This window comes from Amaranthus tricolor, chromosome 1 (assembly GCF_026212465.1).
Source record: "Amaranthus tricolor cultivar Red isolate AtriRed21 chromosome 1, ASM2621246v1, whole genome shotgun sequence".
In the NCBI taxonomy this organism is placed as follows: Eukaryota; Viridiplantae; Streptophyta; class Magnoliopsida; order Caryophyllales; family Amaranthaceae; genus Amaranthus; species Amaranthus tricolor.
This window is the reverse complement of record NC_080047.1, coordinates 37,618,085-37,824,459: the sequence shown is the minus strand read 5'-3', so window position 1 is coordinate 37,824,459 and position 206,375 is coordinate 37,618,085. Positions and strand designations below refer to the sequence as shown.

The 206,375-nt window shown below is 32.7% G+C and overlaps 15 protein-coding genes and 1 long non-coding RNA gene across 39 annotated transcripts; 10 read left to right on the top strand and 6 right to left on the bottom strand.

The window, feature by feature from the left end:
- Positions 1–25,019: 25,019 nt before the first annotated feature.
- Positions 25,020–45,435, top strand: LOC130816743 (serine carboxypeptidase-like 10). 3 transcript variants are annotated; one of them, XM_057682868.1, is made up of 16 exons: positions 25,020–25,289; positions 25,427–25,572; positions 29,003–29,085; positions 29,194–29,316; positions 32,630–32,732; positions 33,129–33,166; positions 33,483–33,584; positions 33,657–33,743; positions 34,189–34,257; positions 35,436–35,507; positions 35,700–35,818; positions 42,991–43,104; positions 43,174–43,228; positions 43,311–44,254; positions 44,569–44,622; positions 44,855–45,435. In XM_057682868.1, the coding sequence occupies exons 1-14, from the start codon at positions 25,153–25,155 to the stop codon at positions 43,392–43,394; spliced, it is 1,332 nt and encodes a 443-aa protein (XP_057538851.1). In that variant the 5' UTR covers positions 25,020–25,152; the 3' UTR covers positions 43,395–44,254; positions 44,569–44,622; positions 44,855–45,435. The 3 variants fall into 3 exon arrangements, with proteins under 3 accessions (XP_057538851.1, XP_057538853.1, XP_057538852.1); XM_057682870.1 differs by lacking the exon at positions 34,189–34,257; XM_057682869.1 differs by lacking the exons at positions 42,991–43,104; positions 43,174–43,228; positions 43,311–44,254; positions 44,569–44,622; positions 44,855–45,435 and adding an exon at positions 34,739–35,096.
- A 3,234-nt stretch (positions 45,436–48,669) lies between these two features.
- Positions 48,670–55,892, bottom strand: LOC130816712 (uncharacterized). Of its 3 annotated transcripts, XR_009043256.1 has the most exons (5): positions 55,504–55,892; positions 54,623–54,692; positions 50,784–54,203; positions 50,100–50,244; positions 48,670–49,094 (listed from the first exon to the last, which is right to left on the bottom strand). XR_009043256.1 is itself a non-coding variant. In XM_057682866.1 (4 exons), exon 3 carries the CDS (start codon positions 52,507–52,509, stop codon positions 50,815–50,817), a length of 1,695 nt encoding a protein of 564 aa, XP_057538849.1. In that variant the 5' UTR covers positions 52,510–54,203; positions 54,623–54,692; positions 55,504–55,892; the 3' UTR covers positions 48,714–49,094; positions 50,784–50,814. The 3 variants fall into 3 exon arrangements, 2 of the variants coding, with proteins under 2 accessions (XP_057538849.1, XP_057538850.1); XM_057682866.1 differs by lacking the exon at positions 50,100–50,244 and having other exon boundaries at positions 48,714–49,094; XM_057682867.1 differs by lacking the exon at positions 48,670–49,094 and having other exon boundaries at positions 49,101–50,244.
- A 2,978-nt stretch (positions 55,893–58,870) lies between these two features.
- On the bottom strand, positions 58,871–68,463 carry LOC130816666 (signal peptidase complex subunit 3B-like). 6 transcript variants are annotated; one of them, XM_057682864.1, is made up of 6 exons: positions 68,139–68,463; positions 67,996–68,043; positions 64,678–64,740; positions 63,799–63,852; positions 59,642–59,728; positions 58,871–59,481 (listed from the first exon to the last, which is right to left on the bottom strand). In XM_057682864.1, exons 1-6 carry the CDS (start codon positions 68,262–68,264, stop codon positions 59,389–59,391), a joined length of 471 nt encoding a protein of 156 aa, XP_057538847.1. In that variant the 5' UTR covers positions 68,265–68,463; the 3' UTR covers positions 58,871–59,388. The 6 variants fall into 6 exon arrangements, 2 of the variants coding, with proteins under 2 accessions (XP_057538847.1, XP_057538848.1); XM_057682865.1 differs by lacking the exon at positions 58,871–59,481 and adding an exon at positions 60,273–60,400 and having other exon boundaries at positions 59,641–59,728; XR_009043245.1 differs by lacking the exons at positions 58,871–59,481; positions 59,642–59,728 and adding an exon at positions 60,468–62,824 and having other exon boundaries at positions 63,976–68,043; positions 68,177–68,314.
- A 2,387-nt stretch (positions 68,464–70,850) lies between these two features.
- On the top strand, positions 70,851–73,087 carry LOC130816650 (uncharacterized). The gene has a single exon (XM_057682863.1). It carries the CDS (start codon positions 71,012–71,014, stop codon positions 72,704–72,706), a length of 1,695 nt encoding a protein of 564 aa, XP_057538846.1. The 5' UTR covers positions 70,851–71,011; the 3' UTR covers positions 72,707–73,087.
- A 7,833-nt stretch (positions 73,088–80,920) lies between these two features.
- Positions 80,921–85,084, top strand: LOC130816624 (probable F-box protein At2g36090). 2 transcript variants are annotated; one of them, XM_057682862.1, is made up of 3 exons: positions 80,921–81,149; positions 82,747–82,889; positions 83,781–85,084. In XM_057682862.1, the coding sequence occupies exon 3, from the start codon at positions 83,812–83,814 to the stop codon at positions 84,919–84,921; it is 1,110 nt and encodes a 369-aa protein (XP_057538845.1). In that variant the 5' UTR covers positions 80,921–81,149; positions 82,747–82,889; positions 83,781–83,811; the 3' UTR covers positions 84,922–85,084. The 2 variants fall into 2 exon arrangements, with proteins under 2 accessions (XP_057538845.1, XP_057538843.1); XM_057682860.1 differs by lacking the exon at positions 82,747–82,889 and having other exon boundaries at positions 83,781–85,083.
- Positions 85,085–89,586: 4,502 nt separating this feature from the next.
- On the bottom strand, positions 89,587–93,152 carry LOC130816558 (uncharacterized). Of its 12 annotated transcripts, none has more exons than XR_009043138.1 (8): positions 91,987–93,147; positions 91,777–91,883; positions 91,440–91,679; positions 91,176–91,343; positions 90,968–91,060; positions 90,729–90,845; positions 90,379–90,643; positions 89,587–89,929 (listed from the first exon to the last, which is right to left on the bottom strand). It is a non-coding gene; the product is annotated as an uncharacterized LOC130816558 (long non-coding RNA). The 12 variants fall into 12 exon arrangements; XR_009043132.1 differs by having other exon boundaries at positions 91,783–91,883; XR_009043156.1 differs by having other exon boundaries at positions 91,783–91,883; positions 92,119–93,147.
- A 2,543-nt stretch (positions 93,153–95,695) lies between these two features.
- On the top strand, positions 95,696–102,657 carry LOC130816542 (protein trichome birefringence-like 10). Its single transcript, XM_057682859.1, has 4 exons — positions 95,696–96,485; positions 99,049–99,438; positions 100,506–100,664; positions 101,987–102,657. The coding sequence occupies exons 1-4, from the start codon at positions 96,031–96,033 to the stop codon at positions 102,360–102,362; spliced, it is 1,380 nt and encodes a 459-aa protein (XP_057538842.1). The 5' UTR covers positions 95,696–96,030; the 3' UTR covers positions 102,363–102,657.
- A 1,139-nt stretch (positions 102,658–103,796) lies between these two features.
- On the top strand, positions 103,797–117,211 carry LOC130816521 (NEDD8-activating enzyme E1 catalytic subunit). 2 transcript variants are annotated; one of them, XR_009043064.1, is made up of 10 exons: positions 103,797–104,201; positions 104,305–104,468; positions 108,827–109,029; positions 112,634–112,866; positions 112,944–113,006; positions 113,082–113,138; positions 113,677–113,798; positions 114,628–114,745; positions 115,474–116,196; positions 116,642–116,775. XR_009043064.1 is itself a non-coding variant. In XM_057682858.1 (9 exons), the coding sequence occupies exons 1-9, from the start codon at positions 104,040–104,042 to the stop codon at positions 116,924–116,926; spliced, it is 1,407 nt and encodes a 468-aa protein (XP_057538841.1). In that variant the 5' UTR covers positions 103,798–104,039; the 3' UTR covers positions 116,927–117,211. The 2 variants fall into 2 exon arrangements, 1 of the variants encoding a protein (XP_057538841.1); XM_057682858.1 differs by lacking the exon at positions 115,474–116,196 and having other exon boundaries at positions 103,798–104,201; positions 116,642–117,211.
- Positions 117,212–120,137: 2,926 nt separating this feature from the next.
- Positions 120,138–124,038, top strand: LOC130816505 (meiotic recombination protein DMC1 homolog). Its single transcript, XM_057682857.1, has 13 exons — positions 120,138–120,530; positions 120,912–121,003; positions 121,153–121,224; positions 121,337–121,375; positions 121,484–121,541; positions 121,638–121,683; positions 121,960–122,005; positions 122,475–122,536; positions 122,652–122,718; positions 122,794–122,886; positions 122,979–123,047; positions 123,140–123,218; positions 123,374–124,038. Exons 2-13 carry the CDS (start codon positions 120,986–120,988, stop codon positions 123,619–123,621), a joined length of 897 nt encoding a protein of 298 aa, XP_057538840.1. The 5' UTR covers positions 120,138–120,530; positions 120,912–120,985; the 3' UTR covers positions 123,622–124,038.
- A 12,174-nt stretch (positions 124,039–136,212) lies between these two features.
- On the top strand, positions 136,213–137,115 carry LOC130810423 (uncharacterized). The gene has a single exon (XM_057676482.1). The coding sequence runs from the start codon at positions 136,213–136,215 to the stop codon at positions 137,113–137,115; it is 903 nt and encodes a 300-aa protein (XP_057532465.1).
- A 6,330-nt stretch (positions 137,116–143,445) lies between these two features.
- LOC130816489 (uncharacterized) lies at positions 143,446–149,449 on the top strand. Its single transcript, XM_057682856.1, has 2 exons — positions 143,446–143,955; positions 148,493–149,449. Exons 1-2 carry the CDS (start codon positions 143,628–143,630, stop codon positions 149,188–149,190), a joined length of 1,026 nt encoding a protein of 341 aa, XP_057538839.1. The 5' UTR covers positions 143,446–143,627; the 3' UTR covers positions 149,191–149,449.
- Positions 149,450–155,082: 5,633 nt separating this feature from the next.
- LOC130816473 (E3 ubiquitin-protein ligase RHF1A-like) lies at positions 155,083–159,190 on the bottom strand. Its single transcript, XM_057682855.1, has 8 exons — positions 158,816–159,190; positions 158,252–158,298; positions 158,077–158,139; positions 157,889–157,997; positions 157,493–157,812; positions 157,220–157,312; positions 156,758–157,115; positions 155,083–155,404 (listed from the first exon to the last, which is right to left on the bottom strand). The coding sequence occupies exons 1-8, from the start codon at positions 158,927–158,929 to the stop codon at positions 155,393–155,395; spliced, it is 1,116 nt and encodes a 371-aa protein (XP_057538838.1). The 5' UTR covers positions 158,930–159,190; the 3' UTR covers positions 155,083–155,392.
- A 2,990-nt stretch (positions 159,191–162,180) lies between these two features.
- On the bottom strand, positions 162,181–162,693 carry LOC130810402 (uncharacterized). The gene has a single exon (XM_057676448.1). It carries the CDS (start codon positions 162,691–162,693, stop codon positions 162,181–162,183), a length of 513 nt encoding a protein of 170 aa, XP_057532431.1.
- Positions 162,694–165,443: 2,750 nt separating this feature from the next.
- Positions 165,444–166,609, top strand: LOC130816457 (uncharacterized). Its single transcript, XM_057682854.1, has 2 exons — positions 165,444–165,829; positions 165,908–166,609. Exons 1-2 carry the CDS (start codon positions 165,731–165,733, stop codon positions 166,427–166,429), a joined length of 621 nt encoding a protein of 206 aa, XP_057538837.1. The 5' UTR covers positions 165,444–165,730; the 3' UTR covers positions 166,430–166,609.
- Positions 166,610–168,437: 1,828 nt separating this feature from the next.
- LOC130816431 (protein phosphatase 2C 70-like) lies at positions 168,438–190,792 on the top strand. 2 transcript variants are annotated; one of them, XM_057682853.1, is made up of 13 exons: positions 168,438–168,803; positions 176,109–176,283; positions 177,886–178,059; positions 178,197–178,372; positions 178,476–178,634; positions 181,573–181,710; positions 181,789–181,850; positions 185,032–185,167; positions 187,384–187,478; positions 188,223–188,338; positions 188,563–188,692; positions 190,332–190,386; positions 190,477–190,792. In XM_057682853.1, exons 1-13 carry the CDS (start codon positions 168,669–168,671, stop codon positions 190,630–190,632), a joined length of 1,707 nt encoding a protein of 568 aa, XP_057538836.1. In that variant the 5' UTR covers positions 168,438–168,668; the 3' UTR covers positions 190,633–190,792. The 2 variants fall into 2 exon arrangements, with proteins under 2 accessions (XP_057538836.1, XP_057538835.1); XM_057682852.1 differs by having other exon boundaries at positions 177,868–178,059.
- Positions 190,793–197,978: 7,186 nt separating this feature from the next.
- On the bottom strand, positions 197,979–199,960 carry LOC130816415 (serine/threonine-protein phosphatase 7 long form homolog). Its single transcript, XM_057682850.1, has 4 exons — positions 199,283–199,960; positions 199,116–199,203; positions 198,621–199,040; positions 197,979–198,512 (listed from the first exon to the last, which is right to left on the bottom strand). The coding sequence occupies exons 1-4, from the start codon at positions 199,738–199,740 to the stop codon at positions 198,021–198,023; spliced, it is 1,458 nt and encodes a 485-aa protein (XP_057538833.1). The 5' UTR covers positions 199,741–199,960; the 3' UTR covers positions 197,979–198,020.
- Positions 199,961–206,375: the final 6,415 nt, after the last annotated feature.

The window sequence follows — 206,375 nt, the reverse complement described above, 5'->3', positions numbered from 1 at the left end:
ACATAAGAAAATATAGTATTTTAATTAGAGTTGTTCATGGACAGGCTATCCGCAAGGCTCGACCCGCCCAACTCGAAAAACGCGCGGGCTTGGACAACGCTTTTTTTTAAAAAAATAGCAGTTGGACGGGTAATACCCGCCCGCCACGTTAAATGGACGGGTAGCAACACCAAAAAACTATCCACAGGTATACCCGTCCGGCCGCTTAGTTTAATGTAACACCCCTTAAATTATCAATAAAAAAAAAAGAATAACTCGAGCTATTACATTTAATATATTAATTATTAAATAATAATTCTTTTATTTTTATGTTAACCCTACATTACCCAAATTACTTTTAATACTCCCCAATAATACCCATTTTTCAATTCTCTTATACTCTCTACAACTTCCAATTCCCATCACCCAATTCTCATCTCCATCCCCAAATTTTATATTTATATAATTTGAGATTTTTTTTTATGTATTTGGATTTTGGACAATGCATTTTATTATTTTAATTGTTATTAAGACTTAACTTTATAATTTGTAACATCAAATAAAAACTTTACAATTGTATTTGTAATTTTTATATAAGAAATACCCACTTATCCGCGGTTCCGCCCGCTAAGAAAATGAGTACATATTGACAAAAAAATATGCCTGCACATGTGGGCGGGCTTTTGAGTATTTGAGCCCGCGAGTAGATTTTTAAGGCATCAATCGGTTTGCTATCCATCCAAGCTCACCCATAAACAGCTTTAATTTCAATATATCATCACATATAGTTATAGTCAAGCAACAAATATTACATGTTTTAATGAGTTAATTGTTTTCTTAAATATCAAGTCAAATATTAAAAGTTTCCCTATCAATGATAGAAAAGGCGGGAAAATTTTTAATGACAGCGTGACACGTGTCTCAAGTCGTTTCTTCATTAATGTATTTTATTGATTTTATTGATTATTGGTGTATTTTATTGATTCATTGGTGCATTTATTTTAGTTTAATAAAATAAAATCAACTTTAACTTATTTAGTTTAATAAACATAGCAATTAATTAATTTGATTATTCCAGGTGACAAATCATTGTGAGGATGCCACATGAAATTTTTCAGTCCTTTTAGTTAATAGTTAATAGTATGATAGATGGATTTATTTTAGTTTAATACAATAAGAAAAATTACCTTATTTAGTATTAAATATAGCAATTAATTAATTTGATTATTCCATGTGGTAAATGGTAAATCATTGTGAGGATGACACATAAAATTTTCCAGTTCTTTTAGTTAATAGTATGATTAATAAAATAAAATATAATCAAGTTTACCTTATTTAGTAATAAATATAGCAATTAATTAATTTGATTATTCCATAAGGCAAATTATTGTGAGGATGGCACATGGAATTTTCCAGTTCTTTTCGTTAATAGTATGATACAATTGTCCATTAACTAAAAAGATATATACACAGTCAAATATATACAAGCTATAATCTAAGAATCAATAGTGAGTGTAGCGCCCACATAAATTGTATCTAGACTTCGATAAACTATAAGGGTCACTCGCTATTTGATTGATCTTGAACACTAAAGTTATAGGGATGAACAGGGGATACATATGAAGACTCGCCCTGAGTGGGTTCAGGATTAGTTGAATGTAGACTAAGTGTATATGGCGATAGATGCTCAATCGACGTGCCCGAAGCATCTTCTTGCTTGTGTGAAGGAACCTGGAACATCATTTTGTGGTAATGGTCGAAGCATATGCTCATAACCAAGGCCCACCATCACATTGTTGCACATTTTTTAGCACTATTTGACTGTTTATACTAGTGGAAAAAACCTCATTTGCTACGTTTTTTTGGCTATAATATGTTGCGGTTTTGGCCCCAAGCATTAGTGATAGCAGCAGATGGCCTATTTTAAATGTTGCGGTTCAAAACCACAGCACATAAAAAGACTATATCCTGCGGGCCTTTCCAAAACCGCAGCATATAGTGTAAGACTGTATGCTGCGGGCCTCCACAAAACCGCAGCATATAGTCTTACACTATATGTTGCGGTTTTAAGAAGGCCTGCAGCATATATATTAATTTTTTTTTTGCTTTTTTCATTTAATACCAATAAATAATCCAATAATGTACAATGTAATAAACAATGATTAATCCAATAATCCAATGATAATCACCGATAATCACCAATAATCACCTATAGTCTCTTTGTAAACTCGATCGTATATATAATAATATGTACATATACAAATTAAAGTCCTAAATCTAAACTAATTACATTATTTACCAAGAACAAAAATTAGCAAGATACGCGGCAATCTTGTCTTTCAATTCGCGTATTTCCTCATCTCTCAAAGGGCGTGTTTCTCTTGGAATGTTGTATAAAACCTATAATATAATATAAAATTAAAAGACACTTAAACATTAGATTTTACCAATAATAGTAAATGTATAATATATATTATAATTTAAGAACGTAACAAATACTTACGGCATCTATGTTTTCGACTCCAACCTCCTTCACGGATTGTAAAATATCATCCATATATTTGAGAGTATAGTAGCCGCAATCAACGGTATAATAATCTTGTCGAAAGCACTAAGAGAAAATAGATGTTAGTGCCAAAAAAGCTTAAAAACCCATAAAATCGCAACTTAGCACGTAATTTCTAGCATATGACTATGATTTTCAATTCTAACCACTTTAACACAATAATATATACCAATAGTGTTGTGTGCAAAGTTTCGTGCAAAACAAACCAAGTTTGAGCTACTTTATGCGCGAAAGTGCCAAAAATGCTTAAAAACCCATAAAATCGCAACTTAACACGTAATTTTTAGCATATGACTGTGATTTTCAATTCTAACCACTTGAACACAATAATATATACCAAATAGTGTTGTGTGCCAAGTTTCGTGCAAAACAAACCAAGTTTGAGCTACTTTATGCGCGAAAGTGCCAAAAAAGCTTAAAAACCCATAAAATCGCAACACGTAATTTCTAGCATATGACTATGATTTTCAATTCTAACCACTTCAATATAATAATATATACCAAATAGTGTTGTGTGCCAAATTTCGTGCAAAACAAACCAAATTGTGTACCTTTACTGATGTCCATTTCGGAAAAATACCAAATACTTTATGCGCGAAAGTGCCAAAAAAACTTAAAAACCCATAAAATCGCAACTTAACACGTAATTTCTAGCATATGACTATGATTTTCAATTCTAACCACTTCAAAACAATAATATATACAAATAGTGTTGTGTGCCAAATTTCGTGCATAACAAACCAAATTGTGTACTTTTACTGTTGTTCATTTCGGAAAAATACCAAACACTTTATGCGCGAAAGTGCAAAAAAGGCTTAAAAACCCGTAAAATCGAATAGTGTTGTGTACTTTTACTGCTGTCCATTTCGAAAATGTGGCTCTGGATATAGATCCCATTTCTCCACGCACTTTTTTCATTGTGCTGAAACGCATGGGAAAAGTATAACTATTTATATATCAATGCATGTAATAATATTAATGTAATACTATATATATATATATATATATATATATATATATATATATATATATATATATATATATATATATTTATACATATATGTATATATATTTATACATATATGTATATATATTTATACATATATATATATATATATATATATATATATATATATATATATATATATAACACTTAATTAAATGAAATTGGTAAAATTTATAAAATTACGTTTGCATTCAACAAGGCTTTGAATTTTGTGTTGCGAGGCGGGCTTTGAGCTTTTTGTAATGAGTTGAAGACGTGCACAGTGTTCGTTAAAGGACATATGACCAAAAGTATCCAATGCAAACTACAAAGACAATTTAAAATCAACAAATTAGAGATTATGTGAACTTAAAAGTCAAAAGATAAGTTCAATTTCAAAAATAAAACTTACTCTTCCACATATGGAGCCAGAATGAACGTGTGTTTAGATGCAAGTGAATTATTCAAAGTAGTCTCAATGTATGCTTTGACGTCATCTGGATCATTTACGCTTTTAGTACCCGAAATCGACTCAAGACAAAACCATCCAACTTTTATTAGAGGTTCGCAAGAATTTAGCTCCTCGTAAGCCGCACTAAACTCACAAATAAGAAAATTTTGTCAGTAATTCGGTTATTAAAACAATTAAACAATAATGTCTAAATAGTAAGATAATGAACATCACCTCATGTAGACATGGATAAGAGTTACATTCAACATTTCTCCTCTCAAGAATTGCCCAATGTGACTAGGACGAATAATTACAAATGGGCTCTCAACAAAGCAGAATTATTCCTTTTGCAGGGTTAGAACGATTGGGTCCTCCTCACGCATGCGAGATGCACATGTGTGCAGCCATTTGCAATCTTGAGAGAGGTCTTTTAGCTCCACATCAGTCAAAATTGGAGTGATTGTCATCGACTTTGACCCAGTCGACACCTTTGATGAGGAACCGATGTCTCTCCTAGAGCCCTTTGGACTCTTTTGCTATTTTAATTTATACAATTAAATTAGTGTAAGCATGCAATTAAAAAAATAAAAATAAATAAGATACAAATGATTATTACCATGGTAGTGAATCGGACCCAAGCATATGGCCATGTGACGAAACTACCTAGGGAGTCTGATAGTTTCTCAAGGCTCCATTCTGGCATTGGAACCGAGAGTGAGAAATCTTCAAACCCCTTTAGAATAGTTTCCATGGTCACACTGATATGGCCACTTGTAACAGGCATGGAATGCACTATTTTGCCCTCTTTGGTTGGCTATGCCACACCATATGCAACCTCAGTTAAGTCGCCATCACTAGCAACACCTAACTGAGGCAGCAAAAGAGAACAAGGAGTTGTCTCCTGAAAATTGTGTCCTTTAGTATAATTAGCATCATAATAACATATTAAAACACATTGCACTTTAAATTATTAAGTGCTTATATATTTAAAAACTATGTACTTTTACCACTGGCTCGGGAGTTGGCTCCGAATTTTGAGCAACGGAGTTCATGGTCTCTGAAGTAGGATTTTGCTCATCGGGGGTAGTAATGGGCTGGGGTGCTACAGGGGTAATGGGCTCGGGTGTTGGCTCGGCCGAAGCCTTGGGATCCCCATGTTGACTTTGCTGATCCTCGATAATCAGATTTGCCAAGTCTACAGTGGGGGCTCCCATCTTCTGCAACACGAATGCCACTTTGGCAAGAACATCCTTCGTAATTTATGCTCTAAGGGTTGCTACTTCATCAGGTGGCGTCGTTCTGGATTGAGTAGCAAGACACTCTTTGTCGAATGCCTTCTTTAAGCCCACGCGAGCGCCTCCTTTTCCGACTACCCCCCCCCCCCCTATGGTCTTTCCCTAAGACCATATGCAATGCATCAACATTGCCTCATGGGGTAAACTCCCCCGAGCTTCTTTTTCCTTCCAGCCCATCTGTTCAAATAAAAAGTGACATATATAACAATTATTTTAAGTAAATCAAAGCCAAAAAATACAAAACAAATCAAGAATATACTTAATAATTTCAAAACTCACCACAGCATAAGCAACCTTCTTCGTTCCCGGATCAGTAATGGTTAATATACCACTTGCATCTCGGGAATGAAGTCTGCAATACCAATCCCGCACCCGATCTCCAGCAGGAGTATTCGCGGATGCGGAGGTAGTCGTAGATGAGGTCGTGGCCGGACTCTGATTGGGATATAAAAAAGGATGGACTTTAGGAATATGATGTAACACATACAAGTGTGCTTGTAGAAGACTGTCTCGAGGAGGTATGATCGATTTGGAGCCAATTGTTCCTTTTCCCTCAAACCTTCCTTCATATCGAGAGGTGGGAAGTCCAATAGGCTTTGCCATGGCCAAATACTCAGCTATAAAGTTATCAATCTCATCGCTCACAGTGCCTTGAATCATACTCTCCTCGGGTTGTGCTGGATTCCTCACCTTATTTTGTAAAACAGTCTTTCAAAAGGATAACACCACCTTAAAAAAACTGCACCCAAAAGCTTGATTTCACGAACGAGATGGACAATAAGATGAACCATTATGTCAAAGAAAGAAGGTGGAAAATACATATCAAACTTGCATAAAGTTACAATCACATCGACTCGAAGAGCATCAAGTTTAAAGGGATCAAGAACTTTACTACAAATTGTGTTGAAGAACGAACATGGCTCGGTAATAGCATATCTCACATGTTTTGGCACTATTCCACGGATTGCAATTGGTAAGAACACTTGCATCATTACATGGCAATCGTGAGATTTCATGCTTCCCAACTTCAACTCACCATTTAGGGTCACAAATTTCTTCATGTTGGATGAGTACCCAAACGGAACCTTAACGCCATACAAAGACTCACAAAATGTCTGCATCTCTGCTTTGGACAACGTGTAGCAAGCTGGAGGCAAATAAACTTTGTCATTACTCATCTTCTTCTTACCGCCCTTTCCCTTGTTACTGCCACCAACTTTATCAGCTGTATTTCTTTTCTTACTCACCTTAACATGTGCCCACAACTCCAGACGAGGACCCTTACATTCAAACCAATCTCGCACGGCCTTAACATTCTTTGTCTTACCCGAAATGTTCATGAGAGTCCCGAGTATGCAATCGCATACATTTTTCTCTATATACATAACGCCAAGACAATGCCTAACCTGTAGATCTCTCCAATATGAAAGCTTCCAAAAAATTGATTCTTTTTTCCATAATCTGTCTTCACCCCCTTGCACTTGCCCTGTTTTACCAAAATACAGTCTCAACTCACTTAACCTGTTCATAAACCTCATAACCTGTCAACGGTCGACGAGCTACACGGTCCTCAACCTCCCCGTTGAACATCTTCTTCTTCTTACGATATTGGTGATCTCGTGGGAGGAACTTTCGATGGTGCATGAATACGTGTTTGCACTTAGGAATCCACGTAGATTCCATGTCATCTATACATATTGGGCATACTTTCTTCCCTTTGTTCTTATACCCCGATAAGTTGCCATATGCCGGAAAATCATTAACGGTGCATAAAAGCATTGCACACAAGGTGAACTCTTCATTAGCATATGCATCAAACACGGAAACGCCTTCATCCCACATCTTTCTCAAATCCTCAACGAGAGGTGCAAGATATACATCTATGTCATTGCCAGGTTGTTTAGGACCCGAGATAAGAAGCGAAAGCATAATGTACTTATGCTTCATACACAACCAAGGTGGCAAATTATAGATCACTAACAATACCAGCCAAGTACTATGTTGAGAACTAAGATTTTCGAATGGGTTCATTCCATCCGTACACAGTCTGAGCCTTAAATTACGAACCTCATCCCCAAAAGTCTTATGCAACCTATCAATACTTTTCCGCTTCGGAGAATCAGATGGATGTGTGAGCAAGTGACCTTTCTTCACCCTATCTGCGTGTCATCTCAAATTTAACGCATCTTTCTTTATAGAAAACAAGCGCTTGAATCTAGGTATTATTGGAAGATATCACAATACCTTAGCCGGGGGCCCTTTAGCATCCCGAGCCCCTTTACGCTTGTAGCGCGATAATCCACACCTAGAACACTCTTCTAAGTTCTCGTTTTCATTCCGATACAATACACAATCATTCGGACATGCATGAATCTTCTAGTACTCTAAGCCGAAAGGACACATGAGCTTTTTGGCATAATATCTCGACTTTGGAAGTTCATTTCCCTCAGGAAGCATCTCACTTAACGCTTCTAATAACATTGTGAAACTAGCGTCACTCCAATTGAACATTGACTTAATGTTGAAAATTATCAACACTGTTGTTAGTTTGGTGAACTTTGTACATCCAGGGTACAAAGGCTTTTGAGAAGCCTCTATCAACAAGTCAAAAAACGAGGACGTTTTCCTAACTCATCATCGACTCCCTCCATCATCTCATCAACATGATCCACATCCTCATCGACATTCTCTTCATCTATCTCATACCCATCAACATGATCTACTACATCCTTATTGACATCAGCCACATTATTGAAGTCCTCAACAACACTTTTCTCTTTGTAAACTCCCTCCTTACCATGCCAAACCCAAACATGATATTGAGGCCTAAACCCACGTCGAAGTATGTGCTCCCTAAGGATATGAACACTATCTACCTTTGATACATTGCCACAAGTGACACATGAGCAATAAAAACCAACTCCCCCCGTCCTAACTTGATGTTCAACCACAATACTACAAAATTCTAATACGCCATCAATAAATTCTGACAATTCAGTGCTTCCATACATCGAAGAACGATCTTTTTTTATCCTAATTAGTGTGATTAATTAATTCAAAACAAAATTAATACCAACTTTTAACATATGTACTTATTTATACCAAATATATTTAACCCTAAAAATATATACTTATTTATACCAAATCTATTTAACCCTAAATATATATACTTCATATTCTAATTCTATACTTCATACTTCAATATTAAGCACTACATTGTAAATAAAATCATATTCTAATTCTAATAGTTAAAGACATTAGTATAACAACAAACCACATTTTTAACAAATTACACAAATATTTAACAAACTAATAACATAAACTTGAATAATGTAAAATTCATAAATAAAATGATATCTTTAGCACTAAATTACTAAATTACATGTTAAACAATAAAGATATGAACTTGCAAATTAGTAAAATAAATATAATTAGCTTGATTTCGTGGGTTATGTTATCTACAACGAAAAACAAAGAAACAAAATTAGTATAAAAAGAGTTGCCCTAATTTCCGAGTGTTTTCATGAATATCTTGCAAAACTTAAATGTTTAACAAATTAAAAAGAGAAAAAATACCTTAATTTCGTGGGTTTTGAAGATGAACAAGACCAAAGTCTTAAATTTCTAGTTTATGAACAGTTACAGCCGTGGGTTTATGAATAAGAAGTAGCAGTGAACAAGAAAATGTCGTGGGTTTTAATGAGTTTTAATGGGTTTTTCGAGTGAACAAGAAGTAGCAATTACAGCCCTGGGTTTATGAAACAAGAAGTAGTAGCGTGAAGAAGAAGATGAAACAGTGTGTTTTTCGAGTGTTTTATGAAAATTATTCGTGTGGGTTTAAGGGTATAACGTTAAAAGGCGGGTTTTTGTAATGCTTATTTGCTGTGGGCTAAGAACAACCGTAGCATATACTGTGAAAATTCAATTAATTGCTGCGGGCAACGGGAAAACCGCAGCATATACTTGTGAATGTTCAATTAATTGCTGCGTGCAACGGGAAAACCGCAGCATATATTTAATTTTTTTGTTTTTTCAAAAATAATTTTATGTTTCTTCTTTGTAAAACCGCAGCATATGCACAGCAAATCTGGTTTTTTCCACTAGTGTTAGAACATATATATCCCTGTGAATGAATCTAGTCACGAATGTGTAACATTTGTTACGTCTAACAAAAGAAATTTCAAGTACAAATTAGGTTAACATTAAATAGTAATTATATTAAAATAAAAAAATAAAGGAAACATTATGACATGTAATGGCACGCTAAACGTAGTGTAATTCAAAGGGAGTGGCTGCAATGTTTGATATGCTTGGTTGATAAGCAGTCTGGTGATACCACGATAATAAATGAGATAGTCATCATAGTAATCTATCGGTTCATAAATCTCCTCCCCCAGAACTACGTAATCTTCACGTTCCTCCCATCCCTTGATGTATACCAATAATACACATCCCAGCTCACCATAGCCTTCTTTCTACGATCCACCTCGTGTTTTTGATGGGGTGTATGTATGACAATAGTTTGTAGGTTATTAACGGTTGTGTGTTGGTTGTTTAAGTTGGCTTGTTTGACCAACTAGTAGTATTAAATTTTTTATTATTTATTAAGCTAGTTGTATATTTCAATTGTTAAAGAGACTTATAAAGAGATATTTATAAAAATTAGCTTTTGACTATTAGATGTTTATTAGAAAAAGTTACCAAAAAGCAAAAAACCAATGAACAAGAATTTAACCACAAATCATAAACTTATTTTTACTACTTTAACCACTAAACCTTTAATGATTTTGTAATATTTTATCATGCCTTACTTCATACTCGCTCGATCGCTCCTATTCGACTTAAGTGTCCAATTTAATTCTATATATTTGCCAATACATTAGTTCAATTTTGAATTTCTCTAATTGTGAATAATTAAAAAACTATAAAGTGGTATTAATAAATTTACAGTGAGAAAAGTTAATTATGACCTCATAGAAGAATTTTACAAACTAAGTTTAGAATTTTAAATTACTTCTATATTTCATTCTTAACTACTCTATACAAAGGAAGCCATGCAAATAACATAATTAGAGAAACAGAAAATCTTAATTAAAAAGGATAAGAAAACTAATCTAAAATAATAACTAATTTCTTAAGATTTATTCAACTTTCCTACACTCCCACTCAAGTTGAGTGGTAGGATCTTGAACACCCAACTTACTCGTAACTTCTACAAATGCTTCAAAGGCAACAATCTTTGTGAGAATATCAACTATTTAATCTTTCGATCTAACAAAAGGTAGGCTAATAATTTTCCCCTCAAGATTTTCTTTTATAGAATGTTGATCTACTTCAACATGTTTTATGCAGTCACGTTGAACTGAATTTCTGAAATGTTGATTGTTGTCTTCTTATCACAATAATGTTGACATATTTCCATTTGAGAAAAACTAACTTCATTCATGAACTTTTTAACCCATAGACCTACTGTAATTTCTTTAGCAATTCTTCTAAACTCTACTTCACACTTGATAAGGCAACAACTTTTTAATTCTTACTCTTTCACGTGACATATCTTCAAAAATAAAGTATGATTAGAGTTACTTTTTTGTACCCAAATATCATCATAGTTGAAGTATATCTTCCAAACCATGCCCTTGGATATTTTTTCAGACCATACAAAACTTTCTTAAGCTTACAACCTTTCGCCTTTTTGAAATTTTTAGAAAAACTTGATGGTGCCTCCATATACTCTTCTTCTTCAATTTTCCATGACAAAAGAGGCAAATCTTGATTCACAACAACTAAGAACAAAACTCGTATTGTACCAATCTTTGCCACTGGACAAAATATCTTTGAATAATCCACCCCATAGGTCTGAATATAATCCTTTGCTACCAAACGAACTTTGTATCTTTTAATTGTCCCATTAGCAAGATATTTAATTATGAATACCCACCTAAACCCTAATGTTCTTTTCCTTTTGGAAGAGTACATTTCTCCTATGTTTTATTTTGTGTAAAGCACTAATATCTTTCAATTGATAGCAATAATTGGATATAAATTTATAATTTTATGTGTGTAAAATTACCTGTTAATATATTGTCGATAATTTTAGTAAACTATATCCTCAATAGTTTTGGTAAACTATTGACACTTTGACAATATTGTAAAATATAATGCATGGCAAATTTAGAAATTTCTTTAAGAATCATATCTTATTATGTTACAAAATAAACTCTAATATTATATTATCTTTTTATTTTAGGAAATATTATGCTACAATATTATCCCTCTATTTTAGGGATTTAAGATATTGTGTTATTTTAATTTCTATGTTTAAGTTCTCGAGTTTTTGTATAAATAGGGGTGTTTTTCCTCTAATTATGAATAATACAAACCAAATATTCACCAGACTAAACCCTAACCAAATTCCGCTTTATGATTTTCTACAGGGTATCAGCGCCGTAAGGTTTTCCTGGACGGAAAAACTCTATCGGTATTTTATCGTTGATCTTAATCGACCAAAATCGATCCAAACAAAAACCAAATCAAAACAAAACCAATCAAACCAAACCAAATCAGAAACAAAACCAAACTAGGACCATGATTTCCATGGCACAAATGGAACAAATGTTTCAAATTTAAAAAAAAAAATGACCCAAAAACTTGAACAACCAATCCAAATTGAAAAACTAAACTACCAAAATTGCACTACGTGGTGCAAACAAATAAAAACAGAAATCGGTGATCGGGGGAGGCTCAATCACATCACCGCCATCTCTCCATCCACCACAAATCCACAATGGGTCCAAAATGATTGCATGGTGATCTCATGGATCATCAACAATATCGACCGCGTCCTTGCAGAATATTTTCTTGACTACACTACCTCCATTCGAGATTTATGGACAAGAATCCACTTCATTCTTGGACCCGTTCCGCAACCTCTCGTTGATGAGACCATTCAGCGTGAGGTCGCAAGGGGGAGAAGTATGGTAGAAAAGACATCATCGGGATTTAATCCCTCAGAAAATCAAAACCAAAATTTAAAAACAAACCCAGAAAATTCGAGACAAGCAAACATAGAAAACCCAGATTCAAAATCAAACTCAATAATAATGGCCTTCACCGGAATTTAGAAAATAATGGTAAAAGGGAAAGAAAAAATTTGATGTTAGAATACGGAGATGAGGAAAAGCAACTGAAAGTTATGGAGAGAGAAATAGGGTTGGGAATAATTGGGGCAAGTAAGAAATTTCAATTATGGAAATCCAAATTGACGTGGAGGTCTAAATCCAAAGTCCAAATGTTTGACCCAAATAATAAAATAAATCAACTCAATTTGTTTCTTGACTTTTTATCTAAATCCGAAAAATAGAAAATCAATTATGAAAAATTTGCCGAAAAGATTATCAAAATGTTCTTTGTAAAATCAAAAGATCAACTAGCAAACCTTTTTTTAAAGGCAATTGACTTAAAAGCGTTAAAAAATATTTTAGCAAGTTTGGTTTCGGTCATCCCGAGACCAAACTTGAGGGGGAGTATAGGAAAATAAGAAACAAAATAAACTTTGATATTATATTATCTTTTTATTTTAGGAAATATTATGATAGAATATTATCCCACTATTTTAGGAATTTAAGATATTGTGTTATTTTAGTTTCTATGTTTAAGTTCTTGAGTTTACAAATAGGGGTGTTTTTCCTCTAATTATGAATAATACAAATCAAGTATTCATCAGACTAGATCCTAACCAAAGTCCGTATTATGATTTTCTACAATACACACACACACACATATATATATGATCAAATAAGAAGGATTTAAGATGAGAAGGATTTTTTGTTAGTCACTATATATACAAAAAAGGATACTACGTTATAAATCAAGAACATTTTTCAAACTTATGTCATAGTTACTTTTCAGTGTAACATACTGGCTTTTACAATTAAGTGTTTTTGGTTCAATTGTGACCTCACATTTTTTTATCTTATTGAAATCAATGGTGTAGAATGCTTCTTATCCTTCTCATTTTCACACCCTTCTCACTGGATAACTCCCCTATATGTGTGTGTATGTATATATATATAGGCAGAATCAGTGAAAACAACTAAAGTGGTCAAAACTGAAAAACATATACATATTGTGGCAACAGGTGAACATACTATCGTATAAGGTGTACATATACATATTGTGGCAACAGGTGTACATACGGAAAAAAGTTCATATTATTTACAGAAAGTATCCGAATATGTACACTTTTTAAGCAACTATGTACATGTTTTAAAAAGTATCCAATTATTTACAAAATTTTCATCGGAATATTTACACCATTTAAGCTTTATGTACACCTGCTTTCAGTTTTCACCACTTTAGTTAGTTTTCACGTGATCAAATAAATAAATAAATAAATAAATAAATATATATATATATATATATATATATATATATATATATATATATATATATATATATATATATATAATCGGGAAAATCCAATGAGAAGGGTGTTGAAAATGAGAAGGGTAAGGAGGACTCTACACCCTTGATTTAACTAAAATAAAAAAATCTATGGTCACAATTGAGCCAAAAACACATAATTGTAAAAGTAACTATGTTATACTGAAAAGTAACTATGACGTAATTTTTTAGAATGTTCTTACTTTATAATATAGGATCATTTTTTTGTATATATAGTAACAAACAAAATCAAACAAAAACTTTCTCATCCTTTTTGTTTTAAAATCCTTCTTATTTAATCATATATATATATATATATATATATATATATATATATATATATATATATATATATAAATATATATATATATATATATATATATATGTATATATATATATATATATATATATATATACATATATATATATATATATATATATATATATATATATATATACATATATATATATATATATATATATATATATATATATATATATATATATATATATATATATATATATATATACATATATATATATACATATATATATATATATATATATATATATATATATATATATATATATATATATATATATACATATATATATATATATACATATATATATATATATATATATATATATATATATATACATATATATATATATATATATATACATATATATATATACATATATATATATATACATATATATATATATATACATATATATATATATACATATATATATATACATATATATATATATATACATATATATATATATATATACATATATATATATATATATATATATATATATATATATATATATATATATATACATATATATATATATATATATATATATATATATATATATATATACACATATATATATATACTAGAGGTGATCAAACACCGGGCCGGGCCGAGAGGCAAAAATCTGTCCATTGATGTGGGCCGGGCCGGGCCGGGCCAAAGTGCGGGCCAAAAAGTTCTTGCCCAAACCCGTACTATGCGGGCTTTTGCGGGCCTATGTTATATATTATTTATATATCTTATGTAAAATTTAAATAACTTTATAATTTTTAAATTTTTATGTAAAATTTATTTATCCAATCTAAAAGGTAATATTATGAAGTATTGAAAATCTAAAGAGATTGAAGCAGCCAATATAAATGACAAACTCATGGTCCCTGCCTCCCTCCTGCTGCTTGCAGTGTTGTACCAAACAATTTCTTCTATTTTTTTATTTTAAATTAATTTTAAGATAACCATGATTATTTCACTATAACTTAAAGCACTCATCAATAATGCTTTAAATTAAAAACTCTCATTTTTTTATTTAATAATTTCTAATCAATCACCGTGATTTGTAAATAACCAAAAAAATAAAAATATAAAACTAAAATAAATAAAACCAAAAAAGACAAAGAAATTCACAAAACTACAAATACAATTGTTGCATATTATACATAATTTAAAACACAAATTAAAAATAATTGAAATAATCAAATACAATTGTTACATATTATACATTATATAAAACAAATTTAAAATGCAAATCATGAACACACACTTTTTCGGGCCAGGCCGGGCCGGCCCGCGGGCCAAACACCAAATCTCAAACCCGTCCCAAAAAAAATCGGGCCACTTATTTTCTATCCAAACCTTGTAATTCTCAAATTCTTCATTTATGATTTCATAATTGAAATCCATAATTTGAAATGAAATACTTGCTCCCAAACACTACATAAATGATTTCACTGGATTACACATAGTAAGTATATATTTGCAAATGAAAACTCTTAACCTTCATCAATATAATTTATCTTTCTTTGTATAATCACATATATGCTAGAAAATAAAACTCTTTGTCTTTAACATTTAATTATATTGAAGATGAATAAACAAAATTTGAAGCTTTTTGTCAGTGCCACATGCATAGCTTGCCTTATTTATATAATTGGATTTCAAAGTTTTCATTTAGTGAATCCCACAAACTTAAGAAAGAGCAGATGATGTTTTAAGAGTTCAGTTTATTGATTATTTGAATTAGTATGAAAATTGAGATAAAAACTAGAGAAAGATATTAATGGTGGATTTTGGATTTTTTTTTTTCGTTGTTATATGAATATGAATTTTTTCTCGGAAATTTTAAGAGTGTAGATGTGGGATAAAATAAAGTTTATAAATTAAGAACAAATATTATTTTGAATGAGTTGAATGGGGATGAAATGGAAGCAAAGAAAAAGAATATATTGATGAAGATGATGTTTTATTTTCATGTTGACATGTTGTGTAGTTATGAATGTCATAATAATCAAATATATGTTGTTATGATGATGAAGAAGTTTAGTGTGCATATGAGTAGCTTCTATTTTAAGTATGACTTCTTTTCAAGGGTTAGTAAATATTTTTGATTAAAAATATTAGTATTAGTTGGTAAACTTAACACAAATTGAAGATGTTCTATATATAATTAGTTGATAATTTAATAATTTTATGTTTTTTGGTTATGTTAAAATTTTATAGATATAATTGTTCAAAATAACATTTGTATTAATTTAAATACAATGCCTATTTTTCATTAAATACTTCTATAATCATGTGCATAGCACGGGTAAATACCTGGTTTGGTAAACCTTGTTATATTTGAAGTAATATAATGTTACGATATATTTTGTCTTAAATTATTTTTCTTAAAGTGAAATTTTTTTTATCTTTTAATGTAATAAGGGTCCCATTTTAAAAGATATCGCAAAAATAAACAGGGTCTTCAAAATCAATGCTCCGCCCCTGCCACCTCCTTCTCCTTCTTTGTCACCACCTCTAGAAACATAAGGATCATTGAATAATAGATCTATTTTGTGCAAAATCAAGTGCTGTAAGTTCCAAAGGTCACTGGAGAAATTTCGTTGATCATAACGAGTAGCATTACCCTCCATCCAATGAGGTCGTCAAGTATGTTGATCATGATAATGGTTTGAATTCAGGATTCTTTGATAATCAAGAGAATCCAAGCCAACTCTATGATGAGGACATCAAGCTTCAGGTGCATGGAACTAGCTTCATTCAGGGAGAAGAAAGTAGTCCCAAAACCATAACTTCAGTGAGACTCTTACCATTTTGCCCCCATCAAATTTGAAAATTCCTTTATTAGACGACCTAGTTTTGTGATAAGAAGCTACTGAAGATGATAGATGAAGATGATTATATGGGAAAGTAAATATTTATATTATTTAGTTACCTTAGTTAATGTATAGAATATTTATTTTCCTATAATAGATACTAGTACTCATGTATATAATGAAGAATAGTTCACTCCTTAATAATAAGAAAATATAGTATTTTCATAAACCCTAATTGTCATTGTCTCAAAATCTTCATGGTATCAGAGCCTTAGGTTTTAGATCCGGGAAGGACTCATCATGTACCGTATCTTACCTGCAAATGGCTGATTTTCCAGAAGAACAAACACAGAAAACCCTAATGTCCATGGACCAGATGTTCCAGATGTTTTAGAAACTCAACAAAATAAACAATCAAACTGAAAACCTAACCTCTATCAAAATTTCAGAGAAAGTCACATACCACAATTATACAAAATGGTGCAAGTTAATGCACGTAGCCATTGGAGGTCGGGGGTGGCTCAGTCACATCACTGCCGCACCCCCACCACCGTCAGACCCCAATTACGTTCAATGGGAACAAAGAGATGCCATGGTCATAGCGTGGATAATTGAGAACATAGATGGAGAAATTGTCAATCAATTCCTGGACTATACAACTGCACATAGCTTATGGCAAGGAATCGAAAGTCTCTTGGGATGTGGTAGGGACGAACTACAGATCTTTGATCTAAGTTCAAAGGCAGCAACATTAAGACAGGATAACAACACCATAGAAGTTTACTACGGTAAACTCAACATACTATGGAAAGAAATTGACCGGAGAATGCCGAATCCAATGACATGCTCAAGGGACATAACAGAATTCAACAAATACATTCAAAGACAGAGACTTTACCAATTTCTCACTGGAATTAACGACAACTTAGACAACGAAAGAAGGGACATTCTAAATAATGAACCTTTACCAATGGTGGAGACAGCCTATGCTACAATCAGACGGGAAGTTGCACGCCGGAGAATTATGAACAACGTCTCATCACCGGGAACGAGCCCCTCAGAGATTGGATCGAGGTTTAGCCACGCAAAACAAATCCTTCTGGAGAAGCCGAGAAGAGGATGACCGGTGAAAACTCCGATGCACTCACTGTGGTGGTTCAAGGCATACAAAGGAGGGATGCTTCAAGCTTGTGGGGTACCCTGAGTGGTGGGACGATCTACAGAAAAGGAAAGCCGCTATCAAGGCACCGGCAAGCCGGACCGGCGGCAAGGCTTACCCTAGTACTGCCGATCAACCAAGGACTTAAAATGTACTGTACTTTTAACCTATGAAAATGTACTGTGCAGGATGCTCAAACGGGGATGATCATTGGGCGTGGTACTGAACGAGGTGGACTATACTATGTCGATGAGGTGATTCAAAGTAGTGGTGCAATGCTTGCTCATGGATCTCCTGCTCACCAATTGTGGACTTGGTATCGTTGTTTAGGTCATCCGTCCTTAGGTTACCTAAATCGACTTTTTCCTTCTCTTAATAATTGTACTACATCCCTAGATTGTGAAACTTGTGTACTGGCTAAGAGTCATAAACATTCTTATTTTCCCAGTAAGACTCGTGCTCCCAAACCCTTTGATGTAGTGCATTCTGATGTATGGGGTCCAGCTCCACATATTGACTCTCAAGGTTTTTCATATTTTGTGTTATTTGTTGATGATTGTTCTCGAATGTGCTGGGTTTATTTTTTGAAACACAAATCCAAAGTTTTTGATGTCTTTGTAAAATACTATAACATGACTCTCACTCAATTCCATGCAAAACCTAAAATCCTTCGCTCAGATAATGGTGGTGAATATATCTCTGTTGCAATGAAACAATTTTTTCGTGATCATGGTCTTGTTCATCAAACCTCCTGCCCAGACACTCCACAGCAAAATGGGGTTGCTGAACGAAAAAATTGTACCCTTCTTGAGGTAGCACGGGCTCTCATGTTTGAAACTCATATACCTGTCTGTTTTTGGCCCGAGGCTATTGCTACTGCCACCTATCTCACAAACCGACTCCCCACTAAAATCCTTAATTTCCAGACTTCTCTTGCCACCCTCAATACATTCACTCCTGTTCCCTCTTCCCATTCCCTTCCTCCTCGCATAATTGGGTGTGTTGTGTATGTCCATCTTTCCACTAGGGTACGAACCAAGTTTGAACCACGGGCGGTCAAATATGTGTTTCTTGGGTATGGCACTACTCAGAAGGGCTATCGATGTTATGATCCTGTCCGTAACAAACTCTATACCACCATGGATTGTAACTTCTTTGAACACTCTTCCTACTATACCCAGCCTCAATCTCAGGGGGAGAGTATGAGTGAGGATCTGAGCTGGTTAATTCATCCCTTGGCTGACAGTCGAGATCCCAAAGAACAAGTAGGCACTACCACTGATATTGCCATTGACACTGTCACTGAACCATCTCCTCAGACTACTCCAGTCCCTGAGCATTCGGCCGAACAAGAGGTAACACCAGGTTCTCCTGCTTCTTTCATTGATATAACTACTGATGATATTGTGCCAAGTAGTGTTGTTGTTCCTAGGAAATATGATTTGCCCCCTCGAAGTACAAGAGGAATGCCTCCTAAGAGGTATGATCCTGAGTATGAATCCTAGAGATCCCGATACCCTATTTATAGACAGGATGATGAACAACTATCACAAACAACTATTGCCTTCAATGCATCTCTCTATTTCAGTACTATTCCGAAAAACACTGAAGAAGCCCTCCAAGAACCAAAGTGGAAGCAAGCTATGGATGAGGAGATTATGGCTCTCCAGAAAAACGAGACATGGGAAAAGTGTAGACTACCAAGTGATAAGAAGACGGTTGGCTGTAAATGGGTCTTTTTGGTCAAGTATCATGCTGATGGAACCATTGAGAGGTATAAAGCAAGGCTTGTTGCAAAAGGGTACAAACAGACATATGGGGTAGACTACTCGGAAACATTCTCACCTGTGGCTAAAATTGATACCATTCGAGTTCTCTTCTTTATAGCAGCAAATAAAGAATGGCCTTTGTTTCAGTTTGATGTAAAAAAAGGCCTTCTTACATGGAGAGATTGAAGAAGATGTGTATATGAAGCCACCACCAGGGTACTCAGATAAGTATAACCAAGGAGAGGGGTATAGACTTAAAAAGGCGCTATATGGCTTGAAACAATCTCCTAGGGTATGGTTTGGGAGATTCACTACAGCGATGAAGAGATTTGGCTACAAACAGAGCAATTCAGACCATACCCTATTTCTCAGGAGGAGTGGAAACCAAATTACATGCCTTGTGATCTATGTAGATGATATGGTGATTACTGGAAACGATTCTAAGGAAATTGACCGACTCAGGAGCAAATTTTTCCAAGAGTTTGAGATGAAGGATTTGGGGCAACTGAAATACTTCCTTGGGATAGAGTTTTTAAGTTCAAAGAAGGGGATATTTATTAATCAGAGAAAGTACATCTTAGATCTCCTAGCGGAAGCAGGCATGTTAGACTGCAAACCGGCAGAGACTCCTATGGTAGCTAATCATGGTCTTCAAATTGTTGAAGGAGGAGAAATGGCAGATCAAGATCGTTATAGAAGAATGGTTGGAAAACTGATCTATTTATCTTACACGAGACCAGATATCGCCTATGCCGTAGGGATTGTGAGTAAGTTCATGCATCGACCTCAAGTGGAACACATGGCAGCAGTCTTGAGGATCATGAGATACTTAAAAGGAACCAGTAATAAAGGAGTTTTCTACTCAAAGAATGATAACCTTGATCTTATCGGTTACACAAATGCAGACCGGGCTGGTGATCGGGAGGACAGGAAATCTACCTCAGGATACTTCACCCTTGTAGGGGGTAATCTAGTCACTTGGAAGAGTAAGAAGCAGAAGGTAGTTGCTCTATCCAGTGCTGAAGCAGAATTCAGAGGAATAGCAAAAGGAGTTACAGAGATCCTGTGGATCAGGAAACTTTTAGGAGAACTAGGTTGTCACCAGACACAAGCAAGTCTTCTATACTGTGATAACAAAGCAGCAATAAGCATTTCCAAAAATCCGGTCCAACATGATCAAACGAAACATGTAGATATTAATCGACACTTTATCAAGGAGAAGCTGGAAAACAAGGTCATCCGACTTCTTTTTGTTAGATCGAAAGACCAACTAACCGACATTCTCACAAAAGCTGTTTCATTAGAGGTCTTCAATAGCACTTTATGCAAGTTAGGCATCAGTGATCCCACGACCTAACTTGAGGGGGAGTATGAAAAAGTAAATATTTATATTATTTAGTTACCTTAGTTAATGTATAGAATATTTATTTTCCTATAATAGATACTAGTACTCATGTATATAATGAAGAATAGTTCACTCCTTAATAATAAGAAAATACAGTATTTTCATAAACCCTAATTTTCATTGTCTTAAAATCTTCAGATTAATCTTACATGATGAAGATGATGATGAGAGATAAGGGAAGTAATGTTTTTTTAAAAAAAAAATTGAAAAATATAGGAAAAAAGAAAAAAGTTAACGTTTTTGGACAGAAAAAATTAAAAAAGGTTACAGTTACAAGACGCTCAATAACATGAGGGTATCATTGATAATCGAAAAAACTTTGGAATACCAATAATAAAGTGCAAAAACTTAAGGATACCATTGAGAATTTACCTTAATTTATTTATGACTTTTATTAAGCAACATTTTTTTTGTTATAATTTTTTTAGCTTATTGCAAATTACTACATGTCTCACATATGGTATAATAATTTTTTTATAATAATTTATTGTTCAAATGCAAAAGATGCAAAAGATGCAATATTTGCAAGGTCCAATTAAGAAACAACTTACTTAGATATTCGTTTTTTATTCCTAATATAATTCAATTTTTATTCTTAATCACAAAAAATGATATTTATTTTTAAACCTTATTTAAATAATCTATTTTTATTTTAAAATCATAAATCATTTGAAGTTCTATTATAACCAACTAGTGTAGAAAACTGTGCTATGCAGAGTTTTTTTAACATTGACATATATAAACATATGATATTAAAAAAATAAAGCTAGAGTTATTATACAGTAAAAATACTCAATTTTGATAATTATATGTATAAGATTACCCTATATTTTGAAAATTATCAGCAATATATTATACAGTATATTATATTTTCTAATTTACTCAATTTAACTATAAACAAATGCTAGTTAAAGTACTTTAATGGTAGAGATATTGCTCAAGATTAAATGTCATGCCATTTTTCTTTTGCCAATAATTGAGTTTCATTTGGCAAAACTCGAAACTTAGAATTTTTCAAGCTTTTTAATACTATAATGTATGATTAATGAACATGTAAAATTTAGAATACTCCATATATACACAATATAATAATAATCATAGATATTAATCATATAAAAATAGGAAAAAAAATAAAAGTAATAATAGAATATGTTATAAGAATAAAAATAATATTTTTATGAATAACTATACGCGTTATTATCAACCATAAATCATAGATATAATTAGTTATTTAAGAATAGAAAAGGAATAAGAATAATAAGAAAATGTTATAAGGATAAAAATAATATTTTCATGAATAATTATAAGCCTTATTATCAACCATAAATCAAAGATATTAATCAAATAAGAGTAGAAGAAATAATAATAATAATAATAATAATAATAATAATAATAATAATAATAATGATAATAATAATAATAATAATAATAATAATAATAATAATAATAATAATAATAATAATACGTTATAAGAGTAAAAATAATGTTTTTATGAATAACTATAAGCCTTATTATCAACCATAAGTACATGAGTAATTATTTTTATATGGAATCTTGTTAGATTCGTCTCAATATATACTTTCTAAATATCATGTTTTTTAGAATTTTCAAAAACTCAAAATAAAAATTATTTGATTTTAAAATTTGCATTAAAATTGCAAAAAAAGTGAATAGGAAGAACATTTGATAACAAAGGGTGTAATTACATTTTAATGAAAAAAAATAAATTAATAAATATAATTTATACTTTCATTATTATTTTTAAAAAAAAAATTTACCTAGAATAATCCAACATATTTACAATTTTTCTATAATAATTACAACTATTCATTAATCATGTATAATCATTTATTGTCTCATTTAACATGTGTTGTTGGAATTTTAGCAACGGTTGTAGCAGGTCACATTTTGACCATTGCAGCTCCTTCCTCCTTTAGTACTCTGCCCATCTCCATTGCAGGTACAGCTCCTTCCTTCTTTTGATACCATTTTTTTTTCCTTTTTTAATTTCTCTCATTCTTTCTCCTTTGGTGAAGGGATGACCTCTTCCCATTCTTCTTCAAGTAGAACCTCAATTGCTAGGAAAACCCCTAGATATGAACATGGTATCCTAGCTAAAGTCTAAACTGCTGGGAGACTTGTTGGTTCTGTTAAGAAGTATAAGCCCTTTTAAGCACAGAATTGAGAGTTGTTCTTAACTCTTTTGGTTCAATTTGTTGAAAATAGCAACAAAAAAAAGTGTATTTTGAGAGCATTAAGTTGTGTTCTCAAGCAAAAAGGTAGACTTCCTATTATAGAAGTAGCTAACTGATATACCAAAAAAATACCACTGGACCATAGACTATTACTATGCATTCCTCCTACCCTTTCATCAAGGCAAAGCAATCCAAAAGTTCAATTGAAAACACTTCTTTAACTAGGGTTTGTGTGTGCCTTCCACCCAGCTTCTTCATGCAATTGCAAGTTCCTCCTTTTGATTGAGAATTGAAGATGCAGATTATAAAGACCTAAAATGCAGAAACTGAGAATTGAAGATGCAAGTTCAATTCAAGAGGTTTATAGGAGAGAGACGAGTGATGTGGGTAATTTGTGAAGATTACTTTAATTATTGTAATCCAAAAAGAAAATGTAATTCAAAAATAAAGAAGGGTTTACTTGATGAAATAGGTCGTGGGTTACCAAACAAGAACACGGGTTAAATGAGATAATAAATGGAATTATTCATAGTTAATGTATAATAGAGACTATTATAAAAAAATTACGAATAAATTGAATTATTTTAGGTAAAGTATCATTTTAAAAATTATAATTTTTATATTATTTATTTTTAAAAATTTCTTTTATATACGAATTTTAATACTTTCAAGCCACAAAACATTAGAACATTCCAAAACACAAAATGTTACCAAGTTAATTTGTTTGTTTGTTTTAAGTACTTTTCACTATCCTTAGAACATGTTCTCTTCGTCTGATCTTATTGGATCTGATCTGAATTTACTAAGGTCTGATCTTAGGACACAAAATGTAATTCAGACCTTAGTAAATTCAGATCAGATCTGGTCTGAACTGGTCTGATTCAGTCTGATCTGATCTGAATCTTTCTGATCTGGTCTGGTCTGGTCTGGTCTGATCTGAATCTTTCTGATCTGGTCTGGTCTGGTCTGATCTGATCTGATCTGGTCTGGTCTGATCTGATCTGGTCTGATCTGATTTGATTTGGTTTCATTGAGTTTGTTATTAATAATAGTAGTTAAGGTATTATTATTATTATTATTATTATTATTATTATTATTATTATTATTATTATTATTATTATTATTATTATTATTATTATTATTTATTTTTTTAATTTTTTTAAAATTTTTTCTTATTATTATTATTATTATTATTATTATTATTATTATTATTATTATTATTATGATTATTATTATTATTATTATTATTATTATCATTATCATTATCATTATTATTACATACTACATAGTTTCTCCATCTAATAATAATATACATTACATTATAAAAATTAAACATCAAAAACTACGATGTTTTTGCTTCTCTTTGAATTGATGCTCAAATATCGTTGACTATATTTAGTTGAATTCTATAATAATAATAATAATAATAATAATAATAATAATAATAATGGTATGGTTTGATCTGATCTGGTCTGGTCTGGTCTGGTCTGATCTGATCTGGTCTGGTCTGGTCTGGTCTGATCTGTTCTGATCTGGTCTGGTCTGATCTGAAACTTTCTGATCTGATCTGAATAGTTCTGATCTGATCTGATCTGGTCTGGTCTAACCTGATCTGATTCCAATAAGAATAAGTAATAAGTCAAAAAAATAAGTTGATGAGAACACCATCTTAGTCGATGTCCCATAATAGATAGTATATCTACTAATTCCATAGAACCATAATAATCACAAAGAATTCCTAGCTAGTTACTACTTACTAGTATGATAAAGATAAACATGTTTGAATATTTCATCCTCAAAATATGCTTAATCCTTCATTTTCAAACTGCAATTTCATTAAATATTGTGAAAACCATTCCTGGGTATCCTGGAAATCTTCCCTTCTACCTTGAAACAGGGTATATTTCTTTTTATCATTATTATTTTTGTTCCAAACCCTAATCATAATTTCTATGAGTGACATACATTCAGGTATGATGATGATGATGAATAATTAATTCTTGTAAGGGGATATGAATTTTTGTATTGCCTGCAGATATGTTGGAGTAGGAGAGGAAGAAGAAGTTGAGTTGTTCTACTACTTCACTAAGTCAGAGAGAAATCCAGAAGAAGATCCACTTATGATTTGGCTCACTGGTGGCCCTGGTTGCTCTGCTTTTTCGGGTCTTGTTCTTGAAATTGGTTAGTCCTTATCTTCTTTATTTCTTATTCATTGTAGATAATAACTCTAGAAAAAGTTTTCAATCGATGATGAAAATCAACTTAATTATATAAGGTGTTGGCTAAGAAATAAGAATACACTAAAGTAATATTTTATTTATAAAATAAGTTATTTTGTATTAAAAAGTAAAAATAAAATAAGATTTATAAAAAATTAAATAAAAAATTAAAAGAAATTAAATAAATTTATTTTTTATTTTAACTTTTAGTTTTTAATATTTTTGAATTTTTATTTTATTGTATTTTTTAGCTATTAATCTGTTATAATTAGTCAATAATTTGGGCAATAATATTCCTACAAAAGTGATTTTTAAATTAGAATTATTTATGGTTAATAAAAAGTTGAAATTATTGAAGGAAAATCAATAAAATGCTGAATTATTTTTGATAATTTTTTCTTATATTAATATAGTAATATAATATTGCAATTTGATACAAATATTAAAAATTAATTTAATTGCTAACAACAAATTATTGTGCGAATAATGTCAAAAGATGAAAGAACTATATGATGATGATTTTTTTATGATATTAAAAGATGAAATATACTTCTTACCTTCATTAATACTCACTGCATTTTAATAGTAATACTATTTATTTTTAATTTTGTTTTGATAATTTCAACTCATACATAAAAAATAATATAGTTATATGAAATCTTATTTAATTTTTATTAAAATCTAAATTTTCATATATAATTTTTATAATTTTTTTCATAATTTTATAATTTTTATAAGAAATAATATAGATGATAGTTTAAAGAAGCGATAGTACAATTTCCATAAAAAGAATGCTAGTACAACTAAAAGTGGATAGGTTATAAAGATGGAAAAATATTAACACAGATTAAAAAGGAGATGTAATTTAGATGTACCACGGGCCAATTTCTGGGAATAGACTATAAGAGGGTGATGCTGCAGTTTGCGGTTGAAAATTTTCATTATCATGATATCTAGTGGATTTCGTTAATTATAATTAGGGTCTAAAAAAGAAGAAAGAAGTCAACTCATACCCATAAAAGAAAAAGCTGCCAAGAAATTTGTCGACTTGCAAAAGATCTACGAATGAAACTTTAGACAAAACCTCAGTAATCAAAAACATATAAATTAATTCAAATATAAAAAAATATTTACAAACAAATCACTTAGAAAGTGTTGCTCACAACCAGGCCTAAATAGCACCATTTGATATTTGAGGTATCTTAATTATAGGGCCCTAGGCGGTCGGCTATCCTGAATGCCCTAAAAACCGGCCCTGTTTAAATCAATGACTAAAAAACCATTAAATGCTATATTTATCATTAAAAGAGAGTAGTTTGGACGCATCAATGATAGTATAATGTGTAGAAGATGAGTGAAAAATAGATGAAGAACAAAAGACAGAACAAACAAGTGATTATGAGGTATCTATAGATACCTTTTCCTCAAAAAATGATTACTTTCATTAAAATATCCGACAATATACTAATGACTAACCACACACACTTGAGAACAAGCTCTCAAAATAGTGTTTCCATTCAACAATAGAGATCAACCATAAACTAATACAATGAATAATAAAACTCTTGTGGTATTCTAACCCTAGCTTTGTACAGTGTATTAGCCCTTTCTCATGCTTCTAAAGATTTTAAAGCCATATATATTGTCCCTTGTGCTTAAAATATAGCAGGGACATCCACACGAAACATATAATAATTTTGTCAATACTATCTATACAAACACAAAAAGATTATAGGCCACTCCGAATGGAGGCACAAAGCTTTTCTCATTGAGCTCTTTGTGGTTGAGTTGATTATGTTGTGTAATGGGTGGATGTACAAGCATTAACCCCATTAGACATTAGTATGTGAAGTAAAGGTCCTTGACTCAAACTCACCATCCAAGCATATAACCAATTTTACCCAACCCTGTAATTTGAAAATGACTGTTTTGACTCGTTTTTTCAATTTTTTTTTTAATTTTCTAATTCTACATTGTCATTTTATTCGGAACCCACATATTTCCTGTTTATTTTTGAATTTGAAGTTTAAATTTCTTTGTTGAACCTTTAAGATTGATATATTGGTCCATTTTAAATAGAAAATATGTCCTACAAAACCAGAACTTGACCCAACAAAAATCATGCTAGACTGTTTTGACGGTCTGACTGCACTCAGATAAATATTCAATTCAATTGTTATAGACTTCATTGGATTCAAAGATAGACCGGAGAATCGCTATGTCTACAAAGGGGGACAAAATTAAACCTTTCTATAGGCACTGAGAATAAAAATCTCAACCATTAGATTAACCTATGATTTTCGTTTATTACATGTTTTAATATATGTAAAATTTAATTTCTTTATTTGACAATACTTTTGATTTATTTTGTTTCAAAACCACTTTACCGAGCAACGTTGGTTGATTCTCACATTTCGCTCCTCCCGGACAACCCAATAAGAGTTACTCATATGAAAGACAGCCTCTTGGTAAGACGACCTTAAAACATGAGGTTTATATGCTAATTTGTATTATTGGGCGATTAGCTGACGTATAAGGCGCGTCTCACGGTGAGACCGTCTTATACAAGAATTTGTAACCCAATTAAGGCCGAACAAAGTTTGGTCTAAACCACAAACCAAATCGTAGTTTTAGTATTTGGTACGTTCTACGGTCAAAACGGTCTGGTTCTGTTTTTTTCAAAAAGAATTCCGATTTACGGTTTGATTCGATTTTTTATTTTTTTTAGATCAGACCAGACCAGACTACAAACCGTACTAAGATTGAAAATCATAGTTTTATTTAAAAAATAAAATAATATGTTGCTAACTATATATTTCGAAATATAGTTATTTTTTATAGTAATATATACTTTAATGATGTTGATACAATTAACTAATTTCAAAGAGGAAAAATTAACAATAATAATCCTACCTTTCACCAATCTGCTGTGAATAATCCCACATTTGGATTATGTTTTAATAGTCTAACCTTTGTCATACATTTGCCCACAACATACCAAAATACTAATAATAGGTACAAATGGAGTATGCTTTCCGCAAACTTAAACAAAGGTTAAAAAATAATCAAAAGATTGGATTATTCACGGCGGACGAGCAAAAGGTTGAATTATTAACGTCAGTTTTTTGTTTCAAATAATTATATTTGGTGATTGTAAGTTCGAAATGCTTGCATAAACATATATATTAATTTGAAAAAAATATATAAACAAAAAACCGTAGACCAGACCAGATTAGACCATTGTAGAATTGTTTGGTTCGGACCAAAATTTTTGATTTGATTTGATTTAAGTGTCAGATTAGACCAAATCGGACCATGTGCCCGACCCAATAATCACTTGAAAAAAAACTTTGTTAGTTTCAATAAATGTTGAATTTGAATTCTTTCTGCAGGTCCTTTGATTTTCAATACATCTGCCTGCAATTGGCACTCAAAATCGCCAACTTATCAGACAAATCCATTTTCTTGGACCAAGGTATTAGGTTAGGAATATCAATTTATGAATTGCATTTTCCTATATTTTCCTATTAGTATTATTAGATTATGAATGAATTAAGTTGAATATATTGTGTTTGATCTTCAGGTAGCTAGCATTATATTTCTTGATTCACCTGTTGGCACCGGATTCTCTTATGCAACAACTCCAGAAGGTTATTACAGTGATGACGTTACATCATCAAGGCATATTCACCAGTTTTTGAGAAAGGTGAGAACTAAAAATAACTTTCCAATAGTTTGTCGGTATGATTATGAGAGGGTGAGAATGATGATGAAAATTTAATGTAATTTTTGTATGAAAATCTTCATTTCAATTGATTGCCGTTTGGAGATGTAGGTTGTAATTGAAAATTATGAAAAGAACTTTTTGATGATCAAAGTTTCGTCACATGGATTGACATGATACATTTCATAAAAATTTACACTATAAATCATTCATTACCATTTAGTATCAACATTCAAACGGATCTTTAATTATTCATATGAAAAATATAATGGGCATGAATCTCAATTGTGAGGTTATTTCCAATGCCCTAATAGCATTTTATTTTACGAAACTTTGCTTTTCGTTGATTGGAGATGGAAAATTCACGTGGACGATCACTTGGACTATCTATTTTATGATTCACTAATGTACACATTAATTGTGAATTGGAAAAAAGGAATTATTGTCGGATTTGGGCTATTATCGAGCTACTTTGAGCATATTGCGAGTTTAAAAAACGAATTAGCCGGTGAATTATGTTACACTAAGTCAAAAAGTGATTTTTCCTGGGTGAAAAGATGCTAACTAGTTAAGACATTATATCAAATAGAGTATAGATGGAACATATGCTCTCACACACCTACAAAGACCACGATCATTAGAGAAGAACACAACATGGCCGTCTTTTAGTCAATCATTATAAGGTAAAAACCAAACAGGTGACACTTCTTTAAAATATAACAGTTACTTTACCTTAATGTATCTTCAAAATGTTGAGAAATTACTTTGCTTGAATTATGTGTTCTCTCAACAATTGTAATATAGCTAGTTCTATTCCATATTTTCATTCAAGTTCTCTTAGTTTCTACTTGCCTTGTTGGCCTTGTCTTTCTATTTGTCTTGTCTATAGTGTATACTGGGTCTTTTGTTCCATTTGCATGTCTTTCTCGAGTCGAGTGAACCGCAACCTCCTTATCTCTTTTGATAAGAGTATTAGATTCTCATCACCCAACCCTTCTTAGAGATCCAGATTATAGTTTCTATGAGCATAATATATTGGGTATGATGATTGATAATTTATTTTTTTTTGTTTTTCTTCTAGGGAAAGGGCAGTCATAGATAACCTAACAATTTTAAACTAAATGCTTGTTATTGTAATACAAAATAATCAAAAAGAGCTTGATTTAAGTCCCACTACTAGTTAATGTCTCCATGATAAGGTACAAAAACCTAATTGATGGGTAAATTTTCCTAGATTAACAAAGGATGCGGCTCAACATAGAATTCCTAGCACACTTAGTACAAGACATTGTAGGTTTATGTGTTCAAATATCTACATATAGTTCTAGTAAGGTTTAGTTTAGCACAAGTGGTGCAGGAGGCTCTATTGTGTCTCTTAAGATGGGCTTATTTAATGTGCATATCTATGGAGTAACATTTTAGCCAGATTTGAGGTGCTCGACCATCTATCTTTTTCTGTAATATCCATTTCTTACCATAAGGGATAGCACAAAAGGTAGACGAATTTCATACGGAAATTCCTATGTGGTTATGGTATCTCATGCCATCCCAATTCATAAGTGGTAACATGCCTAATTGGTTCAACCCTTTGCTTCTACATAACTACTAAGTAAACTTAAGCCTGCAACTAAGATTAATTGGCAACACTTATTTGAGAAACTAAAGAGTCTAATGTGTTGAACGTAGATCATGATTCTAGATGGGAAAAATTGTCACTTCTGGGTTCTCTAATAATCCACATTGTTTCAAACTAAGCTGGTGAGCTCAGCTTAGTTTGACCTTTGCAGGAGCTTTATATTCCCTAGATAGAGATCTCATACATTGAAATTAAATACTTTTTGAGACTAATTTACAATAAAATAGAATATCAGTATTACCATATCATATCAAGAACTTGTATAGTGTTTAAATCTTGGATTGGTAATTGCTATATATCTTTGAGGGTACAGAATACATATATGAGATCACCCTACATGAGCCGCCTGACTCTTGGTTTTGCACAATTGTGTCAACTAAAGGACAATAATGTTTTTAAAGTGGGCCTTTGGGAAAGAAAGATACCTTAAATTTTCAATTATACATAGATCTAGAAGGAAATTGATAAAATCCAAGTACTGCAAGTGCAAAAAAGTAATAGAGCCATCCTTCAAGCTTTAACACCAAACACATTCCCATAATGAATCGTTATAGTTAGTGTTGTAAAATGGATAAAAAAAAAATGCAAAGAAAAAGAGCAGATTCGAGGAGTAAGAACAAACCAACAAACACAACAAACAAACAATTCAATAACCACTCAGTAACTCAACTGTCTATGGTACCTTAAGTACCTTCTATCCTAATCAAAGATTTGTATTTCAAAATAATAATCTCAAAAAATTGGATTAAGATCACACACACACATACTAAATCTTTAGTTGTTATACACATGCACTCCAATGGAGTTTCTTCATGCTCTTTCACTCTTGTCAATGGTTTAACAACTAAAATGAGTGCTTGCACTTCCCGCACTCTTACTTCTCACCCATCAACATTACAACACCACAAATTCAGTATATCTTTGAAGTTTATGTTTGTATTTTCTTTATAAATTGATTCCTCTCTTTGTATCCATGTGACCTTGTTGGATTTTTATTATCTAATAGTTTCTTATAAAGTAGATTTTGGTAATCTTCTTTCAATTTGAATTATAACATTTAGCGAAAACTTCATTAAACTACATTATAACAATGCTTTTTCGAAAATTCCCTTTAAAGTTTACTACACTACCAATTAATAATTCTATATGTTTGTCTGTTAAGACAACGTTCGATCATCATGGGCTACGCATTCGAATACATAACTAACTCAAATGTGTTGTAATTGAGCTTCAAACACTCCATGAGTCACAAATTGTCGATCTATCCTTATTTTGTCCTCATACATAATGAAATCCATCGTAGTGTTTTGAAAGAAATTTTCTATAAAGGGTAGTTTTATTAAAAAACAAATTTTAAAGGTATGTTTATAAAAGAAAAGTTTATAAAATGTAGTTTTCTTGAAATTTTCCTAAGATTTACTCATCTTTGACTCTCTTGGATTATTCACATGAATGGTATTTCTATTGTTAATTTGCACTAAATCCATAATATATACTGCTGCTATTTATTCTCATTAGTTACTTGACATTCTTTTGAATGTACTTTATGATTTTATGAGCATTCTTGGAGTGTTAATGTTGGACTATAAATATGATGTATGATTTAAACTTAGAGTGGCCTTTATTCAATCTTATTTCGTCTTTGTTTTCTTTTTATAGTGGTTCATTGACCATGCTGGTTTTCTTAATAATCCTCTGTACATATCTGGGGATTCCTATTCTGGCAAGATTGTTCCTATTGTGGTGCAAACAATTTCTAATGGTAATTGACATCAACCTTGTCATCATTATTGTCTGTTTTGTCAAATAAAAACTGCTTTTATAGAATACATAAATCACAGAGTTGGATTTGTAGATAATAAAAATGAGCATCAATAATTGACTGTCAGTGACCGAAATCATCAGATATTGACCGTGAAATCCGCTTCTAATTCTAAAATTATGTCAAGAATATATATGTTTAATGTACTTTGATGTTCATTTTTACTTAATACCTAACTATGTGATTTTTTGCAAGAAAGAAACATGTTGTGTTTGTCACATGTGTTTGATAATCTTCTGTCATCCATTTTTCGCCGCTGTTCCGTGTCTTTGGAGAAATAATATTTATCTTGGAAACCTTCTTCTTTTAACTTGTTGGATAACCTATTTTGTGTAGGAAACAAAATTGGATTACAACCTATAATGAACCTCCAGGTATGTTAAAATGAGTAATATAATGTTATTATGTATTCGACCCCCTTGTAGACTAAACTCTTTTTATGTGTCTTATGTTACTTCTTATGTGTGATATCATACGTAAGTAAGATTCAAAAGATCTGGCAAGCTGTGATACAACTAAAAAACTACTTTTTCAGGCTACATTAGAGTGCCCCGCGTGCAACGCAACACGTGGGATGAATTAGGAGTGTCGATATAACACATTTTCATGTTTCCTAGTAGTTAAAGTCTGTCTTTGCACTATTTTATGTTGATCATAATCCTTGCATCAATATGTGTTATCTTGATGCAGGGATATGTCCTTGGAAATCCATTTACTGTGAGAGAGGATTTGAAGAAATCTGCATATAGATATGCTCGCCGTGTCTCTCTCTTATCTGATGAGCTCTATGAGGTAAAGACTTAACATGATTGAGTGTGTAGTTCTCTTGATATGGGAGCTTATTGTCTAGTTCTGTTTTCACAGTCAACCAAGATAAGCTGCAATGGTTCTTATGAGGATGTGGATGTGCTTAATGTACAATGCATACATAATCTTGAAGCTGTATCATCTGTAAGTTTTGAAAGTATTCAATATGAATAGTAGAAAACAGATGCAAGAAATAGATTGGAATAAATCATGTGGTCAAAGCATGTGCCCAAATCAGCGTGTCTCTCCCTCGCCTCTTGTACTGCGCTGCGCCTTGAGTCTCTGAGGCGTTTTTCTGGTTGCCTTGGTGCGCCTCACAGCTAGACTTAATGTGACATTTGAACTAATTGTCTGATGTTACAATGATTAAGATGATCTTAGACTTAATCTTGACACTAATTAGCTAGAGATCGTATATTTTATAATTGTAGAAGTCAGATATGAGATTAATAATTCCCAGAACCAAGGACTATTTGTTTTGCATCATTTATGTATGTGCTCATTGCTCATCACAATTCACAAGAAAACTCTAATTGTTGTACATATGAATATATGTTAATTACCTTAGATAAACGGCTATTATATGCAGAATCTGGATCTTTTGTTTAATGCTCATGTCTTAAAACCCAAATGCATCTCCGATCAAACGTGGTGCCAGGTATCTCCTATAAATTATTTTTCTTTTGTTTTTTTTTTCCACTTCCCATCCCAAAGAAACAAACACTTCATTGATGTATCAAAAATCTTGAAGCAATCAATTTTTTTATTCTAATTTTGGTGTTAATTAATGATTTTTGTGTATTTCTCATTTTACTTAGGAATTAGGGCATTCCAATTGAGGATGAGGCTATCTTAATTCAATATTACTTTGCATTCCTATAGATGAACTTCCAAGTTGTTTTTGGGTATATTTGGCTTTAAGTTTGCACTTTTGAGTATGTTATCTTCATGCTATTAAGTATTATTCATTTTAAGTTGTGCCAAATTTTCTTGTTTTAGAACATGTGGCCTTAAGAAAGAAGGAAACGAGGACCATAGGCTTTCCATATTGCCTCATTCCTCGCCTTCCAAAGCAAATACACAACACTGCAGATAGCAGCATATAATATCTTTCTTCTTCTGCACCTCTTTCTGTTCAGTCTTCTGGAGGGAAGATGTGGATCAGGGGACCAAACCAAATCATGATGCTAAAAACACAAACAAGAGTAGAAAAAATGCTTCATTGTTTCAATCTCTACAGAACAGATGTGGCATTAATCAATGTTTATCAGATTCAACTTGATGAGCCCATTTCTGACTTTAGCTTATCCAGACAAGCAAGCCACACCATGAATCTGGCCTTAGAAAGAAAGGTCCTATTCCAGACCAAGAAATCCCACTTAACAGGAGTGGTGCACACCAGCAACTCCTTATACAGCTTGCTGATAAATAGACAGGAACAAAAGTCTCAGTTTTCACATTCTCTAGCTTTACAAATCTTCTTGATCACCCGGCTAGGTAGTCTCCGTTATGATTACATGTTGTATTGTTTTTTCTTTATGCTCTCTGTTTAGATCTTTTATCCCTGTTGCTTTTAGATGGCAATCGATATCCCTGATAGTTTAAGGTTTCTGTTGAGCAATGCCCAGTGCAAAGTCTCGTTCAGATCTTAATATGAATTTCTATGTTTAGTAGCTGTATTGCCGAGATCTTAAGACTTACAATTTTTTCTTGTTTGAAAGAATAAGCTTGGCACCCTGTGCTATAACTTATTGACCTTTTAACCATACGCAAGTCATGAATCTGTTGTTGGGAACTAGGAACATTTTTTAACATTTCTTCCTTTTATAATTGTAGGAGAGCATCTATCAGCTCTTGTACTATTGGGCTAATGATGTACAAGTTCAAGATTCTCTTCACATTCGAAAGGTACGCAACACGAATTGCTGATTTCTCATAACCATGTATTATGTGTGGCTTGTGAATTGAACTCACAATAATAACCATTCTTAGAGAAACATGAAGGGAATTTTGGCTAAGGTTCAACACCGATTTCTAATGTTATAAATTTAAGCAGTTAAATGTGTGTTTTAGCATCTTGTTCTCATTTTTCGTGGCTAGGATACCAAACCGTATTGGATCAGATGTAATAAAACTTTAGCATATGAACAAAATGTTGAAAGCACCTTTGATTACCATCAAAATCTTACACAAGATTTCATCAATGCACTGATTTACAGGTAATTATCTCTCATTGTTTTTGCAACAATATTTTGCATTTAATTTTTGTATATTATCACATTTTGTAACTGCTAAGTGCTTCCGTTCATTTTTTGCTAGAATTGTCCAAAATTGATCATATTAAGTGAAACCGAGTATTATCTTATATAATTCAAATAAGTTTGTCAAGATATATACATATACTCGAGAACCGAAATTAACTCGCTCAAACACTTGAATGGACACCTCCATTTATTGCATATTAGTTGAAATATATTTGAGTGATACAACTCCAATGCGTTTTTTGACATTTCCACCTAGGATAAGAGACTTGCTCTTGAGCACACAATTGCAAGGGGAATCCTCTCATGTCATTGTTGGGTAGTGGTGTGACCATAAACAAGAAATAATGAACCAATGTTGGTTCGATACTTCAATGTGTGGATTCGTAACTCACTTAGGATGGCCTAAAATGTTCCTTATGTCCATTTGAATCTTTAGGCCTTCATGTATCAGCAATATATAGCTTTGATTGAACGAAAATTTTCTTCTTTGGGTTTGGGGTGTTTAGATCTTTGATTACTCCTTCTATCCCTTTGAATTTCAAATACTCTCCATTCCCATTCATCCTTTTTACTTTGCTATATTTCCTTTTTTGGCTATGGTCCCACATTCTCTCTTTTAACCTATTCACAAAGTCATTCACACTTGTTATCTCATCTATATATTTTTTTCATTCACCTATTGATTGTCTTATTCCGGCTAAATCTTAGAAAAATAACTTTGTCTCCTTATGTCAAATTCAAAGGATAGAGGGTTATTTAAGTAGTTATCCCTAGCTTGAACAAATCAAACATATGCTAAACAGACTGCAAGAAACCAGCCCAAAACAGATATTTGTTTCACTTATGCTAGAAGGCCCAAGAAGAACCTGCTAGAAGGCCCAAGAAGAAATAATTTCAGTTTTGGGGTAAAGGGTAATATAGTAAAATTAGAAGAAAAATTGTTATGAGTTTGTTAGCCTGGGTGCCTTGTTAAGAATATACTTAAGAAGTTTGTTATGGGATCTGATTATATAATAGAGAAGGGGGTAGAAGGGAAGGCAGGCAAAATTTTATTAAACACATAGTATCATTGGGAGAGCACCTTCCTCTCGAAAGAAGGGTCTTGTATTACTCAATCACTACGTGATAATAGCAATCCACATTCTCTGAGTCATTCTTCTTTTCTCTTTTCTGTCTGTAACACTTTGATTTCCAGCAAATTGGTATCAGAGCGGAATCGATCCAGAAAAACGAAGAAATAGATGGCCAGATTAAATCACGGGCAACAGTTGGACTTGCTGGAACAGGAGATGGCTGGCTTACCCGCGCGTGTAGCCCAGGAGATAACTACGGCATTGGCAACGTTCAAAGCTGACCTCAATAATCAGCTGGCTACTGGCCAAGAGAAAATCCGATCAGACCTACGTTCCTCGTTGAACGGTTTGCCGTCGACGTGGGATAACCCATTTTCATCTCAATCTCAGGTGGGAAATGGAGAAGGAGGCGACCCAGGAGGCTAATCGAATTGGAAGCTTCGAAAACTTGACCTACCTCTGTTTGACGGCACCAATCAGGACGGCTGGATTCTTAGAGCCCAGCGGTTCTTTCATTTTTACCGGTTGGGGGAAGAGGATCAACTGGAGGCCGCCATTGTTGCCCTGGAGGGAGATGCTTTACTGTGGTGTCAATGGGAACGCTGGCGCCACGCAGTACCCTCGTGGGATGCGCTGAAAAAGTTAATCCTCCGGCGTTTCAGATCCACCGCCACCGGCACATTGCATGAACAGTGGCTCGCTCATGAACAGATCGGAACGGTGGCAGAATACCAGCGTCGCTTCATTGAGCTTTTGGCCCCGATTGATGGTGTTCCAGAAGAAATAGCCAAAGGACAATATATAAAGGGATTAAAAGAGGAGATCCGGATTGAGGTTCGGATCTTAGACCCACGTGGCGTACCCCTCACCCAAACCCACGTGCTCTCCCAAATCTCACTACCCCAAATCTCACTACCCAAAATCAAAACCATCCTTCATCAAACACGACACAGATCCAAAATCCAATCACCCATCACCCCTTCACGAATCGAAACGCCACTAATAATTACAAAAATTCCGGTGAAGTGAGGCGGCTCTCCGAGAAAGAACTTCAGCAGAAGAGGGAGCAAGGGCTATGCTTTCGTTGTGATGAGAAGTGGTCGGCTAACCACCGCTGTCAGCGCCGTGGGCTGAGCGTCCTACTGACAGAAGAAGAAGAGGAGGAGGATGCAATGGAGTATGGCGAGTTCGCTGTGGCGGAGGTGAGTTCAGACAAAATCCACACCACTCTTCCAAACCTAAATTCGACCCCAGAAGTTTCCTTAAGCTCCGTAATGGGGATAACTAGTCCCAAAACGATGCGCCTGGCAGGAGTAATGAATGAGCAGGCCGTGGTAGTGATGATTGATCCAGGAGCAACCCATAATTTCATTTCCAAGATAGCGGCCCAGCAGCTTGGTCTTAATCCAACCGAAACATCGAGTTTTGGGGTAACGTTGGGTACTGGTGAGACTGTACAAGGGGAGGGAGTATGTAAGGGTGTTGTGTTAGACCTCCAAGGGGTCACAATCGTCGAAGATTTTCTGATTTTCCCTTGGGCATTTCGGATGTAATCTTGGGTATTCAATGGCTGGAGAAATTGGGCACCACTTCAACCAACTGGAAAACACAGACGTTAAAATTCCAGTTGAATGGCACAACAATCACTTTAAAGGGTGACCCTTATTTGGGTTGAACGGGTATTTCTCTCAAAGCCATGATCAAAACGCTGCAGAAGGAAGGGCAAGGATACCTCCTGGAATTGAGCCAGTTCGAGGGAGAGGTAGAAGCTGAACCGACCATCCCTAAAGAATTCATAGCATTGATACAAGAGTTTAAGCAGGTATTTCACCTTCCTGAAGGGTTACCTCCACAACGACGTATTGAACACGCCATAGGTTTGCGTAATGGAACTAATCCTATCAGCGTCAGACCCTATAGATATCCGCAAACTCAGAAGGATGAAATTGAGAAGCTGGTTGCGGATATGCTTAGAGCAGGGGTGATTCAACCTTCAACTAGTGCATATTCTAGTCCGGTTTTACTGGTGAAAAAGAAAGATGGGTCATGGCATTTTTGTGTAGATTACAGAGCCTTAAACAAAGAAACAATTCCTGACAAATTTCCCATACCCATCATTGATGAGTTACTTGATGAACTGGGGGGTTCGGCCATTTTCACCAAGCTGGATTTGAAATCTGGCTACCATCAGATTCGGGTGAAGCTCGACGACGTTCATAAGACAGCCTTCCGTACCCATGAGGGTCATTACGAGTTCTTGGTCATGCCTTTTGGGCTAACCAACGCTCCAGCTACATTTCAATCTCTTATGGATGACGTATTTAAGCCGTTCTTGCGCAAATTCGTACTTGTATTCTTCAATGATATACTGGTATATAGTCCTTGTATTGAGACACATAAGGGACATTTAGCCCAAGTTCTGCAGGTCCTCTCAGACCACCAACTCTTTGCCAACTTCAAGAAATGCGAAGTGGGGAAAGAGAGGGTGGCCTATCTTGGTCATGTGATTTCCGCGGCTGGGGTGGAAGTGGACTCCTCCAAGATACAGGTCATGTTAGATTGGCCTTTGCCCACGAACTTGAAGCAACTCCGGGGATTCCTTGGCTTAACAGGATATTATCGCAAGTTTATCAAGGGGTATGCTCAAATTGCTTTACCCTTGACTGATCAACTGCGCAAAGAGAATTTCGGGTGGACTGATGCCGCCACCTCAGCCTTCAACACCTTAAAAAAGGCCATGGTAAACGCCCCTATTTTATCAGCTCCTAATTTTTCTCTTCCCTTTGTGATTGAAACAGATGCTTCCGGGCACGGGCTAGGGGCTGTCTTACTACAAGCAGGGCATCCCATCGCATACTTCAGCAAGATTCTGGGCATTCGAAATAGGGGTAAACCCATATACGAAAAAGAACTCATGGCCATAGTCTTTGCGGTGGAAAAATGGAGGCACTATTTGCTGGGCCGACATTTCATTGTACGCACTGATCAGTGGAGCCTTAAGTTCCTCTTGGAACAAAGAGAGGTGGGACAAGTGTACCAAAGATGGGTTAGTAAGCTGCTGGGGTATACTTTCGCAATTCACTACAAGCCGGGCCCTACAAACAAAGTGGCCGATGCTCTCTCACGCCAATACAGCCCTGAGGTTACGTGTAGCGCTTTGGTAGCTTCTTGTGGATTACGATGGGATTATGTGCAGGCTTTCATAGCAAAGGACGCCACGTTGCAACGATTGGTAACTCAATTTCAAAAAGGAGAAGGAACTCCTAAGTGGTTTTCTCTGGAGAACGGAGTTTTAAAATATAAGGGGAGGATAGTAATACCGAAACATTGTGAGCTCACCTCTACATTACTCAAAGAATACCATGATTCCTTGGTAGGAGGGCACGCTGGGGACCTCAAGACCTATCAGCGATTGGCTGATGAATGGTTCTGGTTCGGCATGAGGAAGGACGTGGCCAAATATGTCCAGGACTGTCATGTCTGTCAACAAAACAAGCTATACACTTTGTCTCCTTTGGGACTCCTCCAACCATTACCTATCCCTGAGAGGGTTTGGAAGGACATCTCTATGGATTTCATTGAGAAATTACCCAAGTCCTTAGGGTGGGATACTATACTCGTGGTGGTTGATAGATTGACCAAGTATGGACATTTCATTCCACTTAAGCACCCTTTTACTGCTCAAAATGTGGCCCAAAAATTCATATCCGAGGTCGTGAGATTACATGGAGTGCCCAGTTCCATTGTCTCAGATCGGGACAAGGTTTTTCTGAGCATTTTTTGGTCGGAGCTGTTCAAACTATAAGGTACACAACTTCTGCGTAGTACGGCCTACCACCCCCAAACAGATGGCCAAACGGAGGTCGTCAATAAAGACGTCGAATCGTATTTGAGATGCTTTGTGAATGGTAAACCACACACATGGGCTCGCTGGTTACCTTGGGCTGAATACTGGTATAATACTTCTTTCCATACCGCCACTAATTACACTCCCTTCAAAGCCTTATATGGCAGAGATCCCCCTCATTTGATTCGATTCTCTGCTGGCCACACAGCTGTATCATCAGTGGAAACGCAATTGCAAGAACGTGATGCTATTTTGGATGATTTGAAGTTTCACCTGGTACAAGCCCAAGTTTATATGCAGCAATATGAGAATAGAAAGCGACGTGAGGGTCATTTTCAGGTAGGCGATATGGTTTACTTGAAGCTACAACCGTATCGCCAGCAGTCCTTAGTGAAGCGTGTTAATGAGAAACTTTCACCTCGATTCTACGGTCCGTATCCTGTGCTTGAAAGGATTGGACAGGTTGCCTACAAGTTGCAACTTCCCTCAGAGTCTAGAATTCACCCCGTTTTTCATATCTCTCAGCTCAAAAAGGCCTTAGGAGCAGGGCATCAACCGACCAATCTCCCTGCCCAACTATCTGCTGATTTGGTGTTAGAGGTGGAACCTTGGGCTGTGCTTGGGGTGCGCAATTCTCATGCCAATATGGAAGTCCTGATTCACTGGAAGGGCTTGCAAGATTTTGAAGCTACTTGGGAATCTTATGAGGAAGTCAATTTGATATCCTAACTTCCACCTTGAGGACAAGGTGAATCTTTGGGTGGGAGGTATTGCAAGAAATCATCCCAAAACAGATATTCGTTTCACTTATGCTAGAAGGCCCAAGAAGAAGCTACTAGAAGAAGGCTGAAGCTGCCAAATAATTTCAGTTAAAATTAGAAGAAAAGTTGTTATGAGTTTGTTAGCCTGGGTGCCTTGTTAAGAATATACTTAAGAAGTTTGTTATGGATTCTGATTATATAATAGATAAGGGGGTAGAAGGGAAGGCAAGGCAAAATTTTATTAAACACAGTATCATTGGGAGAGCACCTTCCTCTCGAAAGAAGGGTCTTGTATTACTCAATCACTACGTGATAATAGCAATCCACATTCTCTGAGTCATTCTTCTTTTCTCTTTTCTGTCTGTAACACTTTGATTTCCAGCAAAGACTTGTCAGGTGCATAGAGCACACAATCTAAGCCTGACATATCATAACATTAAAAGTCACTGGAAAAAATAGAGACATGAATGATATATACGTTGACATCTTGAAAATTTTCTTTTAAGATCATGGTATATGTGATGTAACGAAGTATAATATTTTTCCGACCATATGGGAGCGACTACATGAATCAAAACAAAACAACATGAAAGATCGTCAATAACAAAGATTATAATTTATTCGAACATATCTTTGGTTTGATATACCACTAAGGTTATCAATTACAATGATCATCCACATATATTTTTTCCTCATCCATTCATTTCTCTCTATTGTCATGGTCTCCTCTAAATCCGAATTTCTATTTCATTCTTCACTCATGTTATCCATATCATCTTCGGTCTACCTCTTCCTAAATTAAGATCCTCCAAATTCCAACCTTTCACTTTCTATTTTGTACATACTTTTGCCTTCATTGCATTACCAAACCAATGTAAACGATTTTCTCTCAATCATTTCTCAAAATATGCGACTATCTTAACATAAATCTTTGCTACCCTCATCAGTCATCATCCTGCAATGATCTAATCTGAAAGTACAATACTCCGACCTGTATAGTAGTGTTGACATAAGGGCGTCCTCAATCTCTTTGCTGCGCACACAAGCCAGGCATAGTCCATTGGCAATGATTTTGCTATTAACATGATTCTTATTTCTTAGGGTATATACATTGTTATTCAACAATTTTTTAATTCAACTAAGACATTAATGAACTTGTAAGAATACAAACCCAAACCTTTATAGTGATAGTATTGACAGAAGTGAAACACAAATCTGTGTTTCCTATTGTCTACCTATAATGGTCTGCACTCTGCGTGTATCAGCAAAGACTAGCATCTTTAATACTATACTGTGTGTAATGCTAAATCTGATTACATGTGTAGCATTGAGAGTTATCCTAGGGAAAGCTTTCACCATTCTATTGTTGGTTGAAGAAAACAAGTACAAACATTCCTTTGATAATGGCAATTTTCATGAATTATCTACATTGTCTCTCAATGGCAGTGGTGACCAAGACATGAAGATATCATATATTGGCACGTTAGAATGGATCGAGATGCTAAATATCTCAATTACTGAAAATTGGAGGCCATGGTTTGTGAATGGTGAAGTTGCTGGGTGAGTCGTTAATTTCTTATTCTTATTCCGGTCTATTCCTTCCACTCAATTTGGCAGTTGTATGTGCAGGTATACCACAAAATTCTCAAATGACCGTTATCATCTAACATTTGCCACTGTAAAGGTAAAGAAACTCATACTTTTCGCTATATGTGTATATTAATTTGAAAAAGTGACACAAGAAGTCCGGTATTGGTAACTTGCAGGGAGCAGGACACACTGCTCCAGAGTATAAGCGCATTGAAAGCTTGACGATGCTCAAGAAATGGTTTGCCAAGGAAGCTCTCTAGTATGGGACTATCGGAAAAAAAGGGACCTCACATCTTTATACTTCTTCTGGTTTTTAATAGTTTCTACATTTTTGTTTTTCACGTTATCCAATATGCAATTTCTAATCTTAATATATGTAATTGCATATGATAAAAATTCTAAAAAGTTAATATTATGAAAATATTCATTTAGATTAATCAAACAAGATCTCATTTGACCATATTTTACATTAAACACACAGAAATATATGCCAAATAGATCAATTAATGAGCAATAGTTGCTACAATGACTGTATCCACTATTAGAAACCGAAGATAGTATTTGTTAATCAGAAATGAGTCTTGTATTTGTATGTTAGCAGATTCCCACATAGAGGAAGTAAAATGAGAAAGATTGAAAAAAATAAGATAAATAAATAATTTAATTCCGAATATAAGATTCGGGAAAACTTATGTCCCAAAATAAGCTTCCGTACATCCAAGCTTAGCCTCAGGTAAGTCGCTGTTAGTAACAGCGAATGAGGAGAAAAAAAAAATAAATAAATAAAAGGCCCTAAGTCGCTGTTACTAACAGCGACTTAAAAAAAAAAAAAAAAAAAAATTATTTTTTAATTTTATTAGTATTGAACTTGAAGTCACTGTATTTTTTTGTTTTTGGAGCAGCTCGTTTTTTAACCTTCAAACAGTTATTTAATAGCAGATGAACTAACTATATAAACTTGTTATTGTTTGATTAATCTTCCGATGTGGGACTGTGTTCTGGAACACATCAAAATAAATGAAACCAAAAATTAGCTCACGAATAGAGCACCGATGTGGGACTGAGGTACTGAAGAGCACCAGCAGTTAGCATCTCAGCTCGGCCAACATCACCTAAGAAGGTATGTGTGAAAATTCTAAATTTGACATAGTTTTAATACTGGGTAGGCCAAGGGAAGTGGAGGGCTGTGGGATGGGGCAACGAGAATTGAACCCATGATATGCAGATACTCCAACTGAGATAAGACCCGATTATCTCCAAATGTAACATTTTATTTGTAATAAACGTACACTTGTATTTACACATTGTATTCAGTAGCATACCGGTGGTCTAAATTGTCTACTCAACTGTCTTGGTTTTTAACATGTGTTCTTTTATACATGAAAAACCTGAAAGTCAAGCTACTCCCTGATAATGCTTCTATGTGTTTTTCAGAAGCCTCACTCCAGAATCAACTATGATGCACTGTCTGAATTCCTTGAAGACCCTGTAAGTCTTGAGTTTGATAATTTCCTCTCTAATTTTAACTATTGCTTGTTGATGTTAGTTTTAAATTAGCTGTTTAAATTCTTTTTATCCAAGTTGTAACTTTCCGTTTAAAACGGATCGTAACATGAGAGACCTTAAAGTTCTTATGAAACTTGTATAATTCCCGGTTACATATGCATTTTCTTACTAATGTCCTTGATTGTAATTTCTGAACACATTACTTGCGTTGCAGTTGACTTCAAATAGTTCAAAGAGTAGGGGTGAGCCAGATTCAGAGCAGCATGTGGGAGAAAGTTCAGTTGGAACTCTAAAAGATAACAACACAGGCGATGCAACAGATGTTAACAAGGATGGAGAAAACGACTGGGAAACTTATTCCAACTATTCACATTATGACAATCAAGGAGAAGAGTACAATTACTACGTGGATGACGATGAGTTCTTTTGAGATGACTTGGTCTTTTTTCGTTGTTTAAAGAATAGATATATACCGAAACGATACAGATATGCAGCTTACTATTTGATAGGAATACAAAATGCAACCTTCTGGTATGTCCATTCTTTAAACAAGAGCGAGCGCGATTAGTTTATAGCAGTAGTTTTGCATCGCACTCATTGACGATGTTTGTTGCCATTGTACGATGGTAGTTATTGACGCTGAGCCTCTATTGTTTCGATTCTCATAATCGAAACAGATCTGTAAGAGGGCGTTTTTGCATTATACTAAGTTGCCTTCATCAACCTAACATGGATCACAAGATCAGTAATGTACACAATTAGCAAGGGATATGAATAATTTCAGTACCTCAGTCCCACATCGGTGCTCTATTCGTGAGCTAATTTTTGGTTTCATTTATTTTGATGTGTTCCAGAACACAGTCCCACATCGGAAGATTAATCAAACAATAACAAGTTTATATAGTTAGTTCATCTGCTATTAAATAACTGTTTGAAGGTTAAAAAACGAGCTGCTCCAAAAACAAAAAAATACAGTGACTTCAAATTCAGTACTAATAAAATTAAAAAAAAAAAAAAATTTTTTTTTTTTTTTAAGTCGGGGTTGACTGGTCAACTCCTTAAGTCGCTGTTACTAACAGCGACTTAGGGCCTTTTATTTATTTATTTATTTATTTTTTCTCCTCATTCGCTGTTACTAACAGCGACTTACCCGAGGCTAGGCTTGGATGTACGGAAGCTTATTTTGGGACATAACCGAATCTTATATTCGGAATTAAATTGTTTATTTATCTTATTTTTTTCAATCTTTCGTAAAATGATCGTCTACCCCTTGTCTATCATATTCCTCTTGTTTCTTCTCTGGCCTCTTCATCTATGATCTAATTACATGGGCACAAACAAATTGTAAATAGTTCGCTATTATCTGCCTCATTGCTTGATAATCAACGACTTGTTGCCGAAGTTCACCTAGGCAATTGGTCGTTAATGATTGATGAATATATGTGCTCGTTGTTGAGCCAATGACTCATTACTTCATGGCGATGATGAGCTATTATTTCCCACCTAAGATATGGTCTTGTGGATCGTCACGGGACAAGTCTGTGCTTATTACCAAAGATATGTTTCCAATGAGTGAGATTTTAACTGTCGATCAAGATTGGCAACGACTTGTTTCTATCAAAGAGGAGCTCGTTGCCTGCGAACGAGTGATCGTTGTTGAGTATTTAGAGCGCGTTGGACTTTATCCAAAGGCTTAAACTATAAACTAAGCAAAAATGTAACAACGAGAATCAAATAACAGAGCTAGGCCATGCTACTCGTTCGAGCAAGGCCATGCTTGTTCGAGCATAGTGGTGCTAGTTCAAGCACTTTGTGGCTCGTTCGAGCACTGCTGCTCTAGCCTGGCAGTTTGCTTGAAAACTTTATGTTTGCATTTTGCTCGTTCGAGTACTTAGGAATTTTCGCGTCAGAAAGTTTCTAGAAAGTTATTTGGGTCATGCTCGTTTGAGCACCTATAGTGCTCGTTTGAGCACCTCAGAACAGTGCTTCTTTTCGTGAATCAAAACTTTGGTTCATGGAGTAATGTGTTGTTATGAATGAATGTTTTACGTCATAATTAATTGATAATCATCAGCTATATTTGATGTATGGTTTTGGATGAATCTATATGTCACTTCAACTTTATAATTACAAAGTGAATACATGGAAATCATTTACATCTTTAAAATATCAATTTCTATCATCTTTTTCTCAATCTCTTGAAATGTAGAAGAGATTAAACTAATTCTTTTATTGTTTTCTGATTTTAATCTCTACATAAACACATAATCATTTAGTTCAATCGGTTTGTACTAATAGGTTGATGTGATTGGTTATATCTCATTATGAATTTCCATTCTCATAACCCAAGTACCTTTGTGGGTGAAATATTACAATAGGAAAACTTGTAGTCGCCTTCAATCTATATCAAGATTTCCGAGTGACGTTTATCGTTGCAAACATATCTTCTCTACGGTGTAGTTCAATTCGTGATTTATTCAAGTAAGGAGTCCATTGCCATACATAAAAGAGACACTATAAACATAATCTTATATTTATAGTTTAATTTCCGCATTATTATTTGTAATAATCGTTGCTTCTTCAGAAGGCTCCTTGACTTCATAGTTCCGATTTCATTACAAATAGAGTAAAAAACACTTTTAATGGCTAGTCTAAGAATAAAAATCTCGCAATACTTAGCAATTCACTTCCAAACTACAACGTGTTAGGATTTATAATTTTGAAATACAATTAATCAAGACAGGAAGGAAATTAGGATTTTCAATTTTGAATTACAATTGAGCAAATTTGTATGAATTAGCGAAAAAAAAATCATATATTCATGCTATCCAAACAACAATTGATCAATATTCTAACCTAAATCATGCCAAATTAAAAAAAATTTTAATGTAGTTTTATTTCAAAATAGGACGCATTGAACCAAAATTAAGAAATTTTAAACAATTTTTCTACTTATTTGTTCATTTTAATGAATTATTTTTAGCATCTAACATAACAAATTATTTTTGATTTATTATTTTAAGTATTCATATATACATAAAATCATAAAATTTAAATATTTTGTTGAAAAATTCAAATGGCATGCTCTTATTACTTTGTCAAATGTTGTTATTTCACATGTTAATGTCAATTAGGGGGCATTACGGTTAAAATGTAATTTTTGGAATTTTTTCGTTATTGTGGTATTAGAAAAATATATAACTTGATAAGATATTTTCTTTAGGAAATATTTAAATGCATTTAATCAAACTAAATTAAACTTTGCATATATTCTACAAATATTTAGGTGATTATTCCGCAAAGATAATCGAAAATAGTTGTTTACCATAATTACATTCAATCCATAATATACTTTACATAAATTATATGTTAATTATGGGTGATTAAATCTCTCTCTTTATATATATGGATTATAAATAATTTCAAAAAAGTTACGTTGTAGTTTATTCGAAAAAAATCATTTGTGGTATTTATATATTCTAAAAATATACATATATTTCACAAATATCACTATCATCAAAATGAATTTTAGATGATTAATTATCATTTAATTTAAATTAACGTAGATAAATTTTTGTGCTCAAACTAATATTAAGAAAGATGAAATGTTGAATCATTAACATTTAATTCTCTTATCACATATTATTACTCACTTTATTCTCTGATATTTTTCCCATTTAAAATATTTCACTTTAAAGAGACAAAAATTTAATTAAGGTTTTTTAGACATACATAAAAGAAAAAATATATCAATATGAGATCTCGTTGGATTTTATCTTAATATATGCTTTTTTATTACATATTTATTATAATTTTTTATGATGCTATTTAGAGATATTGAGAGTTGAGACTTAAATTTGCTTTAAAAGCTATGCAAAACGTAAATGAAAAGAACAAAATGGAACGAAGAGAGTATAATTTTCGTTTCAACTCCCTCAATCCTCATTTTATCTTTTCATCTAGAATGTTTACGCAGATAAAGAATAGTAGAATATTTTAGATGAGATTAATATTAAGGTAGATAGTAGAGATATTATTTTCCTAAATAATAAAATAAATAGAGAAAATGTAAGGATCATAAACATTTAAAAAATTATTAAAATAAATTTTGCGGAAAAAATACAAGGACCACAAGCATTAAATTTTGTTAAAATAAAGTTAGTAGAATACATAGTTATTTATACAATCAAATAATCAATGGAACTGAGATATTGATTCACATAGTCGATCACAATCTTTTGGAATTATAGGTCCGACATTGTAGGCATTGTTATAGTGTTTTCCATAAATGCAAACTCAGCTATCTTGTTCAACGATGTACAAGACTTACCAGTTACACAAGCTGAAAGCAGAGGAGTCCCAATCAGCATGACAATGAAAACCAGCAACGTGCTCGAAAAAGCAAAACCTGCAACCAGAGCTATGGTTCTCCGATGCTTCTGGTCTTCGATAACCTGTAAACGAGTTTTAGTGACTATCGGTACACTTCGATAACTTGCAATGCTGTCTGCTAATATCAACACAAAGGTCACAGATATAGCACTGTAAAGAACATGAAAAATGCAGTGCACAAATCATAAGAATCAACAGACAAACAAGAAGACAATGTCTATGTAGTACACGCATTCACGCAGTAGTCAAAACACAAACACATTTGCGTTTTCACTTTTCGACATCATCAACACACACCAATACTTGGATCATAAACATGTACACAGGCCATGCCAGCAAGTGAGCCGAACAGATCAGAACAGAGCAGAACAGGCACGGCCCACTCAAACTGAAACGGTACAAACCTCCGCTATCTAGTATTTACCCTTCAATTATTAATTAAGTGTCAGAGTCAAAGTCATCAACTCAGTATCCCGCACAAGTCAGGGTTCGGAGGGAAGGTGGGTAGCAAGCAAATCATACCCGTGCCCCCTCCAAGGCAATTATTGATTAAGCTAATAATTAAATCTAGTAGTAGATGCATGATAAGATTTAAAATAAACACTTTAAAGCAAAAAGTAAAGTGATAATGAACCAATATAAACATGTTCTTGCCTCTAACATCACCACATCCCTAAAAAACAGTACAAACAGGCCATTATGTTCAATATAAAATATCCTCCAGACCAAAACAATTCCCAGCCAGACAGATAATCCTATAAATCAGTCTTTTTAGTACTATTTTGTCCATTACTTTATGATACACCAAGGAATTAAGAAAAGAACCATGCTTTAAGGTCAGTAGTATATTATTTTCACAACCTACACTATTAGATGTAGATCATCAAATTATTACAAACATCTAATGTGACAATCCACAAGAAGACATGGTGAATGCATACGGAGCAGGTTTATTGCCGTCACTACTCACTAGAGGGGTAGGTTAACTATAGCAATGAAAAAAAGAAGACATCAAGATGCTAACTAACAACAAAAAGTCATTGTTGCCAAGAAAGGAAAAGTCATACCTATAGTTTCTAGTGGTTGTCGCTTTCTCGCTAAAGGAATCGCCTCAAAACGTGTCTTTTCGAGCTTGAGCCTCATACCGAATCCTTAGCTTGAGAGATTGAACTTCATTCATTGAGATGGATCTATGTGTCCTTTTACAATTTACTCAATTTCATCTTAAAAGTCAGTTTTGATCATCAAAATAAGATTCGGCAAGTAAAAATAAAAAATCTAGCTTAAATAGCACATCGATTACGCGGGTGAAAAAAACAAGGTGACGATTTATAGCATAAAATCTCCTGCTTGAATCTCATCGGGTAGTTATACGCAACACATCGACCCACAACATAGAGCGTTCCACCATTGATGAAACAACCGGTTTTCGATAATTGGAAAGAAACTAGTACTATGAGAAGGGAAAAACTAGCACAATTTACTTCTAGATATGTAGAACATTGGACATAAAAGCTGAAAGAAAAGTGTAGGATGAATGTGAGACTTTCTCATTATTATGTACAGAAGTAGACACAGAATTTTGAGATAATATACTTCCTCTAGGGAGAGGAATCAATGTACTAATACTAAAGAGCCAAAACCCTACATGCCTTACAATAAAATGCATTAATCATTCAAGTATACAAATATGAAGCTCCTAGAAAACAATCTGTATCTTTGTATTTGATTAAGCCGAGAAAAATCTCTACCTTCGTTCATGTCGCTAAGATTCGAGCCCTATTAGATGAGGCAAGAAGTCTGGCATTGCAGTTGCCACTCCCTCCAATCACCAAAGTCAAAACTACTAGCACAATCCAACAGAGCATTTTGCTGGTGTTCGTAACGACAGATATAATTTAGGCCAACCAAGAAATCACAAACGGCTGATTCTGTTTTTTCCCTGTCAGCAAAATAAAGGGTCTGCAGTAAAAGAACGTTTGTTCTTTTAACGATTTGTTGTTGCTCGAAATTTCGCTCACTTTGCCATCTGATCGTATTATGAGCTAAAGGAGCTAGCCACTTCAATATCTGGTCAAGTTTTTCCTTCCAATCATGAGCTAATGCACCATCAAATATTGCTAAGTTCTTGAAGTGTGACTTGAGATTCATCCTCAATGACTTTCTCAAACTAGAAGGCAACATTTCATACAAATCATCCCGGGCCTCATCACCCACCAAATGTGGGTAGCAGAGAAGCTTTTCTATAACTATTATGACATTAGCATAATGCAAAGCAAGAGCCGAGCCGCCAACAGTGGACGGAGTAGCATGGGTGCCAAGCCTACTTTTGGGGCCAAAACGTGAGGCGCTCATCGAGTAGCAAACCTTACCTTGATCCCCTCCATTGTAAAATCCAACTTTTGAATCAATAGAATGCTCCCTCTCCATGCCATTCATGATAGAATGCCCAGAGGCGTGTCTATCCTGGTCACTAAAACTATAGTCATCTTCATCATCATCAACTCTTGAAGCTGAGCTACTCAAACTAAGGCACTCCATGAAAATCCTTCCGGGGCTAGGAGCACAAGGATAAACAAAATCTCGGCGCAGATCAAATAAGTCGATCTCACCTTTGTTCAAACTTAGTTGAGTCGGAAGCTTCTTTTCGCACCTTTCACTAGACAAAGATATAACCCTAAGACTATGCTTACTCTCAACCTTCCCAATACTCTTTACACTTTCGGTCTTACCACAATTTCTATTGCCAAAGGCAACACATATTTTAGCATAAAGGGTACAAACAGTCCTTGCCAAAAGCTCAACAACCTTATCATAGGTCTGATTCCACAGTGAAATTTCCTTTAAATGCCTCACATCTTGCTTCTTCCAAGACAATTTCTGCTGAATTGCCCTATAACTCTCTCCATTTTGATTCAATTGACACTTATTATTCACCTTCTCCAATTCATCAAGCACCTCTAATTCACCATACAAATTAGCGGTAAAACCCACATACCTCTCCATCTTCCTAATCATACCCTCCATATCCTTGACCAAAAAACCATATTCCTTTATTTCAATTTTCCCAGAAATAATATCCCCATAAACATGCTCAAAACCCAGCAAGACCGGTTCAGTACACTTCTTCCCTAACCTAGAAACTACCTCAGCTACCCTATTTAAATCATCTAATTTCTCAGCATAAGCAAGCTCTAAGAGATAAGATTCATCACAAGACACTAATTTCTTTACACCCTCTGACTTAATTATCTCATTTTTAAGCTTAGATATCTCTTGATCAGAAACTGATTGATGGAGATGGATCAATTTAGACATTACATTTGCCACCTCAAATGATAAGATACCAATTGTTTGTTTAAGAATTTTATTGGGTTTTTCTTTCTTTTTATTACTTGTTTGATTCAAAATAAGGGAGTTCTTGAGATTGGTACTTACCTCATTCCCCATTCTGAGTAACCAAGGCTCAGCAACCATTGCTCCCCCAGTTTGCCCCTTTAGGTTTGAAGTTTTAAAAACAAAGATCTGAGATTTTAGACAAGCAAAAAGGAAAAGAAAAGAAAAAGGGAAATGAGCTTGTTGGAGGCTTGTGGTGGAGTGGTCAATGTAGGGACCTCAAAATGTCAACCACTATTGACAACACCAAATACCAATTCCAATATAACAAATGACAAAGTCTTTAAATAATCATATGCTTTACCTAATTTATCTAATTGGAAAAATGTGTTGTGTGCATGATGGAAGTAATGTGCAACAATTGATATTTTTGGACTTGTTTTTTATATTTTTGTTTTGGAAAAATTGTATCTAAAAGGCTAATCTTTAGCTCGTCTGCAAATAAAAGGTCAACTTTTATTTTATTCTACAAAGGGTTAACCTTTGATGCTTATTTGTAAAGAAATGGTTTCCAAGTTACCACCACCCACTATCATAGGTTGCAATTTTAAATTTAAAAGGGATCCTATTATTTATTTCAGCCATTAAATTTATAAATTACGTTGAATGTCTACTTGACTGTACTTTATCTATTCTTTTTCTTCTCTTCTCTCCATTAGACTTTCTTTCTCTCTCTTCATTTTCTCTTTTCCTCGTTAATTTCTCTATGAAAAAGGGTTCTAACTGAAATTCACATTAAGAAGAATTTGTCTTTTTTGTTTTGCTGTAAGAATGCCTCTTAGTAGAGAGGCTTTGATGTATTGACTATGTATTCACAATGACACTCATTAAAGTAATGAAAGTAAATGTCTTTTGGTGGAATTCATTACTTCATCTCAAGTCTAATATCATAAACTACCTAGATATTAACTGTTTAGATACTAACTGCCTTCGTTCTAACCGGTGAGTTGTAATAAGCTAAGTAATAACATTATTTGCAGTCAATGCTTGAGGTGGTTGAGATACAGTCTCAGCAAAAGTGTGTTTGATTGACCTTAGTTGGGATGGGATTGGAAATTTGTGGGGTTACAAGTTCAGTTTCAGGAATAGGTTGGGATGAAATTAGAAATCTGTGAAGCACATACACATTCACTACTCTATTTTTAACTACTACATGCAAATGGACAACATCATTCTCTCCAACTTTCTTCCTTAATCCATCCTTCAAACTAAAGGCTAGAAGCAGGTAAAAAAGCCCATCTATCTCTTTATCTCTATTGCACTTATTAGCTAAATACATTAAATAATCCATGGATAAATAATCGGATCCTGAAAATGTTTTACTAAAACCTCCAATATACATACTAGAACCTTTGGATTTAGTAAGTTTACTCCTATATAAAACTTTGATAGACACATTAAGATCCATTATGTTCAGTGACAAAACCCTAAATGTGTAACAACCTGACTTACCGTTGACTGAGTAAACAGGGTCATCACTGAGTTCGTTTTCCGAGAAACTGAAATCACACTTTCAAAACTTGAGCAAAGGGGTCACCATCTCTTTAACGTAACTAACTCGGCTAATTCTCAAACCAAACATCTAACTAAAACACGAGTAATCATACAATTCATTTCAAATCCCATATAACCAACACAACCAAGACTAATATACATTTATCCAAAAACCTAATAAAAACTACAAATTCCCACGTGCTCAGCTCAATATACATCCTTGGAACGCTATTCAACACCGCTAACCCATCGTTCCCGACCGGTTTCGATCTGTAATCAAACTAAAAGATGGAAACAACAGAGGGTCAGATTAAACTGAATGAGAAGTAACAATCCAAAACAACAAACACAATAGTTTCCAAATAAGGGTTTAAAAGCAACATCAGTTTCCTAGATCTATGTGCGCACATGGAGTCTAGTTGAGAGGAACATCCATAGCTCTAAGGCTATGTCACTCTCGGGTGAAGCTAGTCAATATCTCAATGACAATTCGCTTCAAACAGGGAGCAAGGAACAATGTTCCTCAACTCCGTCAATGACCAGCTCGCAAGCCCGATCCATTGACCATATCATAATATCAGCATAAGCATTCACAACAACATTTGTCTCAACAATTTCCAATCTCAAAAGAGCTTTAGTAAAAAGTTTATTTTCAAGAATGTAGTCTGATCAGACCCTTTAAGGGACTACTACTACTCACCAATGACGCTTCAAGAAGCTAAGTCTGGTTCTCTGCGATCACAAGAAGGGTTCTTCGATGATGTCACCTCCTGAAGCATAACAAATATAACATCACAACAAAGCATACAATACTACAAACTAGGCTCATATAACTCATTGCATCTCCTCCTATGATAGCATCTTAGTTCAAGCTTCTATTCTAATATTTCTAATTTCAAAGATTGCGCAAGTTCTAACTCCAACCTCTAACATGTCATCAAGATATTATAATCGTGATCGAATCTAGTTTATACTCTTTTAAAGATTACTCATGCCTATATTTCTCTTTGTATTACCAATAAAACACAATATGTAAATTTAAACCCAAAATCAAGAATATCCGAAAGAATCTACTAATTTCATCAAGAATATCCAACATTTAATCAATATAAACAACAAGCATTCTATCCCACAATCAATGATTTTTTAAAATACCTCATAATTCATACAAGACCTTTGAATCATTCATAATCTTACAAACAATCAACATTTCCCATCAATTCCTTAATCTTCATAAACTTTCTTACTAATCATCCAGATTCAATATAGTAACTCCAACATCATCTATTCATTTACTCATTTATTTTGAATCGACACAAAATAATTATTTATCCTACACTCACAAGCCCACGAGAATCATCGTTCATCATCAAAGATGATTTCCCTCAATTAATTTCATCACCTTTAAATCCACCAATTCAATACTAAACATCAAACATTCCAGCAATTCTTATTACAACAAGTCATATGTTTATTAAATAATGAATCTACAAATGTAGTATAAAAGAAATAGATTTGAGATAAGATAATATAATATAAAAGAACAAAATTAAAAGGTGTATAATAATCAAATCTTTGTACCAGTAATGTGCGGTATTAGAGACCAAGAACAAAGCAATTGCTGATTTTCGAATCAAGAGAAGGCAAGAAGACGCTCTTTAGTGTTTGTTGTTTCTGATGCTGTTCTTGTGTATTTCTTTCAGAAATCAGAGGGAAAAGATTGGTTTTGTTTTTTTTTTTTTGTTCTTCGAAAATCAGAATCAAGGAGTAGGAGCCATTGTTGTACTTCCTTCGAAAATCGAAGATAGAGGAGACGGCGGTCACTATTGTTCTTCTTGCGAAAATCAGAGGAAGAATGCAAAAGAAGTCAGAGGAAGGAGATGACTCTGATTTCTTCCTTTGGTTCCAACGAGTGAGAGAGAGGAAGAAAGGTTTTGGTTTTTTTTTTTTTTTTTTAATCAAACTAAAAGAAAGGAAAAGAAGAAGAAATTAAATTGAGAATGTTTCATGTCATGTGTATTTAAGGTTATTTTCGCACTGATAATTCTTAAACTTACTCGTCTTAAAATATTAATTTCCCAAATGTTACAAAATGCACATGTAAAAAACCCAGAATCAACTAGAAATTGAGGAAAACTTAATTTCTAAGCAAAACTCGAAGCTTTAAATCAACATTGCAATGGACAATTTAACAATTAGAAAGAAACACTTACTTGTACATTGAAGATGATCTGGCAAAAGAAAAGAGCAATTGTGGTAGATGAACTTTGCGAGAGGTCCTTAAGCTCAGAAAACAAAATTCACCATTGAAGAGTGCGAGAATTTGATTGCAAAAAATTGGATTGAAGAGTACAATTACATGAGAGAGATTGAAGTTAGATGAATTAACATTAATTGTTTCGAAATAAGGAGTAAATGACACCAATAACCGGTTAACTGAAAGAAATAAGTGTTTTTCTGGTTGCCAATCATTAAGCTTTTTCTTTGCAAATAGGTATCAAAGGTTAACCCTTTGTAGAATAAATTAAAGGTTGATACTTTATTTGTAGATGGGCTAAAGGTTTGCCTTTAGATGCAATTTTTCCTTTTGTTTTTTAAGTTGGTTTCACAACTAAAAATATTTGTTTGAAAAATAATTTTTAAGTAGATAATGTTGATTTTTAAGCGAAAATGAAAACACTGATATTTGAATAACTAACAATGTACATAGTGTAATTTAACATAAGTTTCCGTATTATTACAGATGTAATACGTAGAGAATTATGAATTAGTTTAGTGGTTGAGGGATTTTTCTTTCATCCTTGAAACTAAGATTTTGATTCTCACTATCTATAGAAACGATTAATTTTTTCTCCATATTGCATATAGGGATTGTTTAAGCCAACCACAGTACAAAATAAAATGTAATCTTGTAATATACATTTCTAAATCTTTTAGATTGTAATTGAATTAGCCAAAAGTATTATTAATTTATGGGCGGATGCATCATATATTCAGTGATATTAATTGATGTCGTTAGAATTTGGATGAGTTGGTATTGAATCGAGTATTTCACATTTCAGACCAAATTTCAATTTCTACTTTTAATAACACAACACATTTCTTTTTCTGTATTATATATGTATTTTATTGATGATGTGTTGTGGCAAATAGCGTGGAAAATAGGTTTTTTTTCATGTCAAGTAGATTTGAATTTCTCTTTTTCTTTATATTATTATTATTATTATTATTATTATTATTATTATTATTATTATTATTAAAAGAACAAAAGAATGAATTGCGTGAAAACACTACCCTTATTTTTGGGTTCAACCCGATACAAATTTAAAACTAATTGCATGAAAACATTTTTTTTATTATTCCTTCAATTTCTGAAAGTTTGTATATAAGAACAAAAAGCGTGAAACTTTAAAAGATGGAATATATAAGTTGTAGTAGGCATTTTTATTAATTAAGTACATGTTTAATAAATATTAATTTCCTTAGGAAAAAACAAAATCATCCATAAAGATAAAATGTTTGAGTTGATGTGGTGCGTATATTTAATAGTTAAGAAATCTATAATCAATAACAATTACTAAAACAAAGCATTATTGACATCATCACCTTTTAAAATTGTTTAAAAGTCACCATCTCAATAAATATTTTCCCTCCAACCATTCAATGATGATGTCATTATTATTATGACTAATATTTATATCTTTAACTTTATTACTTTCTAATTATAACTATAATATTATCTATATTGGTAAATTTTATATTTTTATGTCACATAATTTAATGTATTAGAAAACCATAGTATATTATTTTTGTTCAATTATTTATAAAATCATTTAAAATTTATTTATTAAATGAATATTATTTCGTTCATTGGATATTTTAAGATGGTTAAAATATAATATACTTTTATTAGGATTTTCATTGTTATTTATACAATTGGTTACTTAAATGCAATGCTTAATTATAATATGATTTAGGTTCTTACTATATTTATGTAAATCACTTATTTTTTTATGACAAATTTTTTTTTCGTTTAAACTTCTATAAAATAATTTTACATATCTTTATGTTAAATTTGATTTTGAAATGTGTTATTAATAGTTGTAATACTTTATATAAATTAATGTAATATTTATTTTTTGTTAGCATAATTATATTAAATATATAATTAAATTTTTTGTTTTTTGTTGTGATGCAAACCATACAATGTATGTAATATATACAACTATTTATTGTGAAATGAAATATAACTATAATGTCAAATTTATTTCTTAATTTTTTAATTTCCTAGTTTATACAAACATGTCTGAAAATTTACTAAAATCGTGCATTGCATGGGCACCATCTAGTATTTAAATACAATAATTTGCATTGGATAAGACAAATTCAACTATTCTCTTTGTTCCCCATAAAAAATATTCACGAAAATAAAAAAAAAATATTTTAAATTTGTAATATAAATAAACATAGATTAAATATTAGAAATAATTCAACCTTACACTCAATCTCGTTGTGTTATTCTTTCTCCCTTTTGAAACAAAAACCCATTAAGATTGTTAATAACCAAATTGTTCCCAACAATTAAAAAATTAGAAGGAAAAATATTTCTCTTCCACTCCTTTTCATTTCGTCAGAAGAACTTCCTTGTCATTTCTTCCCCGTCATGTTCATCCCACTTTCTTATTCCTTTCGTTTCCCTCCTAAATTGTAGCAAACAAAATTTTTAAGTAACGATCCATGGCAAACAATCATTTTCACACTCAATTAACACATATTCGATTTTTATAGGAACACTTGCATATACTGCAGCACATACAATATATACAACTTTTTAAACCTGGTTTCGGATATTTTATCCATCTTCCAAATGGGTATATAGTCATATAATTAATTCATTTCTTCTATTGATTACTTTAAAATTATAAGAGATCAGCTTAATGGACTAAATGTACATGGGTCAACTAAATAGAGATAGTCCCACTATGACTTCATTAGACAATCTCATTTCAATATTTGTGAATTAGTAATGTGATGGTAGATAAAATCAGTTTGTTGCTAAAAAACTCGTTATTATTCACTTGTGCTATGTTGAGAATGATGATTTCAATATGAATTCGACTCAAATTTAATATTTGACGAATAAAAAAAAATTCAAATTTGTATTTGAGTCAAATCCACCATTGTTCTAAAAGTAGTTAAAGATGAGGATTTGAGAATGACTTTCAAAACCTTGTCATCCTGAAATTCTTCCATTGATGATTTCATAATTGAAATCTACAATTTAAAATGAAATTCTTGTTCCCAAACGTAGCACTAATGAAATTGAAAGCTCTACTTTTCATTACTTTTGATTTTGTCCCAACATCTGATGTATTGTGAACATCCTTAATACAGCCTCTAAAGTCTAAACCTCATGAGTCTAGTTCAGGAATATCATTTGTATTGCTGTGGCAAGCGGTATCCCGGCTACACGATTTTATCAGCAAACATCTTTCCAGTCTTGGGCATAAGATGCCAGTGTAATGTCAAGTTGAACTCCTTGCCTCGCAGATTCATCCCCTAGATTATATATAAACAATTACAAAGGTTTTCAATCAATTAGTTGCTCAAAAGTCCAAATCTTTCGAAAGCAGCTTGGAAGTAAAAGGATCAAAATAGAGATATGGCTAATACTGCAAAAATTACTGCAGCTACAAAGCCGTAGAAAGGGGCAGCTTACCTGATCAGTAAATCGGTACTTGTATGAGATACTAACTGAAAACTTCGCCTTCTCTTTTGATTGAATTATAGAATCCCAGAGCGAAAGCTGCTCAGAAGAAATTATAGAGTTATGTCAAACGAAAAGGTAAAAACTTGTGAGTGCGATCATACAGGTCTTCTGGGAAAGGTCTGTGCAGATTGTATGGACAAGGGTCTTACTATATTAGTAATGTTCAAGTAATCTTATAAAAAATGAAACCCTTTTCAACATAGCATACCAACTGAAAAGGCTACTATGTAATGTTGTATGGTTGCCATTAGCACTTTTAATTTACAACATATGTGAAGTACCGCAATTATTTTGCACCCACATTGTTTCTAATTAGCTCAGAGGTGCATGGTGGATATCTTTTTATATACTTATAGAAAAGAACAGCAGCTAAAGATATGCATGTCGCATATAAGAAGCCACAGCTTGATAGTCGAGTCTATCATTTTGTTAACTTCCGATTAGATGTCTGCATGTCATTATAGTTCACAGAATTATTCAATTCCGATCAATGGAAAAATGCTAACAACTCGGAGCAACTCCGGTATGCACACTTAAGATTAAAAGTACGGCATATAAATTACATATGGCTAAAAGTTACCTTTTTTATCCAGGTTTCTCAACGACTACATCAATCATGTGACATATAACCCTCTTTAAAACGGGATATGTGGAGTACGTTGGTTTATGAATCCCCCACCCACAAGGAACTGCTTCAACACCATCTCCCTACACGACACTGATAGAAGTACAGTGCAAAAACAAGGCAGCATAATAGTATCACGACAGTATTGTAAAGGATTGTGAAATCATTAAGAAATTATTTTTCTCAATTTCTGAAAAAAAAATACAACTCAAAAAAAAAAATCATGTTGATGTTTATATCTTTCATCATCTACAAATAGATACTAATATCGCTATACTTTCTCCATTTTAACAAACTGCATATTTTACACTTATCTCTCATGATCTTCTAATTATTCCCTAATAATATATTTTTCAATAATAATTATGGATAGCAATAATCCTAATTATGAAAATTGGCAAAATCCAACTTACCCAACAAATTCAAGCTCCCAAGAAAACCCAAGTTTTAGAAATTATCACCAAATCCAACCTCCCAACAAAAATCTCAATAATAATCAAAATCCAAGTTCTACTAACTGCCCCCAAATGGATCATTTTTTTAGTACTCCTCAATTTCAAGCCATGGTCCAAACATATCTTGCCCAAAATCCAAATTACCAAAATTATCAACAAATTTTTCCACAAACTCAATACCCTCCCACATTGGTGCCAAGCTGTCCAAATTCACAACATATGGATCACTCTCCAACCACATCAGGGGATGGTAGTAGCAATAGATCACAAGTCAAGGAGGTTATTCCTACTCAAGAAATTATTGCTAATGATGATGAAGTTCAAGGAGATTCATCAAGATAGAAAAAGGAAAGGTAACGAAAGAAAGATGGACGAATGCTGAAGATTTAGCTCTATTATCAAGTGTCTTAAATTGGGGAGGTGATGTAATAAACAGCATCGATCAAAAAAGCCTATCTTGTATAAGAAGATCAAGCAAACATATGATGTAGAGGCCTACGAAATCTTTGAAACTTTGTTGGACTAACATCAATACGGACATCACTTTATAGATTTTGTTGTATGGTGAGGTAGAAAGTTTGTGAGAAAGTGGTACGTATATCACCGACATTGATGATAAGGCCAATTAGTTGTTCTTTGATGTATGTCGTAAGAATTTCAATTTTCATCATTATGTTGAGCACTTGAGCCCCTTGAGAGAAAATTCAACTCGGTGGAATATGAGAAAATATACTCCCAATTTGAGTGCTGGTAGTTCAAAGGGGTTAAGTGAGGCTCACGTCTTGATGGCGTGAAGAAAGTGAAGCACAAAGAAATCTCAAGGGAGCTGCATTGCAATTAGATAAGTTTAAGAGCACATTAACCAATATGAAAGAGGATTGAAAAATCCAGATGGTAATGACATCAATGTTCAAACTATTGTTTGATGACATTTATCAAGGCAAAGCTCCAAAGGTGACATTTAACTTAAGCATACAATAAGTGAAATGTTTGCTAAAATCGTTACGATGTTAAGAACGATACAAACAACAATAAACAAAACAATGTTTGATAATGTAAACTAAGAAAAAGGTGACACAAAGATTTAAGGAGGCTCACCCAATGATGACTACGTCCTCCGTGGTGTGTAGTTTCTGTTTATATTATATCAAAGAAGTATAAACAACACTTACAAATGAAGTATTACAATTGTGTAAGAGATAAAAACAAAAGGCTATGTGTTTGGCTTAGGGGTTGTGTTTGATGTATATTTGAGTGAGTATGAGAGCTCTATATATAGTACTAGGTACATGAATGTCAATAGCTCACTTGAATACAGAGTTAATATAGAGTAATGAATAATATGAAATAACTCCAAGAACTTGAAAGGTCGAAAAACAGCATTCCATGCGCATCAGAGAAACCGCTCGACTAGAACAGAGAGCTCGCTCGGTCGAGCGAGTAGCAGATACCTTCTGGATGCATTCTGTCTGACCGCTCGACCAACAAATAAGGCTCGCTCGGTCAAGTGGGTAGGTCGAGCAACCATTCTGTTTCCTCTGCCAGAATTCTGATCGAGCAATCATAAACCAAGTCCTTTGTACTTCTTCATTAATCTTCATTAACACCAATAATTCACATGAATACTCTTCCACATAATCACACCCTTTTGGATTCCACAACTCAAGAGTTACACACATGAATACACACTTCAATTGTGCACTCAAGTCACACATGATACCATTTATAACAATAAGGGTTACTTCCTCATAGATGGAATATATCCAAAGTGAGTTGTGTTTGACTCCCACTTAGCGAACCAGAATCATTCTTCAAAAGAAGTCAAGAATCGGTCACTAAAGATGTTGAACGAGCCTTTGTTTCTACAAGCATGTTTTGCAATTATACAAAGACTATCTCTTGTTTGGAAAGAGAAGCTAATGCGGAAGATAATGTAGGCATGTATTATTCTCCATAATATGATCTTCAAGGATGAACGCGATATTATGAGAATGATGTGTCATGTGAGAGCCTTCGAGGAGGATAACCTTTAATATGTTGATGCTAAAACATCTTCAAACATTATCACTTACAAAGTGAGAGTTGGTATATTTAATAATCTAGGTTTGCAGCAATACATGGAATAAAGACAATAAGTTTAGGGTTAAAATGTCCATAATGCACTATAGAGAGACCTAGTACAACATATTTGGCAAAAGTGTGGTGGTAGGTTGATGATTAATTTATAGTTAATTGAATAATATGTATTTAGGTTAATTATTTTGCGTGGTGTATAATTTCTTTTCAATTAAAGATAATGTACGGATATATTTATGACTAATGAAGAAATTGTAATGCATTATTAAATTAAATGTTTTGATAATAACTTTTGTAGCAATTAAGGCTAATATCGACTAATTACTTAAGTTCCAACAATTACGATTCATTAGGTTAATAAAATAAAAGTAATTGGTCCATGGATATAAAAAAAGGTTTGACAAAATAATTTGAGATAAGAGAGAGAGAAAATGTGATGGGTATGAAAATAGAAAATCCAACAATAACGGTTATTTGCAAATAAATAAAAAAAAGACAAAATACATAATAAAAATAAACAAAAAAAGAAAAATATAAAATAAAATCTCAAAAATCCTCATATAAATTGGGAACACATAAGGGTGATTTACTACTCTCTCAAATATCTGCTTTATAACTATACGTCCTCTATAGAAAAGTATGAGTAAGAAAGTTAAATAGTATACGAGAAGGTAAAAATTGGAAATTGTAAAATAAACATAGGGAGGTAGATTGGAAAAGTTAGTGACAAATGATGTGGCAATAGAAGGAAAGGAGAGATAAAATGAACCAAGTATATGGGAAGGTAAATTGATGTCCATGCTCTTAATGACATTGAAGTAATAATATGTTGTTACTGGTAGTTTAGTGGAATTTTTTATGAATACAAAAAAAAAAAAAAAGGAAACAACCTACTGATTATTAAAGAATCTAGAAGGATATTCTTATGCAGGATAGCAGTGTAAAATCACCTGATTCAGTGCATTTTTATCTGTTTCATACTCCGCAGCAACAAATGCAAACACCTACAAAAAAAAGTTATAATAGAGCTTAGTCAAACGTTTCACCACGGCAGTCCAGAAAAGCATACTTGTTGTAATACATTATTGAACTAATAAACATAAACAACTATGCAAAATCCTTGATACCAAAAATGGGAGATTGTTTGCATAACTCCCATACACGCAGCTAGGCACAAATCATATGGCATACAACAAAGAAGAGTTGTTTATTCACTTGAAACATTGGAATTAGTTGTCTTCTTTTGCCTTCTCTATTCTCTGTCTCTGATGATAAATATAGAAGTACATCATAAGGGCAAATGATTTCATATCAGATGAATAATAGGAGTGGAGCAAGGTATGTGCAAGATGCGCAACCGATCTCTTAAATTAAGGGGCCTCAAATATGACTTTACATTTCTTGATTAGTTTTAACTATTTATTTTTAGGTCTCAAAACTTCAAGAAAAATGCAAAATAAATAGGGTGTCAAAAAGTATTGAGTCTTTTCACTACACCCTTGTAAATAACAATGTTGTACTTGAACATCCATTCAAGTCCACTTCCCTATGGAACTAGTGCATACATAAACATTATTCCCTTCTTACTTGTTACAGATTTAACAAAAGCATATAAGGCTAAGCCTGGTCTACGTTATAGGCGATGGTACTTAGTTCACAAGCTAGCACATGACGTGTGGCAAACAAATATACATCCAATAACAATAAAACTAACCTCTATGCAATAAGTATCAGTTTTCTATAGGTAGGTATTCAAACTACTGAAATATACAACAGCTCATGGCTGGAAAATATCATAACAATTTCTTCTAAAGCATGATACAATGAACCTGTTTTGTATTCCATGTAAACAGTGACTGGAGACCTGCAGAAATATTCAACACCATCGCAAGCTGCACCACGGTAAGTATATTCAAAGGAGAGTTGTCACTAAAGTAAAGGTAAAACACCATAATTCTAGCAACAAAAAAAGCCTACAAATAAAACATTAAAGGAAAACAATGAGAGCATTACAGAGCAGAATTAATTACACACAAATAAGTGTATTCTCATCAAAAATCCATAGTTCACAGAAATAATTTTATTTGGACATTGATCTTATAAGATATTTAAAATGTCCATCCTTTCCTCAATTAAATGAAATTACACTAAGAAGAATGGGAAACTGAAGGTGGTAGACCATAAACATTGTGCATAGTCATAGACACAACAATAATCTTGTAATTATTTCCAGGAATAATAACAAGACAAAACCAACGCTACTACTAAAAAAAGTACGAACTTAAGGATAAACAACATTTGTTTCACAAGAGCCCTTAAGTTTCATAAATAAAAAAGTACCTAGTTTCATATGATTCAACTTTTCCATTCCATGACTCATTGTGAAAAGATATCAGTTGGACTACAAATGTGTTCAACATGTATCCTTAAATCATGTGCACTTAGTCAAACTATTAAAGTAACCAAACTAGACTTAAAATCCAGCTCAAAAGCATACATAGGTAGTTCATATCTATATAAAAGAACATGTTGTCAACTAAAAAAGAAAAATAAAAATTTGGAGGTACCATTCATCTAATTTTCCTTTTTAAAAATGATATGAACCCATGATTGCTCAAATTCAATCCAAAATCCTGCAATAGCTTTACAGTTTTTCCCTAAAATACTTGCATAACGTAATTGCACAGATAGTGCACAATACTATAGCAGTATCTACAGGACAACAGTTTGAAATATGAAAATGAAAACCCTAACATGCATTTCAAACATCCGGGTGAAGTAATTAAAGATATGAAGACAAAAAGAACAAGTAATTGTCATCCCACATCGAAGAATTAAAGAGTTAACTAATATATATACTTGATGAGCTACTCCTCCTAATACCAATTGGTTTTAGGATGGAACCTCATTGGGTTTATGTGCAGCCAACTCTCCTCTTATGCGGGTCTTGTTGTCTACAAGTCTGTTAACAAATTTATCATGGTATCAAAGCCAAAAACAAACACTTATTCAAACAAGGAATAGTGGGAACGAGACATTGCTGCAAACTATAGGGAAGATAGAAGTTCAAAATTTTCAGACACGTCTTCAGCTCCCATGTAGATGCGACCATGATAAGCTTGCTTCCGTTAAAAGGGTGAACGGAAATTTGTAAACATGAAAATGAATTTTCGGAAAATAAACGATGGATGTTCCGAAGATTGGGTCGAATAGATGAATTTGCATTGAATCAATAAACCCTAATCGTCTTTTTCTGTTGAAAGGTAAAAGCATTTGTTAATCCTAATTCGATCATTCAATAAACCCTAGCTAATCTTCAATGGAAGATTTATCCATTTCAAGTTTCCAATATCAAAATCGTCAAACACCATGATCAAGCTTAGGCCTAGAATAATAACAAAAAACAATGATCAGGGGATAAAAGAAATTGGGCAAATCTTCCATTAAAAGTCCTTCGATCAATTTCAGAACATCTGCAAACCATAATGACCGCAACACCTTATGCAGTTTACAATCCATTTGCAAGAATTGGCGGCAATCAAACTCCATCTTTGCAATCTATCCTCGACATATTACCTAATCAAATCGAGTAATGTATTCATCAAGCGTATATCTAATCCATCCTAAACAACATCATTCATCCTCAGCCACCGATGATCTTCCTTTCCTAGTCAATATCGTACATCTCTCCAACGGCAAAATTCATCGATGCAGGGTATTTGTGATCAAGTTTTATAATCTTTTTGTTAGGATATCTGAGATTCCTTGTTGAATTTTGAGTAATTGTATAGTCTTCTGTAGTAATGTTTTTCCTAATTATATTTGGAATGGTGGAAATGGTTGGTCTAATGTTTATCGAAAAGAAGTTTTGTTTACAAGCTTGGACAACATTACAATAACATTCAACTTATTTCAACATATCCGGATTTCATGTTAAGCTTTGGACAATATCATCATGGATTTATGAGGATTATCATGCAGCAACGAGAACCATTTCGTTAAAGAATTAAGCTTTGAACAATTCCATTGCTGCATGATAATACTTATAAATCCATGATGTTATTGTCCAAAGCTTAACAGATAATCCAGAGACAACGAAATAAGTTGGATGTCATTGTAATCTTGTCCAAGCTTGTAAACAAAAACTTATTTTTTGTGAATATTAGATCAATCATTTTCACCATTCATTATAATCAAGAAAAACATTACTAGAGAAGACTATACGACTACTCAAATTGCAACAAGGAATCTCAAAAGCCTTAACAAAGAAATTATAAAACTTGCTCACGAATAACCCGCATGTAAACTTGCATCGATGAATTTTGCCACTGGAAAGATGGACGATACTAACTAGAAAAGGAACATCATCAATGATTGGGGATGAATGATGTTGTTTAGGATGGATTAGATATACGCCTAATGAATACATTACTCGATCTGATTAGGTAATATGGCGAGGAAAGATTGCCGACATAGAGTCTAATATGGCGAGGAAAGATTGCAGATTTGGAGTCTGATTGCTGTCAATTCTTGCAGATGGATTGTAAACTATATAGGGTGTTGTAGTTATTATGGTTTTGTAGATGTCTGAGATTGATCGAAGGGCTTTTAATGGAAGATTTGCCCAGTCTCTTTTATCCCTGATCATCGTTTTTTGTTATTATTCTAGGCCTAGGATTAATCATGGTGTTTAAAGATTTTTGATTTTGGAAACTTGGAATGTATACATCATCCATGGAAGATTAACTAAAGTTTATTAAAAGATCAAATTGGGATTAACGGATACTTCTACCTTTCAACATTAGAAGAAGATTAGGGTTTATTGATTCAATGCAAATTTATCTATCCGCCAATCTCAAAACACCCATCCTTATTTTCCGAAAATTCATTTCAATGTTAACAGGTATCCCTCCACCCTTTTACGGATGCTTATCGCAACTCATAAACTTCTAGAACCTTCTTCGTCGCAATAGCGTAAAGTTTTCCATTAAAAGATGATCCTACTAAACGCTTCATCGAATTCTTAAACAAACTAACATTATCAGCCAACACTCGGAGTAATCCAAATGCTTAGATAGTAATTACATCTCAATTCCCATCAAATAATGACGAATCGAGAAAGAAAAGAACCCTAATCGAAAAATTACATCGTCATTGCCATTGGAAAATTTGTGGAGCCTTTGGATATTGATCACCTACAATTGAAAAGAAAAAAGAGTTAGATTAGAGAAAAAGAGTGAAAATAGAGAAGAAAAAAGGAAAAAATAAAAATAAAAAATAAAAAAAAAACCTGAATTTTGGCGGAAGGAGAAGGAGAATTGAAATTACCAGAGAAAGAAGCAGCAGCGCAGATAATAGCAAGAATGGTGACTGCTAGAGTAAGCAGAGCATTGGCTCTGTATCCGAAGGAATGCATCCTATTTTTGCGATGATTTCAGGGGGAGAAGCCGAGAGCGATTGTCCGGACAATATATTGTTGTCCTAGTGAATTTGGAAGATGGCCGGAAGCAACAATATTCATTTCGGTCATAACATAAGATTGATTTCAAACGAGTTATTTTGGATGGATTTAAAATTTCATGGGCTCAAATAATGTCTCCCTATCATGCGGTAGGTTGGTTGTGTAATCCACATATCTCAATGTCTCAAGGTTAGACTATCTCATATAAAAATTTGTGAAATTTCTAATATATCAAGGATTTTCTTTTTATTTGGCTTAAAGAGTTTCGGTGTAAAAAATCTATTTTTGCATTTTACTGGTGGATTGTTCTTAAATACTCAGTTTGAGATTTTTTTTTTTTAAAGATCTTCGTATAAGAATTCACTTTTGTCTATAGGATTATTCATTTCCTAAACAACATTGAACCCTAAAAGTTTAAAAAGAGAAAATCGACATAAGAAGGTTAGATTTAAATTTCAAGATTGATTTTATGAAAATATTATATAATGCAAATTTCACTCCAAGATAGATATTTTTTAGGAAATATTGTCAAAACAACCTACAAAAATGAACTTTTTGTCAAAACTATTTTTAACAAAGTTTTTTTGATCAAAAACTAAATAATGAATCTATTTTCTTTGACAAACACTACTTATATCGATTTTTTGATTAAAAATAAAAAAGAAAGGGTGAGTGAGTTAGGTAGGCTGAATCAAAAGATGCGATTATTTTTGTTTTATCTGATGTAAATCATAAGCTAGCGACTTATACATGTTCATACAAATGAAAAGTCATATATATCATACTCTCTCCAATTCAATTTAGTTGTCCTATTTGGTTTGGGCACAAAATTTAAGAAAATGAGGTGACCACCTAAAATAATAGACTCATGTGTAATATTGGGTGTTTTAAATATTAAAAATTGGAGAGGACCACCTAAAATAATAGACCCATGTGCAATATTGGGTATTTTTAATATTAAGAAAATGAGAAGACCACCTATAAATGTAGGTTTAAAATACAAATGAGACAATTAAGGTGAATTGTCTAAATAAGTAAACGAGACAACTAAAAAGAATTGAAGGAAATATTATTGTTAGGCAATATTTGACAAAGAAAATATATTTTTAGGTAGTTTATGACACAAAATTATTCTAGGTAGTTTCCAGCAAAAACTCAATTTTTATAGGTTATTTGTTTGAAAAAAAAAAACATTCTATAAACTTTTTTGCAAAAGTCGATTTTTATTGACAATTTTAAGCAAATTTTCCTATTTTTACGATCATTTGAGGATCGAGTCTAGTCAAACTAAATTTGTTATTAGTAACTCATCGTTTTAAGAAAAAGAACTTATAATTTTTCTATAAGACATAGATATACAAAGATGATTAACATAATCTAAATAATAATACTTTATGGCTAATTAAATAAGAATTTAAAATATTAGAAAGGGAACAAGCTAATTTACATATTCGGTGCACATATAGTTATGTGGCTAGCTAACTGTCTAAATAATTGTAGTTTAAGTAGTTATAACTTTTAGATCTTTAAATGTCTAATTAGCTGCGCAAATTAAATTATTTGATAAAATAGTGGCTATAGTAGCCGTTGAAATATGTTTTATTGAGAAAAATGTAATGAAATTCATAAACCACTACTTAAATTTAAAAACGTTTTAAGTTGTAAAATACTACTTAAACAACTACTTTACGAAATAATGACATTTTAACATTTAACCTTATTATAACACGAACAGTTACTTAAGATGCGATGCTAAACATAATAAGAAATCAAAAGTTAAAATAAGAAGTTATTTTATTTTTACTTAATTAAAAATTATTTTTCAATAATTATTAGCCCTTTAAACTTTAAAAAAAATCAACCCAGAAACCCTATTAATATCAATATTCACACGCCCTTAATTACTTCCATCATGCACAAAACACAATTTTCCAATTGAAATTTTAGAATTCAGATTAAATGAAGGGCTCTATCAATTATAGTCACATTTTTTTGTGTTGTCATCTTTTATAAACTTATTTTTCAAAATTGTCTAATTCAACATCAAACCAATATGACAGATGAATTTTATCTCCATAATGACTTGATAACCATAGATTTCAAACTCTTAGTCGAATTTTCAGTTTAATAATAATAATAATAATTTATATTTAGTTTTAATTTTATTATATTTGCGTCTGACTTTTTTATATTTTTCTCAAAAAAATTTACGAAAATAAATTTTTAAATTCAACTAAAAATTTATTTTTGTAATTCCATCTAAAAAAAAGATCGTAAAAAGATGAAGATACTAAAATAACAGTCGGTTTCATGAGAGACCGTCTCTTTGATAAACATCTTTCAGGTCCCGTCTATAAAACTTAATACATACTCTCTCTCTTCATTTTCTTTTATGGACCGATCCAGTTAGAAATAGTCTTTTAAAAAGACCGTCTATCATGAAAATTTGTGTAAAAAAATGGGTAAATGAATTAAGTGAAGTGAAGCATTTGAAAATCTGTCATTTGGTATATTGGAATAGGTATTTGCTGTCGTTATTAGTTGTTGACAATTTAAGAACCCTACTGTCCTACATTAAACATTCCACTCCCAAGTCTCCAACAAAGATTTACAATTTTGTTTCTTTTCCTTTCATTTGCTGGGGTTAAAGCTCAGATCTTTGTTAATAAACTTGAAAAGTAAAGGAGCAAACTGGGGGAGCAATGGTTGCAGAGCCTTGGGTACTCAAAATGGGAAATGAGGTAAGTAGCAATCTCAAGAACTCCCTTACTTTGCATGGATCAAATAGTAAAAAGAAAGAAAGACCCAATAAAATCGTGAAACAAACTATTGGTATCTTGTCATTTGAGGTAGCAAATGTAATGTCTAAATTGACCCATCTTCATAATTCAGTTTCTGATTTAGAGATATCTAAGCTAAAATATGAGATAATTAAATCAGAGGGTGTAAAGAAATTAGTGTCATGTGATGAATCTTATCTCTTAGAGCTTGCTTATGCTGAGAAATTAGATGATTTGAATAGGGTTTCTGAGGTAGTTTCTAGGTTAGGGAAGAAGTGTACTGAGCCGGCTTTGCTAGGGTTTGAGCATGTTTATGGGGATATTATATCTGGGAAAATTGAAGTAAAAGAATTGGGTTTTGTGGTTAAGGATATGGAGGGTATGATTAGGAAGATGGAGAGGCATGTGGGTTTTACTGCTAATTTGTATGGTGAATTGGAGGTGCTTGATGAATTGGAGAAGGTGAACAATAAGTGTCAATTGAATCAAAATGGAGAGAGTTATAGGGCAATTCAGCAGAAATTGTCTTGGAAGAGGCAAAATGTGAGGCATTTAAAGGAAATTTCACTGTGGAATCAGACCTATGATAAGGTTGTTGAGCTTTTGGCAAGGTCTGTTTGTACCCTTTATGCTAAAATATGTGTTGCCTTTGGCAATGGAAATTGTGGTAAGACAGAAAGTGTAAAGAGTATTGGGAAGGTTGAGAGTAAGCATACTCTTAGGGTTATGTCTTTATCTAGTGAAAGGTGCGAAAAGAAGCTTCCAACTCAACTAAGTTTGCAAAGAGGTGAAATTGACTTATTTGATCTGCGTCGAGATTTAGTTTATCCTTGTGCTCCTAGCCCTGGAAGGATCTTCATGGGGTGTCTTAGTTTAAGTAGCTCAGCTTCAAGAGTTGATGATAACGAAGATGATTATAGCTTTAGTGATCAGGATAGACCTGCCTCTAGGTGTTCTATCATGAATGGCATGAAGAAGGAGCATACGATTGATGCCAAAGTTGGATTTTACTATGGACAGGATCAAGGGAAGTTTTGCTATTCGATGAGCGCCTCACGTTTTGGCCCCAAAAGTACGGTGGGCACCCACGCTACTCCGTCCACTATTGGGGGCTCTGCTCTTGCTTTGCATTATGCTAATGTTATAATAGTTATCGAAAAGCTTCTTTGCTACCCACATTTGGTGGGTGATGAGGCCCGGGATGATTTGTATCATATGTTGCCTTCTAGTTTGAGAAAGTCATTGAGGATAAATCTCAAGTCATACTTCAAGAACTTGGCTATTTTCGATGGTGCATTGGCTCATGATTGGAAGGAATCCCTTGCCCGGATCTTGAAATGGTTAGCTCCGTTAGCTCATAATACGATCAGATGGCAAAGTGAGCGGAATTTCGAGCAACAACAAATTGTTAAAAGAACAAACGTTCTTTTACTGCAGACCCTTTATTTTGCTGACAGGGAAAAGACCGAATCAGCAGTTTGTGATCTCTTGATTGGCCTAAACTATATATGTCGTTATGAACACCAGCAAAATGCTCTGTTGGATTGTGCTAGTAGTTTTGACTTTGGTGATTGGAGGGATTGGCAACTGCAATGCCAGACTTCTTGCCTCATCTAATAGGGCTGGAATACGCACGATACAAACAAAGGTCGAATTTTTCTAATCGTAATTAAATACTACAAAGATGCAGATTGCTTTGTTTTTGATGTGAATACGGGCCCTTGTTTTCTCGGAGCTCCATATTTGTATACTTGAATGATTAATGCATTTTGTTGTAAGGCATGTAGGGTTTTGGCTCTCAAGTACTAGTACATTGATTTCTCTCACTAGAGGAAGTATTTTTTTTTTAACATTGTGTATGTATTTCTGTACATAGTAATGAGAATGTCTCACATTTATCCTACACTTATATTTCTTCTTTTATGTCCAATGATCTACATATCTAGAAGAAAGTTTTGCAGGATTTCCCTTCTTAGTGTTCAATTTTGCTATTTACAATTCATGAAAACTGATAGTTGTGGGTCAAATAGTTGCTTATAATTTTTGAGCTATCTCATGCAGATTTAAGCAGAAGATTTTGTTTAAGGTAACATCCTTGTAGTCTACGGCCCTATTTTATTCACCTGTTTAATGGAAGTGGCTTTCTTTTATTTAAGGTGGATCTTTACTTGCCATATCTTATTTTTGATGATAAAAAATGTAGTCTTTTCCCATATAAACTTATACAAATTATGAAATAAGACGGTCTTATGGTGGGATATCTCTATTGGACTGATCTATGTACCTTTAGTGTGTTGAAGAGGACAATTACAGAAATGAACTAATTATATAGGTTCGTATCATGGTGAGGCTGTAAATTTTATAATTTGAAGATAGTGATCCAAGTACATCTTGAGCTCTTATAGTTGAGATGTAACTTGTAAGAGGACACTTAGCGGCATCTCAAAATCTCGATGAATGAAGAGCAATCTCTTGTCGTGACGATTTAGTATGGAGCTCAAGCTCCTTAAGAGCGACTTTGAGGCGATTCTTTTTGTGAGGAAGCTATAACTACTTCAAACTAGAGGTATGGCCTTCGCTTATGGAACTTTTTGCAAAAAAGGAAATTTTTATGGTTAGTTAGCATGTTGATGTCTTCTTTTTTGCATTGTTGTGGTTAACCAACCACACTAATGAGTAGTGAAGATGGTAAAACCTGTTCCTAATGCATTCACCATGGCTTTTTGTATATTGTCTCATTAGATCTTTTTTTAATTTTGATTTTCTACATCTAATAGTGCAGGTTGTGTAAGAATATACTACTGACTTGAAAGCATGTTGCCATTCTAAATTCCTTGATGTAATGTAAAGCTATGGCCAAAATAGTATTAAAAATTTTGTTTTTGTCTGGAGACTATTTTAGATAAAGTATGATGGGCTGTTGTCCTGTTTCCTGGGAATGTGATGATGTTAGAGACAAGAAAATGCTTATATTGGTTCATTACTTTACTTTTTGATTGAAGTTCCCTTTTAAACCTTAGCTTAATCAATAAATAAGCGGAAAATAGTTGAGGTTCGCGCCTTTTCAGTTTGCGCTTTTAGTGTTATGTGATCCAAGTATCGGTATGTCTTTCTTGATGATGTTGAAAGGTGAAAACACAAATGTTTCTGTGTGTCACATGCCCCCCTCACACGAGAGGCCACTAGAAGTGTGGTTGCAGACATTCTCTGTACTTGACGTCAAATGTTCCACTTAAAATAAGGGGTAAATGAGATTTAAACCTATAATATTTTTGTCACGTTGGTTTTTGATACCATGTCAAAGAACCAACATAATCAAAAGTTTCAATTGATGGTTCAGGCCTTAGAATATGTTATATACTTTGTATTACATATACGTCTTCTTGTTCTTTCTTGTTGATTCTTATGATTTGTGCTCATCATTGTGCTTGCTCTTTATAGTGTTGTATCAGTATTGCAAGTAATCCGGAGTGTACCAACAATCGTTAAAACTCGACTAACTTGTTTACAGGTTATGGAAGACGAGAAGCATCGGAAAACGATAGCTCCTATGCTTTTTCGAGCACGATGTTGGTTTTGTTGTCGAGCAGGTTGGGATTCCTGTGCAGCCCGCCTGCGTAACTGGAAGTCTTATCTTAATTGTTATCCTTTTCTGCTTGTCCAACTAATTGTGGCTAGTTGAACAGATGGTTGAGTGTGCATTTATGGAAACACCATTTATGAAAATCTAAGTCCCACACATTGTCAATTATGCATGTTGTGTATTTTGTCATAAAGAAAGAAAAATACTTCTATTATTCAAGAATTTCATTTCTTTTTAAGATAAATGTTGGTTATTTTGCACCATTTCTCCTAACTTTTGAAGTATATGTGGACTAACAGCAGGCCATTTCTTCTTGATGTTGACTTTTCTTAACTCAATGTTAATAGCCGGATGTAAACAACAACGGACAATTCTTTATCCATATTTCTTTTTGTTTTAAGCTAAATTAATAAAATAATTTAGAAAAAATTATTCAGAATAATTTAATATTTTACTGATTTACTTATAATAATCTCAATTTTGGATTAGCCATGAATAGTCTCAACTATAAGGGTTGTTTTCTTAAGAATACACCAAGATAACCTCTTACCTGTATAACAAGTCAATTTGCATAAAAAAAAGTAAAATAGTAAATACAAAATTAAATTATAAAAAAATTTAAAAAAATTTAAAAATTCAAAAAAGAAATCAAGTTAGTTATTTTATTGATTTTAACTTTTAATATTTAATATTTAATATTTAATATTTTTGATTTCTTATTTTATTCTACTTTTTTTGCAGCAATAAAAACCAGCCACCATTTAGGCAACAATATTCTTGGATAAGTGACCCTAAAATTGGAATTATTGTAGAAAAATCAATAAAAGGTTGGATTTTTCTAGGAAAATCAATAAAATCACATTATACGGTAGTTTTTCGCAAAAAAAAAATTAATAAAATAGATAATTTTTTTGCAAAAAGTAGTATAAAATAGGTAGTTTTTTTTATAATTTTCCCTATTATTAATTTTTGTATTGAAACGAATGAAACAAGATCGCACTTGATTATGTTATAACTTAGATCATGAATATAATACAAGTTAATAGTATTTGATGAAAAGTGCCAAAATTAAATGAGACTAATGGCTTGAATAGGAGGGAGTAAAATTTTATAACTAATTGAAATTTTCAAAAGGAAAAATTACAAAAAAACTACTTAATCTATAATACATTTTGCAAAAAACAACCTAATCTAATTTTTTTTACAAAAAACTACCTTATATGATATTTTTGTTTTCAAAAGACTATCACTTGAGGGAAACCATCAGCTCACCGTCAAGTGGGACTTTGACTTTGCATGTGATGTGACTTCATTAAATGTACCCTTCCCTACATTGTTTTTTTTTTTTTTCACTTTCCTTCCAATTTTCTAATTTTTTCGCCTATTCCCTGCATATATACAATGTCAGGTAGTTTCTTGGTAACAATTGAAAATTGTACAGAGTACTCCAAATCCTTACACACCTCGTCCATACCAGTACAATATGCTACTCCACCCGAGAGGAAAATTTATATTTTTCAAGTTTAAATCTGGGTTGTTCTTAGATAAAAATGATTCTAGTATTGATGAACTATTTTGTGATATTGGAGATATTAGTAAACCTTTTATTTTGTAAACAAAATCCATGAAATTTTTTTGATTTCTTACTCTAAATTTCACTACAAATCAAAAAAATAAACCATTAAAAGATAAATTGCGAAAATCAAGGTTAACACAGATTTACCCTAATGTAATTAATTAATTACCCTAATATAAGAACAACAATAAAAGAAAAAATATCTCTAAAGCGTTTGACAAAAATAACCTAAAATTGCAAACAATGTTCATCATTTTAAGACTAATCAAGTTAATTCAAGAACTTAAAGAACAAAACAATTTGTACATAGAAATGACATTGAAGGTAAAAGATTTCAAGAATCTATTGTTTTTACATAACATTCAACTCAATTTGTTGGAAAAACATGAAAAACAACACAATTTATTGGAAAAATCTTCCATTTCAATGGTTTCTTCACATAATCTTAAATCTTTATCATCTCAACATTTAATTTCCTTTACCCACCTGCAAATACCCAATCTTTTTCACAATTTCAACAAATTTTCAAGCAAAAAATGAGTTTATTATGTTACTTTCCAGTTTTCATACACATTCCCCATCATCTGATGAAATCTTATCTCCATCATCCTCCTATGGAATAAGAGAGAAAATAACATTGCGTTGCAGCTTTCAGAATTGAATAAATTACTTGAAGTTTTAGAGTTCAAGAGTCATGAGGAAGAAGAACAATTAACAGAATTCCTTGGTCCACAAAATTCTGTTTGCAAAAGAAACTCCACACCCATATCTATCGAGCTTCGATTTTCATGTGGAAGGAGAATACATGATTCAATTTGGGGAAAGAATTAGGGTTCTTAAGAATTGAAGTGGAAAAGGAAAAGAATTAGAAGAAATCGCATTTTAAAAGAGAAACAAATGCTGACTTAATTAACTCACGTGACTCCGCGTGCGGGTCAAAATAAAATTTTAACGGTCAACATACATAAACCGTCAAGTGGTAGTCTTTTGCAAATGTTTAGGTCACTTAATGTTGTTTTTTGCAAAAAAAATTAAATTAGGTAGTTTTTTGCAAAAGGTATTATAAATTAGGTAATTTTTTATAATTTTTCCTTTTCAAAATAATATAAAATAGGTGGAATATCATTTTTACATTATTAGAAAAAAAAACTTTTATATCAAAATTTTAAAATAATGTAAAGTGAGTGCTTTAATCAGTATTCCATATAATTGCAACTACCTACCTCTTTGATTTTTGAATTTAAAAATTATAGCATGGGAGTAAGTAAAAACTAAGAATTAAGAAGTAAAAGTCCTACCAACTACTCTATCTTATACTCCCTCCGAACTATTATAATAGTCCTATTTGCTTGGGCACGGTTATTAAAAATGGTGTGGGGTCCATTAAAAAGGGTAAATAGTGATGGGTAAGTAGTGAAGGGTAAGTAGTGATGGGTGGTTGGGTAAGTAAGGTATATAGGGGTATATTCGTAATTACTTGTGTGAACTAAGGATATTTAGGTAAAAAAAGATTAACAAAAATAGAAATTGGACAATTATACAGACTTTGCCAAATAAGGAAATGGGACTATTATAATGGTTCGGAGGGAGTAATATTTAGAATTGTCAGATTCTATATACAACGATCGTAGTTTTGTTAATTTTGAATTATATTTGGTTAAAGTTATTATATATTTGCTAATTTTTATCTCTAATGTAGATGTTATATGACTCTTTATTATTGAATAAGTTTTTTTTTTAAAAAAAAAAAAACTAAGAAGTACAAATAATGCTAATTGATCAACAATTATTGATTTCTTTTGCTATTGCGTTAGCGTATATGCATGGAAATCCTTTTTCAATGTTCCTTTTATTGAAAATAATTTTCAAAATATAAATAATATTTTTCATTTAAATAATTATCTATATTTAATCATAGAAGTACTTGATGGTATCTTTTGTAATTAGACATCTTTTCATTAGCATACATGCTATGCCATATTTGATATTTGGTCATTATTAGAGATCTAATGAATGCTTCTACCTTTTAATGTAATTTTTGTTGAAATTATTATTTCATTATTGCCATGGCATTAAAATTCACTGTTAAATGAATGTTTATTTTTTTCTCATAAATTTTTATCACCAATTAAAATATAATATGAATTTTATAAATAAAAAGATATTCACACTTGCACAATATATAGTTTTATCATAAAACTTTTTTTTATAAACATAGGGGTTGAATGATGTTGGAATGAAGTATTAAATTATTAAGGGAAATTCCACATCGTAGCATTTAGTTTTCATGAAATGCCAGTGGTAACACTTTTGTAAGATTTTTCCATATGGTAGCATCCATTTTATACTCTATCTAATTGTTGTAGCATTTTCCGTTAAATTCTTGTTAGTTTCTATTTAATTCATCATTTTGTAAGATTTTTCCACATGGTAGCATCTAGTTTTTGATCTCAAATGTTTAATTTACCATCTTAACGTTTAATTCACCGATTAATTTATCAACGCTCTTAAATGCTGTAACAATTTTATTTTTATTCAAATTAATGGCATTATAAAGTTCAAAAAGTACAAACACTAATAAATAATTCAAAAAAGCATTTAATAGTTCAAAAGGTGCATTCTAAGCACTAATACATATTTACTTAATGGTTACAATAAACATTTGAGAGCAAAAACTGGATGCTACCGTGTGGAAAAATCTTATAAAATGATGAATTAAACAGAAATTAACAAGAATTTAATGGAAAATGCTACGGCAGTTAGATAGTGCATAAACTGGATGCTACCACGTAGAAAAATTTTACAAAAGTGCTACCATTGGCATTTCATGAAAACTAAATGCTACCATGTGAAATTTTCCGATTATTAATTTGTACATTCATATATAAAGTTGTTACTGCTTTGAAAAAAAGTTTTGTCTTTCTATCTATATTAAATTTCATTATCATCCTATTAGAGATTTTTTATACTGACCAGATGATTAATTTTTATAATCTGCTTATTCTTCTATTACTCTTACTTTCTACAAAGCAACACTATAAGAATATCTCTCAAGTCACAATATGAAATTGTTTGGACTCTAATTTATCAATTTATTGTATAGAAGTCAAAATAATAGGTCTGTTCTAGACAAAGTAGCATTGTGCGGATAATTATTAGCTGTCTAAGTAGCAATAATTGTAGGTAAGTTATACAACTGTAGTTGTTAAATATTTAGCAGTCTAAATAGTTGTGTAAAATTAATATTATTCTGAAAAATTAGTTGTTATGGTAGCTGTTGCAATATAATTTATTGAAAAAATAAATAGTAAATTTTAAATTACTACTTTAGATTTTAAAACGATACAAATTTATAACGTTATGGGAACAACTATCTCACCACTAAACGTTTTTAAAATTGTTATGTTATTTTACAATAATATTTTTAAAAGTAGTCTTTTGATGTTAATAAACCCTTGACAACTAATACAACTATTACGTTGAAAATGTTGTATGTATGAGAAGTTTTTCCACATATTTTGGGTTGAATAATTAAGAGTAGTCTCTCTGTCTCTAAGATATTGTCATATTTTTCTTTAAACTTTGTACCTTTTATGTTGCTATAATTTTTTTATACAGAAACTTTATATGATTTTTTTTATTCATATCCATACATTTTAACTCACTTTTAATATCATTCTCATAATTCATATAGTCTCAGAAATTATTTATGTTCATGTAATATGTAATTCTATAACTATTGCAATTTAGTGAGTAGGAGAGCATTGATGATGTTAACTACTTAGCCACCTAAATGTTGTCCCAATCCAATTTGCTTATACGTCAAAGACACAATTTATTAGTGTTTATTCCACTTCCACCAAAACACCATTATTAATTCAATAAGTCTCTTTGATTTAGTATTTTATATGTTCCTTCTTACTTTCATCATATTTAGAAATTCAATTATTAATATCTCTAATAATATTTATCAAAAAAATTTATAAAAATTAGAAGTTAATAAACTTTGAATCGAAACGATCCAAACAAAATTTCATATGACTATGTTTTTTAACTTATAGACTATCGACAATATAAAAGTCTATTTACTTGATGAATACCACTAAAGTTAACTATGTTGCAAGTAAAAAAGATCAAAAGAAGTATTATTTTCATTTTACATCATTTATATTCTTAAAATAATAATCTACTAATTTCTTTTAATATTTGGGTAATTTTTTTTTTTAATATCATCTTTACATTCTTATTCTATTTTTATTTCGTTCCGAACAATTCATTTTTTCTTTGTTTAATACTGAAATATCTACTTTTTAAATAAAATAAGGTAAAATACTTTGCCTTTCTTTTATCTTTTCACAAATTGTTACATAAGACGATATCATAAACATGTCTATACTTGATTAAATAGCCTATCTAGTATTTCCTCTGTGGTCTAATGCACTAATTTAATCTTTTATATCGCTAATTATGTATAATAAAAAATTATAAAAATTTGATATAAGTAATCTTTGCATCAAGACGAATCAAACAAGATCTCACTTAATTATATTTTAACTTATAGATTAAAAATTAATCACAAATAAAAAAATAACTAAATAGTGTAAATATTTGCAATATTGTAAGTAAATTGAAATTATTTATAGTCCCTTCTCTTGTAGGGAGTACTCTAAAATATCTCGTCTGTATATAAACAAGATTTATATAGAGCGGAAATACCTCAATTATCTCAGGAAAAAAAATTGCGTTTTCTGCAATTCGCAAAAACTATAAGAAATTTCGACAAATTAGCGAAGCAATTCTTCAACCATTTTCGTGAATATGAAGATTCTGTCGTGAATTTTGATTGGAGCAATTTTCTGATTCAAATTGTTGTAGTTTTCCCGCCATTTGTAACCGTGAAGGTAAGCTCCTTGATTTCTCTATTTTGAATTTATTAAATTAATTATATGGAATGATGAGATTGTTTTTTTGGATGCAAAATGCAATTGAACAATTTGCTGATATAAATTAATTTTTAGGCCGTAAATTAGTTGGAAATTTAGTTGCTTCACGAGTTGGATTTTTTTTCTTTTTCTTAATTGCTTCAAAATTATTTGTGCTTTTTTGAGTTGAAACTATTGCTGCTGCATCTGTAAATTTGAGTAAGGATACGGTAAAATGCATGTTCTGCCTTTTTAACTGATACTAAATTTGTGCCTTTGTGAGATGTTGAATTGTGAATCATTGAGAGATTGTTAGAAGGTGAACAAAGTTAGAAATCGATAGTTGTTGTTGGAGTAAATATGCACTATAATTTGGATGCTATACATGGTCGAACATTTTGCACATGGTAATTGAATTGATGTTGCGTATATGAATTTTAGAATTCAGTATCGGATGGAGGATCTAGTCTTTGATCTTTTGGAAGTATTATTAATTTATTATTGGAAGTATCCAACATGTATACAAATCAATGTTTTGCTTTTCTATGCTTACCTACCATTGATTGTTTAAGTGGTGTATTTCTAAAGAATGCACAAACTTTATTGGGATATCCATACTTTGATGCTCATGAGCCTTGACCTTTCTCCTAGTCTGTGTTGGAGCCTAGCAAGGAATATAGACCTTGGTTTTTATATCATTCTAAATTTATTTTTGAAATCGGTCGGCTATACAAGATTGGGTAAAAGTTGGATCGGGTAGTTTTGAATACTTTTGTTTGTAGCTATCGTAACTATTACTTTTACCGAACAAAATTAATTTACCCAACTAATTAGAAGCTGATTATCTAGCATCTACAATTTTATATATATAGCCACCTATTGTTCTTACTTCTTAGACAACTAATAGCTACCCGCACAACTATATTGTGCCAAACATACCCCTTCTTGATCAGCTAATTTGTTCATCCTCTCTTGCTTCCCTTGTAAATTAGCTGTCACTTTTGGCATCAATATGGGCTGAAAACAGCAATTTTGCTTGCAAATGTCTGCAGAACATTAGTCTGCTACAAAGTCATGACATCTTCTTTACATTTCTCTTTTGGGCTACCATTAAGTGTTTGGCGTAAGGTAGTTGTTGGGGTGGCTGTTAGTTGTGGGTAGAGAGTTGTAAATTATGAGAAAAACTATTTGCATCACTTAGTGCTAATTAAACTGCTACGTTGTACTTTGTTGGACAATGATATTTATTTAATTGTGGTTTCACTTTATTAAACCACCACCAACTACTTAAAATGCTACGCCAAACATACCCTAGTTGCCGTTTCTTTTGAATGTGCTTTTGCATTTTCATTGTTTCATCTTGGGCAGTTATCATAATTCATTGCTTAATGCTTTCCTTTACTTGAAAGAGGAAAATGATAAAATTAAACAAGTTCAACATTTCAGTGCCTTTTAGAATGCGCCATTTTTTGTTTCCTGCTGAAGTTGTTTTCATCCTTTTCCTAAGTTGTTTTTAACTACACCTTGGACTATGTCATCTTTTTTACTCAATGAGCAGCCCTTTTTAATTTTGTAGATGTTAAAACATGCCTTGCAATTGGATTCCTTTGTGTTTTGACTTGGCTTCAAAAAGGGGATGATTCGTTGGCTATCCTATGATGATTCATGGCACAGTTTGTCTTCCAAGCCCAAGTTTTGTCTATAACCAATGACTTAACGGTTAGGCGCCCTACTTGTCAGTAGTGCTCCATCATTCTGTTATGATCTGCCTAATTAGATTAAACAGTAAAGCTGTAAATGAAATATTAAAATGGATAAATTGACATTATATTATAATATTGATAAAATAAAGGAAGATCAAGCAATTCGAGAAACTTGAGATCTCCCAACTGATTATAAACCCAACCCATAGTGTTTACTAAATTTCTGGATTATTATAACTCTAATTTCCCTTATTTATAATAAAACTACCTCTTAATACTAAATTATTCCCCAAGTCTTCCCTAACATGCTAATTACATAAATTACCCTTGGTAAGCCACTTATCCAAAAATACCAGTTTATTGCACATTCCAAGACTTACCCCAAAGCAAGACTCACATCCAATTTTCACTTTGCTTCACAGTTTGGGTAAACCTTAAAGTTGCCTCTCTTTCTTCCACTACTTTAAATAGATTATGTGTTTATTGACAGCTATAATGATTAGTTGATAGAGTATATAACATATCTTGGGGGTTTAATCATCAGTTTATGCTTTTAGTTGAGTGTTGTTCCTTGACATGGTATTAGAGCCAACATTACGGAAGGTCATGGGTTCGAATCTTATCCAGCCTCATTATCTCAAGTGGGATATTTTGCGTCATTTATGAGGGTATGTACAACATCAACCCTTCTAGTCCAAAAAGCCCTCGTGTGAGGGGGAGTGATACAATATATAACTTATCATAAAGTTTCAACTATCGACTTAAGCTTTTTGTTGAGTTAGTTCCTTTACATTTGTATTCTGCAGATTTCAGTGGAAATCGCGTTTTGCTTCCCTCAATTTCAGATTTGTTTACGTCAAGTCTGGTAATAATTTTCTGATTATGTTTTTCTTGCTTTTCTGTCTAGATAATATTTTAGATGGAGAGAGGACAGTAAGATGTCAGTCCAAGTTGAAAGCATATGCCCACTTGGCAGTGACATATTCTACGACATATTGAGGCGTCTTGATGGGGCAACTTTGGCAAGCGCAGCATGTACCTGTGCAGCGTTCTCCTCTATCTCAAAAGAGGAGCAAATATGGGAAAATGTATGCTCTTCCCTGTGGCCTTCAACCAACAGGGATGATGTGAAGAACTTGATCAGATCAATAGGTGGGTTCAGAAAGTTTTATGCCGACTGCTACCCTCTAATTGTGAATAAAGATCTAGCTTTAGTTCCATTGGATTTCTTTCTGGAATACCCTGAAGAATGGCCAGAAGCTGACTATTTTGAAGATTTTGAAGAATACGAAAGCAGCGCACCATCTGATGTTGTTTCCCTTGTTGATATAACATACAACGAGAAGCCAATCTTCTCGAAAGTCCTTTGGGGTATTTCCGAGTCAGATACACTAAACCGATGGTTCTATAATTCTCCATTCCACGTTAACCTTAGTAATTCAGATGTCAGTGACAACATGGAGAAAGTCATCATATCAGATGCTGATGGTTTGCCTCCAATCGAGTCATTAGATAATGAGAGAAAGGAAAGAAAGCTCTGGACGGAGCTCCAAGACAGATTAAGACTTAGTTGGATTGTTGTAAATAGAAAGGTTAACCGAGCAGCCAATGTTTCGAGTTTAATACCACTAGGAGTTCAGAGGCATTGGCCAGACGACAAAGATTTTCTTGTTCGGTTTGGTTCAGTTCTCCCTGCAGAAGATATTCTACCCTGTCAAGTGGTAGAATGCATTCTTGTAGTGAAATTCAGAATGTTCAACAACACTGACAGCGGCCGTGTAAACCTTGAGCTAACCCAAGTAAACATGCAGTTGGAAGACATGGAAGGTTTTCATGTTAATGGAAGAAATAGTTTGATGGTGCTGAAAAAGGCGCTAAGCTGCAGGAAGAGCAGGAACTATAGTGAAGTGCTCGAGTCTTGCAATTTGTATTCGAGAGTACGAAGTGAAATAAAGGAGGAGAAGATGAGAAACGAAAGCCGTGTTGATAAGATGTGCATCTTAAGTGGTATTGTAGCTATTGTAACTTTCTGGTTCTGCATCCTGTGAAATCATTTGTACAGTAACACACCTTTCTGTAAGTAAGATTTTGTTTTAAATTGTATATTGTACAACTATGGTTTTGTTCTGTATTATACTGGAAAATGTCAATCTTTGACTTTTTTTTGAGAAATAAAATTTTAGTATCAATTTCTGAACAAATTGAGCCCCACTACCCAGGATCAAAGGCTAGTGGTTCAAGAATGGTATGGTAAGAACCAAAACAGAATCCACAAACAACTATCAAAAACAACAATGTAAAAGGATTATGTTCACGGTCTAACCTATATGGTTTTTTTGCCTTCAAGAAAACTTCAACGGAGCTACAATGGAAGTATGATCACCAATTGAGAAAATGAGAGAAATTTAGAGAGGAATAGAGAAACACCAAGTAATTTAGAGAGAGAAAGAGAGTTAGAAACTAAGATATTCTAAATTATGTGATTAGGCCTATTTATAGTAAATAGGACCTAATCACTTACATGCAAGAACCTAGAAATACAAAAAGTCGAGTGAAAGCTAATATATCATGATCTAAAACCTAAAACCGAGTCAGCTTTTCCTTGGCTAGAGGAAAAGTCGAGTCGACTTTTACTTCTTCCTCCAAAATCAGTTTTGCCTTTTAATGCCCTTTCTTTTTATTCCAATTTTACCCCTTTTAAAAATCTTCTTTACTATGGCATTTTCAACATGGATTAAGGATCTAAGTCACACCTTTAATCATAACAATCTCCACTATGACTTGAGTCCGCAAGCCAATCATCCCAAACACGCCATACTAGCATCAACACCAAAAAAAAATCCAAAAGACATTATCAAGAGCTATCAAAAGTGTGTAAATCAAATATACAATTCTTGGTGAGAAAATCACATTCTACTTCTTTATGCAAATCACATGTATCACTTATAGATTCCACCTAAACTCCAACACTAGCAAATCACATACCAAAATGAGCAAGCCAAATCAAGTCTACTTATAGACTAAACTTGGCATATGGTAATGGTTTAATTATCATATCTGTCGAGTTGTCTTCCATTGCAATCTTGACCTAAGTTATCCTCTTCGACTCAACCTCATCACAAATGAAGTTATACTTATCGTCAATATGTTTGGTCCTCCTATGAAACGTATTCTGATTTCTAGCTATACATATCGCACTTTGGCTATCACAATATACACATACAAAACTCAAACTCAGACACAACTCACTTATGAGACCTTTCAACCACTCCACCTCTTTGAATAATTTCGTTGCCGCAATATATATCGCCTCGGTCGTAGATAGAGTTGTCACATCTTGTAGAGAAGGCATCCAAGTAATCTTTGTATCACCAAAGTGAATACTAAACCCGAGGTCGACTTTCTACCATCCAAGTCCCTCGCATAATCGGAATCACAATAGCTAATGAGCTTGGTCTTTTCTATTCCAACCTTAAGGCATACATCCAAATGTACCCTTCTAGTATCTAAGAAGCCATTTCATCACATTTCAATGTTGTTTCCCCGAATTTCCCATGTACCTACTCATCATGCTCACGACTTGAGCTATGTTGGCCTGAGTACACACCATAGCGTACATAATACTTACGACGACATTTGTGTATGGAACACCCTGCATGTCATCTTCTTCTTGCTTGGTCCAAGGGCAATGTTCTTTAGAGAACAAGAAGTGAGAACCAAAAGGAGTGGAGACAACCTTGGCGCTGTTCATAGAGAACCTCTTCAACACCTTATCTATGACTAAGATACAAGAACCCGATGTCCCTATCCCTACCTATCTCCATTCCTAGAATCTTCTTAATTAGCATCTCTAAGATCCTTTATGTCAAACTCCTTTAACAAGTAGTCTTTTAAATCCTCCACCTCAAGCATGCTTTTACAAGCAACTAGCATCTCTACATACAATACGACATAAATCAAGGACCTCGCACTAGTGCTTCGCATATAGACACAATTATCATATGAGCTTCGTGCAAAACCATGTGATAAAGAAATCAAACCTTCTATATCATTGTCTTGGAGATCGTTTCAATTCGTACAACCATCTCTCCAAGCGACACACATAGTCCCCCTTACCGACCATCTCAAAACCTTCTGATTGTTTCATGTAGATCTCATCGTCTAATTCATCATGGAGAGATGTTGTTTTAAATCTAATTGATGTAACTTCATGTCCTCCATCACCACCGAAGTAAGTAGGGCTTTAATTGAAGAATGCTTCACCACCAGAGAAAACTTCATGAAAGTTAATACCTTCAACTTGAGAATAACTTTTTGCAACTACTCTCGCTTTGTAGATGGGGACGAACTCGCTTAATAATCCTTCTTTCTTTTTGAAAATCCACTTGCATCCCACTATTCTCTTATTCATGGGAGATTTAACGATAGACTAAGTTTCATTCCTCTCAAGAGACTCCATCTCTTGTCACATGGCTCTATGCCACTTACTTTCATCTACCGTACCCATAGCTTCCTTGTAAGAACCTAGATCATCTCCACCTTCTACATCACTTGCAACCGTGAAAGAATAGGCCACATAATCACACTCCTCAATGTACCTTTTAGTTGACTTTACATGCCCCTTTGACCATTGCACATTATGAGATGTTGATTCCATTCGTTGATACATATCATTGTGAACCCTTGTATAGCTTTCGAAGCCATTGGAGACTCCATCTCCTCACAAGAATCATGTGTTGAACCAACATTGTTAATGACAACAATATCCAAAGGGCAAGAAACCATGGATAATTCATCAAATTTAACATCTCTAGAAATTATTATCCTTCTAGATTTCTCACACCATACCCGATAACCCTTGACATCCAATCCGTAGCTAACAAATATGCATTTTCTAGCTCTAGGTCTAAGTTTCCCCTTATTAACATTTATATATGTCGGACATCCAAAAATTTTCATATTTGAATAATTAACAGGAGAATACCATACCTCCTGTTATTTTTCTCTATCTTTCATTTCTTTTATAAGTGAGCATACTTTTTGTTTCTCAAGCAACGTGGGACAAAATGTCTTGCTACTATTCTCTTTCTTTTGTTTTATAAGGGAGCTTTATCTCAAATATTAATGATTAATAATGACTAATAAAAATTACTTATATAACTTTATGAAAGTGATTAATTACAACCTATTTATCAATGTGGAATAAAATCTATTTCAAATCATAAAAAAAAATGAAGTAATTTTTGACTTTTTGTAGATTCTTATATTGAATTTTTTTATTAAATTGTTTAATCATAATTATAAAATATATAAATATAATTTAAGCCAAGTATAACTAATGGCATTAAACATTATGGATAATATTTGTAAAATATAATTATGTTTTTATAACTCTATTAATGAGGTTACCACTGAATATATCAATGTGGGACAAAGTTATAAAATCATAAAAATTGTAGTTCTAGATTTCTTGTAAAATACCACATGATTTTTTTATTGAATTTATTAATTATAAAAACATAATCTAATAGATCGAGTTTTGATTATTGAACTTTGAAGTATAATTGATTTATATTTTATTATATATTATTTTATTATTAGTCTAATAGAGTAAAATATATTTTCATAGGCTTACCTTCTTGCGATCGGTGATTATACAATCGATTCTTCAAGAGTAGTTGGTTGGTAACACTCTTGGTAATATAGAGTGATTCCAACTTCTCCCAAATCCCTTTTGATGTTACCTCCTTTACAACTTCCCTTAAGAATTTATTGGAGACTGGAGAGGCTAAGTTGTATGGCGGATAAAGCTTTTGCATCCATATCTTTTTATTTAGCCTCACTAATATCAATGGGCTCTCTCATCACCTTCAAGTGTCTTATGAACACCATTTTGAATCAATATTACCTTCATCTTCACTTGCCATAAACTGAAATTTGTGTTCCTATCAAACTTCTCAATGTCTAACTTTATTGTTGACATCTTGGTTTTCAAATGGCCACTAATAGCACCTCAAATAATCCCAAATAACCATTAGCTCTTATGCCAATTGAAAAGAGAAGTGTATGCCTAACTCTAGGATCACAAGATGAAGTTTAAGTGAGTGTTTATGATGTGTCTTAGTGTTGGAAACAAACGTGCAAGTTAATGATGAATAACAATAACAAAGAAATAAACAAGACAAGAATTTTTAAATACTACTACATAATTGGTTTTAGGTAACACCCAAAAAGTGTAACCTAAAGTGCTTAAAGTGTTACTATAGACCTAAGGTAACACTTTTTTGGGTGCTACATCTGGCGGTGTTACCTATTCTCTTAGGTAACACTTTTACATGCCTATGGTAACACTTTTAAAAGTGTTATTTTAAATAACTTTAGGTAATACTTTTTTTTGCATATGTATCATTTTCATAGTGTTACTTATTATTTCTTATGTAACACTTTTTTATAATTAGGTGTCACTTTTTCATCTCATCAATTAATCTATTGTAACACTTTTCAATAATGTATCACTTTGAACTACTTTATGTAACACTTTGTTGAGGATTAGGTAATATTTTTTTCATATTAGGTGATACTTTTTCATTTAATCAATTAAAGCTAATGTAACACTTTATGATTACGTATCACTTTTAATAATAATAATAATAATAATAATTTTTTATTATAATAATAATAATAATAATAATAATAATAATAATAATAATAATGCCAAAATAAATTGAAATCAATCACTAACGGTATAATCTTAATCTACATCATTCATACATACATCATATATATCTATATATAATATGTTCGTAAGAACTTGATTATACAACTAAAATATACAAAATATATCTATATATGTTCGTAAGAACTAGATTATACAACTAAAATATACAAAATAAATTTATATATGTTCGTAAGAACTTGATTATACAACTAAACTACAAAATATAGTTTGAAACTAAATCTTTTATTGTTTTTTCTCATTGTGATCTATGTGTGCTTCTTACTCGCATGCAGCTTCATCATCACTGATATGATTTTTTCCAATCTCCCCTCTTGAACCTGTATCATATGTATGAAATTAAAGACCAAATCAAAGAAGCAATTAACTATAAGTGGAACCCCTATGAGTGACAAAACGAACACCACTCGATGACATTTAAAAACCACAACAAAAACGAACCAAATAAGCCTACAAAACAAACTATCCACAGAACCCAAAAAAACCTATCTAAAGCACCAGCTAAGTTTAATTATAAATTTACAGAAATTTTAGCAGCACCTCCTTTGTATTTTGAGCTATACCCATATTTTAAAAATAAAAGTTTCATCACAGAATCACAACCAGCTATATGACATTTCATACCACGTTAATATTTGAATAAACGTCGACCAAACAATTTCAAGTTTTTTTCATTCTAATTCAATTTCCAACAAATATGAAATCGACAACTAAGAACATATTACTATTAAATATATAAAAAGCATAAATAAATTGTAAGTGTATTTACCTGATGTCCTAGCATATATATTATCACTTGGTTAAACGATTCAGGAGGAAGATGTTGCTTAAACAACATCAACAATTGTGCCACTTGCCCTTCACAATTTCATCTTTACATAGTTGCAAAAATTCTTTAGGAACTATTACACCACCTAATGTAGCTTTATTACTCTTTCTTGTCGTTTCTTATTTAAGTTTTCTGGGTTCATTACTTCATGAAATGCGCTATCTCCATCAACTTTTAAATCCCGTTGTACCTCCTCCATCTTATCCTATAGTATAATTAAGATAAACATGTACCAACTATAAGTTTCTATTAAAATGCATACAACTAAGATGGCCAAAAATAAAACTTACAATGTTACTTTGAATAAGCTCGTATGATGTTTTGTAGGTTTTTCCTTCTTTTCTTTTTCTAGTTTCTTTGTACATAAGAGCCTGAGACGGTGACTTATTTTCTTCATCCATTTGTTGCTATCAAAGAATATTAATACATTATGAAGGCCAACAATCTTTTGTAATACCCTAATTCATGATTACTATCATGAAAAATATTTAATGAGTAGAATAGATAAAATAATAAAAAATTCAATTACCGATTCATATTCCTTTCTTGCAAAGCTCTTTGGACCCATAGTGTGCCTATCAATCTGATTCATACCACTTTCCTTCTTTCTTCGACTTTGTTCCTATATGTTATTCACAAAATAAAATATAAATTGTTGCATTATATTATTAGCTCGATAAATTAAAATTGATAAAACGGTATTTAAAAATTTTATATTGAGAATTAAAAAGAGATACCTGGATTTCATCCAAATTCCAATAATCAATTAAATCCTTAAAATGTGCTTCTGGAATTGAATCAGATGCATTTGCCAACCTATCATCATCGTTAGTGTATGCATTGAGAATTAAAGCATTTATCTCTTCGCCAAAGCATTCCAACTAATTGCAACACGGAATCTTTACCTTCATCAGAGATAATGTATTTTTTCTACATTAAGCATTACATCATTTAAAATAAAACAATATCATATCACAATACATAAAAAGAATAATACTTACCTTTACATAACTCCAAATATTGTCCTTGTTTTCAACACGATGCCAATTAAGCTTGTTTAATGGTGCAAAAGCAGAATTACGCGCTAAAGTCTCTAAAAACCGTGTAAACTTATCACCGTATGATCATCAGGACCAATAGGCTTCCTTCATTAAGAATGATAGGCTTACGATCATCTATTGTCCATTCATGCACATCTGTGCACATTGTTGGTCCTCTAGTTCGCTTCTCTCTTAAAGGTGCTACACAACAACATACAAAGATTATAAAACAATATGACTAAAGAAACAACATATAAATATAAAAGCTTTAATACGATGACAAAGAATAGTCTTCTACCCTCACTTTGCTCATTTTCTATTTCTTGGTTTATTAATGATCCGTCTCGCATGTCCAATAGGTGACTATTATAATCAAATTCGACATCTTCTCCATCCATGTCATCTCTATCACATTCATTTAAATCCATAATGTAATCATAATCTGTTTCAAAATCATTGTCAAATTGCTTCTGTTGTAAGTGACTTTCAAGTGATTTTGTTGAACCACCTTGATGCGATTTTTGCACAATAGATTGCTGTTGTGATCCACCATTATGTTTTTCTCTAAGTTATTTCTTTCTCATTCTTGCTTTCATTTGCATATAAGCACTAATTGAGCCGGGAGAAACCATTGATTTACCTTGACCCGTCTTTGTTTCGATACTTTGTTTCTCTCTCACTTGAACCTCACATTGCGTTTGACCTTGTGGTGGAACTCTCCCTTGTAGGACTAGCTTTGAGAGTCGTTTTTTATTGCTTTGGTGACTCGCCATGAAACTTTCTCTTAAAGAAAAAACTTTAAAAACATCGACATTGATAAAAATTAATGAAATAAAAAAAATAACATTTCAAAACGAAATCATGTGATAATCAAAATCAAAATGAAATCAAAAATACAATTACAAAACAATAAAAATGTAAAAAATCAGTTCTACAAACAAAATTAAAAAAAGATATGAAAGAAAAATCACTTACATTCACAAAAGAAATGGCGGTGAAAAATGATCGAAAATGGAGAAGAAAAAAAGCAACGAAATGGCAGAGGTTTGAATAAAGAAGCTGAACAATGGCGGTAAACTCATAAAATAATAGGAAAACAACGATAACAATTGGGAAACTGCGTGAACAGTAGGCTTAGGGCTTTTTGTATGCTGTCATGGCCTATTTTTTAGTGTAATAAAAACCCTTATGCTGGAATCAGTAAAATCGGGTCAAACTCGCAATTCCACCGAGTTTAACCGATTCCAGCGATTTTATAGGCCATTTTATCAGATTTCGATTTTATTAGCGATTCAACTCGATAGGTTAATTTAGGATCGTATGATTTTAAAATCCGAATCGCGATTTTGATAACATTGGAGACTAAAGACAGAAATTTACTTACCACAGATTTTATGGGAATGACGAGGAAGAACCAGCGGCGGGAAGATCACCAACTGTCAATTGGCTGACGCAGACGGCCGGTCGACTGGGTTGATTACGGCCAGTGACGTTGAATTGAAAGGGAAGAATGAAGGAGACGTACGGGTACGGTGATGATTCCGCGATCAGTTTCTGGGTTCAAAGGCAATTATCAGTTTTTGAAGGTGATGATTGTGGCGTTGATCTCTTGCTGCAGCAACATACAGTTAGGGATAGGATATTCCTGCAGGCGCCGGGCCCTTAATTTTGATTTATCTAGTAATAAGTTTTTTTTCCCTCTTCTTTAATTATTAGGTTTAATTATTTTTTTAATTAAATTTTTTTCCCTCTTTATTAAGATTATTATTAGATTGAACTATTTTTTAAAATTTTTATTTTTTCCTTTTATTTAAATTTTTTAGGGTGAATTAAATTCTTTAAATTTATTTTTCGGCCTCTTCTTTAATTAGTAGTGATAATAAATTTTGAAAAATTAATTTACTAGCTTGCTAAAATATTAAAAAATAGTTTAGATTATTAATATTGAAAAAAAGGATTAAACTAAATAAAAATTCTCAATAATAATAATTTTTTCAATTTTAATTTTAAAACTAAAAAAATAAAAATAATAATTAAGTAAATTACAAACGGGTTACTAATATAAAAAGTGTTACTTAATAATATTACTAATATAAAATATGTTATATTTAGCGTTACCAATTTTTAAAGTGCATGTGTTACCTATTTGATGTGGAAGTGTAATAGGACCGTTTTAGAGTGTATGAGTTAGCTTAAGAACAAGCTCAACAAGGAACGAAACAAGAGAACACCCACGCAACTTAGAAACTTATTCTAGATTGGATGGTTTCTTTGAGCAGCGAAAATTCACTAAGTATTTTAAACTCTCAAAGCTTTTACTCTCAAACACTAAGTAATAAGAATAAAAGGGGCGTGCAACACAAAGTAAGCACAAAAAAATTCACAAAGAAAATCAGAATTTTGTTTTCAATCTCACTTGCCTAAAATGCATGGCAATGAGTTTCTTTTATACTAAAAATAATGCAAGTGTTACAAGCCTTCAAGTAAAGCATGGATCGTAGCTTGTGTTGTAGGAACCATAACTTGATGATCTTGGACTTAGTGGACTGAATTCTCATCACTATTAGAGTTACTAATTTATAAAGTATTACATATCAGTGTTACCAATTCTTAAAGTGTTACATCTTAGTGTTATTACTTATTAAAGTGTTACATACTAGTGTTAGCAATTTTAAAGTGTTATATATTAGTGCTACCAAATTTAAAAGTGTTACATATAAGTGATACCAATTTTAAAAGTGTGATTGTGTTACTTAAAGATAAAGTATTACAAGCGTATTACATAATATCTTCAAGAAGTTGAATATCAGAATGTGTTACCATTATGTGTTACCTAAAGTCATTTTTGTACTAGTGAAAGTGGTTTACCAATATAGGGCTACATGCACCATTAAAGCCTAAAATTATATGATGTGTTTAAAAGAGAAGATACAAAGTTGAGAGGTATTACAATGAATGTTTAATGTAAGAAAGAGGAGCTAATTTAGGGAGAAACTAAGCAAGGGATAAAGCCTTTATAAATGAGACTTTAGTGCTCTTAACTAAGTGTAGGTATTTATAGGAGAAATAAGGGCATCAAGTGGGATATCAAAACCCACGGGAGAAACTGTTCAAAACAAAAGCAGTTGAGGATTGTACCTTGTGCTCGTTCGAGCACAGGGGAGCAGTGAGCTTCTGGCTTCATTTCTTGCTTTACAACGTGTCCTTGGTCCCCATCTTCATCAATGCTCAATGCACTCCAAACATCCATTAACACTTATGGCCCGTTTGGTAAGTAGTAATAAACGGTAGTAATGGGAATGAAAAACTAGTGTAATTTTAGTTGAAAAATCTTTTTACTACCTTGATGAACATGCTTCTCCAACTCCAATCATCTCATATTCTTTATAAAATTCATTTCAATGCATTACCATTAGGAGATGTGGTATTAGGTGGTAATGGAAATTTGTAAATAAAAAAACTTATTTGTGATCAAAGTTTCATTACCATGGGAATGAAATAAAATTTTTAATGAAATTTTACACTATAATTCATTCCTATTACCACCATTTAGAACCACTAACCAAACGGGCTGTTAGTATAATGTACTAGTGTACTCATTTCATTCCCATACAACCAATTACAAGTTTTTCCTCACTAACACACATGATTAAGACTCTTGATCATAATTTTGATTACTTAGTGAACTAAGTCATGAATAATTTTAAAAATAGAAAGATCATTTATGTAATGAAAAATATAGAAAAAATATAATAGACAAAAAATAGAGAAAACTCTGTGAATAAAATTGGTATACAACTAAGACTCTTTTTAATTCACCATTATAAAAATAAGTAATGAGTAAAAATAAGTTTTAATTAGAAATAAAACTGTTACAATTAGTAAAAAACAGTTACAATTAATAAAAATTATTTTTAATCAGTAAAAATCAATAATTTACTAAAAATCAGTTACAACTAGCAAAATTTAATTTCAATTAGTAAAAATCGATAAAAATAAATTTAATTAGTTTCATAAAATTTAATTAGTTTCATAAAATTAATTTTAATCAATAAAAATTAATTATAATTTATAACTAAAAATCAATTATAATTGATAAAAATCAATTTTAATCAATAAAATCAGTTGAACCCAACATGATAATGTAGTTTAAATGTTTAATGTAGTTGTTAGAATAAAACCCACCGACTAAATTTGGGACAAAACTGCAACGATTTCCGATTAAAGTCGCAATAACCAATATAAAAATAGTATTTAACAATTTTTAATAAATTCTTCATTTCTTGGCCACACTCCTCCAAACAGTCCCACTCTCTCCTCTCACTCCTTCAAAATACACTAAAAAAGGTAACACTTCCATTAACCGCCATGAATACTACTACTTTGCTTTCTTCTTACCCATCTCTATTATTCTTCTCTTATCTTACGATTCAAACCTCCTTACTCTGTCTTTTCTTAATAAGGTTCCCATTTCTTTTTCCTATTTATTAACCCATTTACGTTCCTTTCTTGTATTACTCACTTCCCCAAACCCTTTTTTATCCTTTAAAAAATGTCCAAGCTTCAATCTCAAGAAGAAGTAGATACCCATCAGAGTATTCTTCTTGAAATGGAAGTTTTTAATAAGTTTAAACGGTTTAGATTCTTTGAACCTTCAGTTAACATTATAGGGTTTTTTGTCGTCATTGTTTGTGCTATTTGTTGTTTCTTGTATTTAGATTATAGAGGTATTGTTAGTGGGTTGCATTTTGGTTTTGATTCTCAGAGGTTTCAATGGCTGCAAAATGAACCCATTTTTGATTCAAGTAAAAGGGTTGAGTTTTTGAATGAAATGGGTAAAGATTGTGATGTTTTTGATGGGGATTGGGTTTGGGATGATGATTATCCTTTGTATCATTCTGAAAATTGTGAGTTTATGGATATTGGGTTTAGGTGCTCTGAAAGTGGTCGTCCTGATAAGTTTTATACTAAGTGGCGTTGGCAGCCTAAACATTGCAATTTGCCCAGGTACCTGTTTTATTATCTAAGTTTTATTTTCTAAATTTTTACTTGGATATCAAAATTTCTTTTTATTCAATTGGTAATGTTGTGTTTGTATTATTATTGGTTAATGGGTATTAAATGGTGGTAATGAAAATAAGTTTAAATATTAATTTTTTTGAAAATTCGATATGTCATTTCCACAGTAACGAATCTCTAATCCTCAAACATGTTTTGATGAAAATGGGTTATGAAATGAGTTTAAATATTAATTTGATGAAAATTCGATATTTCATTTCCACGATAACGAAGTTCTTGTCCTCAAATGTGTTTTGATGAAAATGTGTAACTAAAAATGAGTTTAAATGTTAATTTTGATGAAAATTCGATATTTCAGTTAGACATGTTTTAATGAAAATGTTGTTAGATGGTGTATTAAATGGTGCTAATAAAAATGAGTTTTTAGTATTAATTTTGATGAAAAATTGCTATATTACATGGTAAGTATAAAACCTTTCAAGTGGCAATGAGAAAAAAGTTTTTAAAGAACAAAAAAAAATTGTGAAGAAAAAAATGTTTATAGTAGGACAAACAACTTTGTGATAATTTTTCTGTTATTACTAACAATCAAATAAATCACGAATAAAAACTATTTTATTTAAATTTATTTTTAAGTTTGATTTAGTTAGTCTGTTTTATGTCAATTAACTTTGTTGGTAAAGAGTGGTGTATATAACATACTGTGAGTTCCGATAATCAGTTAAATTTTAATATTACCACTAAATATAAAGAGGATTAGTTTCATATTTGTAGCTCAAAGGCTATTGTTTAAGGAGTGTGATCAACATATTTAAGAATTTTATCTAAATACTTAAAGGAGTGCTAATCACAAATCGTAATAAGTGAATTATGGTTGGTTTTGGGCTTTTCTTGGGTAAAATTTAAGTGAATTGAAAATTCAAAAAGCAAATTAACTAGCGAATTATGTTACATTGCTATTGGTAAATGTGGGTATAATTGATATTTACTTTGTCCTTCTCATTTAACGTTATTTTTCATTTTGATTGTCTCTTTTATTTTAGATTATTTTTATTTTCAGATCTCTAATTCTTATATTTTAACTTTCTTTTAATAAACCACAAATTATAATTGTGGAATTAGAACCACAAAAAAATTTGGGCAGTTTGGTGTACTTAGCTCGTGTATCCTGTTCTTTTCATTTGTTTATATTTGGGTAATTCACCAACTGTCATAATGTCCCTTATTAAATGAATTGTGTCAGAATACATACTTGTGGTTGTGGGCTTTTCATTTTGTATTTGTTTGGTATGTAATATGTTTAGGGATTTCTTTAGCCACTAGCTTGCTTGTAGTAAAGGAAGTGAAATTAATAAAACAATGCTTGCTTTGATTTGTGTATCTAAGCTCTTGTTATCAACTGTTAGCCAATCATATTATGGTTGAAATCTTGTTACTAAAGGCTGACTCTCTTTTTCAATTTACTTTATTATGCTTGTTTTGGTTTTTAAGTGCATCATTTCTTATGTGTGGTGGGGTTAGTTGAGCTCATACACCCACATGTGAAAGCACTAAGTTAAAAAAAACTTGCAAAAATCTGATATATTGTATAAATTTATATGTTTATATATATGAAAAATTTACCGAGAATAATCTAATTTTTTTTTTATTTTCTATATAATAATTCCACCTATTGATTAATCATGAATAATGTATGTGCTTAGAGTAAACTCGGTTTACCAGATGACCTGCTATATTAGATAATTACCAAAAAAGTAAACTGAAAATCAATATGAAATTAGAGAAAATTTTTTAAAATTTACAACATAAAATATTTAGAATAATAAAAAAATAAAAATTTTAACATTTTTTGGACATTTTATTTTAATTTATCAATTTTTTTTTTAAAAATAAAACTTGCTATAGCAAGTCATTTTATTTCCGAGTTTACTCTAGGAAGATATCTCATAAAGTTTGGATAATTCATGGTTAATCAATTGGTGGGATTATTATAGGAAAATTATGAAAATATTTGATTATTCTAGGTAATTTTTCATATATATATATATATCGGATATTTTCCATATTTACTACTCCCTTTGTTCCTCTCATGTTTCACAAGTTATAAAAAAGATAAAATTTAGTGGAAAGTAAAATTGAATTAGAAAATAAGACAAAAATAATTGGATGATAAAAATAAACGTTAAGATGGGAGAGAGTATAAGTTTGTAGATGAGATTAAATAAAAAAGAATGAGATCATTGCCAAAAAACAAGTATAAAACCACTGGGACGAACTAAAATAGAATGTGGTGCAAAATGAGAGGAACCAATCGAGGGGCTAGTAATTTGTGCTCTCACTAGTTGGTGGGTATATAGTGTAGTGTTAACATGAAAATATCGTTTTTAATCCTCTTAAACTATTCAAAGAAATGGTGCATTTTAGTCAGAAACATTATAAAGTTGTTCTTTTCCTTTTTTGGCTTTTGGGAAAGATCTTATCTTGTTCATACTGTTATTGATATAAAATGCAATCTGATTTGTAATTTCTGTTGGCTGATTAACATGACCAGATTTGATGCAAGACTGATGTTGGAAAAGATAAGGAACAAACGCATAGTTTTTGCAGGAGACTCGATAGGGAGGAACCAGTGGGAATCACTTCTTTGTATGCTTGCATCTGCTGTTCCTGATCAGAAAACAATCTATGAAGTAAACGGACATCCTATTACAAAACACAAAGGATTCTTAATCTTTAAGTTTGAAAACTATAATTGCACAGTTGAATATTATCGCTCTCCTTTTCTTATCTTGCAAGGACGACCCCCTGCTGGAGCCTCAGTAACCGTCAGGTCTACATTAAGATTAGATGAGATGGATTGGAATTCTGTTAAGTGGAAGGATGCCGATGTTCTTATTCTCAACACCGGACATTGGTGGAACTACGAGAAGACTCTTAGAGGGTAATTGAATCCGAATCTTATTTGCATGTTTTTGGCCTTGCTGATCCCTATGTCACTTAGACTCGAGTATTGATGTCGGATAGGGGTATGTGTTCACGTGTCGGATATGTCTAAATATTCAATTTTACGCCTAAAAAGAAGTATTTTTGTGTCATATCAATATCCGAACATCAAGGATTAGACACGGATACGTGAAGCAAAATGAAGAGTCCAGTAGGTTGATCTTAGGTCTTGTCTGACTCTTTAGCTTCACATTCAGCTCTTGCCTCGTTTCTTGCTTTGGGTTTCTTTAATTTAAATCGACTTTTCGCTACAAATATATATTTTAGTACTTCCCTGCCAAAATAACAAACCAAAAATATAGTATCATGAGCTCAATCCAAAAGAAAATCATGTATATAGATTTTTAAAGTTTATTTAGAGAGTAATTTTAACAGCCCATTTGGTAACCGGTACTAAATGTTGGGATGGTAATGATTTATAGTTTAAATTTTCATGATATTTATCATGTCATTTCCATGGTAATGAAAGTCTGATTAAAGATTTTTCTTCCTCAAAAGTTTCTACAACCTAATACCACATGTTTAAATAGTAATGCACTAATGCTGAAGAAAATGAGAATACCGAAAGAGTATAACCATGAACATTAAACTTGCCAAGGGATATTCCTACCAACATTATACTAATTTTTAATTACCATTTTTTCACCATTTTATACCGTTTTCCAAACGAGTCGTAAGTAACTGCCTCTATGAGCTTGATATTGTAGCCTACAGAAGAATATATTTGTATAAAAAATACTCTATTTTTGATGGCCATAAAATAGTACGTGTTGAACAGGCCACGTGGACGCGTCTGGAATATATAGTATGTATTGTGCCAGACTTCTGTCATTTAGCTGTTGCACTGTATGTTCAAGTGCCTAGGTTTGTAATGTGTTTGTCAATTCTTCAAGTTTGATGCGGCCTCATCTAATGAATTTTCGAAAATTTCTGAATCAAAGCCACATATACTCCGAGATACTTGCACAAGAGCTGACACGTTGGAACTATAAACTTGTCTCGCAGAGGTTGTTACTTTCAACTTGGGGCAGAAGTGAAAACAAATGTTAGCGTAGATGGTGCCTACCGCAGATCCCTGGAGACCGTCCTTGACTGGATTGAAAACGAAGTAAATACAAGCAAGACTCATATTTTCTTTCGCACCTATGCGCCTGTACATTTCAGGTTTGTTATTTTCTATTAAATATGTTCCTAAAATCATAGTGTTGTCGATCGCGGTGTAACGGAACGCTGATGTTATAATCATAGAGTAAAACATGGTAGTATTGTATCGCATCGGCCACGTCGTAAAGATTTTTAAAATAAACGAACTGATATTTCCCCATTGTAAAGGTGTAAAAAATACCGCGTTTTGGGCGACCGATATTTAGGTGATATGATAACAGCATCACTCCCTTTACCACATCAGCATTCCGTTACCGTGATCGCGACCATTACCGCATTTTTACACTATGGTGGTGACAGGAATGATGCGGTTATCATAATGTCTAAATATCGGTCAAAACCATAAGATATCCCTTAATGCGGCCCAAAACGCGATTTTTTTACACCTTTACAACGCGGGAACGGAAAATGTCGGTTCGTTTGTTTTGAAAACCTTTACAGCACATCCGATGCGATGCGATATGGCCGTATGCCTAAAATTTCATTTATTTGTCGTATTTTAGATTAAGTATTATAAAAATTTTTACTCAATTCAGCTTTAAGTACCCTAAAATGGCAGGATTTGATTAAATTGTGTTTTTTTGCACCTAATGCAATGCCATTGATTTGATTAAACTGTATCTTCATGCTAAAGAAAGCACTACTTTATCCATTCTTTTGCTGAGGATGTGGTATCGTCTGTCTTCTAAACTTTTCTACCAAATTAAATCTAATCTTTGTAATTGTTACTTAAAGAGTACTCATCTGATAAGTCATTGCTCATGAGATGATAGTATTAATAATAACGAAATAATTCATCTTGTATGACTTAGCACATTTTTATAAGGAAAATAACAGTTTATAATACAACTTTTTGTCAATTTTCCGATAATAATACCAACTTTTGATTAATCATGAATAACACCACTTTAGGATTTTTTTTTCCTACACTAGTACCAACTTTAGTTTATTAACTAATTTACCAATTTTTTTGTCATATAATCTTCCTACAGTTTGATTTTTGACATGTTAGGGAGGTTCTAGGGAATTATACCTTAAGTTGATATTATTTATGATTAATCAAAAATTGGTATTATTCATGATTAATCAAAAGTTTGGTATTATTATAGAAAAATAAACAAAAACTTGTATTATTCTTGATAATCTTTCCTTTTTTTAAATGAACACTTCTAAATTGTAAGTGATCTCTTTGTATATGACCCAATAGAGATGGTGTCATAGTCTCTATTAAGAATTTGTGTAACGAAAATTACTTTGTCCTTGCTCTTTTGACACTGCACACAATTAAACACTGCAATTAACGAAAATTGCGTTTCTGGCAGAGGTGGTGATTGGAAAACTGGAGGATCCTGTCACATGGAAAACCTCCCAGAGCTCCAAGATTCTCTGAGCTCGTCCAAAACATGGCCGAAACTTAATATAGCCACTCAACTATTAGCATCCCGGAGTAATCAGCCCAAACTTAGGGACATAAGTGTGCTGAACATTACGGCAATGTCTTCTAGAAGGAAGGACGGTCATTTGTCGTTGTATTACCTGGGTCCTACCGCAGGACCAGCATCCATTCACCGACAGGATTGTAGTCACTGGTGCCTGCCTGGGGTTCCTGATTCTTGGAACGAGTTGCTATTTGCGTTGCTACTCAAACATGATGTGTCGCACACGTGGAATTCGACATCTCGAACGCAGGATGTATGATATACAAATGCATATTGCATTGGAGATTTTGCAGGGGAATACAGTGAGTGAATGCTAGAGGCAACATCTGACTCGTAAATAGTTATAATTTTTGGTTATTTATATAGATTGTAAGAAGTGAGAGGGCCTAATGAACTATGGAATGTGCACTATTACAATGTTTGTATTATGAGGTGGATGTAATATTTTGTAACGTGATTACGATTACTAAATAAAATTCGAGTTTTTTTTCCGAAATACTGTTCTACTTGTACCAAATAGCGAGAGTTGTTGATGATGAATGAGTGAATCAAACACAACATTACGAATACGCAAAGATCTTCGAGTCATGAAATTGGTGAGTTTAACATCCTCGTATTATCTTCACCCTGGTTGCAACACCAACCTAATAACCTAATTGTGTCTTCGGTAGTTCTCCGAGGTGAAAACTATGGTCAATGGGCTTGATTGGTCCGTAATGCTTTTAAGGCCAACAACAAACTTGGATTTTTTGATGGAATTATATCCCAACCATCATCTAAGGCTTGTTTTGTTGGTGATTCATATCCAACTATGACATGTGTATTTTTTTATTTATAAGGGGACATAAAAAAAGCAAACATACATGATGACCATGTGTTGAAACATGTTGTATATTGGCTTGAGGATCAATGTAATGTGACTGATTTAATTTGGGTTAAGCATAAGAAGATTTGTTCTAACTAATTTCCACAATAATACATTCACTAAAATTCTCTTAGGACAGTCATCAATGTTTAAAAATATTAGGAAATTAAATATAAAATCCGAGTAAAAGTAAAATAACAATTTATTTGATTGAAAAATGAATAGTAAAACTTTTGTTCTTGCTTTTCATAGTTAATAAATAATAGATATTTAAAAAAAAAATTATGATACAAAAATACCAAAACTAACCGTTTCATCCGCTAACATTTTCTTAATTAGATCCCTTTAAGTGTTATTTAGGTAAAAAAATTCTCAAAAAGAAATAAGAAAAAGAAAGTTTTTTTCATTTCAAAATAAAAAGGATTTGGTGGTTCTCGCATTAGAGTTAATTTTCAAGTTGAACTTGTTCATCTTTTCTTTTTTATATATAATATTTCCTTCATTTCAATGACTTTATCCCATTTCATTTGAGCACGTATGCCAAGATATATACTGAAATTTTAATATCTCTAACGGTGTGTAACCCAAAATTATAAAAAATTGATATTAATAATCTTTGCATTAAGACGAATCAAAATTAGATTTCACTTGATTATGTTTTAAATTATAGATTGATAATAAAATAAAAATTAAGAGTAAAGTGTCAATAATGTCAAAAAAATCAAATGAGACAATTAGTACAAATTATTGAAAAAAAAAGATTTTATTAATTTTTTTTTTGAAAGGAAGGAGTTTTTTACTTCAAAACCACTACTAGAGTTGATTCAATTTTGAACCCAAAAGAAAAAAATGAATTGAAAATGGGTAATTACCAGATTGTGTAAGAAATACAAATCGAGAGAGGCCGGTGCCGGAAAAACGCAGATCACCCATTGTCAATAGTGCAAGAGGGGTGAAAAAGGTGAATTCTGATCCCTTCCCAAGAATCTAACCCTAACCAAACAATTAAAAAAAAATCCCCCCAAAAAAGCGTAAAGAGTAAGCAAACAGTTCTGCTATCAGTCCAAATTTATGCATACTGATACAGATATTCTAGAACTTCAGAACGCTGAGCAAACTTGCACTGACGTTCCCATGGCTGAATCTACCGCTAACAGTCGAACTCGAGACCTTGACAGACTTCTTTTGCGTCCTGGTCACCTTGTTGGACCCCATTTCCGACCGGGTCCGGAGGTAGGGATTCAACAATTCTTTGTTTCGTTGAGGCATTTTGACAAACTGTTGGTGTGCTTTTGTTTTCTTGATTTTCTTTGATGGGTGTTCTTTGATTTTGCAGTTGAGGGATGATATTAAGGAGTATGCTAGTGTTTTGGTGGTTGGAGCTGGTGGGTTAGGGTGTGAATTGTTAAAGGACTTGGCTTTATCTGGGTTTAAGAATCTTCAAGTTATTGATATGGATCGTATTGAAGTCACTAATCTCAATCGTCAGTTCTTATTCAGGTTTGTATCCTTGTTCCTCGCTGTCTGTTGACAATTTTCTATGATGTCGATTTCTATTCAGGTTTATATCCTTTTCCTTGCTGAAAATTTTTGATGTTATCATATTAATTACTCTTTCTATTCCTTAGAGTTTGACCCACTTCAAAAATCGATCTAAGAGCCTGTTGAAATTAGTTTATCAAACTCAAAGGGACCGAGAGAGCATAGTGTTGATGCGGTAATTATGCTGTATATTATTCTAGAGTCTAGCCCTAAGTGTATATGTATATGCTCTGGCCCCCATATTTATGATTTTTTTTGTTAGCTTGAATTAGACTGGAGATGTTTGGTTGATTGAATACATTTTCACCAAAAAATGGTGATATACTATGATGCCTATGGATGTAGCTTCTTCTGTTTAATGCATTGGTTATTTGGGTATATATTTTGTAATCATTGTGGGACAATTTATGTATGAGTATATTAAAGCTTGTAAAATTTAGATATTACAATTCTTACAAAGAAATAGAGGCGGATGGGACTATACTTGTACCTAGTTCTTGCATTCCTTTCCATTTTGTGAGAAAGTTTTATGGTTGCTTGTGCACGATTTATTAAATAATGTAGTTTCTGCTGATAACTAATTCAACCTTATGCTCCCCATGTTCGTGAGAAAATCTGAACTCAAACGAAATTATGGATAAGTTTAGAGTAAAACATTGAAATTGTCTCTTGTTTGGGGAATTCTGAGTTTTGAGTGAACTTAGAGGCACTGGAGTTTTTGCACTCTTAAATTCAAAATTAGAAGGCTTTTCAACTTGAAGCATCAAATGGAGGTTTTTTTGCTGCATATTGTCTTAGAAATTTACTTTTATTTCCTCTACCACACAATTAATCATTTTCTCATGCAAACATTTTTGACCATATTTATCCTCTAATAATCGAAGAGACATCTTGTGGAATATTTTTATAATTCCTTTGCACATTATTTTCAAATTATTAAGTTTTTTTTTTGAATTTATATTACTTAAGATTTCAAATTTGAAATAATGATGGTAAAAGGTAACCTTATACTGGTTTTTGGGTCATCTACATGGAACTCTCACATATTTCTACTCGTTCCACTTTTTTGATTTTAGCATGCCTTCATTAATTTTATGATTCATTAGAGGGACTATTGGAACAACTCAATTGTCTTGTTTAACCTTAAATTTAGTTGAAAAATGGTATATGGGGGTTGTCACTTCTTTTAACATACTTTTGCCCTTTCTAAAATACTCTTGCACACCTCAATTGGCCATTGGAACCATAGTGCAAAAATGCGATAACAAAACGGTGATAGAGTAACACCGTTACGTGTGTGATGTGGTTATCGTAATGCCTAAATATCGGTCGAAAGCATTAGATATCTATTGATATGGCCCAAAATGCGTTTTTTTTTCCATACATTTACTGTAACGTGAAATATTGGTTCATTTTAACAGAAAGCCTTTACAACGTGGCCGATGCGATGCAATGCGACCGTGTTTTTTCATTATGACTATAACATAGCATTTTTAACATATTCGTGCATTTTGTTCCAATGCACTGGACTCACTCATTTTTCGTTGTCAAGACTCTAGAGGATGAAAACATATGCTGATTGTAGAATGTTTGTGTGGTCGTTTGGTTTTGAGTTTACGAAAGAAACGACTGTTATAAAATTGACATAACAACATATTTTTAATGTGTTGAATCCATACTAAAGTATGCATCTATAAATGTTTTTTGAATGCCTTATACATTCTATATTTACTTATTTTTGACCAAAATTTTGATTATTGTATGTTTTACTTACCTTGTATGTAATATGTTATGTGGACCTATTAAAAATTGATAATGCCATAGTAGTGATACCTTGATCTTGGGGGTGTTTGGCAAATAGCCTGTTTGGCAAATGCCATAGTAGTAAATATTAAAAATTGACATAACAACATATTTTTAATGTGTTGAATCCATACTAAAGTATGCATCTATAAATGTTTTTTGAATGCCTTATACATTCTATATTTACTTATTTTTGACCAAAATTTTAATTATTGTATGTTTTACTTACCTTGTATGTAATATGTTATGTGGACCTATTAAAAATTGATAATGCCATAGTAGTGATACCTTGATCTTGGGGGTGTTTGGCAAATAGCCTGTTGGCTTTTTTTAGTTGTTTGTTTGACCAACTGGAAGCGTTGTCTTTTTTGTTGGCTTTTTAGCTTGTTGGATAAGCCGACGTTCAAGGAGAGGAGATCTTTGATAGAATTATGTATTAGTTGTTTGCTGTTTATTAGAGAAAAAATGGGTCAACAAGCCAAAAGGTAATGAAAAAAGCCAACTAAGTTGATCTTGATCTTTTTAGTTTGGCTTCAAATAAGCTTTTCAGTTGCTTTAAAAGCCATTTGCCAAACTAGGTTTTTGGCTTTTTGATCAACTAGAAAAGCCAAAAAGCCAACCCAAAAGCCATTTAACACACATCCGTTTCAATTCATCTCAAGTGGTGGGAAGTGTATAGCATTGTTTCAAGTTTCAAAATCCTCTTTACTAATCCATCAACTTAGTCTGCACCATGAAACTTCATATCTCTCAGTCTTGGCAATATACTTAGTGCAATTAGCTCTATATATTGCTTTTCTGTATGGAAATTCAACTTTCCTCCTTTTCGATTATTGATGATTTTGTCTTCTAGATTCTCCATTTTCTATTCTCTTCTTTTTCTTTTTGTTGGTTTAGGATTACAACTTTGTTGTATGTGTTAGTTGCACTCTTTAAAGAGTCTTATGCTAGTAGAAGTAGATTAGTACAAATAGAAGTTTGTAAACTCAGAATTAATGCATTGAGAAATTTACTTATAAGCATGTGTTTTATGAGAATCACACACAATATTTGATCCTAAGTGAAATCATTGAAGTCTTTGGGAGTTAGGTGTAGTCATAATGATTGAAAATAAACAATTTTTAGATGTGGTTGTACTCAAGAATTTGAGAGTTTTTTTGACACTTGGTGTAATCACTGAAATCAAAATCCATATTTGGAATCTGAATCTTTTGTTTTTTATTAAATCAAAAATTTGCCGACCAAACTGTGAGTTAACATAAATGAAGCTATGCAAGATATACGTAATAGTAATTTTGCAAAAGTCTTGTACTTCTAGGAGTAGATAAGTGAAATAAGAGCTTTGTAATTCAAAAAATTCAGTGTTAAATTAGAGTTAGTTTGTGTCTTTATGAGAAACAAATTCAAACCTGAAAGTTTGAGAAATTCTTGTTTTCTTAACATAATAAAAAAAGAGATATTCCAAAGACGTTCAATTCTTTGTGAGTTAGCTGTAGGCATAACTCATTTTCCAAAGTCGTTAAATTCTTTGTTAGTTAGGTGTAGTCATAGCGAGTTATGTTAAAGAAATTAAATAGGGTTAGTTGAAAATTAAAGGTGATTGGAAGTATGTTGAAACTTGGTTGTAGTTGCAAAATCAAAAACTCATATTTTTTTTGAAAAAGAAAAATGTGTTACTTAATGAAAAAAGCTACCAGAACAATTCGTAACTTTAATTGTTTGTTTCTGATTATATCAAAATGATAGATTTCTCCTAGTTTCTAATACATAATATAATCCTTTCTGTTGGGTGGTTGGGAAGGGGGGCTAATTAGCAGTGGCGAAACATAGTTAAGGTAATTTAAACTTATTAATAAAGTATGTTGTTTGTTAGTTGCCTACCATCTAATTTTTTGTATGATTTTTATACCTCCTTATAATTTTTATTCAGGCTAATAGAATTAAACACTGAAATGTACTATCAGCTGAGTTTAAGAGTTCATGTTAGCTATCAAACTGAATGTGTATATGAACTGAGTTGCAGCTTGAAATAGTTTCAAAGTTGAAATCTCCAGCAGAAAATTGTGGCAATGTTGGCAGAGTCAATAATGCCACTGCTCTGCTAAAAGTTCTTTGAGTACTTAAGTTTTGGGGCAAATTTCCTTTGAAAAGTTTCCCATTGTCTAAGGATCATTTGATTTTCCTATTGTGTCATCACACATGGGCACCATTTCAATTTTCTGAACCTCGAATTCCCTATCAGAGAGATGATTTCTATGTTCTTTTGTTATATACTCTCTCTATATGTTGATATCTTGAAAAGACATTGAGACATTTCTAGAAAGTTCCCTGTGACTAAATTTAAATTCTGTATATTGATAAAATTCAAGTTATTATTCTGGAAATTTACTCCCAACACTAATTTTTTTTGTTGGTAACTAAAAGCATATCAGCATACACAGGAAATATTATTTGAAGTAATACTTATTTCTCTGAATCTTCTTAATGGATTTTATTTTATCCTTTACTTCTAGGCTTGAAGATGTGGGGAAGCCAAAGGCTGAGGTGGCTGCAAAACGTGTGATGGAAAGAGTTAGTGGTGTCAATATTATTCCACATTTTTGCCGGATTGAGGACAAGGATATGGATTTTTATGAAGATTTTGTCATAATTGCTCTTGGGCTGGACTCTGTTGAGGCACGCAGCTATATTAATGCAGTGGCTTGTAGTTTTCTAGGTACGTCCCTTTTCAGTATGAATTTCTTATAGAAGTCCTAGTGCTACCTTTGCTATAGTGCTCACTGCCGCCAGAATCTTTTTTCACTTTTCTAGTGGCTGATTGTATCATTTCTGTTTTGGTGATTCAATCTCCTTTTCCAAAATGCAATGACGAGGATAAAATTCTTGCTTTCATGTTGGTTTAATGCCTATCCAGTTATGTGAAATGATTAGTTTGTTGACATTATTGATAAAACTTTTTTGTCACATTCTAGATGACATCTGCTTTCAATTTCTTAAGACATGATAGAACACGATCAAAGCTTAATTTTATTATCTTCTTTTAGGAAAAATTAATGTGAATAATACATTCTTTTAACTTTTTGCCTACAATAATATGAACTATTGATTAACCATGAATAGTACGAAATAATAGGTATATTTTCCACTAGAACTTTACTTATTAGTTACTTACAATTGTAGATCATTTTGTAAAAAAAAAGGAAAAATCTTTAAGAAAGAGAAAACCACCCTTTTCTGCTCCACCTCTTCACTAACTCATCCCTACACCAACCTTCTCAAGTCTCACCACCACTGGACCACCCCTCCCCAATGACTCCCCTACCCCTGTTCAACCCCTTTTGCATCCAACACCCCTTTTCGGCCTTCAGAAACAAAATTTTCAAAATAACAATTTCTAAAATGATAGAGTAAAAACTTTAAGTGAAGTAATATCAAGAAAAAAGATCAGAAAGATATGAGAATCACCCATGAAGCTGGTTTGTTCTTGCATTTGAGGTTTAAATTTTATTTACTTAAGTTATAAGCATCAAATCAAACAATCCTAACACTTTCACGAAACTAATTGAAAGTATACAATTAATTGCTCAAAAAATACACCAACACAAGTAAATACCAAGAATAACTGGAATTTTAGAAGTGGTTTGTTGAATAAGAGTGGTGGTGGTGGGTCGCTGGAAATGGAGGGGTGGTAGTGGGAAGGTAGATGGGGCTGCTATGGTGGAGTTGTGCTAGGGTGGGGGTTGGGGTAGTGCACAGGGAGAAAGAAGGGGAAGGGGTGAGATTTTTTTAATTTAAATTAATTTATTTTTCTTGGGGTAAAAATGACCTGTTTTTACAGGTAATGGGTGAAAATGGATGTTGGTGGAAAACTCACCTCATTGTTTGTATTATTCATGGTTAATCAATAGTTGATTTTATTGTGGGGAAAAAGTTGAAAGATTGTATTATTCAAGGTAATTTTTCCCTTCTTTTATAGTTAGGGTTATAGCCAACACTGGTCTTGGACTATGCCCTTACTAGACAATAGAGAATTGTTTTCCTCAGCCTCGGTAGTTGAAAACCTTTGACATCATCTTTTACACCTGAATCATATTATTGAATAGGAAGACATGTATTTGAGAAAACTTATGAACTCCTTTATTATTGTGCATCTTCTTTGGCTTTTAACTGGGTTACTTTTGCAACACTACATAATTCTTAGTTTTGCAATTTTCATCAGCCAGGGCTGTTGGGTTAAGAGCTCGTTAGGTAGCTATTAATTCTTATTAACAAATCATCAATTTATTAGTCTAGATTAGGAGAATGACTGATTCTAAAAGACTTTGGCTTGTCCTTTTGTGATAATTTAAATTTACTATATCTTGTTTTTGTCACTTATTGTCACATGTGTTCTCTATCCACCATCATACTAGGGGGGATAGGTTTCTCTTAGGCCTGGGTGCAATCCTTCTACTAGTTAAGGGGTAAATAATTATGTTTGAATTATTATGGGAAAACATTTAGGTAAAAAATAATTATTGGTAATAAAGGTAAGATGATTTTGCAATTTTTCAAAAAATTTTTTTTCGAATCAAATCCGCACAAGACGCGAGTGAGCTATAAGCTTGGGACGAACATCTAAAGAGTAGTAATAGCATTATGCTCAATTTGCCGACCACTTCACTCCCATTTGAAGAGCATAAATCTGACGTAACTTTCCCCTAATTCATGTTCATGATCTTGTGCAAACATCCTCTTTTTTGTCCCACAATTCAAAATTCATTTACTACAAAATTGTAACGTCTAAACCCAATTAAATCCAAGAGCATTAGCAAATTTATCCAAAATTTCCATTAATTCTTTGAATCTAACGCTCTATGAGTGACGATGAGGACTACGAAGGCTCTATTCAGCCACCACCTATGTTACTCGGACTCGTCAATTTCGTCGCCTCATCGTTACGGATACCGGTGCTACATACGCTTCTGGTACGCCGAACTGAACATGGGTACGACTTGTAGAAAACTTAAAATTTAACTCCATTATTCGGGTTTGCATGACTTTTAAACCCTAGATCCGAAAGTGTGAGATGTGTTTATTCTTACCTTTTAATTAAAACCTTGGCTTCTGGAGTATTTTACTGTAAAAGCTACTAGCTACTCTTACTGGCTACTACCCTAGTACCCGGTGGAGTATGATTTATTACCACTTCTACAATCCTTTTACTTCACTTTTTCACTCTTTGACTTTTTACTTTACTAACACCAAATATTTTTTGTATTTATAGGCAATGTCAATATTTTTAATTTTATTTGAGGAATTATTTTTTTATTTTTCTGGATTCCCATACCCATATCCAATACTAGGACGCTGTCCCCGTTATTTTATATATTAAAAAATAATGTTTCGGATACCAGGATCTACACCCATATATGATACTCATACTCGAGTCCAAGTAACAGACCACCACATTCTGATGCAAATGAGGAAGATCACATTATTTCAAATGAGAAATCATGCATATCAGAATCAGAATATAAGGTTTGGGATACTTAATGAGCCATGATAAACTTTGCACCCATTGATTAGCTTTGATCTAAGCTATTTTAGATTCATGTGATGGAAATTTTCAGAACCAGAATGTTATTTTAGGAACTTAGGTTTGATGGTTGTTCAAGAGGACATCGGTGATGGAGATTGTTATCAGGTAGGTAGTAGTGAAGGAATCATTAGCTATTGCTTGTTGCTGATGAAGACTCTCTCCTGTTTGGGATAGAGTAAATATTTCCCCCAATGCAGCCTGGGTAAAAGTTTATGTTTAATTAGGGGGGAATATGTACTCTCTGATTTCTTTTATCCCAATCGAGGCATTTAGTTGAGCCCCCAAAAAATAATGGGCTACTATTTACCCCCTAGTTCACCATATCTAGGCAAGCTCGCAACATTATAATCTATTACTTAAGAGGATATGGTAGTCAACTTCTGCCCATGTGTTTGGGCCTTGAGGCCGGTTAGTTGGTGTGTAAAGCAACGAAACAGGTGATTATGGTGATTTCTGGGAAATGCTGTGATAGATTGCTTAAACTGGGGCATGATCCTTCAGTTGAATGTTTAAGCTAATTTAAAATTGAGCTTGATTTCTTATTCATTACTGTTTAAATTTCTGAGCTTCTTCTGAAGAAACCATAGGGCAGTTTAGCATAGAAATAACTAAAATTTCCGAGTCTTCAAATTTTTACTTCTCATGTTACGTATATCTATTTTGCCTTTGATCTCTGGAATAATTTTCCAATGTGATTTGTTAGCTGTATAATTATACATGCTTCATTTTGCTGATACAGAGTATGATGAGAACGACAACCCAAAAGAAGAAACTATTAAGCCTATGGTTGATGGTGGGACTGAAGGTTTTAAGGGTCATGCTAGAGTGATCCTTCCAGGAGTGACACCTTGTTTTGAATGTACCATCTGGCTTTTTCCTCCTCAAGTCAAGTTCCCATTATGCACTCTTGCAGAGACACCTAGAACTGCTGCACATTGTATAGAATATGCCCATCTAATAAAATGGGATGAGGTTTGATAGTCCACATTTATTGTTTTACCATACTCCTGATAACTATGTTGGTGATTGTTTGTTTGGTTAATGGACAGGTTCATAGTGGCAAACCTTTTGATCCCGATGATCCAGAGCATATGCAATGGGTCTATAAAGAGGTACTTTAGGTGGTTAATAATTAAATCATTGTAGCTCATTGCTTCCTTCATCTGATCAATTTCAATTATTTATAGGCTGTTAAGCGTGCTGAGCTTTTTGGCATTCCTGGCGTCACATATTCTCTGACTCAGGTATGTGGTAGTTTGAAGGAAAAATCAAGGGAAGAAAAATAGAGGTGGTGGAGTGGGAGGGGAGAGAGAAGCACTACTCTCAAATATTATCCCCTTGGAATTGCATTTCTTTTATTTTGTTGCCATCTTAAATAGATGTACAATCTCAAACTCTCAATTCCCAAGCCTGATCTTATTACAGGACCAGGGACAAATTAGATTTGTATATCTTATGATGTTATCTTTGTCTCTTTCTTTTATCCTTTCTGCAAAGTGGCAATTACCTAGTTGCTGGGTTCTTTCCTTTCCTAGCCTAATAACTGAAGTTGACTATCTTGAAAAGGAGCATGGATTTTTTTTTTTTATAATTTTGTTTTTATTTGTGTGATGATGACCATTGTTATGATAATTCAAGACTTTGTGCTTTGAAAGTTACTATATTAGAAAGTGCTAGCCCTCTCCTGTTCTCTGCCCAAAAAGGGAGCAGCTGTTGATTAATAACATTATTGTTTTCTGTTGTGGTTGTGCATTGTAATTTATCTGCTTTTATTTTGTGCAGGGAGTTGTAAAAAATATCATACCAGCTATTGCTTCAACTAATGCTATCATATCTGCTGCTTGCGCACTAGAAACTCTGAAGATTGCATCTGGATGCAGTAAAACATTGTCCAATTATTTGACGTGAGCTTTACATTCCCCTTTTTGTATTTATTTCATTGTTCAATTTAGTACATGTTTTTACTCGTGGAAGCTCTTCAGTACCTTTAAAGTTTATAATTTAATTTGGTCTGCTGGAGAAGCTGAGGGATGAAATAATTAGAAAAGCAAAGTTTAACTCAGTACTCAAGAAATGTACGTTATCAAGTTGCATCCTCGTTGATTTTATGGTGTATAATACAGATGCGGGATAGAAGGACTTGAATGGGGAGGCAACCTTCCTATTTGTATTTGACTTTTTTGATATCACCTACAATGGGTAGCTCACTGGTTTCACATATTTTCATATTAGAATTACTTAATGATTTCTAGAGATATTTTGTTATACTTATGACATATTGTATGGAACACATTTCATTCTCCATGCAATGGATGAATTATCTTGAAGAAATTATAAACAATGCCACAAAAGCATTAATAGATGGATGGCTCATGCATAGTGCAAAAATAAAGCCGCATCACTGTATCGCGACTGTACTGTAAAGGTTGTTTTTGAGTTAACCGTGACTGAAATATAGGCTGCATTGACTGCAAAATCATCCGCATTGGCTGTGAAATGTTTGCACTATGGGCTCATGTTACTTGCTTGAAAACATTTGCTGCAGTAATATTTGGATTTAAAATTTTGAATTTCAGTTGCCAATTTTGTGGTGCAAGTTTGTATATTTGAAGTTGACATTTGCTTATTACCATTCCTCTTGATTGAGAAGGAAAAAAAGAATGCTTGTTCATATATATTTAGGATCATTATCTTACTGGTTTCATTAGTAAAATTTCAAGTGACTCTGTGCAGGTATAATGGTGTTGAAGGTCTACACATGAAAGTGACAGAGTTTGTGAAGGATAATGACTGTCTTGTTTGTGGTCCTGGAGTCCAAGTTGAGTTGGATTCTTCTTGCACTCTCCAAAAGGTCACTTTGAACACTTTTGATGCTAAGTTCTTTTACTAATTTCTACACTGTGAAATCCTCTGAGCACTATTGTGTTGTATGCTTTGAATTTGAGACTTTGTGACAATGCCTGAATGCTGTGTATGCATTCCGTTAACCAAACATTAGGGATGGGAATGGGTTAGTGGAGGGTGATTTAGCTGTAGTCTTTCCTGTAAAATATTCCATGCTCAACACTTGTTGGGTGTTCACTACCTACAACGGGTACAAAGTAAAAACACTCGACATTACAAAGCTGCAACAAACTTAACATTTCATTTGAATATCAATTACTTTCCCATACTTAGTCGTCAGCATCCATCTCAAATACCAATCAGACAACCAACTCTTCCCCATTATCCTTCCGAAGGTAAAAATGTTTGGTTTATTGTAGGGTGACTTTTCGTTTTTTTTCTTATAGGAAGATAATCAACAACATTCCATTAACCCAATGCCATTAAGTGACTCTAATCTAGGCAGGGTCGGGGGTGTTTCGCATGTGCGCAACCTTACCCTTGTTAGTGATGACTAAAAAGTTGTTTACGAATAAGCCTTGGTTGCAAACATCATCTACAACCTCACTAAAACAAGAAATGCGCATGATTTGATTGTTCATAAAGATTTTGTTCCACCATTCATATCTATTGGGAAATACTTTGTAAAATTGTTGATCCTTTTCCAGTGAGTGAGTGTTAATATGGCATTTGCAGATGATGGAATTTCCATAAAAGAGGAGATAATTGTCACACCATTGATTCTTTTCTGGAGGCAGTTTTATTTTGCTATCCACTGTCAATTCTAAGATTCATGGAGTTCTGGTTTAAGACAACTGACTTCAGGATGGCTAAAGCATGTATATTGTTTGATTTTGACACAACTTGGGATCATGTTCTGAAGAAGATATGAGAGGCAGAGAATGAAAATGGGGTCCATGATATTATTCGTGCTAATTTGCATTTGGAACTTTTCATGTTTTAACCCCATACAGTTTTACTGCCTCTACGAAAATCCTTCAAGTACCTTCCATGAATAGAATGTGTTATTTAAGTTAGCTACCTAACCCATTCCTTCGAGCATACTCGCTAAAATGGACTTTTCTTAAAACTAGATTGTCCCTTGTCCCTGATTGCAGTTATTCATGGATGATGGAAATTGTATGGAAAAATTTATTATTCACCAGTGTTTTGATAATGGGTTGTGGTTACAATAAGGGGTGGCTTCTATTGGAGAATTTGAGCATCTTCTTGTCTTGCTAGCAGTGCGCAAAGTTTTATTCGAGGCCTCTTTTGGAGAGGCGTTGGAGTTTGGGGTGATTCCTCTTTGCCAACCTAAATGATTGATACTTGATAGCACTTTTGTGGAGGTCCCCCAGTAGTATGGATCTCATGGGTTTGACACATTCTTTTCGACAGCTGACATCTGGTTGGCGACCGGTGAGCTTTATCCGAACTTCTACAATCTTCTCAAAACCTGCATACAAATAGTAATTGACACCTGAGGGCTTTATAGAATACATTAGCTTATCAAAACAATACTTCAGATGTTTTACGAGATTCTATTTTTAGCTTCTACTACTGTACCGGATTTTCCTTGATTGGTTATTAAACTTTTATCTGGAGAAGTAGCTCCTTATCTAGATTTTAATGTTAGTAAAACAAATAGTAAATCTGCATAAATGTAGAAAAGTCGGTTTCAACCATGATTGATGTATGTGTTTCATCACTTTGTAAGGTTATTCTTACTTTTTTATACCCTTTAAACAAGTGAGCCAAAACACTTCTGATTTCTTAGCTAATTGCTACTTAATTATCTTCCTTGATGCTTCAATTTTATGCGGAGTACTTTGGCTGACAAATTTCTTGTGGTTATGGCCGACAGTTCATTGAATTACTGTATGAGCATCCAAAGCTGCACCTGTCAAAAGCGAGTGTGACACACCAAGGAAAGAATTTGTACATGCAGGCACCTCCAGTGCTCGAAGAGATGACTCGATCAAATCTCTCCCAACCATTGTTTGATTTGATGGGTAAAATCCCTAGCGGTGTTGTGCATGTCACGGGTTCATTGATCAAGAATAAGAAAGTAACCGGTGTTAGAAAGCTGCGTGTTTCCTTCAAGGGAGTGGACAGGATGACTGATATGGATACTGCTGCTGATGTATAGTTGCGATTAGTTTAATTGACTTGATTCAAATTTTGTCTATTGATCATTATTTTCTGCATCTGCTCGTAGCTGTAACCGTCATTTAACGCTGACCCGAGCTTATCATTGATGTAATGTTAAACTTTGCTGCTATTTTTCGTCTTTGGAAGGGTAGAATTTCACATATGCTGAATCTCATTTAAAGAAAAAACCGAAAGCGAATCGGGTTGTGTTAATGTATGAACAAGCTCTGTTGCTTTACGTTTACTTCTGTCTGAAGTCTTGAAGTATTGGGATTACAAGATATGTGATTTGCTAATTTGACCTTTTTCCAAGATCGATGGCAACTTAATAATCTTTACAATACGTTTGCGAGGAAGATTAAAACAAATACCCTTATTATTAAAAATAATTTCTAAAATATGCTTTAGGAAATTTTAATTCTCAAAATAAGTCTTCATGTTCGAACCTAAGGTTAGTTATGTTCGCTGTTAGTATTAGCGAATAAAGAAATTGGTAAGAGAAAGTCAAAATCTTTTGTTCGCTATTACTAACAGCGAAGAAAAGAGAGACCATGTTATAGTGATAAAAGGGACAAAAAATGAAATCATTTATGTCTGCTGTTATTAAGAGAACAAACATGTTTTTTTTTTCCCTTCCAACGGATACTGTTAGTAACAACAAATAAGCCTCGACCTTAGATACGGACGCAAAAATGCTTATTTTGAAAATTAAAATTTTTCGAAGCTTATTTTGGGTTTTTTTTTTCTAAAAATGCATATTTTATTCAATTTTTCACGTTAGGGATACACTGACGTTGGTAATATTTTGTGCTATGGGTGGATCTAAAATTGTTGGCGTTAAATAATCAAAAATATTTTTATTATTATTATTTAATACCAATAACTAAACAACTTTCAAAGTCCCAGGGCTGAGTTTGGAATGATCAGCTCAAACTTCTGTTAATTGGAAGTGAGTCTAAAGGTGAGGTATTTCTTAGTTAAGACTAGAGGTGTTCATTTAAGTCATCGGGTTAATCACGGCTTAGGTATTTTCCAGTCGGTTTGAAATTGTGTTTTGTGTCTATATTGTATTTTTTTTATATAATTGTAAATTATTTTTGGATTCAGGTCAAACCGGGTTTACAAGGTCGGATAAATTTCAAATCATCGAGTTTGTTTTGAACACCTCTAGTTCAGAATGTCCACATGCTCGGGGGATTAGATGCCTTCTGTTAAATATACTGATAGAGTGATGTGGTCGTTCCATTGTTTCAGTTACAACTAGAGGTGTTCAATGGGCCAGGTAGGGTCAAAAATTAAACGGGGCGAGTCAAAGCCCGGTTTAATCCGACCCACTTTGACCCCATTTTTAAAAGTTCATAAAATATTTTTTTTATTATACTTTATGGCCTATTGGATCGACCCACCTATGTATATAATAATATCATTTAAAAATATAAAAAAAGTGGTAAATTTTTTTTTTTTCGCAATTAATTCTTATAATTATTCGACCCGCCCGCCCTGACCTTTACACCAAGGCCTGTTAATGACCTGCCCGTTATTGACCCGACCCACTAATGACCTGTTAAAATGTGACCCGACCCGTCCCGTTGAACACCTCTAGTTACAAATAGGGAGTAGGGGGTCTTTATTTTATTTTTAATTTTTTTTACTGAATATGCTTTTCCAATTAGAATTTAATGGATTTAATTTTTTTTCCATAACAACAACAATAATCTCACTATCAAAGCTTTAATCCAAAAGATTAGGGTCGATTATATGAATTAATATATTAGTTGTAACGATCATCCACATAAATTCTTTTTCTCCGATCCATACTTTTTGATATTTTATAGTCTCAATGTGTTACTCTACATCCTTTATTTCCTTTTTAGTCATGCGCTTTACGTTATCTTCGGTCTTCTTTGTTTGCTTTTAAAGTCTTTTAAGCGTCGACTTTCTATCTTCTAGTTTACTAGTATGCCAGTTTTGTACATGTTCAAACCATATTAAACGATTTTCCTTTATTTTTTTCTCAAAATTTGCAATTTCTAAATCATTTTTTGTATTTTTGTTCAAAATTCTATCCCTCGTATTCATCTCGTTTTTATTTAAATTTATTAAAAAATAACTTACTCTACTAAATTTTATTTTTAAAATGGAAGAAAAGCAATTCCTGATCACTAAAAATAAACTTATTTCAACAAACAATTAGAAGTTACTTTTGAATTTTGATCTCTTATTTCGATAAACTTATTTTTATCAACATGAACTTGGTTTGGCTTAATTAGAATTAGTTTTGTTAATTAAATTGAGCTTATTTTATTAAATGAGTATTTATTATTTTGAAGTGAAACAACTTGAGCCTTATCTAATAAAAATTGGTAAACTCGAGAGAAATAAAATTGGTAAAATTCACTAATAATTTATGATTCGATTTAGTCGAATAATTGACTCATCACTATGGTCGGGTTGGGAAATAGGATAATAGAGCTGTTTATGGGTGGGCTATCCGTCAGGCTTGATCAACTCGATTCGAAAAATAGGCTGGCTTGGATAACGTTTTTCCAAAAAATTGATTTCGGATGGATAATACCTGTCTGCCAAGATAAATGGGTGGATAGCGACACCAAGAAATACAACGGGTATACCCGCTTGCCTACTTAATTTAATATATTAATTATTAAATAATAATTTTATTGTTTTTTCAGTTGCTCTAGTCTACTCAACTACTTTCTACATCACCCGTTAAATAATAATTATCCAGCTTAGTTTAATACTCCTATTAGTACTCAAATCTACTAATCTACTGTCTATATTACTCCGTAGTAAGATGATGATAATCGATAATCGCACTGCTTTGGTTGGATCATCCAACAAATGTTTATATTTATGTAATTTGAGTATTTTAAAACTTTTTATGTATATTAGCGTATTTTGGACAATATATTATATTATTTTAATTGTTATTAAGACTTAAATTAAAAATTTATATTTTTAATTTTTATATAAGAAATGATTGCTTAACCATAAGTCCCGCCTGCTAAAAAAAATGAACGAATACCGATAAAAAAATAATTCCACAAAAATGGGCTGACTTTTAAATATTAGAGTCAATGGGTAGATTTTTAAGGGATTTTGCGATTCGGTTTCTGCCCATGAGCAGCTCTAATGTGAAACGTGGTCAGTGAACGTAGAGCCGTAGAGGTCCCGAGGGAATATTTTTTAATCTCTACGTATTTCCGCGCCTAATAATAAGTTGATCAGCTATATATATAAAGCGCTAAAACCAACGATTTTTCTTATTCTCTCATCACTCTTGAAAACAGAGAAACTAATATCTAGCTTTCTAAATTCTCACTCTCAAAAATCTACGAAACCATCTTCTTCTTTTGAAATTCGTTGAACCTTTTTCTTTCTAAAATGCCGGAGATGTATTCACTCAAGTAACTTTGTTGCGTAATTTCGCTAATAGAAATTCAAAATTAATGGAATATACTATATTTGATTTTTGCGACTTTTCCATTTTCAAAGCAGATCTGAAGATCAGAATCAGCAGTTGCAGCTCATTGAAAGGGAAGAAATCGAAGATGAGGAGGACTTGTTTGAAGCAATCGATAAACGTAAAATTCTCTAACTCATTTCGCGCGCGGCTTTTTCATGTGAAATTTCAGAATTTAACTCCAGTCATATAGCTCTGGAAAATATAAGTTGAACCGAGTTTGTAGGGAGTTTTAGTTTGCATGAGAACAATTTCGAATAGATTATCTCATACAGATTTTTCTCTAATTTGAATTCAAATTTTTCATAAATTCAAAATCCTTAATACTTGGGAGTTTGTTTTTCAGTCGTTTGAAAATTTACGAGGCTGAAGAAATTCATATAATGTTACTTTACGCTAATGTGCTTAATCAGAAAAAAGTTTAGACTAAATATTTCGTATTACTTCTCCGCGATTTTTCCGTTATCTAACATATTTCCGTTTAAAAATCATTTGTAATCAGTGATTTCACATGGAATCAATGCTGGAGATGTCAAGAAGCTTCAAGATGCTGGAATATACACTTGCAATGGCTTGATGATGCACACAAAGAAGGTTCTACAATTATATATATATATATATATATATATATATATATATATATATATATATATATATATATATATATATATATAGTATTATTTAAACTGTAATATTCCTAATTTTGCCCTGAATATCCTTCATTTTCTTTTTTTTTTATGAAGAGTTTGACTGGAATTAAAGGATTGTCTGAGGCTAAAGTTGATAAAATATGTGAAGCAGCTGAGAAGATTGTGGTTAGTTTTGCTTTATTTTGAAATTATCATCTATATCTGTTATTATCTGTACTTTTGGTTGAACTTTTGAAATAATAAACTTGTTTTTCTGATTGTTCTCTGATATATCCAGAATTTCGGTTACATGACTGGAAGTGATGCTCTTCTTCGAGTAAGATCCTGTTTTCTTTCGCTTTTAGACTTGGAAACTAAAGCGTTAACCTTCCTAGTTGCATTGATTTTACTGCTTCTAAACTATCATAACTGTCATTTATTATAGAGAAATGCTGTGATCCGCATTACTACTGGAAGCCAGGCATTAGATGAGCTATTAGGAGGTAATCCTAATTCACTAGTTGTTTTACCATTTGTATTCAATCGTTTTTCAATCAGTGTTTACTGAACTGTTGTAATTTCCGTGGAACATTGAAAAGGTGGGATTGAAACATCGTCAATTACTGAAACATTTGGAGAATTTCGGTGAGGAGACCTATCATTACTTATTTATCCCCTTTGATTTCTTTCAAACCGGTCTTCTATTGTTCTTGTTGTAACATTTCTTTAGTTGCATAAGTGGAAGTGATCTTTTCTTCGTTTTACTTGACACAATTCGCTTTACTTTCAACAGAAAATGGCCTGTTTACTGTATTTAACTGCAGTTGTTGTTATCTAGATATATTTTACATCTGCAAATTTTTTTCTGCTGGTTTAATATATTCACACTTCTGACACATTTCTGGTAATAATTTAATTCAGCTCTGGAAAAACTCAGCTAGCTCATACTCTATGTGTCACGACGCAGGTATACCTCTCAATTTGCTTGCTCAAAGTGTATCTACACATCTAGGTTTTGCATATACAATACCAACGATACAGTGAATTAACTCATCTTACCAACTAACAATTAACAAATGATATGATTCTCTTGTCTAGAATACATTTCTTGATCGAAATTATATAATGCAATTAAGTCTATGTTTCTTACTGCTGTTAGAGTAGTTTAGTTATATATAATGTATAATTGCATTAAAAATTTTAAATGTATAATTAGATTAAGAACTCTTTTCAGAAGTGTGCACTGAAAATTCAAGAAAAGAAATATGATTGAACTAATACATATAGAAGTAAGATTGCATGTTTTATATTCTGCTGATGAAGCCTATAGTGCTGATGCATGTGTGTAGATCTGATTATCTATAGTAATGTGCTCGATTCTTTGGAAGAAATCTCTTGTTAAGTCAATCATTAATTTTTGCAATGTTAAATTGCAGCTTCCAACTAGCATGAAAGGAGGAAATGGGAAGGTTGCCTACATCGACACGGAAGGAACATTGTATCCTGAATTGTCTTTATCATTTTATTTTGATTGGATTTAGTAAAGCAGAAATAGATGTTTGAAATTCAGTAGTCCTTTGAGTGTAGTTTTCCCTTCACTGACAACACTACAGCCGACCTGATCGTATTGTACCGATTGCTGAAAAGTTTGGCATGGATGCTGCAGCGGTCTTGGACAATGTAAAAGCAAATTCTGTCTGTCAAGATTTACTGATGAAAAGTTTACACTATTAATTTTGTGCCTCACTTATGCAGATCATATATGCACGTGCATACACATATGAGCATCAGCACAACCTCCTCCTTGGGCTGGCAGCAAAAATGGCCGAAGAACCCTTCCGTCTACTGGTGAATAGTTGCTATCTACCACTAAAAACATCTTAATTCCTGCATATGGTTGTGCATTAGTTAAGTAACTTATTTATTATATGATTTTGTAGATAGTAGATTCTGTGATAGCTCTATTTCGAGTGGATTTTTCTGGAAGGGGAGAGCTTGCAGAGAGACAGGTATTATTTTGAACGTCGCAGATCTTAAATGCTAAGATTTCTCAATCGTTCAGCTGCGTATTATATGATGATTATATTGAATTGCAATGCAGCAAAAACTTGCTCAGATGCTGTCCCGTTTGATAAAGATTGCTGAAGAGTTCAATGTTGCTGTCTATCTCACTAATCAAGGTAATATTCCATCAATCCTCTTTTTTTATTTTTATTTTTTTCCAGGAATCAAGAGCTTACCTGGATTAGATAATGTCATAAATGGTGGCTTCATTTGAATTACTAGAAGCTCAAATAATCAAAATACTGACCAAGTAAACCAAATGTGGGTGCAGTTATATCCGACCCAGCCGGAGGAGTTTTTGTTACGGACCCAAAGAAACCAGCAGGAGGACATGTACTTGCTCATGCATCAACAATAAGGTTAATGTTCAGGAAGGGCAAAGGTGAACAGCGTATCTGCAAGGTGTTTGATGCTCCAAATCTGCCAGAGGCTGAAGCTATATCCTTATTTTCCTTTGTCATTGCTTATCTGCAACATTTAATTTGCTCGGACTGTACTTTTGGCATGTTTTCTTCTTGACACTAAAACGTATTTCAGATAACGCCAGGAGGAATTGCAGATGCTAAGGATTGAATTACGCTCGCAATCAAATTAATTGACCAATACTGATCAAGTACAAGTACCGGACGATTAACAACTGCAGTTAGCTTTATTTCCTATTGTTTTAAAAAATCATTTAGCATACAGCTTTATGCAACTATTCTATACCTATTAACATAAATGTGTAAACCATTAGGCTTGGTTTACTATAATCACGATGTACGTGCTCAGAAAGGCTCTCATCGCTGGTATATGTAAGTATAATCATATCTGAGGTTATAGCCTTAGGTGATTTTTTTGTAAGTTTCAAAGCAGAGGGCACTGTAAGTCTGTAACAGTCAATTCCGGGCCTATGCTACAATGAGGAGCTTTAAAATTAGATAGCAAATTAATGGAATTTAGGAAGAAATTTTTAACATTGCATTTATGAGTCAAACTTCAAGTATTTGATATTAGGATGTGACTTAATATGTCTTTTTTTATTTAAGAATAAAGTCGCTCCCTCAGTAGACAATAATTGATGCATAGATGTTTTAAGTGGATGTTGCTAAACATTGTCCTAAGAACATATTGCCTAATTATTTAAGGACATAAAACTTGTGAATTGTGACTAATTATTAGGCTCGTTAAACATGTCAGGTTGGATTAGGTTTATATTCGAGTTATATATAAATAGATTAAAAACAATTTAGCTTGAATCTAACTCATTTAGTTTCCTAACCTGAGTTAATTTGATTCCATCCCATTTAATTCATTTATATTTAGACAAATTAAGACATTTAAAAAGGTTTTTTGACAAATCAACCCAACTCAATAATTATTTGTTTACTTAACAAATCAAGCAAATTAATTACTAACCATAGCGCATACTTTAGCTAATCACATTTATTTAGCAAATGTTCAAATTTAAGCTAGCAATACATAAATCAAACTTGAGAAAAGTTAATGGTTTAAAATCTAAACTACCAAGTAAATATTTGAAAATTAATAATCAGTTGAGGTCACACGTCAACACTTAAACATTACTTATCAATAAGGCTGATAGAAAACTCCAAATGAAAATGATAAGTGAGTAGACGCTTTGAATATATTACAGGCTTTTAGCATTTTCAACATTGATCACTTCTTATTATTTTGACAGTAATTTTAGACTTTTCAGTTTGTAACTTATTATTTTGACGGCAGTTTTAGACGTTTTAGGTTGTAACTTATGCATATTTTATTTGCTACAATAAAGAATAATATTAGGAGTTTGCAACTGAAAGTGAAACTTAAAGTCATCATGGAGGAGTCATTCACTAGTAAAGGTTTCATTTTAGGACTTGGAATAATTTCAAAAGATTTGATAAACATAATGAGGGACCGAATAGTATTCATAATCAATGTGTGAAAAGATGTGAAGATCTTATGAAGCAAAAGCAATCCATACAAGTTGCTTTTAAAAAGCAATCTGAACAAGCTAAAGTTTAATATAGGAATCGTTTGAATGCATCTTTAAACAATCATCTTAATTAATCGTTGTTGAATGTAAATTTTTTACGCTGCTGAACTCTTAGGTGTGGCAATTGTGGAGACCAGTTGAAGCATTTTCATTCAATTTTTGTACAAAAAAATATCTCATGCTATAAGTATATGTTGTGAGAATACCAAGAAAAAAAAAAAAAATGATGTTTTATGAAAGTGAAAGAAATGTGTAGATAACAAATACACTCTATTTTTGCGAGTAAGAAATTGGGCTCCGCGCTTAAATTTTAAGTCTAATTCTAGTGATCAAATGTGCATCCTTTGTGGAAATCCTATGAGAAAACGACTTTTAAGGACATGGAAAACGACTTTTAATTGTACACAATTTCAGGCAAATAAAACCTAATTCTGTTGGAGATCAAAAAAAAAATCATTCTCGTCTTACTATATATTCCGCAGTCTCATGAATAAGCTATTTTGATACAAAATTTCATTTCAAAGAAAATATGAGTATCGTAGAAGAATAAAAAATAAATTAGGCAATTCTCATTAAACGAAAATCAAATGTGTGATAAGAATTATATAAAATTGTGAAGAGTCATTTATAATTTTAATAATGGACAAACAAATATATAAAATATAATAATTGCTCAAACGTCATCCTTTGTAGACGTTGAGGTGGTCAGATGCTAAGATGGATAAATCGACTAACGTGCATAATGTTTTTGTAACAATATGACAAGATTCTTATAGTAAAAACATTAAGGGGATGTTTGGTAGTATAAAGAGTGAAGGAATGGAAAGGAATTGGAAAGGAATTCTTAAGTAGAGGTAAGGAAAATGATATAAGTTGTCTGGTATAATTATGTAAGGGAATCACTTAACATTAATTTTTTTTAGCTTAAATTAAATGAAATATTATTTTGGAAATCTGATAATTAAAAAAACATCATATCGTATTATGATTGCTATAATAAATTTGAAATCTGATTTTTGTTTGCAACAAGGTTGAAAAAGGAAAACAAATCTTTATTATAATATATGATAACTAAATGAAGGTGGAAACAAAATTGTTATAGCTATTGGATGGATGGATGGAAATATTTGAGGAGTATCCGTTACCTCCAGCTAACGGAAATGGTTACGAATGTAGGAAACCAAACAACTAATAATGGTATAGTTTAACTGAATTCATTACCCACAGCTAATTTTCACATGTCAAACATGCTCTAAGAGTGCAGTTAGGACCGACTCTATAAGGGGCAATAGGGACCTGTTCTCCGGGCCCATCTCAAAATATTAAAAACGATGTTTAAATAGTTAATAGTTAGAAGTCTATAATAGTATATTTAATAATTAAAAATTTATTATTAATATTTCATCTCAAACCTCGTAAATATCAAAGCCGGGCCTAAGTGGAATAAGCATTAGAGAAGAAAAGAGATCCAAAAGCTTAGACTAAAAATGCAAAAAGACATCAAAAAAGTGCAAACAAAATCTCCCTAATATAGACTTAATAAGGAAAAAGATAAGGGATCCTTGATAATGGTTGTGCATAGGATAGAATAGAGTGAATAGCATCTTTACGACTTTACCAATACTTCTAAATCAATTAATATTCTAATTGATGAAGCAGTTAAGACTTTTTTTAACATTTTCAGTCAACAACTATTTACTTAAAAGACCTCACAATATCAACCTTTTATGACTTTTCTATGCATTTGACAACTATTGTTGATTGTAAACCATGGGCTTTTCATTCCTTTTAAGTGTGCCAACTGGAAAATGGTATGCATCCATGTTTGCATAATTGCAAAGTCAAATCTCCAGGACAATTTTTTTTTTCTGAAATTTTCCTACGTATTCTTTACATGATGTGAAAGTAATTTAGCTGAAACGACATAAAAATTAAGGAAATAAATAGATCAATGGTTATGGTTTAATGGAAAGGATTCAACCTTGAGAACAACAAGTAACTCATCATCATACCAATGAATTTCACTTATACAAACGACGAGTAATTTAAATGTTTAATTATTGGAGAGCACCGTCCCTCAATCTCTTTGTAGAGTTGGACGACTACTTTTCTACCTTTTCTCGTTGGTCATATATTACTTTCTCCAAATCTTAATTTATTGGAAATACTTCATATCACAAGATCTCACATAAATAAAATAGTGGGTTGTGGACTTGTATATATATTAAATGAGCTAATGTTCTTACTACCATATGATTTTGAAAAATAATGACCCCACCAAGTATACACGCAAGTCTAACGCTCTTGACCCGTGGATTTGTGGGGCCGAGCCAACAGGTTTCCCGTGTCCACACAAGTGGGCTACGGTGAGATTATAATGTGACGAATTGTTACGACCTTATTTATATATGATTTACTCTTCTTTGGCAGAGAAATAAAAATAACATCAATTCTTACTAAAGCCGTCTCTTATAGAGACATCCCATTTTGGGCCCGCCCATTTTTAAAATTAAAAAAAAAAAAATCAAATATAATAAATTACTCTCTCTTTCTTCCATTTTAAAAACTTCTTTCTCTCAATAACTGTACAACTTCTATTTATGATTCTTTCAATTTCTTTCTCTTTCTTCCCTAACATTGATTTTCTTCCTCTTTCTCTTCAAATATATCACTCTGGGTTGATTTTCTTCCTCTTCATCTTCAAGTATACTATTTTGGGTTTCTTCTCAAATCATATTACAATGGAATATTTAATGTGGAAATTCGATTGTTTTGAAAGGTATGAAAATTTAAGATTTTATTTGTTGAAAATGATCGTAATTATAAATTTACAATCTTCTGTTTTTTTTAAGAAAAAAAAAAACAAAGCCTAATCAATGGCGGAAACAATAATGTTGAAGAAGACAACAATATGTACTGTTTGGGATAAGGTAATGAAAGCAATTGCGGTTATAAATTTATATATAATTCGTATTATAATAACTATGAACATTTGACATAGGTTGATATACTTGAGAGTATAACATTGTTTAGTATGGGTTATATTATTTTTTTAGTTGGGGCTATAACATAATGTAGTTGAGAGTATAACATTGTTTCATTGGGGTTATAAAACTATTAAGTTGGGAACTTGGGGTTATAACATTTTTTAGTTGGGGTTATAACATTTTTTAGTTGGGGTTATAACACAGTTTAGTAAGGATTACAACATTGATTAGTTGAGGTTATAATATAGTTTAGTTGGGGTTATATGTTCAAGTTGGGGTCTTAACACATTTTTTATACATATGACTATATATGATCATACAAGCAAACTTGCATAGTTATAAATTTATAATACCAATTAGGTATAATTATATTACCAAATATTTAGAATTAAAACTCCAAACCCTTTTAGAAAAAGTTTTCTTCAGTCAATCTAATGTCAAATGTTCATAGTTATAATACCAATTATCTTTGGTTATATCCCAAAATATATGAATTTTTAACCATAATTATTTTTATTACCTTTCTCCAAATGATAGACATTGTTGTCTTCTTCAACATCACTGTTTTCCACCAATTAATGAAACTTAATTTTTAAAAAATCAGAACATTGTATTCGAATAATTAAAATTGAATTCAAGCATTAAATCTTCCATTGTTAGATGATTTGAGGAGCAAACAATGATGGTACAGTTGAAGCTTGTACAATGGAGATGAAAAAAACTGATTTTTTCGTTTCGAGGAAATAATAAACATGGGGAAGAGGAAGATGGACAGTTAATTTTCACATGCCTTTTCACACGTGTGATTTTTTGAAACTGACAGCATTTTTTTAAAAATAACAATAACCTGATAGCAGTTTTTTTTAATGAAATTTAATTGTTGGGCTCTTGAGAGCCGTCTCTAGGAAAGATGGTCTCTCAAGAGACTGCCTGTAAAAATAATTGTCACTACAACAAAATTAACTTTTTGCGACATAAGATTTAGTGACAATTAAACCATGTCACTGATTTATATTTTTAGTATAAGAATTGTTAGTTTTTATTTTAAGTTTTACTATAAAGTGAATTAGTGACACTTTATTTCACCTTTTAATGATATATGTAATTGTTACTATAGTCTATAGTGATATTTATAAGAAATGTTACTAGATCTTATGTCGCGAAAAACTTTAGTATGATTTTTTATCATGCTGCTAAAGGGTTTAATAAATGTTACTAAATCCACTATATATCATTAAAAATTTAAAGTAGTGACATTTAAATTAAATGTCGCTAAATATATCACACTAAAAGTATATTATGTTGCAGTGTGTAGCTATTGAATAAGATACAAGATAAGTGTATTTTAAAAATAAATAGATGAAATTAAAGAATAAATGACTTTGTGGATAAGATTTATTCTATGTTTTTAGATAGCAAATTTAAGAGATAAAAGAAAGAAAGGAATGGAAGGGAAAGGAAAGAGAGGGGTAAGGAGGGTGAGTGCTCCTTATTTGTTTAGAAGGGAAATGAAGCGAAAAGGAAAGAAAATAAGTGTGTTTTTTTTTAAATCTTTCCACTTTAGGAGAGATTGTATTTTTGATAAAGTTTATCTATGTTTTTACTCTAAATCTCTCCTCTCCCTTTTTGCTATCCAAACAATGGATCCTCAATCCTTACAAATTCCTCTCTGCCTTTTTTCTCTATTTCTCTCAAGTTTGTTACTAAAAACATGGACGTCGATTAACATGTGTAAAGATGTCTACTGTATAAGCCCTCATTATCAGAGAGGCCCTAAAAATCCATTTTTATACTTATTTGATTTATTGTTTCAATTACCGCAAATACATATATACTATGTTACACAGTAACCACGTAATAAAGAGCCAAATATTATTAATGTAACAACTACTCTAGTGAGAGGCCGTCTCTCAAAGAGACAATCTCAAAACAAGAAGTCCGTATTCTTATTTTTCTCTTTAGTTTGTATTAATTACACTATATAGCCCATATATTTATTGCGTCTCTCGGAAAAATTATCTCTCACAACAATTTGTGTTAATGTAGTCAATGGAGAGATTTATCAAATATTAGTATTTTGATTTGTTTTTTCTTCAAATTGTAAGAATTTATAACATAAATTTGATATAGGGGTCTTAAAATATATAAGATAGAGACTAAAAAGAAAATAGTACAATATTAGACAAAACAATATAAAAATTAGATACAAAGTAAATGGGGCCGAAAGAGTATAACTTAGTTGATGTTTGAAGATGAAAGCAGATGTCCTTCCTTTAATTTTGAATTGCAGTCTGAAAATATATTTTTATTGTTGTAGTTAGCTGTTAGCGGACATTCGACCCAATTCAAAGAGTTGAAAAAGGATTTTTTTTCTACTTTTAATTCTTTACTTTATTTCAAACAAATACTTCATGTGACGGGAAAATCACACCAATTTGAGGTATGATTTCTGGACATATTATTATATGTAATTTATAGCATTTAAACATGATCTTTGATTGATTTTGATTGTCCAAAATAATAAATCTTATTAGATGATGTAAAACCTTGTAAACAGTAATTTTTTAAGATTAAGATTAAGATTCAGATACTATTGTTCTTGTACTAGTACAACAAAACACTAAAATCAAACAATTAGTACATATTGAATATAGATATTACATATTTTTTTCGTTTCTATTTGATGTTTCTATAAGCAATGTTTACCGGAATTTAAAAAATGAATCTATTTAGATGGCCATGATATTATTTTATTGAATGTCATGAAGTTTTTGGAGAAAAAGTAAGCACCAAAAGCAAGTAAAAAATTATATAAATTAAAGTTAGTGGAAAAATATACAAACCACAAACATTAAAAAAGGTTAAAATAAAGTTAATGAGAAACATATGAAGACCATGAAAAATATACAAATATAAAAATAAAAATAGTGGAAAACATATAGGGACCATATACATTAAAAAATATTAAAATCGGTATGAATAAGGTTAATAATGTCAAAAAAATATTATATAAATAAAAAAATTCTTTAATAAACAAAATATAAAACTGTCGAAAAATAAAAAATGAGAACATTAAATAGTAACGAAGAAAACATTATAATTTCCATAGTATATGAAGATGGAAAATTAGGAATACAATTGATTGTCAGATAAGGTCTTGAAATCCTTTGCATAGACCTCCTTAATCACAAATAGCTAACAAATTATTTGACTCCTTGTCCTAAACTTAACAAACATGAACAATTATCTTGTCGAAGCTACATACATCATCTATATACAAACATTAATAAATAATTAAATTATTATTTAGTGATAATACACCACTTCAACATCATAATTACTTCAATTCACTTGGTTAATTAAATAACTTTTCTTAGGAGGAGCGAATTCAAAATATTGATTAAGATGAATTAAATACTATTTTTAAACTTGTATTAAATCAACATAATTCCATTTTGCTATGTTTTCTTTACGCGACTAAATATTAATAGGATTTAATTCAAATAACCACAATAATAAAGAACGAAACCACAATAATAAAAGATGTCTACATTCAAAAATTAGTAAAATTATTTCAAGTACATATACAAATTAAGAAATGGATCGGATCACTACAAAAAGTGTCTATATGAACAAATTAAAGAGGGGACCATAACAAAAAAATATCCATAAATGTCAAAAATCATTACTTGCAATAAAAAATAAAAATTGAACAATTAGAGTAAATTGGCCTATAAAGATAATGAGAAATTAGAGAGTATTAAATAAAATTACTTCATATTAGCTTTAAATGTATCTTTTTTCATTAAGTTATCAGTTTATTTCTGCATTATTTTCTTTTAGTTACCCCTTTAGTTAGTAATATTAGAATTATTACTTTTATCATTGCTTTAATAATGTTTATTATAGTTTGTGTGATGTGTTTTCCTTTTAAAATTTAGAGTATTAATTTTTCTGTTGATTTTCATTTTATAAAGTAGCGTAATGAAAAAACAACTTGATTATTTTATTTATGCTTCATAGAAATGGCAAAACAGACAAGTGAATACGGTATATTAATCCCCATATTTATATCCACTTCAAATTTTTATATCCACTAGATCACACCACCTACCCATCACTCATAACGGATAAATTTTCATTCATTCAAATGATTAAATAAGGTAGTAATGTAAATAACTTCTTATCCATACCTTAAACTTCTAAAAACTAAAAAGACTATTATAATTAACTTCTAAAACGAAATTTACATGTTTTTATAAAAATAGTAATGTAATAAGCAATTTTAAACGGTTATATAAGTAAAATGTAGCAAGTATAATAAAACGAAGAAAATATATAATAGTTTATAAAGTGATTCAGTAAAGGAGTACCCGTGGAGAACAAGAAGGAAAATGGGAAAGTGGATGATCAACATCATGATGATGATTGTTAGTGTTATTTGGTGACTTGAGTGCACCATTCATGACTATGCACTAGTGTGAGCATAGAGATGGAATCCTATGAAGAATTTATAATGGGTAATTAAGTGTAACTTTTGAATGTGGAGTTTAATTTGGTGTTGAATGCATGAAATTAAGAGACATTTAACATGAGACTTAGATTATATGGTGTAATGATGAGTTAAGTATACGGTTGATGAGGGAAATAAAGAGTTGTATGTTACTGTCAAGATGCCTTGAACGAGACATCCAAGTATTAACATATGACTTGAACGAGGCATAAGATCAGAAGCTGTTAGAAGATGGAGAAACAGAGTGCTCGAATGAGCGTGAACAGTGCTCGAACGAGCACCCAGCAGCTAGCACATAGAAGCTCAGTTTTGGAGCTGCTCGAATGAGCAACAACTTCAGACAGTGCATTGGATTCTTTCTTCGACTGTTTATGTACCAAAGTTGTTTATTATGCCATTTAATCTTTGTATTAAGTATGGTCACTCATTAATGTAATAATCTTCTATAAAAGGAGAGCTCATATGCTCATCAAAATCATCCACAAAAACACCCCAAGCCAAACACTAACCTAATCTCTTCTCTATTGTAATTCTTTATATTTGAGAGTTCTTTAAACTCCTTTGATAATATAAGAGATACCATACACCGGAGGACCTAAGCTTAATTGGGTGAACCTCGTTAAATCTTTTGTGTCATTTTTATTGCATTATTATCTCCTACAAACATCGATATCATTGATAGTGTAATTTGTTTGTCACAAGACTTCATACATTCGATCTTGGTGATATTAGAGATTGAAACACGTCATTTGATCTCTAATATAGCATCGTTTCCAATGATCATGATCATCATTGTCAATCAAGAGAGAGATTTGTCTATTTAAGTCAGCAAAGAAAAGATCATCTTCTAAGGCCACTTCTACTGCCTGCATGTTTGCAAACTTAGCTAACCACAATACAAAATACCTTGATCTTGTGGTAAGTATGGCAGCAACCAAACAAGGAATAAGAATATCAGAATTGCAGTAGCTAGCTAGCTTGTTTTAATTTATTATATCTTTGTGGTTAGAACTTAGAAGATTTATACTATTTTTGGGTGTAAAAAATAGAAGAGGTTTAAATAAGAAAGGAAAGATAATAGAAGGAATTAGGTGGGCCCATACATAAGAAATTTGACAATGTGTCTATGAAGAAGCTAAGAAGGTAAGGTATTAGGGAACCCACAAAGAGTAACATGTCAAATTTATTTTTAAGCTAATATTTGTTTGTACTACATTCTTCAGTAAATGATTAGCAAAACACTAGTATTAAGTTTTTAGCATAAGGGTAAATTTGACATGTGACTATATGTCTTTTAACACCAATTAAGTTTTAACTATCAACTAAATTTTACCAAACACTTTTAAATGACCAGCAAATAAAACAAATTTAGTGAGTCAATTAGTTCATGAAATTATCTGGTCTACCAAAGCACTTTCCAAAAGAAAAGGTTGAGTCAGCTTAGAGTAGTGGTGGCTTGGACATCAACTTAACTTTAACACTATGTTTGGATAACAATTTTAGAGAGAAAAGAAAGGTAGGAAAGAGGAAGGGAGGCAAGGAAAAGGAAAGGAAGAAAAATGAAAGGAAAATAACTCTTGTTTGTATAGGAAGAAATGGAAGGGAAAGAAAGGAAGATGAGAGTTTTTTCTTTGAATCTTTCTAATTTTTGGAGAGATTATAACCTTAACAAAAAGTATCCATCAAGTCCTTCTAATTCTCTTCCCTCTAAATCACTTCTCTCTCATTTTGCTATCCAAACAAAAAATTCTTCCTCTTTCTAAATTCCTCCCCTTTTTTTCTCTGTATTTTCTTCCATCCAAACATACCGTACAAAAAGGTTTCTGACTCATGTTTAAAAGTTGACTTCTCTTTGTGTTGGCTTTTGACATATTGTTGCTTTGTTTTTCAGAACACGTTTCTTTTGTTGATGTATGTTAGTTTTGTTAGTTTTTAAAGAGCACTCTCATTGGTGTTCAAAACAAGTTTCCTCACAAATCTCTCTCTACTCTTTCCTTCTCATCTAAATCAATTTTTCATGTGAAAATTTTTAACATAAAATATTTATTCCATCAATGAGAAAACGAAAAACCTCTTTTTACCACTTCTTAAATACTAATTTATATTGAATTAGAAAAAAATAAAAAATTTAAAGCATATTAAAATATAGCAAAATAGACGTCTAATTATAGAGCATAAAATTTTATGACCAATAGTATATATATATATATATATATATATATATATATATATATATATATATATATATATATATATATATATATATATATATATATATATATATATATATATATATTTTAATATATGTATAAATAAAATAAACATATTTAAAAAATAAAAAAAATTGTTTGGACATGTGTCAAGTTTTTATATATTTGGTGAACAAAGATGATTTCTAAAAAAAATCCAATGCAAGTATTTTTTTTTTAACAAACATTTGAAAGATTTTTTTATGAATTTTCACCTGAAATACGCTTTTACCCAAAATTTTTTTTAGTATTTTCTCCATTATTGAACCTATAACTTTTTGAATCTTTCGTGCGTAAATAAGAGATTTACTAATTTGTGTTTCTTCTTGCGTTGTTTATTCTTCATTTTGTTCGTTTTGATTTGGTTTGTATTCATAATTTCTCATGTAAATTTATCTTTTCTAAATTATTGGTTTTTATTCCAAGTTGATTTTATGGCTTTTATTATTACGTTAATGTGAAGTATCGGATGAAATTTTGTGACTAAAATTTAATTCTTTAATCGTATTGATCACACTAAAAATTTGGCATTAGGATTAAATATTGTTGTTTTTGCTCATTCAATAAATCACTTATAACTTATAATTGGGTTATGTTATATTACTATTCTAGCTTTTAAATGGTAAACAAATTATTTGTTACATAAATACCCCTGATTCTCATATATATATATATATATATATATATATATACTCTCTCTCCTTCTCTTCTTTCTGATATATATGTAACAGGCTATTGTTTCTTTCCTTCTCTTCTCTCTACTCCCTTGTTCTCTGAAAATGATTGTATCATCTTGAGTTGAAATCAACACTTGAATGCAATAAGATCAACTTTGTCATGGTATCAGACGCCACCCAATTGCGATTGTCCATATTACATCTTCTCAATTTTTTTTTTCTGATGAATGATTACAATCTGGTATTTTTCATTTTGCTTCATGTTTCATCACCATTGATGTCCTGCTTGTTTTCCTTCTTGCATGTTTCTGGATTATTCTTTATCTTTCTTGGTTAATCGTTTTTCCGTTGATTCTATTGATCTTCTTTCTTTTTCATTTTTCTGGTTTCTTCTTCTTGATTCAATTTTTTTTTGGGGTTTTTGTTGCGTCATCATCTTCTTGACCGGTTTTAGGATGTCTTCAGAATCTACCCCTTTTGATCTCAATTCTGATCATACATCACCATATTATCTACACCCCAGTGATGCTAGTTTCATTCTTGTGTCTGAACCTTTCTCTGGAACCAATTTTAACGATTGGAACGTGCTGTTGTCATTGCCCTTTCTGCAAAGAACAAATTAACCTTTGTTGATGGCTCCATTCCTAAACCAGAACCCAATTCACCTACAATCAAATGTTGGGATAGAGTAAATAACACTCTCATGACTTGGTTCATGAAAATTCTTGATCAACCTATTGCAAGAAGTGTTCTACATTTTCCCACTGCTTTTGATATCTGGAACAATCTGCATGAAAGGTTTGGACAAACATCAGGCACACAAATCTTTTCCATCTTTCAACAATTGGCTGATACTGAGCAAGGTTCTGACTCTATTTCCTCTTTCTATACTAAACTTAAACTCTTATGGGATGAACACGATGCCATACAACCCTTGCCTTCTTGTGTCTGTAATGGCTGCACTTGCAGAATCACTTCCAAGCTTCTAAAAATACAAGACGAACAAAGGCTTATAATTTTTCTAATGAAACTCAGCTCCTCCTTTACACAAGTTAGATCTAACCTGCTCATGCAATATCCGCTGCCTGCTATAAGCCATGCTTACAGACTCTTAATACAAGAGGAACAGCATAGACACTACTCTGAATTTACAACTGAGACTCCTCACGCTTTCTTGGGCAACAACAGGTCTAGACAACACAATAGACTCTCTTTTTCCCAAACCTCTGTCAAATATGATATCTCAAGGAAATCAAGACCTTTTTGTGATTACTGCAAAAGAGCAGGATATATTAGGGATAAATGCTTCAAGTTACATGGCTATCCTTCTAAATCCTCTACTCTACCCCAAGGCAACTGGAAAGGGAAACAAGTTGCTGCTGCTATAACAAATGATCATACTGACACCAATGAGTTCTTCACCCCTGCATCTTTTACCCAGGAACAATACTCCCAGATCCTGACTCTTCTTAGTCAACAACAGCATGAAACTACTCCCACTCTTAATGAAGACTCAAACAATGCTTGCTTCCTTGCTGGTAAATCTTGTTTATTCTCATCTACTAAACTATGTGGATTCTTGATAGTGGTGCAACTAATCACATGAGTTATGATTTAAATTTGTTTTCATCATATCATAAGATCACAGCTCATGACAATAACACAATTACTATACCTGATGGCACTTCTGTACATGTTAAACACGTAGGTTCTGTTAATCTTAATCCTCACATCATCCTGCAAAATGTGCTTCATGTACCTAATTTTCATTTTCATCTTATATCCATCAGTAAACTATGTGCAGATCTTAATTGTACTATATCATTCACAAATAATTCATGTTGCATCCAGGCCCCTTCTCTGAACAGGCCAATTCAGCTTGGTAGGCTCAAAAAAGGCTTATACTACTATCAGAATGATACACCAAGCACACCAAATTCCACATCCATCATTGCCTCTACTCTATACTCTTGCAATTCTGCTCAATCAAATATCAATTTGGCCAAGCTTTGGCATCTTCAATTAGGTCATGCTCCTTTTTCTGTTATCAAACATGTTCAACCTTCTCTCAATATATCAGATTATGTAAATACTTGTCTTTGTAAAATTTGCCCTGCTGCAAGACAGAACAGACTTCCCTTTGGCTATAGTACAATAAAATCTACTGTACCCTTTAAATTGTTGCACATAGACACCTGGGGACCTTAAAGAAATAGTACTCATAATGGTTGTACTTTGTTCCTCACTATTGTAGATGATTATACAAGAGTCACTTGGCTCTTCTTAATGAAAAATAAGTCAGAAGCTGTTACTGTTTTTCAATCTTTCTATGCTTATGTTTCCACACAATTTAATACAGTTATTAAAGGCATTAGATCAGACAATGCCCCAGATTTATGTGAAGGAAAAATGAAAATATTTCTTTCCTCCAAAGGCATCATACATCATAAAACTTGTGCTAACACCCCTCAACAAAATGGGGTTGTAGAACGAAAACATAAACATTTATTAGAAACTGCTAGAGCACTTTGTTTTCAATCAAATCTTCCAATTCATTTTTGGGGTGATTGTGTTTTAACTACTGCATATCTCATTAATAGAATGCCATTACAATCTTTGGGTTTTGCTTCACCTTATGAAAAACTTTTTAAAACCAAACCTGACATAGCACATTTGAAAGCTTTTGGCTGCTTATGTTTCATGACAACAAGTTCTTTACACAGACACAAGTTTGATAACAAAGCACATCCATGCATTTTTATTGGGTATCCAAATCTTCAAAAGGCTTATAAAGTATATGATCTGGTTGACAAAAAGAATGTTTTCTCAAGAGATGTTATTTTTTATGAGCAACACTTTCCTTTTCATTTTACACCAGTTAACAATCCTCATTCCACACCACACTATCCTTTCTTTCTCCCTTTAAACTCTACAACCTATAATCACACATTGTTTGCTGCACCTCAATCTAAAAACCATAATACTCATATCAATAGTTCAGATACTATTCCTCATCCACACCCACCTTCCACCCTTTTCAATATTGATACATCCTCTACAATTCAGCCCAATAACTTAGTTGACATCAGTTCCATACCTGTTCCTACACCCACAAGGCACTCTAATAGAATTACACAACCACCAGCTTATCTCTCTGATTATTTTTGTTCACATGTTGCTACTAACACTTGGTGTAATATAATTCCATATAGACAACTGCCCCCTATGCATCAATGCTTTATTGCTCAGGTATCAGCTCAAGATGAGCCTCGTTCCTACTCAGAAGCTATTCAAAAACAGGAATGGTTACAAGCTATGCAACATGAACTCTCTGCTCTTCAGAACAACAACACTTGGATACTTGTTGATTTACCCAAAGGTAAAAAGGCTATCAGCTGCAAATGGGTTTACAAACTCAAACTGAAATCAGATGGGTCCATTGAAAGGTACAAAGCAAGGTTGGTTGCTCGAGGGTTTACTCAAAAACAAGGCATAGACTATGATTAAACCTTCTCACCAGTCATCAAAATGTCCAGTATATGTTGCATCATAGCAATAGCAGCATCCAAGCAATGGGATATATGGCAATTGGATGTAAACAATGCGTTCCTCCATGGTGATTTGCATGAAGAGGTGTACATGAAGGCTCCTCATGGTTTGCCCAATCCTTCTGGCAAGGTCTGCTTACTACAAAAATCCCTTTATGGTCTTAAACAAGCTTCAAGGCAATGGTTTGCAAAGCTCACTTCAGAATTGATTTCCCAAGGATACACTCAGTCCAAAAATGATTATAGTCTGTTCCTTAAGACAGTAGGGTCTCTTATCACCATTGTGGCTGTTTATGTTGATGATATTCTTATAACAGGCAATGATTCTAAAGGTATTTCTCAACTTAAGTCTCACCTTCATCACATCTTTACAATAAAAGACTTAGGCAAACTTCATTTCTTCTTGGGCATTGAAGTTGGGTACACCACCTCTGGGATAAGCCTCACTCAGACCAAATATACAAGAGAACTCCTTTCCCATTGCAACATTCAAGATCTTACACTTACTGTCACTCCTCTTCCTCAAAACATCAAGCTTCATCAACAAGAGGGTGAATTATATCATGATCCTACATACTACAGAACTATGGTGGGTAAAATGAATTTCTTAACTCACACTAGGCCTGATTTGGCATTCACAGTTCAACATTTGAGTCAATTTTTACAAGAACCCAGAGCACCTCATGTTGCAGCCCTCCACCATGCCTTGAGATATATTGCTGCTACTGAAGGGCAAGGTATCCTCCTAAATAGTTCTGGACAACTTACCTTACAGGCTTTTAGTGATTCTGATTGGGCCGCCTGTCCCAACACCAGGAGATCTGTTACTGGTTATGTTTTGATGCTTGGCTCTTCTCCCATAACTTGGAAATCTAAGAAACAAAGTACTGTCTCTAAATCATCAAGTGAGGCAGAATATAGAGCTATGTCCTCTGCTGCTAGTGAAGTAACATGGATGGTCAGGCTCCTCCAAGAACTTCAGGTTCCCATCACCAAACCAGTTATCCTACATTGTGACAATATGAGTGCAATTCACATTGCAAGAAATCCCATATATCATGAAAGGACAAAGCACATAGAAATAGATTGCCATTTCACAAGGGAGAAAGTTTTAGAAGGACTCATTCAACTCACTTATCTTCCTACATCCTCTCAACTTGCTGATGTGATGACCAAGATTCTGCCTTCAAAACAACACAACAGCCTCTTGACCAAACTTGGGATGATCCTCACCCCTAGTTTGCGGGGGGGTGTTACATAAATACCCCTGATTCTCATATATATATATATATACTCTCTCTCCTTCTCTTCTTTCTGATATATATGTAACAGGCTATTGTTTCTTCCCTTCTCTTCTCTCTACTCCCTTGTTCTCTGAAAATGATTGTATCATCTTAAGTTGAAATCAACACTTGAATGCAATAAGATCAACTTTGTCATTATTTGTACGAGAGTATGTAATTGATTAGCAAAGTCAATCTTTGGGGTTAATATATACAATCATTTAATCATAATAGGTGGGTCTAAGAGAGGATTTTAATAGCGTTAATTAATTATAAGAACTATTTGAATTAAAAATGAGATAATAACTTGATAAAAGATAAGAATAATAATTCATTCCATCAAGTAATTATTAATTTATCGATCCTTCCAACTTGATCTGCATTTAATTAAAACTAGTAGTCAAAATACCCCTTTTCTCATTTAATCACCATTATTATTCTTAATTTTTTTCTATGAGCGGAATATATTAAATATTTAATATGTTACAACAAACCAATAAAACCAATTCTCTTTTAATTTCTTAGTTTAGTTTTATTCTTAAGTAAATTTTTGATAAAAGTAAAAATTTAACGCTTTTTGTGAGTTGCCGCTTACTCACTTTGATAGTAGAATTAGAGTTGGTGTATCTATAAATTTAGATTTTAAAGGTTATCCGTTTTCCCCTCTTCCTTAACTTTTGGTATGCCAAATAAAATTTTATCTTCAAACCTTCTTCTGGATTGTCTAAAGTCCACCCTTGTCTAAAGTAAATTTCTTCATCGGTATGAAGATTTAAGCTAATTATTTATTATTTTTCTATTTCATTCTTAAAAATGAAGAAGGTGAATAATTATGACTAAGTAGCAAATTTAAGTTTATTATAGAATCTTACGATTCTACGATTCGATTCTACAAGTCTGAACGATTTCAACTAGAATCCCGATTTTAACAACTTTGGTTGACAATATAAACCCTACAAATTTTAACCCAAATGAAAATACCAATATTTAAAAGGGAAATTTGTCATTAATAATATAACCTATTCGCGATTCGTTGAGAATAAATTGACTTATGGTTTATTTTTGAATAAATCCACCTAAGAGGTTTCTTGCTGAAAATAAACTCACTTAATGTTTAATAGGTTACCAAACATGTAACAAGGGTTTATTCTTAGTTGATCGCGAATAAGTTGTATTATTCTCAGCAATGAACCCCCATAGTGGGTTTAATCAAAAATAAACCATAGGTGGATTTAATAAAAAATAAACCATAGGTGGGTTTATTTTTTTTGCGGATTGCAAATAGATTGTATTATTAATGACAAATTCCCCTATGTAAAATTGTATGAGTTGAAAATGTTGACCGTGAAATGTTAATAAAGCATTGATGATAATAATTGATAAATATAGATTATTGTATAAGATAGTTTGATCGAGAGACACACTTTATGCATAGATTAGTCCATCTAATATATATTATGAGAATATAGACTCATAGGTTAAAGTCGTTTGCAAAACGATTATAATAAAAATAGCTCATTTAAAAAAGTGCATTTGGAAAAAGACTAGTAGACTACAAGTCTACAACTTAGCTTTATACTTTCTCTGTTTTTTTTTATTTGCGCCCAAATACTTTTTATGCAATCCAATGTGTTTGTTAGGTTGCTTATATCTATAATTATACTTAACTAAAAATTATAAAAATCTCAATCGTTAAAGTTCGCCACCCTTTTGATTGCTCACCACCTCTTTTATTGAAATTACTAAAATACCCTTAAATCTATTTTTAATTATAAAATCAATCATTATTATTACTAAACTAAATTTTTAATAATAATTAAATTAAAATAAAAATATTAATTTAAAAAAAAATTTAAAATCGAAAAATAAATCTAATCACACGTTTTGTGTTGAAATTTGATACTTGATCACTCTTTTAGCCAAAACTTTTGATAGGAAAATCATTAATGCAATGTTTGTGGCATTACAATCTAGACTTCAAAATCTTTCCAATGATATATTATATACTCAATTTTGATAACCGAGCAAGAAATAATGATCATTTAAAATTTGTTTGTGCTGAAATTTGATATATGTTAAATCTTATGGGAATAACTTCTTATAGAAAAATTGTAAGAATGCAAGGTTTGCGGGATTAGAATTTAGATTTCATAACCTTTCCAACGACATATTATATGTCCAATTCTGACAATCGAGCGAGAAATGACGATCATTTAAAATTTGCAGTGATTTCTAACATTCAGTCGCGCCACCGCGGTAGAGTCATGCGTTTTACGTGACCATACCGTAGTTCGATCGCGTGTTTTACGCGACCATACCACGGTTCGTTCAAGCGTTTTACGCGACCATACTGCGGTCTAGTTGCGCGACTGGATGTTAAAAATTCCTGCAAGCTTTAAATGGTCGTCATTTCTCGCTCAGTTGTCGGAATTGGGCATATAATATGTCGTTAGAAAGCTCTCAAAGTCTACTTTCTAATGATACAAACCTTGCATTTATACGATTTTTTTATGCCCAAAAGATTGAACATGTATCAAATTTCAGCATAAACAAACTTTAAACGATCGTCATTTCTTGCTCGTTTATCGGAATTGGACATATAATATATCATTGGTAAGATCTTGAAGTCTAGGTTCTAATGCGGCAATCATTTCAATTATGTGATTTTCCTATTAAAATTTATAGCCAAAAAAGTGAACTTGTATTAAAATTCAACACAAGCAATTTTTTGAAATTAACGATAGCTATCGATACTTACCGAATCATTTTGGTGATTATTTTCATTTACTACATGAATTCGATTTTTAGTTTTAGCTTGTTTTAGTTCAATGAGTGTTCGGAGAGAGTTTTTAGAGAGATGTTAGAGATTGAAGGTTTGAAAAGTAATTAGGAGCAATCTTGGAAGTTCAATATATAAGGAGTGATGACAAAATGAAAAGGGTTGCGAATTATAATAATATCCATAAAAATTTGATGTTATGAAAGTATTTGACGAGACAAACAAGATACATATAACAATGCTTTTTCTCGTTTAATTAGCGACAATATGTAAAATACTATTAAATAATAAACAATTAAAAAAAAAAAAAGGATGCAACTAAAAAACGGAGAAAATATTTGGAACTCAATTAAGAATTGGCGTTGGGTCTGCCGATTTTCTACCCCGAGAACGGTGAAGCCTCTCTATCTTCTGCTCTCCAAAGTCTCAGTTTGTAAAATTGAGTGCTAACAATGGAGAACCGCTCCTAAACATCAACTCTACAGCGTAACCTCGAAGTACTTCAACCATGTCAATTTCTAGCACTATTTCTACTATCTGCACTCCGTTTATGTGCCGCAACTTCCCTCACTTTAAACCCACTTCCGAAATCGCAACCCGTATAAATCATTGTCATGGCGGAAGAACTCTTCAATTCCAGTCAAACACATCTAAAACTTTTTGCAAAAGGTTTGCATATGGTGGTCAAAAATTGAGATTTTCTGTGAGAGCTGGAGAATCAAATGGTAATGAGGAGGAATTGGAAGAGTTGAGGGGGAAAAGTACAATGCCTGATAGGTTTCGACACTTGACTAAGGAAGTTCCTTCTCCCCCTCTTCGCTGGCCTTGGTTTGTGGGTAAGATTTTTATCTACCTATATTTCTTTTGTGTTTCCCTGTTGATGTTTTAGATTATTGTTGGCTGTTTGCCATGCTCAATGTTGTGCTTGGATGACCTTTCACTTCAATTGATTGTTAATAAATAAAATGATTTTGATGTTCGTCTCTTATATCTGGCGAAGAAGGGAATTGAAATTATATTTCTCTGATTTTGATGTTTTAGATTATGATGTGTTTTAATTTTGGTCTGTTGTCATTAATAGAATTAGATTCTAATTAAGTGGAGGAAAGAAATATATGAATGAATTGAAGGGAGAAATTGGAGAATATGTAGGTTAAAGTTCATATATGGTAATGTACCAAATTCAATTGGACAACAATACATAGACAATGTAGCAAAACGAGAGGTATGGAGGCAATATGTGATATGGGGTTTAGCTATTATTTTTGTTGGTAAGTCAGGTCACTTAGATTGGAATGGATCATTTGGGAATAATCTAATATGTTTGAGGGACCTGACATTCTCTATTTTAAATTTAGATACTGGTTTTAGAACACTTTATTCTTGATGGATATTGGTGTTAGATGGCTCATTATAGCTTAATAATATTGGGTGTTTTCATTCCTTCTATATACCCTGGTATCATATTCTAGTTGCGTTTGAAGTGAGATTGATAATTTCTAAAGGGTTATAGAAAGGGAAAAATTATCAAGAATAACACAATATTTTGCTTATATCCCTACAATGATACCAACTTTTAATTAACTATGAATAATACCAACTTAGAGAGTGTTTTCTAAGAATATCCCTAACATGTAAAAAAATCAATTACATGACAAAAAATTGGTAATTTAGTTAATAAACTAAAGTTGGTTAATCTAGGAAAAAAACCCCCTAAGTTGGTGTTATTCAAGGTTGATCAAATGTTGGTTTTATTGTTGGGAAATTAACGAAAGATTATATTATTCATAATAATTTTCCCTATAGAAATTCGCTCTCTTTGCTTGGCTGTTGTGTATAATGTTTCATTGGGAGATAAATAATTGTGTTGGAGGTTTAGGCATGGATTTTTAAAGAATAAGCTCGAAGTTTAAACGCAATCTGAAATGCACCCTTGGACAGTATTATGCAATGTGTTAGAACAACTACAAAGATTAGAAAAAGGATGTTGAAAATATGTCTTTTGGTTTTGTTAGACCATTCAAATACGGACTTTAAAGGATTAGATGAAGAGGGAGCATAAGAGATGCACATTGGTAAATTAAATATGGTTATTGGCGGAACCAATTGAAGTGCAGTTCTTGAAAGATTCTCTGGCTACTAAATTCTGTGCTCTTAATTTAGAAACATTGCATTACAGTGTGGGTCATGATATCTGAAATCTGATTCATCTTTTTTTCTAGTAGTGAGAGTTGGAAAATTTTCTTGCACTATCTATGAGTGTATGTATTCATTTTCTCGATTTTTGTGATAAATGAGGAAGGGGAAGTCTGCACAAGTTGTTCATGTGAAAAAACTTTAGCTACTGCCTTCTGGTCTATTCATCTCTGTGCTATTAAAGAAAATGAAGAGGGGTGTGCTAAAAAATATAAGTTCGACATAGCTTGAGAGTTTTGTAAAGGGAAATGAACAATTAGAAAACTATCAAAGATGGAACGCTTTCAAGATAATTTCTATCTAAGTTCCTACTATAGTGACTATAATAATGACCACAAACTAAATTTTGATAGAAATTAGTTCAAAGTACGGTCCTCAACTTGATGTATAAATGAATGGTTTGGAACGTTTAATTTGCAACCAGCTGCTAGCTGAAAGCACCTCTACAACTGTGCCCTTGATGAGCTGAAAATTTGTACAATGCCTATAATAACATGGTATTACGTTAGGAGTTTGGACCAAGAGACGGTATTACATTTATATTACATAAACAAAAGTACAAATAGAGCTCATGCTTTGTGGTCCATGTAATGAGCTGCTGCACATTCATATGTATTTAGTATTCACATATGTTCAACTCTAGTTTTAAGCTAGCGCTTAATCTCAATCTTTTCCAGGTTCTTGCTTGCAACTAACCATAGTGCAAAAATTAGGCCGCTTTGCATTGTAAAGGTGTAAAAAATATCGAACCGATATATTCATGTGTTAGGTGTAAAAAACCCACATTTGGGTCGTTTCAAGAAATATCTCATGCTTCCGGCTAATATTTGACGTTATCATCACTACGTCGCTCCGATTACCGCATCACCCTGTCATTGATATGATACAACAATTACAGCATTGTTTGCACTATGCAATTAACCAAAATGAAATCTTTAATATGTCTATATGTCTTCTTAACTCTAATTGACGTGTTGAATCACAATAAACACCTTTGTTCATAAACAATAAACACCTTACATGAGTATCCTTACACCTTACATGAGTTGGAGAAGCCCCACCCAGGACTTGAATTATGGGGTTGCACAATAGAAAAAAAAATAGAAGCATAATTAACGTAAATATAAGTTCAAATTAAAAATTAGGTGCAATGATAACGTGATTAAAAATAAGAAATAATAAAATATTGAGTAAATACCACTAATCGAGTGATTTGATATTCCAATTCACCTTTTTTAGATTAGGATTTTTTAATATTGTGTTAAAAATAATCAAAGTAACACTAAAAAAATTGTCTATATATACCTTAACAATATGGTACTCTATTTTAAGGCTATTTCCCTACATTTGCATTCATTCATTAACATGCCAATATTATTGAAATCAATATAATCCAAATAACACAAAGTATAACTTTTTTTTGTTTTTTCTTTGTTTTTTTTATGGTTAAACATATAGAATTTAACCATTAATATACTACAAATTTATTATGAATTATGTGATAACAATATTTTTAACCAATTTATAGCTAATTATTAAGTATTTTCATAAAGTAAATATTACCAACACATAGTTTCATATGTTTGAAATTAGTAATGATCACAATTATTTGAATTTTACCATAAATTAATAGTGGAATTAAGAAAAAAATGAAGGAATTTTATTATAAGGGCATCTTATGGCAATTCTTAATTTGGTAAGAATGTAGGTGAATTTTTTGTACCAATAAGGGAAAAGAATTAAAGTCAAACGACTTTGGTAAAGAAATGGGCTAGTAAAAATTAATGTCTTAAATTAGAAACTAAATAACCATCATACAGCATGGGATAGCTTAGTGGTGAGTTGCTCTATTATCAAAGGCAAGATGTAGGTTGCGGAATCTATTCTTATTGCAAGCAATTTCAATAATTTTTTGAAGATGAGATGTGCAACCCAAGGCAACCCTCTAGGTCTGCCATTGGCCCCACCCCAATTTTGCTTGGATTTCCTCAATTCCAAGTTGTCATTATTTGTATCATTCTCATCATCGAGTGGACATAGTCATAGATAACCCTCCCATATTCCAAGTTATATGAATTCCATATTGCAACTTGTGAGCAATGTTCCCAGTTTCCCATATTCTCAAAAGAATCCTCTTAGGTATAAGCATGTTCTTTCTCTTAGATGGAAAAGGGTGTGGCCAAACAAACTCACAAACATCTCAACTCTTTGGCTCTTCACATTTTGGCTTTGGTAATATATCATGTATTGGCTTTCTTTCATTGAATAAAAACATGCCCGTGATGTTATGTAACGACAGTTATGTAATGTGTTTGAGAGTTGCTGCGACGTTAAATCTCATTATACGATGCCACATGATTTTATACGGACAATATGTCACGTTTACCTCAAATCTTAAATTTTAATGTAGATTGACCATCTAGAGGTTAGCACAATAACAAGGCACACAATGCTCAAATATTCACACCACCATATGTAACAAGATCCATTCATAACAATATCTCAACTAGGAGGTGAAGAGTATATGCCCACTCTATATCTAGAAAATGTTTCAAGGAAAAAACATTCTCCCAAGCGAAGATATGTAGAGTCCTAGGTGCTTGTTGGGGCAAGGGTGGAATGGAAATCTACACTTCCTCACTAGTATTAACCTTTCACACCTATTTTGAGTCACTTGACTATGTTTTTCTTATCAATTATTTTCTATACTAGAAATAAAAAAATGCATTGATATAACCAGCTCATTTGGGACTTGGGAGGACGTTCAACTTTGGTATACGATTTCCGATTGCAGTTTAAGTGATTGTGGATATCATCAAAAGGTAGTGTAACTAGTTGGTCCCTCAATAGTTGACCCTCCATCGAGGCAATCCTCTCATGGTAATGAAAGGCCTCCATAAAATAGAGAGGTATTAGGGTCAATTTTTGGGTTGGACCCTCTAAGACTTTGTAGTCACAAATCACAATTGTTTCTAGCTTGCCTTCAAGGGCAAAAAAAAATTTTGGTTAGTTCCATCCATTAATAGTCCCAATTGTTATGGTTGTTATGACCACTTAACTAGAGGATCAATGTTACCCTTCGGACTGAAGTGCAAAAAGGGCTCTAGAGTAGGTGACTAGGTGTTCGGCTCCATGTCATTATTGTTGCATCTACTAACTTGCATTTGCTATTTGCAGCTCTGGCGTTTTCCATCTACGCTTGGAGATCAGTCTTGTGGGAAATTTCTAATTGGTGGAAGCTCGTATTGGGCATTGGCAATTTTTTCGGATACCTAACGAAGCTTGTTTTGGCATTAGTTTTTCGTTTCATAGGTGACCCAATCAGCTACACAATTCTCTACATTGAGACCTCACTTCATGCCATCCGTTCTCTATACTCTAGCATAGTAACATCTGCTCCAATTCCAGAATTAACCTTCGTTATTATGCTTGCTTCGACTGTACTTGCAATCGGAGAAGCTGCTTCTCCAAACTCAATAAACTGCCAACCTTACCTGCTTACCACAGCAGGAATCATTGGTTACGGGGCAGTCCGAGGCTTCATCATTGAACCAGTATTCTGGCTGTTGCTTGTTGGGATCTTCAGCTTTTCTCGGTTTTTCAAGAAAAGGGATTACGTTTCTTCAACTTTACCTGTTGCAACTGTTGTGGCCTCTGTCGGTGAGCCATGGGTTAGAGTTTTGGCGATTATTTCGTTTACAGTGATGGCAATTCATCATCATTCTAAGAAGCATACAGATGGAAATAAAAAAGGCGAATTCCCTTCCTCTAGCGGCGAAGTTCCATTCCCTCTGCTAGGCGTTGCTTTAGCCATCGGAATTCGTGTTGCTGCTAAGTGGGCTGGCTATCGACATTTGACATGGATGATTGTGTAGTTAATCTGGTGCAATTATCAAGATCTCGGGTTCACTAGACTATATTATACTTTTTGGCGTTATCAAGAGTTTCGTGGTAACGGTTGGCATTTTTCTTCAGATTATCGCCTTGAACTTGGTCATTTGTTCTAGTAGGCTTCTTCTGTAGTAAAATTGGTCTGTTACATGGTTTCTGCAGAAGAAAAAGTTATATGTGTTGCATGAAGAGGTCGAGAATGTGTTTATTGGGAAAAAAATTTGAGAGTTTATTGTCAAATTATACTTTAGTTTTTTAGTTTGGTACACTTTTTACTCTTGTTTATTGGTGTAGATAATGCTCCGAGCTACAGGGACAATCTAGAACAAAATTAAATGATGTCAAATTAAATTCAAATAAAGGTTAATTATTTTAAAATAATTTAAAATAAAAAAATGTGCATATCAAAGTTCGAACTCAAATTAATGCTATTACGTAGGAAAATTCCTACCAATTTACACGGTACACAAGTTAGTATTTTAACGGTTATTACATTTTTGTTTACACACTATGTAATGTACTGTATGACTATTATAAAAAGTTGATATTATTAGATTATATACTTTTCTATGTTTTTTTTTGTAATTGGTAAATAATACTTCCTTTTATTCTCTTTAAATATATCATTTGGTTTTGGCACATTTGTCAATGCACTATTTTAATCTTAAACATCTCTAATTGTGCTTGAATAAAAATTATAAAAAGTTGATATTAATAAAATTTACAAATTTACAATAAGACGAATAAACCAAAATTCTACTTTTAACTTTTAGATTAAAAACAAAGCACCTAATAAAAGTGATTGATAAATTGTGTTAAAAAAATAAATGTGACATTTAACAGGAACAGAACGGAATATGTATATTCTTTTATATTAAGAATAAGATGTAACTCAATATTGCTACGTAAATGTATCAGTTTAATGAAAGCTAAAGGCAATGTAAAAAAGCACAAATTCTCAATCGGGACAAGAAATTTTTCTTGTGATATGTCCCAAGCCATGGGACTGGCCTAGCCTAGTAATTTTATTTTTATTTCACATACTAATTCTAAGATTTAATAAGTTAATTTTAAAATTTAAAAATACTAAATTTAAAAGTTGTCAATTTTAAGCCTTAATATATCAATTTTAAAGTTTATAATACCAATTTTAGTGTTTGAGTCATCCTAATTTAAAGTTAGAATGAGAATTTTAAGTTTTACGATTAGTCTTTTAACTCTACAAATTAATCTTAAAAATTTTAAAATTGATCTTTTAAGTATTGAAATAATCGTCAAATCCAAAGCCTTGGAATTGGTCTTTTGAGTCTTAAAATTGGTCTTTAAAGTTTTAAAGCTGGTAAAAAAAAAATAATTAGGTGGATCCAATAAAATGCGAACCTCTATTAGAATAATAGCAAATATAAGAATTATAGTAAATATTATGTATTTACTTTATTTAGTTGATATTTTTCCTATATGGTTAAACGTGTATTAGAGGAATATTCTCTACCGAATTTGTAACCTAGAAAGAGTTATGCCCAAGATGGAGAATATTTTCATCTTTTGGGTCATGCATGTGTAAACATACAAGTAAAAGTAAGATAATAAAGAGCACCTGCAAGGCTTCCATAATGAGTAGGATCCGCATAAGGTGTTCCACCATTACTATGGAAGTTGGTGCATATAAATCGTTTCCTTGAGTTCACTATGGAAGAACACATTTTTTTAAAAATTACAATAAATTTTAATATATTTCAATTAAAAAATCTAGTACAGCATAATACTCTTTCGTCCCATTCATTTTGTTTCATTTACTTTTGGTACTATGACGAAGGAATCGGATATTATGAGTTTAAGTAATGAGATATTTAGGAACAAGAGAAAATATAATTAGTAAAAATGGTGAGGTTCAGGGCTGTTCTTGAGGTAGTTTTGAGGTACAACTGTCAAGATCCAGTTTATAAAAGGGCCTAAATTGAGTTAATCTCTATTATCAAAAATTAGTTTGCCTATAACTACCTTATCATTATATGATCTTAAATGCGTACATTTATTTGGCATTGATGAAATGAAAAAAAAAAGAAATTAGATGATGCGAAAAAACAGAAATTTTATTTATATAAGAGTCCTTTTTATATTTCGCCTAGGGTTCAAAAATTATAAAAAATGACACTGATAAGGTTATATTTAAAATTAAAATAAGACAAAAATACTAAAATAAAAAATAAAATATAATAAGTGGAAATGAGGGTATTTATATTTAGTAGTACATAATTCAAAATAGAATAATGTTGTCACTAATTTGCATTTGTTTAAGATGGTACTTTTGGGCGGAAAGGAGCATTGTCCCCCTGAGATTTTGAAAAGGAAATTTGTGTTTTAAACAATGTTAAACTTGTCTTATTCCATTAGTTCTACTTCTAATGAATGATATAGTCTATATACATTGAAGTATAAAGCAATACTAGTGCTATCGGATAGATTACTTTGTATTCATTTATCTTTTTTTTTCTAAAATGATTACTTTATAGTATAATTGTATTTATAGTAATAATATTTCATTTATACTTAGTAATATTTCACTTTTGTATCCAATATAATGTTTTTCAATTACTTATATCTTGAGTTATTTATAATTAAAACTAATAAAATAAATATTATAAAAATAGGCGACAAAACGATTCAAGCATGATCCCGCTTGATTATATTTTTTCTTACACATTATTTGCAATATATAAAATAAACTTAAACGATGATTAATAACCAAAAAAATCAAATGCCGCAAGTAAATAACTACGGTCGAAGGTAGTATTTATGTAAATCCTTCAATATATTCATTTAAAATTATTCAATTTTATGTAACATTTAAGAACAATTTAATAAGATGTTTGAAAAAATAGCTTAATTTGTTAAAATTTTTTAATATATTTAAATATAAAAAGATAGTTCAATAATCAAACTATTAAATATTAATACTAATAAAATAATTAATTAAAACAACTTGTCTACATTAGTAATATTTACCCGTCTAAAAACTTTCGTGAAGTTTGGCCACGACTTCTTCATATATCACAAGAAATACAATGTTAGTAAGTGAATAAAAGCAATCAAGTAGTACTTGTAATAAATTTAGGTGGACTCCACATGCCCATTCCTTATTAGAATTTGCTATGCATTTCACAAACACACAATCGGATTTGCTCGTCACTAAAATTACATGAGAATCAAACACAGCTTATTTGAAGCAAAGCAATATTTACTACAATCCGATTAATATCAATAATCAATATATCAACCACCTATTTTTAAATACACCTACACGTATAGGAGTATTATCGTAATTACCTTCACAATTCGTTTGATAGGTGGTAATAACCTTCACGATTTGTTTGGTAAATTGTAATAAACAGTGGTAATCAGAATAAAATTTAGTGTACTTTTGGTTGAAAAAACTCTAGGCTAATACCTTAAAGGTCATGCTTATCCAACAATCATCTCATTTATTCTAACGCATTACCATTGGGAGAGATGATATTAAGTGGTAATGGAAATTTGTAAATAAAAAAGCTTTTTTGTAATCAAGGTTTCATTACCATAGGAATGATATGAAACTTTTGATGAAATTTTACACTATGAATCATTTCCATTATCACTATTTAATATCATTAACCAAACGGGACGTCAAAGTTAAGGCCGCTATTTTCGCAATGTTGTCACGTAATGGAACACAGCAAAATAGTTTGTGATCCATCAGAATTTAGCAATTAGTGCAGTTAAATGTTTGTATATATGTTATTATTAAGTGAGAATTAATAATGTGTGAATGATAATTAAAAAAAAAATGACAAGAATTATATTTATATATGAAGATAAAGCAAAATGAGTTAGACGGATAAAAAGAAAAAATAAGGGAAAAATAAGTGAGACGAATATGAGATAGATATTTACAATCTCATAAAGAGGTGCAAATCAAATGAGATGGGATAAGTAATAGAGTGTGTTTAGATATCATATGAAGAAGGGAAAAAGGGAGGGAAGGTAAGGGAAGATTGAGTTGTTTTTCCATCTTTGCAATGTAGAGATTCGTATCTCGTTTAATTAACTTTTAATTCTTGTAAATCCGCCGTTTAACCATTCCCCTAGCCTCATTTGTTTAAAAAACAAGAGCGGTGTCGATCAGTTCTTTTCTAATATTTCATTTTAAAGATTTTTTTTTTTTTTTTTTTTTTTTTTTTTTTTTTTTTTTTGGAAATTAGAAGATTCAATCTTTCATATTCTCACCCTTTGATTTTTCTCTTTCTTAATTATTATCAAAGGGAATGAAATCTAAAAGAAATCTCATGCTTAGATTTTATTCCCTTATTTTCTCGATTATTCTTTCATTCAAAGAAGAGAATTTTTTTTCTAATTTATTCTAGGTCTTGTTTGATAAATGAATTTTTGGTGAATTTATTAGTTGAATTTTAATTTTGATTTGTTGATTGGTCAAACAATTTTTTCATTTTAATTGTCACCTAACTTGATTTTTTTATTGTAAATTAGCTTAACAGCTAAAAAAACATTGAATATTCAAACAGGTTGATTGCGCTACAAAAGCAACTACTTGCTATAGCATGAAATTGCCACTATTGAAAACCGATCTTTAATACGTGATGTGATGTTGTAATAAGTAGGGGTGATCACTTTTGTTTTCACTTGATCCTATGCCTCTCTCTCTATATATATATATATGGTAAACAAAATATAATAATTAAAAGTAAATCTTACTCCGATTAGAGAAAAACACCTTCATTTAAAAATAATGTGATCCCTTATGCAGGCATGCACTGAAACACATGAAAGAAGAAAGTAGCATTATCAACACAGCCTCAGTATTGGCATATCAAGGCTCTTCATAAAGAAGCCATTGTGACCTTCACTAGAAGCTTCGCCCTCCAACTTATCAAACGAAGAATTCGAGTCAATGGAGTTGCACCTGGTTCCATTTGGACTCCCCTCGAAGTGGCTTCTCTTCCTGTGGACAAGATCATAACTTTTGGTTCACAGGCAGGATTGGATAGAGCAGGGCAGCCTTTTGAATTTGCGCCATCCTATGTTTTTCTTGCAAGCAATGAGTGTTCATCCTACTTCACTGGCCAATATCTCCATCCGAATGGTATGCGGTGTTTATGGCCATCCAATAGTATTTCACATTACAAAGTCATACAAACTTGCTGTTTATACTGTAACTGTTTTAGCCACCTAACTAGTTGGTTTTTCAGGAGGTACAATCGTCAACATGTGATTAGAAGACTAAAGGAGCATAATACATTACTGCTTAGCTATTCCAGACAGAGTGACAGATTCGTCAATTTTAGTTTTATGTATTTAGTTTGATTTAGTTGTGTTCCCTTGTTTTCTGACAAGTTCCATGTTATTCTTGTAAGGACACATATATTTATGTATTACTATGTCTAAATTTGTTGTGGCTAAAACTATACATTTACAGTTCACTAAGCAATAGCATATTACTATATGGAGAACTAAGAGAAGAGAGACAATATCAAATGTGAAACCAAGATCACTAGAACAAATTAGGGGTCTGAAAAATGAGTGAAAGACTGAAACTGAATAAAAAGAATGTAGTGAAAATAGTAAAGTGTTGTCCAGAGCTGAACTGAATTGAAAATTAGTCTAAGCGAATAGGCCTTAAGCTGAAGGTATACTCAACTACTGTTTACAATTAGTGGTAATCCTAAGTAGTAATTCCTGCATTCCATCTTCAATAAATCATATTGCCATTCCGGTGGCCAGCCACATCAACCAATATGCAGCTCAAACATTTGCTTCAGGAGTTAAAAATAATTATGCCAAAAGAATACCGACAACAAATACCAAATCTAAAACAAAATATATGCAGCTTGAAAATGTATGTTTTTCATGAGTAGATAAAAAATGGCATCTTACAACTGCAACCATCATGACATGAAACCAAATTAAAGTCACCACTTAAAAATTCCATCAATCTCATGTATATACAGATAATCTCGACTGCAACTCACAAAAAGTTTTCCTTTAGAAGTAAGATAGATTACCACCTGCAGGACGTTGGAACCAACAAGGCTAGATTGGCCTCCTTAGCGGACGTCTCTTGCAACGGAAAATAGGTTTTCTTTAACATTTCTAACAGCACCTCAATACATCCAATAAAGCCATATTCCAATGTTAATTTATCTCCTGCGGGTAAATAAATCACCATGATTATTATAGCAAACCATGAAAGGGACTAGAGTACCAATAAAATAATTTGTAAAGAACGATTCCTACTGTGAAACAATCCAAATTAATATCAGAAACAATTAAGGGTCTTATGGCATATGGAACAGATAGCCTGGTCAAAAGTTGAAAGAAAAAGCCAATGCACATTTTTATCATGCAGCTGAGTATGATACCGTGATTAAGAGAATAACATCCTAATACGCAAATGCTTTTATTCTTCCAAAGAAAATAACAAATATATGACAAGAAATGAAAATGAGGACAAAATCAATATGCTTGCATGCATCATCAAAATCAATATGCTCTATAAAACATTTTCACAGGACTAAAGGGGTTTTGATGGTTTTACGAGATTAATGAATTTATTTTCCAAAGCTTCAATTATGTACATCTGAACTAGGGCATGTCTAAGCAGATAAGTGAAGTGGTTAGCATGAAAAACTATGCACTAAACCAAAATTATCTTTCTGTAACAGCTGGACGACTCTTTTTGCCTAAATGCCACCTGCATATTTATATTGCAAACAGTGTCTCTGCTGAAATTCCCTAATTGACAAGCGTTGGAGAGTATGAAATACCCATTACCAGTTTAGTCACATAAACACTGCATTGGATAACCAGACTAAAATGCTTTTGAGTATTCCTACGAGTAGCTGCACTTCTGGATATCAAGATTTTAGAATTACACAGCTCATATTGTCATTATGAGTCAGATAGATACTTGTTTGACCACACATACTAGTACAGTTCAAAGGATCATACATAAACATGGATTTCCCATCGAGACAAGCATATATTTCTGTGGATAGGCTATGTGTTTAACCATTCAGACACCTAGAGTCTGAACAGAATGCATGAGGACTATTGGCTTGTGGACTAATAACTAAAAAAACCTTCTAACAAGTGTTCAGTCATGCCCACACCATCAATTAAACCTAAAAGACATGAAACACTAATACCTAATTCACTAATCCCCCTGGAACTGCCAAATGAAACAAGTGAAGTTTAGGCCATCTGAACTAAATTTTGCTAATTATGCGCAAAATATCAATTCATACAGTAAATAAGGTAACACTGACATAACACCATTCAAGCCCTTTACAACAACAGTGTAACATGTATGATCATTGATGATCAACAAGATTACAATAAATGCAAAAAAGTTTCATTAACTGAAAAGACTTTAATGAGTTAGTCATCAAATATTTCATCGGCAAGAATATACTTTTGCACAAACATGGAATAAAACAATTTGGTAGTAATTAAGACAAGCTTCTTCACTTCACTAGTGTTGGAACAAATATAACATACCTTTGCGCAGGAAAGATCATTATGAGTCGAGATAGAGCTTGTAGCCTGAGAATTTTCGTGCAAATCTAAATCTAGTCCCGTTGCTACATGGTTCTCTTGAGAACTTGCTAAAATATGATCCAGCACCCCTTTTCCCTTAGAGAAGAAATCTGAGGCCTCCCTACCATGACTAAGAACTTTTCCAGGATGTGTGCTCCGTTTAGATTTGAGGTCAAGGCGTTCTATCAATCGTGCAACACCAGCTATACTGGCAGACATCTCTCGCTGAACTCCTTTACTCAGTTCCTTAACAGAACTATTTTGTGCAAGCAGCTTTTCCCTAAAACCTTGTGTACCTTTTGAAATTGAATCCTTGTATCTGCTAGTAAAGAAAAAGTGCAAGAAAACAGAACTTTAAATACAGTTGGGAAAACATCACCTGCATATTAGAAATAAAATTTCTTTTTTGTCCCAAATGTTTACCTAGCTGAAGCGGCAGAAAATTTGGATTTAATAGATTCTGAAAAAGCAAGCAGCTCCGACGATTTAGGTCTCTGACTAGAGTCAGACGATTGGCTTTGTAAAGTTATGGAGACACAATAAGAGAGAAAGTCATCACATAAATGAAAATAAATGCTCATCTAGTTGTATGAATAATATAAAATATTCTTTTCAAAAAAAGAGCTATCTAGGATGTGCAAGTAAAATCTTCAAGCAATGAACTTCTCAAGTATAGCTTTAAGATACAGGCAGTACCTAGAAGGTTCATGAATAGCTCCTATTTGGTTAGAGGTTGGAGACAAATTGATGAGAGACGGGCTAGTTGATACAGGGGTCCGGGTGCTACTAGGGATAGGCGAGCTGCCTCCAGATGAACCATAAGGAGAATCACCATCTTCAGGAGTATTTGGATGCATAGTTGACTTTGTTACACGAGATGGACACATGTACTCCGGGGAAGGACTTTGCCTTGAAGATCTCCCATTTCTGCGGGCTTGTCGAGCCCGGCTCATCATAGTAGCCAAATGTTGCATCATTCGCTCATTAAAATCAGAGTCATCGATCCAATGAGACCCCTACAAAAGCATATTTCCATCAGTTATAAGTACTACTTAAGCACATTATATTCACAAGCTAAAGCCTATTACTCACATAACCAGGACCAGACTCTTGATATTGGTGTGGATAAGTTGTTCTATTGGTTGACATGTGCTTTGTCCTAGAACTCCTTTCATCCTCAGCAGCAGCTAAAAGCTCTTGGCTAAAAACATAATTAAACAAAAATCACAATTGAGAATATTCTAAATATTACAAAGCCTTTAATTAAAATTCATGTATACCTTGACGGATCCTGCAATGCAAGAGACTGCCCACAAATTGGACATTCTTTACTTCTCTGTGACCTAAGAGCATTTCCATACATCAGATTGGAAAATAAGGAGCCATTAGATGATGACATTCACTGATATTCTATATAATAATAAACAAATCAATAAAAAAGGCAACGCAATATACCATTCAAGAATACAATGTAGGTGATATTCATGTTTGCAGGTTGTCACCTGAAGAAGACACCGACAAAAAACAGTGCCATTAGTAAATCCGATCCCAAACAACTTAAGCAAATGAACACATTAAGAAAATAACATCAACCATTATAATCAAACAACTGTTCATCTTCGTTAGAATCACGTCATCGATCGATCAGTATAAATTATATAACAAATGGACTTAACGATTCATTTTTCTTAAGCTATGGCAACCTCTAGAAAAAATTCACCATGAAAATAAGAGGTATCAATCAATGATGAGGGTTTACGGCAATCAAAAACAGACACAATTTGCAATTACCAGTTATTAGTATATAGAGCTGTAGTCAACATATTAGTAACCAATGAACCAAAGTCAAAATTAAGTCTTTTAAGTCAGCATATTATATGACTACTCTTAGATTAAAACAAACGGCTAAAATCTGGAAACAAAAACGAGAAATAATTATAAACAAGCACTGCGACAGAGAAAATCAAGTAAGAAACAGAACAATTGATCAAGACAAACAGTAAAGAAATAGGAGCATACAGAAGCAGGATCATGTATGGAAAAAGGTTCAAGGCAGATACTACAAGCATCCTCGAAATCGTCTTCAATGGCAGCAGCACTAGAAGATGATCCAGATGATGTAGATATTGACATGATCAAAGATTGTTTGGGAATCTGAAAATCTGCAAATAAGATCAAGAAGTTGAGCTTCAAAGGGTAATGGAGAAGGAGAGAGGAGGAGAAAAAGGGTTTGTTTGGAAGGGATGTAAGGCAGGAATGAAGAGAAGAAGGATATAGAAAAATCGGGAGAGAGCGGGAAGAGAAAGAGTGAAGCAGTCAAAAGAAAGGAATAATAATGAGAGAGAGGAAGCGGCAAAAGGAGGAAAAATGTGATCCAATTCAGACGTGACGGTTGAAGATTCAGCTATTTTCTTTGCTTACTTTTTGGCATTTATTTACTTATTTAGTTCCACCCTTACAAGTTATTTATATTCATCACCCCTAATTTGTGATTAATTTTTAATTAATAAGTTAAAATATAGTTAAGTGAGATTTTATTTGATCTGTTTTATTGCAAAGATTAATTAATATTAAATTTTTATGATTTTATATTATATATATTTAGAGATATTAAAAATTAAATTAATATATTGAACTGCGTAAAAAAACAAATATTGCCGAAAAAATATTTTTTATTTCTACACGGTGTTGCCCCACCTCCATTCTCATTTTCTCTTTTAGACCCACTCTTTCTTTCTAGAATGAGTAACATTAGGGGCACTTCTCTCTTAGGAAATTGCAACTAATATCAAAAAGTATTGATTGTTAAAAATATATAAAAATTATCAAACAGTATTGATTGTTAAAAATATATAAAAAATTTTAATTTGTTAAGAGTTAGAAAGAATATATTAAGAAGAATAGTAGAAGAGCATGTATATTTATAAACAATTCATGTGAGTAATTTTATACTATTCATCTCACTATTTACAACTATTTATTGAGACAATATTTTCTCATTTTAAGACATTCATCTATATCTATTTCTAACAAAATTATATAGATAATTTATTAATCTATTATCTATTATTTATTATCTATTATCTATGAAGTATAATTTACAAGATGTTTTTAGTATTCATTTTTTGATATAAGGCATAGTGTTTTCTTCTTTTGCTGAGATCGTGCCACGTGTGGCTAGCAAACACTTGGCACCTTTGATTCCATTTGCACTTGTCATGGCTCTCAGCTCCTTCCCATTTCTTGCTTTTTTTCTCGCCAATTTTTTCTTTTTGTCTCTCTATTTTTCCTTATTTTTTCCTGTTTTTGCTATTCGCGTCATTCCAATCTTTTTGTCTCTCTATTATTCCTTATTTTCTTGTTTTTGTTATTCATATTCTTCTCATTTCTTTCTTTAATTCTTGATCAAATTTTAGGGTTTGTGGAGAAATCCTAAATTCCTTCGTAAATTTATCAATTGGTACTCTCAGATTTTAGGATTTTTCAAATCTCGTCGACGAAGAACTCTTTATTTTTTCTATTTTGTTTGGTTATAAAAAATGTATTTGAGTTTAATTTAGTTTATCTTTTCTTATTACTTTTGATCAGTGTTTTCTGAACAAACATACAAGATAATTGTCTCTTTCCTACTTTAATCTAGGTTTTTTGCAGTTGATTTCTGTCAAAAGTCTCAATGGTTTAAAACTGAAGAAGCTTGAAACTCTATCAAAACGTCTCAAATGCCCAACTACAAGTGAAATTAAAGTATCTTTTATTAGGGATTTTGATAGTCTTTTGATTATGGGATCATAGAAAAAAACATGGATTTTTGATAATCAATTAAACAAATTATTCCATTACAGGTTAAGATAGTAATTAACATTAACGGAAAGCATTCGAATTACTTGGGTTCTATCATAATTTTTCCTACCTTCATCTTAACCCTAAACAACCACGTCTCCCATTAGTCACTCACAAGTTCTATGTTTCAACCAACATCACACATTCTAGTAGTGTTCGTAGGTTTTTTTTTGGCAATGAATAAATTGAAATCAGAACTAGTAGTTGTTGAGGTGGTAGTCACCACCACAAGAGATTGGGAAGAATTGTAAAAACTATATGAGGAATTGCACGTGCAAGCATTTTATAGCAAAATTTGAGCCTCAATATCTCTAAGTACGCATTTTAATTGGGAAAGACTCTGTCATACTCATAGGTGTATGAATGTTAGTCGACACTCTGTCATACATGTCTTGTATTACCTTAATGTGCTTTCGTGAAATACCTCTATTCTTGAGGGTATCCTAAACGATACTGCGTGTTACGCTATCATACGCTTTCTCCAGGTCAATGAACACTAGATGCAAATCTTTCCTTCGCTCCCTATACTTTTCCATCAGTCTCCTCAAAAGATGAATTGCTTCAGTGGTTGATCTTCCCGGCATGAATCCGAATTAGTTCTCTCTAATTATCGTCTCTCGTCTTGTTCTTTTCTCAATCACTTTTTCCTACAGTTTCATTGTGTGGCTTAGAAGTTTGTTTCTTCTATAGTTCCCGCATACTTGTTCATCGCCCTTGTTTTTAAACAATGGGATAAAATGTGCTAACCCTCAATTCTTCTAGCATCTTACTAGACCTCAAGATGACATTAAAGAGGTTAGTAAGCTAATGAATGCCCTCCTCTCCTAAACCACTACACACCTCAATCGGGATGTTATCAGGTTAAACTGCCTTTGATCCCCTCATCTTTTTAAGATCTTCTCCTACTTCCGCCGTGGTAATATCAATAATCGACCCATGATCCTGTGTTTTTTGGATGTCTGAAGTTTGTCGAATCTCCTTCTTTAGACCCCTAGTCTCATTGAGCAGTTGGGAAAAATATTGATGCCATCTCGTTTTGATATCCTCTTGTCTAAGGAGTACTCGTCCATTTTCATCCTTAATGAACTTCACTGTCTCTAAGTCCTTCTTCTGTCTAGATCTGACTTTTGCCAACGTAAAAATATACTTCTCCCCCTATTTGGTATCAAGCTTTTGATAAAAGGCTTCAAATTCGCGATCTTTTGCCTCCGCTACTGCTTTCTTTGTCGCCCGTTTTGCTTCTTTATACCTCTCTTTCTTATGTATCCTATCCTCCTCCGCCGTGCAAGCCATAAGCTCCTTGAATCTCTTGTTTTTGTCCTTTATCTTCTTTTGCACTTCTTCATTTCACCACCACGACTCTTTGTACACCTTTGGTTTCCTCGACGACACCCCTAATGTCTCATTTGCCACCTTTCGAATGGTTTCCACCATGGTCACCCACTTTTGATTTGCATCTTCTAATATACTTGGGTAACCTAACATCTTGATCTTGCTTGACAAGGTTGTGACCATATCCCCTTTAAGTCTACCCCACATGATCGTTATTGCCTGACCTTTATCTTCTTCTCGACAATCTTTCTCCTCATACGAAACACTAGTACTAATAAGCTTTGTTGGGTGGCCATCTCTGTACCTAACACGACCTTAAAATCTAAGCACGAGCTCTGATCATCCTTCTGTGCTAAACAATAGTCAATTTGGGTTGTATGCCCACCACTCTTGTACGTAATCAAGTGTTCATCGTTCTTTCTAAAGATCGAGTTTGTTATAACCAGCTCCTTTGCTAACGTAAACTCAAGCAAGATCTCTCCACTCTCGTTTTTTACATCATAACCAAAACCGCCATGAACTGAGTTATAGTTAACTGCCTCCTTACCTATGCGCCCATTGAAGTCTCCACCTATAAAAACTTTTTCATCGGCAGGGATGGTATCTATAAGGTCACCCAGGTTATCCCAAAACTCACGTTTCACTTCCTCATCTAGCCCAACTTGCGGCCCATACGCACTAATGATCGATATGATATCTTCTCTCACCACTATTTTAACTAGCATAATCCTTTCATTGCACCTCCTTACCTCTACCACTTGCTTTAGGATATCATTAGCTATAAGAATACCGACTCCACTTCACTTCCCATCCAAAACTGCATACCATAGCTTATAACCCTTTAAAACGCTTGGTTTTTTCCCCTTCCACCTAGTTTCCTGGACGCAAGCCACATGAATCTTGTATTTAGAAAGTTTCATCGCCAACTCCAACGACTTGTTAGTTGTCCTGCTTGCCTTGCCCCCTTGCTCCCCCCCACCCCTCCTTGGACCTGACCTTAGGTTACCATAGGTCTGCCTTAACTCTATACTCGACTACCTATGGACCAAACAAGAAGTTAAAGGACGGTGACGCCGTTAACTCAAATACAATCAAGCCAAAACCCAAAAAAATAAACTAACAAAAAATAAAGAGATAGATAAAAATAAACAACAAAATACAACATAAAAAAAAATAAAATAAAACAAAAAAAAAAAAGAAAACGAAAAACAAACAAACAACAAAGAACAAGACCAAGAACAACGAAGACACAAACGAAAGACCCAGATCACCAAACAAATCTACTATTGCACTATTAATGAGAAATTTCCCTAAATAATGCAATTGTACAAAGTATTTCCCATTTTGCTTGAAATGAAAACTAATTCCCACATTACCGTCCACGTAGGATAGCTTTGAGAATTATATATATTTTTTTTAAATATAACCGCTACATGAAGTAGCGGTTTTATTCATGCATCTGGAGTAAAACGCCATCTGAGATGGCGGTTTTGTAGTGGAAATTTTTTTTTTAAAAAAAAAAAAATATGTTAAGTAAACCGCCACTTGAAGTGGCGGTTTGGTAGCAGTACAAAGCAGCCACAGTGTCGTGAGTTTTCATTCATTCCACTCCATTCTTAGTTGCTGCCGGTTTTGCTAAAAAAAAAAAATTCTTCACTCTCATTTACTTCAAATTTACAATTCCTCTCATTCAACTAAGCTAATCAACTACATTCCCATCTTCTCCTTGTAAACTAGTTCATTTTCATCCTCATTTAAGGTATGAATAAAACCCTAATTTTTGTTCAATATGCAAATTGTTTTTTTTGTTCATTATTGTTTGAATTGAAGTTATAAAAACGTTAATTGTTTGTTACATTCTATTGTTTTCATGATTTAAGCTTACGTTTTACACATTTGTAGTTGAATTTTAGGATTTGTTTTGTATGCATATAAAGTGTTTGATGAAATGCTTCAATGAAAGTTTATTACTTTGTAGGGTTAGTTTAATGGTTTTTGTATATATTCATGGTATTTTTAGCTTTTATATTTGAAATGAACCTTATAATAAGTGTTCTAATACCTTAGTATCACAAATTCTTGTATTCAAATTTACACTTCCCGTTATAGTGTATTGGGGTGAGGAAGTCATGATATTGGTTGCAAATTGGTGGAGATATCACATGAAAGATTATTATCCCATTGAAAAACATGTTGAATTGGTTGCAAATTTGGATAATGCGAGGGAAGTCATGATATTTTTATGATTTTTATAACACTTATGGCGATGAAAAACACGTAACAGCGATCATGGCGATGCCGGGCCCAGTTGATCCATCAGTGCTTACGCTTCAGGCGACACACAGGAGCGTAGCTGCGTGGGAGGGCTCCACTGCCCAATTGGTTACTCGTCAGCACTACCAGGCGAGTACGTTACGGTGGGAGGTGGATGACAGGGTATTAGACGTAGTCGAGCTAGCTGGTTTTAGATACATCCACCGGTTGTTGGGCGGGGGCTTAGAGCTCGATCGAGCTCTTATCACTGCATTGGTGGAGAGGTGGAGGCCGGAGACACATACCTTCCACCTCACAGTTGGTGAGGCAACGATCACGTTGCAAGATGTGGCAGTTATCATGGGACTGCCGGTTGAAGGACAAGCAGTCATTGGTCATGGGGAGGGAAATTGGCCAGCATTAGTACATGAGCTGCTAGGGGTTTGGCCGAAAAACCCTCAAGACCCCTCACAGCCGAAGATCATCGTTGGATCGTCATTGAAGCTGACTTGGCTTCGACAGCATTTTAGCGCGCTTGAGGATGATGCAGATGATGTGACGGTTGACAGACATGCCCGAGCTTACATTTTGTACCTGTTTGGATGCATCTTGTTTCCGGACAAGAGCGGCGACTCGGTACAGTTGATCTATCTCCCTCTACTGGGAGACTTGGAGCGCGTAGATGAGTACAGTTGGGGAAGTGCTACCCTAGCGTATCTGTATCGTAACTTATGTCGAGCATCTCGTAAGGGTGCCAAGGACATGGGTGGATGCTTGATGTTGTTACAGATATGGTCATGGGAGCACATTCATATAGGGAGGCCCATTATTCGGACGGTTCGACCGGATGGGCAACATGATCAGGAAGATGACGCGGATGATTTTGAACCGATATTAGGGTCACAGCATCGACGCGGGATGGATCCTTTGGCAGTAAGGTAGCAACACTCAATTCACTATTCAAATTCATAATTTCACTATTTTATGATAGATGAAAATGTTAATCAATGTTTATTTGTTTACAGCTGGCTTTGCGTATATCTTTCGAGATCCCACTCCCCACATACTCTCGTCTACTACAGGGACGCACTAGATCGACAACGGGACGAGCAGGTTAGTAACATTTACTATTTGTATTAGTTATGAATAAATTGTATACATTACTAAGCATATTGATTTCTATTACAGATGACATGGCAGCCTTACACAGCGGCTAAGATGGAAGCTCTACCACACATATGTACATCGGGCCACGAGATTTGGAGATCGCGTTGTCCTCTTATTTGCTTTGACATCGTCGAGCTACATCTCCCGGATCGTGTCATGCGTCAATTCGGTTTGGAGCAGGTAATTCCGCAAGCCTGTGACACCCAACGTTAACTACATGCGATCGATCGGAGGACTGGGGACAAGAACTACCTCGTACGACATAGATCGCATGTAGATGCGTGGAACGACCGAGCATCTACATTGGTTGGAGGAGATAACTTCACAGGTCATAGCTCTGCTATGTACATGAGTTGGTACAGGCGCATCTCCATATTACGCCTAACGAACACCGCATTTGCGCAGCCAGGATCACATTACCATCCGACATCTACGTTACTGGTACGTTTTCTTTCAACACTCATAACAAATAGTAATAGTTTTAAGTAACTGTTTTAACAATATAATGATAACAAACAGGCTGAGCGCATCCGATCGGTGTTGATACAATGTAATGACACGATTCAAGGGGCCGCTACATCGCCAGTTGACGTGGGCTATCGGCTATGTTCTCAGACCTTAGGCTCCATTAATGCGTCGTTGACCGATGCATTGAGTCAAGCGGGTTATGAGTACCTCATACCGACTCCACCCGTCATTGGCGACGTAGATGACACATTCCACACTCCTTCTCCAAGGAGTTCAGCCCATCGAGGTAGCTCTTCCGGAGGATCCAGTTCTCGGTCCACAAGAGGCCGCCAGCGTTCATCTACTCAGGGTCGGTCTTCCAGATCGCCATCGACATCCGCTACTATGTCGCCGTTCGTTCCCCCGTCTTCCATCAACACTCCTCCGCCACATCCATCGCCTCCGCAAAGGATTATCACATATCAGCGTGCTAGTCAACGACGAGCTCCGACTCTTAATGTCATTGCGGAGGTTGACGAGTTCACACCATCATCATCCACCGGTGCGCAAAACAAAAGGGGCCGGGGGTTGTAGTTTAACAAACTTTGTATATTCTTATATTATTTTAACTTCTTGTATATTCTTGTATGATTTTAACTTTGTATGTTCATGATTGTAATATATCTTCGCATTATTTTCATAATTAATTTTTTCAAATCAAGCTGGTTCGTAATTGATTAATATGGAATAGATGGTATTGAACTAGTTTAATGCAGGTTACGTTCACTATTTAGGGGAAATGAAAGAAAAAAAAAATTGTTGCAGGCCACCAGCAAACCGCCACATGAAGTGGCGGTTTACCAGGGATCAAACCGCCACATGAGATGGCGGTTTGCCTTGACCAAACCGCCACTTCATGTGGCGTTTTTGTGCTTTATGTAAACCGCCATTTCAAGTGGCGGTTTGGTCTGAAAAGAAAAAAAAACTTTTCCACGTGGACGGTATTCTGGGAAATTCTTTCCCAAATTAGGTAAAGTGGGAAATTTTTTTTTTTAAACATTATTCTGGGAAATGACTCACTATTAATACTAGGGAATGAAGAACATAATAAATTGCATGAAAAATTGTCCACCATCTTTTATTTGGTAACTAGATTATGGTATTAATATTTTATTTGGTAAGATAGTTATAACAATCCATTTCAAAAATTAAACGAGTATTATTGTTTTTTAATTAGTTTGTTTCAGTAAAAATACTTAGTTTAATATTTATTTGGTTGGAGAGTTCATGATATACAAGTACACAAGTAACAATGTATAGGTATAATAACAATGGTATAAGAATTTGTTATGAATGGTGTGACTTGAGTGCACATTTGGTGTGTGCATTCATGTGGTGACTCTTGGGATGGAATCCCATAAATTTGTCATGAATGGGTGTATTAAGATGAGTCTTAATATTTGTGGTTTATGATGATGATTAAGGTATGAATTAATGAGTTAATCAAGGGAGTTATGGGATTTAATGAAGAAGTTCAAAGGTTTAATTCAAGATGCTCAACTATGCAAGTCGAGCAATACTGTCAAAAGCCCTCTGAAGTGCCGCTCGACCAGCTCGCTCGACCGAGCGAGCTTCAGAATAGGTCGAGCGAGCAGACAGAATGCAACCAAAAACTTCCTGTAGTCCGCTCGACCATGCTGCTCGACCGAGCGAGCCTCTGCTTTGGTCGAGCGATGTCTCTGATGCTTCTAGGATGCTGTTTTTGACTCTTCAAATGCTTGGAGATGTTTCATTATCATTTATTCATAACTTTAATGTACTTAATGTTACTTAGTGAGATCTCTCCTATAAATAGAGAGCTCTCATTCACATTGTAATAATCCACAAAATACACCTCAAGCCAAACACTAGCCTATATCTCTTCTCTATTGTAATTCTCCATATTTGAGAGTTCTTTGAACTCCTTTGATAATATAAGAGATACTACACATCGGAGGACGTAGCCTAAGTTGGGTGAACCTCGTTAAATTTTGTGTCATTTCATTGCATTATTTTCTCCTACAAACATCGATATCATTGATAGCGTAATTTGTTTGTCACAAAACCTCATACACTCGATCTTGGCAATATTGGAGTTTGAAACACATTGTTCGAACTCTAATACATCGTCGTTTTCAGAATTATTAAATTGATTTATTTTATTATAAAAATAAATGTGCATTATGTAGAGTTAAATATTAAAAATAAATTAATTATTTCCCAAATTCTTGTTTAGGACCGTATTAAAATTAGGACACTATTTCATATATGATCACTTTTTTGTAAGACTAATGTGATCACTTTAATGCCTATAAGATCACTTTTAAGGCATATATGATCACTTAGAAAGACTAATGTGCTCTCACCACAAATTTCTAATTAATAATTGTGATTTGTAAATCACCACAAAAAAAAACAAAAAAAATAATATTAAAATAAACAAAACAAAAAAAATAAATAAATAAAAAAACTCTCATTCTATCACATACTACCACGTAAAGATAATTTATTAACTTTACAAACTCATAATTAGATCGTTTGTGGTGATAGAAAATAAACTAGTCTCACCAACACAAGAAAAGGTACCTCTTAAACCATGCCATGTGTATAAACACTCATTTAAAAATGGAAGGAGAAAGTGTGTGAACGTACACATGTATGTCTAAGCTACGGGAGAGAAAACAACCCATTCAGAAGTTGAAAAATGAAGATGATTTAAATTCGACCATTATATAGGCTTCCGTTCTTCTCGCTAGCTCCACTTCTCTCTCTTCCCTTCTGCTTCGAGGACTCTATGGCCATGGCGATGCAGGGAACCATTGTTGTTATCCTTATCGTGCTTCTTCTCCTTATCCTCCTTTTAATTTTCATTGCTTCTAAACCATGGCGATTCTTCTCTCGTCGTTCTTCTCCATCTCTCTCTATTAAGGTCAATTTCTCTACATTTTCCTATTTTCTTTATCTTATTATTCTAATTTGTTTTCCTAGGTTTTCAATATTTGCTTTAATGTTCGTACTGAATTTATTTCAATTGTGTTCGATGATGTTGATTGTGATTATTTTTGGAATTTTTTTACTCATTAAGTTAGCATGATTATTTATAATCATTTAAGCTGATGAAGATTTGATTATGCTGTAATTTGTATTTGATCCTGTATATTTGTTATTGTATTTAATATCGGATTTTTTTGTGTGAATGGGTCAAGTTGTTGATTGTTTCGTGAAATCTCTAAAGGTATCCTGGGATGTCAATTAATTGATAAAAAAACAGTGTTACTTTACTGGAAAATTTTCATTATTGTATCTAATTTATAATAAGGTGTTTAAATAGTCTTTGGAACATTTTTTTAGGTGTTCTCTACTTTCTTCCTTGTTGCTGTAATGCTGTTCCAATGTTGTTACAGTAATGAACTAATGCACTTTATTCTCATTAAAGAAGATGATTTCGAAGACTTGTTATATATACATCTAGAAGGGACTATTCTAACAACTTTTTGGAATGAAAAAAAGTTTGTTATAACAGAAAGAAACAAAATACAAGAGGGAGAGGGGTGAGTAACAACCCATACTGACTTGGCATTCACTTTGTTGGGTTATTATGGAAGAGGAGTATTAGTCACTGATGGGTTATATTCAATATCCCCCGCAAGCTTGGGGTGGTGGTCATGCCAAGCTTGGAAAGTAAAATGTGTTGTTGAGAAGATGGTAGGATCTTAGTTAATACATCAGCAAGTTGACTGGTGGTGGGAAGATAAGTGAGTTGAATTAGGCCTTCCATAACTTTTTCACGAGTGAAATGGTAGTCTATAGCGATATGTTTGGTGCGGTTATGATAAACAGGATTGCTGGCGATGTGCAGAGCTGAATGATTATCACAGTGGAGTGTAACTGGTTTAAGGTTGGTAATACCAAGCTCCTCAAGAAGACGAATGACCCAAGTAGTTTCTGAAGCAGCGGATGACATGGCACGATATTCAGCTTCTGAAGAAAACATGGAAACCGTATTTTGTTTTTAGATTTCCAGCTAATGGGAGACTGACCAAATAATAAGATATAACCAGTAATGGATCTTCGAGTGTCTAAGCAAGCTCCCCAGTTGGAGTCTGAAAATGCTTGGATTTTTAATGTATTAGAAGCTCGTAGAAGAATGCCCTGGCCGGAAGTGGAGTGAACATAAATGAGTGTACGTTTGAGGGCTGAAAAATGGGCATCTGTCGGTTGTTGCATAAATTGGCTGAGACGGAGTATGATAGGTTAGGACGAGTGTGGGTGAGAAAATTGAGTTTACCAACAAGTGACCTGTAAAGGGTGGGATTGGAGAAGAGTGGAGAATTACCAGCTTGTAGTTTGAGGTTGATAGGCAGTGGAGTAACTACAGGTTTGAAGTCGGTGCTGCCACTGTCAGTTGTGAATTTTTGTTGAGAAAGAACAATACCCTTTGGAACATAATTGATTTCGATGCCAAGAAAAAAATGGAGTTCACCCAAGTCTTTAATGCTAAAATATTATGCAAGAAAGTTTTGAGATTAGATATTTCTAAAGAATCATTCCCAGTGAGTATGATATCGTCCACATATATTGCAACAATGGTGATGGTTGTTACAGTTTTCTTGAGAAATAGAGAGTAATCATTCTTGGAAGAAAGAAAACCTTGTTGTTGAAGAGCATGAGATAACTTGGAAAACCATTGTCTGGATGATTGTTTGAGTCCATATAATGATTTCTTGAGTTTGTAAACAACATTGGAAGGATAACTAAGATCATCAGGAACTTTCATATAAACATCTTCATGCAAGTCACCATGAAGGAAGACATTATTAATGTCAAGTTGATAAAGAGACCAATTCTTGCTAGCAGCAATTGCAATAATACAGTGTATGGTGGTCATTTTAACTACTGGTAAAAAGGTTTCCATGAAATCAATACCATACTGTTGATTGTAAGTTTGTAACCCTTAGCAACAAGACGTGCTTTATATCTTTCGAGAGAGCCATCAACTTTGAGCTTTTACTTTGTATACCCACTTGCAACCAATTGCCTTTTTACCAGGTGGGAGAAGAACAATATCCCAAGTTTTATTTTTGTCAAGAGCAGAGAGTTCATTATTCATAGCTTGGATCAATAATGGGTCTTGTGAAGCTGTTTTGTAGTTCTTTGGTTCATGCCAGGTGCAAGAAGCAGTAAGTAAAGAATGGGAAGTTAAAGGTAATGTTGAATATTTGACAAGATTACATCAATGAGAAGTGATGGAGGTGTAAACAAATCCTTTAAGATGAGTGGGTGTGTGATGAGGTCTGGAAGATCTACGTAGTGGAGGACATCAACAACTAAAAGAGTTGGGATTAGAATCAGTTAAAGAGATGGGTGTAGGATTTTGGCGTGTAGAATTAGACATGGGAGTATTGGCATGGGTAATAGGTGATGTACTATCATGAGGAAAGGTAGTGTCAGAAGGAGGTGGTGTTTGTGCATTATCATTAATTGGAGTATTGATATGGGTAGTGGAAGGAGTAAAGTCATGGGGTATTGTGTTTGTACGTTGGGTAAAATTGGGAAGAGGTGTAAGGTTGGCATGAGTAGGTGGGAATTATGCATGGGAAGGATTAATAGGGGTAGATGTAGGTAGGTAAAAAGGAGTGTAGGAATCAGATTCTTTCTTGTAGTGGTGAAAAGGGAAATGATGTTCATGAAAAGTGATATCTCTTGATATCATAATTTGTTTGAAGGTAAGGTTGTAGACTCTATAGCCTTTCTGACCATATGGGTGGCCAATGAGGACACATAGGTTGGCTCTTGAAGAAAATTTGGTGCGTCCTTGTTTGATGGTGGAAGTAAAACACAAACAGCCAAATGTACGAAGGGAAGAATTATCAGGTGGTATGCCATTTAATTATTCATAAGGAGAAATATTGCCAAGAACAGTCAACGGTATTCTGTTGATGATGTGAGTAGTTGTTTTAATACAATCGCCCCAAAAAATAGAAGGTAGATTAGCTTGAAAAGAAAGGGCACGAGCAATGTCTAATATATGTCTATGTTTGCGCTCAACGACTCCATTTTTTTGTGGGGTGTAGGTGCAAGATTTTTGTTGAATTATTCCTTTATTGATGTATACTTGAAGGATTGCACCTTCTGTGAGTTCCTTTGCATTATCGGTACGAATAATTTTGACTTTAGAATCGAATTGTGTTTCAACATATGTAAACAAATTTTGTAAAATAAGAACACAATGATTTTTTCTTTGTACAAGAAATATCCAAGTAGCTCGGGTAAAATCATCTATAATAGTAATGAATTTGTTACATCCATCATAAGTAGCTTGAGGATAAGGTCCCCATGTGTCAACATTATGAGTTGAAAGGGCATAGTAGTCTTAATGCTACTAGACATAAATGGAAGTCTACTTTGTTTTGCTAAAGGACAAATGCTACAAATGAAGGTTGAGAAGTATCAAGAGTTTTGAGGTTGGTGAATAAACAGAATTATTGCACTTGTGGTCTGTGGCGCCACTATCAATAATCCAACCGGAATAGATAGAGCTAGAAAGAAAACAAAATGTACCTGCTAGGTTTGCTGAATCATGAGGTTGAGAAAAATCAGAAATAGGACCAGTAGGTTCTTTCTTGCCAAGGAGTTGAAGAAGGTGATGAAATTGATTATGAGTGAGTCCGGTGGATTCAATCTCTGTAGGATCTTCATTATCTGCTCTTTGTGCAACAGCGACAGTCTTTTTAGAAGAATGATATTTGTGAGTAGGTGGATAACCATGAATCTTGTAACACTGGTCCATAGTATGGCCAGTCAATTTGATGATCACAAAAGTATTGTCGCTTCTTAGTGTTGGAATGAGATTTAGTGTTGTTTTCAGAAGGTTTATGACTAGGATGATTGTAATACTTTCTAAGGTCGGAAAAGAAGGCCATAGAGTCATTGGAAATTTGGTTTGATTTTCTGATTTCTTGGCTTATTTCTTTGTGTCTTTGTTCTTGAAGAAGGAGACAATAAGCAATAGAAGCAGTAGGTAGTTCAGGCATCATAAGAATGTTGGTGTGGACTTGATTAAATTGGGGATCAAGTTTCATCAAAAAATACGTTGAGTCTTTGATCTTGTTGTACTTAAAAGACCTTTTTTGTGAGACCACATGAACAACCAATTTTGCATGTATAGGTAGGAAGAGGATTGAGATTATCAATCTCATCCCATAGAGACTTGATTTTTGTAAAATATTATGCAATATTCACATTCGATTTGCTCAATGTTGAACATTTGTTCTTGAAGAGAATAAAGTTGCGCAGATGATGTTTGTCCATAGCGATCTTTGAGGTCTTTCCAGATTTCATATGCAGTATCGTAATACATTACACTACGAGTGACATATTTGTCTAAAGAAGTAATTATCTAACCGATGACCATATGATTATAACGTTCCCAAGCTTTACAGTTGACGTCGGTAGAATCTGGTTTCACCAAGGAACCATCAACAAAATTCATCTTGTTTTCAGCTTGTATGCAATGACCATGGCACGTTTCCAATCACCAAAACCGGATCCATCAAAAGGATGAGATACTAACTTAGTGTTAGCATGGTCCGATGGATGCAAGAAATATACGGAGCCAGGATTTTGTTTAGAATCAATTGCAGTTGGAGGTGTTGTAGACATTTTTGTTGAACAAAAAAATGAGGAGTTGTCAAGAAAGAACTAGAAATAAAGAAAATGGTGGTGTGTAGTAGGTAAGAAAAAAATAAGAAGGATCAGAGAAAAAATAATGGCTCCGATACCATGTTATAGTAATGAACTAATGCACTTTATTCTCATTAAAGAAGATGATTACAAAGACTTACTATATATACATCTAGAAGGGACTATTCTAACAACTTTTTGGAATGAAAAAAAGTTTGTTATAACAGAAAGAAACAAAATACAAGAGGGAGAGGGGTGAGTAACAACTCATACTGACGTGGCATTCACTTTGTTGGGTTTTTATGGAAGAGGAGTATCAGTTACTGATGGGTTATATTCAATAAATGTATAATGTAAGTGAGGTAGAGCTGGATGACTATGATATAGTATGGATTATGTGGTTGTTTTTTTCTCATCTCATTGCATTTATTTATTTTTGATGGAGTTTCGTTGTTGTGGCATGCATCATTTCATTCTTAGTGGTCTCTTGAGCTTTCATGGAATATCTCTACTTCTAGTCTCTTGAGAAAAAAAACTATTATAAATTAAATAGGGTATCAGGGGGCATGGCTATAAGTTAGTTCTAGCTTTCCGCTTATTATGCTAATAAAAAAAATTGTGTTGTTGTTTGTTACTGGTATAGCTTCTTACTTGCAAAGAAGTTGCTAACTGAATTGTCTTAAAAAGCAAGTATGAATCTTAAATCTGGATTACTTTAATAATATAATACACCATATAAATATGGTAGATGTGAAATTGTTCAAGGGCTAATTGGCGGAACTAATTTAATTGTCATGGATATTGGATACGTTGTCTGGATTTGATTTTGCCATCAACTTAGTAGTTACCAAGTGGTTTATTTTCTTCTTGTTATGGATTTTAATATCCAATGTTTTTTATTATGGTATAATGTAGATTTTTTCTTTGCTTTATGGAGTACTTATTGATTAATTTTTTGGTGGTCTCTTTTACTTCTATTTCACATTGATGTTTCTTCCTTACTGGTATTAGATACTTAGATTATTCTATTTGCCATCATAGTCCAAAATGATCAATTGAGGAGATTTTTTTTACATACTTCCTTTGATGTCCAAAAGTGGATTCTGAGTAAGTGTAATGCAATAACTAGCTTGTATTAACTGATTCAAGGGTTATCTCTTTGTTTCGGCAATATTTGAAGGTATTGACAACCGTATTACCGTTTTATCACATCACCATGATTGTTATCGTAATCACTACCAAAATTGAAATCTTGCACTATAATTAAGTAATGTTTTGAATTTGATGACATTCATTGATGCACATGAGTAGCCTTTGACTTAAACACCATTTTTAGCTTGTTTCATTTTTTGGAATATAGGTAGAGGATGAGAACATTTAGTAGAAACTCGCAACGAAGACTATTTTTTTGTTCTCTTCTCACCGGCAAAATTTGTGTCTAAACTATTAGCTATTAACCGTTCATAAGGAACATATTTTTCCTTATCTGAACTTGTAGTGCATTATGATATTTAATTTTATTTGTGAAATGATTGTTGGTAGTATAGTCTAAACATATTGACCCTTATTCAAAATCATTTTACGATACTTTAGAAAAACATGTCATGTTAATCAATTATTTTTTAGGGTTTGTTTACTTTATTTTTTGCTTAAAAAGGTAGTAGGATAGATAGGCAATAAGTTATCTCAATCCGCATCCTATGTTCATGTTAGACTATTTTGTTACACAAGGAAGATTACACGAATGACTAGAACGTGGCATAAACCTCTTTTATTTGAAGATAAGCAGTATCTTTTAGCTTTTTGTTTCCCAAATCATATCTTGAAAATTTATTCCGAATATCCTAAATCCTAATAATCTTAGAAAATCTCAACATTTTTAAGCAATGGCTGTTTATAATGCAATAAATAATGTATTTTTTCATTCTTGCTCAGGGAGTTTGTTGACATGTATGTTTATAAATATATGAAGAAATTAAGTATTATCCATGTGCAACTGCCGCAATAGTTTTGCATTTGCTATAAACTAGTCTATATATTTAGTCAAATGATTTTCAAAGTTGATTAAATTGGTGATTGATGTAGGCTTCTCTGATCCTTAATACTTGGAAAATCTATTTCCGGAGATTGTTCATATATATGCTGAAGAATCTTATGAAAAGACCAGTTATAAATTGTTCCATTTATTTGTGAATTATTGATGTTGAAGTATGTACCTTGTCATTAGACTAATTTCTTTTTACATCATAGTGCCACAATAGTTACCTAAAAGTTTGCTCCATACTAGGTTAAGCATAATTTGGTGTTTACGCATTCACGATCATTTGTAAAACTACACCTTTTGAATTCTCTGAAGACCTTAGTAACAAAAATTGGTTAAAGCTGTAATGCTTCCATGATATAGCATCAGCTCTTGACAAAAATTGCCTTTTCTTAATTAAATTTAGGGCCCCATGAGCGCAATAGTCATTGCTTATAAATAAAGATACATATCAAATTATATCTGTTGTTGATTCTGCTTTTGATAGTTGAATCTCTGTATCATTCTTAGGTTGATCATTTGGAGAAACCTTTGTTGCAAGAATTTGATGAGCAAAGCCCAAGACATGAACCAGAGAATGATAGCATTCTAGAAGGTTCTCAATTGCAAACTGAAGTAATTTCACCTGGAGCACAAAGAGACTATATAGACAGGCTTCCTCCTCCTGTACCTCCCTTGATACAAGGCATGCTAATTTTCTTTGTTTTCATGGCCTATAATTCTTATGGTGATAGTAAATAATGCTATTGAAGCTGTTTACTTTATTGTTTGTCTTCTCATTAGTTGATGTAGATCTTGTTTGTCAACTTGTTTAGTTTCATTGTTCTTTTTGTGTGTGGAAAAAAAAATTTAATTTAGATAAAAAGGGTTCACGAAAACAAAGAAATATTAAACATATATGGGCCTAAATTGCATCGTTATCAATTTATCATCACTATGTCCACCTTCTAGAAAAAGCAACTTGAGAGACCCTTTTTCTGCTATCAATTAACACATGTCACACAACACCGAACATCACTAATTCCGTATAACATTCTGACTATACACTTGCAAGCTACATAAAAATTAATGTCAAGACATACTCTTTTAAGTATTAGCAGTGTTAGAAGTTGAAACTCCTTGTGCCATTCCTCTCGACATGCACCTTCATAGTCGTAAACCACTCTTTTTCAATAAATATAAGATACAATTTTGGGCTCAAGCTCTCAACTGCCAAACTTTAAAACTTTGTTTTTTTATTTGAAACACATGAGCATCTTGAAGGTATGCACAACTACATACATGACATGGCTATGTGAAAACAATCGCTTTGTGAGCTCTTTGATTTTTGTGTAAGTAGTATTATGGTGTATGTATTTGTTGAAGGCTAGGGATGAAAATGGGTCGGATTTGGACCGTGTTCATATGGACTTTGATCTAGACCTGTATTCAGATCTCTGGAATCAGATGTGTATTTTAAAGCTTAGCAAGATAAAACAATAATGAATAGGAAGCCATTATATACAATGGGAATAGAATTAACTTGAAAATCGTTTACAAACAAGAGCTCATGCTATCTACCAAGCAAGTTGTTAGCTGAATTATAGAACAAAAGCCCTCTTTTGGTTAAGATTTGTAAGGTTTATAAATAAGGGCTGGTTAAAAGGTGTACTTGTATAAGTTCTTGAATGTGAGGAATAATAAGATAGAAATGGTGGATTTTTATAGAGGTGAAATAAGAGTAAGTTATTAGGTTATTCTTCTTACAGTGTAAGAGATGACATAGTATGGCTAGGGTTTAATAACTTTTATTTCTATTTTCAATTTTTTTTAAAAAAAGATTACGAATTTGTGTCCGGATCCTAGTACAAGATTCGAATCTAGACCCATTTCTTCATATATTGGCTGAACTTAAATCCGCTGGGTCCAAAAAAATGAGATCTAGACCCTAAAAATGGATATGGATCCACGAATCTGATTCGGGTCCAAAATCCAATTCCATCCCTATTGAAGTCTTTAAACTTGGAAATTTTGATAATGAATTTTCATTTTTGATCATTTCCATAACTAAATGAGACCTTGCTAGTAAATGCTACTTTTGTGAACTTGACAAGTGATTTTGTATTTCGGTAACATTATCCACGTATCTATTTGATCTATTTTTATAATAGGTGGTTAGCGTGTACCTGTATGAGGGGTTTCTATTGTGATGTGATCCTTTGCTTTTGTTTGAAAATTCTTATATTCATTCTGAAGTTGATCCTATAGTATAAACTTTTCCATCATTCAGATGGTAGTATAATTGTAGATATAGATGATCAGAGTGAAGACCTTTTGGTTGGTCAAACATTGAGACGTCCCTTGTCGGCAAGATTTATTGAAGAGCAGAAATGCGCTATAAAGGAAGGCTCGAATGAAGAATTAAGGTTTAGGCCATATGATATTAAATTTCATGGATTTTCCAGAGGTAACTTAGATCAAGGTACACAATTCATTATTCCAACTTTAGAATTGTAAAGACAACTACAATTCATTATTCCAACTTTAGAATTGTAAAGACAGCTAGTAAAATATTATAAATTGTAAGTTTGTCATTCAATCTTCTTGTTAGAAGTGCAGGAACTTGCCTATCCCTTGAAGTTATCTCAGGTCCAACACGTGGGCTTTATATTTCATTGCGTTCTAGTGATGATTCTAAGCTTCCATTAATTCTTGGAAGGGTCCCTCCCAGTAACTTGTTGCTGAAGGATTCAGAGGTTTCTGGAAAACATGCTTTGATAAAGTGGAATTCTGATGTAACTTTCTGAACTTTTTTGTTCTCTTAGTTTTGGAATTGTCTTCCACTCTTGTTTTTTTTTGGGATGAAGGCTTTGGCATTATTGTTGTTCTTTTCTTCAGAAATTGAAATGGGAGGTGGTGGACGTAGGTAGTCTAAACGGAACTCTGCTAAATGCTAAGGCGATTCATCATCCTGATTCTGGTAGCAGAACTTGGGGGGAGCCTCAGGAGCTTGTTACCGGTGATGTAATAACTCTTGGTAGCACTTCCCAGATAAGTGTAAGTTAGTTAATTATGATATAAGTCAATACTTGGTGGACAATCAAGAATGGAAATATGTTTGGACTCTTGTTTGTTGACTACATAAAATCTTTGATCCGCAAAACCTCTTATAATGATTATGTTTTCTGTTACTAGCGGTGTGGGTGTGTGTGTGGCGGGGGGTTCTTAGATAGCCTGTTACGATTAGATGTCCAAGCATATGGAGTTTTAGAGTTATAACATAACATGTTCTTCTGTGGTCTCCACTAACTAACCACTTTAACTTTGATACTCTCTCTTTTACCATTCTTTACTGATGATAAGCCAAATAGTTTCGGGTATTTGTACCAAAAGTTTTGATTTATTGGTGTATATTTTGTGTTTTACTATTCCCTAATTGTATGAAAATTGTATGTTCATCGTTTATTTTCCTTTTTTTTTTCTCCCCCTGTTTTCTATAATTCTATTTACTATTTTCGTTGAACATAAGTTGATACTTCTTTTATGTGAAACGAGGTTAGTACTTGTGTGATGTGCGGTGATAACATTAAATATTTGCGAAATGGTAAAATTGTATTTCATCCCCTTGATTGTTTTAGCATTAGTTACCTAAATTAATATACTTTGTTGTTTTTGGATGGAAATATTTTCATAAGAAAGTGGCGGATCCTAAAAAATTTAAGTGATGTCGATAACTTGTTTTAGAAAAACTACATTAAACAACGTTTAGTTAAGGCAATTGTCTACGCCGACTTTTCATATTTTGAAAGCATTGTCCTACAGCCTTCAATGACATTCTTAAATCAATAGATAGAAAATGTAAACAACTATTTTTACACCATTAAAACATCACTAATTTGCCATTTTTAATAAATCAATAGCACAATTTATTAAACTCCCCAACATGAAAATAAGCCTTTGAAAATCTTAAAAATAAGGAATATGGGACAAGAAATTGAAATTGATAAAGAAAAAACTTAAATCAAACCATTTTAATTATTTTTATGTTAACTTTTTTTTGTTTACCGAGAAGTTGGAGAGGATAGTGAAGTAAACAGAAAACTAGAATGCCATTGGAAAAGAGAAAATAATACCATAAAATTCCACAACATCCATGTATGGTTTCTAGTAGAATTCAAAAGTAGGTAGCAAAAATTGTATATGTTGATGGTTTGTTGGGATGGTTTGTTGATTTGTTGAACAAATTGTTGTTGGAATGGACCTATTGAACATTTTAGTTGTCATTAGCACCTTAAAGAAAAGAAATAGTAAGGAGACACCTTTTTTAAATTTATATTTCCGTGTGGAGGCACGATAAGTTGACTTTTTGAAGGAATAACCCACCGCTCTTATTTTTTAACTTTTCTTTCTATTTCTCTTTGCTTCTCTTCATCCATTGTGGCTCCCCTGTACATACAAATCTTTAAACCCTTTTCTATGGCAAGTGTTAAATCAAATTTTAGAGTTCACTCATCTTTTTGAGATTAACAACCCTTAATACATTGGTGCTTCTTTTAAAGATAATTGGTAGTCTTTTTAGTGTCTTAAACATAAACTGAATAGGAATTAGGAAACGAGTCAAGATAAACAACTACTCGCTGTTCTCTTTGAATTGCATCAAAGAGGAAGTGGTTAAGTTTTAAGAAAGTGATAATAAATCAAGAGAGAAAATGAATTGTGTGGATGAAATTAAAAGAGAGTTAAAATGTATGGATGAGATTAAAAGAAAGTGGTGGGCCATTGTCCAAAAATAGAAATGATGCAAATTAAGTGGGGCGGACCAAAATGGAAAATGATGCAAATTCAAAGTGACGGAGGGAGTAAACATTTAAATTGTATTTAAGCTCATTTGAAATATGGGTGTTATCTTATCATGCTTTGGTTGGTTTTTCATTAAGCTACTTGAGACTAGAGTACCAAAAGCCAATATACATAGAAGTTTCCTTCCCATAGTTAATTATTTTTATGGTGCCTATTGAAAGCCAAAATGCTTCAATAAATTTCATTTGACGAATGTATTTTTATTAAGTAAATTCTATTGTTCTTGATTAAACTTTATGAATAGGATACAAATAAGAGTTTGATGTGATCCCGCTACACTTTTATAAATTATGATTGTTAGCTTTATCACAGAGTATCTCTTGAGCTTTCTTTGTGTCTGTTCAAGTCATGTAAGATGATATTTGTTCTCATCTTTTGAAGTTACTTGTGCAAGAAAAAGATTATAGACAAAAATATGACAAGAAAAGGCGGAGCCAAGATTATAAACTTGATGGAGCTGCATGTTTGGTATAATATACGAGGATCTTATAATATTCTAGAACATAATTGATACTTACTATAAATTGAAAATTATGTAAAATCAAAGAAACAATGACATATACTCTAGTTTAGAAACGGACGAAGAATTCATTGTGGCCTATATTACGGTCACAATTTCCAAAAGGCCTTTACAATACGGTCGTGAATCGCAATGCAGTGATGCAATCACTGTTTTGCACTAAAATTATAGTTTTTCTTTCCTATTGTAGGGCCTTTTCGAATCTGAATGGCTAATATATGTCGATTATGGTTTAAGTGCAAAAATTGCATCCTTATTTGAAATCCTTTTCTTAGTAGACAAGTGAGGTTGTTGCTCTTTGTTCCTTTGAAAAACAAGTTTATAAGATTTATTTTCTTATTTTGTCCCTTGAGTATATCCCTCTTATGTTCTTACTCTTGTTTTCTTTCACATACATTTGGAGACACTTGTTCTTAAATTGTCTTTTCGGTATATTCAGTAGCTCCATTAGGCATGATGTAAATGGTTTGCCACTTGTATATCCACAAATAATAACCTGACCCATTTCCTTTCTGTTGTAATACTTGTAAAGTAACTGATATTTTATGTAGTTTGAGAATGAAATATAATCTATGGACCTTGCTCAAGTTTGTAGCAATTTATTTCTTGTGGCAGGTACAAATTACACCACTAATGGAGGTTCCATTAGGAGTAGGCATTGCGTCAGATCCCATGTCTACACGTCGTGGAGGAAAAAGACTTCCCATGGAAGATTTCTGCTATTACAATTGGCCGATTTCTGGGATAGAACAGGTGCTCAAATGCAAATATTCAAGATTATCTTTCTTTGATGAACATGCAATTTAATGTAACATTATTTGTTATATGCAGTTTGGATTATTTGGGATTTGCGATGGACATGGTGGAGCAGTTGCATCAGAGTCTGTGAGCAAGTTAGTAATAATGGACTTTTATGCGAAACTTTGTTTAATATTTTGGTAGCTCAGTCTATATTATATTTATATTTTCTGATGTGTGAAATTTATTGTTGATATGTTCTAGCTACTCCTACTCCTAAGCCTGACACTATTACAAAGCAACTATTTGAATGCTGAAATTCATTTGGTGTCTGAAAAACTTGAAATAGAAAATGGAAAATTAGGTGACTAATGTCTGAAAAACTTGAAGTAGAAAAATGGAAAATTATGTGACTAATCATTGTATAAGTGACTAATTAAGCAAACATAATTACACTACTTGAAACCAAAATTTTGCTACAAAGGGTTAAAATGAGATTAAAAACCAATATGCACACAAAAATTGTATATTTTTTATCTGAAATCATTTGAAATAAGCTAACTGATAAAGGAAAGTGCGCAAAGTGTTCGTGAAACTTGACTATAATAGATTGCAGAGATTGGTTGAGTTTAGCATTTATTCCATTTGCAGTCTCATCTACCAAAACAATATCGTAAACAATTAACATGCACCATGGCGCATCCATGGAAAAAGCCACAGTTGTAGATGAATTGCGAAAATGATCGCAAAGTCGCGGGAAAGGGCTTTAACGGAATAATAAAGCAAATCACGACCGATGTGTGAACTTTTGAAACAAAAATCACATAAGAGGAATTTTGAACTTTTATATGTATTTTGTGGCTACATAGCTGAGTGTTCCTAAACCAAACGAATCAACTAGGACACATGGCGATCAATTCTCTCATCAAGAAAAGCATCCTTAGACTAAGAAAAGTCAAGTAGATAAGCATATATTATGGGTCCCTTGTCGAAAGAGAAAGAAAAGGTTTAAAATCTTAGTCTAAGAACATACATTAAAACTACTATTGTCATGCAATAGTATGTCTATAAAAATTATGAATGCACTATATGAGATACATTTAGTGGATAATTAATCAACTTATTAGTTAATTATTTTGTTTAACAACTAAGTGATCTTAACAATTAAAGTTAATGGGGTATTAATGAAATTCTAACTTGGAGACAAATAACATTGTAAAGGTGGAATATCATTATAACGGTGAAATGTCATGCAACGTTGGGATTTAACACCGCGACAAATCTTCCAAATAGATTACATAATGGGCGTCACGTTATGTAACGAGGGAGTTTACGTCTTCGTGAAATGATTAAATGTATCAATTAAAAGTTATTTCACCTCTTTTGGATTCATGATCAGTTTAGGTAGTTTAATATATACAATATTAGAATGAACTATTTCATGTTCAATTTTCAAGGATCATAGTGTCCTTTATATGCTACAAAATTGAAATGCCCCAACAAGATATATCATGATTTAAATGCTCGAATAAACGATTTCAATGACACAGTTTCACGTAATGCTACTTCTCAAATCAAATTGGCTCTATCCTTAATTGCAATTTATGATTATTGAATAAAGTCAGACATGAAGTTTGCTTAGTTTTAAAAGGTGCACGGCGCACTGAGGAGCGTAAAGGTCCTAGAGCTTATGCGCAAGACAATTCTAGAACATATTTGATAGTAAAATAATATGATATTCATGTATCGAAGATCTAAAGCATTTGTTATCATTACGCTAAGTTATAAATATAGTGCTAAATAGCATAAGACGTTACCTAAATTTGCATTTTAAAGCAATCTATCTAATTTTTATATCATATAGACCATGCTTTTATCAATATTGAAGAAAAGGGAATTGAAAGAAGAAACAATCAAGAAAATTATAAGATAAAAGTAATAAACAACAGACAAATTATCGGAAAATAGAAAAATTGAAAGAAGAAAAACTAAACGACAAAAAAGACAAAAAGTCGCAAAAGCCATCGATATAGAAGAATAAAAAGAAGAATCTAAAAGAATAAATAAAGATGAAGAACCCACGAGAAAGAAGATAGTTTAAGAAAAAAGCATATTATACCAAGTGGTGTTAACCTGCGAGAAAGTTCTAGTAAATTTTAATTATGTCGATTTTCTCTTTTTCTGTCTTCGTAAGCAAGAGCAAACAACTCTTCCTTTTCCTTCTCCTTCTCTCTTCAAAGAAAACATTTTTTGTGTGACTATTGTATGCCAAATTTTATTTTAAAAATATTTTCTTACCTTAAGAAACCAAAAGCGCAAAAAGTGCAAGGCGCTAAATTGTGGAAAATGCGCACACAAGTGCACGCCTTCTAGATATCCTTGAGCCCAGACTATTAAAAGCCATATTTTTAGAGACTCCAAGCAAGTGGGCACACTTTTTGAAACTAAGGAAGTTTATATCTATTATTTACGTAGTGGAATACCACAATATAGGCGATGTTTTAGGAATGTGGTGCTTTTATTTTTCCCGTTAATTGGTTTTCCAATCTGAGTAATCAAAGGCGTAGTACAAAGTATACCTAACTCCTTATTTATTAGTTTATCTGAAGTTGATAAAATAAATATGATTCCTTCTCTTTTTATTTTTCCAAACAAATTGAAATCAGTCAAGTTTTCTAATTGGGATCGTCTTAGGTCTAGTTCCTATTACTTTGGCTGTATTATCCGTGATTGTATATTTACAATACAAACGTGGTGATCAGTTCGACCTTTGATTAATTAATAAGTCTTTTTTTATGTATACATGATGAAGGGATACTTTTATTTGGTGTTGAGCTGAACATGAAAGCTTAAAATTCACATAGTTGTGCCAAGTTATCATTTTGTCATTCATGTTCATTTTGTCGTTTATGCAAGTTTGTCTTAAATTCAGGTGAGTTATTTTTATCATGTATCAAATGCCTTCGGTAGATATTTTACAATTTACTTTATATTTTACGTATAATGTGAGTCTATATCACAGCTTCATTTTTCCTATTCTTAAGCTTTTTTTACTTCATTTTTGTGTGTTATTTTTATTTTAGCAAATTGTACTATTTGAATTATTTTTTGGTAGATCTTTCTCTTTGCTAGTTTTTAAAATTTTTTGTTTAAGTTGTATAAATGAGACCAATGAGATGTTTGAAATGGTTGGGTGGTTGTCACCTGCCTAATGTTGTGTCCCTTGATATATTTTCAACTTTCCTATAAAAGATTTATGCTTCTATGCATGTGTATATGAATCTTTATTCTTTTGGTTTTGTTGTTCATCAAGTGCAAATAACTGTATGCTTTCAGAATTCTTCCTGAGACAGTAGCAACTATTTTGTTGGATTCCTCAAGAAGGGAAAAGGTTTTATCTCGGGAAGATGCATCTGATGTCCTCAGGGAAGCATTTAGTCAAACAGAAGAATGTTTAAATCTCTATTATGAGGTTCAACTCTATACCACTTTATACCACTTTTCATATCTATTTTCTTAGAACGATTTTTTTATAAGATGACTAGCTTGAACTGGTCTTATATATACAATTGTTAAATAAGAACATTCTCTCTAGAATTACTAGCGCATTTGTTATGTGGCACAGTAATCAATTTCCTTTTCTCACATACTTCGTGTTTGCTGATTCTCTCTCCACAGAGATTTTGAAAACCCCTGAACCCATTAACCATTTGATCAAGGTTATTAATTACTTGCCGACAGCGGCCATCACAGCAACATAATGCCCAACCACCAATACTAGCTTCTAACAGGCTAACAACTGCAAACTCCCTAACTTGTTCCAACTAAAACTCCCAAACACCAAACTAACGATTTAAAGTGCTCTCAAACAGGGATAAAAAATAAGAAAGTTTTTGAAAGAGGAGTGGTTAGAGTAAGACAACATGACTTACCTTTATTAACATAGTTTGTGGCTTTTGTGGGGTCTGTTGGACCGATATCTATTCCAGGTGGGCACTGGGCAGGCTATCAGGGTGTTAATGTTCTCAGTGTTGGGGTACTTTCTAGTGGAAGAAAGGAAAGATCTTTCTCTCTCCTTAAAAAACCAATGGCTGATGTACGAAATTATAAGTAACAATTCCGTTTCCTTTTCCTTAAAGACACTTTAGAGGATTCGGTTTCTGCTTTTCTTTCTTTTGATTTTCATTCTTCAGTTTCTGCCTTTTTAGACAAACTAAATTGCTCCTTGTTGTTATCTTAGTCATAATTAGGTCCCGGATCTTGTGTCTTGGTGTTTCTGACTAGGCAAAGTTTATTTATTAGGTGGAATCTGTGCAAGCATGCACACGATTTAGTTCCATGTAAGCTTCTACTATTAACTTTCTGCAAACCTTGTTGTTTTCTTCACTGAATTAGGCAAAGAATGCAGCATCTTTAGCTGGATATATTTGTTATTGTTCAATATTGCTTTGTATTTCCTGCTTTTTATTTAATTTTTAGAAAAAACCCAGATTTATTTTGCATTTGTGTTTTGTGAATTAATTCCTGTACAGTACTTATGTATCAAAAGTGGAAATGTCCAAGCCAAAAAAGTAGTTTTTTTCTCAGGTAATGGTGTCATCTTCATTTTTTATGCTCTTGTAGCTGCCTTTCATGAAGCTTACCCTTGGCTGACCTTGCAACTTCCTCTGTAATTAGAAAACAAAATTTTTCGGCAGCCTCAAAGTTTTTCACTAGTCTTTTATTTTTATTTTCTTTCCTGCTTCATTTATTGAGCCTTCTGATGCTGAATTCTGCGTCCCATCACCATCTATCTACCTTTTGCATTGTGACAGTCGCACCATCACTGGTGTTTTGACATCGAATGTAATCATCTAGATGCTTCCTTAACTGTGGCATCATGCCGCTTGTGGGTATTGCTCTTATTCTACTTTGGAACCTTCTCAAGTTTATTACTAGATCTCATGTGTTTTTGAATTAAGGGCTGTAAGATAACGTTGTTACTGTGTCAATTTAGTGCTGGACTCTATTTGCTGGGAAAGTAAATGAAAAAAGAAGAGATTGATAATGGCGTGAACTTTGAATTAGTAACGAGCAGGCCCTTAGCTTTTGCTTCTTTTTTTGTGCTCTTCTGATCTCGAAAGTCTTTACAAGAATAATGGAATATTATTCAACATATACTAATTGTTGTGGGTTTATTGACTCTGGTTAAGGGTTTCATTTGTTTGTCCATTCTCAATGGAGCCAAAGATTTATATTTATTTGGTTTTAGATTATATGAGCTATATTAAAATGATTAATTATATCATGTGCACTTAGTTGTGTGAAGATGTTTTTGTCACACCTGCACCCCACATATATCACAATTTTCTATCAAGGGTTAATCGGACACAACTTCTTTGTTATGACAAGGGTAAGGTTGCGTGCATTTGACCCTCCCAAAACTTGCCGAAGTGGGAGCCTAGGTAGGAGCCACTTAATAGCATTGGTGTAATTGAATGTTGTTGTATGCTCTTGGGCTGTTCTAGATCCTCTCTCTGAGCTGTTTGGAATGTAGTGTTGTAGATCTTTGGAGGATTTTAAATCTTCGCTCTTGAGGATAATTTATTTTCACTATTTTCTTTTACAGTAGTTATTTCCTTTTGTTTCCTATAATATGGATCTTGAGCTTTATGATTTGCAGTTACTTATAACATCAAGTTGTTTCAGGGTTGTACTGCAACATTGCTTCTGGTTTGGGGTGATGGTTATGATAGTTTCTTCGCTCAATGTGCCAATGTTGGAGACTCAGCTTGTGTTATGAAGTATGTTCTTATGCTATTCCTATTTGGTGCATAGCTATGATAATATCTTTAATTGAAATTGCCAATCTGCTTCAGCTTCATTCTTTATGGTGTTTAGCTTTAAACACATCAGTAATTGTCTAGAGAGTTGCAAATTCAAAACTTATTTGACTTAATAATACAGAAAGGGAAGTATAAGTTTACCTTTGATGTTTGTTTTGTAAAATGATGATTAAGGCTTTGTTCTCTTAACTTATTTTGTGGGAGCTATACTACTTTTACCAAGTCAACTTATTTTAGTTGGACATTATTTTGACTGAACTTTGATTTTGTTGAAGTTGAGTTAAGTCATTTTGCTTAACTGGACTCCTGCTGAATTGAACTTGTTCTCACTTGACTAAATGCATTTCTACCGAACTTAACGTTTTGTAATCTTATCCAAATAAGACAAGGAAAACAGACCCTTAATTATCTGAATTATCATGTGTGGTATATTTTTCGCAACTTTAAATAAGTTTACACTTCTTCTTTTAACTGCATCAGTAGTCTTTCCTTAGACATTGTGCAATATGCAAACTTTAAATCATTTAAGATGCTGTGCTTAGTATTAATTTCTGTATTTAATTAAGTATTGACTTGATGTTATGTATATAGGATTTTGTTTATTGTGGAGCTGTTCCTTTATTTCCAGTATAAATTATTACGTCTTTTAGGTGTTATTAATTACTGCTCGAATGATGATTATATTCTCAATTATTTTGGCAGTGTTGATGGGAAACAGATTAAGATGACAGAAGACCATAGATTAACTAGCTATACTGAGAAGCAACGTATAAGGGAAATGGGAGATCCATTAAAGGATGGAGAGACACGCTTGTGTGGTAAATCGAAAATCATGTCTTTCTGTTTGTTAATTAGTTAAGAAATTTATCAAGGAAATGATGATTATATTTCTTGTTAGATAGATTAGTTATAATTGAGCCCATGTTACTTAATATGTACATCTTAGGCGGACTAATGTGACAAAAATTTAAACAAACATTTTTGTCTAGACATCCTTTTTTGGGATAATTCAATCTGTTTTGCCACTTTAATGCGTAACCAGGTCTGAATCTTGGGAGAATGCTTGGTGACAAATTTTTGAAGGAGCAGGATGCTCGTTTTAGTTCAGAGCCCTATATAAGCCAAGTAGTCCGTCTTGGTCAAGCAAGTAAAGGCTTTGCAGTATTGGCAAGGTAAGCCGACTTTCTACTGCATTTGAACCTTTTCAATTGCAAATTCAGCATTTCCCTTGTTAATATTTTTGAGTATTAGGTTCTAATTAGCTTGCGCATAAAGCGAGTTTTTGCTATATTGTCTTTTTTGGGAACACTATGCCACAATCTAGGGGATTTAAAGGATATTTTCTTAGCGAACATTCTACCTTAACAATGGGCGTTTAAGGAACTGAAAATCAGTTTTTATTTGGGTGGGCTACTCTCCCTGAGGATATCTTCAATGGAAAAACATGCTTATCGCACACCTTAATCTTCTGGGTGACAATATATTGCTTCACTCAAAGAACGGAAATAATGAACACAAGCTTGAAGTTTTATCAAAATATCATGCTTCTGATTTACTATGTTTGTGTACATGTACTTTTATGGCTTAGCTACCTCTCCTAATACAATTTAGAAGAATATTAGACTTTCTATAACATACCCGGTCGTACGTCTATGTCTAACACTAAAAACATACACACGAAATGCATAGCCATTGTATGCACAAACCTTTACATATCAAAATTATAGCCCAAATTTTCACTTCAATTAAATTTGGATGAAATCAATGTTTAACACAGAATAAATTCATCATTTCCTATATTCTAAATTTATGTTTCACGAATCTATGATGAGGGAAGTGGCACTAGCTAATATTTCATTGTATTACAAACTAAAATAGATCTATTTGAACTAAACTGGATCTCGAGATCCAATTGTATTGGAATCAAACTGAATAAATATATTTATCAATCATAACCAATTTATCTAAATCAAAGTTAACCCATAATCGAAAACCCGCTATCGAAGATCAACCGGCCTGAAACATATCTTACCCATCATAGACCCGATTCAACCCAACATCAATTCGCCCGAATCTTAACCAAACTCATTTCATGATCGAGGTCTACTTAGTCGACCCTAAACCAATATCAGCACGACTTGATTTGTAACTTTATAATAACATGAGTGGAACTGAACCGAGTGAGAATATTAACCAATATATCTAGTAGGAAAAGCTATCTTGCTCGTTGCTGCACCAATGGTGAATAGAGACTCAACTTTTGTTGGATGTTGTCATAGCCGAACATACGTACTTGCGCATGAGTTGCATAGGACCTTTAACTCGGTTCATAACTCTTGCCAATACAGCAATACCTATTGCTAATAAGCATATGATACTCTCTTCTATCCCTACTATTTGTATAATTTGGGATTTGACACTATTAATGAGTCACTCTTAGTATTTTATTCTTAATCTATAATTTAAAACAATATCAAGTGGGATTCTTTGATTCGTCTCAATGTAAATGCTATCATCAACTTTTTATAACTTTTAATTATGCATTTTTAGAGATATCAAAGTTTGAATTTATGCATTGACAATCGTTCAATCCTAAATGGGACAAATAGTAAGGATAGGAGGGACTGAGGAAGTATCATTTCAGTTTTTGTTATCCTATGAAAGATCTTTTCATTGTATACCTTGGGGAAATTTGTTGAAAGTTTGAATGGTTTATGCTTATTTGACATGAGTGCCTTTAGATTGTGTAGAGCTCGTCACTGCTAGCTTGGATTTTTTGTTATTTTTTAACCACAATCTTTTGTAATACAGTGATGGTTTGTGGGATGTTGTCAGTGCAACAAAGGCAAGCCAGCTTGTTCTTCAGGTAGTTAGTCTACTTGCTTATGTACCACTAAGTAAATGATCTAATTAGGTTTGTGTCATCATGAAATTAGAAAATTTTGACTGGATGCAGGCAAAGGAGAGATACTCTGATAGTGAGGATTCTGCACAGAAGATAGCTAATGTTTTGTTAAATGAGGCTAGGAAACTGCGTACACAGGATAACACCTCCATAGTTTATGTAGATTGTGACACTGCTTTGAGAACCTTGTGTAAATATGATTCTTGATATATAATAATAATGTACTTAGTTTATAGTTTTCAACAAATCTTCAGAAGAGGCTCTTTGTTATCTAGATGATCATCTTCTGTGAAAAACGCAGCACAAGTTGTTCACTCTATAGGCCCTGGTAAAAACTGCATTTCATTGCTGAGAATTTGGAGTTCTATTTGGGCAGAAGATTTGAACAAATGTCGGTAATTTAGGGCAACTCATACAGGCTGGCAAGTCGTTTCGACGAAGCAATATCTACATTTCATTTCCATAATTCGATCTTCAACAGTTGGAAGTGTATCATCTCTGGGAAATTCGTCGTCATATAATATGCTAGATGCATTTTTGTATGGTTAGGACATAGGATTAATAAAGGTGAAAAAGGCTGTTTCCACTGGACGGAACCCTATCAGACCTGCATAACAGTTCCTGATATCTAGTTGGGTTTTATATAGATGGCAAACTAGTAATGGCAAATTGAGTTGCCTGGTATTCTTTGTATGTACTACTTCCTCCGTCTCTATGATTTTGCTATGAGGGTTGAGAACTAGGGATAAGTAGAGTCAAAGTCAGAGTTAAGAGTCATCAATTCACTACCCCGTACAAGTCCGAGTGATAGGGCTCGTGAGGCGGAGGATAGCGGACAGATTATACTTGTGCCCCTCCAAGGAAATACAACAAAATAAACAAGTCAACCAAATAAGATAGTAGATTGAGAGATGTGGAGGGAGTATGCAACTAATTTTTTCGAAACAAAAATGTTTTTTTTTTGTAGATATTCCAGTTTCCAGATATGTGGCATATCCAGTTATATGCCTGTGTGGCTGTGCATATGAGCTGACATGATGTAGCACTTATTCTGTAGCAATGATTGTGTGGCTGAAGAACAAAATGGTTTTAGGCGACTTCCTCCCTTTGTTCAAGTATAGAATTTTCACTTGAGAATTTGTGATATTTTACGACTTTTTTTTGTTTATTTTTAAACTACTTATTTTAAAATAAAAACTTAACTTTTTGAATCTGAATGTACAATTAATTTGCAAGTAGAATTTTTTACCATTAATTTACTATTACACAAAACTTTCATCACAAATCTCCTAATATCATTATTTTTGTATCATTAGTTTTATTATAAAATTACCTAAAATTTAAGATGCACTTTTACAAAATTAGAAAATAGTTAAGATGTATTGAAAAGTGTATTAGATTTTAACAGCTTCATCTTAAGTAAAAGATTTCACACACCTGTTACAATCTAGTTCATAGAGATTTAGCTAAAGTAAAATTAACCCATATTTAAAAAAATAATTAAAAATTACAAATTAGTAATTAAATCATATATTTTGATTCTAAAAGAATACTTTTATATAATATCTTTGTATGATATGATTTTTCAAAATTTAAAGTTAGTTAAAATTTTGACCGATTCTCATTCATCTTACTTTGTAATAAAAAAAAGAAAAATTATTGTGAATAATTCAATTTATTTTCAATTAACTGCCAATAATTCCACATTTTGAAATTTTTTTGATAATCCAATCTTTGCATTCAGTTTGTTGCCAATAGACCCTTCAAATAAATGACCTGCTATATCAGGTTACTTTTCATCTTTTTCCTTCTTTATAATAATCTTATCTATTTTTCATTACCAGCCAATAATCCTACCTTTAAAATTTTGTTCAATAATCCAACATTTACTTTTTATTTGTTGCCAATGGACCCTTCAAAAAGCTAAATGAAATTGCTATTATTTCCCAAGTTTATGAAGTTGATCATTGCATAAATAGTAATTGTCTTTACATAGATATCCCATCAACTAGGGGTGTTCAAAAATCCGACCCGCTTGACCCGACCCGCTGACCCACATCCTAAATGGCCGGTCAATTTTCTTAAAAAATAATAGTACTCTACCCGCCTTAATGGGGTTGGGTCATGGGCCACAAAATACATTGAGTCGGGTACCCGCCAACCCATTATATATTATCTTTATCTAGTTGAAATTTACACGTTAAAAATTTATAATCAACATAATTATAAAAAATTAATAATAGTCGTAAGTTTTTCACTTTCCTTCAAAATAAAATACCCCTTTTAATCAGTAACAAAGAGAAATTGAGTATTTTAAAAATTACGAATTTTTTTGATAATAATTGAAGAGAAAATGTGTTAAAGAAATTAATAAAGACTTAACATGTATGGATAAGATATGTTGGATTATTATAACCTAGTGGCAAATAGAAATTGAGTATTTAGCTTTTTAAAGGGTCCATTGGAAACAAAATGAAAGCAAAGGTTGGATTATTAAAAAAAAATTCGGCAGGTAATGGAAACTAGGTTGAATTATTATAAAGAAGGAGAAGATGAGAGGTAGCCTGATATAGCAGGTCATTTTCTAAAGGGTCCATTGGCAACAAACTAAAAGCAAAGCTCGGATTATTAAAAAATTTTCAAACGGTGGGATTATTAACAGGTAATTGAAAGTAGATTTGATTATTCACAATAATTTTTTTTAAAAAAAAACAATTTTTCCTAAAAAAAAACATTAAATAAATGATATCTACATCAACTAATAACTTAATTACTTTACGCAAAAACTCAATTTTTCTTATATAATTTTACTATTCACATAAAAATGCATAGTAAATATATTTTTTATTTTGGAAAAATTTTATATCAATTTCAAAGTTTGATTTGTTATGAAAATGTTACCCCTACAAAAAAAAAATTGAATATTTTGACTCAACAATTCTAAATACGAACATTTAATAACATTATCCAAAAACATAATTCGTGTCATACTGTCCTTTTCCATGTATATATTTTAATATTTTTTAATTGTAAAAACACTAGTAAATAATTATTGTATTGTTTTTTGATAAATAAAAAATTATATTACTTATAAAGAAATCAAAACAAATTAAAATGAGTCAAAAGAAAGGCATTCAAACTTAAATATGAAAATTTCATAGGTAGATAGAGGGTGAACAAAGTTTGTTCTAAATCGTAATTTACATTTGACTAAACCGTAACTTTAATATTTAGTCTGATCTATAGTTTAAATGGTCTAATATGGTATTTTTCTAAAATAATTACGATTTCTGGTATGGTCTCGATTTTTTTATTTTCAGATCAGATCAGACCGCAAACCGTACTATGATTAAAAATCATATTTTTTTTTAAATGAGTCACTAGTCACTCCCTTGATATTTCGAGATGATTGTTTTTAGTAGTAATATAGAGTATATATATACTTGGATGATGTTGATGTAATGAGTTAATTACAAATTATTATATTTGATGATTGTAGATACAAAATATTATCATAAACAACACATATATTAATTTGGAACAAATATAAAAATCAAAAAACCCTTTACCTTTATAAAAATCAAAAAACCTTAGACCAGATTGTTATAATATGACCATTAAACCTTGTTTTGTAAAATGATTAAATAAAATACTTAGTTTAATAGATAAAATATTTACTTTGTATAGTTTAAAAAAATTACTTTTTAACAAAAATGTTATAGGTTTCATTTGCGGATTAAAAGGTTGTAATATGACCATTAAACCTTGTTTCAAAAAATGATTAGAACATTAACAAAAATGTGTGGAAAATAATACAATAGTTGACTGAAGAGCTGAATGATAATAACAAAAGGTCGAGATGTAAATGAGATGACTCGTTCGGGACATAAGCTCCAAAGTCTGAGATGTATACTCCAATATTTGGGATATGTAATGAACGTCTAAGTTCTGCAATCACAAAGGAACAATAATCAGGAAAGATCTCCCAAAAACCCCCTTTAACGGCGCTCAATTCAATTGGAAAGTTAGAAAAATAGAATATAGTAGTAATGAATGATTTTTTTAGCCTTTTGAGTTAGAAGTGTGGTTGCATCATATGCCCCCTTCATACCAGGTGCCAAAAATTTCATTTTACATGATGAATGATTGAGATTCAAACCCGTAACCTTTTGTTATGCTAGCTTCTGATACCATTTCAAAAATTCAACTCAACTAAAATCTTAAATTAATTATTAAGGCCCCAGATAAATACTCAAGTACTAACTAGGATTTTGAACACTCTTCCTAGATTTAGGCTTTGATCACTTCTCTTACGATCAGGGTTTTAATCGTACTTGCTAGATTTAGGGTTTTGACCCTTTTCTTGTTGAGTCAAAATATTCAATTTTTTTGTAGGGGTAATATTTTTATAACAAATCAAACTTTGAAATTAATATAAAATTTTTCCAAAATTAAACCAAAGGCTTATCCATAAGAGAAAGTGAGTATTGAATATTTTCATTTAACACCATAAAATGTGACATGCAATATGGATAGTTACGAATAATAATCCAAGGACTCAACTTTGTATAAAGCAAAATTGGTAGTAATGCTAAGTGAAGCCACACAACTATTTACATTTTAATACTTAATATTTCAAAATTCATTCTTTTTCTTTTTCCTTTTCTTTAGTTTACATGGATTATTACATCATCTTGCAAGTGAAGTATATTTTCCTTCCTTCTTAAGTATCTCTCCTTTTGCAGCTGACTATCAATCAAACAATTATAATGCAAAAATAAATAAATAAATAATTGATTATGCATGACATTAGACATACAATCTATACTGTTTATCATGGACCCACGTGGAGTGTTTATTAAATGGATTGTAGTAAATAGTTGGTAGCTAATTGAAGTGATTGTTTTGACAAGTTGATTTTATGAATTGGTTTAACCAGTTGATTTTGAACACGGTGATAAGTCTAAGAGCATTATTTTGTTCAAAAATAGCTTATTCATAATAATAAGTTTTTTTTAACCATGTATATTACTAAACGCGAGCATTACAGTGTTTGACTATTCAACTATCTATTTTAATCAAAATAAATTAATATTATGTAATAAGCTATTTTGCTAAAAACCCAAAAAATTTAGTTCACTAGCGTGTTTTATATCTAACTTTTGAGTGTTTGGTATATGATTATAAAAATGACAATAGTAATTTAACTTCATGTAATTTTGCTGGAAAATCACTTAGTTAGGTTTATTTTTTATAGAATTTTTTTATGATGATTATTTTCATTTATTAACCCTTAAATGATAATAAAAAGTTGTGAAGAAAACTTCATGTTTGACCATTTAGTTATACTCATATGTAAGAATGGACATATATAATATTGACAATTATTTACAGGAGAAATTTTTACCATTAATTAGCACTAGTTGTGAATCATTATCAAACATGCTAGCACAGTGAGAATTTTTTTTTCGAACAATCAAATGTTAGCAATATATTTGGTTAATAACTTTTAATTAAAGAAAAAAATAAATATAATCAATATAACAAAATATTTAACCCGCTTTTTGTAAATGAAGTCATGATCAGGGGTGAAGCTATGATTTTGAGTTAGGAGGTCAAATTGTCAATATATTAGCAAATTATTTATTATATAAAACCAATAAAAATTTAAAAAATTTAAAATAATATAGACTGAAAGAAACTTGAATCATAGTAAAAATTATTTTTAATAAATGGAGTTGAAGCTTTCCTATAATTACCCTTTTGAAAAAAATAAGTTTTAGTTTATCTTTCATGATTTCACATCCATCCTTTTTAGTGTGTGTGTTTATATTTTTTGCTATCTTAATTTTAATAGTATTTTGGATTACAAATATGTTACCCAACCATTGAGCTATAGCAATTTTTATTATATTTATGCACTCTTTAAATTATACTTCCTCTGGATTTTATTAGTTGTTATGGATTCCGTAGCAACTACTGTTCATCAACTGATCTTATTTAGTTTATATTTCTCTATGTATAATGTAAAACCTAATTAAGTGGAATCTTGTTTGATTCGTCTTAATGTTTATTTTCATAATATTAATTTTTTAGAATTTTTTCTCTTATGAAATTAAAGATATTAAAGATTAAAATTGTGCATTGAATAACATGAAAAACAACAGTTTAGCAACTATTAAAAATCAGAGAAAATATATTTAGGGGCCAAAAACAATAATTTCAAAAAGTCGCATTTTTACTCGATGTGGCTTCGCCCATGGTAATAATTTATAACCATCTAGTTGAAATATCTGATAAAAGCAATCAATAGACAATACTCTTTGCCCATTTGGATATAAATTAGTGCAAAATAGTGGAATTAGAATTAAAGAAAATAAATTGACAAAATTTAATTATGATTATGCTTGTTTAATTCTAATTAATTTTTTAATTCACAAAATTTATACCCCTAATAACTTGGTAATGAAAAATTGTGAATAAATTATACATTTAAAAATAAGAACTTTATCACCATAAAAAGACATATATATTTTAATGAGAATTAACATTAAAACTTATTCTTATTACAACTATTTAATTAATAAAAATAACCAAATGCACAATTGTGTCATTATGTTAAGGTATGCTTTAGCTCTTTGTTCTTAAAATTATAGATCCGATTTTAATTTATTTTTGTTTATAAAGTTAGAATATGTGTCAAATTGATTAATAGGCTTTAATTCAAAAATAAGAGTATTTATCCACAATAGAGGGTAGAACATTGTAACAATTGATATTTATTGGTGGTGGATTTATATATTTATATTATTGTTAAAAGTTGATTCGGGGGACAAAGTGAATGGAATTTACTTGGAAGCTATTTAATTTTCTTTTTAATTTATTAATTGGATATTTTTTGGTAATTGGTAAGGATGCTTATGTCAAAGTTTGATTATGTCATTTGTTTGGTTATTACTCAAGTTGGTAGTCTCACAAGTCACATTTATCATGAATTTGGTGAACTTATTGTATTACATCATTTATGTAGGCAAGTGGCTTATTTGTGCGGTAAAAAAATTTGATTATTTGATATGTCTAAAAAAGATAATAAAGAAAACTATTTATAATAAATTAATGTAGTACATGAAGCAAAATCAGAAAGATAAATAAAATATATTTAAAGAGAATCTTTTCCCATATTATGGCTAAAAAAAAATAATTCCCACTTTGCATTATGTGGGAAAGTATTTCCCACAATACCGTCCACGTGGAAATTTGTTTTTTTTTTTTTTAATTTTTCAGACAAAACCGCCACTTGAGATGGCGGTTTGCCTTCAGTAGCAAACCGCCATCTCAAGTGGCGGTTTGGTCCCTGGTGAACCGCCACTTCATGTGGCGGTTTGCTTGTGGCCTGAATTTTTTTTTTCTTTCATTTTAAAATAGTGAACGCAACATGTATTAAACTAGTTCAATACCATCTATTCCATAATAATCAATTACAAACCGGCTTGATTTGAAAAAATTAATTATGAAAATAATGCAAAGATATATTACAATTATGGAAAGTCATACAAGAAGTTCAAGTCATATAAGAATATACAAAGTTTGTTAAACTACAACCCCCGGCCCCTTTTGTTTTGCGCACCGGTGGATGATGATGGTGTGAACTCGTCAACCTCCGCAATGACATTAAGAGCAGGAACTCGCCGTTGACTAGCACCCTGATATGTGATGATCCTTTGCGGAGGCGATGGATGTGGAGGAGGAGTGGTGATGGAAGTTGGAGGAACGAATGGCGACATAGTACCGGATGACGATGGCGATCTGGAAGACCGACCTCGAGTAGATGAACGCTGGCGACCTCGTGTGGACCGAGAACTGGATCCTCCAGAAGAGCTACCTTTATGGGCTGAACTCCTTGGAGAAGGAGTGTGGAATGTGTCATCTACCTCGCCAATGACGGGTGGAGTCGGTATGAGGTACTCATACCCCGCCTGACTCAATGCATCGGTCAATGACGCGTTGATAGAGCCTAGGGTCTGAGAACATAGCCGATACCCTACATCAACCGGTAATGTAGCGGCCCCTTGAATCGTGTCATTGCACTGTATGAGCACCGATCGGATGCGCTCAGCTTGTATGTTATCATTATGTTGTTAAAAGACTGACATTAAAGTATTACTATATGTTATGAGTGTTGAAAGAAGACGTACCAGTAACTTAGATGTCGGATGGTAATGTGATCCTGGCTGCGCAAATGCGGTGTTCGTTAGGCGTAATATGGAGATACGCCCGTACCAACTCATGTACATGCCAGTGCTATGACCTGTGAAGTTATCTCTTCGAACCAAACGAGATGCTCGGTCATTCCACGCATCTACGTGCGATCTATGTCGTAGGACGTAGTTCTTGTCCCCAGTCCTTCGATAGATCGCATGTAGTTGAGGTTGGGTGTCACAGGCATGCGGAATAACCTGCTCCAAACCGAATTGACGCATGACACGATCTGGAAGACGTAGCTCGACAATGTCAAAGCAAATAAGTGGACAACGCGATCTCCAAATCTCGTGGCCTGATGTACATATGTGCAGTAGAGCGTCCATCTTAGCCACTGTGTAAGGCTGCCATGTCATCTGTAATAGAAATCAATATGCTCAGTAATATATACAATTTATTAATAACTAATACAAATAGTAAATGTTAATAACCTGCTCGTTCCGTTGTCGATCAAGTGCGTCTCTGTAGTAGACGAGAGTATGTGGGGAGTGGGATCTCGAAAGATATACGCGAAGCCAGCTGCAAACAAATGAACATTGTTTAACATTTTGATGTATCATAAAAAAGTGCAATTATGAATATGATTGAGTGTTGCTACCTTACTGCTAAAGGATCCATCCCGCGCCGATGCTGTGACCCTAACACCGGTTCAAAATCATCCGCGTCGTCTTCCTGATCATGTTGCCCATTGGGTCGAATCGTCCGAATAATGGGCCTCCCTATATGAATGTGCTCCCATGACCATATCTGTAACAACATCAAGCAGCCACCAATGTCCTTGGCACCCTTACGAAATGCTCGACATAAGTTACGATACAGATACGCTAGGGTAGCACTTCCCCAACTGTATTCATCTATGCGCTCCAAGTCTCCCAGTAGAGGGAGATAGATCAACTGTACCGAGTCGCCGCTCTTGTCTGGAAACAAGATGCATCCAAACAGGTACAAGATGTAAGCTCGCGCATGTCTATCAACCGTCACATCATCTGCGTCATCCTCCAGCGCGTCATCCTGAAGCGTAAGCACTAATGGATGAACTGGACCCGGCATCGCCATGATCGCTGTTACGTGCTTTTCATCGCCATAAGTGTTATAAAAATCATAAAAATATCATGACTTCCCTCGCATTATCCAAATTTGCAACCAATTCAACATGTTTTTCAATGGGATAATGATCTTTCATGTGATATCCCCACCAATTTGCTACCAATTTGCAACCAATATCATGACTTTCTCACCCCAATACACTATAACGGAAAGTGTAAATTTGAATACAAGAATTTGTGATACTAAGGTATTAGAACATTTATTATAATGTTCATTTCAAATATAAAAGCTAAAAATACCATGAATATATACAAAAACCATTAAACTAACCCTACAAAGTAATAAACTTTCATTGAAGCATTTCATCAAACACTTTATATGCATACAAAACAAATCCTAAAATTTAACTACAAATGTGTAAAATGTAAGCTTAAATCATGAAAACAATAGAATGTAACCAACAATTAACGTTTTTATAACTTCAATTCAAAACAACAATGAACAAAAAAACAATTTGCATATTGAAAAAAAATTAAGGTTTTATTCATACCTTAAATGAGGATGAAAATGAACTAGTACACAAGGAGAAGAAGGGATTGTAGTTAGTTTAGTTGAATGAGAGGAATTGTAAATTTGAAGTAAATGAGAGTGAAGGAATTTTTTTTTTAGGGTGATACCGGCAGCAACAAGAAGGAAGAAGAGCAAAATGAAATGCAAATGTCGAAGCTGCTGTTTTGTACTGCTACAAAACCGCCACTTCAAGTGGCAGTTTACTAATTTTATTTTTTTTAAAAAAAAAATAATAATCCACAAAACGTCATTTCAACTAGCGGTTTAGTTCACATCCCTAAACAAAACCGCCATTTCATGTAGCGGTTATATTAAAAAAAAAAATTCCTCACACCTATCCTACGTGGACGGTAATGTGGGAAATAATTTCCCATTTCAAGCAAAATGGAAATTAATTGTTTAATTTGCAATATTCTAGGAACATACTCATTTAAAGATAATGTTAATGTATTTCACCTTCGGATGTCCGATATTTCAAGGTTGCGATACATTGCTTGGTTTCAATTCCTTATCGTATTATTTCGCTGTGCATTTTTTTAGTCCAAAATCAAAATTTTATTTTGTTCGGTCTCCGAACCGCATTACACTACGCCAGAACGAGTCCAAACCGCCAAATTTGAAATTTGTAGGTAGAAAACGTAGTTCATGAAATCAAGTCTTACAAATACTTAAGTTAGCAAATTCAATTCAAGAACAAGTCTTCAATGACACTGCGACATTAATATCAATTTCAAGTTTCAACCATGTCTGAGCGAATACTACCACAATAAATTTAAATTTTTGTGATAATTAGATTTAGTGACATTAAAAAAATATTATTAATTTATATTTTTAGTGTAATAATTATTGGCTTTTACTTTAACTTCCATTATAAAACCATTTAGTGACAATTTATTTGGGTTTTAGTGACATATGTGATTGTTACTATAATCTATGGTGATATTTATGAGAAATGTCACTATATACAATATCGTGAAAAGCTTTAGTATTATTTTTTATTATGCTGCTAAAGAGTCTAATAAATATCACTAAATTCACTATATATACTTTTAGAAATTTAAAGTAGTGACATTTAAATTAAATATCGCTAAATATATCCTACTAAAAGCAAATTATGTTGTAGTGTACCTTTTTTTTTCATTTTTTATCGATTATTTGCTCCCTCAATTTGTTTGAGTTTGCATTCTAAGACTCAAAAAACTCTATTTAACTTATAAGATAGCAATTTTAAAAAAAAAAAATATTGATGATAATAAATTTGTCCAATAATCTCTACTGTGAAATACGTATTAGATTCATGATTCAATTTGACACCGTCCCTACACTTATTATCTCTCTATTTCACTTTTTTCAGAGTTAAACTTCAAAAATTCAGAAAATAGATTTCTATTTGTGAAAGTTGTTATACAATGTAATTCTAAAAATTTTTTATGCATGGAAAACTCTTGTATTACAATTAAAATAACATAGACATTAGACATTTCACTTGATATTATACCCTTTAAGTCTCAAATTTCAATATATTCTTTAACGGGTTTGGTTGTCGATATTATGGTTGTTGGCATTAAATTTTTAGAATGGTAATTGAAAGCTAGTGTAGTTTTGGTAATAAAATCGCCTTACAATAATTTTAATTTAATGGTTATATTTGGTATAATTTAATCATCTCATTCAGTTTACAAAATTCATTTTAACGCATTACCAATTAAAAATGATAAAAGAAAAAATATTCTTTTATGATAAAATTTTCATGACAATAAAAATAGAATGGTACATTTTATTTAATATCAACAATCAAATATACTATCTTAAATTTCAATATTTCTTTAAAATAAAATGGTAAAGATGATGCACAAATTTTTGTTTTGTTCTTAGTGTTACTCCCTTTTATTATTTAATATCTCTTTCAAGTGTGTGTGCTAGAAATGTGTTTCAAAAGTTAATACAAGGGAAAAGCAAGGATTAATGTATTAGTCAAAAAGAGAAAGAAAGTAGTGGGTTGGGTGTCTTCTTTTAGTGCTTATGTAAGCTTCAATGTCCTTGTCTTTATTCTTGCAAAAATCCTTTAATTAATTATATTTCTATTCTATATGGAGTAAATTTCATATATTTATTTATATTTATATTGAATAAATATAGCAAGCAACACCAATTATTAAAGCAGCTGAATCTTTACTTCATTTTGAGGGCATATGAAGATGACGCAACCATAAGTTTTTTTAATCTTCAATGTTTGGTATTGCCAAACATGGAATACACTTTTGAGCTGCTAAAGCACATCATATTATTATATATACTAATATAGAAATATTACATTTTTGGTACATTTTAGGTTTTAAATGTACTTGGAAAGAGAAAGAAATTCATTTAAAGTAATAAACATTTCATATTGATGAACAAGTATTCAATACCTCATTTTATGTCAGTTGAAATACAATAACGGCTCGTTTGGTTAGTGGTATTAAATTGTGGTAATGAAAACGATTTATAGTGTAAAATTTTATTAAAAGTTCCGTATCATTCTCATGATAATAAAGTTTTAATCACAAAAAAGTTTTTTTTTTTTTACAAATTTCCATTACCATCTAATACCACCTCTTTCAATGGTAATACATTGGAATGAATTTTATGAAGAAAATAAAATGATTGAACTTGAATAAGCATGTCCATTATGATAATCAAGAGATCTTTCAACCAAAATTAGACTAGTTTTTGCGTCAATTAAGTAATCCTAACGCAACTAAATCTTGTGTTGAGTCGATTATGCAACAACCAAAAGACTATATCTTTATGGCACCAACATTTGCTACAATCGCAGCAAACGACCTCCTAGAATGTAATTCAACAAGACGCTTTTGCTTCGTTTTTACAACAGCCGAAGCAAAAACTACAACTTTTACTTCAATTTTCTTACAACTGATGAAGCAAGGGCGATGCAAAAGACCATTTCAGATATTACTGATAGAATATGAAAAAAAACTACCTAATCAATTAACCAATACTTAGTCCTATGACAAAAACCATGATATTTTCTTTAGTAGTACTTCACCAATCAAAATTTAATTTGATACGATCGACCTACCTTTGAAATCTGATCGACTTGACCCATTTTCAAAAATTTCGTGATTCGAGTTTTAAATAAAAATTTTACCTTGTAATTTATTATTATTTTGTGAAATATTATTATATGGGTACAATCTTGTACAATTATGACTAAAAAAGTTATTGTTGGGCAAACATAGTAAGAATTGAATTATATGGGAAGTTCAAACCTTTGCTTTACATACATCAAATGTGAACTTCATCATCGGGAACACCATATATCGAACATACTAACAAGAAGATTTTGTATGTGAATTTGATATCAATTCTAGGCGAGATGCTCTTTCCTAAAACATCATTTCCTCTGTACTACGGTGCTTGGGAATATAAACTAGAAATACGTTCTGAGATACAAAGAATTACACCAAATTCCTAGCACAAGGAACTTAGAACGACATGAGAAAACTTAAATGGAAGATTGCAAGTTCTTTATGTAAAGTACTAGAGAAGAAAAGAAAAATCAGAAATTGCATGTATATTCCATTTACATCTCATGAAAGAAATAACTTACACATGCCTTCTATATTTATATAAAAGCATACAACCATTCGTGAAGTAATATGTCACTTCATGAACCGCAACATCGATTCACGAATCAATGTCGTTATTAAATCAATTCATCCCCATAATTCAGTTAATTTAACCATATTAACCGTAAGTAGTTATTGCATAACTAACAAAACCGAATAAAAAGAACATTGCAAAAACCAGCGCGAACGTTACGGGCCGCGACCAGGCCAATTCGCTAGCGTAAGTAAAATTGATACGATCACTTTATGTCACTTTATGAACCCCAATATCGATTCACGAATCAATGTCGATATTGAATCAATTCATCCCAACAATTCAGTCAATATAACCATATCAACCGTAGGTAGTTATTGCATAACTAACAAAACCAAACAAAACGGACATTGTAAAAACCAGCGCGAACGTGGCGGGTCGCGACAAAAGTCGCGAGCTGCAACCAGGCCAATTCGCGAGCCGCGACCTGTGCTTATACCAAAACAGAAACTTTTTGCAATCTTAAGATATTTCCAATTAATTATTAATTTAATTAATTAATTTAATTTAATTAATTATTTTCGATGACCATTATACGTTCTAAATGACAATAATGCTCCCCCATTTAGAGTGTATAATCCTTTACTTCTTTCGCGATTCGTAATCTCCAACCCATTTCATGCATCAATGCCGATGTCCTTCCGGATTGAATTGACACCTAGTACCACGCATCTTTACAATTGATCATATCTCCTAATGTCCGTCCAAATTGAATTAAGCAGATATATCCAACCAATTGAAGGAGTAGTACACATGAAATAATTCATTAAACTCACATCTGTGACACCATAAAGACCATGTGTCTATATCTATTCATAAGTTCAATGAAATCATAAGTATGCCCCTTGATTTCGTTGAGGCGGCCAAACCTCGAACTTATATAGGTAGCTTCTCCTGGTTATCATGCTTTCGTGAATAAAGCACTCAATCTAGAGATCTTCAAAACTCTAGAAATAAGAGACCTCGATGAATTACTCTACTACCTCGTTTTTCAACATCACGAACAAAGCAACAAAGGATCACTTAAGGTTGCTTTCCAACATCTGATATCCACATTGAATTCAAGACTAGATGTTTCTTCTAGCGTCGAATTGGGTTTCACTCATGGTGTTGAAGAATGGGCATTCCGACTTCATTAAACCGTGAAATTCCTAGACTTAGTACGAATACTTTGTCTAACTTTGAGCTTTGTTCACATAGTCAAGAAATGTGATCCCTTCTTTGATAAGCCCTAATTTTCGGCTTTGCCTCAATTAGATGTCATAGTATTATCAAAGTTATACTCGACTATCAATACTTTATATAAGCCACTTCTCAATCACACTATTGTTTTGTGCACAACTTTGGCTTTAAACATCACAAAGATGAGTGTTTTTAAACTATACCGTTTACATATTTGTCTAAATCATGATAAATAACATTAATATCATAGTGGAATAAGTAAAAACTTTGTTTGTTCTTGGGTGATCAAAACTTGGTATACCTCCCCCTCAACCATATATATACTTTGATCAACATAGAGAATGGCCAATTCACTAAACATCAAACTCATTCTTGAGTACCTCTTCAAACTTGAAGAACTTCCACTATAAGATTAACTAAATCCATGGTACAGCTATAAGATTAACTAAGATTAACTATAAGTCAAAATTACATTCAAGATTAACTAAATGCACAGTCTGGAGTAACACTAATCTCTAAGGTACCTTATCGCATGGCTCCTGCAGAAATGGCCGAGCTAAAGAAACAATTAGATAAGCTTTTGGAAAAAGGGTACATAAGACCCAACGTGTCTCCGTAGGGTGCTCCAGTATTGTTCGTCAAGAAGAAAGATGGCTCGATGAGACTGTGCATTGATTACCGAGAATTGAATAAAGTAACAGTAAAAAACCGATATCCTTTACCACGCATTGATGATCTTTTTGATCAATTGAGAGGTGCAAAGGTCTTTTCCAAGATCGATCTTAGGTCAGGGTATCATCAATTGAGAATAGCTGAGTCAGATATTCAGAAGACTGCATTTAGAACTCGGTATGGTCACTATGAGTTTGTCGTTATGCCATTTGGGTTAACAAATGCACGTTCGGCGTTTATGGACCTTATGCAGAGATGTTTCAAGGAGTATCTCGATAAGTTTGTGGTTGTCTTTATAGACGACATCCTTATCTACTCGAGAAGCAAAAAGGAGCATGAAGAGCACTTAAGGATAGTATTAAACTTGCTCAGAAGAGAGAAACTGTATGCGAAGTTTAGCAAATGTGAGTTTTGGCTTGATCAGGTCTCATTCTTGGGTCATGTAGTCTCGAAAGGAGGAATTTTTTGGTTTTATATATTAAATTACCAATCACTCCAAAACTTTGTAGGTGTAATTCTTCTTGCTTTAATTACATTATTCCTTTATTAATTTG

Excerpts from the sequence above, each read along its gene's own strand:
- LOC130816624 (XM_057682862.1), top strand. The coding sequence starts at position 83,812 with ATGTCAGTCCAAGTTGAAAGCATATGCCCACTTGGCAGTGACATATTC.
- LOC130816415 (XM_057682850.1), bottom strand. The coding sequence starts at position 199,740 with ATGGCGATGCCGGGTCCAGTTCATCCATTAGTGCTTACGCTTCAGGAT. Across the intron at positions 199,204-199,282 it reads ATGGATCCTTTAGCAGTAAG|CTGGCTTCGCGTATATCTTT; the intron begins GTAGCAACACTC and ends ATTTGTTTGCAG. Across the intron at positions 198,513-198,620 it reads ATCCGACATCTAAGTTACTG|TGCAATGACACGATTCAAGG; the intron begins GTACGTCTTCTT and ends GTGCTCATACAG.
- LOC130816712 (XM_057682866.1), bottom strand. The coding sequence starts at position 52,509 with ATGGTTGCTGAGCCTTGGTTACTCAGAATGGGGAATGAGGTAAGTACC.
- LOC130816650 (XM_057682863.1), top strand. The coding sequence starts at position 71,012 with ATGGTTGCAGAGCCTTGGGTACTCAAAATGGGAAATGAGGTAAGTAGC.
- LOC130816457 (XM_057682854.1), top strand. The coding sequence starts at position 165,731 with ATGTACATGAGTTGGTACAGGCGCATCTCCATATTACGCCTAACGAAC. Across the intron at positions 165,830-165,907 it reads ATCCGACATCTACGTTACTG|GCTGAGCGCATCCGATCGGT; the intron begins GTACGTTTTCTT and ends GATAACAAACAG.
- LOC130810423 (XM_057676482.1), top strand. The coding sequence starts at position 136,213 with ATGACTTGGTTCATGAAAATTCTTGATCAACCTATTGCAAGAAGTGTT.
- LOC130816542 (XM_057682859.1), top strand. The coding sequence starts at position 96,031 with ATGTCCAAGCTTCAATCTCAAGAAGAAGTAGATACCCATCAGAGTATT. Across the intron at positions 96,486-99,048 it reads AAACATTGCAATTTGCCCAG|ATTTGATGCAAGACTGATGT; the intron begins GTACCTGTTTTA and ends TAACATGACCAG. Across the intron at positions 100,665-101,986 it reads TATGCGCCTGTACATTTCAG|AGGTGGTGATTGGAAAACTG; the intron begins GTTTGTTATTTT and ends CGTTTCTGGCAG.
- LOC130810402 (XM_057676448.1), bottom strand. The coding sequence starts at position 162,693 with ATGCTAGTTAAAATAGTGGTGAGAGAAGATATCATATCGATCATTAGT.
- LOC130816489 (XM_057682856.1), top strand. The coding sequence starts at position 143,628 with ATGTCAATTTCTAGCACTATTTCTACTATCTGCACTCCGTTTATGTGC. Across the intron at positions 143,956-148,492 it reads TCGCTGGCCTTGGTTTGTGG|CTCTGGCGTTTTCCATCTAC; the intron begins GTAAGATTTTTA and ends TGCTATTTGCAG.
- LOC130816505 (XM_057682857.1), top strand. Across the intron at positions 121,542-121,637 it reads ATTAGATGAGCTATTAGGAG|GTGGGATTGAAACATCGTCA; the intron begins GTAATCCTAATT and ends AACATTGAAAAG. Across the intron at positions 122,537-122,651 it reads ATCGACACGGAAGGAACATT|CCGACCTGATCGTATTGTAC; the intron begins GTATCCTGAATT and ends ACAACACTACAG.
- LOC130816666 (XM_057682864.1), bottom strand. The coding sequence starts at position 68,264 with ATGCATTCCTTCGGATACAGAGCCAATGCTCTGCTTACTCTAGCAGTC. Across the intron at positions 64,741-67,995 it reads TTTCCAATGGCAATGACGAT|CTTGCGATGGTGTTGAATAT; the intron begins GTAATTTTTCGA and ends ACCGTGGTGCAG. Across the intron at positions 59,482-59,641 it reads AGTACCGATTTACTGATCAG|GGGATGAATCTGCGAGGCAA; the intron begins GTAAGCTGCCCC and ends TATATAATCTAG.
- LOC130816743 (XM_057682868.1), top strand. The coding sequence starts at position 25,153 with ATGATAAAGATAAACATGTTTGAATATTTCATCCTCAAAATATGCTTA. Across the intron at positions 32,733-33,128 it reads GGTGCAAACAATTTCTAATG|GAAACAAAATTGGATTACAA; the intron begins GTAATTGACATC and ends TATTTTGTGTAG. Across the intron at positions 33,744-34,188 it reads ATCTTGAAGCTGTATCATCT|AATCTGGATCTTTTGTTTAA; the intron begins GTAAGTTTTGAA and ends TATTATATGCAG.
- LOC130816521 (XM_057682858.1), top strand. The coding sequence starts at position 104,040 with ATGCATACTGATACAGATATTCTAGAACTTCAGAACGCTGAGCAAACT. Across the intron at positions 109,030-112,633 it reads AGTGGCTTGTAGTTTTCTAG|AGTATGATGAGAACGACAAC; the intron begins GTACGTCCCTTT and ends TTGCTGATACAG. Across the intron at positions 114,746-116,641 it reads CTTCTTGCACTCTCCAAAAG|TTCATTGAATTACTGTATGA; the intron begins GTCACTTTGAAC and ends TATGGCCGACAG.
- LOC130816473 (XM_057682855.1), bottom strand. The coding sequence starts at position 158,929 with ATGTCAATATCTACATCATCTGGATCATCTTCTAGTGCTGCTGCCATT. Across the intron at positions 158,299-158,815 it reads CCATACATGATCCTGCTTCT|GTGACAACCTGCAAACATGA; the intron begins GTATGCTCCTAT and ends TGTCTTCTTCAG. Across the intron at positions 157,998-158,076 it reads GCATTGCAGGATCCGTCAAG|CCAAGAGCTTTTAGCTGCTG; the intron begins GTATACATGAAT and ends TTATGTTTTTAG.
- LOC130816431 (XM_057682852.1), top strand. The coding sequence starts at position 168,669 with ATGGCCATGGCGATGCAGGGAACCATTGTTGTTATCCTTATCGTGCTT. Across the intron at positions 178,060-178,196 it reads CAGAGGTAACTTAGATCAAG|GAACTTGCCTATCCCTTGAA; the intron begins GTACACAATTCA and ends TTAGAAGTGCAG. Across the intron at positions 181,851-185,031 it reads GCATCAGAGTCTGTGAGCAA|AATTCTTCCTGAGACAGTAG; the intron begins GTTAGTAATAAT and ends GTATGCTTTCAG.